The sequence below is a fragment of the Polyodon spathula genome, chromosome 17 (genome assembly GCF_017654505.1).
Source record: "Polyodon spathula isolate WHYD16114869_AA chromosome 17, ASM1765450v1, whole genome shotgun sequence".
NCBI classification, from domain to species: domain Eukaryota; kingdom Metazoa; phylum Chordata; class Actinopteri; order Acipenseriformes; family Polyodontidae; genus Polyodon; species Polyodon spathula.
In genome coordinates, this window is record NC_054550.1 from 23,462,975 (window position 1) to 23,751,332 (window position 288,358).

The 288,358-nt window shown below is 37.3% G+C and overlaps 2 protein-coding genes across 10 annotated transcripts; both read left to right on the plus strand.

Moving 5' to 3' along the window:
• Window positions 1–1,771: 1,771 nt before the first annotated feature.
• LOC121330185 (60 kDa lysophospholipase-like) lies at window positions 1,772–50,651 on the plus strand. 3 transcript variants are annotated; one of them, XM_041276520.1, is made up of 18 exons: window positions 1,772–1,859; window positions 2,196–2,516; window positions 8,792–8,921; window positions 13,507–13,618; window positions 14,769–14,894; window positions 16,983–17,066; window positions 17,240–17,366; window positions 21,103–21,215; window positions 22,729–22,914; window positions 23,560–23,673; window positions 25,024–25,143; window positions 26,067–26,162; window positions 31,220–31,383; window positions 39,135–39,221; window positions 40,473–40,572; window positions 42,300–42,365; window positions 43,099–43,122; window positions 47,903–50,650. In XM_041276520.1, the coding sequence occupies exons 1-18, from the start codon at window positions 1,793–1,795 to the stop codon at window positions 47,951–47,953; spliced, it is 2,088 nt and encodes a 695-aa protein (XP_041132454.1). In that variant the 5' UTR covers window positions 1,772–1,792; the 3' UTR covers window positions 47,954–50,650. The 3 variants fall into 3 exon arrangements, with proteins under 3 accessions (XP_041132454.1, XP_041132455.1, XP_041132456.1); XM_041276521.1 differs by lacking the exon at window positions 43,099–43,122 and having other exon boundaries at window positions 47,903–50,651; XM_041276522.1 differs by lacking the exons at window positions 42,300–42,365; window positions 43,099–43,122; window positions 47,903–50,650 and adding an exon at window positions 39,795–39,874 and having other exon boundaries at window positions 40,473–40,550.
• Window positions 50,652–69,369: 18,718 nt separating this feature from the next.
• LOC121329894 (kinesin-like protein KIF26A) lies at window positions 69,370–193,758 on the plus strand. Of its 7 annotated transcripts, none has more exons than XM_041275887.1 (17): window positions 69,370–69,604; window positions 69,922–71,949; window positions 75,320–75,571; window positions 128,220–128,720; window positions 137,064–137,242; window positions 165,587–165,770; window positions 172,899–173,108; window positions 173,654–173,747; window positions 175,477–175,739; window positions 176,545–176,728; window positions 178,548–178,707; window positions 179,314–179,476; window positions 180,093–183,405; window positions 188,946–189,139; window positions 189,631–189,651; window positions 190,008–190,158; window positions 192,203–193,758. In XM_041275887.1, exons 2-17 carry the CDS (start codon window positions 71,815–71,817, stop codon window positions 192,379–192,381), a joined length of 6,183 nt encoding a protein of 2,060 aa, XP_041131821.1. In that variant the 5' UTR covers window positions 69,370–69,604; window positions 69,922–71,814; the 3' UTR covers window positions 192,382–193,758. The 7 variants fall into 7 exon arrangements, with proteins under 7 accessions (XP_041131821.1, XP_041131819.1, XP_041131820.1 ...); XM_041275885.1 differs by having other exon boundaries at window positions 69,371–69,604; window positions 189,628–189,651; XM_041275886.1 differs by having other exon boundaries at window positions 69,371–69,591; window positions 189,628–189,651.
• The last annotated feature ends 94,600 nt before the right edge of the window (window positions 193,759–288,358 follow it).

Below are 288,358 nucleotides of genomic sequence, written 5' to 3' on the forward strand. Positions count from 1 at the left end.
CAGCAGACAATGCTGGAGACAATACTTAAGTCTCAGGGTAGACTGTCCCCTACCACCGGGCAGCCCCAGCTTCCCCAGTCCCGCTCTCCATCCCTGACACATAGACCTCCAAGCCCAGTCATTTACAGCTTCAAGGTCGGACATGTCTGACCCCGCCACATCAGTCGGGCAGGCCACAGTGCCCCTGCCACATGTATCATAGAGGGCGGAGTTCCGGGCCCTTATGCAGCGTACAGCTGCTGCAACGGATGTTCCCTGGCCAGCAGAACAGGAGGGAAAGGGGAACCGCTTCCTGAAGCAGAAAGGGCACCCACAACATGCTCTTCCCTTGTACCAGGATTTTCTGGAATTGGTTCGTTCATCTTGGACCAAACCAGCGTCTGCTCCCTCAGCCTCCAGAACAACAGAGTCCCTGCTACACACTGCAGGAGTCCAAAAAGCAGGCCTAGGCACATCCCCTACCATCGGGGACATGCTCACGGTACTGGTGCAGGGATCCACCTTCACAAGAGGGGACAAAGACCCGACCTGCCCGTCCAAGCCTTGCTGAACAACTGACACCATGTTGAAAAAAGCATGTGCGTCAGCAGCGCTGTCAGTGCGAGTGGCAAGCGCAATAGCTATACTGGTGCTCTACCAGACCCAGCTAGCTGCGAGGCTGCAGGAAAGGGCAACAGAAGTGGATGCAGGGGAGTTTCAAGCAGTGGCGGGGACGATGACTGACCTGATGAAGGAGTTGGTTCAGGCATCAGGGAGGTCTCTAGCGGCACTGGTGGCTGCTCGCCGGCATTTATAGCTAACACAATAGGTTATTACCATAACCCTGGTTCCCCTGGTTCCCTGAAAAAGAATGACAACCATTACCCTTCGAGGTCGTGTCCCCAGCTGACCTCCGATTTCGAAAGAAAATGGCAATATGCTACTGTGAGGACGACCTTCAGCAGGAAATGAGAGGGACTTCCTCCTCACAGCAGGGCACTGATAAGGCAGCTTTTTTATATATGCTCAGTGGTTGGCGGTCAGAGAGGGCTCTTCCCATTTGTTAATGCTTGTCATTCCATTGAAAGGGAACATTAGGTTATTACCATAACCCTGGTTCCCTGAAAAATGAATGACAACCATTACCCTTCAAGGTTGTGTCCCCAGCTGACCTCCGATTTCGAAAGAAAATGGCGATATGCTACTGTGAGGACGACCCTCTTCAGCAGGAGGTGGGAGGGACTTCCTCCTCACAGCAGGGCACTGACAGGGCCGCTTTTTAAAATATATGCTCAGTGATTGATGGTCAGAGAGGGCTTTTCCCATTCGGTAATGGTTGTCATTCTTTTTCAGGGAACCAGGGTTATGATAATAACCTAACGATCTGTTTATTGCAATCTCTATGTGGGCCTGCTCACTGTATAATTGTATTCGTTTCTAGTAATGTTGCACATACACCATGTTGTTGCTAATGTTGTAATAATAATACACTGAAAAGAAAAAAACAAACAAAAACAAAATAATAATAATAATAATAATAATAATAATAATAATAATAATAATAATAATAATAATAATAATAATAATAATAACCCAACCCCCCCCGCACGACGGCGGCCCCCCAGCGTTTATGCGGCCGCCGGTAAATTTAATGAGGACTGTATATGGACAGACTGCTCCAATATCTCTCCGGAGAGGTAACATTGGCGAAAGTAAAATATTTTTTTTTTTTTAAGCTCAGGTCCAGAATGCCACGCGCGCAATCCCTACTAGGGCTTGAGGTAGCGTTGGCTAATTGCGACACCCTACATGAATGCACTTCCTTCTTTGTAGCGTAAAGTCAAGCACATCGAATAACACGCTTGATTCAAGAGAAACAGGTTTGTCTTGTTCCAGCTGCTGGGTAGATATCTGTGTTTTTGGTGTACATACATCACAGCAGGAAATATATAATTATAACACACATAATTTTATTGTATGACTATTTTCTGAAAAGTGGTGTGTAGTTTTTTTTCAGTGATAACGCAAATTGTTCATTGAAGTATTAATGTGCACCGGTATTTTAGCAAGCGTGTTTGGTAAAATGAATGCAACCGCAGTATATTTGAGCATAATAATATGTCGACAGAAAACGTACTTATTTGTTTTCCTGTCAGCTTTACCTACTGTGTCAGTTCTTTGAGTGCTTAAATGTACCCTGTCTCTTTCAATTCCAGCTGTGCTATTCTTTGTGTTCATACTTCCTCAAGTCATGGCGGACGAGAGGAGATGTGCGGGTTCAGCTGCAGGTGCTGGAGTCTCCTCGCTCGGGAAGGCTCTGTCACAAAACCGCTTGGACGTGGTCGACGACGATGATCCCTCATCAATGCCAGCTGCCCCTCACCGGTGCGGTGCGACAAAGAATGCTTTCCGTAGGAGGAGACTGTCTAGCGGGCAGAGGCTCGAGTCGCTGGACTCTGTGTTGAGCCCGGCTGCAGAAGCGCGCGTCTTGGTTATCAACACCGGAGGAACTATCGGTATGATGTACAATGACGATGGTAAGTTAATTTACTGATCCTCTATATATCGTTAGTTAACATGGCTGTGTTTTTTTTTTTTTTTTTTTTTTTGCATCAGGTTTCATTCATTGACATAAAACGTGGTTTAGCAGTAGCTTCACCAATTTTTCTGAATTCCAAGAAAGCCATGAAATGACGTGGTTGCTTTAGTCTTGATGTGTTTTCTTTACAATATATTTTCCTTAAGATGAATACATTACTCTTCTGTCGTATGTCAACGTTGCTCCAAGTCCCCAGTGTACTACAGCAGTGGTGCAATGAAAGAATACATTTGCATAACATTTTAGGGAAGCCCCGGTAATAAAATGTAAGATTGACCTGATATCAGAATGGAGGTATACAGTATATCAATGCTGTAGAATGCATTAATGTTACAGCAACACAGTTTCACCCTTTGCTTAACATTTCAAGGTTATTTAAAATGTGTTTTAAAGTTTGTGTTAATTTTCAAAACGGGAGGCAATATTACAGGCAATCTTTCTCAAAAGGATGCTTAAACAACAGTAAATGCTAGATTGTTCAGCTGAACTTGGTTATAAATGCGGCATATGGAAACTGAGACATATCAAAATGCTGAACATGCTTGTGTGAGTAACATAATAACACAGCTGCATACCCCTTGATCGCAAGCACTACTTCAACTGCTAATGAATCATTTCAGTTGTCAGTTACATATTCTCAGTGTTATTTATTCCTCTTCAGTTTGTGACCACAGAGGTCTACCATATTGGGGATAATTCCCATATCCTTCTAAGAATTTGTTGATTGCAATGACCTTGAAAATGTAGTTCTTGGTTCAGTAGTAACTATTATGGTCCTATCTACTATCTTGGTGCCAATTGCAATGAAAATACACAGGGGCCAGCTGATCCCCAACTTCAGTACAGACCTATTATTATTATTATTATTATTATTATTATTATTGGTTTATTTAACACAACTTTATCCAAAGTGACTTAAAGACTAGGGGTTTTGTACTATGCATCAGCTGCAGAGGCACTTACAACAGTGTCTCACCCAAAAGACGGAGCACAAGGAGGTTGACTTGCTGAGGGTCACGCAGTGAGAGAGTTGGGATTTGACTGAAGACCTCCTGGTTAGAAGCCATTTTCTTTAACCACACAGTATCCTCGTGTATGGGGGGGATTCAAAATATGTGTGGGGGTACAGAAGAGAAAAAGGCTTGCTGCATTCTTGTATAGCATCGTCCATCTATGTATTATTTTAGGCGTTTCTCATATTTCTTGATTGTATTTGTCTTAATTTTATTATCATATACTTCCTGTCCATGCGCCAATTAAACTTCATGAAGATATTCAGTGCCTGAAGTTGAACAGAATAGTTATTATAAAATTTGGAACGTAATATGGTAAAAATACGATTGGTTTTTCATCTAATTCCTAAGTTAACTGTGACTAATGGTTCTGATGTATTTTTTAATATATAAAAGCTGCATATGCCTTTTTATTTACTAACAATGCAAAACAGGGTTGGAAGTTTTGTTCTAAATTTTACCACAAAATCGTTTCCTTCAAGACTAAGTGGTCTGAGTTGGGTAACACGGACAACAAATGAGCCAGCAACATGTTCAGTACTTGTTGGAGGCATGTTGTGTGTATGCAGTTCACATCAGTGAAATGTACTAAAGGAATAATGGTACATTTAAAGGTCCTGTCTTTAGGTACCCTCGTGCCAGACCTGTCACAGCTGAACCAGTTCTTTGCACTTCTGCTGATGTCCTTTGAGGCAATCTGTAGGCCACATCAGAGTGTCTGATGGGTAAACAGTTGTGCCTGTAATTGATTGACACGGATAGTTTATAGAAGGGACTAAACTGACTAGAACTGGCCTGGTTATGCTTCTCAATACAAAATACTTATTGCTATTTGAAAGAATATCTTTTGTATTTATTTTTGTTATTGCCACCAAATAAAACCCATGCAGGTTGTGAAGTGTTTTAATTATTTAATTGGTGTGGAGTAGTGTGCATGAACAGATTTTTAAATATGCAAGACACAAGCCCTATTTCTCAGATGCATCACTATTCAAAGAACACTCCACATGCCTGTGCGTTATAACATTCAAAGTGGAACTGGTTATTAGATAAAATACCTAAAGAACTATTTGCACAGGAAAATGACATAAATTAGCAATATTGCATGTGGGCCTACATAGGACTTGATAAACATGGTCCAGCTTGCTAACATCTGTGTCCCAGATTTGTGGGGGATTGCTGGGTTATTTTGTGACGTTGTTGGAATAAAAATGATGCAATACTTGAATAAGGACATGCATCAAGCTCCTTAACTAGAGCCTTCTTGCCTTTTACCTCTGGAGGCCTGGGTTCAAATTCCACGCAAATCACGATACGGCACAAGTAAACATTTTGAAACAATTCTGTATCGAACAGTTTTGAAACAGTTGGTAGAGTACACTTTAAATACGAAACAGTACAGCTGGCAAAGATTGGTATACATGGGGATTGAGTACGATAACAGTTTAATACATACTTTACCAAGTTGTTAAATATTATGTGTCCATCCTGAGTGCACCAAAAACCTTTCGGCTGTACAGAAAGTAGTAAAAGAAAGGAAGGGGTGAGTCTAATAATATGTGATACAGAAAAAGAACCAAATTAAACCAGACACTATTGGATCTAGTTCAGAACAGGGAAAAGGGTCTTGTCTGGCAGGTAAACGAGTTCTATGTAAACTGAAACCGGTCAGCCCCAGCATTTTAAAACATGGCTGGTTTGTTTTTATAGAGTGTTATCCCTAATACATACAGTGTGTCAGGGAGCAGTGAGGAGTTGGTGCTGTGTGAGCAGGACCAGTGATAGAGATTCTAAAATTAGACACATTAGCATTTTAAACAGGTTTGTGTAGCATGGCATTTGTGTTTAAAGCTGTACTGTCTACCATGTAGTGGCTTCCTTTCAGCTAGCAAGTGTGATAATGTTTAATAGGATTACTGTGCCTTGACCATACAGTTTTATCAACTTTTTAACTTGGAATATATAATGTAGATGAGTGCTGCAAATAATCTAATATTCAGACAAACACTGCTTGAAATATATTTGGTGGGAAAAAAAGAAAGGAAACCAATGTATCAAAGGGGTCTGAAATAAATAATACATGCTGTACTGAAGTCTTTCTCTCCTTTGTTTAAGGTAATTTGATGGGTTACTGAGTTTATACTTTTTTTTTTTACTGTAATATAGTATGAATTCTACATGTTTTCTAGCTAATTCAAATTATTGGCATAACTGAATCTTACATTTAGCAGTACCTGTTTTCTTTGGATCCATCTATTGTACTGGATTGAATCAAATATTAATCCTGACCAGCTAGTACCTGAAATGTACCATATACACATTGATAAAAGGGAGCAAAAACAAATTTATTTTACAGCACTTGGATTAATTAGAAAAAGGTGCACAGTTAAGTAGAAAATGTTGAAACTGAACGCATTTATATTTCTAATAAAATAACTGTATGAAATGTTATACCTAGGTAAATTTAATGTGTGTGGTAAAAAGGCAGGGTCTTTTTTTGATTTGTATAGAATCCGTTTCGTAATTGTTTTTTCCACAGAAATGCATTCACTTTTAATGTGGTACCTGCAAATTACTGTCCGAAGCATAAAGGTGTGAGCAAAGTGCCACTTATGAACTGGCATTGAGAGAAAAAACAGCAGCCAGATTATTTGGCCAGTCACCATCTTTTCGTTTTTAAAAAACTAAACAAAACTGTGATTAATATGTGGTGTAAATTGATGAACAAAAAGCTTTTTTTAATGATTTACATCGGCAGTTTATCACCTTTGTGTCTAACTCCAACATGAAAATGAGACCTTTCCTGGTAAATATCATCTTTATGATTTGTAGAAGAGAAAAAATAGAAAAAACAGGAATATCTGAGCAAGACCGGCAGACAATGAAACAATGCTGCCTGTAAGTTCATCTGCTGATTTAGTAAATTGTGTTTGAAACTCGCTGTATCTGTCACTTTCTTGTTTGGCGTGGGTTTATAGTTAATTGGTTTTAAAATATATCCCTGCTTTTGATAGGTCTGTAGCCACACAGAAAATAATTTCCCTTCTGTTTGCTATGTAGGTCTAACATGAGCAGTTTTGATAGAAGCAATGTTACAGCAAACACAAATTGTTCCATCCTTGACCTCTTTATATTAAATGAACAGGATGTGAATGGTAACAGACTACATGAAAGTAATGCAAACTAAGAGCATCCTTTAACCAAGCATGGTACTAGGTATGAGTTTTTTTTGTTTGTGTATTATTTAAAACTACACAAATGAGATCTATGTAGCAAATGGAAGTATGGCATTTTAAAGTTGTCTGTATCCCCTTTCATACTTTTCAGAGTATTCTGGATAACACCATAGCTACTTAACTTGAATAGTACCTCAGTTGTTGAGTCTTTCTTTGTTGGAGAATTAATTAATTCTTTGCTTCCATGACTGGATTCCAGAAAAATCTTGGGGTCTATAAACTCCATTGACCCACCTGCAAACGGAGGTCAGAATGTCTTTATTTATTTAAAATGAGGACGTGATTAACTTTGTAAGCTGAAAACAACATTTTATTGAGTGATTTTTTTTTTTTCTTATTTATTTTTAAAACAAATACAGTATTCTACAGATCTAAGAAGGCTTTGTAGAAAGTTTCCTTTTACACCAAGAGTTTTATCAGCTGCATTTTATTACTTGTAAAAACAAGCTGAGGAGGACAACTTATGCTTACTGTGCCTAGTGCCTTTGTAAGCTGCACCTGAACTTTTAGAACACAATTGCATTTGAATCCACTAGAGGGCAGCACAATACTATTCATGACAAGTTACACTGGAGAATATGGCATATACAGGATGATTAGGAAGTAAGGTTATCACATCAATGATGTGGTGTGTTTATGTGGTAAAATTACTTTATAATCGCCAATTATATATATATATATATATATATATATATATATATATATATATATATATATAGGTAAAATGTTTACCCTATAAGATAAATATAGATGACTGCAACTGGAATTGTCCCGAGCCAAACGGTTGCGCTCTATGAAAGTCAAGGTCATCTACCACATGGTAGAGCCCACATTGAGAGGGCTCTATCGCTATTGGAAAATGATTTATTTATTCATTTTCTCTTTAAAAAAAAAAAAAAAAAACCTTTAAAAACTTTAAAACTATTTACCTTGAACTTCTGATATTTTGTCAGGTAGCATTCTGCTGAGGAATATAGTCCCTATCATAATTAGAATACAAAAACGGCATACACGTAGAGAAAAACGTTATTATTATTATTATTATTATTATTATTATTATTATTATTGGTAACATTTATGTTTTGGGGTCTTACTCTTACTTATTATAATTTATCTGTACATGTACAATTGTTGAATAGGCTGTGTAGTATTGAGTCGGACTCGAAACTTGTTGGAGGTGGGCCTCATTCAAGCTGGAAGGGAGTGGACTGGCTGGTGCTGAAAGAACTGGGTGGGAGTTTGACTTGCTGAATTTGAGGGAGGGTGTTGTTTGGATCCAACCGATGACAGAATTGTGGACTAGTCGTATCTTCCCTGTTGATTTGCTCTCTAGTAGCTGCGAATTGAGCCTTTTTTATGGTGTCCTGTCACAGACATGATTTCCCTTGTCTCTAGACCAGCGTCAGAAAGTATGTTTAAGTAGCTTTTTATGTTATCATATTAGTTGTAGATTAGAATGTTAAGGGGAGAAAGCCAGTATTTGTGCGCGGATTTGAATTTAAAATGTAATTTACAGTTAAGCACTTCAACGTTCCAGCGTTAAGCACTTCAACGTTCCAGCAGGCATCTATGCACACTCAATCGTTTTCTAATATTTATAACACTGATAATATCCATAATGTTAATATTCTTTGTTGTGAAGCATTATTAAAGTATAAATACAAACTGTATAGTCAGTGACTGGTTAAATAATTCAACCCCCTATGTTACAAGGTATATTGAGTGTTGGCATCTGTATATTAAAAAAAAAAAAAAAAAAAAAAAACATAAGGTTGGAAGAGTTGATAAAAGGAGCAATTGTGGACTATTTAGAGTAACATTCAAAGCAACATAGCAGGCCTCTCTAACTCTAGCTAGCTAGGGACATATTTGAGGGATTTAATCCCTCAACCCATGTTGTATTCCTCATGGTAGCACTGGTCATTGTTTTAAACCCTGCTGTTCTGTTTATCCTGTCTCCACAGTGCTCACCCCACAGGCAAACGCATTTGTAAAGGCTCTACGGAAGCTGCCTACCCTACATGATGAACTGTATGCCCAGCAAACCAGACTTTATGACTATTATCAAGCCACAGAGAACACTCTGGTCCTGCCGTAAGTAAAGATACCGTTTGAAAGGTTGAGTGCCTGATTAATTGGCTGTTTTTCCATTTTTAGATCTTCCTTTTGAAAGTAGTGCAGGTTGGAGGAGAGAGATGACCAACCTTTTTGATAACTAGAAAGTTGTTAAAGAGCATAAGAAATAACAATAATGTTACAAGAATGAACAGCTTTAATTTTTTTCTTTCAGGTTTTATAACTTTGCAGACATTACACTGGTTTCAAAGTTTATACCTTTGTTTTACATTTATATATTTAAAAAATAAATATAGTAAACCCTTTTTAGGGCAATTGTGAATGGAACACTGCCTAACCAATAACAATTGCATGACAAATCAGATTCAAGTCATGTGATCTGTTTTGAGGTACACATCCACAAGGGGGAGCTGCAATGTAATGTTCCCAGACAAGGTTTGTTTAATACATTTTTAAATTGATATTATTTAGTTTATTTTATCTTATTTTTATCTTAATTTATTTTACCCGGAAACAACATGAGGATCCATTATTAGTACAGGGTCCTGTAATACCTTTTATTTTTTTCCGTTGCATGGCTGACAGTGTGACTTGGTGCTGTATAGGTCTGATAGTCTGGCCTGTTCCAAGAGACGTGAACCATGAAGTTAGCTTGTGTTTGAATGTTGGTTATAAACAATTCTGGAGTTCACTAATAAGATGGCAAAATAAGAATAAAACAGACGTGCTAATGCACGACTGTGCTTTGAAACTCGGAGTGTAGAGCTATTGTAGCCTAACCTGCAAGAGTGCCAAAACCAATTCCCCAGCGAAGACTTTGCACTGCCAGGACGCGAACCTGCACTCCCCTGGCTGTATGAGTCACCCTGCACACCACACAGCCATGCTTTTACTAGGTGAGCCACTCTGGGTTAATTTTTACCTTTTAACAAAATAGTCTTCTCATTAAATTATGATTTATTATTATTATTATTATTATTATTATTATTATTATTATTATTATTATTATTATTATTATTATATTATTATTATTCATAGTTTATTTGGCAGATACCGTTATCCAAGACATTGTGCAAGTAGCCCATCAGGATCATCACAGGTGTCGTGATACATATTGTATTGAAACCTGCATATTGTGACTCGTTTAGTGACGTTAATGTATTGTTATACCCCTATTGGGTGGACAGTGGGGGGGGGTGGGTATGTCACCCTGCTTGGGAAAGGCTGCTGGTGAGTAATTGAAAATATGCAAACAATCTTACAAGTACAGTTCTGTTTAGGTAGCAGTGTTTATGGGCCGCGAGAAGTTTTTTTTCTTATTTGTCTGCTTTTTATTTATGTATGTGTTATAGCATGTTTTCAATATGTTGCTTCAGTGAGCACTGGTAATAATACAGAGAGTCATCTCCTAAATATATATGTGTGATCTTGATGTGTTGTGCTGTAATTTATTGATATTCGTGAAGAATAACAATTCCTTAATTGATGGCTTATTTATATACAGTGTAGACGCTATTAGAATCACTGTTCTGATTATTAAAGACCAGTTTTTGAAACTGGTTGTAACTCCTTTGTGCAAAGTGTATTATTGCAGTTGTACGGTTTCCTCCATAACCTTCCTATATGCGACCTACAGTATGGAAGGAGAACTCTTAGTGCTGTGTGTGGAGGATAATACAATGGAAAACATATACACATACGGGTAATGTGTAAACCATCTCTCGGCATAGCAAATAATTGCCTTTCTGTGATCAATAAATCTTGATGTTTGACCCCAACTACTCTCTAAGGTCTTATTTAGGAAACCTAACAAAGGGGTGTGTGTGTTTTTGACAGAAGCCCTGTTAGTAGTTGGTGCACAACTATTTTCTGGTTAATAGTCAAAAATATCAGAAGTCTGTGAAATGGATGGACTGAGACCTGAGCTGGAAAGGGTAATTCTAGTATCAGCTATTGGCCACTGAGGTCAAGGATAGGGATAAATAGTGGTGTTCCATGAGGTGATAAATCCTAGCCAATCAGAGCTTGCAGAAAGAAGTACCTTTTTTGACCAAAAAAGAAAATAGAAGTTATTTGCTAATACTTTTTTTTTCAAAACTGTGCATATGAAATCTACAGTGAATTGTAGTGCAGATTTGTGGAATTACTTATATAGCTAAAGCCTATTTAACCACACTCTGAACACAATTCAGAATCTCCATAAATGTGCCCCCCAGACAATCCAGCTAAGAATGCAAATGTCCAGGTTTCTTTCTTCTCTTCCAATGAAACACCAGCAGCAGCACTTGAAGGTAAACAAATTATTGGTGATTTGAATACCATTAGCACCTCCCCCCACCCCCCTCCTCCCACTGGCATGAGATTATGAACAACATATGCTGAAGGATCGCCTTGCAAGCAGAGGCTAATTAACGGTGTGTCAGCTGGCTTTGGTTGCTTTATTTCTGCTGGGGACCCCCTGCTGCTCTATTGAAACCCTAGAAAGATGGTTTGTCTGTTTCCTTGTTTATGCTGGAGTATGCTAATGAACTGGTGGCACTTTTTTTTTTTTAACTGTAGAGATTAAGGAAAAAAAAATCTTTTCACAGCTGCTTAATCATTATGATTGGCCCAGCACAACCAGAGAACACCACATCAAATTTAACACCACTTAGAGCTAGCATGAATATGCAATGGCAGGAGGGTCGGAGCGAGGTTAGGAGGGAGCTGATTTGTACATGGGGGTTCATAACGCACCCCCTCAAGCTGCAAGAGAAAAGATCCACAGGCACGAGATGGTTGATTTTTAACCGATACAAGCTCAGACTAAGAATAATCCTAGAATGCCTGAATAACTCCCCTCCATGGCTCTCCATGGTTTCGTGTCCCATTGCTAATGCAGAAAGGTTGAAAAAAATCTTGTTTGTCTTGTAGCTTTTAACCTTTTCATGCCTTTCATTTCACAAGGGCAAGTTCAGAGGCGAGTCTAATAAAAGAATGTTAAGAAATTGCTATTTGTAGAGTATATAGAACAAGAAAATATTTTATCTAGTGCTGAGCTAGGGCATAGACATTGATGTCCACACCTAATCCCCACGTAGTGAGGCTCCAATATTAAGATTTAATTCCCAAAATCTCATTAGCACCAAAAACGGAGTAAAAACAGTAGAAAACACCTGTTAATGTTACAAAACTAGAAATAAGCAACTGTATTGCCAAGGGCCCTTGAATTTAATCGCTCAGTGGTTTATAGTTTTGTAACTTGAAAGTATACATGGCACTCAGGAGTAAATTGCTTGAATTTTCCTCAGCATATGGATAAGGATTAAACATTTTTTTGATTATGGCACATAACAGTAACAATAAAATTAAATAGAATAGTACAATTTAAGTATTTTGAGTTTTGCTTATAACATAGCTGATTGGGAACAGAGGTGCTTCATATTAACCTTAATTGTACACAGGACAGGATTGACATTATTCACACAGAGAACAACTGACAAATCTTTCTGAGAGTGCAAGGCAGAAAATAAGAGATTTAGAATGCAGGTAATCGGCCTGACTGCCTTCTAATTTACCACTCCTGTAAAAACAGTTCAGCAAACGTCATGATAGATGTATATATATATATATATATCTTATATTATATATATATAATATAGATATATTACACACACACCACTATATATATATATATATATATATATATATATATATATATATATATATATATATATATATATGTGTGTGTGTGTGTGTATATATATATATATATATATATATATATATATATATATATTATTTTTAAGAGGATGTTGCACTATACAATTATTTTATTCTATTGAGCCTGAATTTGGCGTAATCTTATTTTATTTAGCGCTTTTTATGCACTAGAGCCGCAAAGCACCGTGACTGCAGTACTGCATCCATTGTGCCCATGATATTATCCAACATACAGCCGTAAATGTGTTTTTGTTATTTGTGTGCAATGTATAACTTCACTGCAAATTCAGATGATAGTTTTGTACGGCAGGGCACTGTCGGCTCAGATCCATGTTAAAACCACTCATGCTCAACTAACTGGGGTAATATTAAAACCAGGTCTGCTAAATTGCAATTGTTTATACAGTACGACCCAGGCAGGAATCATTGGAGGTTCTGTAATGCATTTTTGTCCTGTACCACTCACACCAAGCATAAAGATAAAGGGGCATTCAGAACAGAAAATAGGAGGTACTTTTTTACACATGAGAATTGTGAGAGTCTGGAACCAAATCCCCAATAATGTTGTTGAAGATGACACCCTGGGATCCTTCAAGAAGCTGCTTGTTGAGATTCTGGGATCAATAAGCAACTAACAACCAAATGAGCAAGATTGGCTGAATGGCCTTATTTCATTTGTAAACTTTCTTGTGTTCATAAGAATTCAAAAACAAAGATTGGAACTCGGGATCTGGCTTAGCTTCTCCTGCGCATGTGCCTTTGAACATTGCAGAAAGTCAGGGTGAAAGTTGCTTGTTTTTCTCTGCCTGTATGTGTCCTTTGTCTTAATATTTTTTAGTTTTTTTGTGCATGTGCCTCAATGAATATTCATTCACTTGCTTTTGTTTTTTAATTGCTGCAGGCTTTCAAACCTGGATAAGAGAATTATCTACACAGTGATAGAGTATTGTCCTCTTCTGGACTCCTGCAACATGACGACGGATGACTGGGCAAAGATCGCTAAGGATTTATATGTTAGTTCTGGTGATTGTTACCTCAAATCTGTGTGATTTTTGTATTATCTACAAACTCTTTTGATATTGGAGTCTATTCAGTTGACCTTAATGGTGCTGTTTGACTCATTAAATATACAAAACACCTTGGAGTTTTTACATATTTTATAGATAGAAATACACTCTTGGGACTCGCATGCAGGGTTAGATGTTTGATTTTTCATAATCTTGGCTTTACTTGAATGATCTGAACAGTGTAAGCATTTAGATCAGCCACTGCTTTGATCAATAGACTGAGTGTACCAGGTTTCCAGTAAGCGCTCCTCTTAAGGCTTGTTAGTGCAATCTAAATAGCAGGCTTTCTAAAATTCTGAATTAACATGAAAATGTAAATTGGGTTAAGGGATATATAAAGAAAGCAAGAATGCAAATACTTGTCTCCTTCTGGAGTAAACATTCCTTGGCTTCAAGGTGAGAGTTTTTCAAAAAGATGCTGTGTTGTCTTCAGATCAGGATGTCAAAAGATTAATCTGTTGCTATCCTTGACATAGAATTAAATGCAGTACAGTATACTGCAAAATTAAATGCTAGCCGTAGTCTTTGAAAAACTTGGCAACTTGAAGTTCAGTCAGATTTTTGATTCAGAGTGCTCTAGTAGAAGCATAGCTTTGGGAACATACAGGTAATTTATGCCACTAGGTGGCACACTATCACTGTTTATTAGCTCCAGCTTTTGTATGGCAGTGGTAGTGGGTATCAGTCCTTCCCTTTTGACAGTGATACAACACATGTATTGCTAAATAGTAATGGATAGAAAAATGTACCCAACTAGTAGGACCTCAGGATGAAGGTCTGTAAAAAATGACAAGAGAAGTTGACCGATCATGGAAGGCATCAGCTACAGAGGATTACGGGATACAAAATACTTCAACCAATATGCACAATAACTAAAACACAGAATGCAGGTTCCTGCAGTGGACACGTTCTATCAAACAGAACAATGTGCAGGCAGTTTCGCAGGATGGATTATATAAAAATCCGTAGAACGCAAAGTTAATTTCCAAACGAAAATAGAAAACATTATATAGAGCAGACCAGGAAATTGAGATTATTATACAAATTTAAAACCATTATTTTTCTAAAGTCTTCTCTGTCTTGTTTTTCCTCACAGAAATACTACGAACAATACGATGGTTTTGTGATTCTGCATGGTACCGACACAATGGCTTATACAGCATCAGCTCTGTCCTTCATGTGTGAACACCTGGGCAAGACTATCATCCTTACAGGCTCTCAGGTATACTAAGCACACAGTGGCATTATAATCTGGCACAAAGGAGAAATGAGGCTGTCCTTTTTTTTTTTTTTTTAGAATTTATATGTACAGATGAACCCGTTTTATATCATTGCAGTGCAGGCATAATTCGTGATATAATGCGGGTCATGATATAAACCGGGTTTCACATTTGCCTATGACTGCACATTACGAGTACAAAAAAGAAAGAAAACTAACTTTGATTGAAAGTGCAGTGTGCCGTTGATGTTTTGTAAATGAACTGTATCCCGTTAAGACCGCCCACACAGCATTTGACAGGATGCACAAAATGTCAGTTTATCAGGCGAGATGATTATTGGTTGTTAGTTGCGATGAAAATCATGTGGTTACTTAAAGCCCAGCCACGCAGCATTTGACTGGCTGCACAAAACGTGATAATAAGCAGGTTTGTGAAACATTAAGAGGTAAGCAAAAAGCCAGCTGCCCAACGTTTTGATATGTTGTACATATCTTTCTGAAGGGAGCATGTGTTTGAATCAAAACTTTGGAGGTATTTATAGGTTTTAGATGGCATGACTAACTGCTTGTTTATGTTCAAATCTGTGATTTATTCTTACATGATATAATGATGTTCTATATATAGTGACATTTTTACTTCTATCTTTAAATCCTGTATTAATTCTAATTAACATTATTTTATATATTGCCATGCAATGCTGGCTCTGAGGATCAGCCTTGATTTGGCCTCCCCAGCACATCAGCATGCACAACTTTTGAATGCATTTTGTTTATTTATTTAAATGTTAATTCATTCTTTTCTGAGTCCCGCTGGCATAATTGTCTGCAGTCTATTTATCCATTTACTTTCTTTTATTCTTCTATATGACGCATTGTTTAAATTTTAGCTGTTCTAATACTCAAACTTTAAATCATTTGTCATGTCCTTAACTGGTGAAGTGTTGTACTATTGGTTCATTCATTTATTTTTCTTATTTCTAATTTAATGAAAGGTGGTTCTGAATTATTTTATATAAAGTTGTTCCAGTCTCTCTCAACAATTTATTTCTTCACATTTTTCACAGGCTATTCTATAAACAACATTGCTAATTTTACAGTAGGTGTTCATTTTTAGTGGATGTGTTATGTTTAATTATAGTTTTTTTTTTTTTATTTATTTACTTTTGTCCATGTATTTACACACTTTACATGTACTAGTGCAAGTATTTGTAGAGCCTATTCTGTCAGTTAAATTAGCTTCTCTTTTGAATGCTACAACTGGGGCCTTAAATACTTAAATCAAAAAAAAAAAAAAAAAAAAAAAACTGATTTTTTTTTTTTTTTTTATGTAGAATCTGCAAGTGTTTCCATATATTAGAAATATATTACGCAAAAGTTTAGAATAAGTCATTACTAATGGGACTCTTACCTTTTTATCTCTATTTCATTTATATTCTACAGATTTCATATAGACATCTGTGTTCATTATCAGTATTTCCGAACTTTTATCTGCTGGTCGTACACTTGTATCATCATCATTTAACAACTCGGTCATAGCTTGTTCTTCAATATTGGTTAAATTTAAGTTTATATTTTCTCTTTAGTCCTACTATAATTTCTTGCTTAACTATTTCAATATACATATATTACTGTTTATCTCTTCTATCCAGAGGTGTCCAAGTCCAAACTTTAATCCCATGCTTATAATTACTCTCGGAATCTGAGATATTTTCATTGAAAAAATATTCTGCTAATCTTATGCGTCTCTCCCGCTATAATTTCAGTGGCCAGTTTCTTTATCACTGTATTTTTTACTCTGTATAAACTTAAATCATTTACTCAATACTTCTTTTTGGGATGTGCTCATTAACCCTGTTCCAGGTTTTAACTTTTATACCATAATTTATATAAAAACAAAATAATTGCTCTGATTGTCCAGACTTCGGCTCTAAATCATGGTGTGGTGTTCCATGAGCCATCTGTTTAATGCATTATTCCACAGTTAAACCTGCAGTGCACTGTACGTTATCAACTTCTGTCGGACAGTTTTAGTATTTTGGGACACAAGTGTCTTCAGTATTGCACTCAGTCCACCATGTGTTTTTATTTTAGGTGCCGATCTATGAGTTAAAGAATGATGGCCGTGACAACTTGTTAGGTGCCCTACTTATCGCTGGCCAGTTTGTGATTCCAGAGGTGAGTGCCCTGCTGAAACTAGCACCAGAAGTGACACAGCCATCCCTTTAAGAAAAAAACCCTAAAGTTTTCATGACATTTTCTTATTGCAACACCACTAAATTTCTGTTTGTTCTATATATCTTTGTTGACCTGCTTGGTTTAAATGCACGAAATGTCTCATTATTGGTTAGGTCTGTCTATATTTTCACCACAAACTATACAGAGGAAACCGGGTCACCAAGGTGGATTCTGGGAGTTTCAACGCTTTCTCCTCTCCTAACCTCCCTCCACTGGCAAATGCTGAAGTAGATATAAAGGGTAAGGCCAATTTGATTATTCATTTTTATTGATAGCTATGTGTTCAATTCCTATCCCAGTGACCAGAAACTCATGAGATCAATTACCAAGTCTGTGGGTCAAGCCATCCCAGACCTTTTTAGGCTCAATCACCTGCTGGAAAGGCATAGTTGTGCAGCTGCAGGTCTGCGCACAGTCGCTGTAACCTTTATGATATCCTTTTACAGGTAGTGGTGTGTTTTTTTTTATTATTATTATTATTTTTTGATCTAGCTACAGTGGGAGCAAGCCCATAGCTTTATTTTCCTGTGTTAACAATCTTGGGACTTTTTTGTTAATGTACATACCTAATTAATGGATTAATGTATGAAGATGCACTGTTGAATATAAAAATGCTGTGAAATCATTTTTCACCAACAAGTGTTAACATTTAGTGATATTTCAATATGATATTCTCTATACTAAATGTAAAAAGCCTGCCGGGAATATAATTTGCATTATGCTCTGTGAAAGTAAAATGAAAGTGTTACAGATAACTTAATAATTATTTAAATTTTGCAAAAAGTACAAATATTCTTAAATTGGCTTTTAAAAAGTACCAATTAAAAGCTATGATTACTGTATGATGTTATTAACTGTTTACACTGCATAAAATGGCATTTGTCTTAATAATAATATTAATAATGTTTTTAGTTAATAGTTGCACCAATTCAGTCCTAGGTTAAGTCAAGTAGACAAATGTTTCAGCTAATACAACAGAACTATCACGAGAAAAACTTGGCAAATTAATTTCCCCATAATGGCTTAACCATTAGCACTGAGCTGTGGTTGCCTTGCAATCCTCTTTGTTCTATATCTCTTAATAAAAGCTGTGCTACTTGTTTGGTTTCATAGCTTCACAGTTGGACTCGCCACTCCTTAGGAATGCATTCCTTATTCAATAGCTTGCTTTTTATGGCTAGCTTGCTTACAGGGGGCTTTCCAGTCTGTACTGCCTGATCGTGATGCAAAAAAGGGCGCTGTTGAACTGGGAAAATGAGCTCCCTGCATCCAGAAACCCAGCTGTTTATGATTGTCTGTCCTTTTTGCAAAACTAGGATGGACTGGAGATGTACAGTATAGCAGCAGTGAATTCTTTGTTCTGCTGAAATGAAGACAAAAAGCAGTACCACATAGTTTTGAGTTTGTTCAATTGACATCTCTCACTGTCATCATTAAAATAGGTGATTTCCATTACATGAGAGTAGATGTTAAAACTTCATGCTGATTTGAACTTGGCCCTCGCCAAGATAAGCACCAACTAAGATATAGCTTTACAGTAAACTAATGTGATTCATCTGCATCTCCATCCATTTGTGTTTTTTCCATCTGATGATGTAGATATCCTTCTGCCTGGTGTTGATGGCTGATTATAATGTTGGTTTCGGGGATCAGCTTATTTTGCCTCCCCAGCGCATCAGCACACACAACGGCTGCGATGCTGGCTCTGGGGATCAACTACAGTGCAGTCTCCCCAGAGCATTAGCATGACAACCGTCTGGATTGAGCTAAGTAGGGTACATCTCTGGGGTCTTCAAGTGGGTACCTTCCGTCCTCTGTTTCGTTGACTAGCCCATGACACCTCAAGAGGGCTCGACAGTGATTCTGGCGTCCCAGCGTCACCCCCTTCCGTCCCCCACTCAACTCAGCCCAGCTTACTTACGTACATTGCTTTCTTTCTATTGTGCTTGAGATCCCCAGCCAGAGTCTTTCCGTCTCAACCACAGCCAGTTGCTGCTCCTTTCTGCTGCTTCAGATAAGTTCTTCACTGTGCGATGCAACTCTTGACCACTGAACCCAACATCTCTAAGAAAGGTTGTAGATTGTGCCACAAATCTTCGACAACCCACCTTCACTGGGTAAACCTGGACTCTCCATCATCGCTGTTCCAATTCAGCAGCTAGTTGAGCATACCAAATGTTCTTCTCTGATACGCCTCATCCACAGCATCCTCCCATAGCTCTGTTAACTCTACCAGATGAACAAGGCGTGCTGACCCAGACCACAAGACAATGTATGGTCGAAGGTTAGTGGTGGCAATCTCAGGTGGAAAAAAAAGCCGTTGACCAACATCTGCCAGCATTTTACAGTCTCTAGCAGCTTCCAGTTGTCCTGGGCGAGGCTTGGTTTTAACACCTTGCTCTCCTGGACGGAGGAATATTGTCTTTTTTTGTGTAATGCTTTTGTAGAACTGGTGGCAACTTATTGGTCAGGTTAAGCTTGTCTTCCAATGCTAAGGCCAAACATCGCAGCACCTGGTCAAATGGTGCCAAGTAAACCGTCCTTGGCTAAGACCTACCTTACACCCTGTCAGAATGTGCCTTAGTGTTGCAGGTGATGAACACAAAGGACATGAGGGATCCTCAATGAAGCAGTTCTTTAACCCTTTGCAGTCCATTTATTCAGTGCTTGTCAGGCGCATCGGGTCCAATTTATTTTCACACGCGCTGTTTATTTTACACGTGCTGTTTAAAATGTTTTTTTTTTTTTATTCAGAGTAAAACAGGTTTAAAAGGTATTGCATGGCAAAACAACATCAATACTGCATCTTTAGCCACGCCCCACCCTTTCGCTGTATTTTTCACATACCTCTTTATAGATGTGCATACTGATAAATCCTCTCCTGATCACTTGTTTTATCACAAAACTCCTCAATGTGATCCAAGTCATTATTTTATTACTATAACATCTCAAAAAGCTCTACAAATGTTTGATATTCTTTAAGCACTGGATGTGGAGGCAGCTACCTCCTTTGTGATGTGTCTGTTATCTCTATGGTGCAGGGGCTCTCTGTAGCTTAGATTTGCCCCCTTTTTTTCGGCTCCTATCGATCTCATGTGGCCATTGAAAGGTTTTCTTGGCTTTTTCTGGAGAAAAACGACTAGAGACCTGCGCTTTTACGTCTTTTTGATGGAACTGGAAAGGGAAAATTGTAACCGCCAAGGACCACCAAGGGCTGTCGGGTAGGTTGAAAATCTCTGAGCAATAATGCTGAAGAAAATCTTGCCTTCTACATTGGGGAAATGGATTGAAACTGACCGATTGCTTGTAGAATCTTTTTCTTTTGGTATAAAGACTCCACCTGCTTGGTGCCATGCTCTTTGTGCAACCTGTTTTTCCCATGCCACTTTCATCAATTTCCACAGAATTCATGGAACTCCTGAAGCAATCTTGTACACTCTGTACAGAACTCCATTAGGCCCTGGAGTTGATGACGCCCTTGCTTTTTTCACAGCTTGCTCTGTTTCTTTCCACTTAGGCGCACAGTCCTCCATTTGGTATTCTGGTGGATTGATAGGTGGGATGTCTGAAGGAATTGATATAGTCTCCTGCCTTTTTGAATCTGTGTTTCCTCCACATATCTCTCCAGCTCAAACTTAGATGATTTTAGTGTGCCATTTTTCTCACTATGTATGTTTAACAAGATTATGTATTTGTCAATAAGAGTAAGTAGAAATCCCAGGGTAGCCCTTTTTTTATTGGAGCAGTGTATTTAGATCTGCTGCCATTTAGACAACAGGCAGTGTTATGTGAGGCTCAGAGTCTGACCCCTGTAGCTACAGTTAAAAGCTAACCACAAATGCAGAAGAGCCTGGTTATAAAGTCGTGTACTAAAAAAAAAAGGGATTCCTATTGCAGTGATTTAATGCTTTCCAGTTCTACTGAAAGTTACTGTTTCCAAAGTCAATTGGTGTTTCTCTCTCTGTCTTTCTTCTAGTTAACTGGGACTCAGTTTGGAGAGCCAACACAACCAAAAAGTTTTTGGTTCAGACTAACATGAACAGGAATGTCGGACTCTTGCGCATCTTCCCTGGAATTACGTCTGAGACTGTAAGTGCCAAACACTGCTTTCACACCTATAGCGTAGGCCTTGCAATTGTGCCGAATTGTATAGTTGTTTTGTGGTTAACGCAGTATTAAAGATGTAATAGGGTAGTAATTAACCTGTAACATCACTAAGCCACTTTAAATATTTCTCAGTCATGAAAGCTTTTATTTGTTTTCTGCATTTTATTTTCACTTAGTTAAAAAATAAATAAATGAAAATAATGGATCTCCCAACCAAACATCTTGAGTTTCTATCTGCCAGTGGTTCGCTCTCATTTCACTGTCCTTCCACACAGCAGAAAGGTTGTTCCAGTAGTCCTGTTTAATGCTGGTACTGGTATAGTGATGTTCAGGTCTATTTTTTCTGTACTTTTCCATTTCATTTTAAACATTGTGGCAACTTTTTTTTTTTTTCTGACCAGTTTAATACCTGCTTTTTGTACTCAAAGAAGCTTTCTCACATTGAAAAAATGACTTGCCTGAAGCACATACTACAGCAGTACAGTTCAGAAACATGGTTACATCATCAAAGTGCAACACACTACATTGGCAGGACCAAATAATAAGAACATTGTTGCAGGATATGTTTTAGTATGTTGCACTGTGATATATTCTCTAACTAAAAATACCTATTTGTAAGTCCTGATACACTAGTGATGAAGGCATTGTCTAAAACATTTGTCTACCAGACTTATTTTGTTTAATACAGTGATACACAGTAATAAACATCTCGCTGCACTGTTTTGCTGTATAGTGAGTGCTTTTAGACATGAATGTACAAGAGTGGTGTGTCTGTCTGGTAGTAGTTTAGCAGTCATTCCCCAAGTCCCTGAGAGGCACTGTTTTGGTATAGCTGGTAAGTTTGAGAGCACCTGTACAGGAGGCATGACTAGAAATAATTCAATTTAAAAACCCAGATGGGGAACAATATCATTTGAAGTTTTATTGAATGTGTCTTTCCGAGTGATCTGCCAGCCGGCTAACCAGCTCACTATTGACAAGTGCCAGGAAATTGCAGCTACAACATCGCAAAAGGTTTTTCTGAAACGGCCATTTAATGTCCTGATGCGAGCTATTGCACCAAACCGAATCGGTTACATGTCTTAATTGCTTGATCTTGGCACACTTGGAGGGGATCTCAAACAGATGGAAGGCCAGTCGGTGGCGGATTCGTGTTAAAACTCAACTGTATAACATTCCTCTGAGGGGCCATATTGCTGGCCCACATGTGCAGAATCTGCATAGCTTTTTGCAATAAAAAAATAAGAGTGAAATGTAAGAAATATTAAAATACTTCAGTCTTACACAGTATAAGTTCATGTTTTATACTAGGTCTGTGTCTAAATGATAACACTAATGATAAAATGAATTGTTTTAAGATTTATGATTTTGTTCGTTGCCTGCTTTTTTTCCATTCGCAATCTTGTGTTCTGTTAATAATTGCATGATTTGGGACAAAAATTGCAAAGAAATATGATCTGGAAACCAGAAATAAGAATTTCTTTTCTCCCCCTAGGTCCGTGCTTTCCTGCAGCCCCCCATGGAAGCTATAGTTCTGGAGACGTACGGCAGTGGGAATGCACCTGACAACCGTCTCGATCTGCTGGAAGAGATCAGAAAGGCCACAGACAGGGGGGTCCTCATAATCAACTGCACCCAGTGCCTGCGGGGCTCGGTCACAGAGACCTACGCCACTGGAAAAGTAAGAGAAAGTACTGGAAAGAGTTGTGGTGTTTTTTATTTGTTCCAAATGAGCACAGCCGATAACCATTGAGATGATGGTCACATAGGGCTGTTGTACAGAAAAACTACATTTTTGTAATGTTGTTTTTAACTATATAACATTGATGTTGACCCTCCCTGACAGCCTCATTAAGTTCATGATATCTAAAAGGAATATACATATAAATTATACCAGTGAGCTTTAAAACTACAGGAAAGTCCACTTTTTGCTTCAGAACTGCGTAAAGAAGGAAGGTTGACTGACTAATGTATTTAGAGAAAAGATAACTGAATCATATTCTCTGACCCATAGCTGACCACGTTTCTTTTCGGACCAAAAATATGTTGTAAACTAAGGTGGTAAAATGAGAAGTCACTAAATAGATTTGTAATAGTTTACTGTGAGCATGGTGCAGATCTAAAACTATCCTAATGGAAGACATGGAAATGTATTTTAGATAACGGTCTGGATTTCATCAACTATCATGGACTGAGAGAAAGAACATAGCAACTAACAAAATCATAGTTTTGAGCATTTCCTTTTTTGACTCATGCACCTAAATGCATCCCGAATGGTGTGTCATGGGCTTTATGATGTTCATATCTGATTTGCTGTTCCTTGCAGGCCCTTAGCAATGCAGGTGTGATAGCAGGGGGTGACATGACACCAGAGGCGGCCCTCTCCAAGCTTTCATACGTGCTGGGTAAAAGCCAGCTGAGTATGGAACAGAAAAGAAAGGTACATTGACTGTGAATGATTGTGACGAAGTGCCCGCACCTGTGTGTATTTTCTGTTATATGTTGCGTGTGATGTGTTAAATGTTGGTGTATAGTCATTGGTACACGGGATATAAATGGGTCCGTGTAACACAAGTGTTTAAAATGTATGTTTGTATTTAGGCACGAGGATTGCACAGCGCTTCACGTGCAAGTAAAAAGTAATATGTGAGCACGGGGAATTGCACTTTATTAATTCACGTGCAGTTGTACCGAGACTCCAATTGAATGATTGATTAGCAGTCGAGTCTTGGTACAGCTGCATAAAAGCAGCATGTTTTCACCCACTCGCGGTTTGGTGTTCGGTGAGTGGAGAACGGGATAGGAGACGGAGAGAGAAATAATAAGAATAATAGTTAACGTTAAAAAATAGAAGCTCACTGTGTTTGTTTGTTAGTCCATTGTTCTTTTTGTTTGTCTGTTTATTTGGCGAATGTGCCATGTCCTGTTTTTGTATTGTTACAACTGTTTATTTTCTGTCTGTTTGTTTATTTATTAAATGCTCCAAACTCCACCTCTCTTTTTGTTTATTATTTCCTGGCTCTGGTCTGACACCACCCACTCCGGCCGTCTTTGTGACAATGATATACCGCCACAGAGCTCAAGTAGCACAACAAGCATAAGGAACAGTACAAATTGTATGTTTACAGATCTTTAATGGTATACAGTTGCAGTAAGGCAGACGGTACTCAAATAAATTTGGTCTTTTTTTTTTAAAAGATCAGTTAGGTGCAGTTTTTCAGTCTGACTTGAGTGAATAAAAGGCTGAGCTGTGCTATGAATGGGAGACTTTGTGACATTAAAGTGTACAGTGTCAAGTTTTGAAAGAAAAGGATTTGGAATCACAATGACATTTATAGGGCAAAAAGATTCCTCTTCATGAATTGTAATTAGTATGTTGTATGTAGAGATTCTTTTGGTTATTGGTGAACTCGTCATTTTTGCACCGTGCCTTTTTGAAATCATATTAAATGGATCTTAATGTATTTAGAGATGATTTACATCAACAGTGTGAGTAGCTGAAATCTGTCTATCTAGATATAGATAGATAGGTAGATCTCGCTATATATATATATATATATATATATATATATATATATATATATATATATATATATATCTTTTTGACTCTTACCTGAAAGTCTAAAAAAACAGAAACAAAAAAACAAACGAAAAAAAGTGTAATGCTGGCTTGGTTGTTTAAAATAAACAATAAAATTCCATGTACTTTGATAACTCTGGCTAAGTGTTGCCTTTTAAGTTTTTTTCACTGTTTTTTGCTATTCTGAGATCTGTTTCTCTCGTGTTTTAGATGCTAAGTGAAAACTTAAGGGGAGAGATGCTCGCACCACTTAAAGGAGCCACGTTCTCGCTAAGAGACAGCAGATTCATTCAGGTCATAGCTAGGTCTCTCAGTGTCAGCTGTAAAGAGGTAAGCAATGCCTTTTTGTTGTCCTCTGAAGTAGCCTGCCCAGTGTCTGCTGTCCACAGTATGTCAGTGCTGCAATTCTGACTAAGAATGTTGCTTCCTTATAGCATGTATAGTGGTAGTTATCAAGTATGTGTTAATTAAACCCACAGTAATTTAACAGAGAGTTATGTTGAATCTTATGTTCTCAAATCTTTTGTTTATACATATTATATATATATATATATATATCTATATATATATATATATATATCTATATATAATATATACTTATATTATATATATATATATATATTAATATAATTATATAGGATATTATCTATCTATGGTTCAGATTTAAAATGACATGCTTTTTTTTATGTTTTTGTAAATACAACAACATAACCATGGTCATCTTATAATTGAAGATGACCATTTAAATTAAGCTTCTGACAATTGTGCTGCCAAACTAGTCTCTGTGGCTATTTGACAAGAAAGAGTTTGAAAATTATACCAGAGCAGAGACACCTCGAAGAAAATGTTTGTCCACTTAATTGGGGGTATTGCAGTGCAAACACTGGGGAGGGTGGTTTTCTAATTTTTGGAAATTTCTAAATTGAGGTGATACAAAATTGTCAAATTTAAGAGTAATCCCTCATACTAATTCTGTTTTGAAAGCTATACTAAAAGCAATTGAAAAACTTTAGCTTTGGTATCACTGTCAACATTAACAATCATTATGTATAACAACCTTCCTCTGTACTACCAGCACAGATAAAAGCACAGGGTCTATAAAAATAATTATGATGGTCCAACTTTTACATTTTTTAAAATAGGACATTCTATATAATCTTTATTTATTTAATTTTTAACATTTGTTGAATAAAACCATTCGAATGAATTTGATGAGCTTACACATATTGTATTCATGTTTCTACATCTTCCAGGAGCTGGAAGCAGTCCGTGATGCTTTAAACCCCACCCTGGCTTGCTCAGCTGCTAAAATTGGAGATATCAACGCCCTGGAAGCCATTTGGGAAATGGTGAGATCTTTTATCATGTTCTCAGCAGTGGTGCAAAGGTTGATCCAGTGAATATCAGTGTCTTACTTCAGACTAGGTATGCAAGTTATGATTTACCCAAATCTAAATCAACTAAACGATAGCAATCAAACCAAACTGAACCTTGTACCGGCATTTTTATACAAAGAAGAGAGGTGGGAGTCACACCAGTGGCATTTTTTGGAGCTCATTGTGAACTTTATGTGAATACTCTTATTGTACCTCATTTCATTGGTATGCGAGTACCAATTTTTTTTTTTTTGTCCTCCAGAGACTCTATACTGGGGGGGGTAATACAAGCCGCTAGTTACTATTCAAGTTGTGCCACAGATTCTGTTCTGCGTGGCCCCAGATCAGTAATTAATCCTTGCAGTTCTTGAGATTTTAAATCACGCAAACGTTGTCTATTTGGAGACTGCCTGGTTTTACAGGAGTTGCCAACACCAACAGGACAAACTCAGCACAAAGAATTTAAACACAGCTTTCAGGCCTTTCAACTGGAGTGAACATCTGAAACAACCTTCCAAAGGGGTCTTTGGACAGAAATTGCAGATCCTGAGAGAGAGTAAATAACTAAACATTTAGTTTCATACCTAGTATAAAACAGCCTTAAGGATGCTTTTCCCTAAATAACCTACAGTCAACTCCTTTTATTTGCATACTGGATAACTGCATACATCTTTAATTGCATAGCATGCAACTGGTCCCATTTTTTAATGCATTGTTTTCTATGATTATATGATACGGTTAAATGCATATCGTCCAAATCCATAATTCACTTAATTGCATGAAATTGTGTAGCCCCCAAGTTGGCTGTGCAATGCATTTTACTTCGGCTAATTGCATAATGCGGTCCATGTGTTCTGTCAACGTGCTGTTATGCTTACGCGCGTACGTATTTGCAACAATTTGGCAGCGGGGGAAAAAAATAAGAAAATGTAACACGGTAGGCTGCTTTAAATAAATACTGTACTGTATACAAGCCTTCATGAAGGCAAATGGTTTTAAGTCTTGTGATTTAGTTTTATTTATTTATTTTTCACCCCTGTGTGTGTATATATAGGCTAGTCTAGTTTGCAGTGACTATTTGTTAGCTTAATCGGTGGTGTTTTTTCCCAAGTTGTAGGCTCTGTAAAGTTCTTTCAATTGAATGCTTAACATGAACTTAATGCCTGCTATTAATGTTATGAATGTGATTAAAACAAGTCACAGTGCCTATAGAAAGTCTACACCCCATTTCAAAATTTTCACCTTTTTGTTGCCTTAGTCTGGAATTTAAAATATATATATTTTTTTTATTTATCTACACACCCTACCCCACAACTTCAAAGTTTAAAAAAATTAAAAAAATTAATTAAAATTAAAAACTGAAATAGCTTGTTTGGATAAGTGTCTACATCCCTTGTAATAGCAATCCTAAATTAGATCAGGTGTAACCAGTCGCTTTCAAAATCACACACCAAGTTAAGTGGCCTCCACCTGTGTTAAATTGTAGTGATTCACATGATTTCAGGATAAATTCCACAGTTCCTGTAGGTTCCCTCTGCTGGGTAGTGCATTTCAAAGCAAAGACTTAACCATGAGCACCAAGGCACTTTCAAAAGAACTTCGGGACAAAGTTTTTGAAAGGCACAGATCAGGGGATGGGTATAAAAAATTAAATCAAAGGCCTTGGAGCACAGTCAAGACGATTATTAAGAAGTGGAAAGTGTATGGCACCACCAAGACCCTGCCTAGATCAGGGTGTCCCTCCAGCTGGATGACTGAGCAAGAAGACTGATCAGAGAGGCTACCAAGGGGCCAATGGCAACTTTGCAAGAGCTACGGGCTTTTATGGCCAAGACTGGTCAAAGTGTGCATGTGACAACAATATCCCAAGCATTCCACAAATCTGGCCTGTGTTGTAGGGTGCCAAGAAGGAAGCCATTACTCAAGAAAGCCCACCTTGAATCCCGTTTTGAAGTATGCAAAAAAAACCCTCAGGAGATTATGTAGTCTTGTGTTAGGTTTTGTGGTCTGACGAAACTAAAGTGGAACTTTTTGGCCTAAATGCAAAGTGTTGTTTGACACAAACCCAACACAGCGCATCACCCAAAGAACACCATCCCTACTGTGAAGCATGGTGGTGGCAGCATCATGTTATGGGGATGTTTCTCATCAGCAGGGACTGGGGCACTTGTCAGGATAGAAGGGAAAATGAATGGAGTAAAGTATAGAGATGTCCTTGAGGAAAACCTGCTGCCCTCTGCTAGAAAGCTGAAACTGGGATGGAAGTTCACCTTTCAGCATGACAACGACCCAAAGCACACAGCCAAAACTACACTGGAATGGCTAAGGAACAAAAAGGTAAATGTCCTTGAGTGGCCTAGTCAGAGCCCTGACCTAAATCCAATGGAATATTTGTTGCATGACTTGAAATTGTTGACAGTCAATGCTTCCCAAAGGACAGAGCTTGAACAGTTTTGTAAAGAATGGTCAAATATTGCCAAATCTAGGTGCACAAAGTTGGTAGAGCCCTATCCCAACAGACTCACAGCTGTAATTGCTGCCAAAGGTGCTTCCACCAAATATTAACTCATGGGTTTGGAGACTTATGATCTTATAGTTTTGTATTTTTAATATAAACTTTTTATTCTCAATAGAATCTTTTTGCTCCTTTACAGTATGGAGTATGGTGTGCAGATAAGTTGGGGGGGGGGGGTCAGGGGTTACGGGACTCTGAGGCACTGACATAATAATGTGAAGAAAGTTCAAGGGGGTTTCGACTTTCTATAGGCACAGTATACATGTACACATACCCATTCTCATTGTATCCCATTGTATTCTCTTACACCTATTATCTGCATACTCCGGTTATGTGCACCGGTCCCGAGCCTATGCAATTATGAAGAGTTGACTGTAATTGGTGCCAATGAAATAGTCTGACTAGCTCTGAGGCACGAGAAGGGAACAGACTTCAGCAAAAATGTTAGAGGTAGTAAAACTTAATGATTTTCTAAACTATTGAAACTAGCTATTATGTGTAAAACTATCTACAAAAACTGAGGAAACTGCTCAGAGATGAACCAAGAATACGGTTCAGGCTCAGCTGAAAGGAATACGGGCTGCAGGGACAGCCCCCTGTTATTTCGTGACAGGAGAGACGGCAAAAACAATACCCACATTGTGATTCAGTGGATCTCCTAGCTTTCTTGCTGCACCCTGTCATTACTGTGAAGCAGGTTGATCATGATAAACCGGCTTTTGTCTCCTCTTGGAGCTCAGCCCTGCCCTTGTAGGGGAGACCGTTGAGAATGTGTGTCTTGGCCTCCGTTTTAATTTTGTTGAATTTTTGGCTGGTATTAAAGTTTAGTTGGAACTTCATCTATAGAGCAGGGCTTCCCAAACCCGGCCGTCGGGACCCCAGTGTCTTCTGTGTTTTATTAGCTCTCAGTTACTTAACTAAACCCTTAACTGAACTAATAATTTGTTTAATTGGACCCTTTTTGATTTTTTTTCTCAGCTTAAAAGTTCCAGATTTCAAGTTACTTAACATTTTTTATAGTTAACTTGAAATCTCCAACTGTAAGAGCAGAAAACAATTAGAAAGATCTAATTAAGCAAGTGTGAGAAAGTGCCCGCCCCTGTGTATATTATCTGTTATATGTTGCATGTGGTGTGTTAAATGTTGGTGTATAGTCATTGGTACACGGGATATAACCGGGTCTGTAACACGAGTGTTTAAAATGTATATTTGGTTGTAGGCACGAGGATTGCACAGCACTTCACGTGCAAGTAAAAAGTAATAATATATGAGCACGGGGAATTGCACTTTATTAATTCATGTGCAGTTGTACCAAGACTCCAATTGAATGATTGATTAGCAATCGAGTTTTGGTACAGCTGCATAAAAGCAGCATGTTTTCACCCACCCAGGGTTGGGTGTTAGGTGAGTGGAGAACGGGAGAGAGAGGAGGAGAATTAAATATCAGTTGCTATTGCGTGCTGGTGGGACCAGCACGATACTTGTTTGTTTAAACTCACCGTGTTTTGTTAGTCTCTCGATCTGCTCACTGTTTTGTTAAGTGTTAGTCCGTTTTTGTTTGTCTCTTTATTTTGGCGTGAAGTGCCGTGTTCTGTGTTTTTGTATTGTTACAACCGTTTATTTTCTGTCTGTTTGTTTATTTATTAAATGCTGAGCGAAAGCATTCACTCAGCTCCACTAAACTCCACCTTTCTGTTTATTTTCCTGTTTCTGGTCTGACGCCACCCACTCCGGCCGTCTTTGTGACAGCAAGTTATTTGTTCAGTTAGTTGGTAATTGAGTTAACTAAACCGGAAGACACTGAGGTCCCGAGGGCCGGGTTTGTGAAGCCCTGCTATAGTCAACTCCACACGTCAGGATGGGCTTATATGCAGTTAACTCATTTGTGTCTTTTGGGTATCTTTTTTTTTTTTAATTTGTTTGATAAGCTGTAAAACACTGTGCTTTCTGTTATTGGCTTTATAAAATCAACTGTAAAATACAAATCTGTGTATGCTGAAAGTGTATTTAACGTTAATACATGTCAAATGTGTAAAAGCGGGCAAATGACCACAGTAGGGGGTAGCATCGAAATAGTCAACTGGTCATATAGAAAAGTGACAATAGACCTCAAAATGGTTATTCCTAGCAGTTTTATACAGCACAAACAGCAAAGTGTTACAGAACAATATGTTCAGAAGTAGAACACCAGACATGATCACATGCATTATTAATATATTTTTTTAAAGTGGTGACTAGTCAACTGTTTGACCGGTCAAATTAGTTGTTGTTAGAGTCATATATGTTGAATTCATGTATTGGATTGGAATTTGACACGTTAAATGTCTTTATTTATTGTTCTCCATTTTAGTTTTGAACTCGTATATCTCAAAATAGGAGCCAACACATTTTCATTAGTGATTTCCATGCTAATATGCATGAATAAAGTAATACTTTTCAAAGGTTACTATGCTGACTACTCTGCCTTGAATTCCTTGAGGTGCTGCTTTATGTAAATGCCTGCTTATCCTTTCAGGGCAGTAACCTGAGCAGTGAAGATTATGACGGACGGACTCCACTTCACGTCGCCGCATGCGAGGGCCACCTGAAGGTAGTTCAGTACCTGCTTGATCACGGAGCCACTGTCCACACCAAGGATCGCTATGGTGACACACCACTCAGCAATGCTGTCAAGTTCAGGTGTGACAACCATTTTATGGTACTAAAATCAAGATAAAAAATCTCCTATATATTTTAGTTTCACTTTTGTTTTTTTCCCCCCCTCTATCCTGCAACTTTCACCTAGTGTTTGAGGAGAAAGAAAAGTGTTTACACTGTGTGTCTTATTTGCAGAATTAGACAGCTGTGTTTCTGCTCTTGAGTTCTACCTGACATCGATATTTGTAACATATATTAGATCAGTGCCTTAAGTAAAAGCGAGCCACTTTGGATCAAGCTTCATTCTGTTTTGATGGCAATACACTGCAATACACTAGATGGTGCTAGCATTTATTCATATAAAGACCCTTTTGGCTGAACAAGCCTATCTAATACATGTCTCTGGCAAGCAACCATAACTGGAGAGCAGCTCCTGAACCCACACATGCTGGCAAAAGCACCTCAACACAGATCACATCAAAAAGATTTAAAAACACACATGTATTTGAATATTGAAATAAGAGCCACTCAAACATAATACAAAGGCAAGGAAAAAGTAAAAAAAAAAAAAAAATCAACTAAAATATGATTTTTATTCTTCAATAAGGAATCACCTATTGGAGTCAGTTCATTCAGTACTTATTCATTTAAATTTATTTAAAAACTATATAAGATCTAAAAAAGTTATATACTATTATTACTATTTTAAATACTTTTTTTTATATAGTGTTCATTAGGACATATAAATGATCATGAATAATATGATATAATTATTATTTTGTTACAGGCTTGTTTGGTATAGATACACTTTGACAAATCCATTTTTTATACAATCTGTGGTGTTTTAGTGTAATTTAAAAACCACGTTAAAAACCTGTATATATAAAAACACACACGTTGTACATTTTATTATTATATTTATTTGGTGAACTATTTATTATAAAACACGTTAAAACCTGTATATATAAACACACACGTGTACATTTTTATTATTATTATTTATTTTGGTGATTATTATTATTATTATTATTATTATTAGGTTGAGATGAACTGATATGTTTTCAGGTCTTGGTGTAGCATGCCCAAAACACTCCACAGTGTAAAACACAGTATAAAACTTTGAATTCACATTCAAAACACTTCCTTCAAAGACCAGAACACTACAGCAACGTACGCTTGAAACGCTCCCCTCGAACACAATCCTGTCAATACACAGTTTAATACGAATACATACATATACCATATTTGCTAATGACTGCTAAATAAATAAACTGCTACATTCAATACATTGAGCTTATTAGTTTTATTTTGTCAGCGTGAAAGGAACAGTGGAGGAAAGTCTAATATTCAGAGACAATGCCAGTGTTTTTTCATTACAAATGGCCAACTAATGTACAAACCCGAAGTACACAGAAAAAAGGTGAGCCACAATAGACTATCAATAGATACAAGAGTTACGCTTTAGTATGTTATTAACAAGTACTGTAGTATTTGTTTTAATATTAAATATATTTTTGTTCATTTAAAAAAAAAAGTTTTATTAAACAAGATAACATATTTAAAACATGTTGTATAGTAAAAACCATTTGTTATCCCTTGAATATACAGTATGTTTGTACAGTTGCAGTTTCTATTGGTAAATTGTTACGTTGGTTAATTCAGTTAGCTTTAGCTGAAAGACGTTTTGGGGGGCATACAAATGTAATACCATAACTTTAAAAAGCAACATACATGCTTTGACCTTAATGTACTGTAGAGTGTTTTGAGCGTACTTCACCTATAATGTACAGACTGTCAGCATTAATCTACCAAAAACCAGTTGTACACTGTATGTAAAACATGTATTAAAAAAAAAAAAAAAAAAAAAAAAAAAAACCTGGAATAGGAATGTGACAGGAAATGGCAGTATAAAAATAACGAAAATAAATAAAATAGTTAAACAAAAATAAACACTGCTAACAGAGCAGGAAAATAAAAGGTTTTAAAAAGAACAAATCTCGCACATCAATAACACTTCCTTCAAAGACTGCAGGCTTAACACTATAGCAAGGGGTAACGCTTCGAAATTCTCCCCTCGAACACAATCTGCTGTCAAATACACAGTAGTTAATAATGCACTACCGACAGCCACATACCATATTTAAATAAAATACTGCTAAATAAATAAACTGCTACATTACAATACATTAAGCAAATACAGTTTTATTTTGTCAATGTGAACAGGAACAGTGGAGGAAAGTTCTAATATTCAATACGACAAACAGCAGGGCTTTCCTACATGCTACAATGAATTTCACCAGTGAGAAGAATATTCTGTATAAAACAGGCGATGCTACGTTTGATATGATTCTTATGTTACATTGCATATCGCTACCAGACATCAGCAGTGTCAGAGACGCTTACTGCAAAGTGGACCATTTTTCTTTTCTGCATAAACTTTCCCACTTTTTAAAGAACGTGATTGAATAGTTTCTGATTCTAACTGATTGAGAACCCACAACAGTTAACTTGTTGGCATAAATTGACTTTGTTTTCAAAAGAATGGTGGTGTTTGATGTTGCCCTCTAGGGAGAGTTGACAGAAATAAATTTCGCACCTTATTTTGCAGTGTTTTGTGGAATGGTTAAAAACAGTTGTGTAAAACAGGAACTAGAATTTGAACCCATGTTTGCAGTTTCTGAAAAAAAAAAAAAACTCCTTGCAGTTGGATGGCTGGACTAAACTTTGGGTTTACATTAAGATGAACATTGGTGCTTTTGTATTTACATTGTCAAGAACAGGCGTTGACAGGCAGTCGCTAGGCCTACTCTCTAAACTGTTCCAGCACTGTCGCTTCCACTAGTTGCTGCTACGGTGAAAGGGGCAAAGCATATGCATGATTAGCTGTGTCCTAGCTCTTTCGTAATAAAGAACCATTATTAGTCATTGGGCCTTCCACTTCCACCTTCCTTATACATGCATGAACATGCCAGTTTACTTATTTGTCAAGAAAGAAAAATAGGTTGAAGCACAGTAAGTTATTTCATAGATAATGAAGGTAATTTTTTGTGTCTAGTTTGAGGGCAGGGGCGGTGCTTATATGGAACGTGGTTACTGTATATCCCTTGGAACATTTTGTTGAACTAACCTTTGTTGATGTAACTTACGCCCCTGGGGTATTTGTTGGTTAACCTTTACTTCCTATCCAATATGACGGCCCTGGTTTCCAGCTTTGCTTGTGGTAGCACGTTCTGAAATTGTGAAGAAATTCCTTAATGGATTTTGTCCCCTATTATATTTGTGGTATGACTGGAGTGTATGTTCCCCGCACTGTAAATGTGTTGTATCACCCTGTCTGTGTTACTGTAGACTGCTGTTATTTGTGTCATGTGTGCTGTCAACCAGTGGCAATTACTAAATGGCTTGCCAGTGATTAACACTCATTAGGCTCCACCATAGGTATAAAGGAGAGGATCTGTAATACAGTACCTGACTGTAATAAATCTGTTTATTCGCTGAAAAGGTGTGCATGTGTCTGTACAGTAAAGAAGATAAAACTACTAAGGATTGTCGTGAGTATCTTTTTATTATTCCGGCCACTATAAAAAGGTATTTGTATCAAAGTAATGCATGAAATATTTGTTTTACTTCTATTCTCTGTGTACAAAATACAAATTCACAGGGGTGCTAAAAATACTCTGAAGTTACTGCCTGCAGAGCATGTCAGTCAATGGGGGAAATAATGGGTTGAGAGGTGGAGACAGTCCAGGTGAAATGACCATGGATGTGAAAACACTGCTTTCTTTAACCTAGTAGTAAGATAACACATAATTCAATGCCAGTGTCACAGGTAGCTCTGTGGTGACGTCAGGCCAGGAAGTAGACAGACAACAGTTTTGTGAGCGATTGCGCTGTTGCGCTGGTTTGTTATAAATAAAAGGTTTCAACATACAAAATACTGAACAAAACAAAACAGCACAATGGCCAAAACAGACAGACACGGAACAAACAAGTATTGTGCTTGTGTAGAACCAGTATGCATAGCTATTGTTACTGATCTTTTCTCTTTCTCTGCTTAACTCGTGACACGTCTCTCGTTCCGCCTCTGAACACATAACCTTGTATCACCTGTGATCACCCTATTTATACACCTGTTGCTGGAGCCTTAATTAATCATTTTAATCACTTGCTCAATTAACGGCTCCAGCCACATTCCCACATGGTTCTGCAGGGAGGATTCTAACTTCCTCCCTGTCATCCATTATTCCCCACACACACACATCCTCGTGCGCACATTCCAACATACCTTTTTAATCTGCATGGGAAGTGATTGTGCAATCCCTGTGCCTAAATACAAATCTACATTTTAAGTCACCCGTGCTACATAACCCACACTTGTAAACATAAAATACACACAGGAGCAGGGTGTACCTCGTCAGAGTCAAAACAATTGCACAGTCGTTCATAGTTATACTGAGCTTGATTACTCAACCAGTAACAGGTGGAAACAAGATTACAACATTGTGCATGATTCAGAACCTAGTTAATTAATATCAGTAGGATAATTTAGCCAGTGTCTGCATGTTTGGTGAAAGGCAATTATTGTGATGAGTCATTCTGATGTCCCTTTCTACCACTGCCACCTTCTTCATGTGCTAACATGCCATGTAGCTTACAAACTCTTCATTTCAGACACTCAACCATGAATTCTACACCTCTGATAAAGGTGTTTGCTGAAACGATTGTCTAATTTACTTTTGTTTTATAACATGGGCCAATATGTAGAGGACACCCTTATACAATTTTTATATTAAACGTATAGCTGTCACAGCAATATATTTACATGGGTCTAGTTGGTCATAGTTGTACTATATGTTAATGCATTCATAACTTCAAAACATTCAATCAGAATTCTAAGACGGTTGACTACATGACTGAGTTGAGCCTTGCTGTTTTAAAGCATTGCTAATTTGAACTTGCCATACATGCATAGCCATTCTTCAGTGTTTTATATCTGTCATTTTTAATCATTGCCACTGAAAAAGCACCCCCAAAGAAGACTGACATGTTGTTTTCTGTTCCTTAAGTTGTAACACATACCTCTGCACAGCCTAGGGATGTTTTGAGATTTCAGCTTGTTTTTATATATTTCCTTCTCTGGAATACACAATACCCCATTCACAAAGTTGGTATTCACAGGTTCTTTCACCATGTTGTGGAAGATTTCTCAGGTACAGCATTCTACTCAAACTGGGCTTTCCTGTGATGGCTGTTTTTAACAGACTACATTCTTTAAAAAGAGTATTCCCTATGATTTGGGGTTTTGTACCAGTTCTTTACCCCGTTTTTAACCTTTTTCTACCCATTTCTGGTTAATCGAAGCGCTGGAGAATGCACATCTCCCATTGGTCAAATAGCCTGCACAGCATTTTAAAAACTAGCATTACATTAAATACATTCTAGGCAGATCAATTCTAGCAGGTCCTAGCTTGTCCAAAATAATGAGTTACACATGACGCAGAATGACAACGCACACACCTTTTTAAAGGTTTAGAGCAAATGCTAATTGCTTTTACCTAAAATCTCATTTTTAGTGCAGTTACAAGAAATACATAATAAGCTCCTCCCTTGAGACCAGATTTATATAAAAATGAGCTTAATTAAGGCTCGCACTAGATCCGTTTAGAGGGTTTGGTCTGCAAAGACAAAACCACTGAGTTTGGTTTGCTTGCTAAACCTCAAGAGGACTCTGTCCTTTTGCACATAGGAAACTAACTGTACAAGGTAATCTTACTCGGAAGTAAACATTTCACGGATAGTTAATATTCTGAGGAAACACGTACAACAAAAAAGTGTCTTATGGAACTAGCTAAGCTTTTGTTTTTGTCCCGGTTGGAAAAAGTAAAATTATTAAACCCTTTGCTCTGTTAAGTGTGAACAGCAAGCAAATTGATACATTGTTTCAAACCAAACGAACCAAACAGAGTCAGTTTTGAAACTGTTTAAGTGTGAATGCAGCCTTAAAGTCAATTTCACTTTGATCTGTTTAGATCCTCCTGTGTTAAAACCATTGTACTTGGAGGTCATCACAGAGAGTCCACAGTGTTAGCAGCAATAGTCTGTTATGACAACGTTCTTCTTTTTTTTTTGTCGTAAATCGGTGGTAGTTTTCATGAATTGAAGGCAGCCGGTGTGTTTCTGGTCCTTAATGATTTGTCTGTTGCTGGGCAGCTATAAATTTGTAGAGGACACCTGTGATTGGCTGAAACCAAAGAGGTGTTCTGACTTACCAAAACCTGGAACACACCTCCCTGCAGCCCAGACTGGAATGCTGTTGGTGGTTTGTTATTTGGCATGAGAACCCCCCACATGCCAGAACAGGTTTCTGGTTTGAAATGACTCATTTTGTCAAGCAGGTGTCTATTTTCAAAAGTACGGCAAATGACTTGAAGTTTGTATAAATAGCAATTAATGTTCAGTCATTCAATTGGAAGCATGAAACTTTACTTTGGGTGGGGGTGGGGGGGGATGCTCTGAACATGCACCTAAATAAATGCTAATTAATTCCTCGTTGGCTATAATTATTTTTAAGACCTTAGTGAGTTTCTATTTTTTGTGATTGAAATGGTTAAATATTAATATGTATCAGTGTTTTTTTTTTTTTTTTTAAACCATTGCTGACTGTGTGGCAGCACTTTGTTGTACTGCTTTCTCTAAATTAGATTCTACAAGACTGAGATCATCTGAAGGGTAATGTGTACTATATTCTTTAAAGGAATCGGATGATTATCCTGATCTTTTAAATTCTTGCCTAACAGCCAAGATTGAGTTACTATCAAAGAAATGGAAGATGAGATAAGAAAGTTTGGAAATTAATCTCTAATAATCACAGCAGGGGGATTTTGACTAGGCCTCTGCACCTCACTAGGCCTTCCTCACTACCCTGAAGAAAGGCAGTAATGCAATTAGGTGAAACAGGCTACTATTAAATATATAATTTGAAAGGGTTTAAACGTAATTGCCTGTTGCCCATGTATCATTCATGTTCATTGGTTTCCAATTCATGTCTTGTTTCTGAGACTTGTATTTAAAAAGGTGTGAACTCAGCAAATGTTATAGCCACAAGTCTGAATGCTGAAGACCATTTCAACTAGCCTTAGTTTAGTATCACACAAGGGCTTTTTGTGTCCTCAGTGTGAGACTAAAAGTTAAGAGTAAGAGACTAACTTGATTACTAGTCTGCCCTTCAACAAATGTCTGCTTCCCTGCAGGTAATTGTGTTGTGATGAGCGATTTGTAGTTGAGTAAATTGATGCTGTTGAAATTGACTAAGATTTTTATTTGTAATTGGGAGAAATGCTGTAATTTTATATTTGTGTAGCATTGGATCTGAAACACTGTTAGAAATTGGTTGGTTTGTATTGTCCCTGTTGCGTTTAAATATTTCTGTGGCTTGCTAGAAACTCTTGTGGTGCACTGCCATGTAAACAACTACAGTAGCAGGATTATTTTGACGAATTGCAGTTTTCATTTATTCTAATCCTAGAAGCATTTCAAAGTTGTAACCTTTTGTGGTAAATCATTGAAGAATTACATTGCTCAAGACATTGGACTAGTTTTATCTTATCTACACTAACCAAACTACTTCCTACAGAAGCCTACAGTGCGCAACTCAAAGATCCTTTTTGCTTTTACATAATTGTTGCTGAAAAGTTGCACACAATTCTACAGTTTATATAGATCAACTGAATTACATCCAGTAGAGTGACATTAAGGGGGGTTGTATCATGCTTGTTTATTTCTTCTTTTTCCAGGCACAAGGAGATTATCGGTCTCTTACGGCAGACAGGGGCCCATCTTTCTCGTGAAGAGATGGAAGTAGCGGGGACAGAACTTTGCAAGTGAGTAAGCAACATCTTGTCACTGTGTCAGTGTTGCCATGTAAGAAACTATGATAGTTTAGTGCTGTAGTTTAAGAGAACAATTAAAATGAGAAAATAGAATCAATTCTCCTACCACCTCAAACTTTTCTTCATTCATGTTCTACAGTAATTGTCTGGTTTCACAACCCCCAATTCGCTCTAATCTTGCACTGCCTTACTTAAAGTAACATTAGGTGGTTCAAGATTATCGCAAATCTGGGTCTGTAAGCCAAATATGTACTATCCATTATCACTAACCCTTTCACAATAATCAGTGTTATATCTTTTTAGTATCTTTCAGTTTAAGAATTAAGATTTAATTCAGCGCTGTTTATGTATCATTTCCAATCTACAATATAATTTCTGTTGGATTTCTATGTTTTATGTTATGACATGTATAGCTATCCTTTTCTTGCAATCCTGTTGCTAAGAGTCCTAATAGAAACAAATGGCTTTCAAATGAGTGCCGTTGACAGAAAGAACTGGCTTAGACTGAGCCCTCTCTCCCAAAGCACTTGCTAGTAGTGACCCCCCTCCCCCTCACTGTTGCAGAGTCCTGTTGTACCAGCTTGTCCTGAGCTGAAGTTATGCATGCCACAGAATGTGGTCAAACAACATGGCAGAAATGCAATGTAGGTGTGTTTCAGAAATGTGTTTTCAAAGAAATGTTAATTTACTGTACTGTATTTTTAGTAATTGTACTGTGTAGTTTATAGAGCTGGTAGGCCAGAGACAATTACTAGGTTTCCTAAATACACTATCGCTATGATTAAAATCGAAATATGATTGAATGGGCTGACAGCATGGTCTTAGGCATTCTGTATGTCCAGTTTATTATACCATACCCAGATAATATTTTTTTTTACTGGAGCGTTCTCTTCTTTCTTGGTACTATGTCTTGTAACTGTTCTGTTTTTAGGGAACAAAATAAATGAGGTAAGGAAATATGTCAAGAACGTAGGGTTATTGGATAGTCATGATCACCATTGTAGAGTCAGAAGATCAATAGTGCAGTTAGGTGTTGTATACCTGTAAGCGAATAAGAATACCATGGCAGATACTGGCAGTTTGAAATTAGTGTGCTCCTGGGAATTACCTGCTGGCCCACAACTTCTTATTGTGGATCAGTCAGGATCACTGGTATTGCTTACAGCACAGATCTGCATATTAGGTGCAGGTTCTGGGTGAGTTAGCACCATTTCCCTAATACCCCTCATGTGTTTTGCTCAGCTTGGCAGCAAATGCTGACCTGGTAGGGCTTGAGATTTGGGAGCTTGCTGGTGCTCGCATGGATGTGACCGGCTACGATGGAAAAACTCCTCTGGAAGTGGTAAGCTTGAGAATTCAGGGTTAGGTCTGAAAACAATTGAAATTGCTCTTTTTGGATTCCATGTGACATAACTCCAGAGTTTGCCTCGTTATTTGTTGCTAGTTTTGTTACATTGATACTTTCCACAAATGATACAACTTGGTCTTTGGCATGAAGATCTATATATGTTTTGCCCCTTTGGCTTACCTGTGCTACCTTATTGTAGTAGATTCTGTAATATTGTTGTGTATGCATGGGTTGTAGTTTAAGTAATTACAGTCGCAGACAGAAGTATTTGGGCAGTAAAAAAAAGAGGAAAAACCACAAAGTGATTATATATAAATAAATATAAATAGAGATTCAGCTTTATAATAAAACACATTAGTACATAATATGCATACAATGAAAAATAACATGCAAAAACGAATTTCATACTGAATGTCCACGAGCAAAAACCAAGATGCAAGCCTTTGTTAAAAACAATACACAAAAGAAAGCTATTGGAGTTTTCCATTGAATACAAGAAGCCTGGTGATTTTTTTTTTTTTAACCAAATTTTATAGTCAGATGAATCCAAAATAACTTTTTTTTTTTTTTTTTCACCAAGAAAGCAACAGTATGTTTGGAGGAAGAGAGCAGAAGAATTTTAAGGAAAAGTTCATCATGCCCAGTGTTAAACATGGTGGAAGTTGTGTGATGGCATAGGCTTGTTTTTCTTCCTCAGGCACTGGCGACCTTTGTGTTGTAGAAGGATCAATGAATCAATGTAACTCTCATCTGTTACCCAGCGGTAGAAGGCTTATTGGATAGAAGTTTGTATTCCAGAAGGATATTGACCTCATTATGTGAAGTCTATGCAGAAATTTCTGAAAAAAAGGAATATTATGGATTCGCCATCTCAGTCCCCAGACTTAAATCCCATCGAGGTGTTGTGGATTGACTTGAAGGCTGCTGCTGCAAAAAAGGAAACCAAAGTCCATTGCAGAACTCAAAGCTGTATGTGTTGAAGAATGGGCAAAAACATCTCTGGAAAGATGCCAGGAACTGGTTTCAAAATACAAAAAAGACTGCACGCTGTAAAGGAAGCAAGAGTGTGGGCACACAAAATATTAATCTAAGGGTGCCCAAATAGTTTTGTCAAAGTATGAAATAAGTTTTTGCAGGTTATTTTTTCATTTTATGCATGTTATGTAATCATTTGTTATATTAAAGCTGGATCTCTGTATCTTTCAATAGAACACTTAAATTATAGAAATAACTTTTTGTGGTTTTTCTCATTTTTATTTAATTGCACAAATACCTTTGTTTGCGACTGTAGTTTTAGCATATAATATTAAAAAATGTTATGCTACTATATGAGCAGATCATAAACTGGTTTACTGTTCTGCCGAGTTGGGTGAAATTGTCTTTCCTGGTGCATAACACCTTGACACTGATAGAATACCTTTTAAAGCATTCTGTGTTTACAGTCTAGCTTCAAATGCCAATATTTTCATATGCATACCTTTTACTTTTAAAAATACAAAACGGGACTAAAATAGAAATAAATCGCCTATTCTAGAAGTAGTCACTCATGTAATACATATTGGGTAGTTAAATGTATTCATAGTTGAAAAGATCAGAAGAGTTGTAAAATACATTTTTGATCTTATAGAAGGAGCTGTGAGTACACTGATATCAGTCCAAGTTGTCTTGTGGGTGCAGCTTTAGTGACAGGAGTACTTGTGTGCTTTGTTTTTTGCTCACAGGCACAAGCATCCGGGAATGAGGAGGTGATTGCATTTTTTCAACAAACACATCTGCGCAGAGGACAGGTAAGAAAAGGAGTGGGGTGCAAGATGTAGTGTGGATCAAAGAGAGGCCTTGCAAGCAGGATCAAATAAGCCCGAGCATTTGCCACAAATAAATGCTATGGCATTGCAAATGTCACACAAGAATTAAAGAAACTGAAGAAAGAGTCGACAAACATCCAGGAACTGTTGCAGATATTGAACGAAACCTTGAAATTCCTGTAGCATAATTGATATAACATGGGCTGCTTGCTATGTATTGTACACACTCACCAAAAACAATTGCTGAAAGTAATAATAATCTCTTACCATACACACACAATGTATATATCCATGTATAAAATATGCCGAGTTTCGGTAACAGTAGACGTTGGTGAATGTGTGTGGGTTTTTTTTTTTTGTGGCTGCAAAGGGATTAGTTTCTAGACGTCTGCATATTTATTTTCCTATAGCTTGAATACATGCAGGCAAGGTGGAAAATTGTATATTTTACTTGCTTTGTTGGTGAGGTTTTCTAAAAGGGCATGGTAGAGTTACACGAATTGTGCATATGCAATCTTGGGACTCTGAGCTATGACCAGTGTACCTCATTTTACATCGCCCCATCCTTAATCTTACTGGGCTTAATTTAGTTTTTTCTACAGTGAAACCACTGATCAGGTCCAACAGGTTACTCTGCACTGTACCGAGATGGAACTTCAGGTTGAAATGAAGAATTTCAACACATCTAATACACTTGTTTTGTGCTTGCTTACAGCTGCTGCCAGATGAAAATAATGAGGTAAAACAAATAATTGTTCTAAAATACTGCCCCTAAATATGAACATCTGTCAGCATTTATTGTTTCTACCTGAGAGGCTTGCCTTTGTTCACCTTTTTATGGAGCAGGTTATGTTGTGGAATCTAAATGAATCTGGGATATAGGTTTTTGATTCCCATAGCTTTTGTTTTAAATTGACGCATACAACAAAAAAGGCTAGTTGATGCAGGCATACACAGAAAAATGAGTGACTACTTATAAAATGGAAATTTACAACATGATGTAAGATATGGACCAATACACAGATTTAACATAACATTTGATGGATTTATACAAAGTTGATGTGGAATACAAGTACTAATGTCTAAATGATTCTACGCTCCACTGTAGACCTGCAGGTGCCCTATCAGCCACAGGGGTTGCTGGTTCGTGGTGATCCATAGATTGCCCTGCCAATCTAAGCCCTCCCTACCCCGGCGGGGCTTAGCCAATTGTGCGCTGCCCCCTAGGGACCCCCGGTCACGGTTGGCAATGACATAGCCTGGATTTGAACCTGCGATTTCCAGCCTATAGGACGCATCCTGCACTCCACGCAGAGCGCCTTTACCCGATGCTACTTTTAACAGTATTATGGTGTGGGGGTTTTAAAAATTATTTCTTTTTTATTTATTTATTTTTTTAAAGTAGCCTTGGTGTCTCCTACATACTACAGTACTTATACTGGGTATAGGTTACTATTATAAAAAGTTGTCTTCAAGGTCATTTTGCAGTTTTCACAGGATTTTCTGCATTTGCCATAGTATTAATAAGCATGTTTGCCAGTGTTTATTAATATGGTTTACCATAACTCTCTAGGCTTTGTCATGCTTTCACTTTGCTTTATTAAACTTTCCTTTGCTTTTAGTATGAAACTTTTGTAAGGGTAGGAAAAATATTTTTTTCTCTCTGTCATTCACAGCTGGATAAAAGGTTTATGAAATACTTTAATTTACAGTTCTATCAATCTATCTATAGTTTGTAAGAACTTATGATGTTTTCAGAAACGTAAACCTGTACTGCAAACAACAATGAAAACATAGCTATGCCAGTTGATCTTACTTTACATTTGCTATGACATGGACAATTTGCCTGCAGGTTGCCCATAGTGGAAAATACAAACCATGAGGTAGTTACATTAGCAGCCTATGGAACATTAACACCAACATTTCACTTGAGGCCGTCTCAATGCACTTATAAATAAAAAATGTCAAACAAAGTATTTTTTAAAAACTGACATTCTCAGAATCCCTAATAAGCTGGTTTGGAAACCCTCTAATATGTATCTTCTTGGGCATCATATCATAAGGGTCTACCTAAATCGCGATTTTGCGGAAATCGTGAAATTGAGCAGTCACCGCGAAATTCACCTCTTTTAGGGGCCAATGCATATGGACAAGTATGGAGAAAAAAAAAGAAACCTTGTTTAAATTAACAATTGCACAAAGCAAGAAACACAAACTACGCATCTCCCTTCTGTAGATAGCCCTTTTTTTATTCCGTCGCCGTCCTGTATGCATTGCACATAAGCAAAAAACAAACAAAACGTCCACAAAAATGTCCACAAATAACCCAGACAAGCCCAGACAAAAAGTATTCCTGTCTGCAAGTTAAATCAGTACTAAAACGATCTAGCACAGCCACCTCGCTTCAACCTGCTACTTACTTTTTCGCAGTTGGAATTTTAGACCCGAATAGCCACATTTCTTTGTTTTGACGTGGTACTAATAAAATAAATTATTGGATGGGACAAATAACACGTCATCGAACGTACTGCATACATTGCCTTTATTAAAGTATGCCAGATGCCCTTGGTTAACAGTTTTGGTGCTCCTTCTAATCGAGTTCCACGTCTGTATAACTTGGCAAAGCTTTGCCTTAACACCAGTTCAGTGGATGCAGACGTGCAGGCTCTGTATGGGCAAGTCAACCGCAGGGGGATGCTGCTTGTTTGCCTATAACAAATGACAGCACCCTGTTTTAGTAAGGAAGCAAGTACCACTATTTTATAGGCTTTATAGTGTTCTGAAATACAGTCTACTTAAATTTATTTAATGTTTAAACAAGTCCGCAAAATCCTAATTTTATTCCAGAACCTACCCGTGAAAAATATGTAAATTTACCGCGATTTAAGTCGACCCATATTCATACTGTAATGACCCCCCTTCTAGTGGCTGGTGGGTCTATAATGCTACCATCAGCATAAGACACGTACTTTGCTGTCAACTAGAGAGCATGCTCTTTAGTTGACCTGGTAAGGCGCTTGTCTTTTAACCACATGGTTGCAGGTTCGCGTCCTGGTCCTGGAGTATAAAACCCAATATGTAATTTAAACCATGTACAGTATTTAAAATTTAAGCTTTTAAAAAATGTAAAAGCATATCGATTTCTTACACAGAATTTTTAGGGAAGCTGACAGGATTATGGAAGTAAAGTAAGTGCAAGTTAAAAGAAAAATATATAATTTATACCATAGTTATTTCTGCAGGTTATTAAAATGGTTTGACAGTTGGATTTTTTGGTGGAATCCTGGGTAAAATCTGAAGGGGGGATTAAACTAAAGAGCTACATAGGTGAATTCTTGAAAACAAAATGGCAGTTTGACATTTTAAAGCTGATTGTCATTACACCTAACTCCATGTCTAATGTCACTTCTAAATATTAGAACCTATAAGAATTAAACACCTGAACTATGTAGCACATACTTGTGTGTATGTGAGCTCTGTCGCACATAACTAAATTATTGTGCAAATAGTATCTCTTCAATGCATTTTGTAATATACAGTGCCTTGCAAAAGTATTCAGACCCCTGAGCATTTCTCTCATATTACTGAATTACAGATGGTACATTGAAATTTCGTTCTGTTCGATATTTTATTTTAAAACACTTAAACTCAAAATCAATTATTGTAAGGTGACATTGGTTTTATGTTGGGAACTATTTATAATAAAAATAAAAAACTGAAATATCTTGCTTGCATAAGTATTCAACCCCCACACATTAATATTTGGTAGAGCCACCTTTCGCTGCAATAACAGCTTTAAGTCTTTTGGGGTAAGTATGTACCAGCTTTGCACACAGTGTCGGAGTGATTTTGGCCCATTCTTCTTGGCAGATTTGCTCCAGGTTGTTTAGGTTGGTTGGACGATGCTTGTGGACCGCAATTTTCAAATAGTGCCACGGATTCTCAATGGGATTGAGATCAGGACTTTGACTGGGCCACTGTAGGACATTCACCTTTTTGTTCTTGAGCCACTCCAATGTTGCTTTGGCCTTGCGCTTGGGATCATTGTCCTGCTGAAAGGTGAATTTCCTCCCAAGCTTCAGTTTTTTAGCAGACTGAAGCAGATTCTCTTGCAGTATTTTGCTCCATCCATTATTCCTTCAATTGCAACAAGATGCCCAGTCCTTGCTGATGAGAAGCATCCCCACAGCATGATGTTTCCACCACCATACTTCATTGTAGGGATGGTGTGTCTTGAGGCATGGGCAGTGTTAGGTTTGCACCACACATAGCGCTTTGAGTTATGGCCAAAAAGCTCTATCTTGGTCTCATCTGACCACAAAACCTTTTCCCACATTGCAGCTGGGTCACTCTCATGCTTTCTGGCAAACTCCAGACGTGCTTTCAGATGGTACTTTTTGAGTAATGGCTTCTTTCTTGCCACCGTACCATACATGCCAGTGTTATGCAGAGCTCTTGATATGGTTGACTGGAGCACCATTACTCCACTCCCAGCCACTGAACTCTGTAGCTCCTTCAAAGTGATTGTTGGCCTCTCTGTGGCTTCTCTCACAAGTCTCCTTTTTTGAGCGCTGAGTTTTGAGGGACGGCCTTTCTTGGTAGTGCCTGGGTTGTGTGATGCAGCTTCCGCTTCCTGGTTATTGATCCAACTGTGCTCACTGGGATATCCAAACATTTGGATATTATTTTGTACCCTTTCCCTAATGTGTGCATTTGTATTACTTTATCTCTAACTTCTGTACAATGCTCTTTGGTCTTCATTTTCCTTAAGATTCACAGCCTTACCAATGATTTTCTGGGGTTTTTATCCAGAAAATGTGACTTTTTGGTTCACAGGTGGAGGCCAATGGTAAGGTAATTGTGTCCTCCTTAGGGCAATTTCTTTCATTGGTGCAAACTGGGAGCTTCCACAGCACAGGCAAGAATATTTATGCAGCAAGATATTTCAGTTTTTTATTTTTCTTAAATATTTCCCAACATAAAACCGATGTCACCTTACAATAATTGATTCTGAGTTTCAGTGTTTAAAAATAAAAAATCAAACAGAACGAAATTTCAACGTAACATTTGTAATTCGGTAATATGAGAGAATTGGTCAGGGGTCTGAATACTTTTGCAAGGCACTGTGTGTGTGTGTGTATGTATGTGTGTGTGTGATGATATATATATATATATGATATATATATATATATATATATATATATATATATATATATTATATATATATATATATATATATATATATATATAGATATATATATGTGTGTGTGTGTGTATGTATGAAACACTCCCATGTTTCAGACATTCTGTCAGCAGGGGCTTCTGTATTCAAAACTACAAATTACTTATAAAGAACAATTAAAACACCATACAGTTCTACCAGGATGAATGAATGCCATCATGGGTGCTAAACATTTTTTCCCAACCCATATATGTGGTCCTCCATAACAACCTGGATCAGACTCTGTGGAAACGAACAGATCTCTGCTTCATATTGACTTTCTTTTCTTTTCATTTAGATATTTCAGAATGGAGAATGTATTAAGCTCACTGACCCTAGAAGAACCTGAACACCTACTGTAGCAGCATCACAAGATAATGGAGTCTGCATGCTGCTGTTCATCCATAATCTTACAGCAGATCAGCTTCAAATAGACTCTACTGAAGATTGCTGTCATCACTATAGTGGAATACTTGCTCAGTGCCACACTATCCTAAAAAATTGTGAAAATAGAAGCTGAAAGACTGCTTTAGTTTCTGATACCTATCTATCTCTCCTTAATGTCAACTAAACCTGGTGCAGCAGTATTTTCTGATTGTTTCAAACAAGGTATAGACAGGGAAGTCTTAAAAAAAAAAAAAAAAAGGGTTAATGTAAAACATTTTGTACTTGCAAGTGTTCATTTTATTTTTTTAAATCCTTGTTTGTCAGGTGGAACTACTCAGAGTGATTACAAACCATGAAATTGCAAGGCGAAGATTATAATAAATAAATCAGTACATTTATATTTAGAAAGTGAAGGATTGTGCATGCAGTTCTAACGTGGTATAATTACAGTAAGTTGAAGCAGGTTTTTAGGCCAGTATAACCAGATGGAGTCTGCAGGCGTGATATACGGTATGCATTCTTTTACGCATGTATGGGTTCCATTATTAGGTCAGTGTCTCAAACATGTCAGCAACTAAATGTAAATGTGGTTCAATTAAAAAAAAAAAAAAAAAAAAAAAAAAAAAAACTTGAAATATGGAATTGTTGAACAGAAGGTTTGTGATTTTTATAAAAGGAACACTATTTTATACACGAGTAGCTCTGATTCTTCAAGCGGTTTGTCTAAGGAATTCAATGAAAAAAATCAAGGATGACTAACTACTTTTAAGAAGCTATAAAGCAAGTGCAGTATACTTTGTTTTGTTTTTTATGTTTTTGCATTATTCGGCTTTATCCAGGGTATCCCTCCCTTCCATTATCCTGGATAATCGAGTTTACTGAAGACAGTCCTTACCAGCAATCATGTTTAGTATAAAAGCAACCGTTCTATTACTAGCCAAGATCTAAATCACAAAGTTTTGATAAACTAAAGCTCTTGTCATAAGTTGGCTACATGTTTTTATTTGAATGTTTTAAATCTGCACTTGCATATTTTTTGTGCAGGAGAGGATTCTATAAGGCATTCTACTATCATGATGTCCCCATATAAATCATATTTGGACAGAATGAATATAGAAACTGCCCTTTCTGCTTATACTTGGTTCTGTAGACCTATGTCACTGAACACAGATTATAACTTATTTTTATTGAAGTTCATTAATACAAGTAATTTTATTGTGTACTGTGATTTAATTTGTGTTGCTGTTTCATTATGTAATGTTCCTCTCAACACCTATATACTGGAAACCAAGTATTTTATTATAAATGGTATTAATTCTAAATGATTAGAATTGTGTTTTTCATTCAAGAAAACGCCATTAAAAAGTTAAGTCTTAGTTGTTTATGTCTTTATTGGGTGTGTTTCTCCATTTTTCAAAAAAAAAAAAAAAAAAAATGCTATTGATGATTTTGAGTAAAAAGCTTTGAGCATTTAGACCCGCGAGTCCACTGTGTCGTTGAGAACCCAACATAATTAAAGCAATGCAAACACATCTGTCCTTGGCTGATTAACCTAAACAATCCCAAAAGCTTTCAGGCACAAGCTTTTGGTCACTCTCATTCTTTTGAACAATATGCAGTGGTCATGGGTATAGCACCAACTGTTTTTCAGAATTTTCAGTATTTTGAATACATATTTAAATAAACCCATTCCTTACTGTTAAAAGGCCAAGAGTAAAAGTGGCCTTATATTTGAAATGTGACTCCCTGTCTGTGATGTTGTGAGATTGCAGACCTGTGAGCTACATCCAGCCTTTGTAATTCAACTTGTGATAGTCCATATGCTCTGTGGTATTTAATGCATATCTTTGAGCGTTCAGGGATGCTTGGTTACAAAAAGTTAAAAATGCCTGAGAAACATAGGTGGAAGTTTAACTATAGAGAGCATGCAAGAAATGCTGGGGATGCTAATAGATCAAGTTCACGTTAAAAAGCAACCCAAATTCAGCCCCCAAAAATGTAATAACATACTCACAAATTAGTGTGATAGGTCCACAGGCAAAATTATGGGTGGTTGGACTGCATCTCAACTTGTTCTTATCTGGTAACACGAAAGGCAAATACAGCAGCTCAAAGACATGAAAACAGAACAGCATAAACAAATGAAAAGTGAAATGCAAAAATAGGAATTGCACGGTTTAACCCAAAATATATTTTGTTAAATTACTTGTAAAAGTAAAAGGACCCTACTTCAATCCATTTTAAGGGGAAAGGACAAGTCTATAAGTTGATAATTTTGCCCACAAGTGATGGATACAATTTAAATATGTTTCAACTCTTATTGAAGTACCGTAGGGTTAATTTCAGAAATGAACTTGTCTACTGCCACATTCTTATTTTTTCGTTTGTGTTGACTGCTTTGTAGGCCTGTAGCGTGTGCATATTTTTTAAGATCAGAATCCACGGACCAGCATTGCACAGCATTTTTTTTCAGTGTTGTCAATTTTTAGAGCATGTGTATGTCATCATGTTAATGCTTTACAGCACTGATTTGTTTATTATGGACCAGATTTATCAAGAGTTATTACACACAAGTAACAAACCATGTGTATGCTGTGGCTACATTGTAATGTAACAACCAGCTTTACTTTTCTGCCACATAAAATATCCTGTAAATTGTATTTTATTATAAAGACCCTAGTAAATATGGACCTATGCATCTATGTTTTGTCTTACTATTGTTCACGTACTGTTCATCAGGCTGCAGCCATGGCTATTGGGGTTGGTTATGGGGGTCTCCTCTGTTTTGCTGGGAGCACCATCAAGTAGGTGCTTCAAGCCAGGGACCCCAGAGAGATGCTGTTGCAGAGCTGGTAGGGGGAGCAGGAATTGAAAGATGAAAAGAGGGTGTAATACATGTTAAGGTTATCCAAGTTTAAAAACCTTTTCTTCTAATGTGTAGACAAATTCCTTAAAATGTTACTATTGGTGGCAGAAAGAATTTAATATATCTGGCTTGATATAATCCTACTTCTAACTTTCTCCAGTCAGAATTGCAATGTTGCGGCCAATGATAAAACGCAGAATAGTTAGCAAGGGGCTGCCAGACCTGTTTGTGAGAGTGTGTGTGGGGGAGGGTATGTGTGTATTTAAGCAGTAGTACTGAAGTAGTACAGTAGAAACAATATCCCATTTAAAACAATATTGGCATAAAAAGAATCCTAGCCCCCTCTGTAACCTTAACCTAACACTAAGCATAACCCCACACCGTGAGCCCATAGTGTTCTATGGGTGAATGTTTTGAACATCCAATGTATTATATGCACCTGTAAAAATGTAATTACTATACATGGTCTCTTAGCTGATGGGTGGGTGGGGTTTCTCTCTCATCCTTCTGTGAAGTACTGCATACTCCCAAACCTGTCTGACAGTCTTTCTGTCTTAGTTTGGTTTCACCTGACAGGTAATGTCTCCTGCCAATTCCATTAGAACCTTGAAAAACTGGTCAGATCAGGCAACAACTTCATTCCTTTACTAATTATAGGGCAAGGCATTCTGCCTACCGACGAGGGTGCATAAAAAGAGGCAAGCCGCAGACAAGAACAGTTGAGTGGTGAGCAGTCTGAACGCAACAAACTAATCTCTTGCAAGGTAAGTGGCCTACAACAAATATACAATGCAGGTGGGAAATAAATGACAAACACAGATTACAGACTAGGAAGCATTTACAGTATACTTAAAATGTGTACTTATTTTTAATACCTGTTTTACATCACTAAGTGTGATAATGTAACTATTTTTAAAGTTTAAAGGTTATCTTTGTAAAATTAAATCACAAACAATAAGCTGATTTCTTAAACTAATGTACTTATTTAAATAGACGTAACCCGAGTTTTGCTACTTGGATGTCAGAAAAAGACTGCTGTGCACTTGTTCTGGGAATTGAGGATGGCTTTTCTGGTGCAGTGGTTCTAAACAGTTCAACAGTTCTTTTGCATAATTGTGAAATGTTTAGGACCACTTGATCAGGGTGGCAGTAACGTCAATACGGAGGAGACAGGCGGAGAATTGAGAGTGACGAGAAGGGGAGATGCAACAGGTATAAACCACCTTTAACTGCTTAACATATAGGGTTAGGATTAGCATCATGTTGCTTCAGCTGTACCGTAGTTCTCTCAACTAGTTTTTTTTTTTATCATTAAAAAGTCCCAACATGTAATATTGTGGGATGGTGCTCACTGGTATACAATGTTTAGTTGCGAAGCAGATTTGACTGAACCTAAATATGCCAGCAAACGTACACAGAAAAGTACTGGATCAATATAATCTCTGCAAGGAAAAACATCACCTTAAATGGATTCTTAAATTAAATAATGTATTATATATTTTAAACATTGTGCCATCCTGTCATATAGGGTGACGTTAGCATTTTAATATTGTCATCCTAGTTTGTTTAATTTAGTTAAATAGAATCTAAGCTGTACCGTAACTGTAAATTGCACCCAGAGTACTAGAAGCATTGATCCATATGTGAATTTGTATGGATTAAGCATGTTCATTTTTAATTTCACATTTACAGTATAGTCTGTCTTTAACCACTCAACCAATCAGGTTCATGCTCATAAAAATCAGTATAGTAGAAGAAAATCCGATTTTGGCTGCATTTTTATTTTCATTTATTTCATTTACAAACTTGTTATTTATTGATTGATTATATTTTATGTATGTATTTTTGTAATCAAAATAAAATCTACCAAACCAGGGATTCAAGATGTAGTCATTTTTTTATTTAAAGTTTGGTTTTAGCATACCAAGAATAAGTGAATAATGTATGTCTGCATAACAAATAAATATATTTTTAATTTGTCATTATCACAGATATTAACTTCAAAATCAATGGCTTTATGCAGACATTGTGATATGCTGCACAAAATAAGCAGGTATTAATATATGATTATTATATATATATATATATATATATATATATATATATATATATATATATATATATATATATATATATATATATATCAGTTTCTAACTAGACCTATGTGTGCAAAAGTGATCTGATGATATATTTTACCATTTCTGAGATTAGTTTTAAATGCCTTAATCAGTTAGAAACCTGGTTTATTGGGTTTTGCCTCTATGGAATGGTCTATTCAAGGTAACAGTGTAATCTAAAGAAGCAATAAGATTCTAATTCTAAATAAATGTATCGTTTTGAAGATTATAATAAGAATAAGATTTGTCTTTTAATGGATCAAGTAAGTAATTATTTAAAAAGATTAAATAACCTACTTATATTATATAAAGTTTCCTTCCTATATATATATATTATATATATATATATAAATATATATTAGATATATATGATATGTGACACACACACACATACATACATACATACATACATACAGCTCTGGAAAAAATTAAGAGATCACTGCAAATTTTTCTTAAATCAGCATTTATACATGTATGGCAGCCATTCCATTCCAGTGTCTGTTGAATTCCAACACAGACACACCTCATTCTACTGAATGAGGTACTGATTAGGGGATCACCTGAACCAAATCTTATTTAACGAGGAAAAGTATAAAAACCACTCCTGTGGTCATCACTGTCCTCTTGCAATAGGACCAGCTGGATGGCAAAACAGTGCTAGTAGTACCTCAAAAGTAATTGGAATCAAAAAATAACTATTGACCATGCCCAAAGAGTTGAAAAGGAAAGTTTTGAGTGAGGAAAAGAAGTTCAATTCTGGCTTTACTGGCAGAGGGATACAGTGAGCGTCGGGTTGCTTCCATCCTTAAAATTTCAAAGACTGCGGTTCATAAGAACAAGGTCAAGCAGCACACATTGGGGACAACAAAGCTACAGACCGGCAGAGAGTGAAAACGACTCTCTACTGACCGAGATGCCCGCCAACGCATTCGAATGTCACTCAGCAACCGTAGGATGACATCAAATGACCTACAAAAAGAATGGCAAACGGCAGCTGGGGTGAAGTGCACTGTGCGGACGGTTCGAAACAGGCTCCTAGGGGCAGGGCTGAAGTCATGCAAAGCTAGAAAAAAGCCCTTCATCAATGAGAAGCAAAGAAGAGCCAGGCTGAGGTTTACAAAAGACCATAAGGATTGGACCGTAGAGGACTGGAGTAAGGTCATCTTCTCTGATGAGTCCAATTTTCAGCTTTGCCCAACACCTGGTCGTCTAATGGTTAGACGGAGACGTGGAGAGGCCTACAAGCCACAGTGTCTCACACCCACTGTGAATTGTAGTAGAGGATTGGTGATGATCTGGGGGTGCTTCAGCAAGGCTGGAATCGGGCAGATTTGTCTTTGTGAAGGATGCATGAATCAAGCCAAGTACAAGGTTGTCCTGGAAGAAAACTTGTTTCATTCTGCTCTGACAATGTTCCCCAACTCTGAGGATTGGTTTTTCCAGCAGGACAATGCTCCATGCCACACAGCCAGGTCAATCAAGGTGTGGATGGAGGACCACCAGATCAAGACCCTGTCATGGCCAGCCCAATCTCCAGACCTGAACCCCATTGAAAACCTCTGGAATGTGATCAAGAGGAAGATGGATGGTCACAAGCCATCAAACAAAGCCGAGCTGCTTGAATTTTTGCGCCGGGAGTGGCATAAAGTCACCCAACATCAATGTGAAAGACTGTTGGAGAGCATGCCAAGACGCATGAAAGCTGTGCTTGAAAATCAGGGTTATTCCACCAAATATTGATTTCTGAACTCTTCCTAAGTTGAAACATTAGTATTGTGTTGTTTAAAAATGAATCTGAACTTATTTTCTTTGCATTATTCGAGGTCTGACAACACTGCATCTTTTTTGTTATTTTGACCAGTTGTCATTTTCTGCAAATAAATGCTCTAAATGACAATATTTTTATTTGGAATTTGGGAGAAATGTTGTCAGTAGTTTATAGAATAAAACAAAAATGTTCATTTTACCCAAACACATACCTATAAATAGTAAAACCAGAGAAACTGATAATTTTGCAGTGGTCTCTTAATTTTTTCCAGAGACAGATATATAATAAGGATATTACTCACTCAGATTTGTTTGCCATTTTAAAAACGGGACCCAGACACAAGATTTTAATATTGCGCACTTTAATAATTTACAATAACAAAAAGTAATAAAACAGAAATCAAAACCCTAGCTCATAGAGAAGCACTAACTAAACTTTTCATGAACATAAACTAACAAAATGGACAGCTAAGCTGTTTACCAGTTTCAAAAAAAAAAAAAAAAAAACTTAAGTAAAAAACCAAACAACAACAGATCACACAGTACCTTTTTGCTAAAAAATCTTCACTGTAACAGCCTCTTTTCACACAGACTGGAGGCTTCCCAGAACAAACATTTCTTCTGGTTTAAATACCTGTCTGCTAATTGAAGGCAGGTGATAATGATTACAGGCTGGAGCAAGGTGAAGCCTGGCTGAAAACAAAAACATTAACCCTATAGAGCCCTCTGTTGTTCAGTATAGTACTGTTACAGTTCATACTTCCTTTTGCATGCTATTTTAGTAGTGCTCACTGATGTATTTAATTACAAACAAAATCTTAATGCAGTCTAACACCTGGCCAATTAGGGCCATATAAAAAGTTACTGTAGCCAAATACACCCCCTGGGGGTGAGTTCAAACCCTGGCAATATCTACATGATACAAACCTACACCATGGTAAACTACAAAAAGATTAATTTTGCGACAAATATACTGTTAAATAGTTAAAATACTATATATATATATATATATATATATATATATATATATATATATATATATATATATATATATTCACACACAGATGGAGGGTGGGCGTGAACTCAAGATCTCTCACAATGAAACATAACGCTGATACCACTGTACAAAAGAGCCGACTCCTTTGCCTGCGTTGCCCTGTTTCACTACACCAGTGTTAGAAGTGGGATGCAGGTACACCGGCACACATTCGTCGGACTGTAGCCTGGTGAGCAAGTCCGGGACGGACTTGAGACCGGTAGGGCAGATTGCAGTGTGCACGGGGATAGGCAACAGCAGCTAGTAGGTGAAGTAATCACACACAGGGACATAAGCCCGATATACTTTCCTTTCAAAGGAGCCAGTTCTTTAGTACAGCGGTATCAACTCTTTGTTTTGTGCAAGAGGTCCCAAATTCGTGCACGCCATTTGCCTGTGTGTGTATTGTCACATCTTCCCAGGTGGTTAGCTATCGATGATATATATATATATATGATATATCTATATATATATATATAATATATATATATATATATATATATATACACACACACACAGTACTGTGCAAAAGTTTTAGGCAGGTGTGAAAAAATGCTGTAAAGTAAGAATGCTTTCAAAATTAGACATGTTAATAGTTTATATTTATCAATTAACAAAATACAAAGTGAGTGAACAGAAGAAAAATCTACATCAAATCAATATTTGGTGTGACCACCCTTTGCCTTCAAAACAGCATCAATTCTTCTAGGTACACTTGCACACAGTTTTTGAAGGTACTCGGCAGGTAGGTTGACCCAAACATCTTGGAGAACTAACCACAGTTCTTCTGTGGATTTAAGCAGCCCCAGTTGCTTCTCTCTCTTCATGTAATCCCACACAGACTCGATGATGTTGAGATCAGGGCTCTGTGGGGGCCATACCATCATTTCCAAGACTCCTTGTTCTTCTTTACACTGAAGATAGTTCTTAATGAATTTCACTGTATGTTTGGGGTTGTTGTCATGCTGCAGAATACATTTGGGGCCAATCAGATGCCTCCCTGATGGTATTGCATGATGGATAAGTATCTGCCTGTACTTCTCAGCATTGAGGAGACCATTAATTCTGACCAAATCCCCAGCTCCATTTGCAGAAATGCAGCCCCAAACTTGCAAGGAACCTCCACCATGCTTCACTGTTGCCTGCAGACACTCATTCGTGTATTGCTCTCCAGCCCTTCGGCAAACAAACTGCCTTCTGCTACAGCCAAATATTTCAAATTTTGATTCATTAGTCCAGAGCACCTGCTGCCATTTTTCTGCACCCCAGTTCCTGTTTTCGTGCATAATTGAGTCGCTTGGCCTTGTTTCTACGTCGGAGGTATGGCTTTTTGGCCACAAGTCTTCCATGAAAGCCACTTCTGACCAGACTTCTCCGGACAGTAGATGGGTGTACCAGGGTCCCGCTGTTTTCTGCCAATTCTGAGCTGATGGCACTGCTGGACATCTTCCGATTGCGAAGGGAAGTAAGCATGACGTATCTTTCATCTGCTGCAGTAAGTTTCCTTGGCTGACCACTGCGTCTACGGTCCTCAACGTCGCTCTTTTCTTTGTGCTTCTTCAAAAGAGCTTGGACAGCACATCTGGAAACCCCTGTCTGCCTTGAAATTTCTGCCTGGGAGAGACCTTGCTGATGCAGAATAACTACCTTGTGTCTTGTTGCTGTGCACGGTCTTGCCATGGTGTATGACTTTTGACAATAAATCTTCAGCAACCTCACCTTGTTAGCTGAGTTTGGCTGTTCCTCACCCAGTTTTATTCCTCCTACACAGCTGTTTCTGTTTCAGTTAATGATTGTGTTTCAACCTACATATTGAATTGATGATCATTAGCACCTGTTTGGTATAATTGTTTAATCATACACCTGACTATATGCCTACAAAATCCTTGACTTTGTGCAAGTGTACCTAGAAGAATTAATGCTGTTTTGAAGGCAAAGGGTGGACACACCAAATATGGATTTGATGTAGATTTTTCTTCTGTTCACTCACTTTGCATTTAGTTAATTGATAAATATAAACTATTAACATGTCTATTTTTTAAAGTATTCTTACTTTACAGCATTTTTTCACACCTGCCTAAAACTTTTGCACAGTACTGTGTGTATATGCGTGTGTGTGTGTATATATATATATATATATATATATATATATATATATATATATATATATATATATATATTTGTCTATTTTATATAGATATAATTATATATATATATATATATATATATATATATATATATATATCTATATATATATATATATATATATATATATATATATATATATATATATATATATATATATATATTGTGTGTCTATTTTATATATAGATATATATATATATATAAACATATAGAATATATATATATATATAATATATATATGTATATATATATAGATACAGATAATAGATATATATATATCTTATATATATTATATATATCTATATATATATACACACACACACACACACACACACACACACACACACACACACATACTTGGTTCTTCCCTTATATCTTCTCCGATTTCACTATGAATATACCTCTCTTTCTCTATTTGTTGTTCTCTCCCTTCTAACTTCAAAATATAATTTACTGTTGCTACTTCAATTTTTATATCCCTTAACTTGCTATTTAATGACATGAATTGCATTCCATGAATACATGTTCCACTGTTTCTTATTCCCCACAATTATTACCTAACCCATCTCGTGACTCCCAATCCTGTATAAATGATAATTTAATGCTGTATTTCCTAACCTTAGTCTATTAATATTAGTTTCTTCCTCTCTGTTTTTCCTTTCCCCCATATGTTTATATTCCAGTACTTTTGAGTGATTTTTAAGAAGTAATAAAAATCTTCTCTTTCTGTTGTTTTCCTTATTTTCTTGCCAAACGTCATAATCTTTACTTTAGCCAAAGCATTCAACTCTGAAGTACTCTGTGGTATTATGTCTATTTGTTTATTTAGAGTTGCCTTTTTTGCTTCAAAATACAGAATGTATTTTTCTAAGATACTAGTGATTTGGAGTCCAGGCGATCAGAATATTGTTACCATTTTAGAATGTAATTTCTGAATAATTTCATATATGATATCTATCCTATGTCCTGTTTCAGATTCTAATGCCTGTATCGAGCGTAGAGAATCTATAAAAATCACAATATCCTTTTCTTTAAATTCCTATTTTGTCTATGCCCATAAGAATTGCCACCAATGCTGCAATAAATACTGAGAAATGATTTAATATCCCAAGTCTCTCCTCAAACACCATTAAATCTGGGAGACATAACAAGCAGATTAACTCAATGAATGATGATTAACAAGGGCAAACATACACTTTCACTAAAGTAAAATGAACACAGCAGTGCCATGTAAGAATTAAATAAAAAACTAACCAATACAGAAATTAACAAAGCAGCGCACCTGGTTAAAATCATGGAGAGCTAATTAAAACCCATGTAGCCACTGATTACCCCCTCCAATTGCACTGGACATGATTTCAGATGTATATAATTAAAGTACATAGCACCATTCTAACAACCAAATACTAAAGTGACAATATAGCTTTTACTTAAGCCCCTGCAACAGATGAAATAAGCATCTGTTTTTTTTTTTTTTTTTTAAATAAAGCTTACATCTTTGTTATAGTATTGCTGCTAATAGTAAAAACAAGTAGGACCTATTTTAATAATCAAAAGGACAGCAGATTACAATACTGTTGCAATATTACATACTTGACATAATTTTGGGGGACAAATACACTTAATAGACTCACATGTATTGTCCTGTATAATGAATTGTGTTAAATTGCTGCAGGCTGCTTGCATCCTATAGTATTTTCAACTCATCCTATAGGTTCTATAAAATTATCAATATATTATATAATGTATTTATAATATTTTTAAAATTACAGTAGATAGATAAACAAAATGCATGTTTGAATTCATTTTATTCAGTTTAAATCAGTTTACAGGCTAAGAGAGATATACATTAAGAAATGTAGGCACTAAACAGGTTTTTGTTGAAACGATCCAATGCAATGATTGGTGAGTATTTGGCGCCATCTGCTGTATAATAAACAAACTAAAAACTGCTCTATTGTTCAAATATGCAATAAAATCTCAAGCAACCACTGGGTATATTAACGGAAATAATTTACCTCCGTTTTGAAATGTTTGCAAATTGGTTATGTAAATCACACATGAATCAATTTTAACTTTAAAAGTTTAATCAATCAAAAACATTATACATTTTATGGATTATATTTTACGGAGGCTGTGGTCATGTTGTTAAAGAATAGGACTATTACCCCTGAGCAAGTCACTAGCCTTTTTGTGCTCCGTCTTTCGGCTGAACCTTTGTTTTAAGTGACTGCAGCTGATGCATAGTTCACACACCCTAGTCTTTGTAAGTCGTCTTGGAAAAAGGCGCCTGCTAAACAAACAAATTATTATTATTATTATATTATTATTATTATTATTATTATTAATAATAATAAATAATAATAATAATAATAATAATAATAATAATAATAATATGGGGAGTTTTATTAAAATCGTCTAATCGGGTTGGATGCTGGAGCAAGGCTGTAATGTTCTCAAAGAGACAGCAAACCTACAACTCATGATGCGTTTTAAATGACGTGTTTCTGGAAGTCTGTCAGTAACTTGTCCTTTACGTGAGTAAGCAACTGCAGTTCAATTTATCGTTAGAGTAATGGTCAATCAACAAAGCCCGGATTCTGATAAGATGAACTATACAAAAGAGTAAACCATGGAAGAATGGACAATGTATCCATTAATCACATGCTAATATCTGCATAACATGGAACGTGTTTGTGGAAAACTGCTTTACAGTAATTGGTGGTCATCACACATGGAAATATGGGGATTGAAAGGAAGTGAATTACTGCAGCAAGAGAGAAAGATCTTGACTGAATTTGAATCAACAACGTGGAACTCCTACAGAGTTAAACCATTACAAAAGAATGTTAAGAAATGGAATTTGCGAAAACAAAAAGTAGATTCAATAATAAAGCATACACCTACACCACACAACAACACTCGTAACTGACACAAAACAACCATATTGGCAGCTAGTGTTTGAAAGTAGTCAGTGGTATTAGAAAGGCATGTGTACCCTCTAGTGCTGGCTAGAGCCCGGCGCATATTGGCGGGGAAAGCTAGCACAATACCATACAGTACATTGAAAAAAATCATAAAATATTTGTACTATATCATTGTATAGGTTAAAAAAATACTTCGCCTTTTTACATCTGTGTTTTCACTTATATTGTATTACCTTCAACTAATGTATAGTTGATTTATCTATCTATTTATTTATTTATTTATTTATATATTTTAAAGAGACATACAAAACAGATTTAATTCACGAAACCATTATTCAAAAGTAATTAATCGCTTGTAATCACATGGATACGGTTAGCTTCCATATGTCAAGGAGTCAATAAATATTGATGGAGTGTTTTAGGTGCAGGGTTTCGTGATATGGACGAGGTAATGAAAGCGGAAATGACTGCGCTGACCATGGTGCTGAACTCCTGTCTCGTTCACTTCAGCCCTGCTTGCTCGATTACAATAGTCTACAGTAGTAGTAGTTTGGCTTATTTTAAGTAAACAACCAATGTTTTTAATATATACAATGTAAAAGCTTAACACTACAGTGTAAATGTCAGTAACGTTAGGATCATAATCTTATGAGTGAGAGTTTGAGACTTGGATGAATGTTAGGATAATGTCTTGTTTGAACAATAATGTTCGTCTTGCAACACATTACATTATTTTTATATGAGAAAAAAATACGCTATTGTAAATAAATAATGTATACTATATGGATGCTATATACATAGGCTTATACTTAAACAACGTTACAACTAAACTAAGCAAACTAAGCATACACTTCACAACCTGAGACGTGCACAAACAGAGCAGGAAAGCATGCCAAATATATCTCCCTTTCCTGATACGGCCTTCTGCACAAAATCAATATGGTCAGAGGTCATTTAACTATGATTAAAGCTCAACAATCTAAATTACCAGAGTAATAAAACAATATAAAATGTCGTTGTTGATAAGAGTATGATGTTTAAGGCGCTGTGTTTAAATGTCACTTGCCAAAAAACACTGCGCGCAACCAAGCAAGCAACGAAGAGTTAAATGGAGGATCGAGGACTACAAACTGGTTTTCTCTTCATGAATTGCAAATCGAAATGGAAATTGAAAAGCTTAAATGCAGAATTCCACACGCCTGTTGGACACAGGCAACTGAGCAAACTATTGCATGTAACTGTCTGTCATTAGTAAATGTCAGTCTCTGCCCCTCCTGACCTTCAGCTATTGTTTGTTTAACACTAAATTGCCTTTCTGAAGCGCATCGTTGGTGAGAGCGATAATAGAAATAAAGACCTGTGGCTGTTTCTGAAACAATAAAAAAAAAAAAAAAAAAAAAAAAAAAACACAGCGGATCCTACCGCTTTATAAAATACATGGGTTGGACAAATAATTGGGCAAATAACACCAACGAAATGTAACGCATATATGTGGATGGCCTGTCCCCACACGGTCTGTCCCAGTTTCGCTGCATATCTGAATTTGATTGGGGTCCGAGAGAATGCGTTCGTTTGAGATGCTTCTTTGTCCAAGCATGCAGCTGTCACTAGAGACTTTGAATTCGAGTCAGAACTCACTGAGGAATGGTCAAGTGTCCATCTGTCTGAATTAATAGTCCAGGCTGCCCATACTACTTTAAAATGTACAATCTAATATAAACACTTTACAATGAGTATGCATTCATTAATTTTAATATATTTAAGTATCCTACTCAGAAATCGAACAGAACTTATCAATGTATATACAGTACCAGTTTGAGTACACTTGCTAGAAACTAGGGTTTTCTCATAATTGACAATGTTTTACATCGTATACGTTTCTTTAAATACTTGAAAATGAAAACACATGTAACAATATACAAAACAAAACATAAGGAGTATCAAAGCAATGTTCAAGAAAATTGAAAATTGTCTCTAAATCTTGGATTCCTCAAAATAGCCACCCTTTGCCTTAATAACAGCCTCATAAACACGAGGCATTCAGGTAAAAAGTTTCAGCAGGAAACTGATATGTCTTCCCAGCTCTTCTACAGCAATTCCCAGAGATGTAGGGCACTTGTGGGTAGCTTTGCTTTGACTCTTCTGTCCAGTTCATCCCATACAAGTTCTATGGGATTGAGGTCTGGAGACTGGGCAGGCCAGGTCATTAGATTGAGTTGTCCTTCACTTTCCTTCTTCGCCAGATAGTTCTTGCACAACTTTGAGGTGTGTTTCTGTCATTATCTTGCTGAAGAATGAAGGACTGCCCATCTGGCCATAATCCTGATGGAATGGCATGCCTCTGAAGTATGCTATGATAGCCATGCTGGTTGAGCTTGCCAGGGACTTGGTGAAGATCACCAACACTGTCACGAGCAAAGCAACCCTAGACCATGACACTGCCTTCTCCATTCTTGACAGTGGGAACCACACATGCACAACTCATGCGCTCACCCTCTCTGTGTCTTACAAATACTCGGCAGTTGGACATTTCAAATTTTGACTCATCGGTCCATAAGACTGACTTTCACTCCTCAAACATCCAGTTTCTGTGCTTTTTGGCCCAGGCAAGTCTCTTCCTCTAATTCTGCACTATTAACAATGGTTTCTTTGCAACTATTATTCCAGTTAGGCCAGCTTCATGCAATCTCCTCTGAACAGTTGATGTTGAAACATCTGTACTTCTAGTAGCGTTTAGCTGAGCTTGTATTTCAGGGCCAGTTATTCACCGGTTTTGCAGGCTTGTGACTCAAATGAACTGGTTCTCTGATTCTGAGGTCACCCTTGGCCTGCCTGACCTTGTTCAGTCCTCATGAGTGCCAGTTTCTTCAAATCGTTTGATGGTCTTGGCCACAGCAGTTACAGACACTTGCAAAGTTCTTGCGATTTGTCTTAAAGATTGACCTTAATTTCTTAAAGTAATTACAGACTGTCTTTTTTCTTTGCTTAACTGAGCATATTTTGTCATTTTCTGCTCCCTTACATTCAGGAATGACAAACTTGTGACTATGCTACCTATATTTATAGTAATAAATGTTAACTAAGTAATTATTGTTAACAATAAATGGTGACAAAAGGTTTATCAGGTAACATGCTAGTTAACTCAGAGAACATCTAAAAAAGACACTTTTATACTTAGGCCAGTGTTCTAACACTGTGTTATACACATTTCAGACTTTTAACTGACTTGGGCTTCATTTAATTGAAATTGACAAGATTTACTTGATAATTTACTTGATAAAGTGAATTCATAATTCACTTATGATTATAAGTACACGCATTATATAATGAAATATTAAGTGTTGATAGACAAGTTTATACAGTTAAAAGCAAAGATAATCATAAAAAACCTGGTTTAAAGCAGGTGTACGCAAACTTTTGACTGGTACTGTGTGTATATATATATATATATATATATATATATATATATATATATATATATATATACACATACATACAGTGCCATGAAAAAGTATTTGCCCCCTATCTGATTTTCTGCAGTTTTGCATATTTTTGACATTGAATGCTATCAGATCTTCAACCAAAATCTAATATTAGATAAAAGGGACCATGAGTGAACAAATAACTTAACACTTTGATACTTATTTCATGTATCTATTAAAGAAAATTATGCAACACCCAATGCCCCCATGTGAAAAAGTAATCGCCCCCTTAGACTCAATAACTGGTTATGCCACCTTTAGCAACAATAACTGCAACCAAACGCTTCCTGTAGTATTGATCAGACTCTTACAGCGCCATGGAGGAATTTTGGCCCACTTCTTCATGAAGAACTGCTTCAACTCAATGACATTTGTGAGTTTTCGAGCATAAACTGCTCATTTCAGGTCCTGCCACAAAATTTCAATTGGGTTCAGGCCTGGACTTTGACTAGGCCAATCCAAAACTTTAAATTTCTTGTTCTTCAATCATTCTAATGTAGACTTGCTTGTGTGTTTCGGATTATTGTCTTGCTGCATGACCCAGCTGCGCTTCAGCTTCAGCTTCAGCTCACGGATGGATGTCCTGACATTCTCCTGTAGAATTCTCTGATCCAGAACAGAATTCATGGTTCCTTCAATGATGGCAAGTCGTCCAGGTCCTGATGCAGCAAAGCATCCCCAAATCATGACACTACCACCACCATGCTTGACCGTTGGTATGAGGTTCTTATGGTGGAATGCAGTGTCACCAGATATAACGGGGCTCATGTTGGCCAAAAAGTTCCACTTTTGATTCATCTGTCCATAGAACTCTTGAGGATCATCCAGGTGATTTTTGGCAAACTTGAGACAAGCATTCATTCTCTTCTTAGTAGCAATGGTTTCCACCTTGCTACTCTGCCATGAATCCCATTTTTGCCCAGTGTCTTTCTGATGGTGAAGTCATGAACACTGACCTTAGCCGAGACGAGAGAGGCCTGCAGATCCCTGGATGTTGTTCTAGGGTTCTTTGTGACTACCTGGACGATTTTATGCCTTGCTCTTGGAGAGATTTTGGTAGGATGGCCACTCCTGGGAAGATTTACTACTGTCCCAGACTTTCTCCATTTGGACAAAATTACTCTGACTGTGGTTTGGTGGAGCTGCAGAGCCTTAGAAATGGCTTTGTAACCATTTCCAGACTGATAGGCATCAACAACTTTTTTCCTGTAGGTAAGGAATTCAGGAATTTCTTTTGATTGTGGCACGATGTGCCTCTAGAACCTGTGCACTGACAACTTCACTCTGATGGTAAGGGCCAAAGTTAGTCAGATTTATATTGGGCAGGGCTGACCCAAATCAGGGATTGTTAACAAAGTATTCAAACAGCTGACCCTAATTATCCCTTTAATTGGGTTGAGTTAACTGGAGGGGGGAGGGGGGGGGCAATAACTTTTTCACACCTGAAGATTGCATGTTTGATTACCTTGCACACCAAACAGATGAAAGAAGCACAAAACTTTGGTGTCATTTTCTCTTAGACTCCCTCTATATACTAAGTACTGAATATTCAATGATGGAATGATACGATAATATCCAGTCTGTCTTCATAACAGAACAATGATATTTTATCAAATCTACTAATATACACCTACAGTGTCTGTACCTTGTTATTCACCCCGAGGCATTACATTTTGAAACAAACGTCAAAAGCACATTTAACTTTTCTGCTGATAACATTATTAATTAAAAAAGACCTGCAATGAGCTTCTTTTTCATCTACTTATCTATGTATCTAGTTATCTCATTTGAATGGTATTATTGCTTTGCTTTTTTAAGTTGACCTCAACAACACTTTGCTTGAAAAGATGTGCATTTGATAACTATCTTTCTAACGTTCCGGTGGCAACATGCTAGGATGTGGCTGACAACATTTTGCAGTGCTAGTAATGAGATGCTCGCCCTGGGCAATTTCCTCCATCTCTGAGGGCAGCAGATGTGAAGAGTCCTCAGGGATAAGATCTTTGGAATTTCATCAGCATTCACGGGTGACCCAGCCTTTTCAAGCAGGATGATGGACACGATGAATCATCTTTACAACGAATTCTAATTATCGTTTATGTGGCCTGGGTGCCTCACGAAAAGATACGCAAATGATACGTGTCCAATTGGTTCCAGATTTTGTTTATTGAGAATTACGTGAGCAGGGGTTTTCCCCAGAAACCCTAGTGTACGAGGGAGTGGTATACGTATAGATAGCCTTTCATTTAAATCAATGTTTATTTACTCCTTCAAACACGCGATTAAGTTACACATTGGCCGAGAGTAGGGCTAATCGAATTCACCTCCATTTAAACTATACTCTGCAATTTGTAATAGGATTAGGAATATAGCATTATAGCAATGAATGCTTTAATGCTTCCCTGATTAGTGTGTTATATTGGATTTCATGGATTCTTGAGCTCAGTCGTCAAGATTTCCCCGGGGCTCTAGACAAATCAAACCTTTGTATCTTTGTAAATTAAATGTAAAATGTTTCATAATGATAACACGATATTGCGATTTCAGAATCGCAACATTAGAGTTCAGTGACCTCTTCAGATCATTGTAAACATCCAATCCAGTACTACACTTTTGAAGAGTTATATATTTATTTATTTTTGTCTTAGGTCACAATTACTATATCTCATGTTTTCTTAAATCGAGTTACTACCCTGTTATCAATGTTCAATGTATTGTGTAGTAGACTACAGGTGCGTCACTGAAATGTACATGAAGTACTGTACCGCACGATATATAGTACTCAAAAGGGTCTCCCTACAGCAGTACTGTAGGACACTCTACAGGACTAAAAAAGTTTTAAAGAAATCCTATAGGATATTTTATAGGACTTGACCAATTTAATACTGGACTTTCTATAGGTTATTTCCGTAAGGGGGCTACTGATAGAAATATACAAATTTTCCAATTGGCTGGTAAATGTGTAATGCTGAGTAAATATTTGAGTGCTGAGTATTATGACACTGATTGCTAAGGGTTGTATTGTTGCATTTCCTTGTTCAGAAGCGACGGTTTCTACGGTTACTGTCTCTGACGTGTTTCTGTACTATTCAACATCAACCACAACTTCGTGACAATAAACAATGGTTATATATTCAATTCCAATAAAGAAATATGTTATAAAATGAATATAATGCAGTGATATGCGTCAATGTTCACGATTTGAAGTGTTTTTATTATTATTATTATTATTATTATTATTATTATTATTATTATTATTATTATTATTATTATTATTAAATAGGTCATCATTGGAGGCGAATAGTGCCACAAGCGCAACATGTTTAAAGTAACGTATAGGGTAGCAACTGGAGTGTATCATGTTTTGGACAAGCTTGGTAAACAGTTGTTTTGTATGTCTGAATGCGGTTAACTAATGACGCAAATGACTGAACCTTGATGATGTATTGCACAGTCAGCATGACAACAAAGACGATTCCTTAATGGCACTCCTGAAAGCTTGAAATAAACAAGGTATTCATTATGGGCATATTAGGAGAGTCAGCCTCTGGGACGCTAGCAACAGACCCTATGGTTAAATCATTACAATCTATACCGGAACACACACACACACACACACACACACACACACACACACACACACACACACACACACACGGCAAAATATACAAGTCAGAGCAATATTCATGTGGTTATATATATATATATATATATATATATATATATATATATATATATATATATATATATATATATATATATATATAAATTGGTATATATATATATATATCAAATACAATGCGCATAAAATAATATGCCTACATTTTATAGTTGTGCTTTATTATTTAACGTTTGTTAGTCTGCCTTTCATATAGGCCTACCTCACACAATTAAACTAAGTGCATCCTCTAGTCTCATTTTTAGTACTGTACGACACCTTTACGACTCTCGTCTCCACTCCAGCATAACGAACACAGTTTATTTTAGACGTCTGCCTGTGCATGGTCTTAATTAAATATGTCAGACCGGTCCAGGGCATATACTCTCCTCACATTTCAGCAGGGGAAGACTTTTTACACCTAGAAACAAATGCCCTGTGTTAGACTAAACATAACGACTGTGATCGGAGTATACAACGCGTTAACCTATAAATATAATGTCAAACGCACAATACATTTACATCAACGTTGCGTTATCATAGCACACTGGTTAAGGTCTTAATTAACACTAGTTAATTTAAATATGATCATGTAATTAATGTTGCCACACGGGCCCTGTGGATCTCCAGCTCTCAATCCAATTGAGTTCAGTTAAAGAAGTTGGTGAAAAAGGACAGCCTTTAAGCATGGCAAGGGATCCTCCTTGAATATATCTATAATGGCAATCTAGATCACAGAATATTTTCGAGCAATGTTGTGCAACCAAAAGTCATGAAACCCACATTTGTATTAAACTCAGCGAAAAAAACTAATTTAACTTACAACTAGATACATTTGATGTACCTCCCCCTCCCCAGAAACACACACAATTAGATACTGGTTTCTAAATGAAATGACTGTTTTATTTGAAAGAGTTAAACCATAGGCTATAACTGGCTGTTTGGAGCAGATAGATAGAATGCCCAAGTGATGCCTCCCTTTAATCAGTTGAAAATGTTAAAAGTCTCCATAGGTCTTCTGATTGAATATTCCCCCACTCCCCCAACCTTAACTCGATTTCTATTATAGATCTTTACTTAATCAAAACTCAGTCCATTCAGGCATTATATGGGGAAAATCGTCCCTTAAATCTTAAGCCTGTAAACAATCAATGGGCTAAACCTCGAGCTCGCCGTTAAGAAAGGGACACTTTTAAAGCCGGTTTGACAGAAATGAGTATATTATGGAGGTAATGACCTTCTGCTTATCTAGAGCGGCGTCCTCTGTGTCCATGTGATAAGATGAGTATTAAGAGCCTAACGTTAATGCCTGAGTTTCGCTTTCAAAGAGCACAAAAATAATGAACTTTATCTTCTCTATTAGGTTTTGTACTCAGTCGGCTTGCTGGTGTTTTTACTCTTGCTTTAGACGACAAACGTTCGGCAGTCGTAATAACACGTTTCCTACAGTGGCGGTTTATCTTTGGGACAGCTGGAGTTGTTTTGCCAACACTTCAGAGCCAGTTTAGCGAGGCGTTTTAAAAATAAACTGCTGAATTGAGTCGCTTCTTTTTGGACCATGCAATTTGCACTATAAATGCAAGTCATGCAGACATCAAAATCGTAATGTATAAAGGTTTATGTTGTTTCTTTTTATTCAACTGGATTTCACGCTTAATCAGTGTGTTTGTTAAGCTTATGTGAACAATTATTATTTTGTAGGAATCCCACAAAATGGGACTGTTAAGCATGCTTTGATAAATGCTCGTAAATAGATAAGTAGACACATGGATTAATGAGTTTTCTAATTCATGTTTTTAATATAATGTATATTAATGCTTATTAGGATACACACACCCCCCCCCCCCGCAAATCCAGTTTGAATTCCTTGTATATTATAACATATTCTTTATACATATCAATAAAAACAGCCTTTATTTTCTTTTCATCCAGTAGGCCTACAGTGTTCCGAGCTGAACACGAGCTGTTGCTGCTGTTCCAGTTCAAGCTATTTCCCCTACGGCACTCAGCGTGGCATTATACACAGGAAAACCAGCACATAATGTGCATCTGCATGCCAAGTAGAAATCCTTAATTACTTTATGACACCTTTGTCAAAATAGATTTGGTACATTTTAATACTTTGCTCAAAAGTGATATTTTATTCTAGTATAACAGGAAAAATAGCGCTTTAGAGTTTGGAAGATGTTTCAAAACAAAATTAAAACGCTGCTTCCTTTTTTTGTGTGATTTGATGCAAATACTTTTTATGATTGTTCCATGTTAAGCAGTATGCAGTAGCCATGCGCCTGTTATTCTGTCTTGAGATACATTAGTTTAAGGTTGTTTGGGAGATTATGTGCTTCGTTTCTACATAATTAAGACATAAACTGAACCCATATGTAATTTGTATAAAATATATCCTTTGGTGATTCCCAGAGGATTTAATGGTGCTTTAAGCTTAACCAAATGAAGATAAGCATTTTAAAACATTACTGTTTCATAGGGTGTGAAGTAGGCAACAGCATATACCCACTGAAGCAGGCAAATAAGTACAGACAGTAAGATTTCAGTGAACTAAGTAGATTTTCCTGATGGATTTTATATCTGACAATACTACTCTAGCAGGTCTTTTGTTGGAGAATGGAATAATTTGTATGCAATAATATGGAGAATATGCACGGATTAAATAATTGCATAGGGCTCTTTTCCATATGTAGGTCTGGATCGATTATTCAATGCGCTGTCATCCTGTCCTTTGCTCTTGTCACACACACGTTGCCCACGCTGGGATTGTTTTCGCAGCATCTACAGGAGTGCTGATCTGGCTGCTAATATTTCCAGGCTGGCAGACAACAATTAACACACTTCATTGGGATCCTAGCCATGTTTCATGAACACACACCTAACCATGCAAAAGAAGGGAGCAGGCTATTGAAAGCGTGTGGCTGTTTTACTGTTTATCAGGCGTGCAGATCTGCTTGCACTTAACAACTAATGGATTGGATGAATTTATACAGTATATTATACATATATATTGTATACTACATTGGAAATACACAGCAAGAGGATCGAGTTAAATATGATTAATAAAGGAGTTATATACATTTAACAAATTCTTAAAACGTATACCGCTTTTTCTTTTTGAGTGGGTAAAGAAAATGTGAATTTCCTAAAAAAAAAAAAAAAAAAAAAAAAGTTTAAGTCTATAACACACACATAGTTATTTTCTGGACATGTTTTTTGATTCAGGCGTGAATGTTCTTTTTAATGTTGAAGTGACAACTGGAATGAACACTGGCTATGGGACCACTTTCTTTCTCTCGGCGCTTGAAGCAGAAAATGTATTTAGTCTCCAAAGCGGAATTCAGTGAGAGCGATGGAGAGTGAGTGAGTGAGCGAGAGAGTTGATCTTAAGGTGCGTATGTTGGTTTTTTGATTCCACTCTCAGCCATGCAGTGGTGAAGGAAGGAAGCGTGGCCGCACTGTACAGACAGGCGTCCGATAGTAATACCAAATATGATGCAACAGATAAACGGGATTTGCTGATAGATGTTGGTTGCTGATGGATGTTGGTGGTGTATTGCGCAGTTGGTCTACTGGAGACGGCGAGGATCCCGGCAAGAATAGGTTGCCTTGGTGGGACATAGAGGGGAGTGGTGCTGAAAGACAGTAGGCTCATTAAGAGTGTGCCGCTATGTGAAGAGGCGATATCGTTGAGTGGAATATAGATACATACATATATCTATATATTTTAAAAAAAGAAAACTTGCAATGGCCGTCAGAAGGAATACATAAATGCCCACCCTGCAACTCCGGGCTCAAGATTTTTAACATTTACATATCATGGCTTTACAAAACACATCAGAGACTTCTGGGACAAGCAAGACAAACCCCAGTATTCTAGACCTGGGCACTTTCTACGTGGACTCAGATATCATCTTTGGATTTACAAGCCACCTTTTGAGGAGGAAAGCTAAGGTTTGTGCATTTTCAACTTCCTATAAGTATATATATATATATTATATATATATATATATATATATATATATATATATATATATATATATATATATATATATATATATAACTATCACTAACTTTAAGATTCTGAAAATAGTTTAACTAAAAATGTAGAAATATCACATTTGAAGACCTGATAAAATTTTAAAACTTGTCACATACACTTTAAATCCATTTGAAATTTGAAGTAAATCTCAGCTTTAGGCGGTGTTCTACACGTCATCTGATACACGTGAGTGTGCACATTACTTCATTGGGCTCTGGTAGCCCAAGAAAAAGGTGCTATTCAGCACCATTTATCTTAACATGTTCCTCTTCAAGAATTTATCGAGCACAGACTAAATTTAAATGCTGGGTGATTTTAGTTAATATTGTCTTTTCTCATCTAGCACAAATCTAATAATATTCTTTGTAGTTTTGAAGCCTTATAAACTTATTGACCGCACCTGGCAATTTGGTTACACCATAAGGAAAAACATTGGTAGGGTTTTTTTTTTTTTTTTTTTTTGCATTGAACATTTCGATTAAAAAAAAAAAAAAAAAAAAAAAAAAAAAAAAAAAAAGAAATCATTAAACACTCCTGTATAGTATATGGTTTGTGTGGAATAGACTCTGTGAACAACTCACGTCATGTACACATTTGGATAAGCTTCTGTTCTAACTGAAATTAATATTTGCAAGAAAGGCGATTGTTCCATGAAGGGAATTTCAATCAAACGTTGTATGAGCAAGGGGGTAGCTCTGCCTGCTTTGCATTTATTCAGAGAGAGAGAGAGAGAGAGAGAGAGAGAGAGAGAGAGAGAGAGAGAGAGAGAGAGAGAGAGAGAGCGAGAGAGCATCAGTTTTCTGAGGCTCGGCCCTGTCCTAAACAATATAACAACATCAACTGAGACTATATTTCAAATGATCAGCTATCAAAGGGGTACATCATTAAATGTTTTACTTATTAATTATATTGGGTTTTAAATGGGAATGCAATTCTAAATGTTCAAAATCGTGTTACATGTAGCAATCTTATAAAGTCCTGGGGGTTTCCTAAACAGCGGGAGAACAGCCAGTCTGTTCTGTGCCCAGTAAGCAACTGACTGGGGTATAGCCCGTAACATGGAGACTGAACCCATAGGCCTTGTCTGGGACAATACTATTTTTCATCTGAATGTAGTCCACAAAACTCAGAACTATTAGAATTATAACAATCTATCAGTCCTTGATTTGTGTCATATGGTGTATTTCTCTCCTTACCCCCCATATATATGCTCATTATTACATCATCGTCATTAAATATAAAAGCTCTAAACAGTAAATATTTTATGATAACCCAGATCCTGTAGGATTTATCAACTGAATTCTACCAAACCACCAAAAGGTGGCGCCGAAGTAACAAAGACGGGAAGCTTGTGCTAATTCTTCTATTCAGCAGTGGAAGAACAGGGTACAGTCACTGCAATAACCAAGACTGCTTACTCTACTGTTTAAAATAACTGATGACATCTGGAATGTAACCTACAGAAGGCAGACCATGAGACGCCGCAGACACACTGAAATGCATTCTACAGTTATCTTAAAGCTCTTGTGAATCTGAGCTCGATTATATCACCTTGTAATTCAGTTTCTATCTGAATGCATAATGGGTACAATATGTTAGAAAATGATGCAGAAACTTCTCTATAGTAATCCAAAGGCATAACTATCAATAGCTCTTATGTATTTTTGTATTCGTATACATAGAAACATACATTTGTTGATCATACTAGCCAAGACCCGATTGTTTTGGTTTTTTTTGTTTTGTTTTGTTTTTTGTATTTTGTTAATTTTTTTTTATAAACTGTTTCTGTTACAACCCCGGCTCATTTAGGTATTTATGAATGTATTGGCCAAGTTTTGTGGTTTTTTTCCACCACCAACACCTCAATTCATCACACTTAAATAACACCCCTGCTTCCTAATATCCCTGGCAAATTTTACCACGTACGGAGCGGCTTAGCAGTGTGATGAGTTTGGCACTGAATTAAGACATTTCTGTTTTGCAAACGTGTTAGCTGTGCTTAACTGTTTGACTTCGTGTATAAAGTGGAAATAGTAGCATGCAATGCGCTTCATGGTTAACTCCTAAATACTTGAAGTGTATGCACAGCACAGGCAGCAAAACCTTCAAATCGTTCTAGAAAAGACACGCCTAAGAATCGAGCGTGGTTTTGTGACCAAAAACAAAGTTTGTACAGATCGAGAAAGAATTGCAAATCTGTTTAACTCTTTGTGGGTGTGCGTTTGAAATATTCAACCTTGAAAAAGAGGCTAGCATTAAACTCTTGGGTCTAATAATGGGAGAGTTTGTTGCAGGTGTTGCTGCTGAGAGTGTTGAAGACTACGCTATATTGATTTCCTGTCAATTTCAGCAGTCAATTCTGTCTCTGCGGCCACCGAGGCTCCACCCACTTCTCTCAATAGAGCCAAACACAAACTTGTGCTAAACTTTCCTCCCAGTATTTTTGACAAAGACATGGGATTGAAACAGCAAGCTGCTCCCATAGGGATTCTGTATTGCGTTTTGAGAACCAGGCAGGGATCAGAACCTCTTGTCCTTCATAATTATTGTACAAAAAAAGAAAGAATTGGATAGAAATCCCTTCACTAAAGAGCTATGGAGTAATAGGATTGTTTGAAAGAGCGAACGCGTTGTTGTACCTCAGCGGTTGTACCTCGCAGCAACCAGCCAAGTTACCGTAAAGATCTTGAATGAAGTTGGCACAGGCTTTCTGACTTGAATCAGGATGAACTCGGTTTCAGTGAATGGCACTCTGGGGTTAGAGGCTGAGAATCGCAGGTTGACGGTGAGTGTACAATGTCAAAAGTTATTAGAAGTTTGTGCCATGCTTTTAAACTTGACATATTCAAAACGAGTGATGAAAGTCGTCAGCGTACTGTAGGCATAAGTCGTACCTTTTTAGGAAGTCACCTCAGATTGCTAGTTTGCTTAAATTAATTAATTAATTAATGTATAATGTATTAATATATTAAATATATTGTGCATGTCTGTCTGTATTATAATATCATGCTAAATGCAGACTGTACATAGACTAGTACAGTACTACCTCGATCTAAATCGATCTTAGTCTAATTAACATGAAATATATTACACCTACTCTCATGTAATACAAATCGTGCTATTACCACAAAAAAAGCGTTGTTTGTGTTGTGTATACATTGTTGCAAAATGCATGACTTGACACATTATATTAGTTTCTGCTTTAAAAGGTTTAAATAGAATGATCTCCCACTGGTATTTTTTTTTCCTCTTTCGTCCTAATCTAAGCCTTATCTCACACAGGTCGTAGAAGGTTGCTCCAGCAGAGAGACTCCACTGTCTCTGGAACTCGGACCCAGGAAGAGGCGTCAATTTGCAGAGGAGGATCAATGTAGCAGCCGGCCGCCTCCAGAGGGGGCTGGGTCAGTCACTGTCTCAGAGTCGAGCCCCTTAGAGAGGAGGGAAGGGAAGGGAAACTTGTGCAAAAAATGCCAGCTTAAACTGGCAGAATTGAAAAGGCAGGCTCTTGCACTAGCCGTACCCGGATCATTCAAGGTTTGTAGAACTACAACCCATTGTCTTTTACACCAGTGTAGTCAATGATGCATTGCTCCTATACCTTTAACCCGTGCTCTACCTGGTTAATCAGACCATAATAGTTTGGAATGCCATTTTTAAACTTCAAATATTACAATAGTTTCCATTAACAGCATGACAAAGCTAAACTCGGTGCATGGTTTTTGAGAGTAGCCTATGTTACATCAGTTGGCAAACCATAGTATAGTGTAACTAGTATAATTGCAATTTATTTTTACAGTTAACAGAATTTTAAAAAGTGACAAAAAAGACAATCCCACCACCCAAATGGCAATTTTACAATAAAGATACTGTACTTTAACTTAGCAGGCTCAGTTCATTTAACTAGAGTAATTACAATTCATAACCAGTGTACTGTGCCATTAGTTAAGCCTTTAGTTAGCAATAGATAGTCATGCTTTTGTGATCCTGTTAATGTTTTTTCAAGACTTCATTTCACTTTGACCCAGGTGCAGCCACTAGCTCATTTCCTTTTTTGCAGGTAAAGTAATTAGACCCCAACTGAGCATTACATTTTGCATTTAGTGCTGCACCTTGGTAGATATGGTCCTTACTTTGCCTTTAACACATGATCAGAACAAGGAGATTGAATGTATGGTTTAGTTTAGTGGCAAATAAAAGGCTGTAAAAGTAAAAGACCAACAGCAAGACAGTATAGTACGTGTGAAAATGTGTGGTTCATTTTTTTTAATATATATATATATTATATATATATATATAATATATATATATATATATATATATATATATATATATATATATATATATATATATATTGCATAAACAGTATTCACGTTAAGCACAGTGGCTGAACATTTGACTCCTGTGGAAAAACTAGAAAGGGTTGTTTGTTGACCTTGCACTGTTAGCTTCATAAACATGAACCAGTTCTATGGCTTTCTCCTTCGCCATTTTAAAGGGGCTACTCAATTTTTGCCTTGGTGCATGGTGGCTGTGCCCAGAGTTCTGACTAATGATGTAAATACATCAGGCTGCTGATTGAAAGAGTGACATTTTAGCTTGCAGGCTTTTCTGATTTAACTCTTTCAACACTTCAGATCTGTATACAGGTCTTGGAAAGACAACGCCACATACAATTTCAGACCAGTAAACCAGTCTTGTGTTTATTTTTAAGTCTAATTAACTGCATATGTTTAATTAGATGCCTTCTGTTTATTTTTCGGTATTTGGTACAGAAAGAGTTAATATAACCATTGTTAATGTAATCCTCCCTGTAGATCCAAAGCAATTTATTGTGGCTTTTCCTCTGCTTGATTCCCCTGTAACTACTGTTGCTTGGTTAGACTTATATAGCTGATGTATTAGCTAAAAGCACCAGCATAATTTACCACGAGCAAGCCAGAGCAAGGTGGTTTCTTTAAAGAGATGAGTTTGCAATGGAACGTATGGAACAAACCGTTTCAGGGGAAAATAATTTCTGCTGCATGTCTCTAGTGGTCATTTTTATACTGGCCTCTTAAAAGAAATTCCTGTTTGCTCAGTCATGCATAATTAACAGATAACAAATTAAGTATTATACAAGCATTCAGTCACAAACATTGTCACTGTTATTTTTAGTGTGCATTGTTTGAAAGAAACAGTATGTACAAATTATTTATAGTATTCCCTTTTATAGTTTTTAACATTCGAAAAAAGGGCTATGATTTAATTGTGTGCAGTGTATTTATTTGATTTAACTTTACATGCAACGATAAGCTGCAGCAAAGACAGTGTCAGGGAGATTTAAATGGATTTGGAAGTGGCACATTGTTTTGGAAAACAATGCTTATCGCTGTGATTTGTTAAAAAAAATTCCTTTCAAGCAGCAGGGTCTGTAAAGGAAGTTAAACCCAGACGACCTTCACTCTGCATTGAATGTGTTCCTGTATGCACTGCTCTAGAATTCCCAGAGTTGTTAAATATAGTTTTCAGACTTTGCTGTTGCTGCCTTTGCTGGGATCAAGTTTTTTTAGTTGTTGTTAGAATGGAAGGTCTTGTACTTGACTTGGATTACAAGCCCCCAGTCCCTGGACCCCCCATGCAACTGCTCCTGTATCATTGACAGGGAATATAAATTACATTTTCCCATTGTTAAGCTCCAGGCCATATACACCAACATGTCTGGCTGCGTACAATAGCGAGCTTCTTTTAGATATATAAACGGGTCTTTATCTGTGGATGGGAGTTACTGGGGTCCCTTGTCATGGGAACCAAACTTTGCTTGAGTTCCAAGCCAGGTGTCCAGGTGGGCTTCAGTGAGTGGACAGCCTTGTGTGGTCCTTTTCCGGAATGACATTAGTTGCATGTTGACGGCTAAATTAGACCCTAATTTTAGACGTACACAATATTGGTGAATTGTTTGTGCACTTTGGAAAAATAAGGTATCATTTACCTGCCTATCCATGGATCCATTGTCTGAGCAGTCACACAGCACATCTGAAAGGTTTGTTTTGTTACACAGCTCTGGCTGATAAGATCAGTGTGGTCTGTGGGGCTGTTTATGTGGTGATGGCGCTCAAAGCTAGAGGTATCGTGCTTTATCAGCTGTTTAGTGGGGTAAGGTAACCGGAGCACCTCCTTATCATCCTTTATTAAAAATGACTAAGTCCTGTTTTCATTTGTTCTAATGACCACCATAGTCTTGCATTCTTTCCCAATACCCTCACTCCCAGACGTTACCCTGTACATTGTGAATGGTATTGAGACATACTGTGTTAGTTCAACTGTAAGACAAGCTTAGGTTTTCTTTTTTACTGTGTAGGTATAGTGGGTTAGTTTGAGATATCAAGCAATATTTTATTGATTAACTTTTCTTAATAATGACTACTGACTTGTTTCTGCTCTTAAAGAAAAAAAAAACACATTGGGTTGCCATTATAATACTTCTGGCTTGCAACCTGTGTTCCTGAGTACTGGACCATTTCATTCCATTGTGGTGTTACTGCGTTGCTCTCTAATCCTTTGTGAATGATAACCTCAATGCTGTTTGCATTATTGGGTTATTAAATGCATTTGTGTTGGTCACTTGGGTTTCCATCCAATTTAAAGTGGCAACCACAGTGACAAGCCACAAACAACAAACAACTGGGGTTTTGTGGCTTGTGACAGGGTAAAGAATGTGTTTGGAAAGCTCAGTTGTGTTGAGTGAGTGATTAAATTCAGGGCTTATCAGATGAACAGTCATGCTAACTAATGACATCTTTACAGCTTACCAACACAGCCAAGAAGATCTCCTCAGCTTAACACTTTGAAAATTGAAGTAAAAAAAAGTCTTCGACTGTTGTAACATTGTGTTTCTCTTTCTGAACTCTAAACCTTAAAAAAAAAAAAAAAAAAAAAAAAAAAAAAAAAAAACGTTTGTTTAATGAATGCCAAAATTTGTGTAATGCACTAAAAAAAAGTAACTAGGTACAGTACCTTAAAATTGTTGCTTGCTTAACCAAAATTCCACTAGAAGATGTCTTTTTTTTCTTAATAATTATTTGTATTAATTCCCAATTTTCTCCTAATTGTGGAATGTCCAATTATTCTGGCTCACTGCTGCAACCCCTGCACTAACTCGGGAGAGACAAAGACAAGCACACACGTCTGAAATGAGTGCCATCAGCCATCTACTTTTTACATCTATCTCCGAACTTACAGTGTCAGAGACCACGCAGTTCCAGATTGCATACAGGTAGGCCTGCAGGCACCCAGCCAGCCACAGCGGTTGCTGGTGTGCGGTGAATCAAGGACTTTCCAACTGACCTAACCCCTCCCCACCTGGGCAGCGCTTGGCCAATTGTGCTCCGCCCCCTGGGAACTCCCATTCATGGTCAGAAGTGGCAGAGCCTGGATTTGAACTGGCACTCCAAGTGGAATGCCTGTACCGGATGTGCCACTCAGGAGCCCCCTAAAATGTCTTTATAACAGTCATTATAAACTATTGTACTTCTGGAATTAGCCTAGTAGTAAGGTCTCCCCGCCAGGTTACTTGGCTCAAGTAATAGTGTTTCCAGAATATCTTGTTCCTCTACAAGAAATGATAGCTTTGGGGAATGTAACCAAACTGGACAGTCATTGTATGTCTATTAAGAAAGTTGCACGCCAAGAATGTTCCACAAAAATCATATTTTCCTAATATACTTTAGCTTTAAATTGTATACAAACAGCATGTTAAGATTTAACAGTTGAAAGAAGCTAGCCTTTAGAGCCATCATGGTTTGAAAATATTTCCTTTCTTTGGTTTAATAATAAAGGGAATGTTCAACATTATTTCAGAGTGGTCCCTTGCACAGCTTCTGTCTTTGATGCTAGTGGGTGGGTTTTCTTCTGTGGTAGAGTTCAATGAAGGGACCATACTGTGGGAATGAAAGAGGAAGTCTTATCAAAATAGTCTGCTATCTGATTTAGTTGAATGCTTTGGATGCAAGCATAGACAATTGCAGAACAAATCATTTTAGATTTGAGGTTAAATAGAGGTAACTGCCTGGACTCTTTGTTCAGTTTTATGCCACGAATGATGAGAAATGAAGTAACAGAGGTATGATTTTAAAAGCCATTGCATGAAAGTTAATTTGCAGTAGAACCAATTTTTTTTTTTTTTTTTTTTTATGCAATGGATTTGACGTCATCTGGCGTGGTAAAAAAAAAAAAAAAGTTTTGATATTCCTACATTCCTGATGTTTTGTGATGGAACATCAGTTAAATGCTATGTCTGAACCAGGTAATGTGATTCTTTCTGTCTTATCTGCTTATCTGATTAGGGCTGGAAAAAAAGCTTTTAAGGAGAAAAAAAACAGCATCTAAGTTGACTTTTATATGTATGATGGTAATCTGATTGTTCCGAAGAGCCATCTTCGCAATGTTTCAGTGTGGCTAGCAGACCTCGAGGGAGCCTGTATAATAGGATGACATGATTATATTGTAATATCAGACAAATGAAAATATGGGGGTCATCAACACTTTAAAATATATCTCTGTATATCTGTAATTATTCAAGTGTCCTTGTTTATGATCCCCACACTGGGGGTTGCAGTATTTTTAAAGAAAAGGATATCTATAACTATCTCTAGCAGGGCCACTATAGGCAGAAAAATAATTTGACTGCATGGTGTTGAAATTGTAATGAAGGAATGGATGACCATTCTTCAATGATTACTTCCTTTCTGGCTGGCTGAAAATCTGCAGCAAAGTTAGTTCCCCAGAATGTCCGTTAGGGTTATCACTTTGGAGACACATGAAAGATTAGTCAGGGATAGTGAAGCACCTATCACCCGAACACCTACTATTAATCCTTTGTCAGAGTCTGTCAGACTTTGGAGATGTAATTTGCATATACTAAAAGAATGGAAATTAATCAGTCATATGGGGGCCAATCACACACAAGTGTGTGTTGATAGTGTTTCTAATTGTCTCACCCCTGCATACTATATGTGTGTGTGTCTGCAGTCTTAAGAACTGTGATAGTCTAGGCGTAATAGAGAACAGAATTATCTGATAAATCTAGTCTCCCTGAGGCAATGAGATCAGTGACTCAATGTGGGATGCTTGCACAGTGCAAAGAAGCCGATGGATGACAAAGGCAGATAAGATGTTCTAGGCTGATAAAACCCGAAGGTTAGTGTGCTCTGCTATCTAGAATCCAGCCGTCAGAAGTTAAAGCATCCAGAGACTTTCCATGCTTTCCTTCCATCATCAGCGCTCTGCTTACTTCTCTGAGCTGATGGTGTGTGCTTTGCTTAGATCCCCATCCTGATTAACATATGCCAATACCTGCAGCGCTTTAATGAAAATGTTTCTGAAAGACTAGAGGTGGCATCTCTCAACAGAGCCCTGGCCGCACGTTGAGTGTAATGGAACTGGAAAGCTGATTCTTATCAAGGCATGTCTTTGTTTGAAAAGGTTAGAGAACAGGAACAGGGCTTTGTGTTGAGAAAATAAAACACAAATACATTACCTAAACAAAGGTACAGAGCCCCCAAAGTTTTCAGTTCCAGTAGGTTATTACCGTATGAGTCAATATTGAAGATATATATCTGAAAGCTCCAGATATTTGCTATTCATATAAAGCTTTAACAAAAACAAGATAAGTAACCCCCCTTTCATTTGTAGTTACTGTCAGAAAGTGATCGAATAAATTATTAATTGTTACACCTGTGTAGTTGTAGCAGTGTACCTGTTTGTCTTAAAAAAAAAAGAAAATAAAAGCCTAGCAGGCAGGTTTCACATGTGTGTGTGTGTCCGTGCATGCGTGCTTGTGTGTGTGACGGGGAGGGGGGCGGTGGGGTGGTAGGGGTGATATTATGTAAACAAACTGGAATGCAAACAAGGTTGATCATATGATAAAACTGAGTGCATAGGCAGGCTAACCTGCAGAAGAATGTGGGAAAGAATCATATTGTAGATGGACATATCAGCAAATTAGTACCAACTGAAGTCAACACTCAACAAATAATGAAAAGAGAAGCAACTAATGAATAACAAGACTGATGGACAGATGCCAATATGCGAACTGCATAATATAAATGAATTGATGGATCTATGGAAATTGATTGGCCCTGTCAGAAACAGAAGCCACACATCAGGTCAGATATTACTTATTGAACTGCCAATATGAAAGCACTGAATCTTTAGGGACTGTACTAATGAAGACAATTCCCTTCAGTTCAATAGAACGTGCTGCATGTACATTTGTATAGTTGTTATACTGATCAGTCCTTTGGTCTTTATTCTGTGTTTATATAAAAGCCACCTTTCCACTGCAGGTTTCAATCACTTTGGCCAAGGCAGCAGATCTAAAGGGCTGGTAGTACATGTAGGTGCTCCATATCTAAGAATGCAGAAACTGTTCTAGTTTAACGTGGAAAAATCTCAAAAGTGATGACAGAGGGCATTTTGGATAAATACCTGCAGATTCCCCAAATTTCCTGCTGAGGGTAATCACTGAGCAATGGTCAAGTATCCAGTCAGAGTTTAAACACCTTCAATTCAGCAGGGTAAATAAGTACCACAGTGGCAGGCCATGGTGGCTTTACACCCTATTAACTGTGCTTTAGCAAGGTCTTCTTTGTCCACCTCTTATATGTGCAAGCAAAGCACTGTATTAATCACTGCACTGCTTACAGTTTTCATTCTCACAATAATTTTGTTCAGCCATCAAAAGTGACTCACAAACTCTTACAGGACCTTTTGATGGCTGTGGTGTGAATGGAGAGTTATTGTAAGTTGTTTAGGACACATCCCAGAATGTAATGTATTCATTTATTTAGGTTATATGTATTCTTTGATTTAAAAAAAAAAAAAAAAAAACTAGGTATGGGTAGTGGTTGATTAGTAAAAGAATGTGCTGTGTGCTTCCTCCTGAACCCTATTTAGTTTAATTGCATTAAACCTGCAAATTAAACACACTGGCTCCAGTTGTAATACAGCTGTTGGACACAAAAGCAGTTATAGTACAGTTCAGTGATGCTAATTGTGGTAACGTTGTAATTACAGCACTTTTACCCTCTGACTAGTTAAATAACTGAAGAGGAACTGCCACTTCCCCTAAGTATCAGTTAACTTAAATGTATCTTAACTAGAACTTTAGGACGCTGTTTAAATGCAGGTTGAACAGCTGCTGTTTTAAAGGATGGGGGTCTTATTGCCACAGCAGTGTCTGAGAGTGGTATAGGGTTAAAACAGCACACACTTCTTTTTGATTCAGTTGCAGTTCAGGAGACAGCAAGCTGATGCTAACACATCCCTTAACAAGGGCACTCAAGATATGTCACTGACAGGCCCATTTTAATTCTATATTAACCTTTGCCCTTTGTGCCCCGGGTCACAGGGGAACACGCCTATCTTTGCATATCTGTATGAGACAATCTCAATCCCCCAGACACCCAGGGAGACCCAGGAAAAGGCAATAATGCAACCTCGCCACACCTGGAATGAAGGGTTTTATTAGTGTGCACATGGCATTAAATGTGCTGTGTGTTTGCCCACCAACGAAGTCTAAATAACATATTGAGCCGATATGGATTCTGTCAGAGATAAAGGTAGTGGGAGGTGTGGTAGAGATTGCCTGCACCCAGCAATTATTCATCCAACTACAATGTGTGTATACTTAGTTTACTTTGTGTTTTATTTTGTAGATAGCAACTTTTAAAGGCATGTTACCTGACATGAAATCAAATATGTTTATACTTTTAAAATGTGGGTTGGAAATATCAGAGATTTTGCCAGTATAACAAAAATGCAATAGAGAAGTCAGTCTCCTTTTTAAATCTCTTCCTATGATACAATAGAGTTTGGATATTTAATGTATAACCTCCTACTGCTGCAAATAATAGCAGGAGCATGCCTGTTTGGTTCAAAGAGTGACATAGTATAAAGTGACCTAATGTTTTAGTATGGACCCTTTTGTATTTAATAATCTAAAATTAAAAACCAAAAATAAAACATGTACCATTTATTTGCAAAAAAAAGCTACTCACTAATATAACTTTGTGCCTTCTACAAAGCAAAATAACACCATGGGGTTTCAGTCTATGGTATCTGATCTACAAGGGTTTATAAAGAATAATTGAAACCAGTGCGATGTAACATACTCTTCTGTGTAAATGGAGCAGCAGATCTGACAGACTTCTGTTCTGTTGGCAGGATTTCTATATCCTAGACAACACTAATACTGATTTTCCAAGCAACAGTTCTTAAACTGTTTTACAAGTAACATTTAGTCTGATTCAAAGTGGTGAATCAGACCAGCTTCCCTGACGGAATTAGAGGCAGTAATTTCATTTTACAACTTTTCCAGTTCAGTTATAAAGGATGGCACAAAGCTGCAGTTTAAATCACTGCTTAATCTTTTGGAAGTTGTAAGGAAGACTAATTCTGCTTGTAGCATCAAACTTTAGGCTGATCTCCATGCATCTGTGTGTTCATTAAAAAAAAAAAAAAAAAAAAAAAGTTTATTTGAAAAGGTCTTTCTGCTGCAAATCACTTGTGGTGTTCATGGATTTTAAGCTACAGTATCAGGAGTTCAGCTTCCCTTGTATGCAATCGGACCTTTAATTCTTAGAAGGCACAAGAGATTTGGGGTGGCTTTTTAATTTGGATGTGCAATGTAGGGGAATGAGAAAGCTGGAGTAGCATGGGAGATGCTGACCACATGTCATCACATGTCAAATGAATATTGCGTTTGTTGTCATGACTATATCCCAGCAGGTTTCCATTTTTTTCTATGCTTGTTTTTCTTATTAATGGAACTGAACATTATGGGACACCTTTAATGAGAGTGGAGTTAATTGGTATAAGCAGCAGAACGTATACACACCAGGCAAGGCCTTTCGCTTTTTCAAGCCTCAGTTCGAATCTGGATCTAGCCACAAGTGCAATGAGTTTAATGGGCTTAATGATCATAGACCCACATTATTATGGTTACTGCTTGAGAAAGACCCCAGATAAGGAATGAGGTATGCTTGCAGAGTTGTAAGGGGAAGCTGTAATAGCATCTGCAGGCATCATTCCTTACTGTAGCCAACTCCAGAGTCCCTGCCCTGATAGTGTTTGATCAAGTCTGCTGTAAGATTTTTATTAGACCTTTATCTTTTATACTTTTGTACTAGATTGTATTTACATTGCTTTGAGCTTCTCTGTATTGTGTTGTATTTATCTGGATTTTTCCCTTTAAAGGGCTAAGTCACACACTAGATGATTGATTCATATCCAAGTCCCCTCATCTCTTCTTAAGCATGCCCAGTCCCTCTCCACAGGGCCTGCCTCTGGCAACCCCTATCATTGTTGCAAGCTCACTGACCTTTTATCCAATCTGCTTCTGTTTCATTGAAGTGTAGGATTTCAGGACTCTTACCAGGATCACAACTGGTGGAAGGTAATTCGCTTGCTGGAGGTGGTGTCAAGACTAAGTGATCTTAAACGCAGGCCAACGCACTATAGCGATGAAATCTGAGCCACAGGAGTAGAATAACTCCAGATCACATTCATACCATTTCGGCATGGTTATTAGTGGAAAACACATGTTTATTGAAGGGATTTCAATGACCTGTAAAAGAATCAGGGGTTTAGTCTGAGCTAGTGTGAGAGAGCAAGTACATCAAAGTGAGAACCTTATACTAAAACATATATAACATTTTGATAAACTGCAGTGCAAAACACGACGATATTCCAGTGCTGTGCGTGAATTGAAGCTAAACGTTATCAGTTGCATTTTACAGTAAGATGTTGCGTTGTAGTATTATAATGCTTTATAGCTTATGATTACTGTAATTTAGTGTATGAGTAGATGGTTGTCGGATTTAGTGTTTAAATCACCAGAGCTCATCTAGCACAGTCACTTGTAATGCTTTCAGTTTGGGGAGTGATGTGAACAAAAACTATAAGATCCATCACCACTGCAATGTCTCAACAAGCCAGTGGACGTGTTTGCTAAAGTGCTTAATGATTTTCTTTTCATTAAAGCACATATTATAATATGATAAGGGTGCACCCAGAATACAAATAAACAAACAAACAAACAAACAAAAAAACTAAACACAGTAAGAAAAAGTATGTTGGCATCTAAAATATAAGTAATACAATAATCTAACCTTTTTCTTTTCTTACTAACTGAAACGTCTGATTATAGCATGGTTTTATATTGCAACATAAAGGAACACTAGTCATTATTTATTTATTTATTTTTGCTTCCCTCACACAGAAAGCCATTTAAAGCGATATTTTGTGTTTTGTCTTAATTCAGGATAAACCTCCACACACTAACATCCTTTTTGCATTAATAATGTGAGCTTTATAGAAATCCAATTGACATTACATATGCGCTCTAATACCATATGCAGACTCAAATAGAATAATTTTTCCAATTAATGATGAGCTGTTCGGAACAGATAATGTTTCTGATGATGTGTACTGTAATCAGCATGAGCTGATGACTGGCGAGTTTGTTCAGCTAGCCAACCGACTGACATTAATTAGTTATGGTGAGAAATAGTCTTGTGTATAGAAGGGAAAGCATGCATTACATGTGCTGAACTTGCTGCTTTGTATTGAATTAGGGTGTGGTTAATCAAATGAAAGCCAGTGTTTCAGTAAGCAAGATGAACTAAACTTGAAATGGGAATGGCATTACATGGCACCACATCTGCCTGGAAAAGGCCCTGCAAATTTAAGCAGACTGAGATCAGACTCAATTGAGATGTGCAAACGCATCCATCAGAATGATAAGGTCACCTGCTAGAGCCACAGCTTTTCCATATTTTCCTGGTTGTTCTGTCTTAGTTTATAGCATGCTGGCTGCATAAAGCTGGCAAGTAATAATCTAAGTGTCAAAGTCTGGTAAATGGAAACCTGTAAATCTTTTTTGTATTGTTCAGTGGGGAAATTGATACGCTTAGGTAGATGTGTTTATACTATGTTTTTAAATCAAAGTAAGGAAGTGTCTTTTGTGAGGTTTAACCACATGAGGTGTTATGAAGTTTTACATCTGAGACATAGAAATGTGCTGAACACCGGACACCTTTACACTATCCTGAAGAAACAGTCTGCTGGGTAGTTTATTAACATCCTTCTCAGCTGTGTACATGATGATATAGTAGAAAGAGAAACATGGTACAGTGGGTGCCTATACTATGCATTTGCATTGCTTGTTTAACCATGGCTTGTACAGTGCTTTGACATACTTATCTGTGCTTTACCATGATTTTATACACTATACACTTACCATGAAATATCAAACAGTGAAAGTAGAAATGGCTCATTTCAGTAGCCTCGTAAGAACTATTCAGCACACCCATCTACGCTAGTGTCTGGTATTTATATTTTTGTGCCGGAGATGCAAGTGATAAAGCAAACAAACAAAAAAAAAACATAGCCTGCAACCTTATGTATTGGATTAAATTCTGGCAACAACAAAGGGAAATGGCCATCCATTTTGGGATGTTTCACAGGAAGTGTAAATGAGAGCCAAGGCAAATGTTTAATCATCACAGCTTGATATGGCCATTGCAGAAGTACAAGAAAGAAGAAAAAAAAAAATGAAGCAATGAAAGTCTCCGTTGGGGATTCCCAGGAATGTGTAACACTAAGTTGCAGTCCTACCTGTCTCCACCGTTTACTGCCTTATTTCTGAATTCCTAACAGGATAAGGCAAGCTTCCTAATCACCTCTTTTATAGCCAAACACTGAAAATTACCCACAAAATATTAATCTATTGTTACATTCAAAGAAGAAGAATCTGTAAACTAGGAGATCGCCTCAAGACAAATATATACTCTCAAAGCGAGAATTGTATGTGTGTCGTTTCACATATGTACACTGACTGGCCAAAAAAATAGAGAATGATCCTAATAGTGGATACAACTGCATGTCCCTGCACACTGTTCAAGTGGAAACTTGTTGAAGGTTTCTGTAATTTGCAGCACTGTGATACTTCTGTTGATTGTGATTGGTGGTTTCCTGCAGACCTTGCCTTTTCAGGAACACCTCTGGAACAGTCTTGATTGTTGGTCATTGCAGCCTCTGTGTTGAGGGACTATCTTGTTGCCTGGGCTACCGTTATCATTCCCCTTGTGGTCACAAAGATCCTTCTGCTTTCTAATATTTGCTGAATACTGTCACCTAGCTTATATAGTTCAAGGGGATTTTATTATTTGATTTTCAATCTCTAGTTTGTTTAATACATTAACACAGTAGTAGTCCTTACCCGAGTTGTGTTCTTGTGTACGTGTTCTTCAGATCTAGTTTCATAGCCAACGTGAATTCTCATAGTTTGCTGAGCCCACTTTGACTAGGTTGGATTTCCAGAGCGTCTTTAATGGCCCATTTCCTTCTACCTTTTGAATAGGCCAGGTGTGCTTTAGGCTGGAGAGGACATGCCCTGACCCTGTCAACAGCAAAGTAATTGTGCTGATAACACCATATTGCATTGATGATTTGTTCATTGCAAGATGCAATCAGACTTCCGTCTTTTTTGACAATGAAAAAAAGGCACCATTGAGTTAAGTTAGTACAATCATTAAAAAAAAAAAAAGTTTCAAAAAGCTTTTAAAATTACCATGGAGACACATATCATTTGAAGGTGTTTTTTGGGTGGATATTTTTAATGACCTGTTTTGTTTTAATTTAGGAGTGCCCTGTACAATGCACAGGATTTAATTGGTCAGTAATACATTAATACAAATTTAGACAGTTATGGGGCAAGTTGTGGTGCTACAATACTATGTTAGCTGAAAAATCAGCTAAGGCAAGGTTTAACCCTTTGCTGCAAATCTTTGTAAAAATTGATAGTCACTATTCTGTCTGAAAAACCTTCTTCACCTGCCCGGCAATACATTATATCAATACACTTTGCAATCAGAGTCAAGGAATCAGAATTTTTGTTCAAACACACACACGCAAAAGTGGAGATGCCTGCAATAGGTTGCTTACACTTAACCTTACATTCTACATAATCTGCATCCCCTCTTGCAAGTTTCAGTGACAGTGGAGAAGACAGAAGGGAAGGTAGGAGGCAGTCATTTAGCATGCGCTTATATAGCCAAGAGTGCACAGTTGAAAGATGCACTGGGCCATTGGAGAACACATTGCATCTCTTTCCAAGGAAGCTGGGGTAGAAATTGAATCGCTAAAATGTCATATTTTCCTACAGCAGGTTTATGGTTAGCATATACACATATTGAAACCTGTGAGCATTCCTTGGCATGCTGCTCTCTGAGCTGTAATGTCTTTGACAGGAGAGAATCGTTATTCTGTTAGTGGTGCTCAAAAAAGAGCCTACAGGATCGGTCTTCCTTTTATGCTGTACAATATACAGCAATAAAGTCTCAAGATCCACTTGAGAGTGCCAAGAGTGGGAGGGTAATGCAGGCAGGAGGTGGGACTACCCTGAGTGTCTCCAGACAGAGGGCCTGCAGGCTCTTCAGCACACATACTTTTAACAGTGTCCAGTTCTGGTGCCATCACATTGCAGACATTGTTGCATGTTTTGATTTGGTCTGGTGTATATCATACTAGAAGAAAGCAGTATGTTTGGATACCATTATAGTGAAACAATCTAAGAGATAATTTGGTAGGATGACACTGTTGCAATATTCAAATACAGCACTTGAATACCATATATAGAGTGCAACCATAGTTGCTGCTTTACATAGAGATATACAATGTATAGAAATATAAATAGTGCTTTTGTTTATGTATGCCAGACATCCTGTCATTTGTTATACTATATATTATATACTTTTTTTCTTAGTTTGACCTTAAAGAGTTATGCAGTATGTAATATGAATAAACACACACATTATTATATATATATATATATATATATATATATATATATATATATATATATATATATATATATATATATATATATATATATATATATATATATATTAGCTCAAAGAGCCAGCTGCCCAACGTTTTGATATGTTGTACATCTCTTTCTCAAGGGAGCCTGCGTTTGAATCAAAACATTGGAGGTATTTATAGGTGTTTGACGGCATGACAACTACTTGTCATTGTTTTTTTTTATATATGTATATATATATGGCCATACCTTAGGGTTTATGCCCCTTTAAAAACATGACCCAGAAATAAAGCTTAGATTTTTAGCACTTCTACACACTTATTCAAAACACAAAACAAACAAACAAAAAACCTAGCTCTCATTGAGCACTCACTACACACATGCAGGTCCCTGTCTAACGTGTTTACCTGACATATAACACCAAAACAAAACACTAATACAAACTTTTACATAGGTTTTACCAAACATAGGTTTTAAACAGACCTTTATGCCTTTCCATCAGGCTCTTCACTCAACAGCAGCAGCTTAGAGCAAACTGACTGCTTCTCTTTTATACCCTGCACCTGGCTCTAATTTTCAATAATTGCCAGGTGCCGGTGATAATTAATAATGAAACAAAACAATTAAACAAAAGCAATTACCTTGGCAGGGAGGCTTTAACTCTGTCCCTGCCATACAAGAAAACATTTTTATATTGCAGGCCCCCTGTCCTGCTACATCCTGTTACTATATATATATATATATATATATATATATATATATATATATATATATATATATATATATATATATATATACAGCTCTGGAAAAAATTAAGAGACCACTGCAAAATTATCAGTTTCTCTGGTTTTACTATTTATAGGTATGTGTTTGGGTAAAATGAACATTTTTGTTTTATTCTATAAACTACTGACAACATTTCTCCCAAATTCCAAATAAAAATATTGTCATTTAGAGCATTTATTTGCAGAAAATGATGACTGGTCAAAATAACAAAAAAGATGCAGTGTTGTCAGACCTTGAATAATGCAAAGAAAATAAGTTCAGATTCATTTTTAAACAACACAATACTAATGTTTTAACTTAGGAAGAGTTCAGAAATCAATATTTGGTGGAATAACCCTGATTTTCAAGTACAGCTTTCATGCATCTTGGCATGCTCTCCACCAGTCTTTCACATTGATGTTGGGTGACTTTATGCCACTCCTGGCGCAAAAATTCAAGCAGCTCGGCTTTGTTTGATGGCTTGTGACCATCCACATTCCTCTTGATCACATTCCAGAGGTTTTCAGTGGGGTTCAGGTCTGGTGATTGGGCTGGCCATGACAGGGTCTTGATCTGGTGGTCCTCCATCCACACCTTGATTGACCTGGCTGTGTGGCATGGAGCATTGTCCTGCTGGAAAAACCAATCCTCAGAGTTGGGGAACATTGTCAGAGTCTTCCAGGACAACCTTGTACTTGGCTTGATTCATGCGTCCTTCACAAAGACAAATCTGCCCGATTCCTGCCTTGCTGAAGCACCCCCAGATGAGTCCAATTTTCAGATTTGCCCAACACCTGGTTGTCTAATGGTTAGACGGAGACCTGGAGAGGCCTACAAGCCACAGTGTCTCGCACCCACTGTGAAATGTGGTGCTTCAGCAAGGCTGGAATCGGGCAACTTTGGCATGAATCAAGCAAAGTAAATAGTAAATAAAAATATAGTGAGAGTCAATGAGAAAAACCCAAATATAGGAATGCAAATGTGTGTGTATGTGTGTGTGTGTATATGTGTGTGTGTGTGTGTGTGTGTGTGTGTGTGTGTGTGTGTGTGTGTGTGTGTGTGTGTGTGTGTGTGTGTTTGACTGGTAAATGGGTTAGTTGTCCAGTTTAGTTAGAACTGGAAAAGAAAGAAGGAAATCTTTCACAGTATATACAGTAGCTACAGTATTTGTGGATGTTTTAGATGTGACGGTGCAATGAAAAAGCTTTTTAGGTTTAGCAAGCAGTAGAGGCAAGAAACTGCAGTGAGGAACATTTTGTCTGAGGCTGTTTTGAACTAGGCCTTTGATTGTGATTCACTGTTCAGCACTATTCTGTGACATTAATTACTTTCTAGTAACCAGATCTGCATGAGCTAAAGAGGAAATCCTGTCACACATGGCCCTGATCTGAAATGCTGGCCTAATGTAATGCAGGTTGCTTGGCCAGCAATGCCAGAACAACACTGTCTCAGCTAATCAATGGGGATGGTTTACTGAACTGAGTGAAATGAGGTAATCTTTCTGCCTCTTTCAATCATTGTCAAGCACAGAACGGAAGATATAGTGCTGTTGCGACTTAATTCAACTTTTAACACTTAGCCAACTCAAATTAGAGATGGAACTCAAAGTTTGAAAGGATCTCAATTCATGATGAATGCCACTTTGATCTCTTGCCACAAGGCATTGGTAACTTGTAATGATTTGGCACCAGAATCTGTGTTCAGCTAAGCCAAATATTGCTGAATACCAGACTGATTTAAAAAAATCTGGAACTGAAAGGCTCTAGTAAAAATACTTTTCCATATGGGGTATTCTGACTTCATTGGAACATATGTAATGTTTAATATATTAACATCCAAATAATAATAATGAATCATATTTGACTGATTATTATTTAGTCACTTAGCAGATGCTTTTATCCAAAGCAACTAGGAGGTGAACTATGAATCACAATTGCTACTGCAGTGTCATTTACAATAGGACCTCAGTTTTACATCTCATCCAAAGGACGGAGCACAAGGAGGTTAAGTGACTTACGCAGGGTCACACACAGTGAGTCAGTGGCTGAGTTTGGGATTGAACCTGGAACCTCCTGTTACAACCGCCTTTCTTTAAGCACTGGACCACCAAACATCCTTGGGAGTTGCTGTTACTCTACTGCAGACATGGTGTTTCTTGCTGTTAGCCTTTTAATCGATATACCTAATTTGTACGGCAGACATATTTTGTTATAATCTAGCCATGCTAAACTATCTTATGTAAATGCAAGACTATCTTCTCTTTAGTTTTATGTACCACATATTTGAGCCCCACTATAATTATTTCTGCCATTGACACTTGTGAGCTTCTTTACATTAACCAACAAACTTGGCATGGTACACAGGAGTGCTCTCCTCTATGGTGCTGATTTGCACCATCTTGTTACAGTAACAAGCAACTCAGAAGTTTAATTTAAATCATATTACAACATTTGTAACACTTAATAGTTTATTTTCCTTTCACAAAGCAATGGGGCAAAATGCACTTTGTCATAAGGACCTTGATATAATGAGCCCTAAATGTCTTGTGGTACATTAAAGTACTGTTCGTGGAGACTGAACAAGCTGAACCCAACCAAAGAATTGTTTTTGAGTTCAAATCAACCATAATTGTGCCAATGCATCCTTTAATTATATCTGTTAAATAACAGATCACCAAAAATATTCAATTATAAAACAAAGAAATAAATAACCCTAAAAAGGTTTTAGCACATGTCAGGGTCAGACTCCTTGTATCCTTTCCAAATGCCTGATGCCTTCCTTTGGATCCCATAACAACAGGGCACAGGGTCACCATCGCTAAATTGGAAATCAATTCAGCATATTGTCCAGTTTTGGTTGAATTCAGAAAACCATGGCAACCAGAGTGATCTTAGTTGGCTAATAAGCAGGCCTTTTATGTCATCATATTTTGGGAGTCAGTGGGGCAGAGGAAGGCAGTTAAGCCTCTTGGTTAGCCAAAGGTTGTCCTTAAACAGGCTTCAGGCGATATTGTGAAACGGCTTGGGCGATCACTTGTGATTAGCACATTGTCCCTTCACAATTTAGAGAAGCACAATCACCCCACTAATCCAGATACTGCTTTTTACTTCTAAACTGTTTGAATGAGTTTATATTACTGCTGTGAAAAATGCCTTCTTACCCAAGTTTCAACACAAATATAGATGACAGAATCAGTGTGTACTGTATGTCACTTAGGATATGGAGACAAGGTGTTACAGTGATGGTTGTATTTTGATTGACAAATGATACATTGATTTATCAAGAGTCTTGAAACATGTAATCAGTTGATATCTCATGAATATGATGACTGTTAAGTATAAATATTGTACCCTGGGGTGTTATATTTCTTACAAGTGTTAAGAAAATAAGCTGTCAGCTTTGTTTCACTACAAACACAATTCTGGTAAGGTGGTACTTTCTATTAAAAGAATGGCTACAGATTTTAGTTTAACAAGGGAGTGTATACGGGTGCATGCTTAGGTTTGTGTTGGTATGGTATTAAAAAGAGAACCAATTTTAAATGTAGTATACAGAAGGCTGGATTTGGTGGTGCATTTTGGATCACAGGGATTTGGAATGTTGTGGTCTGCTAATGGTTCTGAAACCGTTTTACCATTTGCTATTTTAATAGTTTTTATTTGTGGAAGGGATTTTACATTTACTGTTTATTCATTCTAAGAGTACCCATTAAAATAGATTACTTCTCAGTTCCAAAGTGGCCTAACAACAATGAGCAAAAGTGAATGGGCAGAAAGAAGACAACAGTTAAAAAGAGTCTTGGTAAACTAAGGCAAGGACACATTTTCTAGTAAAAACGTGAGAGAAAAAAAGAAGATATTTATTGAAATGAAGCCAGCAGCTGCACAGCTCAATCCTTAGTCACTTACAAGCTGGAGCCTGGCAAGGGATACCTTCTCATAATAGGTGCCATCAGCCCCTGTCATTAACCTGGAAAGGATGTCTGGACGTGCTTATCAGTGGAATAGCAGGAGGCCTGACAATTCTGAGCCAGGGTGGCAAGAAACTATCTTTGAGCATAATACGATAACCTAGGAATGAGGGAAGATTCACACTGAATGACAAACTAAGTGGGCCATGAGCTGGATCAGTACAACAGTTGTTGAGATTGTATGCTTTAATGTCTGCTGGCTGGCTCATTTTTCTTTCCCCTTTCCCTCTTCACGAGCGTCTGGCTGCTACAGATAGAAGCCTGTGAAGTCAATCTGCTATATTGACTTGGATGGCTTGAGAGGAATGTACGTTTTGGGCCACATCTCACCTCTCTGGCATAGGGGCTCGGTTGGAGTGATGAGTTCCAATGAGATTGATCTGTTGTCGGTCCTTCATCTCTTTACAGCAGCCTGTGCTGTCTTGTTTCCCCATGCTCGCTAACAAGATTTGCAGTGTTCTCACAGCTTCTTTCTTATATTTTTGTTGGTTTCTCTGTGGGAAGGACAGAAACTGGGGCTCAGTGCAGAGAAATTAAACAATGTTAAGTACTTGTAAGTATTCCTTAGAAACACTAGGAAACAGAAAATGGTGCTTTCAGTGTACACTTGTTACATAGGATGAATTGGCTGCTCAGTTTCACTGTCTTAAATGAACAACCAGGCTTTTTCACTGGCTAGTTACTAAGCAGTGTAAATGCCTTCACATTTCTCAGACTGTAAAACAGATGTAAAACAACCTATGAATTAACCAAATAATAATGTGTACTGTAGAAACGAGAAAGGTCTGTAAACTAAGGCAAACAAAATAAATCTACCTCCAGATTTGTGGAAATTCATGTGCACAGGATGACTCATAAACCACAAACCATATGAGAAAACTGTTACAGAAAATATGCCTGGCACATGGTAATTCTCTGATTCCAGTTATCTAGGATATTGTCCAGAATGTCTGGTGTGATGCCTGCACTCTCTGTCTAGGTTTTGTCCTGCATCTCCTGGGGTTTTCAGTGTACACTCCTGATTTCAGGAGACCCCACAAGAAGCAATCCCTGAGCTTCAAGTCCGGTGAGCAGGGAGGCCACCCCACAGGGTCCCTGTGACCTATACAACAGCCAGGGAACGAGCTGTCTAAGGCATGTTCTGAAATGGTTTTTTCCCATTATTTATGAACCACTTTGAATATACTGAAGTCTTCTGTCTTTATAAGGGTACTTAATTTGCTATCTTATTTTCAAATTTGATTTATGTATATTTTTTTAAAACAAACTTTAAAGCCCATTGAGATAAATTATACCATTGCAGAATAACACCCATTACTGCACTCAACATCTCAATTATTATCACTCTTCCCTGCTAGGGCTGCATTCTTTTTCACTCTCTTATCTTTATAGCTGGTGTTGCTTGATTGGAGTTTTGCTTTCAAACTGAATGCCTTTAATGCTGGTGTATGATCAAGCTGATCATGCTGTTGCTATCTTTCGTGATTGCATAGCCAAAATAAAGTACAGTATATGTGCTGACAGATTATGCCTTGCTTTTTGTATTTGTTATGCAACTGCAGAGTTTCATCAGGTTCTTTTGTTTTATTCTATTTCTATTTCAAGATCCTTTGAAATTATTATTATTAATATTATTATTATTATTAGTTGTTACAATAGCAGATTAATGGCATGCCCAAGATACATGTGCTATCCTTATACAGTAGTTAGACATTGATGGCCTTATCCAGTATTACAAACCTTGTTCATAAAATGGTTAAACTGGTTTGAATGCTTCTACGTGATTAACAAGTGTACTTCTGAGATATTTTGCTCACACTAAGTATTCTATTTTAATATTCTAAAGAGTGACCGAACTCTAACACTACATACAATAAAAATAGAATGAACTGAAGTTAGCGATAAATCAAGTTGATACATTTTAGGGTGGGGATATTAAAAAAAACAGGCACTATAGATTCTTATAATAGACCCTGATCTGTGTTTTCATTTGTAGACTGCAATACAAATGACACTTTGAACAATTCTGAGACCTTCAAATCATTCATTCATGTGCCTCTTTAAACCCTTGCAAAAACGTTTGCTGGTGTCTCCAGGCTATTCTTACTAGTTGTTAGGAGCGAAGTTGTTGGGTGAAAGGGTTTCTTTTCCTGCTTCCTTCTTTGCTGCTCTGCTTAGGTTAATTGAAGCCTCTTGCTGTGGGAAAAAAAGCACATCAAGTGTGACTTTATAGTTTCTCAACAGGAAGGAACGTTTAATGCAGACAATAACACAATAACAAGCAAAGGATTTCTTGGGAACAACTTTCGCTGTAAACTGTGATAACAGTAAAGCTGGAGCTGTAAAGTAACTAGGTTCAGTCCCAGATAAATAGGGACATGTTTATTTGCACCGTATTCTATTATAGAAATGCTTACGGCATGTAGGGGAACCTATGTACAAGCAACACTGTCTTGCTCCTGATGCTTTCTATATGATTAAGCTTAAATAAGTTTTTTTTTTTTTTTTTTTTTTTGTATTTCCATTTTGGACATCTTGTTTTCAAAGGGGTCTGCTTGTGTCCAGCGTTACAGCTGATCAAACTCAAAGAATAAGCACTGACAGCAGGGAGTTGGTTGATTCATATTCGAGTCCGGCTGCTGACTTTGTGGCATGTAATGGCTGCCTCTGCCCTACTCTGTGTATTTAAGTATATGCTTCATTAGGTTTATCAACTATATCAGTATATACAGCATAATCATCATACAGCAAATGTGAAGTGATTTTTCACAGGGATACAGTGCAAGTCAGTGCTCTATGAACCAGCACCCTAGCTAGCGTGAGCCCAAATTTCCCCAATTTGAGGTTTGCTCCTTATCATTGCATTGGTGCAAATACAACATTAGCTATGCTCATTGTATCTTGTAAACTGGTTTATAGGTAAAGTGCTGTTAGTTAAAAAGTTCCTGATTCTGTAGTACTATTACACAAAGGAGGGTGTCAACAGTGGAAGTTACCTTAATTTGTAATAAAAGGAGAGTGAGAAGACTGGAACCCACCACAGGGTTCCACTCACCAGACCAGACAGGCACTTCCAGACAGAACTCTCAGATGTTTGTGAATTGCCAAGTTGTATCAGGACTGACTGTTTTAGACTTCCCCGGTCAACTAAGAAAGCACATCCTGGCATCTACAATTTAACACCTTAATCTTCATTCAAGCAGTAAAGGTATTCCCTCATATACCTGACAATGAGCTAAAGTTTTTTAGATAAATACAATAAAGTATGATATTTGTGAAGCTTTCTGAATGTTATTACAGACTAGAAAGAAAAGAAAATGCAGTTTTCTATTTTTATTAATGCTTTGTGACTAGGGATAGCACAATCTTCTTTATCGAACAGAGCTTCACGTTAGATGTTTGCATTGTAAATGTACAAAGATCCATTAATAATTTTTAATTGTAATTATACATGACGGCACTGGGCCTATTTATTCATAGAAGCCTTTCAAAAGTCTGTCCTGATAGTGAATCTTTCATCCTACATGCTGAAGTCCTGATATGTTGCTTACCGTATAGTAAACACTAAATGGCAAAGCTGTTTTGTAATTCGGAGGTCAAAGCTCATTAGCTAGAGATGCCTTAATTTCCTGATTTTGGACTTTTTTCTGTTTTTGGGAGATGGGAGCATGTTCGTTTCGTACTTCCTGGCAAAACAGGAAATGACAAGAGTGAAAGGGAAGATAGGAAAGTGTTTCATTAATCTGTTTACTAAAGGACCAGCCCCATTGGCAGAGGGTTAAATAGATGAAAAACAAACTCATAAATGACAGGAACCACAGCAGGACTCCTGACTGGTATATTTATCACATTCCAAAAAAATAAATCTCAATCTTTTTTCCAGCTGTTTATATGGTTCTCCTAACAGTACATTTCGAAAAGGATTCATTTGGAATGGGGTTAGCCCCACCTATAATGATGATAGCTGTCATTTATTATTTATTTAGATATTGTTTGACCAAGATAGCCCTACTGGGATGGAGTATGTTTTTTTTCCAATGGGGGTCCTCCCAGTTCTACCCAGTTTAATAGCTGGGTGGAACTGAAGCATGATCATGGTTGCCTCCTTTTGAAGGGGTAAAACCTAGACAGACAGCAAGAGGGTCAAAGTTTAATGGTCAGGCATCCACCCAAATCTCCAGGAATTTTTGGTGAATTATTTTAAAAATTATGAAAAAAGACTCAGTTGATGTTATACATTTCCATATATAAAGAATGGTAGCTACTGGAAAAATTGACAGTTTTTCAGCACTAAAATTTGCTGGTATTTGGGACTTACAGACGTCTTTTCAGGAAACAGAAAAAAAAAAGGTTAATTCCTGGACTGTCCAGGCATATTGTATCCAATATGAAGACCAAGTCTGAATCCTAAAATGTTCCCTTGGATGTCTTGTTCTAAATGCCACCAACTCCGTGATAGGAGAATTGAATGGAACATTTATATTTTAACTCAATGATTAGTTGCAATGACAAGACACAGAGGCCTCTCAATTCATTTATTTGGCACATCACTTTGCTGGAACATGGGTCTACTGACCTTGAAGGAGTATATACTGTTACTGGGACTTTAAATAAAATGAGGACCTTCTCATTTGCACGGCCCTACATGAAACTGATTTCTTTCACTTTACCAGAACAACAATTGTATCTATTGTGCAAATGAATTTACAAACCATTGCTCAGATGAGGGCTTTGGTTGTTTTCATATAGGCCTAGTCATGTTTCTTTTTTACTGGCTCCATTGTGTTTAAGTGGCTTAATTGGTTTAATGGTGTGCAAAGGTTTAACAAACAGCAGGAGTTTATCATTATAAAATGACCTCAATTTCTTTTGTTCGAAATTCTCCATGGATATAAAAGGGGATAATACATCATGGCCTTAACATCAAGGGAGTTGCTTAAACTTAGTCATGCTTGAACTGGTGTTTTGTTAGCTTTTTAATGGTGGATAATGCAAAACAACTAATCATAAATGTATCTGATAATTAAAAAACAAAATCTAAAAAAAAAAAAATAATAATAATAATAATAATAATAATAATAATAATAATAATAATAATAATAATGGTTGAAAACCAAGAATATATTTGATTCAAAACACAAGAATGTTTGTGGAATTCCAACTAAGAGTTGCTTACTTTTTCAAAGATCAAGTTTTATTTGACCTAACATGCCCCTCAAAACCTCATTTAAAAACAGTTTTTGTAATATCAATCAATCAATCAATCTTTATTTTATATAGTGCCTTTCATAGTGGACCACCATCACAAAGTGATTTACAAGATACAGTAACAACAAGAAATGTATTTAGATTAATTAAATAAGTAATTTCCTGGCTCTTTCTATTGAGGGTTTGGTGTATATTTTTGTTTCAAACTACTGTATTCTATAACCTTAGAAAACAATGACAAAAAAATAAAGTTTTTTGAATGGAGGTCACAGAAGGAACAGTTTCTAAAATCATAAGATTCTTCAGCTGTTTGTATTCCTACTTTTGAGTGAGCTTAGACCTTGAGTACATATATTTTTCAGTAAACTTAAAATTATAAGGTTCATCAGCTGCTCTTAGTGTGGCTGACAGCAGAGATTAAGCAGAGGGCAAGACAAGGAGACCACTACTGTTATACTAAAAAAGCAAAGGAGTCCAGAATCTCTGTCAATGTGTTAACTATGAGGAAGTGTACTTACTGTTTAATTTCAGTTGAAATGTCCATATTTGAACATAAAGGCATTTTAATGTGGCATTGATCTATGAAGTTTTAACACAGTGTAAAATTAAAATACAATTATTTCAACCAAAATTAAACAGCAGTAGCATTTGGTTTGCGTATCAGCAGTTGTTTTATACATGACGTAGCTTGTTTGTGTTAACCAAGCTTTAAAAATAAACAGCTTTATACTTAAAGAAGTGTTTTAAAACCAGAGCTAACTGCAGTATAATGAAACTGTGCAGTAAGCTGACCGCACTATTCATTCACTTTACACGACAGACATCCCCGGTCTACAGTTACTCTGTCATGAGAAAGTAAACTCCAAAGGAAGTTTCTGTTTCCAGCGAGGCTTGGGGTTTATACATTAGAACTATGTTGTGGGCCTAATTGCTCTAAAAAAAAAAAAAAAAATGGAATTTCCTCTACCTTATGATATGTTCATTGACGTTTTTGGCAAGCTTTGCACAGAGCTGGAACTTAGAGGACACTCTTTCCTGGTTGGGTGTTGTGAACTCAGGAAAGCCAATAGGTCTTGGATTGTCCCACCCTGCTCTGTTAAAGAAAAACAAAACAGCAGCTGGATGTGTGTTGTGTCCACCACAGAGTATTAAAGTATTCAGTAGCTTTTGATTATCTTGGAAATGGAAAGCACTAATTTCCTTGCTGTGCTTTCAGACATAATTAGAAAAGTCAATGCTTCTAGGTTAGGGTAATCCTTTTAATGAGAAATGTATCATTTCAAAAAGGCAGATCTTGCTACGTTTTTTAAGTCATGTCACTGATTGGAGGGCAGTAACCCCTTACAGGCCCCGGTGCTGTACGAAACAGTATCAGGTGCAGGTGCTGTTTGAGTAGCACCCTAACTAAAGTTCTAGTATCTCACAATCATGTTCAGTTTTATTGTAAAATATGTTTCCTGGTTGAATGTTCCCTGCAGTCTTCCATAGCTTAGCTTTCTGTGCATTCTACTTAATCACACCTTGTTGACAACCCAATTTGTTTACATTCAATAAAAGTAGTTTCGTATTTTTGAAGGGTGTTCCAGGATAAAAGGTAAAGGTGTAAACATCCTTAGAGTCAGGCCTATACTCATTGGTGTGCCCATTACCTGACAACTGTGTGTGTATTTGTGTGCTTGTGTGTGCGTAAGTGATTAGAAGGGGAACACTCACAGATTTGGCAAAGCTGAACAGATGTCATACAGCAGCACTTGTTTTAAGATTGTAAGGATTTCTTTGTACTAAACAAAAAAAGTTTAACAAAACCGGTTCTAAATCCAAGCAAATATCACCAACAATGGAAGGTCTGTTGCACGGCATTCTGAATGGAAGATTCGATAACCTAATACTTCAGACAACATCTGGGGTTCTTTTCTAGGTACGTGCTTGCTGAGTGAGTGTTTAAGCCTGTTTAGCTATGGTTGTATTTGGTTCTTCCTCAATCCATCACAAAAAAAAGTAGGGGAGATGAATGGTCATTTTAAAGCGTTCGAAAGCTTAAGCTGGTGTAAGCAAAACTGTAAAAACGTTTTAAAACCATACAGGGACAAAACTTTACCCTAAATGACCCAAATTCAACCTTTCAGGACTTAAAGTATCTATAGATACAGTCATTTAATTTAATAATAAACAGGCACATCACAAAAGCCCAATTTTAGTAAGCAATCATAGTGTATGTTGACACATTTCAGCAGAAATCTGGAACGCTTTTGTCATGTATACTGTCAGCAGCGTGTCTGTCATTCAGCTTGTGGTTACCAGTAAAGGAGCAAGCCTTTCAGTAAAAGCATCTCTTTGAGGAAACTTATGAAGATTATAAACATATGAAGTATTTTGTACTTGTTTTCATTCAGAAGTTACTTCCTTGAAAAAACCCAAGCAAGTTCCCAGCTCACCTCTTAAGTGCTAGACGCTAAGCCCTTCTGCATGCAATGACAAGCAATTGAAAGAGCACTGTGTTAAGAAGCCCAGGTTGAAGCTTAGTTACGCCAAATTGCTTCCTGCGTCATCTATATGAATGCAGCCCATTTTTTGGCTTTAATCTGAGGCTGTTTTTTCCGGCACAGACGGGTACACTTCAGCGAGGGAGCACTTCACGTTGGCCTTGCGACATATCCCTAGAAGAGGCACAATATGATGGAACTAAAAAGGCTCCCAGTGTTTCAGCAGAAGGGGACCGAATCTAAACTTTTCATCAGCCACTCAATTAACCAATGACCTTCGGTCCCCATAATCAGACCTATGTTATGAGCTGCACGTGGGGCTGCATCCAAAAATAGTTTGCAATTAGCAATTTAGGTCTGAATGATCTGACATAGTGTTTGCTTAGGGGGTAGTAGCAGTTTCTGTGTCTCGTCTCAGGGCTATTGCAAGGATATATATGTGGACATTGATAGCTCAGGGATGTTCTTGCAGCCCCCAAGGCAATGGCTATCAGATCATTGCAGCAAGGCTGATTTGACTAGTCTGGGGCTGAGAGTTCAACATATATTATAGATAGTGGCCTATTACTCCCAAGGCTTTAAATTGGCTTATATTAAAAATGACTTGTTATTTGTGATTACAGGGAAGGACATTCTTGTGCTGCATTAACAATGTTTATTGTTTTGAGGGGCTTTATCTCATCCATTTTAAGTAAGACGCACAAATGCTGTCAAATAACTTTTTTTTTTAATTCCATTGGCAAACTCAATTAATTTGCATGTAAAGTAGCTTTCTGTGGCATGAGGTTTTGCAATTGTATTGTTTTTGTATGTGAATGAGGTAATTAGAACAAAGGATATGAAGCATTTGTATGCTGTAGAAATATAAACAAAGAACAATGCTAAGAAAAAAAAAAATTGAACAAATGTCCAGTTCATTTTATATAATTCAGGTTTTGGTGCTCTATAGGAGATAATGTTGCAACAGGAAGGGATAGACAGAAAGGCACTAAAATATTTAAAACAATATAGGTTTGCATTGGAAAGGTGCATGAAATTGTGTGCATGATTAGATTATTCACTCTTAATTTTAGCCTGAAGAAGGCTATAAAGCCAAAATGTTAACTTCTAATCTTTTTTCATATTTTCTGTGTGAAGGAACCCTATTTTGTTTCTAGAAAAAATTGACAAGCAGATGTCTGTGCAGTGCAGGAAGAAATTGAGGGAGATGTAAGTCTTATTATGGTTTATAGCAACAAAAGAGTCTGCATTGAGTCACAGCACTGTTTGATGATAAAAACAGTGTTTTTTGTGACCAGTGTAGTGATGAAAACATTTCAGACCTGGGAGGTAGTCTTGTTGCACTGCCCAAAAGTCTACACAGTCTTTCATCACAGGAAAATGTCTTAACAAACAGCTGGCTTGAAAAAACTATTGTAAATACATACAGAATCCATACCATTAAAACATGAATAAGATATTCAGCAGACATTTGTATCATTGTGTCATTTAAACCATGTTCTATTAACATGGTCCACTAGGATTTACCATTATCAGACGCTGTTGGGTATATGGAACTACAGCTAAACTACATATTTTCCATGACATGGAGCATATTTTCCAGAACATGGCCATAGATCATAACCAGTCATTGTTATACCATGAGCTGCTATCATCGTCAACAATGATACCATAGTTCACCAAAGGTCTGGGTCCTAGTTTTACTGCAGTTCATGAAACCAGATGTTTTTGTTCCTTAGCAGCTGGTATTTTGGTATTCAGTTTTATACATGTAACCATGTAATTTGTGGAGCCATTTCTTGTAATTACTCTTGAGCTAGTGAAGGTTATTTTGCTTTTGGGTTATTTGTCGTCTCTATAAGTAAAGAAACAGCCAACAGGGTAATTGTGCCCCAGGGCCACATGAATAAAAAAAAACAAATGAAAGGAGTCTGCAAGGGCAAGTGTAAATCACATTGAAAATAGTTTTAAAAAAAAAATCTATTTCTCTTTACAGAAAAGCAAATGAGGCGCACTGTATTTGAATCTTTATAATGACATGTGGTTGTGTATATACTAGTATGTCAAATTTGCAAGTAGGTGAAATTCTATGAATATCAATAAATCGTCAGCTTGTTTAAGGTTGGCAGAATGTCGACATCTCTCATCACCACTACATATCTAGGGGAAATGAGCTGCCTTCGCTTGTAGCTAATAAATACCGACCCTTATCCAATAGCCAATGGTTACCAGGGACCACAAGTAAACACACTTTACAGTATCTGCTTATTTTGTTTAACAACAATAAGTTAAAATAAATAGTAGTTTGTAGGTGTCTATTTTAATAAATTAAAGTTTGAAAACAAACAGTTTTCAGTTGACTACTGTGGAGGATATAAACCAAATAATGTTATTTTTTGTGTATACACAGAAGTGTTTTTCAGTTATATTTGAACTGGATTGCATAGGTTCCTTCAAATTTATGTTGTTATCTTAAAGTGAGTTTTAAGATTCTAGAGTCCTGATAGCTTTTAGAGGGCATCTACCTGTCAGATAATAACCACTCTGTTCAGAATCTGATCTCATCCATGAGGATTATAAGTTAGAGGATGGACTTTAAAAGATAGCCAGTTATACTTTCATGCAGCTGCAAAGAACAACTAAATATCTCAGTGCCTGATGTTTAAAGGTAGACAGATCTGGGGCTCACACTTACATCTAGCCGGCTATTGATGTCAGTCATGAATGTAAAAGAATGTCTACCAGAGCCTGTCTGAGCTCCTTCAATGTGACAACGACGGGAGCTCTAGTGGAACTGGGTGAATTTAGATTCACATAAATATGTATAAAGGGCAAATATTGTTTACAGTATATAAAGAGAGAGTGGAGAAAAACTACCAAATATACGGTGCCCAGACATTTTGGGAAACCAGTGTACACTGTCATTGCTGACCATGATTGTTATAATGAAAATGTATATGAGCTGAATGCAGTGTGTCTGTTGTTCTATATAAAAAGCATGGTATGTCAGAGGTTAACTATGTTTAATAATGGGCAAATGAGGCTAGACCACATTATTAGTACTTGGTTTACCCATCTGAATGCCTCAGCTATTTCAGTTGTTGGTATTCTTGGCACTTAAATATCACACAGAGAAACAGGCAACCAAAAAGTTGTAAAAATTGTATTTTTCTCATTCTTCTTCTTGTTTTTCTCCTTGTACTAAGGACCAGCCCTTTAAATATGTGATATAAAATTATAAACAATTGCTTCTTCCTGGCTTTTTATCACAATACATACAGTAAATATGCAGAGGTGGTGGTTGTTTTTAATTTTGTCACATATTGTGCCCTCTCACAGCTAAGGGCCTCCGTCTCATTAGAATTTAAAAGGACTCAAAGGAAGTGAGACCCCTTTTTATGGCGCTACAAGGCTGCCTGTTTTTTTCCTATTGTTCCTGACTGACAACGTAGCTAAATAACCATTGTCAGAGCGCTTGATAAGCAGAGCGTTTACAACAAAAAAAACTTCCCAGTCACTAAGTGGATTAGTACTCCATGTTTTTTCAATAGGCAGTGGGGTTTTTGTGTAAAGCCTTATCTTATGTTTAAAAAACAAAAAAGCAAGCAGACAAATGTCTAGACAAGTCTATTAGCACATACAAGCAATTACCCATGCTTCTGCTACTGCTAAGGTTAATTTGAAGTTTGTAAAGGACTTTTTAATAAAATTTGATTATTTTCCTTCAAGGAGAGGTAGCTATTTGTACCCTCTCCCCTGATATTTAAATGTTAAAGTCAATAAATCTTTGGGAAGTAGTCAAGGACTGAGTATTTGTTTCTAATCAGCTAGCGAAGTTTGTCTACTCTGAAAGGTACTATAAAACCCATGCTGGTTCTTGCATCTTGTTGTTTGTTGGTGCAAGCTTTTCCAGCTTAAGGACAAAGTGCTTTGTAATATATACAGAAAGCTCATATATCTAGTGTCTCCCATCTCCTGTTCAGATGACGTTTATATGGAAAGGGCAGATATATCAAGGACGTCATTCCAAAGTTAAATTTGTGTAATGAGCTGTAATAAAACATTAGTTACAAAACTAGTAATGAGCTACCAATACCATTTAGATACCATTATAATACCAGTATATTATCAGAAAAAAAGAAACCGTTATTAGCAGACTACAGCGTTAATAATGGTAATGCATTTGGAATAAAATACTGCACTTTGGTACTGTGATCCCATGGTACTACAATGGATTGCCAGTATCATTATGCTATTATTGTTGCCTCAAAATATGAAAATGCTACCACTTTGGTACCATTCTTCCAAATGCATGTAGCTTCCCCTGCACCATTGCTCCAAAGTAAAGAACTCTCCATTATAGTTCCACTGCCTTGCCATTGGAGATGATTTGGGAATGATTGGCAAGGTGTGGGTCTGATGTTACTGTATGGGTGCTTCCCAATCCCTGTGAAGCATTTCAGTCCAACCCTGAAAGCCCACCCCTCACTGCTATTCAGTTAGGGGCCTCTCCCTAGCAGAGAGTATCAGCCTAACTCTACTATAAGAGCTCCACTAACAGATAGATTGAACCCCTCAAATGTGTAAGACTTCAGCTGGATTCTAACCCAGAATTTCAGAGGTTACAGATGAGTGCATTATCCACTGTGCTAATTTTACTCTTATTAGGACTAAAGTCATTGCAGTTTGTATTTTGCTCTTAATCGTACTGTAATTCTCGGTATGTATTTTTTGTATACAACTGTAAGATGCCCTGAGTAAGGGCGTCTGCTAAGAAATTAATAATAATAATAATAATAATAATAATAATAAATAATAATAATAATAATAATAATAGTCACCCAAATATTACAATGTACATTAACTACATCAGTTCAGTCAAGCATCATTCACAAGCATTCACAAATGACTCAGTTGTTGTAAAGATGATGCAGTGTATTTGGTCTCTTGCAGGTTATTGAATAAAACATTTTGTTCTTGGATCTTTATGGGACAGGGATCTGTACTGGGTTTCTCTGCTGAATGTGTCTCACAGCAGCATTTCAATCATGCGCTGATTGCCACTCTTGCTGTTCCTTTTCTTTTTTTATGTAAACAGATTGGAGTTGCCTAGAAAAGTAATTAATGTTCATAAATACATTAACATTGAAAGGACACTGGATGGGTCGTAATTGAGAGGTTTAGTATTCCATATCTATAGGTTGTTCACAGTTCCTATTAAGATGACAATAAGGGTTAAACATACTGTAAACACACACACACACACACACACACACACACACACACACACACACACACAAAAGGAAGTTTCTTTATCGACAGAGACGTATTCATACATTGTAGTGTTGTTGACAAGAAACCCCTAAATGTTGACTTACTGAACAAAAAATATATTGAATTTTTTAGATAAAAGTGGATTGTAGTAACTCTATTCCCGCTCCTGCTACACCCATATTGCAATATTACATATGATGTCAGAGTGATGTCTGGTGAACATAACACAACTGATCTTGCTTGCACGTTTCACATGGACACTGCTCTGAGGATCATAGGTAGATACACTCTAGAAAAATGGTGTACTTCTATAAAACTATTTGTTATTGTAGTCGATAAATGTATTGTGCCTGGAAGTTGATAGAGTTTTACAATAAGTAAAGACAGAGATTTGTATATAAAACCTTCACAAGTCTTTGCCCATTGCACTGGTCTGTGTACATTGGATTCTCACAAGACGAAAGAACCAGCACTTCAGGGTAGCCTGGTACAATCACCTGAACTCAGCAGTCATGCTTTTACCAGATTTTCATTTCCAAGTGAAGGAGAAAAACTTTAAAAACCAACCTCCTTCAGTCCCTTTGGTGCATGGTAAATTCACTTTCTCTGTACATGGTACTGTAGATGTAACAGAGTGACAAGAGATATTGACAAGTTAATGGAGAGATAAATGGATACAATTTGCTGTAAATGTATCATCTATCCATTAACTTATCCATTTTGGAGAGAGTCAGACAGAGCAGAAATGCACATTCTTGAAAAATGTGCAAGGAATAGTTCCGGTCTAATGTGACAGGCTGTTGATTTTAAATTATTATTATTATTATTATTATTATTTATTATTATTATTATTATTATTATTATTTATTATTATTAATAGTAGTAGTAGTGGTGGTATTGACCCATAGTTACCTGTGTTTACAGTTTTGTATAGTCTTAGTGTTCTAAATCAAACTATTAATTAAACATAAAATGTGTCACTATAATGCAAGTCAAAAAACCTACCTTTTACTTGTTTTACCTTTGAAGAAGCCTTTGTCATGTTTATATTACAAGTTCTGTCTTTTGAATTTAATGCTGGTATTTTAACTCCAATTTTAAAGTAAAATTAACATTAAGTAATTTTATGATTAAGCCCCACATTGCTTAAAGTGTTCTTCTATTTAGCAAGCTATATATAATATACTATCATTATCCGTGCAAGTAATGACAAAACAAATAAATAAATTACTGAATGAATCTAGTGGCTAATGTTTTTGGCTAAGTTTAAACAAATAGAGAATGGCAAAACGGTTTCATAGTTTGATATTCATTAAACTTTTCCAGTCTATTGTCCAGTCTATAGATGGTTCATGAATATCAGAATTCATGTCATTAATTAATATTGATTTTAGCAAAAATATTGATTTGGGCCCTACATTTCCCAAATTTGTAACAGCTGTTTATAGAACCTTATGGGGCTGTGCTGTTGAGTGCTTATAATGTGCTTCCACCCCAGGCCAAACATCACTGATGTGGGCCAGCATTGAGCAGCAGGGGGCCAATAAACAACAGATGTTTCAGTTAGAAAAAAAAAAAATACAAAGACTTTTAAAATCCAACTAAAATGCTGAGATGCCCTGAAGAAAGATAAAGTTTTCAAAGCTACAAGTGCCGGTGTTCAACATCTGCACCTTCACTTTTCACGGAACCGCTGTCTTGAAGACAATAGATTTACTGTTTATATTTCATATGTAGTGCTACTTATAAATACACCCTTATAGAGAATTATTACACCAGTGTATTACCATGATTAAACCTTGATCATTATTACCTCCTGCTCTTGTAGCTACCCTTGTGCTGCCACTGACTCTTAATGCAGAACCATTTTAGTACTCAAACCTTGCCACGGCAGATCATTCAGTAAGCACAAATATTGATTTTAGTGCTATATATAGGTTTTACCTGGAAGTATGTGCAGCATATACTTAAATATAATGCATTCCAATCAAATACATACATGATAATCCTGCATGCATAATTTCAGTAGAAGTACATACTCAAATTAACAAATGACTTTGAATTGTCAGGCTAACAGGCTTTACACACACATTACAGGAGCCTACTTTGCATTTGCTAAATAAAATGTTTTCGTTCTGGTTATACCATTATTGGGATAATAAGCTACAGTAAGAGATCATTCCGCTTAGATTAAGCTTTCGTCTGTTTTTCTACAGACACTGCTGTGAAAAGCTCCATGAATATTGAGCACAGAAGGATTAAAACTCAGCCTACAGTTAAGTCAAGAAGCTGCCAATTTTCACACCAGGTAGTCTACTGGGAGAAAAAAAGGAGCCTGCCGTTATCCTATAGCCCAATTAGAGTTTCACGGCTTTTTAATTGCTGTCAGTGAGGAGCGGCCTTTTGTCAACCACCAAGCTTAAAGGTGAAGCAAAGAGCTCATCAAGCCTCCTATTATAGTATGTGGTTTAGACTAACGGTGTCCATTTCTGGGTAAACTTTTCATTTTGAAAGCTATGAAAGCTAGTACAGTGCTGCTATCCAATGTCTTGGAGAGGAAGTGACAGTATAGATTCCTCAATACGTTGGTATCACCTGAGATATGTAACAGACTCTTTTGTGTAACTAGGCTGTGCCTAACATGAGTGTTTAATGTCCATCTGTAAAAGTAGCCTCCCCTGTTGGCAAGTTGTAAGACTGACATACTTTTATAGAGTAGCTGATAAGCACTTGGTTGACAGGTGCTTCTCTAAGTGACTCAGAGGAAGTAATGATAATGAATGGATACCTCTAGAACAATTTAAACTCCTTGCAGACTTATCACTTTGACTTATCCTGGCTGGCATGCACCTCACTGACAGAGCTATTTGTGGTCTGTCCTCTGTATATATCACTTATTGGGGAGGACCTAGGACTGAGAGCCATTAAAACCTGTTCAGAAACCTTTAATCATCAATAAACCAAACAAACAAGTCCACAGTCCCAAACTCCATCTGAAAGTACATGGACTGATTTACCTTTCCTCAGGACATGTGGTCACCCATTGCCAGAGAATACATTTTAGGCTTACATCAAGGCTTAGTCCATGCTATTGCCTGGCTTAATCTTTAAAACCCCACTGGATTTAAACCAACTTGAAACAGGCACTATTTGATTATGAGTCAATGTAAACACATTCCAATAATCACTAGGGATTGTTTCATGTTCCCAATTGTTTTTTGAATTCCTGTTTTCTTACTTTAGTTTAATTTCAAGTTAATATCTTAATCTTAAAAAAGGTACACAAGATAGCATTATCAAGTTGATATAGCAAATCTAGAACTAGGTACAGCGAGACTTGGCCACTGAAGACAAGTGATTATTGGTGGAGAAAATACACTCTGGGGCTGGTAAGGGCACAGGACATTTAATATAGGTTTATTTGTATACTGTATGCATGTACTGTATAAAGTTTTACGTTGAGTAGTATGGCAGTTTTGAATGTAATATCTCATTGAACGATGTGCCATTTCAGTGTGCCAGAATAAAATACACAGATACAGGAATGTGTGATCAAGGACTGTGTTGTTTGAAAAATAATGTTTAATTAAGATTCAGCACTGAGTCTGCTGTTGAGGTGATGGATAAACATGAACAAATAAACTCACCTGCCTCTGACTTAAAAAGTGCAAATTGAAAATGCATTCTGTCAGTCCACCGAGGGAATCTTTTAAATTCAATATAGGCTTCGATGTTTTCCCACTGCGAGGAGATTAGCACATTCTTGCAGATGCTAGCAAAACAGAGGCAGAAGGAGTTACAATGCTCAAAGTCAGTGCATATCTCCTGTGAACTGTATAGTCTGTGCTTTCCCCCTCTTCTTTCACTTCTAAACCCCCAGAGGTTTTTAGGAAACTTCCTCAACAAGGCTTCCAGCAAAATTAAATGAGCCTTTTTGTAAAACAACAAAGTGCCAAAAGTGAAGACTTAAAAGCATATAACGAATCTTTAAAGGAAACCAGTTTCAAGCAGGCAGTTGCATTTCTAAGCAAATATATTTCCCAAGTGCAAGTAAACCGTAACATAATTACAGCTAAACTTTAGAGCCCATTTGGGACACTTTACAGAGGTGTAACTTTTATTTGATCAATCCTGAACTTCAAAGCAGTAGGAAGGAAGTACAGTGCTGGGTGAGGAGAATGGGGAGGAGCTGTCTGCAATTGGGCTTGGGTTTTCTAAGTATAATGAAGGGTATTGCGCGCATACTGTTGCAGGGCTTTTCATAGGAAATTGAAATTGAATTAAAATGCAATTTAAGGGATTCTGTCAAACTGGGTGGCTCAGTATACTGTTAAAAGAGCTTGGTTTCCTTTTCACTTCCAGCCCTGCTTCATGAAACATGGAGGTCTGAGACAATTTCACAGTATATAGGTATCACAAAATCATCATCCTACAAACAAGTGAAAAGACAGTGGTTGGACATGGACACTGAGCGGCTCCAATGCTGGCTGCATCACATAGAGTGTGTTTGCCATACCTCCTCAGTAGATATAACTTAATTCTCCTGAGCTCTCTTAGCCTAGTACTTTTAGTCTGCTAAATTCCTCTATAAAATCTGGACAGTTTCCAGTGTTCATGAATGCATTCAATTAAATTTTAATTAGTTAAGAGAGTCACAGTTCACATGATACACATAGTAGGAGACATGTCCCTTGCTGCAAGTTGTAATTTTCTTGAAAGTACATTATTAATTTTTATAAATTAAATTCTGCAAAGAAAATGTTTTGTGAATATTTATGAAATCCTCTTATTCTCTATAGCCTTTTTCTCTGCACATAAGTAATTTATATAATAATCAAAAAGTAACCTCTAAGATATACAGTATATAGACAGATGTTTTGGCTGAGGCTGTACTGGTTTGTAAAGGTTCATGTGGGAGTAGGAACAAAAAAAAAAATTGTAATTTGCAAAAATCTTATCAAGAGCTCAATGCATTGCTACTGGGCTGGGTATTTGGTTCCTCTCCATTAGAATTCCAATATTAAGACAATGCAACTGTATAGCAAGAGCTCTACATACACCCAAAATATAAAACAAAGAGTTCTGCCAGTACAAAAAAAAATAAAAAAAATAACCTTGTAGACAGACTTCATAGATTATATTTTTAATCTCCCTGTCCCAATTTCCAGTCCCCAGCACTAAATGCCAGGTTACATTACGTCACAATACACTGAGCAGCCCTGTGTGAGGAATCATAATAAGCTCTCATTGCTTATCCTTTAAAGCACTTATTATCGATTCAAATCCATAATTTCTGTTTGCTTTGCAGGGGAGAAATGTCCACAGAGTTTACTCTTAAACGCTGCTCCCCTTTTACTGCCTTAGGTTTAGAGATTATACCCAAAGCCATTCGATAATTTCCATCATGCATCTGGGGACCACCAAGATTATTTACAAGTCATCTTCAAACCACACCACACAAACTAACCATAAACACTTAAAGAATGCCCCAGCACAGTGTTACCTATTGTCTGCCCAACATGGATAGAAAATACGTTAAAATTCAAATACACAGAGAGATATTTGCATAGGCTTTTGCCGGGGAACAATTGTTCTTGGTGTTGAGAGGTACATAGACTTGGGAGAGAAATAAATATTCCGGGGGTAAACACGTCAGTATGCCTGTATACCATTAGCCAATTTTGTATTTTTTTTTTAAAAATTTATTACACAACACATCCGCCTGGACCTGCAGAGAGTACATTTAGCAATGTGAGCATGAACCTGCCAAGATCAACAGCCTCTTCTGTGAGCCGGTGACAGCATGACTGATCCAAAATAAAGAAAGTGTGCTTGGCGGTGCTGGTGTTAATGCACACAGACTTGAGGGATGTCAGAGAGAGAAGACTAAACAGTCTAAAAGAATCATTTGTGCATGTGTGAGTGAGACTGCAAAAAGTAGATTAACTGGTACAATATGATGACAAATAGCTTGATAGATAGATAGATAGATAGATAGATAGATAGATAGATAGACAGACATGCAGGTAGGTGAGATGTAGACAAACACAAGCTTTGTATACATTACTGCCATACAGCTATGGCCAAAGGTTTTGCATTACCTAGAATTTTTGGATTGATGCATATTAATAAAAATTATTAAAAAAAAACCATATATGAATATCATGTAATCAAAGAAACTACAAAATGATACGGTAAAAGTCTACCGGAAGCCATAATAGTAATACAGTATTTCTTGTTCGATTTCGAAATGTCACATTTTTAAAATTTGTGTCAGTTTCTCATAAAGTATATGGAAAACTACAAAGCGGTATGTAATTCAATATGTCAACTTAACATTCAGCAGGTTTCATTTGACTTTATGAAGAAAGATTTGTTAATTCTATAGGGTGATGCAAAACTTTTGTCTAGCTTCTGCATTTCATTTTTCACTCCTCAAAACCATTTGGAAATGACACTAGATTAGACAGTAGATTTATAGGCCGATCCATGCTGTTATTGTGAAATGTATACTGGTAGCAGCTGTAGATAGAAACCAAATTTCCATATCTTAATTTTTATTGTTGTGTTTTGTTGTGTTGTTTTGTTTTATTTTGGCCCTCATGTCATGCTTTTGTGTTTGTTTTGTTAACTAAACTTCCGGTAACATCTTGGACCATGACGCTATCCTGTCACACTATTACTTTATGACTATCTCAATGTGAAAATGGGTAGCAATGATGTTGGGGTATGGTAGTCTGGCTCAAGGAGTGTTCTACCCAACACTAAAGTGTGGGTCAGTGATAAGAGAAAAGAAACAGAGATCCTAGGTTTAAATCCCACCTCGGCTGATTGAAATTCAGTAACTGTACTTCAATCACTTCAAATTAAGTTATTGTTACTAGTTATATTTGCCTTAAAATTCAGCTTTCTCTCAAGAGAAGCAAGTGGTTTTTCAAACAAACGGCCACACCATTGTGGCAGATGAATAAGATGTGAACAACAACTCAGTCTTGGTAATAAGAGAAATTCCCAGGGCTGCACAATGAAACTGTTACAACTCCCCAGATATATATCCTGCAAGATAAACAGAAAACAGTGTTTACTCTGCTCAGCTTCTGGAAAAATATACTGTGTGAGAGTCCTTTCAGAACAAGAATGGCCTATACCATTTCAGACAATGCTGCATACTAAACATGCAGCTTTTAGTCATCTCTTATCAGGGGTCAGTTCTAACTCTGCTTGACTTTGATTTTCAAAGGTTTCAATGCTAATGCAAGGATATTGTGATGGATTTAACAGAGCTTTGTGTGAAACCTCAGAAAAAAAAAATCAGTCCATAGGTTTGCATCCTTTTCAAAGAAGGTCCAAGTAATTATTATTCCCTATCTTCCAACACCTAGCATGATGTGTCTGTGTATATGTCTGGGCGTGTGTATAGAAGGTCACTTAAGAGTTAAAGCCAAAGCCCTGTCTGCTTGGCAGATGTTAAAGATCCCATAGTGATTGGTAATAAAGTGGTGGCTGTATTGACCCCAATACCAGAGCTTTGCTTTACCTCCCCAGCTTGGCTTGAGGACGAGCTTCGGAAATGAGCATGTATGTGAAATAATTATTTAATTAATTAATTAAATGCGGCAAGCCTCCAGTTCCAATGTCTTTTGTTCTTTCTGATCAGTGTTTTTAATTTAACATTCAAAATGCAATAGGCTGACTGGAGCACGTCAATTCGCCCCTATCAATTTGTCCCGTGACAATTCATCCCTGATAATTGGTCCCCATGACAATTTGTCCTGGCGAAAATTAGTCCCAGCGATAATTGATCCTGGCAAAAGTTTGTCCCACCAACAATTGGTCCCTGCAACAATTGGTCCAGCCAATAATTGGTCCCACCGACAAGTGGTCCCCACGATAATTGGTCCCGGTGATAATTGCCCCAGTGACAATTGGTCCCCAAAAGATATTCTCCATATGAACATTTGTAAAGTGTTTAAAGCTGTTGGAATACCGTTGCAAACTATAAGAATTCATTGTGAACCGCTTGCGTGAATGGGGCATGCTTGGAAACGCGAGTTGTGTATAGTTTATGTCTCTTTCTCCTCTCGCTGTTGCTTCAGCTGTCAGATCTCTGTCCCTTCCTGCTGTGCGTGATCTGCCGCTATGTGTAGCACGCTGGTCTGAGTTCACGTGGTCTGGTTGGTAATATGCAAATTGAGACTGCAAATATGAGCCAATAAGTGTATCCGCTACAACACTTTTATGATTGATCTATTTGTGTCTGTTGTTGTTATTGTTGTTTTTAATTGCTTACCTCAATAAATTTCCTCGCAAAACTTTCAACATTTTATCTTTAATAACCTGGCCGCTAACAGGAATGAAAACAAATGTTTCAAGTTTTCTTACTGAAGCGCAGTGGTGTAGAGGTTAAGACGACTTCGCTGCAAAGTAGGAGTTGTAGTTTTTTTAACACGTTAATTATTAAAAGTTACATTACTAGAATATACAAGATAGGTTATCATGTCTGTTACAAAGTAATAAGTATAATTTTGGTTTTACATTTAGTGACATAACCTCTATTTTGTGATGCTACAGACATACATTCCATCCATTACACGGTGGAAAACTAACCCTCACTTAATATTAAAATAAGGCTTTCGCAGTTCTTTAGAAGTTATTTAGAATCCTGTTATAATAACAAAAAGGTGTTACGAAAAGTGAACTGGTGTCAAATATAAGACAAAGGTAGTTAGAGGACATCAGTTTGCAATGATACTCTAACAGGTTTAAACCCTTGCACGTCGTTACAAATGTTCATATGGAGAATATCTTTTGGAGACCAGTTGTCATCGGGACCAATTATCGCAGGGAACAATTGTCTCTCGGAGCAATTATTGTGGGGAACAATTGTCGGCGGGACCTATTATTGTGGGGACCAATTGTTAGCGGGATTATTTTTTGCCGGGACCAATTATCGCCGGGACTGATTTTTGGTGGAACCAATTGTCGTGGGGACCAATTGTCGGGATGAATTGTCCCGGGACGAATTGACAGGGGTGAATTGTCATGGACCCAGTTGATACAGATGCCAAGGCTGTTTTGATGGTTTAAATAAAGTTTAATATTTATTTAACTGTTCTAGACATTGAAGAACAGTTTCATGAATATAAAAACTGAAAGTTATATAAAAACAAATAATTCTTTAGAAAACTAAAACTTTCCGATTTCCTCACTGTAGTATCATTGAGTTTATTATCCCTTTAAGTGTAGTTTTAATGCACTTAAGAGGTGCTCAATGGTAATTTAAGAAACCCCAATAGAGGTTTGCAGTTAAACTGATTCAAAGGAGTTAAGTTGCAGTCTACGTACACAGCTTAGATGCCTGCCATAATTTACTGCACTATTACTGGGAGAAAGTGTTTTTCATGTGGGACTGAAAACAAAACAAACAGTTTAAGCTACAGTAAAATTAAATGATGCTCCAGTGGGAGGGGAAACAGCTTAATTGGTTTAAACAAAGGAGTGTCTAACTGTGTTGTCTTTCAGGTAAACGTCCCCCATATGATTGGTTTATCCCAGGCTGAGGTAGCCCCACCTGGGTTGACTACCCACAACAACCTCGCAGTCTACATACAACTTCCATAATCAAGTTAGCTGCTTGTGGGCTATAAACTCCGCTCACTAGCATGTGCTAATAGGCAGTGTAACAAACTACAGGTTTAACTGAAGTATAAAAATAAGCAAACAGGCCTGGCCTTGGTGGAAAGAGAAATAACACTTTCAGCAAGGCTCTATAATTGTATTTATTGATTTAACAATTAGAATTAGTGAGGGAATAAATCACAACTGTCACAATGTTTACAGTGTTGCTGTAGTGACCAGCAGAGCTATACTTTTTTTTTTCTTGTTTGGATACAAGCTAATACTTGTTTGTCAGAGCACATGAGTCTGTTGCTACACTAGTTTTATTTTTTAATTTTTAACTTTAATCCCATTCGTGGGACGTTATAACACAACAAGGGATGTGGTTTGTTTAGCTTTCAGACATTTATGTTTTCTTTTGTATTCCAAATGAAATTATTTCAGTTTCAATTAATCTTAGTTACAGCTTACACAAAGATGTTTTCATTGGATAGAGAGAACTGGAACGTTTTTGTCCTCTGCACTCACTTGGTACTGGCTTTTTCGCATGTCTTGAAATGAAATATATGTGTTTACATAATGTATGGAAGCATGCCACATCTGGAATCATTTAGATAAACTTGAAGTATTTGACCTGGACAACTGTTTTCTTTTCACTCCTAGTGCAAACTTTTTTCTTTTCTTTGGCTGTTATTTTAGGTTTCATAAATACGTGAAAAAGGATCACTATGATTTACAGCGGCTCCTATGGCAGACTATAAAGTGTAAAATACAAGGAAATGCCATAATTGCGGAGTGCATGTCTTCCTAGTATTTTAATATTTTCCACATCAAGTATTTTGAAGTGTTAGTCTTTTGAATGTTGAATATAGACTTCCTAGGCGGACACAGCATAAACAATAGTGCCATGGTACATGAAATAGCAGGCTGCACAGTCATACTAAATCATGCATTTTAAATGTTGTTGGCTGTCTCAGCTTGAATAAGCTTCAGCAGAGCAGAGTTCATTATTTTAAAAAAAAGTATTTTCACAAATAATTTTTTATTGCAAAAATAATTATTTTAATTGGTCTCTATAATTCTCCCTTTTGGTATACTTTTAGGTACTGTAAATGACAATCAATCTTGTTAAATACAGCTTTGAATAATTTAACACTGCATAGAGCTGGAATTCTGTTTTATTTTTATTGAGTGTGGGGGTGGGGTTCAGCACTCAATCAGTCAGGACGGCGCAAACAGAACCCCAGATGTAGAAGTTATGTGTTGGTCTATGCTAGAAACAAAATGTATTAGCAAAGAGGAGTGGATAGTTGGAGAATTGAGAGTCCTGTCCAATAAACTTTTAATGGCAACTCCAACTTATCAGCAATATAGTTTTGTAACCTTTTAACCCTGAATGTGCTTCAGGTAATTTATTAAACTCTTTTGTATACTGAAATTGAAAGTTGAACAATGAGTGTGGTTTTCCCATAGGTAGCATTATTATAACCAAATGGGCATGGTTTCACACACTGGTGTACTGTTTGTTTAGTTTATTTAAAACTACAGAATACATTTCAATTGCCACTTCTATCTAGCTTTGACTCAGTATTCACATTATGTTATTGACTCTGGAACAGATAACAACAGCAAGCAAAAATTGAACATATAGTATTACTGTAAATGTTGATCCATAATAATTCACTCAAACAAAGGTGTGTGTTGCTTGGTTAAACTTCCAGCTGTAACAGAGGAACAGTTTGTAGATAATTAAGTTAAACATCCATTAAATGTGATTCATCAATATTACAAGAAGTCCAACTAATCAGGCTTTGCGATTAACAGTAAGTAGATCTAGGAGGTCTATGAAATAAAAGTAGACAAACACCACTTTTTAGTATGATGCATACAAAATACATACTGGCAGACCCTATTTCAGAGATAAAATCTTGATACAGAATGATAATAACCTCTGTTTATATGGGAACGACTCCGTTTTTAGCACAGTAATACAATCCCGAGTTGCAGTTTGCCAGTTTTGTTGATGCCTTTAGCCAATTGACAATGCCAGTGGGAGAGGCCTGAAGGTAATTAATGAGTTTGATGACTGGAAGGTTGGTTCACATCATTTGTTCACGCTGTGGGGCTAGAGTCACACCGCCAAGGATAAGGTTACTAATAGATGTCCGATGTGTCTGACGCTGCGCCTAGGTTTCATTTTATCCGCAGTACTGCTTTAAGCTGTTCACTTCGCAGAAGACTAGTACACCGTAATGGAATAAGTGCGCGCTCTGCGTAAACGTTTTAAGCACAGGTAAGTTTGAATTGTACTGTACTGTATTCTACATAACTTTTAGGTAAACGAACCAACAGATATTTTGCACTGTTTAGATGGGAGACTAATTTTAACGTGCTTCAGTGGAGTATTATGCTGAGTTGCGCTGGTGGACTGCCAGATAAAGCAGTGTTACTGTTAAGAAAGTGACGTTTTACGCTGTGTAGAACTTTGTTGAGACGCTTTGCTAAATTACACCAGCAAGTGCAACGTGTTTGCATTAATTTTGAACGAAAGCCGAACTAATTCAAGGTTATGTTGAAAACTAACCGTATTAAAGGTAAATCAATCGAGCTCTTGTTTCGTCCTCGCATTTCTTATAAATCGTTTAAACCAGGAAGCAATGTGTGTTTTTTTTAGTACCAAATAACGAGATTATTGTTTGTAAGAGATTACCGGGTTTTAAAATGACGAGCCAGTAAACAAATCATAAAAGCGCTTTTTAATGTCAATAAAGCTCAGACCCTGCAACTGGAAGTCAGTCGACCAGGACAGGAGTCAACATTTGGAACGCAGAGAAGTGATGCAGAAAAAAAAGATAACGCAGGGATGAACTAGGCATGAACGACTTGCATATGTTTGAAATAAAATATATCTCACCATTTCTCGTTTTAAAAAAAAAAAAAAAAAAAAAGTTTTTTTTTTTTTTTTTTTTTTTTTTTTTTTTTTTTAACTTTTCTTGATGGCCGTTACTTCCTTGGTGTTAACAACAGTGGTACTGTTTCAGGAAAGTTACAGCTTTGAAAACGTATGTGAATATTATTAGCTTCATAGTAACAACATGAATTTGAGAATTTTGCATTGAAAATATAGGAGGGTGCATATTTTATAAAGTAATTGAACATCATCCAGTAGGCCTACCACTGATATCAAGTAGCACCTTAAAAGGTTCTTTTAAGAGTTACTAATCCTGAGCAAATCCTGGTAATTGTCTTTTATATAGCCCAGATTGTGGCGCATATATATAAACAAACCCCTACCTGGGTTATATAGAAAGATGGTATGTGCAGTCACATGTAAAATGCAGGTAATCTGCCTGTGTTTCATGAACAGTAGGCATTGAAAAGTCTATAACACAGCACCTTAACAACAAAGAAGAGGTATCATCCAAGGTTTAAGAATTCTTATTGAAAGAGGCCTGATCAGATATCCTAATGATACTGCAGTAATAGCCTACAGTTAAAAATTGTAAACATTGACTCCAGGGATAGAGTTAGGATTTTACGGAGGTAGTTTGGATACCCAAATGGTTTTGTGTGGTAGTCCAGTTTTCATTTTCATAATCAAGTATATCCGAACATGGTTATTGATTGCCTTGTCATGTGACATTTGAAATACATACTTTATTCCATATAATGAATTTGAAGTACAATTGAAGGCGAAGGGCAATGGAGACCCTCGTCACTATTAAAATTAATAATAATAATAATAATAATAATAATAATAATAATAATAATTGTTTATTTTTTTGTCTAAAAATGTGTTAAATGTTATAGTCCACATCTTTAAATAGTGCTCATGTTGGTGGAAATGGGGCAATCCTGAAAGTTTTTATGAGGTGGAGGACACAATTTAAACTGACATGCAATGTTTGATTGGCATTAACAGTGGTCTTCATTCTTCATGGCTGCCAAGAATATACTGAAACACTATAACAGACTTGAATTGTCAAAGGGTGCCCAGGTGTTGGAGCACAATATTGGTAGTCTGGCCATATTACCAGAAATTTAACCACACATGCTGGTCCTGATTAGGCAAACCCTGCTTCGCTTATTTAACAAATTGCCTCAATTACAGAAGCAATAACAAAGGACATGCCAGCTACAGCAGCAGTCCCAGTGACATAGAAATAAAAGTGGTGTTTCTAATTGAAAACAGTAATTCTATATGAAGGCTTTTATTATAATCAGGTGGAACTTATGTTACCGTAGTATTGGTTTTGAAAGAGTTTTAAGAAAAAAGTTAAACTAAAATTATAAGTCAGTTTGTGTTGTCCTCGTTAGATTGTGGTTCTGGTTTTAATAGACCAGCTAGGCAACAAAAAAGAAACTAATTAATTTGTGTTCCAAATCTTACAGATCACACAGCTCAGCAGCCAAGCCATTGAATATTTAGGATATGCCTCAGGGATGCCATGTCAACAGAAGCAATAAAACTATAAAAAAGCAGATCCTACCATACAGCTGTCTTTTGATAATGGCTGATCTCTGATAGATATAACTACAGTGTGTGGTTGTCATATCAAGTGTGTCCATCAGTGGACCATTCCAATGGGCCATAAACAGATGTGCAGTATGTCTGGAAACTTTCATGGGGCCAAATTTAGTGTGCAGTTCTGTAGTTGATCTCTCCTGATCTTAAACAGATATCCTATCTAAAGTACTGGCATAAATAACGACCCCTGCGATGTTCTGATGTTTATTGGTCTAGATGATCTCCGCTATGTCCAACCTCAAATGTTTTTGGTTGAAATGTGAAATACAGGGTCGATGTCATTTTTAGACCTTGGTAATCACTGAGGTGAGTCTGTTGTTATTCATTTCAAAATTAGTGGTCTTTTTTATTCGTTGCGTTAGGGGTGGGGGGGGTGGGGGGGAATGCAACAGTTAAAGTTTACTTGTGAGTTCTAAAAGTCATTGAAACATTTGAAGAGGTTTACAAACCAGACACCAGTTTAATTCAAGCTAAGTTTTACCCCTTTTTTTTTTTTTTAAAGCAGTTTTGGTACTAAATCTGTAATGAAGTCCCAATAATACTGCCATTTTTTTAAATATGCAATTAAGGCTAAAAGATGATGAGGCTAAAACCAGTTAGCACCAGGAGGAACGGTGTGTTTTAATTGTGACGGGAGTATTATAATACTAGGCTTTTCACACTGGGAGTCTGAGGTTTACTACACGGCAGGCTCTTCCTTTCAGGTTACTTTTCCCTTGTCTTTCTGAGGGTCTGTAATTATGGCTGGAGTTGTTCGAGTCTACAGAGGCCCAGGCGCCCTGCGGTTATCAGTCCACACATCCTCCCCCCTTCTTTAAATATTGCTGTTGAGTTTGCATCAGGGTATTTGCATGATTTGGTGAGGGAGTCATGGTGTTGGATTTGGGGTGGGATGGGGCCTACTTCACTGACGAGTGTTTCTGACGCAGGATGGTGAACATATTTTAATGGGCTGAGGTGAGAAATTCTGTCCTTTTTTATTTCCGTTAAAGATAGTTAGCAGCTATGTACATTTCTTTTTATCGCTTGCCAGGTGCTGTTAGTTGAAAAGTTTTCCCTAGAGATGTGAACGTTTGAGTTAAAATGTATTTTAAGTGACTTTAGTTTCAGCTTACCTCTGGCTAGTGACTTATTAAACTAACAAGCCAGGCCATATTCTTACCAACTGCATTGAATTAGAATTCACCATGCGCTTGAACTAAAATGAACTTGCAGAACAGTAGTGCATCTGTGCCTGTTTAAAAGTAAATTTTACACCACAACTAGTGGTTAACATAAGTGGGCTATAGAACCTATTTTGATTTTTCTCTTCAGTTTAATAAAATATGTGATGACTGGCAGTATGCTACAGAAGAGTCCCAGTGGCTCTGGGTTGTGGTGTTAGCCCCTGTTTATACACTATCTTTATGAACATGCTTGAGTCAGTTACAAAGGGCTGCGTGCACATCCTGGGTTGGGTCAGTTTTACATCACAATCTCAGGATGACACCTCCAGCTACACCTCAATTATTGCTTGTGTATTGACAGGTGGAGAAAGTGAAGGCACCATGGAAACCTGTGCTACTTAAATCAATCTGCACAACAAAATACATTTCTGTATTTATTTCTTTTACACTTCTATACTTGTTAATAAATTATCTGTAGAAAATTTTTTTTTATTTTTGACTTGCAAACCCAGCATTTAGCATTATATTTGAATCCAAAACTGAGAAGTTAATGCCCGTTTATGGACAGAATTCTTCGTTTTGCTTTTGTTCATAAATATTTATATAACTTCTTATTTCTCCATACCATGAACATCTTCAAAATCAATGGATTGTATTTGTGAACTGTTCTTCCCATGTTAAATGCCTCAGTGGTCAGTTTATGCTTTTGGCATTTTTTTCCTGCCTACCTGTGCTTTATCATTATTTCACTGAGTTTTAACTTTGCTTTAACTTAGTACATAGCAGTAAAGTTTTACAAGTTTAGCTCTGAATCATAAGCGATGATACCTAGCCATGATCAGAAGCATCTGAGCATCTACCTCCAGCTCACTTACAGAAACATAAACTACTAAGACAGTTTTACAGGGGAACCCTAGTCTGTTATCTCATTAATTGAAAAGACCAACAAGAAAGCGTTGCCTTATATTAGACTCCCTAAATCAATGCTTAGCAATATGTGGAGTAAGGATCAAATGCTAAAGAAAGATTGATTTCTTCAAAGTAAATGCTGTAGATGGGGGATCTGGGCTATTGAGGGTTCATGTTTGATTGCTGCTTGATTGTCTCCTAGGTTCTAAATGTTTTGGTAGTGGTATTTCATAATTAACCAGGCAATTGTGTTTAAGGGTTTTGAAAAGCAGAAAGACTGTTGCCACTAAATGGGCAGGGTGATGAGAAACAAATTGCTTGTTTTGTAGCTTAACACATTGGCTTTTTCTTTTTAAGAATGGGAATCAAAGTATAGTTCATGTAAGGATATATGTCCTGCACACAGTGGCTCTGTAACCTGCTCAGATGTTTATAAAGTATATTTGTACAGTTTAAATATTAGCCTAAATGTGTTTATTGTGTGGTCGTACAATGTTAAGTCAATTTGTTGTGCTAATGACAGAAGTTATGGGACATTTTAAAGGAAGAGTTATTTTTTAAATTTTTTTTTAATCTAAAGATTTTTGACTGTGCATATCACCTTTAATATTTTTTGAATATTGCCTCAGGACCTTGAAAAGGTCATGCAGTACAAGTAGCATAGCTGTACACAAACAGTAAGAGTAGGTACTTCTTTGATTTGAAGACAACTTATCGCCAGTGGGTTCTTAAAATATGCTGATCCCTCTGAAAGTATCTTCCTGTAACTCATCACACACCCAGTATAATTTTCCAGGCAATACCCTATAAGAGCATTAAGTTGGTCTTTTTTCTTATTTATGTGGGGCATTTGTTTTGTTGGCTGCTTTACAACAGCAATAGGGTTAATCTCTTCTAAGCTGCACACTGGTCTGCTATATTATCTCTCAACTAAAGAATGGCAGTGACAGTGAGTGCATTTTTGATGGGATTTGTTGAAAACAAAAGCTTCCAATCCAGTCTAGTCAGAACTTGCAGAGGTTTTATAGAATTTACTTATTTTTGTTTACTAACTCTCTTCCATCCAGTACATTTTCACACTTTAAACGAGCCGGCTGCATGTCGACTGCAAAACAGGAATTTCTTCCTCTAGTGGGATGTGGCGTTAAGTCTGGGTCAGAGCTGTCTAACCCTGCTCTGCAGTGAATGGCTCAGCAGTGTTTTGCATGCTGAGTCTCAACGGGCTAATGCAGCCAGCAGCGCTCATCTCTTCTCTCAGTGGCAGAGACCAAATTGTTGTCTCCGAGGTATATAAGGTTTGGGAGGCAGCAGGGTTGAATGGTTAGCTGTGGGGAAAGTCCTAGCTTGGTTTTTTATGTATTATATTGTGTGTAATAAATCTGGCACATTCATGTGTTTTTACAAATCATAAGTTTTCAGTATGAAACGTGACACACTTTCAAAATGAAAACATTACAGAGTTAGTATCGGGGATGACCTCCCTGAGCATTAACACAATCCTGGTAGGGTTGACTCTGGATACACTGCTGTGGAATGTTATGCCACTCTTCCTGTGCAGCTGCAGCCAGCTGGTCGCGGTTGTCTCCCGTGGGTGGCGCTGGCGATTTGGTCCCACAGATGTTCTATTGAACTCGGGTCAGGAGTAAAAGCTGGCCACAGCAAAACCTTGGTTGCCCTCAATCTGCACCAAAGGCGTTCTTGTGTTAAAGCGGATTCCTCCCCACATCATTACACTTCCAACGTCTTACCAGTTGGCTTGAACAACGTAACTCTCACCACATCTCCACACATGTTTTCTGTTAAGTCTGTTAGGGGAAAAACTGCATTCATTGGTGAGTAAAACACTCCACCTGCCGCCACCTCAGCTCTTCTCTGGTCCACAGAAGACGACAATTTCATCTCTCAGTTGTCTACATGTTACCCCTGAACGGCCTTCGAGCATGCAAATCATTTTTATGCAGACGGCAAGCTACAGTCATTCTGCTCATGTACGGCTTATTTCTTCCTGGGATTTCTCGTGCTGTAGCCATTGCAGTCTGAAAACGATTACGCAGATGGATCAGTCAGATGTGACGATCCTGGACTGGTGTGGTGACCTTCTACCTTCCAGGATGTAGCCTCTCCCTCTCAGAGCCAGTTTCCTGGTTTCTCTGGACTAGTCTGCTGATTGTTGAAGCAAAACATCTCATTCACCGGGCAACTTCTCTCACAGACAGGCTGTCTTCAGTCATGCAAATAGCAACCAGGCGATTTTCATTACACAAGCGGGGCATGCATTGCTGTTTTTGCGTTAATTAAAATCATGTCTTTTAAGAATGGATATTTATACCAATTCTTAATCCACTCTTTTAGGTAATTTTAACTCAACTGAAATACCAAACATTGAGCACCTGCTGTTTTTATGAAATCACATGACTTGAGCTCAGTATTTTGTTATCCCAAGGAACAATACTACTCAAACAATTAACAAACTTACCTGCTCACTATTTAAAATTTAAATAACATTTTGTGTGTGCGTTTTCATTGTGCATCAGTATAATTAAGATCAAATGTATTACATTTTAAACTTGAACAAAGCCACAAACTATTAATCCAAATACAGCTATGGCAGCATGTTACATTATCTGTCTAGCTGGCTGGTTTCAGTAAGCTTATAGGACTCTTGTGTATCAAGAACTGAGGCTCTAACTTGAGAAGGATTGAATTTCTGGCTCCAGTGTGCCCATCATTTAAGACTTGGATAAAAACTGACTGCTGGCAGGAATTGTTCAATGTTCAAGGGCTTAAATAGGAGCTGGAATGATGGTCGCTGTTACCCTTTAGTGTCTGCTAGCCACATTTCACTCTGGTTTATTACAGTCCCTCCTGAAGCGCATTATAAACATTTATGTATTGGGGTCCTATTGTGTGCCTCTGAATGTTGCCATGCTTGACTTTTTATGCTGCTTAAGAGACTTCAATGAATTTGTGTTGCATGCTGGGGCTGTAGTGGAGCAGCAGGGCTGCTCACTCAGGATACAGTCTCTCTCCTGAGCATTAAAGAGACAGGCAGGCGAGATTGAAGTGTGGCTAATTATAAGTGTGAGGAGATGTTATCAGGTGCACCTCAAGCCTCTGCCTTTCATAACAGATGATTGTTTTCACACTAGGCTTTTTTTTTTTTTTTTTTTTTTTTTTTTATCTATGCAGGTAGTTATGATTTATAAATAAGTGATAATTTGGTGGATATGTCCAACTTGTCCAACCCCCCCTCCAATTTAAGAGAGTCGGTTCAGTGAGGTTTCGGAAGGATTATAGGATGAAATGTTATGAGGATGAAACTGTCTCGTGGTGTGGGACGTGGTAATGGGAGTAGGAGTTCACCAGCTAGTACAGTAGTCTATGCGTATAGGAACACCTTATAAGAGACAACACTTTGCCTAACACCCTTGTGGTAAAACAAAATTTTCCCATTGTAAATGCTCCACCTAAAGGTACAGGAATTTCACTTAAAAGAACACTTTTTGGCACCGCTTGCAATTCATTCACAACTGATACAAGTACTGTTTTGTAACCAGATAACTCATCATCCTTAAACTTAAATTCAGTCTTTTCAAATGTGACTTGTCCTAGCAACAGTGACTGGAGGCATACTGAATGGCCACAAGTGCACATCGCCACAAAATGGCATGTGAACAAATGGTGAAACGCAACACTGTTTCTTGCTACAGAAAGTTGGAAATTGTTTGAGCTCCTGAAAAAAAAAAAAAAAAAAAACTTGAATCGGTCACAAGTCACAGAGCAATTTAGTGTTTTCCATTTTGGTGATTTTAGTTTACCGTTTGGTTAAGTAATTTTTATGCATGTCTTCAGTATTGCTCCTGTACAGGCATCATAGTTAATACAGAGCTGCTGTTGCATTTTGTAGGGGTGCTGTGTTAATTTAGTTATTTGTTTTGCTCGATTAGTTTATGTTGTTGAACTAAACATGAAAAGAATCTGCTTTTTTTTGTTTCAGATTTTCCAAGTTCCCAAGCATTCAATTTTTCTTTGGTATTGGTAAATTGTTTTGTGAGTTATTTACTTTAACTGGGACTGTAGTAATAATAATCATAATGTGTTATGTGGTTTAGTGAAGTTGGGTAGTGGTGGAATATCTTAATAAAACAAGCATTACTGTTCAGGATCAAGAGCATGTTCAAATCTCTGGTATGCTTTACTCTGAGCATTCTTAAAATGTTCTGTAAGCAGCCTTTCAAAAGTCTTTACCCAGCACCCTTCTCAAGTTCATTTTTTTTGGTTGTCATTTCTAATTGAAATTACTCAATTGAATAAGAGATGCTAAAATAAAGTGTATACTCTATTATGAATGAATAAATGGGTCACTCAATTAACACCTTTTCCTTTGTCTTTTGCTTTCAGGATCCAGGCTTTGCTGCTGTACTTTTTGACAAGCTCCAAGTGCCTGAGTACCCACTGAAGGGGCGGCATGAGAGTGACAACCGCTGTGAAGTCTGTGCCACCCACCTCAATCAGCTGAGAGAGGAAGCCCTCCAGATGGTCCAGGCCCTTGCCCAGACGGGCAGCAAAGAGACACCTGACTTTGCCCCCAGCACGTTTTCTGGCATCCCTCAAAGAACTGGGCTTCACAACATGGTCACCCTCTCCTCTTCCAAGGACTGGGCCCTGCAAGCCAGCAGGCAGACCAGCAAGCCAACCAACACCCTTCCCGGAGCAGACAGAAGAAAGGGTCTCGGTTGGCCGCAGGGTGTGAGCAACATACCCAAGTCCAGTGTCCAGGTGACCGTGGGATCGGGAGCCTTGAGCAGCACATTGAGCTCCGTCACCATCCAAGCACAGCAATACCTGGAAGGTATGTGGAGCATCTCCAGGGTCAACAACTTCCTTCCTCAGGCCTATCTGGTAAGTTCTGATAAAATACCTGTGGTTAATGTTCCTACTGCCTTTGATAGGCACATTCCTTCAGAAGACAAGCACCTTCTAGGCTTTGTGACGTTTATTGTATATATACCATATATATATATATATACTCATATGATATATATATATATATATATATATATAATATATATATATATATATATACACACACACACACACACACACACACACACACATAACACTCATATATGAAGTGCAGTACCTTTGGAGTTACCAGATTACAGACTTTAATGTTCTTGTATTTTTTTAGATGAGCTGCAAAAGAGGTTATTTTCATTATCGTTTTGCTGTTGTGAGCTTAAGCAAGCATTTGATGTTTTTTTATTTTTATAAATGTATAACAGCCTTGATTAGATGTGTCTATCAGATGCCAGCAATCTCAGCAATTAAGCTTCTATTAAATGTGCTGTGAGTAGATGAGAGATATTACATGAGGTATCCAACTGGTAATAAGTCCCAGCTCAGTCTCTAGGTCCAGAAGTGATTACTTGGTGGATGAGATCCAGGCAACCTTAGAGGAAAATCAGTTATCTACAGTAGTTAAGGTAGAGTTTACATGGATTGATTGACAGCACCTGGAACAATCTAATAACATTCTACAAGTGAGTTATAATAACCTGACAGAGACAAGTGGAATACCAAATTCCTTTTTAACTGTGAACTTTCCTTGTTTTAAAATTCATGTTATTTATTCTGATTGATTATGATGCATCTGTGTCAGTGTTCTGACGTGATTTCTCTTCCCTTGTCTGGTTCATCATCAACCCTCATGTGTGTAACCAATAAATAAATAAACAAATAGTGTCACACAGATGTGGCCTGGGAAGTCATGTACAAGAAAAATGACACAGAATATTAAAAACAACTACTCACAACTTATGTGCAATATGTCAAACTGTTAATTAATCAATAGGCTAGCAGTAGGGTGAGTGAGTTGATTATGTATTCAGCGTAAATTTGATTAACAAAATATGCAAGTTTAATAACAGCAAATAATCATGAGATGCTGTGCTGACATCTAAGTTACAGTGGACCATTAAAGGCGGTTACTTAGAGTCTTTGCTCTGTTCACTCTGACCAGTTTTGTGGGCAATATGGGCACACAACATGACATCACTTGTCTGTCTGTTTGTAATCTGTGGGTGACATGTTTTTAACAAAAGACACAGCTTGGGTTCCAGCAGCCCATCCCATCTGGTGCTATGAGGATACCCGCTGTAGGCTGAGGTACCCTGGGTGTTTGGGTGCCTGTACAATTGCCATCGGGCTGCTAAACATACAGTGGTAGTGCTTTTCCTGTGTCTGCTTCAACTATTACAAATATTTAGAATGCAGGTCAATTTCAAGAGACTTTTACTGGCCCTGAGGCAGACATTTCACATGCCCTAAATTAAATGGGAAAGTTATATTATTTGGAGGTTCACTCCTGCTTCCTGTATCGGTTTAGGAATTCTCATTTAGTTCCCTACTTGTTTTGGAAGAACGTTATTGTCCCACTGTGTGCGGCATTTGATATTTCATGCATGCTGTTTCCATTCACTTTCAACATTTTCCAACAGTCTTATAAGCAGATTATTTATTAATTTGCTTAAGGTCCCCATTGTTTTCAAGCATAATTCAGTTTGAGTTACAGCCGCTACATTTATTTTGAATAATTTGTCTGACTTGCCTGCAGACCAGTCCATAAAAAAAATAAATAAAAAAAAGTTCTTGGCTGCTGTGTCTTTTAAATGGATTCTGTTGTATTTTCCTTTCCGTTCCATTGCCATATCGATTTTTATATCAGAACTGTAGCCATAATGGACATATAATGATGGGTTCTGGCAAACAAATCAATGGTGAGATTAAACCATGTAACAATTTTTTCTTTTTTTTTGGTTCCTGGGTAGTAAGTGTTATTTCCTAATTGCTTATGCCTCAAAAAGTATAGAAAATGGTTATTATTCCCCACAAACTTTGCTTTTGTGACCAGGACAGTGATATTTTGAAATTTACCTATTTTCCAGAACATTCCAGATAGATTCAGTGCTGAGTAAACTTGGAGTAACTTCTAGAACTTTCCAGTAATATAAATAGTAGTATAAATACAGGGGCCTTAATACCACCAGTTCAGTTTAGTTCCAGCTGCCTAAGTGGATACATATCTGCATTTTTCTGAGATGGCATCAAGAGGCTGCAATGGTGGCATTTCTGATGGGTCTCCAAGGCAGTTTTACCAAGTTTCCCTGCTATCTTTGCCTTTGGGACAGCAGGGACACCAAGGCACACTACCACAGGTGGGACTGGCCACAGCGGACTGAGTTCTCTGTGGGGAGGAACAATGTCAAGTGGGAGCTACTGGTGGACCCCCGGAAGGCGCTGATGCCACCACTGCACAACAAATTGTGCCTTATGAAACAATTTATCAGAGCTCTAGATAAGGAGTCGGCAGCCTTCAAGTACCTTCAAGACTTCTTTCCTAAGCTGTCTGAGGCAAAGGTCAAAGCCAGTGTCTTCGTCAGACCACAGATAAAGAAGATCCTGGAGTGCAATGAATTCCCCAAGAAGCTCACTAGTAAGGAGAAAGCGGCTTGGAACAGCTTTGTCGCGGTAGTTTGGGGCTTCCTGGGCAATCACAAGGCCGAAAACTATGTGGAGCTGGTTGAGACTCTGATGAAGAACTACGGCACAATGGGCTGTAGGATGTCCCTCAAAGTCCATATCCTTGATGCTCATCTTGATAAATTCAAGGAGAACATGGGAGCGTACTCGGAGGAGCAAGGCGAGCACTTCCACCAGGATATATTGGACTTTGAACGCCGCTACCAAGGACAGTATAACGAGAACATGATGGGAGACTACATTTGGGGGCTGATTCGTGAAAGTGATTTACAGTATAATAGTAAATCCCGAAAAACTACTCGCTTCTAAATCTTTTGTAGTCATTTTTGTATTACGTTAGTATAAATACATGTTAATTTGGATTCATATGTTTTTTTCTGACTCATTTTCCACAGTGACTAGTAATCATTGATCTAGTAGCGAGATCAGTAATACTGGTAATGGATTGGGTGGTGGTGGGGGATTTAGTGAGCTGCATAAGCGACTGTATGATATAATTGTGTTTGTCTGCCCTGGATACAGTTGTTAAAGTGGATAGCGAGTCCAGTTTATAAATATTTACCATGCTTGTTCTCTGGGATTAGGAGAAATGGATGAGGTAGGGATAATTTGGGATGGCTCATGCATTATGCATTTGCTGCATATGAAACGCAGATTAGGCATAGGCATTCCGGTTTCTGCCCCAGTCACAGCTTAAGGACCATGACAAAGCCATTAAATGTGATCTACTACTGTCTAGCTGTCCTGGCCAGGTTTTAAAGGCATGTTTCCTTGTGAGGGGAACATCTGATCAAACCTAAAAGTGCCTTGGCGCTAGCTTGCTAAATTCTACACGGTGAACAGATTGTGTGCCTGTCAGCGTCTCCCAAACTGACTGCTTGTTGGTGCAGCAGTTTCCATGACATGTGAATGCCTGTTGGACGGAAGTCAGATTTAGGTTTAACACTTTACTACCTCCCTGCCATTTACATCTAAATACTGTCTTAAATACTCTGAGTACAGATATTCAAAACTTTGCATTCCAGCATAAATAAATTGAGGTGGGTGGCGCAAAGACCTCTCTGGATATTAGAAATACATTATTACATAATCAAGAGAGCAGTTGGCATAGGATATGTTTGTTCAAAACTGACATGGGTTGTCAGCTGTTTATTGATCAACCAGTTAATAGGATCCCAGCATAAAGCCTTTAAGCACTGCTTGCATGCAGATTAAGCAATGTTTTATACAAATACAAGACTTTGTTTGTAAATCTATTCCCTCAGTTATTCAACATGAAAAAAGAGGTTCTAGCCACTACATGGAAAATAGAACGTCCCTACAGGATATGAAGTGCAAGCACTGGGGGACGAAGACATGAGCCTTTCTTTAAAGAGGTTGTATCTAGGAAGCCTAAAGTTAATGTCGGAACCTGGAAATGTATTGCTGGTACATGACTCATCACAAGTATTCTGCCCAGAAAACGCTACATGTGAAAGGCAACAGATTTGACTTAAAGCTTCACCTGAGCTAAAAAAAATATCCATTGACATCAGTCTCTGCAGATTGATTGGAAAGCTGCACACATTCTGCTTATGTTTATTTGATTTGATTGCATATTTCTGACTCTGGGTGGTATATAGCATCTATTGCCAGGGGACCAGCAATGGTGGCAGCAAACTATTTGAAAGTTTTCCACTAAACTCTTCTCAACCTTAAGGATTATCCCCAAACCCACCTGACACTACAGTATGTGGTCTTCAGTCAGTTATGAGGAATTTGTTTGGAGGTTGTCATAACCTAAAATCAGAACCTGTCTTCTGAGACAGCTCTTTTTTTTTTTTTTGTGACTGGTGCTAATACTTCAGCGCTATTCAGTAGCAAGGCAGAACCATCAGTCGGCCAACACTGGGGACTGAGCATCTCCCTCACCTTCTTACAAGGTGGTCCAATGCAGTATGGTTTATTTTACCTTGCCATCAAGGAGAGGACTGCTGTCCAGTTCTTTCCATTGAGGTGTCATTGGATGACCTCCCCCTGCTTTCTTATTCACATATGAGACCGTCCTTCCTTAGTGTCTGCGACTATGCAGCTGACTTTTAAAATGGTATTTGGGGGCGTGGAAAAATCCCGAGCTGCTTCATGACATTTTCACCATGGATCCACTCATGGATTTGATTGAATGTCAGTATTGATCAGGGAAATAATATGGATCATGAAGTCACCCCATACAAATAGCTTAGCAGGTCAGCAAAAACAGGACAGGTTCATGCAAACTTGTCTACCTACTCGTGATAATGACCAAATGTCTACAGGGATCAAGGGTGGCTGGAGATCTGCTAAAGGTGTCGGTACCAATCAGGTTGTCCATTTACTGCTAACAAGTCTGACATGGGAATGCACCCCTTTAGCCTGTCATTGTGTAAAATGGCAGGAGAGAAAGACTGGTGTCTACAGCAGTTTTGAAAGACTGCAGCTGACGGAAGAGATGTGATCTGAAACAGTCTCATTAGCAGAGACTGCGCCATGAATGGACTCTGCAGCCTTGTGCAGTTAACAATGTCAGCCTAATTAAGATGAGGGAAACTGCTCTCTTTCTCTCTCTTTTCCTCTCAGTAAAGAATCTGCTGTGTTTGTGTCCATCTTGAAAGGAGGAGAGACAGAGCAACAGAAAGCTGCATGAGAAATTAACTCCTTGCTCTCCAGAGGAAGACTAACGGCTGTGTTCTATTTTCATCCCTTTTTTTCTTGTTAACCACTACACTCACAAAATAGATCTACAGTGACGTCTCACCTCGGTCTAACTTGATTTCACTGATAACTATAGACCTCTATTTAGACGACTGAAGGAGAATATACTATGCTTCCCTATACTAATAACCCTATAATCAAGGGCCAAAGCTACAAGTCCGTGCTGTTTATGTTCCACCTTATAAGTAGAATGATGTTGCTAGTGGACTGGCATTGTGGGTAAAATGGGATCTGTCTTATAACTGATTCCACGGTACAAATTCACGGTTTCTTGAGTAAATAGAAATGCTTTATTACTTGAACAAAAAGCAGCTGCAGCTCAGAACTTCATGCATAACCTGACAAATATTCATCTTTCTAAAATTAGTCTTTTGATGCAGCAGTCCAGAATCTCTGTTCCACTGACTGTCTGATGTAGCTACCTCAAATCCTCTGGCTAAAATACTTGCCAATGGCTGCGTCTTTTATTTGTTTGTATTACTAAAGGACAAATTGTTGTGCTAGAGATAGAGGCATTTAAAAAATATATATATATGGTCAGATCATAGTGTTGAACTCAGCAGAGATGCGTATTGGGGGTGGTTTGGGACAGGGAGCAGGCATTATCACAGAAATGCAGTGAAAGCTGTATTCTTTTAATGGTTTTTAATAAAATGTTTTCTCCCACAAGCTTCACGATAAGATAGAAGATGACTTGCCATTCTTCACTGATTTCATTGATGAAACACTTCACACATCTGTGGTTGACAGTTTCTACTGAAAACCCATGACCCATGAGCAGCACAGCTTTTTATATACCTGTGTGTGTGTGTGTGTGTGTGTGTGTGTATAAATGTATAATTTTACAGCGAGGCAATTTGCAATTTCTGTGCTAATTAACAAAACGTTATCCCTGTGTGACTAATCCTGCTCGGCTGTACAGACGAGATTTTGTCGTAGGAAATTCTGTTTTCTAGAGGAGGGAATAATCTGTTCTAAAAACAACAACAAAAAACTGCCTCATTTGTAATGTTAATCAGTTAATAAATGGGAAAAAATATGGCTTATCTTTCAGAGTCTTAAAATGCCACTTTAATATTCAGTTGGTTAATGAGAGGATATGCATTTGCTTTAGTTATTATATTCTTTCTGTAATCAATTTGCCTTGCTTGACTTGAAGATTATGTTAATAAGACAGTTATTTTGCAGGGAATAATAAAATGGGCTATCACTCAGTGCCTGAGTACATATTACTCCCTGCGGCACCTTGGGGGGGGGGGGGATTCTTTATATTCCTCTCCAGGATACTCCCATCCATTGTAGTGCCTACTTATTTCTTGTCTTTTATTGCGGCAATATATTTACAGAAGGATATTTTGGGTAATTCATTATAGTAAAGAAATTAAATAGACTCTTGTGTAGCTTTCTTGCAATTGCTTTTATTAATGATCTACAAATGACACATTTGTGTTATGTTAAATATGCAACAGTCTCATCCAATAAAAAAGAAACAAATAAATTGCATTGAATTGATCATTAAATTAGATGCAGGAACATCTCCCACCTATTAGTTGGCTTAGCAGCAGGTGCTGTCTTTTCCTGCTATTGTCATCTTTTTTTGCCACAAATGTTGATGATATACATGGCTGTAATCCAGTTAGCCGCAGTACACAAACACAGTAAATGTGTTGAATAATTAACTTGCCCTCTTGTACTGTAGTTTTCATTCGGATGATCTCTCTGCTAACTATGTAAACACTAACACAATGCAAAGATGGCAAATTCTGGAACCTGCCTTTGCTTTTTTTAATACGCGTTCAGCACTAAAAGCTAACTAAGTAACGGATATCTAGCTACTGTATGTAATCTTAGTTTCCAACTATATGTAAAACTTATAATGCTTTTTAACTAGTTGAGCTCAACTTATTTGTTTAGTGTTAAGCAGTTGTTACTAGATATACCTGTTCCTTTTAGCTGAAAAGATGGGGGTCTAACTTTTGAGGGCTGGATATACTAAATAATAAACTAAAATTTGACCCAAGTTCTTTGATATCGTAATGAGTCTCTCAATCTTTGTCAGTTTGATAATAGAATAATAATGTAGTCCTTCAAGAATAAGAGGTTTTTAATCATCAGCATTCAGTACTTTTTAAAATAATGTAACACTGAAAAAGACAAGACATGTTTAATATACCTGGAGCTATTCACCAGTTACTCTTCTGTGTCTAGTATCCTTGTGAGCACTACCCCCAGACACAGTGCTGTACCTTCTACACAGGTAGCGGGACTACAAGTGAGGGGATGGCAGCAAAATCCTTTGTGACAGGCGGGAACACCAGGAGATAAGCAGCTGTGTCAGTCATGGAATATGTAAAGCAACAATGAGAGCACTCTGCTTATCTCTCACCATTTCTTCATGCCTGTCAGCCTGTTTGTGTGAATTATCCGAACCAAAGCAGCTCAGCCTTGCTCTGCTTGTCTACTGCGGTCATGGTTTTAAACCTCTCCAATGCAGAGCACTCTTAAGACATACTTGTCCTCCGTTATTACTACTAGCTGTCAAAACTGTGATGTTGGCTACCGGGGCTAGACTGCAGGAATCAAGTTTTGTCGGGCAGGTTGACTCGTTTAAACCAGAGTCAAGAGAAAGAGTCTGGGATCTGTGTGTTAAACTGGGAATACAGCTGCTAACTAAACAAAATACATATTTTACTTAAAACCTGTATCTGCCAACTGTCTTTCAAACATTTTTGTCCTACATTGATTTTTACTTTATTTATTTTTTTAATAATAACAAGTAATGTCAATGGCAATATCTGCAAACTACAAGTAGGGCATCTTTTAGCACTATCAATCCACAAATATGTAAGCAGCTGGTAGAAACCAGCTTACGAGATAACTTTAAGCAGGTGGAGATGTTGGCTGTGGATGAAAGAAGTAAATAGAAGGAATGCCTTTCTAATCCAGCCTGTGTACACCCTTGTTTCTTCACAGACGCATGCCACAATGGCTGATAATGGAAAGGAGGGCCTGGGTACTGAAGCCACTTGCGGCTCTCCCAGCAGCTGTGTGCAGGCACATCGACACAACAGCACAACACCTGGCGCCCAGGGTATGCTGGGCCAGGCCGGGGTCAGTCCAAGCACCTCAGCTGCTGCTTCCTTCTTCATTAGGTAATGTCACATTTATTTTCTATAATTTTACAGCAAATTATATTCATGATCCTCTGTAGACCACTTCTTGATGGGGGTCAATTCATACACATGAAAGCAAAAATCATACTTTTGGTCTGGTGTTCACAGATCACTCTTATCTTTACCACGACAAATATGCACAGCAATGATTTTACCATGTTTAATAATCTATATAGCACATCTCTGAGCTGTCCAATGCTTGCCAATGCTTAACCGTGCTTTCACTAAGCTTTTCCAAGAGAGAAAGCAGGAGGCAGAGGCAAACACACACACACACACACACACACACACACACACTGGGATTATGAGAGTTAAGATTAATATTGTCTGATCACAGTGATGGATGTATTGACTGGTCAGATGAAAACAGTGCCACAGCAAGATGTTCATGACTTTCACGGAAGAATTGCATAAGTAATAAATGAGTGCCTTGGGGAAACAGTAATGGTGATGTATTAGCCTTTAATGTTACAAGACACTAAAAGACAGTAACCTTAGTGTGGGAGCAGTATGACAGTTGCAGGGCCACGTCAGTGCTCAAAGTGAGAATTGAAACAGGTCCCCAACTTGATTTAAACAATTGAGGCCCCTGCCAATTTACATTAAGAACATTTAGAACTATCAAAAAAAGGTCACTTTGCAGTAAAAGGGTGGAGATTAGATTGGCCTTGATACACCCTGGGCCTGCATTAATCTTTCTTCCTGTACGGTATGACGGTTAATTTCATCTACTTGCTGTTTCTTTTTTTTCTGGGCATTCCACAAAAACAAACTTCCAAAATTGATTGGTGAGAAGGAGGAAATCGAGGAAAAAACTGTGTGTGTGTGTTTTATATATAACACACACACACACACATACACAGTAACTCCTTGGTTTTAATAATTGAGTTTGAGTTTAATGTTGCTGGTGAAATTCTTGCCTTGAATAGGCTGATGGATCTTCTCTGTACTTCTATCTCCAAGGCATTCTATTCTTGTTTTTTGTACAGTTATTATTGTTTAGGGTAACTCTTTCAGCAATGGGGCTACATAGGCATGTCCTTGTCAACCCAGCTTTTTAACAAATTCCCTTTATTGTTCACACATGTATTGTACTACAGTGTATCTCAATTCAACAGGCAAGACACTGTATCTCGGTAGTCTGTCTGGGGAGTTATTAAATATGAGAAGTTTCCGTGAATTGTGTTATTTTATTTTATTGTATATTTTTGTTAAAGATGCAGTTTTTTGACAACCGTGGGAATTCAAATAATTTCCGATATTTCCACCACCCTTTCTCCCTCAAACAAAAGTTCAGAATGCAAACCTCCTTGGACACCAATTTGGTTTCCAACATATCTGTGCAAACATGTATACTGCTACAGTTTCTATAGAATGTTTACACCCCCTTTCAAAATTTTCACCTTTTGTTGCCTTATAGCCTGGAATTAAAATGCATTCAAATAGTTAATTTTTTTACATTTATCTACACATCCTACCCCACAACTTCCAAGTGAAAAAAATATTGTAGAAATTTGTAGAAAATGAATTAAAAATAAAAACTGAAATAGCTTGGTTGGGTAAGTGTCCACCCCCTTTGTAATAGCAATCCTAAATTAACTCGGGTTTAACCAATCGTCTTCAAAGTCACACACCAAGTTAAGTGGCCTCCACCTGTGTTAAATGGTAGTGATTCACATGGTTTCAGGATAAATTCAGCAGTTCCTGTAGGTTCCCTCTGCTGGGTAGTGCATTTCAAAGCAAAGACTCAACCAATGCGCTTTCAAAAGAACTCTGGGACAAAGTTGCTGAAAAGCACAGATCAGGGGATGGGTAGAAAAAAAAATCTACAGCCTTGAAAATCCCTTGGGGCATGGTCAAGATGATTTAAGAAGTGGAAGGTGTATGGCACCACCAAGACCCTGCTTAGATCAGGCTGTCCCTCCAAACTGGATGACCGCACAAGAAGGAGAATGATCAAAGAGGCTACCAAGAGGCCAGTGGCAACTTTACAAGAGCTACAGGCTTATGGCCAAGACTGGTCCAAGTGTGCATATGACAACAGCATCCCAAGCACTCCACAAAACTGGCCTGTGTGGTAGGGTGGCAAGAAGGAAGCCATTACTCAAGAAAGTCCACCTTGAATCCCATTTGAAGTATGCAAAAAAACCACTCTGGAGATTCTGTAGCCATGTGGCAAAATGTTTTGTGGTCTCACAAAACTAAAATTGAACTTTTTTACCTAAATGCAAAGCGTTGTGTTTGGCGCAAACCCAACACCGCGCATCACCCAAAGAACACCATCCCTACTGTGAAGCATGGTGGTGGCAGCATCATGTTATGGGGATGTTTCTCATCAGCAGAGACTGAGGCACTTGTCAGGATAGAAGGGAAAATGAATGGAGCAAAGTACAGAGAAGTCCTTGAGGAAAACCTGCTACTCTATGCAAGAACGCTGAGATTGAGGCGGAAGTTCACCTTTCAGCATGACAACGACCCAAAGCAAACAGCCAAAGCTACACTGGAGTGGCTAACGAACAAAAGGTAAATGCCCTTGAATGGCCCAGTCAGAGCCCCGACCTAAATCCAATCGAAAATTTGTGGCATGACTTGAAGATTGCTGTCCATCAACGCACCCCAAGGAGCTTGACAGAGGTTGAACAGTTTTGTAAAGAAGAATGGCCAGATGTAAGTGTGCAAATATGGTAGAGACCTGTCCCAACAGACTTACAGCTGTAATTGCTGCCAAAGGTGCTTCCACCAAGTATTAACTTAGGGGGGTGGAGACTTATCCAATTATGATCTTTCAGTTTTGTATTGTTAATATATAATTTTTTTTCTCAATAAAAACATTCAAAGCAACAGTAAAGGACATCATTTCTTCTTGTGCGACAGATCTGAATTACGTCATCCACACTTGCGACGTGCATCTTTTTTGGAAAGTCGTACGGCCTTTTCTCATGTGTCTGTGACTTGAAATTGCATAGCGTCAGATAATGTTGAAAAACATCAGCATTTGCTGCATGGTCTGAATGAAGCTGTACAGCTTTCATAGCTGTCTTCGCCTGACATATATCACCACTCACCTGCGACAGTATGAACCAGCCCTTGATAAACAGGGTTGACAGCATGTACACAGTATCAGACAAAGATGGGCTCTTTTTTTTTTTTAATAAGAGAATCAGTATAAAATTAATGAGGCAAGAACCATCTGAGATGTAAAACCCTCTTGTTTTGTGAAACTGTTTCTTTTCAAACAATACAAATAAAACACTTTCACAATTGATCCCCAGATACCTCAGGCTTCTGAATTTCTTGCTATGGTTATGATTATTTCACATACTGTTAGAAATTAATTCTATAGTTAAGTTACTTTCAGCAGTGGCTTTGGAGAATGATATTCACGTGGTACAAAAAGCAATTTCATCATCAAGCCTTTACAGCTAAGGCTTGCTTGGGAATCTTAATGACATTTCAGTGAGTGCCCGCAGCAATAAACCAAGCATAGACAACTTTGCAGTTTAATTAGAACTCTGGTCTAATCCTCTGTGCCCATATAAAGTTAAAAGAAGCTAAATGGAAGCAGTTAAAGACTGGCCAGGGTGTTGAGAAACACAGATGTTCTCCTCTCACTCTGACAGTGGGAAGGCCTTTCTAGAAAAACTCTTTACAGCTTTTGATGAAACAACAGCAGGTTCCAACAGCTGCACATGTTATGCAAGTGGCAATTTGTGGGCACTTTAAATAAGCTTGTGTTTTGGGACTTTTTTCTAGTCTTATATGAGCTATTAAACGGTAGGCTCTTTTGATAAAGTTTCTTCAGTGTATTCCTTTGTAATATGGAAGTCTGTTTTCTTAAATGTTCTAATCCATCGAAGAAGCAACATTAGTATGTTTTCAGTTATGAGCATGCAGGCAGATAGCTGGCAGTGAAGCACTTTTTTCTTTTGCTTTCACCGTCCAAAATGATTTGATTTACCATTTTATCCCCCTTTTAATGTCGACATCTGGAAAAAGTCATTTCAATACCATAAATCTGATTTGCAGTTTCTGTGGTTTATGACGCACAGTGAATGGTGTTCCTGGTTTTAACTTAAGAGGCATTCAGTTTCTTGCATAGAAGAGACTGCATGTGCTGCTACTGTAAAACAGATATGCAGGCTCCAACCTATAGAATAGGAGGAGATATTAAGAATTGCTGAGCAAACGCTATCTTACATGTTCAACGCATTATGTTGTGCATTTGGTGTTCATAAAATGGTTAATATGTGCTGTACATGTTTATAGGTGAACAAGATACAATGATATCCACACACATCATTGCTTCATCATTTGTATAGAACGGCATTGTATCTGTTGGTACACCCTGGCATTGTAGCATCTTTTGAATAGCCTTTTTTATGATTTCATGATATAATTAGTATACTGACTTATGATTTATAGTTATGCATAACTCTTATATTTGTGATATATTTTCCCCAGTGCCTCAGCATCATGTTTCTAACCATTTCCTGCAGAAATTGTTTCTCCTAAAACAAATGCCTGAATGGGTCAATGATGAGCATTTGCCCATTAGACTGAGCATGAAACAGTCCCATTGTAATTGAGGTTAGTAAAAGGCCAGACACCTTCTCAGTTTTAACTGTGTGGGCATGTGCATGTGTGTGTGTTTTGGAGGGGGAGGGGGAGAGGGCTAGTCTGCTTACTTGAGCTGCCCACACTGATTGTTCTGTGACTGAGCATATGATTAGCGTATTGACAGTCCTTCCTAATGAAAAGGCACGACAAATAGCAGAGCCTGTGACCGCCCAACAGGCAAATGACTAATGTATTGTTGTGCTGTGCATCAGACTGCTCAATTAGTTCTGTAAATTGAATGGGGGGGATGTTAATTTATTTGCAAAAGCAGCCTGCAAAGGACGGGAGTTTAAAAGATGGTTACTGATCATTTTTGGAACTGTTCATGCCAGAGCAAGCCGGATCGAAATATTATATCATTAAGAGCATGTGGCTGAAACTAGCTTTATTAGGCTAACCAGCTCTTCGTGTAATTCATGAAACTAAAACGTTTAGCCCTGCTACTAGGGACACCTTTCCAAGATTGCTTTGACAGCTGGCATAGTTTTCTTAAGAATGCCTGAGGGGAAATAGGGATGTAGGCGGGCTGTTGCCCATTTACTGGGTGCCTAAATTCTTTTGATCAAGGTTGTTGCAGGATCATCCATTCCTTTGAGCAGCGAGACTGTCTTTTGTGTTAAAGGAGGGGTGCTCCAAGATAGGACCTTGGGAAGTAACCATATAAACACAAAAAAGGAGTAAAGAATAAAAATGAAGTGAATACTGAAAATTGACTGTACACAAGAATAAAAGCATGCAGTATACATTTAAGCAAATATCAAACATGGTAACGCTATTGAAATGAACAAACGATTAAAGAAGACTAAATGACAATGGTCCAGCTGTTCTACCATGCCCAGACTAACCAATAACACGTGTAGCTGTAGATGGACAACATTGCAAATGGTATATCACAAATTTAGTCCTCTAAAGCAGTTGAATTGAGCGGTCAGTAATTGTAGCCTACTAGCTAAAACAGAATTGGGAGTCAAACAACCTGAAAGTCATCTGAACCAGCTCAAAACATGACAACATTTTGGGGAGTCCAATGATTGCCCCTTTCTGAAAGTCTGTACTTGGGCATATATGTCTTGGTGTCTGTGGTCAAATGGCCTGAGCTACTGAAAATTTGGAGGTACAGTGTGCGAGATAAACAATGCTAATACCTGTCTATCAATCAGGAGGACGGACGACACATTCTGACTAGCAGCCATAATCCTTGTCGGTAACAAATTGACAAAACGGATTAAGCCATGGTGCTGAAAGGGAATGAGAGGTTATGTTCTGAAGTGCTGCAGCAAAGCTTTGGAACTGGTTTGGCTTACTGGATAGGAACTGACCACAGATGGTAGGCAGGCGTAAGCTGAAGAACAAGCTGCCTGCCTGTGGACTAGTTGGGGGGATACTGTGGGTGCTGTGATGAGCCTGAGACAAGCCTGTGGTTATTGACCGAAGATATTTCCATTTGTCCCAGGAGTATGGTACTGTACTTTTGTGTTGAGATTGATGAACAACAAATTACATGTACAAAGGGTGTAAATTAATCAAAGACAATGATTTACGATTTCATTTGAGTTATGAATGTTTATTTTTATACAGCTGCTAAAATCTGACTACATTACAGCCTGCTTCCCTTGAAGACGTCATCATTTAAATGCTTTGCATTGCATAATATCTGTAGAGTCACATAACTGTCTGTGACATTTGCAGGAAATCATCAAGTTGTAGGTGTGACAGAGCCAGCACTTCAGGCTCCTTAGGAACAACTTCAAAACTCCCTTCCCCAGGGCCCATTGTTGTAGTTACTCGGCGTCATTGAGCACAGCACACTTTCCTGCCCCTCTTTGTTTTTACAGTAAATATAAATGGAGCCACAGGTTCCTGCACTGCCCACAAGGATTTAACCACTGCACTGCCTTATACTTGGTTCCAGTTCTTAGGTTTCCAAAACCCTGATTCCAAAACATGTGCAGATCTGGCTTTGTTAATGCCTGCTGGCCACACTAGTGAGTTTCTATAGGCTTCCTTCATTATTGCAGCAGCTCCCATTGCAGATACTGGCCGGACAGTATGTGTGTGTGTGTGTGTGTGTGTGTGTGTGTGTGTGTGTATATATATATATATATATATATATATATATATATATATATATATATATATATATATATATATATATATTACATACAGTACCAGTCAAAAGTTTGAGTACACCTACTTGAAACCAGATTTTTTATGATTATCTGTACTTTTATATAAGCTGATAATCATAAGTGAATTGCATTCAAAAATTAAATTTTTAAATGAAAATGTAAATCTTGTCAATTTCAATGAAATGGTCACCCAAAGCAAGGGGATTTCATTCTGAAGCCCAAGTCAGTTAAAAGTCTGAAATGTGTATAACACGATGTTAGAACACTGGCCAGATCATCACCGATCTCCACCACATCTTCGAGACACTGTGGCTTGTAGGCCTCTCCAGGTCTCCGTCTAACCATTAGATGACCAGGTGTTGGGCAAAGCTGAAAAGTTGACTCATCTGGGGGTGCTTCAGCAAGGCTGGAATCGGGCAGATTTGTCTTTGTGAAGGGCGCATGAATCAAGCCAAGTACAAGGTTGTCCTGGAAGAAAACTTGCTTCCTTCTGCTCTGACAATGTTCCCCAACTCTGAGGATTGGTTTTTCCAGCAGGACAATGCTCCATGCCACACAGCCAGGTCAATCAAGGTGTGGATGGAGGACCACCAGATCAAGACCCTGTCATGGCCAGCCCAATCTCCAGACCTGAACCCCATTGAAAACCTCTGGAATGTGATCAAGAGGAAGATGGATGGTCACAAGCCATCAAACAAAGCCGAGCTGCTTGAATTTTTGCGCCAAGACTGGCATAAAGTCACCCAACATCAATGTGAAAGACTGGTGGAGAGCATGCCAAGACGCATGAAAGCTGTGCTTGAAAATCAGGGTTATTCCACCAAATATTGATTTCTGAACTCTTCCTAAGTTGAAACATTAGTATTGTGTTGTTTAAAAATGAATCTGAACTTATTTTCTTTGCATTATTCGAGGTCTGACAACACTGCATCTTTTTTGTTATTTTGACCAGTTGTCATTTTCTGCAAATAAATGCTCTAAATGACAATATTTTTATTTGGAATTTGGGAGAAATGTTGTCAGTAGTTTATAGAATAAAACAAAAATGTTCATTTTACCCAAACAACCAGAGAAACTGATAATTTTGCAGTAGTCTCAATTTTTTCCAGAGCTCTGTGTGTGTGTGTGTGTGTGTGTGTGTATATATATATATATATGTATATATATATATATATATATAAAATTGGGGGGCCATACATCACTCTTAGCAAGCATGTTGAATATGTATGCTTAGGGCTACTGCAAGAGGGCAGCTAATGGCAGCTGTTGTGATGTCTCCAACAGATTTGATTTGAATGTTTGGTGGACAGTAAACAAAACAGCTGACTGAATCCACCCTAGCACTTCACAGGCTTGCCCTGGGGTACTGCTGGGGCCAAAGAGGTTCTTCAGATCTGTTTAAAGGAACACAAACACATCTATTGTTCACAAGGGGAATCCTTTTTTGAATCCCGTAAGAGTAAAAAAAAATTATAACCCCTCCACTAAATAACCTAATTAGCAACATCCTCTGCCGTCAGTTTGTGCTACTGTGGGGATTTAAGCTTGAATTTTAAACTGTACAGAACGTTTTGTTCGCTGCATTTATATAAATTTAAAAAAAAAAAAAATTGTCATTCACAGCTTGATTTGTAGTCTGGGCTGTGAAGTGAGTCTTCTAACTTGGTAGTATCATCTGAAGACATTTACCAGAGGTGGGGGGGAGGCATTTTATCGCAGGAACTTGGAGTCTTTAGTAAATAGCCATGTAATTGCTCTAACCATTCTTTCCAAGCAGTGGGTTGCCAATTCATATTAAAATGGGTACGACTGTTATGATGCTGATGCCTTGGGTGGCTGCATTGAATTGGAAATGTGAAGCTATAGTAGGTAGGCTGGTAACAGGATGCAGTGGGATATGGACTAATAGTGGGCAGTCAGTCAGAGAAGTGTTCTCATCCAATGGACTTTAGTGTTTTTTTTCTTTTTACCAATATGAGCCCATGGTACTGCTACACTGGTGAAATATTCCTGTTACATAGTAATTCAGTATAAAACTATGGAACCTTTGTTCTGCCAGTGGTTATGATGGGATTTATTCAGGGCAATGCTATGATATTCTAATGATAATCCAATAGTAACTGCTTCAAAGCTGTTAAAAACTTGTCCTGGCTGGTCGGCATGCCTTCTACAAGTCATGCGTTAAGAGTGGTTTACACATCATGCAGATACCTTAACTGTGAAAGGCTATTTGCACAATGAGCTAATCCCTTATCTGGAGTAAAAGTCAGGCTCTCTGGATTAAATTAACATCAAAAATAGACCCCCACAAATACCAAAAACCAAAGCTGATCCTAGATGTTTTATACCCGGCCACCTTCCTTTTAATATTTGATCCGCCTAGCAGCCAGCATTCCTGTATGAATAGAGACCATTTGTAGGAGGTATTTGCATCGAGCAACTGTGTATATAGTGTATATAGCCCTCCTCTCCAGACCATATTTACTCTTTATCTCCTATCTATCATTTTGGATAGTGCCTTCTACTCGGTTTCTCATAAGCTTTCCCTTTAGAATATATCCTACGTGTGTTTTAGATCCAAATGGTAAAATCTCATTCGGTTATAGAGGAGTTAAGTTGACTTTTCTCTCTTGATGAGAACACGTTTAGTTGATTGGCTTTTAAAAGGGAGTAACTTTGTCTTTTGAATCTTAGCGTGCTGTTTCTACTGTGTGAGGCTGTAGCAGGTGCTTAAGCACAGGTGTTACTGCGCCAATGCTGAGAATAATGTTGACCAAGGTTTCTTAATCCCTGTTCTTTTTGTTTTGTAAATGGGATGTGGAAATGCATGATTTTATTATTCAATATTGCCAGTATGGTTTACTCAAGACTTACCTGGCCTGTTGGGAGGCACTTTTTAAATACGTTTTAGTTTGGGGTTATGGAAAACTTGCAGAAAAGTTTGGAATTAGAATTTGATACCACCACAGCACCAATGTGTATTATCTTTAAAAGTTGTATTACAGCAGACCTACAGTATTACAGTATCACAATCAATGTTAAACAAATATACTGTGTAGAATGTAATAGGTAATGATATGGTACCATTGTACTGGATAAACAGTGCTCCAAACTGGTCTTCCTTTTTCTGTTTCTTATTTTCATTTCAGCTTTTACTTACAAATTACCACAAAGTGCTTGTATTTTCAAGGCAGCCTGTTAAGTGTTTACCTAATCACTGTGTAAATGTATTTTTTCTCCCATTTATTTCTGCTTTATGACTTTGCTGGTGAGGTGACATGGGCGCTGAGCTTGTCACAATTTCAGTGAAGCTGAAAGTGGGCTATTCAATTGGATTGCAGTGTTCTGGGGGAGTCGTGTGTGCGTGTGTCTGTGTGTTTGTGTGTGTGTGCAAGTATCTAGGCAGAAAAAGTTGTTTTACTTTTATCAGGGGAGTCAGGTTGGATTAATTTGGCTCTGCTTGGCTTAGCATGCAGCCCAAACTGCTGCAAGTCGGATTATACATGTATGTATTCAGTACAATCTAGAGGGAGAGGCATATGGGTATTGTGTTTATGATAGCGTTGACATATGGGGTGTAATTGCTTCCAGGTGAAGAAAGAAAATAAAAATTAAAATGCTTGCATGATTTATTTCTCCTGCACCCAATTTCTCCAGATTGTCTGTCACAAAGTGGTTTATTTCCTGAATAAGTCTCTCTCATGTCACATTGAATTGTGTGTCTCAAGATTCAGTTATTTTAATAGTGATTTCAAGGATGTACTTTTGAGGCTGCGTTGCCTTTTTAGAGATGTTTTTTTTGCCAACCTGAAATTTTAATATATTTTTTCTTCTGAATTTATTTAAAGATTGTGAGCAACAAAAAGGTAGTACTGTAGAATCACATGGTTTTAAAATACACACACACGTTCTCAGGTCAGGCCTTTAATAATAAGCCACATTATTCAGAGATACTCACCATAGGTCTATTTGACTTATTATAGACTTGTCATCATGACCAAAGTTAAGCTGAAGGTTGCTACAATGCCACAGTGCCATCTAGAAGACCTGGGATGTATTCCCAGTGGTGTGATATGTTCCTTCCCACATTGTCTGTTGACTGGGGTATAGATCGCAGATTCAAAAACACATTGTAGGCACTGTCTATTTGAAAGCTGTGCTTGGCCAGGCTCTGATTAATCAGTCACAGGCGTTCCCAGCAGCCATCGAACTATTTGTTGTGATAGCATGAGTGGGCTGCACAAATAAATAATTGCTAGGTGTCACTATGATTAATGAGAGATGAGGATGGCTTTTTTTTTTTTTTTGTTGCTGATGATTAATTAGGCAGGCCTGCGATGTTTCAGCCCATACAAATGTAGGGGGTTAAACTGTTTTGTCTATTTTAATTGAAAAGGTATCACAGGTGCTGATTATACCGCTAGATTTTCTTGTCTTCTGAGGAAAGGCAAAGGGACATGTCCTTAAGGGACTGGTCTCCAGTTTGAACACCCCTGTTATAATCATGTGAATAAGGGTTTTTCTGTCACAACCAGCAGTACCATAGTTGTTTCTATGAACTAAAACTTGCCCGTCTGTACCTTCTCTTTTGCCATTCGAAATGCATAACTCCGCTAAAGGGGAAAGCATGCTGCTTGGATAACAAGTAACCCAGGGCTCTACGCTTTAGATTTTTAACTACTGGCCCCATGGGCCACTGAGCTAGTGTTTTTACTGGCCTGGATGCAATTTTATCTGGCCCTGTGGCAGAGCAAAGCTCTGCCCTTTTAAATTGGCAGGGATGGGGTTAACTTCCCCTGCCTGCCTGGGTTTATTATGTTCAGGTGGCTGGGGTTGATTAGTTGATTAACGATCAATCAGCGCCCAGCCACCTGATATAAAAGGAGGCCTCAGCTTCTCATTTGGGGAGAGGGAGCTGAGGAAGCAGGTTGGTTTTTTTTTGGTTGTTTCTAGAAAACTTGAATCCAGTGAAGGCATTGCCCAGCCTGGAAACTGTTATTTTTGTGAGTTTTGTTTTTGCTTTATTTGTGTTTGAAGATTTTTTATTTTGCCCTTGTGCACTTTATTTTTGTTTATTTATAATAAAATAGTTATTTTTTTGAACTGCAGTCTGTCTCTGGGCCTCTATCCACTCGCCAGCCTGCCACATTTGGTGTCAGCAGTGGGATAGCGCCACCTAGAGGCTCAGAGCAGTATTTTTGTTTTGTTTTGTGGAATTTTTGGGATAATTTTTTTTTTTTTTTTTTTGAAAAAAAAAAAAAAAAATGGGAAAGAAGAGCAGACAGCGGCAAAGGCAGGAAAAGCAGCAGCAGCTGAAGAAATGTAAGCTGCTGCAGCCACCGCTGGAGGACCCGGCCAGCCTCTTCCCCTGGTGTTCCTGGTGTGGGAAGGAGGACCATCGTTGGCGGTCCTGCCCAGACGTGCCACCGGCAAACTGGTGTGGCCGGTGTGAGGAGGACGGCCACAACTGGGCAGGATGCCCCTACAACCAGGCCCAGGAAGAGGTGCCGTGTTCACCCCGGGCATCAGGGGCCACCCCACTACCTCCAGCACCACCACCTTCACCACCGTCCCAGGAGATCTGGGACTGGTTGATGCACCCTGAGGCAGACCTCGTCCACGATCTCCCCATAGTTATCAACACGCTGTGGCGTCGAGATGGGGAGAGGTGGGAACAGTGGGAGGAACAGCACCACCCGGCCTCCTTCCCAGAGATTGCCCTCATGGTGGTTAATTACCTGGCGGTAGACATGGGAGATCCACCGGTCACTCCAATAAAGAGAGGTGAGCCGTCGTCCCCAGAGCCAGAGAGGGGTGAGGAGCCTCCGTCGTCCCAGAGCCAGAGAGGGGTGAGGATCTGCTGTCGCTCCCAGAGCCAGAGAGGGAAGGAGGATCTGCTGTCGCTCCCAGAGCCAGAGAGGGAGGAGGATCTGCCGTCGCTCCCAGAGCCAGAGAGGGAGGAGGAGCCTCCGTCGCTCCCAGAGCCAGAGAGGGGTGAGGATCTGCCGTCGCTCCCAGAGCCAGAGAGGGGAGGAGGATCTGCTGTCGCTCCCAGAGCCAGAGAGGGAGGAGGATCTGCTGTCGCTCCCAGAGCCAGAGAGGGAGGAGGATCTGCCGTCGCTCCCAGAGCCAGAGAGGGAGGAGGATCTGCCGTCGCTCCCAGAGCCAGAGAGGGAGGAGGATCTGCCGTCGCTCCCAGAGCCAGAGAGGGAGGAGGATCTGCCGTCGCTCCCAGAGCCAGAGAGGGAGGAGGATCTGCTGTCGCTCCCAGAGCCAGAGAGGGAGGAGGAGCTGCCGTCGCTCCCAGAGCCAGAGAGGGAGGAGGATCTGCTGTCGCTCCCAGAGCCAGAGAGGGAGGAGGATCTGCTGTCGCTCCCAGAGCCAGAGAGGGAGGAGGATCTGCTGTCGCTCCCAGAGCCAGAGAGGGAGGAGGATCTGCCGTCGCTCCCAGAGCCAGAGAGGGAGGAGGATCTGCCGTCGCTCCCAGAGCCAGAGAGGGAGGAGGATCTGCCGTCGCTCCCAGAGCCAGAGAGGGAGGAGGATCTGCCGTCGCTCCCAGAGCCAGAGAGGGAGGAGGATCTGCCGTCGCTCCCAGAGCCAGAGAGGGAGGAGGATCTGCCGTCGCTCCCAGAGCCAGAGAGGGAGGAGGATCTGCCGTCGCTCCCAGAGCCAGAGAGGGAGGAGGATCTGCCGTCGCTCCCAGAGAGAGAGAGGGAGGAGGATCTGCCGTCGCTCCCAGAGCCAGAGAGGGAGGAGGATCTGCCGTCGCTCCCAGAGCCAGAGGGAGCCGGGCCGCCGCCGCCGCCTCCGCCACCAGAGGGAGCCGGGCCGCCGCCGCCGCCTCCGCCACCAGAGGGAGCCGGGCCGCCGCCGCCGCCTCCGCCACCAGAGGGAGCCGGGCCGCCGTCGCCGCCTCCGCCACCAGAGGGAGCCGGGCCGCCGTCGCCGCCTCCGCCACCAGAGGGAGCCGGGCCGCCGTCGCCGCCTCCGCCACCAGAGGGAGCCGGGCCGCCGTCGCCGCCTCCGCCACCAGAGGGAGCCGGGCCGCCGTCGCCATGCTACCTTGGACATTCGGGGCCCCCTCAACCAAAGAAGGCTTGGGGGCTCCGACATCAACCCCGCCCACCACCACCCACCATAACAGCCCACCCAAGGGACATAATTGGACTCTTGGGGGGAGGAGGGGGGGGGGGGGGGGGGAGGGGGGGAGTTGGCCGATTGCGGCCGGTGTACGTTGTACATGGGGGGAGGTGTGTGGCAGAGCAAAGCTCTGCCCTTTTAAATTGGCAGGGATGGGGTTAACTTCCCCTACCTGCCTGGGTTTATTATGTTCAGGTGGCTGGGGTTGATTAGTTGATTAGGTAATTAACGATCAATCAGCGCCCAGCCACCTGATATAAAAGGAGGCCTCAGCTTCTCATTTGGGGAGAGGGAGCTGAGGAAGCAGGTTGGTTTTTTTGGTTGTGTAGAAAACTTGAATCCAGTGAAGGCATTGCCCAGCCTGGAAACTGTTATTTTTGTGAGTTTTGTTTTTGCTTTATTTGTGTTTGAGTATTTGTTATTTTGCCCGTGTGCACTTTATTTTTGTTTATTTATAATAAAATAGTTATTTTTTTGAACTGCAGTCTGTCTCTGGGCCTCTATCCACTCGCCAGCCTGCCACAGGCCCAGGCCCAATATATTTATATATTTTTTCACAATGGTTTTCATTTTCAGTATGTTTCTAACTGTGTACTGAAACCAAAGAGAGCCCACGTCTCAAAAGAAAGTGGCTAAACTAAGCATTTCAATATATGTTACTTCAGCCATTAAACATGTATATAGCAAGTGCTAAAAGAAGTATGGTAATCCAAACTTGGGTAACATTGAAATTAGAAAGGTAATTTAACGTTATGGTGAATATAAAGAGAGATGTTAAGCACAACAACGCAGTAGTTCAATGTAAAATATCTACTGTTGACTTTCTGTGAATGGATGGGGTAACGGCAACATTTGCACTGAACATTAAAAGTACAACTTGTATCTTTTTTTTTAAATTATTTCCAGGTTATTGAATAAACAAAGTAACTTGGATTCATCTGATGTCCGTTCTTGATGGCTAGTTGTTATTAGTAAGGTTAAACGATTGTACTGTTGGAATGTATTTTCTATTGTTTTGGCCAGGTTACAATATTTGCACTAAAGATTATTTTATAAATATTATTTGTTAGAATTAAACAGATGTAGAATATTTGCTGCTATATGATATGTGTTATGTTATTCTTAATACACTACACCAAAAATGATTATTTGGTGCTTTGCGCAATATTATGCTACTGTTGCTTTAAGTGGAAGAGCTGTGACGTTGCTGCTCATTGAGTTCTGTATTTTAATTCAGTAAACGAAAGGAAAAACTTGTGCCTAAGGAAATAGGGTACATAGTGAAGAAATCTCGTCTCTGACATTGTCTGTACACTTTGTGAACCCTGCTAAACTTTACTGACTTACACTGTTACGCTGTCTGCTTGTGCACACGCATTTGCCTTTTACTCTTGGTAGCGTAAGGGACCAGAGTTTGGGTAATCGAATACATAAAAATGTTGCACCCTGTGTATTCAAATGGAAAACTTCAAAATTCCCGTCCCTAATCCTAATAATAAACACTATTAAAACAATATTCATAATACAAAATAACAATCCTATTTAGAGTGTTGTCGCTTGTAGCCTTTCCCAAGTGAGCGCCAATCTTGCTGAGTGATCCCACCGAGTCCAAAGATTGTGAATGACATTTTTCAAAACATTAGACAATTCGATTGCGTATCTGGGTGTCGACCGAGACATATTACTGTGAGACTGGATATGATGTAAACGGAATGACACCAAACAAGGCAGAACGTTACTTTTTTTTTCATTGTCATAATGAACTCTCCACTCTAAATGTTCGTCTTCTTTTTTTTCATAGTTATTTTCTTTATGATTTATTGATTTCAGTGCTTTCCTTTTGGCTTATTGATTGCTTAGTTGTAGAAACCCTAATTTGTAAAAGGTTTGCCGCAGGAACGAGTAACGACACAGCACTTCGGTACGCAATCTCAGTTTCTGACGGAACAACAAATATGATGCGCAGCGGGAAAGTTAGGATTAGTTCGTAGTTATGTTTTTAAAAAATGATTTGTAAATTTAATTTTCAGCTTTTTGACACACTGGCCCATTTTCCTGGATTCATGAAACGGAAGCCATATGCACTAATATATATATATAATATATATATATATAATACATATATACACACACACACACACACACACACACACACACACACACACACACACACACACACACACACACAGTGGCTTGCGAAAGTATTGACCCCCCTTGGCATTTTTCCTATTTTGTTGCCTTACAACCTGGAATTAAAATTTATTTTTATTTGGATTTCATGTAATGGACATACACAAAATAGTCCAAATTGGTGAAGTGAAATGAAAAAAATAACTTGTTTAAAAAAATTCTAAAAAATAAATAACGGAAAAGTGGTGCGTGCATATGTATTCACCCCCTTTGCTATTAAGCCTCTAAATAAGATCTGGTGCAACCAATTACCTTCAGAAGTCACATAATTAGTTAAATAAAGTCCACCTGTGTGCAATCTAAGTGTCACATGATCTCAGTATATATACACCTGTTCTGAAAGGCCCCAGAGTCTGCAACACCACTAAGCAAGGGGCACCACCAAGCAAGCGGCACCATGAAGACCAAGGAGCTCTCCAAACAGGTCAGGGACAAAGTTGTGGAGAAGTACAGATCAGGGTTGAGTTATAAAAAAATATCCGAAACTTTGAACGTCCCACGGAGCACCATTAAAAAATGGAAAGAATAGGGCACCACAACAAACCTGGCAAGAGAGGGCCGCCCACCAAAACTCAGACCAGGCAAGGAGGGCATTAATCAGAGAGGCAACAAAGAGACCAAAGATAACCCTGAAGGAGCTGCAAAGCTCCACAGCGGAGATTGGAGTATCTGTCCATAGGACCACTTTAAGCCGTACACTCCACAGAGCTGGGCTTTACGGAAGAGTGGCCAGAAAAAAGCCATTGCTTAAAGAAAAAAATAAGCAAACACATTCGGTGTTCGCCAAAAGGCATGTGGGAGACTCCCCAAACATATGGAAGAAGGTACTCTGGTCAGATGAGACTAAAATTGAGCTTTTTGGCCATCAAGGAAAACGCTATGTCTGGCGCAAACCCAACACCTCTCATCACCCCGAAAACACCATCCCCACAGTGAAGCATGGTGGTGGCAGCATCATGCTGTGGGGATGTTTTTCATCGGCAGGGACTGGGAAACTGGTCAGAATTGAAGGAATGATGGATGGCTTTAAATACAGGGAAATTCTTGAGGGAAACCTGTTTCAGTGTTCCAGAGATTTGAGACTGGGACGGAGGTTCGCCTTCCAGCAGGACAATGACCCTAAGCATAATGCTAAAGCAACACTCGAGTGGTTTAAGGGGAAACATTTAAATGTCTTGGAATGGCGTAGTCAAAGCCCAGACCTCAGTCCAATTGAGAATCTGTGATATGACTTAAAGATTGCTGTACACCAGCGGAACCCATCCAACTTGAAGGAGCTGGAGTAGTTTTGCCTTGAAGAATGGGCAAAAATCCCAGTGGCTAGATGTGCCAAGCTTATAGATACATACCCCAAGAGACTTGCAGCTGTAATTGCTGCAAAAGGTGGCTCTACAAAGTATTGACTTTGGGGGGGGTGAATACTTATGCACGCTCAAGTTTTCTGTTTTTTTGTCTTATTTCTTGTTTGTTTCACAATGAAAAATATTTTGCATCTTCAAAGTGGTAGGTATGTTGTGTAAATCAAATGATACAAACCCCCAAATAATCAATCTTAATTCCAGGTTGTAAGGCAACAAAATAGGAAAAAGGTGGGTCAATACTTTCGCAAGCCACTGTATATTATAGTAGCTAAATGTAACCGGCCCATTCGGGCCTGTGGTGCTTCTAACTACCAGCTAAACTGCGCTCTCTACCAACCCTGGGCCACTGGGCCATGGTTAATGTCGAACCCTGTAACCCCAGGGTTAAAGAGCAGCTCAGACACTTGCACAAGGGTGTATTGTTCCATCCATTTATTTGTTGTTTGTATTGATGGACAATTAAAGAAAGCAGTGAATGAAACAGCATATAACTGCCATTTTTTTTGGTAGTATTTACCTAAATAAGCAACAGATTAATGTAGTAGAGCTTGGGCACTATGCTGGGTCTAGAAAGAGACCAACTGAGTCTTGAAATCCTGAAGTGGTTCCAGCAGGAAGGCTAAACTGAACTTTGGAGGGCTGGTAAAAACAGAATTTATAATGAATAACTTTCAAAGAGGATGTGTGTTTATACTTGAAAGGGGGGGGGGGGGATGCTGGTACTTGACAAAGATATTTTCTAAGGAAATGGTGAAAAGTCGAGGATGACTGTGAATGCACATTTGTTTGCATAGATTCCTGTACCTACAGAGGTTCTGCAAGATTGTGAACTTTGATAATAAAGTTACTGCCTGGTAAGGTTTGTTTGTTTACAGCATATTCTCATTTCCTTGGAAGTTCTTTCCATTTGCTGGGGATTGAGAACTTTAATGAGTCCTGTGGGAAGGCAACATGGCCAGTACTGCCAGTATTTTTATTTAAGTGCTGAAGATTGTTTGTTTTTTAACTTTTGTTTCCCTGTAAGACAACACTTCTTAGAGCACAGTGCCCACACAGGCCCAGTCTGTCCCAAAGGAAGGTTTTGAATCTCTAATATTATTGCAAATAAACCTACCCAGAGATCCATAAGCAATTACTTGTGTATTTGTTTACTGGCAGGTAGTCTGTGAAGCAAGCAAGAACCTTGTTAAATGTAGAGGGACTCCTTATTGGCAACAGTGAACGAGATACAAAATCAATGACAGGATGAGGTAAAATGCAAGTGTAGCTATTTGCAAACTGGGGGGAAAAAACGAATAATGTAAGATGCTCAAAATAATATTGTTGTCAGGTTCAATTTGAAGGTGTCTTTCAAATTTATATTTGATAAAATACCTACAATAAATGTAAAGTATATGAGTGTTTCCTCTAAAATATTAAAGTTATAACATCAATTTCTGTTTTACTATAATATAATAGAACTTAAAGCTGTAATTATAACCTGCTGCATCTAGGCGTGTGTCCGTAGAACCCATTGCTAAAACTGTCTTTGGTCATGATGTACTCCTGTGGGAAGATGCAGTATAAACACCAATGAATTAAATTTGACTTGAGAAAAAGAATGGCAGCTTCAAAACGTCATTCACTGAGTGAAAGTGTTTATTTTTTCCATTGTTTAAATTTTTTATTAGAATTTTTCACATTTGGAGTCCTATCATCTCGTTTTTAAGACAGCAGGGGATTCCAGCCCCTTGCAACCTATGAGTGAAGCAATTTAACGTTGACTCTAGTGTGACTTCAGCAATCATATTACAGTGTTCATTTCTTAGGTAGAACATAATTTACCTTAATATCTGCGGCCGCCAACTGGCAGCTTGTCAGACAGTTTTATCTGCTTTGGACACAGCAGTTGGTAGCATGCAGCTTCTTCCCTCTTGTGGTATCACATAATACCTGCTTTCTCATTCCATACCACATACAGGCACCGATGAATAAGATCACATGAGATTAAAATGTTTACACTTCCAGTTTGACCCTTTAGTACGTGTGTGCAGATAGTGTGGATTTAAAATAATTTAAAGTAGGTACTTTAATTCCCTGTGGAAAGTACGTTCGTGCTACTAAGAATCACGTATTGCTTTAGTTCCGAACAGTGCAATGAAAATGTGTTTTCATATTGTGTGGTGTTTTTTGGTATTTTAAAAAATTTTATTAGCAGAAAGACATGGGATTAGCACACCTGTCATTCTGCATTAGAAAAAGAAAGGCCTTTCCACAGTCAAACTACTTTTTTTTGTTGTTTTTTTGTTTCCAGCAGCTTTATCAGGTGATATAATTTCCTTTAAACCTGTTACATTTATTCCAGGAGCAGCCAGTATCCTTGCACAACCACAAGCTTCCTGGGTGAGTGAGATAGAGGCTCTCTGTCAACTGCAGGCATATTTCTTTCTTTCTTTCTTTTCTTTTCTTTTGAAGAAAAACGAAAACTCAAATAATACGAGGACATCTCCGTCAAGAAAAGGAAAGAAAAACAGAAAGGAAGGGAAAGAAAAATCAGATAGAAGGGAAAGAAAGTTCTTTCTTTCTTTCTTTCTTTCTTTCTTTCTTTCTTTCTTTCTTTCTTTCTTTCTTTCTTTCTTTCTTTCTTTCTTTCTTTCTTTCTTTCTTTCTTTCTTTCTTTCTTTCTTTCTTTCTTTCTTTCTTTCTTTCTTTCTTTCTAACACTCCTAGGTGGGATGTTTATTCATTTTATTGTCTGCTGTGAAGTGTGCAGCCTGGAGAAAAGTAACTCTGGGGGTACCTTTACAAGACCACTTCTATACAGCATGAAGCAAGTTAAGCAAAGTCAGTTTCCATGACTAGTGATAAAAAGAAGAGAAATCTTGTAGAAAGGGGTAAAACAAAGGAAAATTATTTCTTTTCCTCATTTTCCTGACACTAATTGGGAAAAGAGAAGCCTCTGTCGTAAAGACTGCGGCTTAGCAGATAGGCATGTCATCTTGTTAGGAGACTTAAAGGATAACAGAAGTGTCCTTATGGGGATTCCATTAAAGCTAAATTTAAAGCAATGCTCTGGGAAGAAGCAGTCCTAGATCTGCTGTGCAGAAATGGAAACAGAGGAACAACAAATCTAGTGGGAGAAAAGACCCAGTTTATTTTTATTCATACTTTTATAGTGTTTACAGTGGTGGGTTGTATTCTCTTCAAGAGGGAATCCTTAAAAGTAACTCCAAAAATGTATTTGTGAAGAGCTGTGTGAAGCTTTAAGGGCTGCTCTCTTCTTAGATTCTCCACCCTCCCATTTAAAGTATTAACGAACATCGCTTTTTATTACATTCTCAGTTATGTTCCCAGTGTACTGCATATACATACATACAGGTTTACATACATACATACAGAGTAACTTACCCTCTAATAACACAGAGAGTAAAATGTATTTGCAAGGAGTAAAATGCAACATTACCTTGAAGTCATGAGCAATCTCGATTTTTTTAAATACGGTACAATCTTTAATGGTAATGGGGTAAGCATTAAAAAAAAGAGCCTTCCATTTTAACTGCAATGTTATTTCTGAACTGCTGTATAAGCCTGAGTGTGTTCTACAAGGTTCAAGAGAACAGGAATGTCAATTAGTTATATTATTATTCTCTCAACCTCATTGCTGGAACTACTATCCACAGCAACAGTGCCTCCAAACCTAAAGGTTACATCATCTTTGAAGCCCATAATGTGATGTCATCTTTGATTAATCATTTACCTTGCATTAACCAATGACCTTAATGGTGCAAGTCTTCAAACAGAATGTGTATTTTTTTTAAAGATACAAGGCTTCTTTTCTCATTGATGCCCATATAGACAAATGTTTCACTGAATAAAGGGGTTTGGGCTCTTAGTGTATGTGTGTGTGTGTCATTTAGTATGCTAGATTTCTATGAATAGACACATTCAGCACTACCACAGTTTGAAATACCTATTTCTGTTGAGGTAGTTTTTTTTTGTATGAAAAACTGGTTTTTCATGGATACAGGTGATTGCAGTTTAAGAGAGTCAATAAATTGTTTGATATAGTATACAATGCTGTATTTATACAGTTTTGTTATTTTAGTAGTATCACATGCTGGGAGATATTTTACCGTTTATATATTGCTGCCGGTAAATTGCATGAAATAGATTTTCTGTCAACTTGGTCCGGAACTTTATTATTATGTGGAGTTTGATGCACCACCTCCAATAGGCATTCTGTCCTTTATTTGACATGCCAGATAGATGTTTCATCCACTGACTGCAAAACCTTACTTGCACTCTTCCCACCCCACATGTCATCCTTCAGCAAGTAATCCTTTCGTATTTAAGCACAGCCTTCACCTAAGGACATCCAGACATCCAGACGCTCCTGTTGCCAAGCTTCAAATGTAGGCAGAAATATTTTGAAAGTATTGGATTTAATAGCTTAAGCCTTTAAAGCTCTTTATAACCCCAACCCCCACCTCCATTTTCCCCTATGTGTCTGTTCCCCAGAATATGGGTAGAGGTGACTGTAAATCGTTCCCCTGCTTTTCAGAGTGATCAGATTGTTAAATGTTCACTTGGAGAGTTATTTTCTATCCAGTCAAATGAACGAGTGATGGGCTATTTATCCAAAGCAGAGGCAGGGCTTGTGAGTAATATAGTCTGATATCAGACCGTGTGATCTGCTCAAGCTGAATGGATAGGCTGCCGTTATCTTGTCTGCGGAGAAAAGGGGAAGAAAAGGCCATGTCAGGGATAGTAAATGGGACCAAAATGATAATTAGCCCCAGGGCAAACTGCCGATTGTTAAGGGGAAGACACATTTTCACAAACACGCTAATAGGAATACTCACTAATGACTGTCTGGAATTTTTCTTGCTAATTTGACACACGCTGAAAAGAGCTGGAGAGATTATTGACACCGGGGCAATTGCTAGCTTTGCAAAGCACCCCCACCACCACCCTCCTTTCTTTGGCGTTTTGGATATAGATGTTCAGCAGATAATGAAGCATTGAAGGTTGCATTGTTATTATATATATATATATATATATATATATATATATATATATATATATATATATAGGGGAATTAGGTTTAGGATTTCAGTGAATGGACCTTTCCAAAGCCACTTCCCCCTCACAAGCATTTCATTGCCAAAAATGTTTGATTAAACTTGACTGTCTACCCATTCATCATTAGGCATCCCATCTGTGTATTTGTATGCCTAAGAGGTGTTCATTCAACTATTAGCAACTAGTGTTTTTTGAATGCTTTTTCAATAATTTGAAAAACATAATAAAGCAAGTTGTCATATTTGAAATAATCAGACCTTAAGCCATTCTACTGGTTGCATCGCTAATGTCCCTGGAACAGAAAGCATGGAAATGGGTTACTTTGGTGCTCAACCTGCAGAAAAACATGAGAACTGGGAAGTAATTATTTGGATTAAAAATAAATTTAGACTTGGCTAGGTGGCTGTGACGCTGCTGCCAAATGAGTTTAAGCCATCTGCTTTTGCTTTTAGCTAAAAGCTAGCAATGTATTTGTCATTCTCTGTTTGAATTGTCCAAGTAATATTTTACAGTATGTCTATAATGGGGGGGAAAAAAGAGGTACCAGATAACCCAGGCTCTGGAAGCCTGGATTTAAAATATATTTACTCAATTCGGCACAAGAGTGAATGGCAAGGGGTGTTCATGCCAGAGTGGAGGTGGGTTAGCACTAGTGAGAATGTTTATAACTTCTAAATTATATACTTTAATTCTAGGGACTTCCAGTAGGTGGAAACTGATTCCTCTTCAACCAAGCTGATGTTTTCCCTATGTTTGTTAACCAGTGTTTTTAAGATATCGCCAACTGCAACCAACGCAGTTCTGCTGTTTCTCTGCCTTTTTCTGCTTTTCTTGCATGCTTATCTTTTGTGAATTGATCATCCTTAGTCTTTCTAGCTGCTGTTGTCAGTTTCTTTCTTTCTTTATTCTCCCAGCCTTTCTGCTTCTTTTTATTATTTCTTTGCATTTGTCTGTCACTGATCATCAATCAATCTCTCTCTCTCTCTCTCTCTCTCTATCTGTCCATATATCTATCTATCTATAATTAATCACCTTATTTCATGCATCTGTCTAATGACATCCTATGCAGGGGGAAAAAGAGCTAAAAAAATCTCTTTGAAGTCCGAGGAAACTGAATAACAGGCCCTTATTTATTTATTTTTTTTGGCTTATAAACAATTCATAATGAGCTTTTCCCTTGTAAGAGGAGACTGGAGGCAAAGATGCAGTGATCAGATATCAGCAGTGTATTGATACCCCAGCAGGCAGTAGGGGGAAAAAATGGGCTGTGCTGTTGTGAGAAGCAAGGACAGCTGCCAGGATTTTCAGCAGCTCAGAGCAGGAACACTTTTCTGCCCGGAGGATTGAAGGCTGGTTTTCTCTACTTTTTAAAGCTGTCGGTGTGGTGGAGGGAAGGCATGAGGCACAGTTATTAGCTCTCCTGGCTTTTGAAAGAGAGCAAATTGGGCAGTGAGTGGTGGGACGGGGAAATAAAACATGTAAAAGGACAAGAGATTAAAGCTTTTGGGAGCAGTGCTAACGGAGCGGTCTGCTACAGGAGAAAAACTTCAGTTTCCAGAAGGGAAAGCGAACGGGTTGGAAAATGCACTCCAAAGCCCCAACTTTGAATCCCCTCTGCTGCTGCCTCCAGTTTGCTACGAGAGTAACTTCTAAAGAGCCTATTCAAACTGGGCATTCAAGACCTTGTCTCCTCTGCTGCTGACACCTTGTGCTCACCACCGTTGCAGTGTCTCCGGCTTTTCTTTGTCAAGCTCAGCGGTTTGTCACAAGTCACTGTGTAATCATGTGGAAACCTTGATTGCAAGTGGAGCTTCCCCCTCCCTCTCTTCTGACAAACCCCAAACCCCCGCTTTGCGTATATCTATATGTTTCTAAAACACATGCAGGATAATGAAGTGCCTGGATGAAATGGATGGGAAAGTTAAGGTTTATTTGTTTCACAGACTGGTTATGAACACTAAATAAATGATGGATTGGAGAGAATTGTAAGTACATCCCCACATCTTTTACACTGTTTGTTCCTGATATTGATTCACCGCAGTTGTCTCTGTAAATCAACATCATGTTTACCATCAGTCTATATATATATATATATATATATATATATATATATATATATATATATATATATATATATATATAATAGTATATATATATATATATATATATAAAATCTAAGTCTATTTAAGTTCTATTCAGTAAAAACACAGTTTCTGCTAAACCCCTCAGGAATCTTTCAAAAAGAGGGAGAGGGGAGGGGCAAAGATATTATGAATATGTGCAGATCAAAAGGTGTTTTCAGAAAAAACTGTTGATGCCTTCAACCTTTTAATGATCAAAGCAATGCTGATAGCTAAGTTGATGCCGTTTGTGTCACTAAACAGGTGGATATGTCTAGAAAGCAACGGATCAAACTGTGGATTTCTAAATATATCTATGCTTTTCTGCACGTTCTGTGATCAAAGAGACCTATGTCGACAGCTAAGTGTGCAAGCAGGCCAATGACAAGCACATCTTTTTACCGTTAATGCCTTTATACATCAACAGCATCAGAATGCAATATATCGGTACCTCAGGTAGAGTTTCTTTAATTTTTTTTTTTTTTTTTTTTTTTTTTTTATGTGTCTATGTAGTCTGAAGAAGCACTGGCACTGCTGGCTGTTAAAGAAGCAATGGTATAACTACAGTAGTGGTATTTATTTAGTCTGTCTGAAAAGGCTAAATGAACAGTCCCCTCTCTGTTTGGTGTTTACACCAGGTTCACTAATTAGTAGATTAGGTTATGGGGGATTTTTGGCTTTTAGTTGTATTTGTGTGTGTTATTAATGAATGTGTGTGTTTCAGGCACATAAGCTTTCTGTGGGAATGCTTTGTCTGCATGAGTGAGCACTAGATGTGCAAATGCAGCCCTTGCACGCCCCGCTTCCTTTCACAAACCCTTCCCCTGGGAAGCGCCTCCTGTACACTTTATGGAAGTAATAATTATTTCATCAGGGGGTCATGTATTTCTTGATTATGCCTTTTGCACAGCTTCAGGGGTGGAAGGAGGGTGTCTGGCAGGACCGTGAAGTTCAAATTGCTGAACGGGACGCTAATGAGCCAGCTAAGGTTTTCCAGTATGCAAACGGAAACACACCCAGCTACTCTGTCAGGAGTCTAGCCAGCCACACGTCCTGTCAGCCTGTACGTTTCTCCGCCACACTCTAGAACTGCCTCAATGGCATGGAGTCATTTAATATGCCAAAAATGGCAAACAGAACATGTAAAAAATCCTGCTACACTCCACCTTGATTATACGTCGGTGGAAAAATAATTGAAAATAACAAAATGTTTATTTGTGCTGAAGCTAATTTTAAATATGCAATATTAGGAAATTATTAAAGGGCATTTTCCTTTTAAATATCCAGTTTCATTCTCTTTTACAGCATTATAGAGCACTATAGCAGGCCAACCATTAAATCAGAGATTCAAAATGCAGTAAACATCCTGCTACTGTAGACGGGTGACACCAGAAAAACTGGAGCAGAGCAAAATAAAAAAGAAAAAAAGTAGGGTACCAGAGTACTATCTAGAGAGAAGACTAATTATGTATTTATTTGTTTAATTAATGTTCTCTCTTGGTTTGACCCTTATTAGATGCAACATACTGTTCCCAATACAATTGTACCAGTACAATGCCATCTCTCAACTTCTTAATCACTATGTGCTCGTCAAGGCTGCTGGTAGTCTGTTGCATCAGTGTAATCTGCAACAGTTCAGCAGAATTAGTCTGGGCTATGCTTTTTCACAAGCCAGCTAAAGATTCAGGTCCATTCTGTGGTTGTCTACATTTCTTCGTTCAGAGATGCCAAAGTGTAGATGTATGTTTTCTTAGAAAGCAATTCTCACATTGCGTATGTCTTTATTAGTACAACTCTGGCACTGTGTATTCCTAGGTAATGTTAAAGTCGATAAGGGTTGAAGTTTTCTGAGTCAGTTATGCAGACACTTGAAATATATATTCTATTAATAGAGGGAGACATGCCTTATCTGCCCTCAGCTGTATGAAGAAATGTCATTTATTGTGAATGGGTCACCCTGGAGATTAGAGTATATCACTTTTCAAAACTTTATCGCCCATTCATTCCAACTGGCCTCGCTGGCAACAGGAAGTTTTTTTTTTGTTTTGTTGGTATGTCTTAGATTTGGGACCACAGCTGCTACAACAATTTAAGAAAAGTTGCAGCCTAATTGAAACCCCACTCTGAAAGAAATGTGTGTTTGTATCTGCCCATTTTATATTTATATGTACATGTTATCTTTTGGATAAAATTTGATTAGAATGAAGTGAGCTAATTTGTAAAACAGGCTGCATGACAACAAACAGCTGTTGTGATGATGTGAATGATGTTAGATGTTTGCTTGAGGTATAAGCATTTTAAGCATGCATTTTGCACTGTGTAATGTATACTGGATATGTGTGCTATTTTTAAAATCTGATGTATTATTTAACATTATTTATAAAGACTTGCAATGTCATTTAGGTATGTTTCATGCTGTGATATTTTTATAAGTTAATAAATTGTGTGCTTGTCTTTTTAAATAAAAAAAAAAAACTGTTTATGAAAGAAAGATCGATAATGCTTTTCCGTTTATACACTCAAGCTCTGTGTCAGAGGAACATGATATCCACTCTTTATTCTTCTGTGTGCTTCTAAAGGACTCAAAAAAGCTGAGGCCGTGACTGCTTTTGGTTCTGTTCGTTCCATCTGTGCGAGACGTCATTTTTGGCAGAAATCCAAGCAGACTCGGCCAATCCTGTTGATGAAATAGAATGAAATAAGCACGGCACGGAACTGCTTTACCTTGCAAAGCAATCAATCTTGTTGTGGTTGCTAGGTTACATGTTGCCTGATGTTGTGTCATTCTTACTGTTGCTAAGGTATGTGATGCCGTAAGTGAGCGAGTGTGTGTGTGTACGACAGAGATGCCATCTTAACCGTGTATGTCAAAGCAACAATAAACAAGCTCCATGATTAAGATACAAACGCACTTCCTTTTTTCGTCTTCCTTTGTACAATATAACAAGTACCATAGAACAATACTGGTTTATATTTTATGCATTTTAAATAATATAATGTGTTAACAGTAATGGGGCTTGACAGTAATGCCTACCCAGACATGTCAACCATCACATGTCACTGATTGTGTCTCTTGGAGTTGTATAAGCGAGTGGCCTATGAAACAAAGCTGAAGGACTCTGGCTGCTCAAACTGCAAGAGATAATGTTGTATTTACAAGAAGATACGTGCTACACATGACGTATTAAGTTATTATAGATCATACAAATAAAGATTGTACACAGGAATAGCTTTAAAACCCCCAAATATATTTTGACGTGAAATGGTTCAGTCCAGAAATCAACCGACCATGTCCAATAGTGTGTGTAGGCCTATAGGGGCTGTGTCTTGGAGAGACGAGTATTTTTTTAAAATTTGTACATTTTTTTAAACGTGCAACTGGAGAAACTTTACACCAGTAGCATTAAGGGGTTAAATGTATTTGACCTTGTTCAGATTGTAGCAATTTTAATTTATTGCTTTTGTATTTCTGCGTGTGTGTGTTTATTGTTTTTATTTATTTTATTCTTGAACATTGGAATTAGGTGTGGTGGTCTATTCAAGGGATGACATTTGCACACGGGATAAGATGTACCATATTGATTTATTTTAAATCAAATTAGCCAGGGGGACCTTTTGTTAGTATTTTAGTTCTTTTGTATTTTAGTCCCACCATCCCTCTCTCTGAAGGTAGTTTTTAAGGTCTCTTGTTTTGTTTTTTGTACAGGGCGGCACAGAAGCTGAACCTGTCTTCAAAGCGAAAGAAGCATCACCCACCATTGCCTCACTCCCAGGAGCCCTCAGTCTACCCAACCAGCTTCAGTGGAATTCTACAGCTGTCCCCTCCCCCTGCACCGCCATGCCTTCTGAGAGCTGTGTCGAAGGTCAAGGACAACCCAGGAATGGGAAAGGTATGCAGAGGAATTGCTTCTTCATATTCTATTGTATGTTGGTAGCAGAGAACATGCCTAACTGGCTGAAAATATGCTAATTGGACAACCACAGGCGACATTCAACATTCAAACAATTTTTTGGGGTAGATTTTCCCCAATTCCCCATTGACCTTGCGATTGTGATAATCAATTAAAAAGAAATGTGGAGCCACATTAATACAACATTGAAAGGGGGCACATGATGATATAATCACCTTCATTCCCCACTCCATGTCAGCCTTTTTCATACTATTTCGTTTTACTGAATCATCATTCAGCTGTCATGTACAAGACGTTGCAACTTCTTCAGACTGGTTGGTTAAAAGGTGCTGCTGTTTAGGCAAACCAAGGGGATTTACAAACTACACATGACAGCAGTGTATTGAATAGCCAGTGGGACACACCTCTGGACTGTATGAAAAGGATACAAAATAGGCTATGAAGCTTTTTCACCATAAGATTGTCGGTTTGAGTCCATCAATAGTCACTGACAAAGTAATGTTTAGTTCTGGTGGTCTCAGCCCAGTGCCTAGTGGAAGAGCTTTAAGGATGGTCATGTAATTCCTTGGTCTCTAGAAAGGACCCTCAAGGAAAGTGTACATGGTCCCAGCCTGTGTAATATCTGTTCTGTGGGAGAATGAAGGACTTCATTCTCCAGTGTCACTATTCATCACAAATAGACATACACTGCAATGACAATGCAACAGGGTGGTGCCTAATGCCGCTATGCTGGGCCAATTTAATTTTTCCTGCGGTATTAAACCAACCCAGCTCTGATTTGCATATGGAAAGTGAACAGAAGCAAATGCAACATTAAAATGACATGAATTAGAAGTAGTTCATTGAACACATGGTGTGTAGAGCACATCTTTATTACTGTTAAAGAAGAGGGGATGTGTGTTCAGGTCTGTCTGCAACATGAGGGACAGTTCAGCTTCATAGCTGCAATGGAGATGGATTGGAGTGTGCTGGATGTTCTCACAGCAGAAGGACCTTGTCTAACTGAGGCAGTGCACATAATTAAACCTTTCCAGACTGACGGGTAATCGTTCACCCTCTAGATGATGGTCATAGTTCTTTCTTGGCATCTGTATGTTGGCATTTAATACCTGGGTTTGTGAAGATCAGAATTGGCATCACAGACATAAAGATAAAACTGATAAGTCAAGTAGTCAAACGTTTCGGTTAGTGTGTGAACGTCAGTGTTTAAAGACACGACAGGCTACTGAATTGACAGTGTCTTGCATTTAATATGGAGTAGGCAATTTGCCTATTCTAAAAAAAAATAAATAATTAAAAAATAAAAAAGCAGTAACTTTCAACAGTGGGCATGTGCAGGCAAGGATAATGTCAACCTATGATTCTCAACTTAAACAAACACTTAGAGCTTCAGAGTTGTTTTCTTTTTAAATGTAATCATGTTAACTGAGGTGGAATAGGTTTACTGTACATTCTGATAGATTCAGTACCTTGGCAAATGTATCGGTTATTTATTGTTGTTTGTCCTGGTGTAACCTGAGCACTGAAACGCGTCCCAGTTTGTCAGCACTTTGCTGAGGGCATGGCCCCTTTTTGCTTTGAATTTTACAACTTTGTCTGTACTGAATTAACATTGCTGCATGAAGAATTTGGAATGCTCGTGGAAAGCACAGCAGGTAATGAAATTGTGCTTTATCCTGTAGCATCGTATGTCTAGCATTGTAAAGGACTGCATTACAGAAAGAAAAATGGCTCCGCCTTTTGTTCGAACTTCTTTTTACTCCCTCTACATCTCCCGGCCTGACAAATGTTTAGATCCTAACAGATTGATTACATTGTGCATTATATCATGCTTTCATACGTCGTTCATTTATAACAGCTTGCTTGCTTGTTCCCCATAGCAGGAAACCATAGGCATTGCATTGCATACAGCTTTTCAAGTGTGCTGGGCAGTCTTGGAAAGAAAATTAAAATGCCCAGAAGATACAGGCAAGAGATTGCAGTTTTTATTGAATCCTGTCTCCCCCCCCCCCCCCCCCCCCCCCCCCCCCCCCCCCCCCCCCCCCCCCCCTAGTCTAGATAATGTCATTAAGTCTTGCTTACAGGAAATATTCGCTAACTTTGATGGCTGTCCACATTCTCTTTTTCTGTTTTACTGAGCTTCATTATTCTTGGACATTACATGTGCTAAAGTACCTTGCTGAGGGTGATAGAGTAGTTATTTTTGCCAGAGAAGTCTTTATCTCTTTATGGCTTTGAAATTTAGTGCTAGTTTTTTGGCCTTAGCAAAACTCACTTCACCAAAGTTCACCAAATCTGTATGCTTATTTAATCACTTCTGTTATTGGTGGGGAAACAAAAGGGTGAAGAGGGCATGTGATCAATTATGTGATCTGCGACTGCCTTAAAGCAGTGTGCCATCGGATTGCCATGGAGTGTTGAACACAGTTTGTGCTTTATGAAGACATTGATTGGGCAGATGTGAGAGTAAAATAATTATTTTAACAATTGCTGTTATTATCTGTGCATAAATCCCAAATCATTTAGATGTAAAACAGTCCTTCCTTTGTAGAATGAAGCAAATGAAACTTGTATGCTCTCTAAATGGTAAAATAGAGCCGCCACCATGTGAATCTCAAACAAAATGGTTGTGAGGTCTCTGTCTGGACGTGTTTAGATTTAATGTTAATGGTGTACAGGGAGTCATAGCTGAAACAGCCATTTTTTATATTAACTTTGGAAAGAACTTTGAGTTCACTTTCTGACATTAATGTGCTATGTAAGATAATTAATCACACATTGCAGTGTTAGTGGAGACATCTCTGCCCTTGTGTGCTAGCTAAGCTGGATCCTAATTCAGCTGAAGTACTATTAAAGCCTGCAGACAGTTGTATTCTGCAAAGTGCTACACAGGTCTCTAATTCAAGCTTGCTTCCTGGAAAGCCGTTTCTTTCCTATAAAGCTCTTGTTTAGATTTTGTCAAGCAGCGAGATGATCTGCCAAAACTGTCCTGCGGAAGATGCAGAGAACAGCAGTCTTCAACAATTTAAATACAGCCAAGCTTAAAATAGAACTGCTTCACACAAGGTCTGACAATCCAGTATTTCCAATACGTAAACATATCTATTGTAGTGATGTATCATTACTGCACTATGCAGTGTTGCACAAAACCCAGTTGCACAGTCACCATAGACATGCAGTGCACATTGCCACATAACATTTGCTGTTGGTTGGTGTTATCCAAGATAGGGTTTAGACTCGTCACGCAGAAAGTTACCTCATTGTGTAAGCTGCAGCAGTCGTCTAAATGTAGTCATTATAAATAAAACAAGGGCAGAAGTGAAGAGTATTCTCTATATAGAAAATGTTATCCATGTCCATATTGTACATATGAAGTTTGCATTATTTAGTTAATATACTATACAGTAGCGTCCTGCGTGTTTTAAGCTGTTGTTGGCACTGTTTGAAAGAACGTTTGGTTAGAAAGAAGCTGAAACTGAAGCCAAAATTATTATTTGATTTTATTTTTTTTCTGTCTTTAACTGGTTTTGCGTACCACACATGTTGCTGTTTTGGATAACTGCCATGGAAAATGTACACTCCTACTGCCAGTATTAACTTAGCAGACCACAAACTGTATTTCAATTATTTCTCTAGAACCTGTAAACTAAAACTACTTAGGAATGAACATACATCTGTGGTGTTCTTTTGCATTTTCTAGATATCACCTGCCTAGTGCCTGTCTTCTCCACATTTAGTTAGAAATATGACAGTCTGGTTTTAAAAGTACACAATTTAGAATGGCAGAGTTGCGCTTTGTGGGGGTTGAGGGACTGTAATAGGGAGGTGGTTTTTAATTGGAACTGTCCAGAATAGACACAATACTCAAAGCATAGTCAAAAATATATTGTGCAGCATTATGAAAAGGAAAGAGGTAAATGCCAAAGATAACGATGATTAATTTGAAGCACAGACTCCCTTTTGATAAAGTGTCTGTTACACTCTGGGGTACATGTGTACAGGTTTATATTAGTCTGACATAGTTCACACTAAGCGAGGGGTAGAAACAATCTGTCAAGCTCTTATATCCGAAAAAAAAAAAAAGTTGCCTGGTATTTGTTACTTTGAAAGTTAATTTAGGAGGAGTCGTTTGCTACCACAGACGTGTATATATAGGAACAAGCTTAAATGTGGTGGTAAAAGTAGTTTGTCAGGCATATGTTTGTGTCAGTCATTATACTACCCCTAGAAATGAAAAAGGAGTTTACAATGAGCTCTAGGAATGCCGTGTTAGAATTATATTAAATCCAGACATGGGATCAGCCCTGGATTTGTAACAATATAGATTAAATACAATGTATGTATATAGATGAAAGAATGGGCTTTTTTGACTTGAGACAACTGTAAAAAAAAAAAAGGGAAATAAACATATCTATTGCCTGATATCAGGGTGACTATGACAGGTATTTTAATTGTGTTTTCAACCTGAAGCCCTTTGTTATCCAAGATTGCATTTCTTATCACTTTGGCTGCTCCCGCTGGGCTGTTTGTAGTTATTGCAAAGGAAACGAGGACGACCGCATCCGAGTGGCTCTCTTGATAAAAACACAGATTAGTTAAAGGCCTTTACCTGACATTTGACAACGTTTTAATGGCTCTCCACGCATTCCTCATGGCAGCAGTTAAGTCGAGTAGGGATACAAGACATGCAAAAGAATTAAAACCTCTAATAAATGTTAAGACGTGTATAAAGCACAGCACTATGAAAGTGGATTTAGAAACTTCTTCAGGCAACTTTGCCCTTCAAAACTGAAGCTGGGTGGTCCTAGTCGGCAAACCACAAACTGGAAGGCCTGCTGTGTTGAATTCTTTGGGGGTGAGTGGCAGATCGAATGACCTGTAAAGCAGTGTCAGGCTTCCTGTATAAATAATACATATATAGTGGAGAAATTCAGTTTATGTTAAAGTGGGTGTAAATGGATATAGCTGGTAAAAACGGGACAACTTTACTTTGCTCAGGGCCCTATATTTCAAAGGTCTGCTAAACATGTTTGCGGCCACCTATCATGTAACAGCTTATGCTTTAGATGACATCTGTCACATAAGCGTTTCATAGAACTAAGTACGCTTAGCATAACCACACAGGCAGAACAAGTTTACACCAGTGGCAGTGATGAAAAGTTCAACTGCATTAACCTCAATTAGTGCTTTCCAATTAGTTCCTGCTTGTAATTGCATCATGAAAAGGGTCTAGGAGTGCAGTAGTTTCTTTACAACTCAGATGGCACAGTGTAGGAGGAATAGAGAAAATAAAGGTGCAGCGCACAATTATTGTACCATGGGAAACAGTGATTTCAAATGTCAGCTTTACTTGCCAAACTGTATAAAACATGTAAATCCTGTTAGTTTTAGTTTTTCAAACAGTACTTAAGTAAATAAATAATAACCTTGAATATCTAAAATAAATAAATAAAGGAAATAAAGAAAAATGTACTCGGCAGTAATGTGTTTTTTTTTTTTTTTTTTGTTTTTCCCAGCAAATTGTTGTGGGTTATTGCTTACTTAACTGTGACTTAATATTTTTCATGGCAAAGTAAATGCCGTAGAATTGAACATTTTCGTTGCAGAAAATACATTTGTCTCTGTAGCTTTTAGGACATTTTTGTACAAATTTCAATGGAGACTATCTAATGGTATTCCTTATTGGAAACAGCTGTTTCATTTTCTAAGCCAGTCTTTTCAAATTTGTGTCAGTCGCCACTCGCCAAACAAACCAGGTTTGCTTTATTAACAACAACAACAACAACATTAAAAATCAGAAATAAGCAAACCAACTCTGCAGAAACACTTGTTACACTATGTTTCTCCAGCACAAGCTACGAGTTCACCTTCTTGTACTCTCATTGAAGACATGCATTGAAATTCTGCCTCTAGCAAACTATTGTAGTTCTGGAACTGCCAAGAAACTTTAAATCTTTGAAAGCCTTATTCCAACGGTTTAGAATAATGACTTGATTCCAGCTTGTTAGATAATGCTCTGTGTTCATTAAACCATGTTTTTAGTTTATGCATTGTAGCACTTTTTTGGGAGCAATGCTTGTATTAGTATGGTTAGCAAAACTGACACAGTGCTGTAGTGCCTGCTGTGGTGAGAGGATTGCATATTAACATAACCACAAAGTACTTGAGCAGCTCCAAATATATCTCCAGACAAAGTTTTGACGGTCTGAACCTGTGTTAAGCTTGTTAAACAAGCTATCCTATATAATAACAGGAAGGAAATTAGTAATCAGACCTGGGCTATTACTACTTTATATGGTGAATCACTTAAAGTTTCCTCCTATAAATATTTTAAGTATATGGATTGATGAGCATCTTACATTTAATTATCACTTTGATAAAGTGCTTTCAAAAATAGGACCTAATCTAGGTTTACTTTATAGGAATAAGAAGTTGTTGTTTTTCCTCAGGCTAGCAGATTAAAGTTAGTGACTGTTTTGGACCATGGTGATTATCTATCAATTTGCTTCCAAGCAGTCTCTGCAAATATTGGATGTAATGTATAATTCATGGTGCTGTTTTGTTTGTGTCCTTTTTTGACATATCTTTGCCAGATGTATAAAATATTTCTCATTGACAAAGTGAAGGCTTTATCACTGGTATTGCTTCGTTTTTAAAGTTATTAAAGGCATGGTTCCTGATTATCTTAGTACTTTGGTCAAAAAGGTCAATACTGGCTGTAGTTTGCGATCTCATGATTCTGATAGTTTGGTAGTGGCTTTTTCTTATCGATTCCCAAAAAACTTGGAATTGAATTTGATAACCATTCATTTTCTGGTTATAAAGAATGGATTCGAGATTTGCTTAAAACTCCTTGCCATGGCTTTTCTTTTAGTCCACATTGAAAGGAAAGAAAAAAACCGCTGTATTACTGCTCCTTCGTGTATTTGTTGTTGTTGTCTAAGGCTGGACCACACGAATATTAATTGTGGTGTTTTATGTGTGATTGTGGCTGTATATGACAGGACCCCGTTGTAAATGAGGCATTGGCCTCAATGAGTTAGTTTCCTGTATAAATAAATAAATAAACAAGGTGTTCATTGCTGTGTCTGCCATCTTGATTTTCAGGTAAAGGTGATGGTGCGCATATGCCCCTCTCAAGGAGCGCATGACACGTCAGAATCCATGTCTTTCCTGAAGGTGGACCCTCGCAAGAAACAGCTAACTCTTTACGACCCTTTGGCAAATGGACACTCAAACTCAGGACACAGACGAGCTGTTGTTGCTGCCCCAAAGATGTTCACGTTTGATGCAGTTTTCACCCAGGATGCTTCACAAGTAAGTGAAAGAAAGAAAGAACAGGTGCAGTCAAAACTAATTTTAACATCCACTCGTGGAAAAGTGAGAATAAGGCATTTAACAAGGGAAGTGTGGCTGGGCTGAACAGTTGGCCATTGTCTCTCAATTATTTAATTCTTCAATGTATTTAGGGTTAAGGAGAAAAAAATTAAGTTTTTTTTGTAGACAAAAGTATGATTCAAGCTGTGCATATGAGACACAAGTATATGCACAATCACCTGTTTACATTACCTTTTGAGAAGGGATTACCTTAATTGAAACAAGCCCCAGCTGGCATGCTGTGAGCCTCTGAAATGTTAAACAAATATTGCATCTATTATCTCTTTCTTGGCTATAGACCTGAGAGATACCTTTGAATTAAAATCCTTCCTTGCTCAAAGCAACCAAAAAAAGGTTTAGTGTATACCAGATTTATTATTTATTTATTATTTGTTTATTTATTTATTTTTAAGAATTCTGCACTGTTGTCTTTTTTGTTTTGGATGCCAAGAGTCTCATTTTCCCTGTCTGTATTATTCTCTTAGGCAGAGGTGTGCTCAGGAACAGTAGCAGAAGTCATTCAGTCTGTTGTGAACGGTGCAGATGGCTGCATATTCTGCTTCGGTCATGTCAAGCTTGGTGAGCTCTTAAATTTGTTACAGTTAATTACGATGTCAGCCTGATAATTACATGCTGTCAGTTACTGGAACAATAAAGCTGTAGTGTGTGTGTGTGTGTGTGTGTGTGTGGATTAGCATTCTCTCTTTTAATTGGCTTTGGAAACTTAACATATTGTGCATCCGGAAAGAAACAGGCTTCAGGTATTCAGTTCCCAACGTTGAAATTAGAAAAAGCTTTTCACTTGGAATGCATTCATATAGACATGGGTGATATTAGTTCCATTCCCCATCTCTATGTAAGGTAAAAAGAAAAAAAAAAAAAGATGAAATAAAAATGAGTACAAATGCACTGTTTCAATAACCCCCGTACAGTGCACCTGAGGTGCTTTAATTGTGCTGCTTGTCAAGGACTTATTTGGATCAGACATTTTTAGCAAGCCTCCAAAATATGTTCTCTTTTAGTTAGCTTTATTTTTAAACTAATACCCAATGCTTAGAGTATGAAGCAGGATTCAGTAAGCTTTAGAACTATTTACTTTGCTACAAACATCTTGGCACTTGAAATAAAAATAGTTATAGTAAGCATTACTGTGTGTTTAACTAATGACATCATTAGGAGTCACAAGAGGGGACTAAAAGGTGTACTTTGTACTTTCACTTTCCCTCGCGAGTGTTTTAACCTGAAGAACCATTAGTGGAGCGCTATATTGCCACAATTAATTTTGAACAAACACTGCACAGTGGCGTGATAAGATCACACACTGGCACTGCAGTAGATTATCAGCATGTTTGGGTTCGCACCACTGTGCTACTGTTGTACTGCAAGTCACAATATGAACATGCTACTGCTGAGGTATCATTCTATCAGTGGCTGCTACCATTGACCCATAGTGCAGGCTCATTGAGGTCTTTGTGCCTAAATTCCTGCCCAAGCTGTGTACTGGAGCAAACTCACAGAGCAGAAGGGCTGTCATGCTTTCAATTCAGCTGTTGGGTTTCAGTTGTTCTTCATGGGTAAACTAAACCTGTTTAAGGACAAGGAGAAGCTCTGCACATTTTTTGAACCTAATTGGCTGTAGCACCTGCTTGCTGTTTATACACATACACAGTAATTATGCCTCGCTGATCCAGGATTTAGATAATCCTATGTAGTTACTTTGAATACAATCTCATTACAGACGATTGGTACATGAGATGAGATCTCTAAAGAGGGCATTTTGGAAACCATTTCTTGACCATTTGTTAATGGAGGAATCTTGGTATCCTCCACTTGGCATGATCATGAAACACAAACATATATAGACAAATATAGACACATATTTGGTGTGTACGTTTTCTAAGGTTTTTGGTGCAATTGACAATATGCATGGATTATCAGTAGAAATTTGATATTGGCATTAAATAGCAGTGACACCAGAGTATTGTTCATAGATTCGTTTAATGTATTTCGATTTTTCTTTTACTGCCTTAAATAGAATGACTGTATTTGTATTATTGTAATATACTGTGAGGGGACACCACAACCGTTTTACGTCCTGGTGAAAGTGTTGCTATTTTATATATATATATATATATATATATATATATATATATATATATATATATATATATATATATATATATATATATATATATATATATATATATATATATCTATATCTATTAATTTTCTTTTCTTATACCCAGCAGTATGTATTTTACTATGTGATTATACTAACTTCCATTTCTTTCCCTCCACGCTTCCTCAGGAAAAACGTTTACTATGATCGGGAGAGATAACTCCACTCAGAACCTGGGGATTGTCCCTTGTGCGATATCCTGGCTCTTCAAGCTGATCAACGAACGCAAGGAGAAGATGGGCACACGCTTCTCAGTCCGGGTGTCGGCGGTGGAGATCTGTGGCAAGGATGAGATTCTCAAGGATCTGCTCTCGGACGTGGCCAGTGGCAGCCTCCAGGATGGGCAGTCTCCGGGGGTCTACCTCCGGGAGGATCCCATCTGTGGAACCCAGGTACCTCCGTCAGCCTCAGCTTAAGGCATTTTTAATATCTTCCCTGGTAACACATTTTGCATTTTGAACCTTTGCTATGCCCAAAGCAAATTGCTATCTTGGAGTAAAAAAACTATTAAAGTTAAATTTGTTTATAAAGTCCTCTGAAAGGCCTTTATATACAGGTGATTTAATGTTGGAATATAGGAATCACATTGGTCATTATAGCCAAGTGATAAAAAGCAAGCTGGACTTTCTTTAGCAACATGTCTTTAGCATACATTTCTATTCACTTTGGTAACTGTTTTGAAGGTTTTACTGTATTTTGTTCAGTATACGGGACTCAACAATGAATTAGTAAGGAATTGTAAAAAAACATGAATTAACACAAAACCTGCATTCCAAAGTGAGGATCTGGAGTGGTCATATGGAATATTGTAAAAAAACAAACAAAAAAACCACACACACACAAATTTATTAGGTAGAACATAATGTGTTACTTTTTTTGTTTTGCTGTTTGGCATCCTGGCAAGGAAAATAAATCCATATTCTAGCCTAAGCTTCTTTTATCCAAGCCTGCCTTCTCACAAGACCATCCCCCCACTAAACATACAGTAAGCGAGCTCCAGTTATAATATTTTCTTCATCTTCCTCTTGAATTTTAACAAACTAGGAAGTATACTGCCTGTGCTTTTCCATTACCTTTGGTAGTCCCTCTCCCTCTGTGTGCATATTTTGTTTCTCTGATTGCCCAAGAGACCTAATCTAATGGGCTTGAAATGTGTGCCTGGATCCAATTAGTCAAAGAGACTTCTCCCCCCCACAGCTCCAGAATCAAAGCGAGCTGAGGGCCCCCACTGCAGAGAAGGCTGCCTTCTTCCTTGATGCAGCAATTGCTGCACGGAGCACCAGCAAGCCAGACTGTGATGAGGAGGAGAGGAGGAACTCCCACATGCTCTTCACCCTGCACATCTATCAGTACCGCATGGAGAAAAGTGGCAAGGGAGGAAGTAAGTATTTTTTTTTTTTGCCTGAGTATAATTTGGTTCTGTTCATAACCCAAAGAGTATACCATTGAGCCAGGATAGATGGAGAATACTTGTGTGCATCACTTTCAGAGAGTGTGTGAATGCAAGAACAACATTTGAAATGAATGTTTTTGTTTTTGATCATTTAGTGTTGTTGTTATTAATGTACTGCATTGTACAAGTTATGTGAGTGCTGGTCATCTTGTGATATTTCGCTTTGTCTAAACCACCCAAAGTGAATGTTATGACCTGAAATTTCAAGTGTTTTTTGAGCTGAGCGAGCCCTTTTGATAATTTATTGGATTGTACAAGGCATGAAGTATTTTTACCAATTCAATGCTGTACATTCAGTCTAACATTGAAAATGAATTAGGCAAGCTTCTGTAGTTTTGATTTTTTTTCAAAGCCTTGCCAACAGTAGGAACTGTGCAGCTTTAGAAAAACTTCTAGAGAAATGGTTTGCCTTTTTTCTGTCTCCCTCTTGTCAATGACTGAATTAAGTAAGAGCAGTCTCAAAGTGATTTGAAGTGACCTGTTTTACCTGGGCAGAAATATAATACCATGTCTGTTAGTAAATTTTTTTATCAAATTGTCTTTATTTATATATAGATCTATAACATTAAACACACTTTGAGCTAGCGGTAAGAGAATATGAAACATTTCAAGCACAGAGCTAAGAACTGTGATTCAGCATCAATATTTACAAAGCCAGTAGGTCAGGTACCTTCAATGTGCTTGTGGGCTGGTGGAACACAGCATTCAGAATTTGGAACTAGAACTGCTTGTCTGTTTTAACTAAACAATGCAAGCTAGATGAATAACCACCACATCTGTGTTTACAAAGGAAGCACTTACAAGTTCATGAAGCCTGCATTCAATAATGATTTGAGAAACTGCACTGATTATTTATTATATCCACACGCACATACACACAAGCCCTCGCTTGCAGAGGACTGTGTTTAGAACCACACTAACATGGATTCACCTAATATGTATTAGTCCCTATATTCTCATTTGACTACAGTACAAAACTGCAAAATAATTGCATGATTTAGACAAATTAATAAAGCTGTTTTTTTTTTTTTTTTTTTTTTGTGTTACAAGATTTCTTTTACACCAACAGATCTGACATTTAATAAGACTCTGCTGGTAACTGCATTTAGCCCATCATTAATATTTAACTCTGGTTGTGCCCTTGCTGAATTCATTATGGCTGTCAGGTGAATAAGCGCAAATGGCTAATGAGGCTTGTGCCCACTTGCTTTGAATGGTTTATGTGTGTGTGTGTGGAGACAAACCAGCTTTAAAAACCTGTGGTTGAGAAATTTTAATATATCCTTTTTTGAATAGAGAATGTTAATGTAACACAGAATAAAAGACTAGAGTAAATACTTGGAAAATATATCCCCATTGTGGAAACGTGTCATTTGCTATTTAAACCATCATATATATTTTTTATAAAAAGGACAACGCTGACTTAGTATTTATATTTTAATATGTATTTCATTCAAACTTTAATAGTAAAAACAAGAAAAAAATGCATACTGTTTATTGCTGGGTTTAGAAGCCTTTTCTTCTAGTATCTATTTTTGAGCTTTCCAAGAGAAATTCAGACAAGTGTAAAAAGTGGGATATCTGGAGCAAATCTGATTAAATTGGAGCAAATAGTCATTGTTGAATCAGATCTGACATGGGCTTGCTCATAAAACAGATCCATGCTGGATCAGATGATTGAGTCACCTTGGTATTGAACTTTTTCACCCCTGTCTCAAAACCTGTGCCTGTGTTTTGTTTCTTGTAGTGTCTGGTGGGCGCAGCCGTTTGCACCTCATCGACTTGGGGAGCTGTGAGAAGGTACTGAGCAACAGCAGAGATGGGGGAGGTGGCCTCTGCTTATCCTTGACGGCGCTTGGCAATGTGGTCCTGGCCCTGGCCAACGGAGCCAAACACGTACCGTACAGGTAAGCCAGGGTCTTCCAGTCTCTTTACTACAAAACACGTCTTTTGTATACCTGTACTGGCTTGTGTTGTACTGAATAACTGGTTTGTTTTGTACATATTAAATTATAAACAATTTATCTGTCCTTTTTATAGTGGTAAAAATTAGGTTTCATATTTTAAATGGTTTTGAATTTATTCAGAATAGGCTATCAATTGGGTCCCACTTTTCCATTCAGTTTTCTCACTCTGTACAACTGATAAACAACAAGTTCAAGTGAAATGCCCCTTAATCATGCAGTGAGTGTCACAGTGACAGCTGGAAATTAAATCCAGGATTTCTTGACTTGTAGCCTTTTCATCTAACAATAAGACAGGAACTGCAACCACTGTGTGCTGTTTTATTAGTCATTCTTATTCCTGCTGAGTACAGAACTATCCTAATATATTTGTGTATTTCCATTTTTATCAAATCTTTTAAGCAGAACCATAGGCTAATTCATAGAAATGCAGAAGCTGCTAGCACCCAGGACTGGTTGCATGCAACCAGATGTGTTGAGTGAACGGACTGCGATTGGCAGCCAGGTTGTTCCTTTAAATGACTCTGGATGTTTTAATGTGTAATTCAGGGACAGCAAGCTGACTATGCTGCTGAGGGAATCTCTTGGGAATATCAACTGCAGAACAACAATGATCGCCCACATCTCTGACTATCCAGCCAATTACGCAGAAACCCTCACTACTATTCAGCTGGCATCGCGGATACACCGCATGAGAAAGAAAAAATCCAAGGTGAATGAGTTTACAAATTACCTGGTTGAACCCGTTTTTGTATACCCATTTATGTATTATTTTTGTGTGGGATTGACGCCACTTTGTTCCATGAAAAAAAAATACCGCATGACCTCTTTCTCCACCACACACACTAGCCCACATTCACATTATTCTGCAACCCAGTATACATCATTCCTGATGAATGTTTGAGTTTATTTGTAATATTTTGACAACTGCGATGAACATTCATTTTGAGCTAAGCATGTCCTGTTTTCCTTATTGTGTTCTTTACTGAACCACCTTATAACAATATGTAATATTTTCATGTCACAAAATATGACCTCACATTTACTGTCCCCAATACCACACATTTAACTCTTGAAATTATCGAATGTCATTAAACGGAATTGGTATGTGTTTTAAATCAGTAAAAGCTTGATTAATCATTTAATTGTGAATAAGGGAACAATGCAAGTCAAAGCAAGGACTAATCAGTAAACGAGTAGCGTAAAATGAAACCATGAACAGAAAATGGAACTGAGAAAAGGAAAAACAAGTGAAAAAGAGATTTTTAGTTGGCAAGTAGAAATTCAGTTTTGTGCATTTACTAAGTATTTTTTCTTCCTGTTACCAGTATGCCTCAAGCTCATCTGGAGGGGATAGTTCTTGTGAAGAAGGTCGAGTCCGTCGGCCGCCGCTTCTGAGGCCCTTCCATCCCCGCACCATTGCACTGGACCCCGACCTGCCTGTGCTGAGCATGTCAAGCGATCCAGACTACTCCTCCAGCAGCGAACAGTCTTGTGACACCGTCATCTATGTGGGACCTGGGGGTGCAGCCCTGTCAGACTGCGATCTCACCGACAATGAGGGCCCACCAGAATTTGTCCCCATCATCCCTTCGCTTAACCGAAAGCGTGTGAAAGAAGGCCCGTATTGCGCAATCGGGAAATTCAACGGAGACCACTTAAAATGCAACACATTTGCAGAGTTGCAAGAGCGGCTAGAATGCATAGATGGCAGTGAGGAGCCCTCTGCATTCACAGTGGAGGAAGGTCTTTTTGATGTGAAAGGGGGTCAGGTTTCCTTAAGGACTGAAAGTATAGCATCCAATCCAGGGAAAGAAGGCAGTGTCCCTTCCCCTCGGACTTGTGCGAAAGCAGCCACTCAAGGAAGCCTTTCCCCAAAAAGGATGCATCATTCTCCAGCTGCAGGTCTCATGACTAGTGGGTCTCCACTCAAGTCCAAGTGGTCAGCTGCCCAATCTGAAGGAGGGGTGGATGGTTCCTTGGAGCACATGAATCGAACAAGTGCCGACGGGGAGAAGGTGATTGTTTTTGATCAGTGCGGTAGTATGACCCAAGCCATTGCCCCTAAAGCACAAGAGCATGGGTCTGAGCCAGTGGTGCGGGAAAAGGCATACTTCAACAGGAGACCTTTGCCCAAACCTGCCCCTCCCCCTCCCCAGATGGAGGAATCTAGGAGAGTGTATCACGAATTGGAAGGTAGCTCTGTGACAAGGACTCCTCCTGTTGGAATGAGTCACCAGGCCCTTAAAATGGAACCTGGAAGTTCTCCAGATCTTGGCAAGATCCACCCCACGAGCAGAACACCAATAGACTTGTGTTCAAAGTTGAGGGGAACGTGCTTTGACCGAGATATCGTAACCACCACAGTCACCCTACAGCAGCCTGTGGAGCTGAATGGAGAGGATGAGTTGGTCTTCACAGTAGTGGAAGAGTTATCCATTGGGGGAATGCTGGACAATGGAAGGCCATCCAGCATCATAAGCTTCAACAGTGATTGTTCTCTTCAGGCCCTTGCGTCAGGCTCCCGCCCTGTCAGTATTATTAGCAGCATCAATGATGAATTTGATGCATATACCTCCCAAGTAGCTGCTTCTCGGGCCAACGTTGACCTGGTTTCCCCCTTTTCAAACCCCTTTGCCTGTTCTGGTAGTAGGTGTTCTTCTATCAGTTCCTGGCTCAGCGACGTGAGCTACTGCACTTTGGAGAGCGATGGTGTCCAGTCCAGCAACACTTACATGGATCCTGAGGGTGCTTTCTGTTTGGGTTCCCTGGGAATGCTCCATAAGGAGATCTTGTCACCACAGGGTGCCAAGAGCTCCATGAATGACAGTGGCTTTTGCTTCTCAGAACTGGACAGTGATAGTGCTGCTTCCAGCAATCTATCTCTAAATGTCACAAAGTGCCAATCAACTCCTGAATCTAGCAAATCAGCTAAAATGTCTGCCTGTCCAATGGGGAAAGCCAACACCCTCAACAACTCCCAAATACCCACAGCCCCACAAGTTGTTCACTGCAGTCTTCCCAGGAAAATGAAACCTACCTCAACTGCCGCTCATAGTGGCAGTAGCAGCATCCAGAACTGCTGTGAACTTCAACAGCAGGAGGGCAGACCAGATGACCCCTGGCTGATGCGCAAGGACAACCATTCATGCTCAAAATCCACCGACTCTGCTTCTGTTAGCAAACTCTCCAGAAGCGGCACAAGCATCCTGTCCAAGAGACCAGGCATGAACATTAGCATTGTGCCCTGTCCGGCCAAGTCTCAGGTGTCTTCCTCATCCCAAAGGGTGGTGGATGGCTGTGAGAAATCAAGCAGCAAAAAATCTGAGTTGCCCAGCAAAATGCCTCAGTTTAGGAGAGGTGCTACCACACTTGGTACAGTCCCAGTTATCCATAATCAACCTTCCTCTGAGTCCAAAGGAAACCATGAGGGTGCCTCAACATCTGGCAGCCTAAAGTCCTCCTCATTAGGGAAGAAGGCAACTGTGCAGAAAGGCAGCTTGCTTCCGAAGCCTGGTGGTACTTCACCTCCTGCACCACCTGTCCGTAAATCCAGCTTGGATCAGAAGAACAGAGTTTTGCTGCACCCCAGTGCCTTAAAATCTGCAGGCCAAGATGCAGGGACATTCTCTGCACCCAAGGCAGCAGAAGAGGAGGTTGTGAGATCAAAGTTTGAACCCAACAGTCACAAAACCTCAAGCTTAAAGGTCGAGCACACTTTGGCCAAAATGACTTCCAGTTTGATGCCTCGTGGGGCAAAAGTAGATGCTGGGCAGTGCTATGGAAGCCAGATGTCTCTAGAGAGATGTGATAGCTTCAGTTCAGTGGGATCCAAAGCTGGACTTTCTAGGGAAAACTGTGGTGCCAGCTTGGGCAACAATGGCAGGAACAGTCGGTCAGTGCCGAGGCTTGGAGTTCCACCCTCCACCTCCACCCCTACTGCTACCTCCCCGCCTTTCTGTGCAATCCCGGGACCACCGGGAAAAACAGGGCAGATCAAAGGCAGCATCAACCCCAAGGCTGTTGGAGTCAGTGGAAACAAAACACATAATTTGTCTGCCAGCAGTAGTTCCAAGCCCTTGACTTCCTCCATGAAGTCTCTCACCCCACCAACAGTACGGAGTGCCAACTTACCTCCTAATGGGAAGCCGCCAACAAGGTCCATGCCAGGGGTCAACGGCAAGCCAGGCCGGGGGACTATCATGGGCACCAAGCAAGCCATCCGTGCTGCCAATAGCCGGGTGAGCGAGTTAGCTTCTGGAAGCTCCGGGAAGGGCCACTTCAGGGCCTCTGGGGACTCGGACAGTGGTAACGACAGTGGAGTAAACCTCAGTGATGACAAGTCGCCCCTTCCAATGTTGCCTTCTCCCTATAGCAAAATCACTGCCCCCAGACGTGCACAGCGCTACAGCAGTGGGCACGGTAGTGACAACAGCAGTGTCTTGAGCGGAGAGCTGCCCCCGGCAATGGGCCGGACAGCATTATTTTACCACAGCGGGGGTAGCAGCGGCTATGAGAGCATGATCCGGGACAGCGAAGCAACAGGCAGCGCTTCTTCCGCCCACGACTCAATGAGTGAGAGCGGCATGTCCTCTTCCAGTCGCACCAGGACTTCCAAGTCCCCCAAGAAGAGGTCAGCCGGTAAGTTGTTCTGCCAGTTCTTGGTTTCAGATATTATATTATCTAGAGCTCCAGACAATTCTATTGAGTGAATTATTACAGAATCGAAAACTCTTTTTGGATGCCAATGTGCAATCTATATGGCATTAAAGTCCGAATGCATAGCCAACTTGGACAAACTAAAACTGGCAATAATAACGTTTACAGGAGTAAAAATGATTTCTAGATTCTTTAGCTGATGGAAACATGAAAAAACAAACTTCATGAATTCTGGGTATCATGTTTGTTTGCTGGTGTTTGAACACATGTTCCTATTAGACTCCAGAGACTCCCTTTTTAATGAGCGTTTTAGTAACACAACACCCTTTGTGATGAACGGAAGGGAAAGTCTGTAAGTAATGCAGGCGGTAACACTAAGTGACTTTATTGCTTCCCTAATGGTCTGGTTTAAAGGTAATTGGACTTGGTCTATAAATACCTGCTGATTTGCTACTAGTACAGCAGCCCTGTGATCGAAGTGTTTGCTGATCTAGAAGTGAAACAGTGTTTTAGAGTACAAGTGGCTTGTGGAATGCATATCGGTTTCTGTTTTGACATGCCGGGATAAGTTTTTATTTGTATTTGTTAGTTACCTAGGTCTGCTACAATAGCTTAATAATTGAAGCTTTGCAAGCAGAATGCAGGCCTCTCCAGCACAGCAAGACAGGACCTGCTTTTCACAGCACACATCTTACACCTCAAATTTATTCTACAAATCAATAGCAACAGCTGTTTAAAATTGCACATATTTATCAAAAAGGTATTACCTCCCTGATGGGTTTGAATTTGTTTTGCCCCAAAGGCAGTTCATACTGGATCTGTAGAGAAGGCATACTCTAACTTTCAAATGGATTTCCTACTTCTCTTTATCAGCAAACTGTTTCTTGCCTGCTGAAATCCTAATACATTTTTGCTCACCTAATACTTCAGAGAAAAGAATGACAGTTCCAAGCAACCCCACCTGTATTTAAATGGAAAATCAAAATAGTGTTCCATTTTTATAATCATATGTGTGTGTGTACATATATATGTGTGTGTTTAGTCTACATGTCGTATCTCTAGTACAGTGGATTAATTTTATTCTTTGGTGCTTTTTTCTTTCAAATTTGCAGCAGTGTATATTGAGTGTGGACATGTATTGCTTACTTTCCTTCAGCGTCTGAAGTTCCTTCTGTTTTGCTTTTGCATGTTATTTTTCATTTTATGCATGTCATGTAATAATTCATTGTATTATAAAGCTGAATCTGTACTTTTAATTTAGTTATTTCAATAGAACAATTTCAAAAGATTAATTCTCAAACTAAACACAGTAGGGATTCAAGGAAATCCATGTACATGGATTAGGGAGCGATTAACATGTAGAAAACAAAGTACTGATTAGAGGAGAAACCTCAAAATGTAGTGAGGTAACCTGTGGATGACTTAGATTCTGGTATAGTAAGCAAACTTGTTAAATTTGCAGACAACACAAAAATAGGAGTGGCAAACATCGTTACAGCAGCAAAAAAGGTCATTCAAAATGATCTAGACAGCATTCAGAACTGGGCAGACACATGGCAAATTACATTTAATAGAGAAAAGTGTAAGGTACTACACGCAGGCAATAAAAATGTGCATTATAAATACCATATGGGAGATACTGAAATTGAAGTTTATGGTGACTCAGAAATGTCTTCATCTAGACAAATGCAGGGAAGCTATAAAAAAAAGAAAAAAAAAGCCAACAAAATGCACAGATATATAGTGAAAAGCCTTGAATTTAAATCAAGGGAAGTAATGTTAAAACATTACAATGCATTTTTAAGACCTCATCTAGAATATTGTGTTCCGTTCTGGTCACCTTGCTACAAAAAGGATATTGCTGCTCTAGAAAGAGTGCAAAGAAGAGCAACCAGAATTATTCCTGGTTTAAAAGGCGTGTCATATGCAGACAGGCTAAAATAATTGATTGCTATTCAGTCTTGAACAAAGACGACTATGCTGCAATCTGATTCAAGCGTTCAGAATTCTAAAAGGTATTCACAATGTCGGCCCAGGGGACCCTTTCGACCTGAACAAAGAAACAAGAACCAGGGGTCACAAATGGAGATTAGATAAAGGGACTTTCAGAACAGAAAATAGGAGGTGCTTTTTTACACTGAGAATTGTGGGTGTCTGGAACCAACTCCCCAGTAATGTTGTTGAAGCTGACACCCTGGGATCCTTCAAGAAGCTGCTTGATGAGATTCTGGAATCAATAAGCTACTAACAACCAAACAAGCAAGGTGGGCCGAATGGCCTTATCTAGTTTGTAACCTTATATTCTTAATTAGAAATTCTAGAAATCACTGTTTTGTGGTTTTTCTCATTTTGTGAACTGTCCAAATACTTTTGTCTGCGACTTTATGCAGTTTTGGCTATAATGTATTACTCCTTGAAAGGTATCCTAGTTCTGTAGATAAATGTACAGAATGTATGCCTGTGCTTAATACACAACACATGTGGGACTGTGAATCCCAATGCATTACCTATTATGCCTCATGCAAACTAACATGAATTCCATATTCTAGAATATATGTATAGCAAATTATGTTAGAGCAATTAATTTACGAGGACAAGGGCCCAGGGTTGGAATAATATCAATAATCAGGCAAATTTTTGCAGTGCTAAATTTATCGCGTTGAAAAATTATCGATAATCATAATTATCATCTGTGACCCAATGAAGCAGGAAGCTGCTCTGCATTGATTAATAAGTGGCACTGAACTGTCTGTGTGAGGCTAAAACATGATCTGTGTGAGCACTGTGTACATCGGGAAGTTAAGTATTTTTTTTAAACAATATTCTTAGGCTTTAACTTTGTCATGGTTTCATTTTGATAATACGTTTGACAAAGCACCATTGGTTTACTAACATAAAAACACAAATACTGTTTGTAAAATTGAATAAATGCAAGCTCACTCTAGAAATGTGGAACTTTTGACTAATTATGTTGACGTTAGGATTTTTTTTAATGTAAATTGAATGTAATTGCAAACACAACCGTATGGCAAATGTGTAATATAGCCTAAACGACTTAGTTGCTTCTGCTGCTGCTTTATTTTAAACTGCAGTAAAGCCATGAGTACTATACTGCAGCCTATGCCCCGCACAGGGGAAAAAAAAGCTTATATATATATATACACACACACACATATACACACACACTACCGGTCAAAAGTTTTAGAACACCCCCATTTTTCCAGTTTTTATTGAAATTTAAGCAGTTCAAGTCCAGTGAATAATCTGAAATGGTACAAAGGTAAGCGGTAAACTGCCAGACTTTTAAAAAAAAAAAAAAAAAAAAAAAAAAAAAAAGTTTAGGTTACCAAAAACTGAAAAATAATGTACATTTCAGAGATATACAAAAAGGCCTTTTTCAGGGAACAAGTACTGGAAGTAAATTAAGCCTTGAAAGTTGATGCTAACAATTCCTACAGGTGTCCCAACATTTGTTGATTACTTAAAAACCCTCTGTCTGTATAAAAGCAGTGTTGGAACAGACTGTGTTACTACACCCTCTTAAGCATTATTTGAACAGTATTGTACTGCAGGGAGTAATATATTGCTATCATAATGGCGAGAAAAAGGCATTTAACAAAGGAAGACAGACAGACCATTATAACCCTTAAAAGTGTAGGTTTTTCCTTTAGAGAAATTGCAAAGAAAGCCAAGGTGACAGTGAGTACAGTTTCCTACACCATCAAAAGGCACTTGAAAACTGGAGGAAACTGACAGAAAGAGGTCTGGCAGACCCAAAGCCACAACAGAATCAGAAGTAGTTTCTGAGAGTCAACAGCTTGCGTGATAAGAGGCTCACAGGACAACAGCTTCAAGCACAGCTTAACACTGGTCGAAGTAAGCAAGTCTCAGTTTCAACTGTGAAGAGAAGACTTCGAGCTGCAGGTTTGACAGGTCAAGTGGCAGTAAGAAAGCCATTGCTAAGATGGCAAAATAAGAAAAAGAGGCTTGCCTGGTGTGTGAAGACACCAACTTCGTTCAACGCAGGGTTTTTGTACGCTGTCGATGGAAAGGAGGACACCAACTGTCAAATATGGAGGAGGAGGGGTGATGATCTGGGGCTCTTTTGCTGGATCCAGAGTCGGCGACTTGCACAGAGTGAGTGGCACCCTGAACCAAAACGGCTACCACAGCATTTTACGGTGCCATGCAATACCCTCTGGTATACGCCTAGTTGGTCAGGGGTTCATCCTACAGCAAGATAATGACCCAAAACTTACCTCCAGGCTATGTCAGAACTACCTTAGAAGAAAAGAACAAGACGGTAGGCTTCAAATCATGGAATGGCCAGCACAGTCTCCAGACTTAAACTCCATCGAGCTAGTTTGGGATGAACTGGACAGAAGGGTGAAAGCAAAGCAACCTACAAGTGCAACACATTTATGGGAACTTCTGCAACAGCGTTGGGAAGATCTTTCCGAACAATATTTGATTTCCTTTGTAGAAAGAATGCCACGAGTGTGTTCGGCTGTTATATCTGCAAAAGGTGGCTACTTTGAGTCAAAAATTTAGATTAAATTTTGTTAAACAAAACGATTCCATGATTTCTTTTTTATCTCCGGTTGTTTATTTGTTCTATGCTTTAATTTCAGAGTACATTGAGACATTAAACTGAGGTGTTCTAAAAAAACTTGAGGTGTTCTAAAACTTTTGACCGGTAGTGTGTAATATATATATATATATATATATATATATATATATATATATATATATATATATATATATATATATATATATATATATATAAATGGTGTTGCTATTGTGACAAAGGGTAGTTGCATAAATAGAAGAGTTAACTTTTAATAGAATAAGCAGTTTATTTGATTAAACTGTCTACATACAAGCAGCAATGTGCAAAGCTCATTATATATACAACCATATATACAGAGACGCACACAGCTTTTTTTTTTTTTTAATAATTACTTTGATTATCTTAATGGCAGATTTGCCACAAAAGTAAAGAAAACAAATGCTTCCAGGTAACCTTAGCAATTTTGTTTCATTATATTAATACATTTGGTGGCTCTTTTTTTATGAAAGTGCTCTTGAATTTACAAATGTTTAAATAAGAACAATTATATATGTATTTATAGGAAAATTACATCATTTATTAATATAAAAATTACAATAGGTGTATTTTTATACTTTCATTTGTTCTGGGCACTCGCCAGAAATAAAAAAAAAAAAAAAACTGAACACATATACTGTCTAGTTTTTTTCTTCTAAACTCGGTGACCGAGACTGCCAGTTGTTATGCTGCTCAAATATAAATTTGATAAATTACAATCATTTTTTGTTTTATTTATTCGCTCGATAAATCACGATTATCGTGATCATACAGACGATAATCGATAGCTGAAATTGTTCTAGTCAGAGTCGAGGCTTTAGGAATACAAAACTTTACTGTGTCAACAAAAGAGTCGTAAGGTGCAAGTAAATATGCATTTCAGTTATGTAATTCCATTTGAATTTCCACCACACAGGACTGCAGCGAAGGCGTCTGATTCCTGCTCCCCTGCCAGACACATCATCCTTGGGGAGAAAGCCTAGCACGACTGCCCAGTGGGTGGACCTGCCGCCGCTGCCTGGGACACTGAAGGAGCCCTTTGAGATCAAAGTCTATGAGATTGATGATGTGGAGCGACTGCAGAGACACCGGCATGAGGACCCTTCGGAGGTCAGCACCCTTTTCCAGCAGATAAGACAGAAACACCAAGCCATGATTACAGCATGTGTCAGGAATGCCTGCTTTAAACTCTGTGTAGTTACCAGAAGTGCAACGGAAGCCGATTACAATTCAATTGCTATAAATGTTAATTTAAACTATACACATATTGTGGTGGCCTGGAGAGTAGAGAACACAAATGCAATTACTTTCTTTGGTTAATTGTGTTAAATATGACTGATTTAGTGGATTGTAAAGGGAAGAGTTTGGTGGGGGAATTGGGAGTGGGAAAGGATCGGTGAATATGTAACAAATGAAGATCTCTTACTATCTTAGACTGCTTGATCAAACTTTATCTGTCCCGTCACCAAGCATCATTAACTCTTCATATAAATGTGGAAGTGAGAGAGAGCAGGGGCTTTTGACATATGTATTAAAGCAGCTGTCTGGTAATTTGATTTAATTCTAAATCATCTTATTTTCTTCTTTTTCTTTTACAGCAGCCATTCCAGGAAGTTGAAAAGGTATGTAATAAAGCAGTAGATGTACAATAAACTTATTTAAACAGAGAGATACAAATTATATGATTTAGCATCACTCTAGCCCACATTTATGCCAACAAGGTAGGTTTAATAAAGTCAGATGGTGGTAGATGGCTGTCTAAAAAATATAGACACACCACCAAGTGTATTACTCATTCAGCAGGTTTCAAAATATTACTGAAGGGTATTTAAACCCAATGACACCACACAAAAAAACTGGAGTGATAATGTAGCAATTTGAAATTATGTAGGAATTATAATGACCAAATACTAAAGATAATGGGCTTTAGTGTATACAGTAGACTGCCATAACCTAAATTTATTTTTTCTTATAAAAGGGTCTGCTGTATTTCAACACAAAATTAAAGCTTCTAGAGAGGCGTCATCATCAGATCAGAGAGCTGAAGGCAAAGCATGATATGTTGAAGGTAGAGCTGGAAGATACAAAGCAAAGACTGATGATGGATCCTGGAAAGTGGACAGGGGAGTGTAAGTACTTGAACACAGACCTCATTTTTCAATGAACTTCAACAAAAAGCCATCTCTCTCTCTCTCTCTCTCTCTCTCTCTCTCTCTCTCTCTCTCTCTCTCTCTCTCTCTCTCTCTCTCTCTCTCTCTCTCTCTCTATTTTTGCTTTGATATCCCATCTTGAATTTGTTATGCAATTCTAAATCTTGTCATATTTTGAAGGACTAATTCCCTTTTAAGTACAGTGGATTTACTTCTGCAGCAAATTAGCAGGCAGATAATTGAATTTAAGCTTTGCTGTCAGAGGATTTGAGTTAACAAGGTTTTGCAGCTGCTTTGGCAAATAACCACAAGATTATTGAAAAAATATTGTACTTGATCATTTCTGTTTTTTTTTCTCTTTAGTCAACTGACTTTCCCCCCACTTCTTACATTTGTTCTTCTAAAGCCTCTCATGCTGGGAAATGTGGGGCTGGAACTGTAGTAGACTCCCTTGTGGCCACAGCGGTGACTTCCAATTAGAAGAAAACTATGAGGCAAAGATCAAGAGGGAACCCCCCCTCCCACCTTATCAATAAGAAATGATTCCTGTGCAGAATTTCCACACAAGCTGTCTAGTTGCTTTTTAACATAAATAACTGAACAACTGAAAACGGTGGTCAGCAGTTTTATATATTTGTGAATTTCCAGTTAGTCTGTGTGTACAGCCACTTGAACTAAATATGCTCTTTTCAGACAGAACCCCAAGAACAGAATGTTTTTCAGTGCCATTCAACAAAATGACATTTTGAATTAGCAGCCGCAAATGTTAAATACCTTTGATAACCAGATAATTCAGGTTTAACAAAACCTGAACCTGTAAACCTTGTCTCATTGCAGCTGTTTTTTTTTTGGTATATTATTTATTAGCTGTGGCAATTAATAGAGCTACATTTTACATATTATTATGACTATTTTCATGTTGGCCCCTTGATGTCACCCCAATTTATAAATGTTGAAAAGAAAGCTTGCTTTTATTATTATTATTTTTTTACATTGCAGACCAAGTATTCACAGAAAACAGTAAAGTTTTATTTTGCCTTATCCCACGTCCTATCTGAAAGACACTATTTACAGTGTAAGAGACGATTGCCCCCACAATTGTTCATAAAGGGACGGTCAGATAGTGTAATACTGCAAAGAAACCTACCCCCACCCCCCACTTGCCAGACATAAAGGAAAACAAGCATGCATGCTGAAGAGCCACCCTACAAAACCAAAAAAATTCAAATGAGAGCCTTAAAATCAATAACCTGTTATTTTCTCACAACATTCCATTGGTAAATATTGAGTTGTTTCTCCTAGCCCCTTGAGTGTATATGCTTTACACTGTCTGCCAGTGAGGACATTTACCATGCATCTGTTCCTCACGTCAAGAAGAAACCCATGATGAGAACAGACGTGTTAAATAAATCACCTTTTTCCCCCCACAATGTGAATCAAAGGGTGTTACAAAGTGATCCTCACAGGAGCTCTTACTTCTGCCTTTATCAAGGTCTTTCTAACCCAACTAGGTATCAAAAAAAGATTATCTTAACCTACTGCAATTCTTAGTCTCTTTGCTACTATGGAATGTATGTGGTGGTTGTTGCTGAGCAGTGTTCAGTATTTTTGATTGACATACATAAAGGGCCATGTCACTGCTGTGTGTTTCTTCTTATAAAACTGTTGTTTTCTGCCTAGATTGTATTTGGACAATGTTTGTGATTTGACTAGATGTTTATAGTACCTACAAGCAAATATGTTTCTGTGCTGAAATCTGTAGTTTATTAATACTTGGTTTAACAGAACCTGATTTAGCAGCAATCTTGGACTACCTTACCTAATATTAGGTTGTCTAAGATTAGTTCTAATCAGGGTTTTTTTTTTTTTTTAAAACTTAGACTGTGTGACGAGTCCAACCATATCTTGATTGTTAAACTCTAAGAACTCAAGTTCTCCACTGCAGCCATTGAGAACCTGAGCTGTGTCTGGGTTCTTTTATGAGATGCATTTCTAACGTGCTTCTTATCATTGTCGTTAACAGTTGAGGTTGAACTGGGCCTGGATGAGGAGTCCCAGGAGTATTTGGAGGCACTGGAACAAGCCACTGAGGAGCTGGAGTACTGTGTCAACCTATGCAAGTCACACGTCATGATGGTGACCTGTTTTGACATTGGGATGGTCTCTGACATGCAAGATGGGCTGCGAGAAGTCGAAGTTTGAAGGAGAGAGAAGTGAAAGGGAACAAAAGAAAAAGGAATCTTTACAGAGCCATTTCTTTTGGAGGAGAACATAAAGGAAAGACATGCAGTATTAAAAACACTATGAGTAGAAGATGGGAGAGGAATGTGAGTAAAGACTTAATGAGGAGAAGGTGGCTTATAAAAAAAAACAAACAGAAAAAAACAAAACTGTACAATTCTGTGGTGCCTCAAACCCTATTGTGGAGAAAGAGGAAGACTGAAAAAGAGCATACAAACTGTTTCTGCTCTCCACACGGCAGAAGGAAGCGAAGCAAACCAAGAAGATATTCAACTAAATCCGAAAGTGCCTTTTTTAAGCAACTATTTTTTTTGTATTGGTGCTTGTATTAAAACCAGCATACCTAAGCAAACCCTAAACATATTCCTATTAAGAAAAAAACAAAACAAACGTATTTTATATTGTATAGTGTATTTATATGAGTATACAGTATGTAAAAAATGTCATTGTAGCATCAAAAAGCAATAAGTTAAATACTATTGCATCCCAGACTTTGCCTTCTCATGTCAAACCTCAGAATCGACTTATACTCATAGTCATAAAGCCTTTAGAAATTTTGTTCTCTCTTCTTTTTTTTTTTTTATATAATATGAACATAGAAGTCAGACTCTAAAGGGTTCATCTTATACTGGGTTCAAACTTGATTTCCATAAGTGTTTTTTGACAGTGAAATGGATTTGCCATGTCTTTTTGGAATTCTTTGCCATTTAAATAACGTGTCTTCAGTTTTTCAGTTGCCTTGACCATGGCAATTCCCAATAGATGTTAAATGCAGTACAGTAGAACCTTGTTGTTTAAGAATTGAATGACACACTTTTTCAACTCCCTCCAGTCATGGGAGTAGCATATTATCAATGAAGTCTAAGCACATAACTTTGGCGTTCTGCTCTAAGGTGCTACACCTTGCCCTATGCACTCTTCTGGTCTGGCACAGTGAGACGATGCAGACCTCGACAGTCTAGTTAAGTCTGTTTAAGGTGACTGGTGAGAATCAGAAACTGACAGGCAGTGTCTGGAGGTTAACTTGCATATTCTGTTGTCTACTCTAGAAGGAGTTGCCAGTGTTTTATAAGTAAATAAAAGATCTATACCAAATCTTGACAACCCATTTGATAGATCCCCCCCATTAGCAACAGAGTCAGGGTTATTTTCAATACTTAGCAAGCATAAATAAATTGTGACAATAATAGACAGGCTGTGCTTTTGTAATTCAACTTAAAATGATCATTATTAAATATGCATAACCTGTGATTCACTGTTTTATTGGATTCTGCCAAGTCGATTCCCGTAAGGTTGCTGTTAAGTCCAAAATGTGGGTGTTGAGGGGGGGGGGGGGGGGGGGGGGGGGGGGTTGCTGCAGTATGTACACTGTTTTGTCATTGAAGATGTGCACAAAACAAACATTAAAATTTAAAGCTACAATACACAGTGCAAAGGCACACCATGGAAAAACACATCTGTAGGTGAAAAACACTAGAATAAACGTGGCTAGATTTAAAAAATATGAACACGTGAAATTTTCAGGCCACTAAAATAAATTGCAAAATTTGCAAGTAAGAAATTGACCAGTGTGAAAACACAACACGAAATACATTAACGTAGCATCCAAAGTAGCACTGTAGCATTAAAATGTTCAATACTGTGTGTGTGTATATATATATATATATATATATTATATATATATATATATATATATATATATATATATATATATATATATATATAAAAATATAATATTGTAGTGTAACAGGAAAGCGTAATCAATCGGACTCTGGTGTATTAACAGTGAAAGCGTAATCTATCAGACTACGGAGTCTATTATTTGATTGCAAACTGCCAAACTCCATGTCTTCATCAGAACCTTCATCACTGAAGATGCAATTGTCTGAAGCATTAATGCACAGAGCAACTACTTTTAGGCAGTTTTTTTTTTCTATTCATGTGAGCCATGATTATTTGCGCATGGTTATTAAAAAAAAAAAAAAAAAAAAAAAAATTAATGGTGAAAATTTTACTTTTCAGCTAAACAGCTAAGCGTTGACTTGGCAGAATCCGGTAGTTACAGAACTTGAGCAACAGAGAAATACTCAAAATATTCTCCTTGGAGATCAAGTTGTTTTGCATGGCTTGCCTAAATTTCCATGGCCAATAGATATAAAATAAGCAAAAAAGCTACACCAATTTCTATTAGACTAAAAGCCTATTATGATGTGCCAATGGGATATAGATTTTTTGTGTCCTTTACTATTACAGTGTTTATTTCTTTTACCCAAGGCAGATAAAACTCTCAGGCCCTTTTTGAAAATGCTGCATGAGATGTGTGCTTTTTTTTTAATGAAACAAAAACCTAGGCTTTCACTAATGTGGTTAATTAACTGTGCTGACAAACTGTTGCCAAACTGAAAACATTTTTAAAAATGGATTTAACAATGTATGTAATGTTACATTTCATATCAAATCATATTTTCTAATGTCATTGTTTTTGTATAGGGTTTCAGGTCCTTTGTATAAATGTATATTATGACAACTTACATCGGCTTTTATTTGTGAATAAAAGACATGTTCCTTAAGTGTCCTTTTTTTAAAATTGTGAATCAAGGTGGTTATTTTATTTATTTATTTTTTAAAACATAAATGTGAGATGTAGCCTCTAAATAACCTTTTCGTATTTGGGGTGACCAGACGTCCCGATAAAATCGGGATCATCATGATATGAGGGGCTCTGTCTCGCGTCCCGATTTGAGGTACTGTCTGGATGCCATTTGTCATGATCGTTAGAATAAACATTGAAAATCCAGGCATAAAATGTGACATTTATTTTCTCGTTAAATTTTGTATACGTGGCTGCTGTATTGTCTCGCGGTGCAACAGCATACTCTACTGGTTCAGGGCGTATTGTTTGTCTAAGTTGTTTACGTTGCAGCTATGCGGCTCTCCAATCACGTTAACCTGCAGTCATATGATGCGGTATGCGTCATGTGTTTTTCTTGGTGCGTGCGCCTGTGCGTCTGGTTTTACTGGCGCAGTGTCATAATGGCTGGTGTTGTTGACGAGCCTGTCACTAAAAAGCAAAAAAGTCAGGGCAAGTACCCAATGCAGTGGGGGGAAAAAATTGATTCAATCATAAGCCCATGGTCAAGTCTTCCAATTAGGATTAGGATTATAATTAGGATTTCAGACATTTTGGGGACCTGTTTAAACATTAAATACACCTAATATTTCAGAGCACAATAAAAGCCTAAAAATATCTCCCAAGAGTTGCTGCTGACACTCTGTCTGGTGTAAATTTGCCCATACATTGAGATTGCACGTCTGCATCCACTGAATTGGTTGCAAGTGTAAGGCAAAGTTTTGCCAAGTTAAACAGATGTGGACATCAATTAAAAACAGTCCCAAAACGTGGTTACCCAAAGGTATCTGACATTCTTTAATAGTCCATGTATGCATCATGTTTGTTGTCATGTTATTTGTCCCATCCAGGAATATATTTTATCAGTACAGTGAAAACAAAGAAAAACTGCCTATTCGGGTCTGAAATTCTAACTGTGTTTAAAAAGTAAATGGCAGGTTTCTTGAACCGAGGTAGCTGTGCTTGATTGTACCTGTAGTGCTGATTTAACTTGGCTAAAACTGACACAGGAATACTTTTTTGTCTGCGCTGACTTTCCAGTTTGTTTTCTGAAAGCTGTTTGTTTTGTGTTCTGTTCAGCAGCCTCTGTAGTAGCTGTTTGTTTAATGTGTGATTCTGAAGTTATAGCGATCGATCGTATTTTCTTTGTCACATTACAAGATGTGCAAAACAATTACCTTCATCTGCATGTACGGTTTATTTGTGAAATGTCTTAACACAGTCTTCAGCTGAAATATACTTTGCTTTTTTTGCTTTGTCGTCCATTTTTAGCATTTTACATCTAATGGCGAAAAATAGATTTTAGCAACCTAAATCAAAACAATGCAGCACTGACTTTGTCCGACCTGCTACGTACAGTACAGCAGGTCACAGAAAAGCCAGTACAGATGCACTGATAGGCTGATTAAAACATTGTTGTCATCTGAACCGTAAACAAGAAAGTTAACCGCTCTGGAGTATTTTGTTTTTTTTTAATTATATTTCTCAGTTTTTGTTTTTGCCTAAGTGGAATGCATACAGGAAGGCAAAAGAATAAAAAAGCCTATCTATAGAAGAAAGATACGTGGTTTGCATCTCTTGCGTTGTGCAGTAGTTCACAAGGTTTCTTTCCTCCCCTCACCAACTGAAAGTGTCCCGATTTTTCACCCTATTCATATTCAATACTGAATATTTATTTTATTTTTTTATTCTTTTTTTACTGGATCTGATTTTGGAATCTTGATCTGAAGAAAGTAAATCTCTAAAACCAGTTTCAGTTAGGTTTTAACATACTCCTTCACTATTCTTCGGTTATTAGGCCATCCAAATTTGTGAAATAAGTACAGCTCATTTTTACTAAGAAGCTAATGGATTTATATGTAGCGATTTCAAAACATGATTTTCATGCATTTAGTTTGAATCTTATGTAAACAACATGCTGTCTGATTGGTCTGTAACTTTATGACTTTGAGAGATTTATCAATCACATTCAAGACACAAAATAGGGACCTCCAATCGGGTTTTAGAAAATAACATGTGTGATGTTTAGTTTTTCCATTAAATTCTAGGCTTACTTTGTCCATTTTACAATCTGTCAACGTGCATGATAGTGCCTCGGATTATAACGCTTCATTACTATTAGTAGCAGCTGATCCTAATCAAAATACCAAATGTGATTTAAGATGTGCTCCATCTGGAAGTACAGATAAACATTATTTGATTTGCAAAACCGCCAAACTATTAAAAGATCAAAGTTTGTTTCCACCAACAGTCCACTTTGCTATTTTTTCAGAATTAAAAAATCTCCTGCAAGGATTCCAGATTTATATAAGCACAGTTTACAACAGTGCACATTGCCAAGATAAGTAACTATAACTAAACAAGTTTCATGTTGCACCCCCAGAGCCAGAAGTGTTATGTCTGTCTTCTGACAAAAACGGAGGCATCGGGGTTCTGGGTTCATTGCTTTTGAGCTGCTACTCTGAAGGGCACACTTCAGAACACCCTGCAGTGTTTACAAGAATCACATTACTCTGCCTTTGCTGTATCCTGTGTTGTCTGTATTGGGGTGATACATTCTTCACTATAATCCTAATATTTGTAATCACTCCTCATGTGTCATAAATCAGATGGGGGTGAGAAATAAAACCAAGTACATTTTTGTACTTTCACTTAGGAGTGTACAGCAGGAAAAAGACAATTTGTGTGTCCATATCGTGTTCCCTCCTGCAACACAGCTCATTGTTTTTGGTTTGCACATTAGTCACTCATTTCAACCCAGCATCAGCACAGAAGCAGGAAGGAGCATGATCTTCATGCTCATAAGACAAAACCACTTTTTCGTGGCACAAATCCAGAGTAAAAGTTGAAGTGTATTCAGGTGAGTTGTTGCCCAGGATGCATGAATACAAATGTCAAAACAACTATGCTGAAAAATATATTGCTGTGATAGGAGCACAAAGGATACAGCAAATGTAAAGTAATGTGTTTCTTATCAACACTGTAGAATGTTCTGTAACCTTAAGTTTCTGTTGTTGACTTCTAAGTATCCTAAAGCCTGCCTTGTCCCATCACATCTCAACGGCTTGCTCCCCTGATGCACTCTCCTAGATACAGGGTAATTGCACGTTGCTTGGTCTAGACTTTGTTCCCAGGTGAGGGGGGTTTATACCATTAGAACTCTGGAAGTGTCATTCCTGATCACTCAGAGATAGTGAGACAGTTATATATTTCTTTACTTGGTATTTCCCTTTTGACTTCCTGATTGGGTCCAATGGTACACGTCTTATGACCTGTCCAGACAAACTTAGCATTTTTTTATTTTTTATGTGTGTGAATAATTACATTGCTCTTTTCTATTTCTACAGTGCTTTGCTTTTGTCTATAGCGAAGAGCTGGGATAACGCTGCACCAAAACATTAGACATACTTAACATGATCAGCCATTTTGGTTTACTTGACGCTTTTATGGCAAAACAAAGTATAGTTGCCTTTAAGGCTGCATCTTTAAACAACAAATAGCCTGCACCTATGTGTTTAATCTTGTTTACGTGCTGAAAAAGTTCCAAAAGATGTATTGCGTATTTCATATCCTAATGTCTTTTAGTCCAAAGTTTAATTTCAATAACTTCAATAAACCAATTAAGCGGCTATATTTTCAGTACTAACAATTACAAGGAAACATATTTCATGTTTTACTTTACAAGGAACTTAGAGAAAGGTAGTACTTTCTTTAGGCCTTGTACTGCAGACAGCCTTTTTGAACATACCGAACCATTCCTCGTTGCTGTATTAACCATGACTTTCTTTAAAACATAGCAAAGTATAATTGCGATTATATTTAGCCTTTTTGATCTTGTAGACGTTATACATTTTTTAAAATTATTTTTAGAGAATTGGCTAGAAGTTCAAGCAACATAATGGTTCCTTATGAGAAGTCAAAGGTCACAGGGCTCCCGAGTTGTCAAATCTGGCCCTGTATTTGATTAGCAATGAATGTTTACCAGCTGCTTGCATCATCCAGCCAAATCATCTTATCCTGCTTTTAATATAATTAAATCATCAGTCTTTATATCAGTAAATAGTTCAGTAGTAAACCACTTTAACATGTGCTAAGTATTTAAACCCTCAGGAAAGCAATTAGTTTATTTTAAATCTGTGCTTTAAGACAATACAGTGAGCTAATACAGTTTAGTTTTAATTTGTTTATTTTTTTATTTATAATCTGTTCTCACTAAGGAAATAGAGGTAAGAAAATAATTCCAGTAAATCTAACCTAATATGATTAATTGGAAACCATTTTTTTGGGGGGGGATCAATGGTGCTTGCTTCCATTTTAGAAATGCTTAAATCTCATGAAGACTTACCTGGCTGTTCTGATGCATTCACAGCTGCAATCTGTGGCTTTGTCACTGTCCACGCTACTGACCTGGCTTTCTTTCAGAGATCGGTGGCTTTCTTCTCCCCTTGATGTGGGCGGGTCCAGCGACCAACTCTGTAAGCATTAACATCATCCATACCTCAAAAAAGTAAGCATCGTCCAGAACGAAATTCCTATATACACAGCACACACATTATGGTAAATGCATATTTGATTTTATAATGGTATTTTGTTCCAAGCTGCTTATGAAATACATATACTGATGATTGTTTCTTTCAGGTATTTCAATGCTGCACTTCTGCTGCATCCTTTTTCAAGAGGTCACATGAAGAAACATATACAAGAATTCTCTGCAGCTTCTCGCTTTGGCTTTCAGTGACCAATTCCAACAGCTCACATGTTCCTATATTTCCTAATGTGACCTCTTGAAAGGAAATGCGGGGTGAGGTGGATGTGCAGCACTGGAATATCTGATCTGTAAATGGACTTCATTCGAAAAATATATAATTTTAAAACAAAAATCAATTGCACATTTAGCATAATATGTGTGTCTTTTTTGTAGGAAAATGTTACCTATGAAATGATGTTAATACATATTTGGTAAGATGTACTGTAATTATTTTGTTGGTTCTATGTACTTAAACAGGACTAGGTGGCAGAGCAGACTTCACATCTTTCATCTCTGCAAACACGGATATGAAACCCTCTCGTTAGTTTTGTTAAATGTAATATGTGGTTCAGGAGCTGAGCCCAGAAAATAGCAGATCCTTTAAAAATCAAAGTACTGTGAAGTTCTAAGGCCAACTGTTTAAATTCCACACAATGTATCTATTGGTTGTAAACCAGTGAATTCATAAAATACAATTACTGGGTATTGCAAGCCTTTCAAAAACAAAGATAAGAACAAAGGAGAAAATTCTTTAGAATTACATTTTCTTCCTTGATTAGAATAAAAAAAAAAATGTGTTTTTCTTTTATAGAGCTACAGTGTTGGGCTTATAACTGTGAATCTGTGTGTTCTTTATTGACTGAATATGTATTCTTGACAAATAGGACTATTGATTACAAATCAAACTTCTTGAATTCACTTGCAGCACACCCACAGTTATGCTTTTGGTCCATGAGGGAATATTGCATTGCATTCTTGGCTTTGTGTTGCATTGAATTTTTTTCAAGATGTTTAACATCATCAGGATGGAATGTTTCACAGCCTGCTTACAGTAACTTCTTTTTTATTTCCAGTCATTAGATAACACTATGTAACACAATTTTTGTTCCTGGTTAGTAAGTGTTATTGCCTAATTGCTTATGCCTCAAAAGTATAGAACATGGCTATTATTCCCCACAAACTTTGCTTTCGTGACCAGGACAGTGATATTTCAAAATATCACTATTTCCAATGGGAAAATGGGCAAATGTGTGTCTTTTCGTTCACAAAGTCAGAAAAAAACAACATATGAATCCAAATTAACATGTATTTATACTAAAGTAATACAAAGATGACTACAAAAGATTTAGAAGTGAGTAGTTTTTCAAGATTTTTTACAGTATAATTGTAAATCTTGAAAAACTACTCACTTCTAAATCTTTTGTTTTTAAAGTTATTTATTTAGTTAGTTGTTTGTTAACCAGGATTAATGACTACGTGACAGAACCACGCAATTTACACAACAGTCCTATGGGAAAAAGCAAAACAAACAATACTCTGGATAGGACACATTTGACTGTGATTTGTTATTCAATATTGACTCTGTTGTGTTTGTTTTTGTGATTGTAAAACTAATAAATGGAATTGAAAAAACAAACATACCACAAATAATATTGTTTAAAATAAGCTATTTAATTCACTATACTTTACTTTTATAAATACATCTAAATTGTGAAGGTAAACAGACAAAGATCCCTATTTATAATCTTTAAGGGCTGTTTTAGAAATGATGTTGCCAGGGACTGTATTTTGTACATAAATATTTTTAAGAAAAATAAAAAAAACTGAAATATCTTGCTTGCATAAGTATTCAACCCCTGTGCTGTGGAAGCTCCCAGTTAGCACCGATGAAAGAAATTGCCCTAACAAGGACACAATTACCTTACCATTGGCCTCCACCTGTGAACCATTGAAGTTTCTGTCACATTTTCTGGATAAAAACCCCACTGTTGAAGGATCACTGGTAAGGCTGTGAATCTGAAGGAAAATGAAGAACAAAGAGCATTCTACAGAAGTTAGAGATAAAGTAATACAAATGCATAGATTAGGGAAAGGGTACAAAATAATATCCAAGTATTTGGATATCCCAGTGAGCACAGTTGAATCAATAATCAGGAAGTGGAAGCTGCATCACACCAATGAGGCACTGCCAAAAAAAGGCCGTCCCTCAAAACACAGCGCTCAAACAAGAAGGAGACTTGTGAGAGAAGCCACAGAGAGGCCACAATCACTTTGAAGGAGCTACAAAGTTCAATGGCTGGGATTGAAGTAATGGTGCACTAGTCAACCATATCAAGAGCTCTGCATAACACTGGCCTGTATGGGATGGTGGCAAGAAAGAAGCCGTTACTCAAAAAGTACCATCTGAAAGTACGTCTGGAGTTTGCCAGAAAGCATGTAACCCAGCTGCAATGTGGGAAAAGGTTTTTTGTGGTCAGATGAGACCAAGATAGAGCTCAAGACACACCATTCCTACAGAGTAGTATTGTGGTGGCAGCATCATGCTGTGGGGATGCTTCTTATCAGCAGGGACTGGGCATCTTGTTACAATTGAAGGAAGAATGGATGGAGCAAAATACAGGAAAATACTGCAAGATAATCTGCTTCAGTCCGCTAAAAAACTGATGCTTGGGAGGAAATTCACCTTTCAGCAGGACAATGATCCCAAGCACAAGGCCAAAGCAACATTGGAGTGGCTCAAGAACAAAAATGTCCTACAGTGGCCCAGTCAAAGTCTTGATCTCACTCCCATTAAAAATCTGTGGCACTATTTGAAAATTGCGGTCCACAAGCGTCGTCCAACCAACCTGAACAACCTGGAGCAAATCTGCCAAGAAGAATGGGCCAAAATCATTCCGACAGTGTGTGCAAAGCTGGTACATACTTACCCCAAAAGACTTAAAGCTGTTATTGCAGCGAAACATGGCTCTACCAAATATTAATGTGTGGGGGTTGAATATTTCAGTTTTTTATTTTTCTTAAAAATATTTCCCAACATAAAACCAATGTCACCTTACAATAATTGATTTTGAGTTTAAGTGTTTTAAAATAAAATATCGAACAGAACGAAATTTCAATGTACCATTTGTAATTCAGTAATATGAGAAAATTAGTCAGGGGTCTGAATACTTTTGCAAGGCACTGTGTATATATTCACACCAAATATTGATTTGATGTAGATTTTTCTTCTGTCCACTCACTTTGCATTTTGTTAATTGATAAATATAAACTATTAACATGTCTATTTTTGAAAGCATTCTTACTTTACAGCATTTTTTCACACCTGCCTAAAACTTTTGCACAGTACTGTGTGTGTGTGTGTATATATATATATATATATATATATATATATATATATATATATATATATATATATATATATATATATATATATATATATATATGATATCAAAATATACAATGCTAATGTTGACATGTAACTAATGGAAAGGTGAAGGAATATGACACAGCATACATTCTGTCATACTCTACCAGCTCTGGTCACAAGTCTACAATTTGGCACAATTTAGCATTAGCATTGCAAATCTCTGCTTGGGAGAGGCCTAGGGCAAGATGGCAGAGGGTCAGGGCTGAGGTATGCTGACAGAGCTCTGATTGTGCCTAATGGTTCTATGTCTGCCTGTATCCACTATGCCCGTCACTTTATTGAATAATTTACATAATTAAATTAAAGATTCCCTGGGTAAAGGAGCCCTAATTTTTCACACTTGTATTTTTTTCAGTGTTTATCCATGAAGCGTTTGAAAGTTCATGGATTGGCTACAGAAATTTCTTATGTAAGCCAGTGATGTGATAGCAACTGTCAGTAAAGTTAGGAATAGATTGTTTATTATGCTTTTTTTTCCCAGGACGGGTGTCCATGCTTGCATCAAACAAAGTACAGGTGTCAGAGGGGGATTGTTTCACAGTAACTGCAAGCAAGCAGAACAACTCATATGAAACTACTGTATAAAAAGCACATTAAATTAGACATCTGTACAGTAGCTGTTATTTTCTTGGTTGGTTTATGGATGTTTCACTGTGTACCAGAATTTTAATTTTTTTTTATTACTGTATACTATCACAAGGATACCCTTATAATTCAATATATTATCTGGGAGATACCTTGGCATTACAATTAGCAGGCTATGACTGTGTTACCAGAAAGCCAGCACACTGTATTTGGAGCTAATGTTTCATTGTGGCCCTGATAAAGTAGTTCACTGGTACCAGCTGCTGGAATGTCCCACTATATATATATATATATATATATATATATATATATATATATATATATATATATATATATATATATATATATATATATATATAATAATCCCCCAAATATTATATCCCATTCGTATCTATTTGAAATGTATATTTTAGCAGATACCATAGATTTGAGAACTTAAACTTATTGAACACCAAAAATATCCCTCACCCTTTTTTTAACCTTCATTTGAAAATTAGGTTACTGTTTAAGTGTATTTTCAGTGCTTTGTGACAGCTATTAAGTCCAGTATTTCTCAATGCAAAAACATCCCTCTCAGTTCAGCCCAGGGCAGTAGCAGAACCCTGTTGCCTTGTGATGAGTCAATCAAAAACTCTCAGACTGCTGTGAAACTCATTTCCTTTGACAAACTAATGTGAGTTTATCCCTAAAAGATGATACCCCACAGAGAATATTGATCAGATATTCTCTCCTCTTCTGTATGGGTACAGTATATATCCAACTCCAAGCCTAAAATGACCTTATAGCTTATTAGCCTGTTTAGCTAAGACTTAACTCTCATTAGTTTAAATACATTGTCACAGTTCTTTCTCTACAGGGGATGGCAGTGTGTGATTTAACACCTTATCGAAAAAAACAACCCTGTTATCCTTATTGAACTTTGTCTAAGTTGCTTTTTAACCTCATTTTTGAACTGGCAAGCATAGCTGTAGTAGAAAGGGGTCTGTTTGGTTCACAGAGTGTCTGAGTGGCAAAGTACTTTCAAGGGAGATGGAATCTTGAGTCCCTGCAGCTATGACTACCTTTGAGGAATGTAAATAAACTGAAGTGTGCTTTTTGATAAACAACAGTGCATGTGAGGCTAAACTGTTGAAGAATGTAAGACAGAGACACCACGGAATCGTATTGAAGTATAAAATTGAACATGATTGCGGTACACTAGCTATAAATGGCAGTCGATGTACAGCTGTTGGGGCCATCAAAGGAAATTGTGTGATGCTTAAAAATTGCCCGATAATAATTACAGGGATAATAGTGATGTCACAAAGGGGTCCCTTTATCGGGATGGAGAAATTGGACAGTTACTTTCTTGACACCAGAGAAAAGAAGCGACGATGAAAGTGGCGTGACAATTTGAGCTCCATTAGAAAATGATCACATGTTTACTATTATACTGATTATTATTATCACATCTATTCAATATGATATAGTTTGTATATAAATATAAATAGAGAGTTGAACAATATACCATTCCAAATACGTTCTCCTTACAAACAGACATTTATATTGTTCCAATACAAATGTATCCATCTAATGGATGTCCAATTTGTGATAATTATATATAAGAAGTGCAGTGCTCAACAACCCTCCTTTTCTGTTCTGGGTCTGTTTGACCCAACAGAAGTTGGTATATATCATGCAATTTTGAGACTTTGGGCATGATTTGGAGTCTTAAACATATACCAAGGCCGTAGCCAGCTAGAGGCATGGGCCTCTGTTAAAATCATACTAATTATTATTTATTTAGCTTTGCTGTAAAATAAAATGCATTTCTTTTATGCGGATGCATTCATTCTCAAGACCCGCTGATATATTTAGCCTCTGTGCATGCCAAAATATTTTTCTGCCATTGCAGACTCCAACGATACCGCTCAGTTCACACCACCATAGCAGTTAAACATGCTCAAAAAGGTTTCAAAACGACCAAGGCTGATTAGTGACTTACAAGGTGAGACAAAGTAATAATGCTGATCAGAAAGAAGTACATATCGGACTAATAATAAAGTCCCTTGCTAGTCCGCAGTTTAGCGAACCCGGCTTATTAATATTCCAATTCTAAGCTGCTAGTGGAAGCGACTTGTAAATTGCAGTATATTGGGGGGTGGGGGCAATGCATGGGCAAGTGCATCTCTGATTTTTCATGGCTGGCTACGGCCCTGCATACACATAGAATAATAATTCTTTCTTGCCTAGTATCTTTTATTTTTTTGTCTGATTAGCAGTATGTACACAGACGTTATGCTTTGGGTCATTATAGAGGGATAATAGGAGGGTGAAGGTGCAGTTTGTGGAGTCTCTCATCTAGTAGGAATTCTTAATAAAATACATGTAATAGACCAGAACACAGCAACTTAGGCCTATGAAAAGTGTTTGATTTGACAAAGAAAATGGTTTCTTAAGATCAAATAAAGGAGGGCATTAGACAGAACTGTATTCCATGATCTTAATAAAACCAAAAATATGTTTAAGGATAAAAGAAAACCACACACAGTGTATAGGGGCATCTTGTTGTTGTTTAGTCTAAAGCACCTGCACAGAAAGAGGTTCTTATCATTCTTTTACTTTCAAGATTAAAAAACTCCAATACAAACTTCTGAGCCCTGACAAAAACAACCAACTTTTTGTTAGCAAGATTCCCAGACTCCCCATGCTTGACCCTCTCTGTCTTAAGTATACATTTATATTTGTTATGTTTTCCTCAGTTACGGGTATGACAAATATTGAAGACTTATACATATTTTCATGATCAATCTTGTAGAGAACCCCTGGGGAAAGGAGGGACAGTGTCCACTCCTTTCAGAAATATTTAGAATAAGATTATTTGTATACAAAGAACAATGGTAACACAAACCTTAACACAAATCTACACATTTTACACCCAGATAATCTGCAATTATCAAAACATGTTGTCTCTTAAATGTTGTGTTTTTAATTGTGTTTCTGATTTGCTATTTTTTGTATTAATTACAGTTATTTGATTGTAAACCTCTAGATTAAGCAGGTCTTATCCACCATCAGTACTTACCTCCTCAGATATATCTCTTTACTTTGCACAGTTTTTGTTTTCATCACAGCTCTTTGTACACGATCAGGATATCTTTTTTGCCTTTGAAGTTCTGTCCAAAGTTAATGCAACGTTCCTACATGCCATCTACGGAATGCCCTACATGCCACCTGCGGAATGTCTGATTGATCGCTACACTACTTTAGTGGCATTTAAAGTGACTTTAACACAGTAATGAAGTATCCCATGTAAGATCAAGAGAATTATCAAACGGTATTGACGAGGGTATAGGCAGTAGTGGTCTTAGAACAACATAATAAAAACACATACAGGTACATTGGGTTTAATGGCTGTCAGCTATGGACTATATTAACAAATGCAAAATACACTAAATGAAACTGTGTTCTTAATGTCTCATTATGTAAGGCTGCAGAAAATCTTACTCTAGCTTAAAGTTAGACCTATTAAAAGGATCATTTCCATAATAAATTAGTATATAATTAGATCTTGTGCTGAGACACAAAAATAAAAAATCTGACGCAAAAAAAAAACCCTCTAATGTTTCTGCATATCCTGAACAAATAACAGGTTTTAATAATTACAGAGACAGTGCACATCAACAGGATGTAATTTATAAAAAAATGTTTTACACTTTATAGATACCTATACCAGACATACCCTGTAGATATATAATACACCAACAATGCATTATAAAATAAGTCATTCACTAAAACTTTATGAATACATAAGGACAATATTTTGTGGGTGTCATGTTTCTAGGGTATTGTATGCTAATGAAGTTTATATATCTGATGTCAATCAAGCGCAAGATTACATTCACACAAATTGTGCAAAACTGGTGGTCTTAAGGTCATAGCTGTAACAATTTGAGGGGCTGTATATTTATTTTGGAAAACTTTGTAATGTTAGAGGTTAATTCCTTTATAAATGATTTTCTTTTAAATAAGAATGCTGCCAATAAATACATAGATTTTTCAGATTCATTTCTCATTACTGTAGGTTATATGATTGACACAAGATCTGTGAAAACACAGTTTTTGACCTATAACTCATTAACTATCAACTTTAAAAAATGAAATCTTGTCAATTTTGAAAGAATCCATCAAATCATAGGTGACTGAGCAAAGAAGGTATATTTTATGATGCTATCCCACATTCATAAACACATCTTTTTAAAGCCTATATGACGACTACTGACTACAAAGGGAATGGTAAAAGGATATGAATTTGAACCCTTGGTGTAGTATTATCACAGTACAGTGAAGACATTTGTTAAATGTATAGTCTGAAAATCTTTTTCATATTATACATTAAAATCATTTGACACCACTTGGGTAGCTAACAAAACGTTTAAGCAGAGCGGACCAAAATGACCCAATTGGTTACAGCTGCTAGTGGCCCACTGGGTCACAGATACACTGTATCAAGGGTTTTCACTTCAAAGTGCAGGAAGTGAAGGAAGTCATGCCCTGCTTTCTTTAACACTCATTAGATTTGGTATATTGGGGTGGTACAGTTAACAAAACGAAACAAACATATTAATGCACTGAAGCTGCTAATGTGATTAATTTCTATAACCAGGTAACTGAAGAAATAAAATGCCAATTAAAGGGGAAGGAGGAGAAACCCAGCCACACACATTACTAATTATTAAATATGAGTTAATTAAAAACACTACACATTAAATGAAATTACTAATAAACTAGATAAACATTTTGAACATTGTTCCAATGAAGGTGTTACACATTTGATTACTTTTGTTCACACAATTTTAAGTTATGGATGAAGTTTAATATGTAATGTAAAGCTATATACTTAAATATAAAAACTTTTTAATCCAGAATACCAGCATTTTTCATTAGGTTATTCACATTTTATGAAGGACTTTTTTAAGTTATGGATGAGTATTTAGATAATCGAAAGGTTCAATTCTTTTAGTAAACTTTAACACCTGCATTAGGGTTATACATTGTGATGCCTATATGTTTAGAATGTTTCAGGATTTGCATTCAATTACTGTAGCACTCATTTGATAAAAAGATAAGAGGAAGAGACGAACGTACCGTACAGTACATTTAAATCTATCGTTCTAATAAATTCTGATTTAATTTGAGAGGTAATAACAGCCTAATATCGATTAGACTTTTTATTCCCCTTTGTAAACCCCAACAAAAAGAAATTAACTCCCTTTTCTATTAGATTTCTTTGTTAGTCACAGAATTAAATATTCATGGCTTAATATGGTGTTTGTTTATAACCACTTGCGCCTTTTGAGATAACACCTCTATGCCTTTGTCTGTTTTCGTCTACGGTTTTAATATTTGTAGACAAAGCTCCCCGGGTTTCCCCCCTCTCTATTGTGACTTCCTGCTATTAGAGGATGTGAAGGAGCAGCTGTGAGTTCTGGGCTCCCAGCCCAGAACAGCTCATGGGTCAGGACTGTAAGTGGGCTTACGTTATAAAGGGTATTTGGAGATATAGTTATCTCAGAACTGCCAGTCTCCTGGCCCCATCCCAGATGTAGGTGATTTTCAAGGAAGCATCTACTGTACAAATGCGTTTGAACTTTATTAGGATTAAAACATACTTAGATCTTTGTTCAATAAGGTAACACGTATGTAATGTAACGTCCTTCTTAGGCTGCATGTAGCCTATTCAGAATATACTGTACTCAATGTAATTATGGTATACCAGGCAGGCAGTACATTTTATTTATTGTTTAAAGATTTTTGTTTTTCGTTCCCAGAATGTTGTTTGACGCACATTAAATTTGGAGAAAAGACAAAAAAAAAAAGCTAAATGTTTATCAAATCAACCATAGCTTAATGTGTAATGATTATAATAACCACAAAAGATAGTACATTTTAATTGTAGCGCTATATAAATAATAATTAATGTCACAAACAATGTTAGCCAGGACTCAATCTCTCGTCAGAGGTGTCAATGCTTATTTACTACTGTCACGGTTTTGTTGAGCCACATGATATGAACAGAATTATGTTTTTTCATGGAAAAAGAAGTCGACCACATCTCGAAAGTATGTCATGAATGATGAAGGCGATGTGACAGTGTATGTGTAGAATCATTTCGAGATGTATTTAATTTGAGCTTATGCAAAACATGTTTTCTTTAACTGGCTAGCAATTCCAAACCAGGGTGGAGTAGATTGTATATACAGTACCACTGCTTTTGGGACCAGGTTTGGAAACTTAAGGCTGGTTTATACTTCTCTCACAGATAAAGCAGTACGTCAGCTGCAGACACTTCTATGGGTGCACGAGAAGGACTGAATACCCCCGAGTTCGCAGACTTTTTGACGCAGCAAAGTGGTTGTAGCTGTCAGTCATTCTTTCAGCCAGTCTGCTTACTGTCGGTGTTGATTTGTGACTAGGCTTGCCACCAGGCTCCACAATCCTGTGACACTTTAAGATGGGATTTTAAAATGGCCCATCTCGTGAATTCTGTGACTGTGTAAATTGGCTCATATATATTTTTATATAAAATCTATCAGCTGTTTTCCATACTGTCTCCAATCAGACGTATGGAACAGCTGAGCAACGTTACTGATTTGATGGGGGGAAAGTAATTGCATACAGACAATAAATAGCTATGTTAACTTATTAGTGACTCAAATATATGAAAAGAATAACAATAATATAACTAAAATACATTGTATTCATCATTATTGTTATTATGCAAGTGTTTGGTGTGCATGGTTGCCTGTGTAAGCACCAGTATTCATTTTAATAAATGTTCATTTATGCTTTAATTTTATTCATTTTAGAGGCAAATTTAAAACCATCTTCTCTTGCTCATGTTTATTGGGTTCCTCAGAAACTTGCTCTATCGCGCCTCACTGGCTTGTGACCATGCAACAAATGTTGGATTTTTCCAACATCATCCGACCCTGTGTGTTTTGTGGTCGCAGACACACAAGAAAAGTCTGTATGACTTTTCAAAGAAGACGCAGCTCGCTGCAGTGCGGTTGATGTCATTCTGACCGTCGGAGATCACTGACTGAGACCAAAAATTGGGTCACAGTCGGAAGTATAAACAAGCCTTTAGAATCCAAGGGCAGCCTGAAGCACTTAACTACAATGATTTCTGTTGTATTATATTTGTCAGGGGAACAAAAAGAAACAAAATCTCATTTTTTTTTTGCTATTGTAAACATTTGAACAATAAAACATTTGAATTGAAAACGTTTGAATTTATTGACCTTTTCAAAGTTTTGTTTTCCATTTATTATTTTAATATTGCTCATCTACTGCAATCTTCAGCTCATGGTGTATGATGTTAGCTTATGTTTATTGCATGACTGAAAGCATATTCAGTGTAAACTGTCTATGGTCCTTTGAAAAACAGTATCAGAAACCTTTCATCGATCAATCAGGAAGCTACATCAATGGGTACTACCCCACCATCAGCATTTATTTATTTTTCCTTATTATTTTTTCACTCCAGGTGCCTGTGGTGGGGTAGTGTTGATGTAGCTTCCTGATTGATGAATTAAAGGTTTCTGATGCTGTTTTTCAAAATAATAATTCTGTTCTTGTGATGGAAAATCAGCACAAAAGAAAATTACACCTTATTATATTACTGAAAAAAAGACTACATTATGTGTGTATTACATCCCAAAGCTCAAGGCAGGTTTGTACATCTCTATGTGTTGAGCTGCTCTGAAGGTGAGATGTGAATGCCATGGCTTTGAGTGTGCTAAAAACTTTGTACAGTGAGCATATCTGCTCTGGCTATATTAGCTGGACCTGGCCCCTGACAGTTTTTGGTAAATGCTGGAGGCCCGCCTAGTGATTGTCACTGTGTGTGCCTGTGTGGATTTACAGCGCTCCAATCAGACAGATTGCAAACTGACTTGTGTTCGCTCTCTCGAACAGCACCCATAAACTTCATCAAATGCTGCCACTTACTCTTGGTAATTAAAGCAAGCTGGTGTGGAAAAGGAGTAAATTATCAGGCTCTGAAGAGATATAAAGCACGCACATGTCTGTCCTGGCTTAGGGGAGCAATCATTAAAGCATTTTATGTGTCACTAGAGTAAAGGTTCTTAACTGTTCTTTCAAGGCTTCTGTATTTTATAAATAAAATGGACAAAAACCTCTTGTGATTGAGATTATTCAGGATAAAGTACAGAAACTCTGCTTAATAAAAGGGAGGGTCAACTTGCACCGAGTGTAAAAACACCAAATAATTAATTATAATAAAGGCTTTAATAAAAGCAATTTGTCAAAAACAGCTAAGATATTCAATTAGTTCTGATGCACCTTCTTTCAAAGGGCTAGAGGCTTTCTGTTATAAGGGCCAACTGAAAATTGAAAAGATGACTGATCATTATTAGATTTCAGTGACAAGTCTGGCCCAGCACCTAAACGCTACTGAAGGGTGCTAGGAGTTTTCTGAATAAACACTGCTGTGGGTTTTCACTATTACATGAATTAGACTTGAAGAAAATTAATGGCTAGCGGAGAATGGCAGTTAATTCCACTTCTGTTGGTTTTGATTTTACATGACATGACAAATTGCTGAAATAGTCGCTCTCGACATGTTTTACCTTTTCTGCAGTTCTGTTTCTGCAATACGTTTGAAGAGACAGTCATAAGGTACAGTATATAGCAATATTAAAAAATAGATGTATTTAGTCAATCATTTGGAGAGACTTTTTGCTGTTTGAGTAGATTTTATATTATTGAGATGATGTTGGCTGTGGACCAATTGTTAATTTGTATTAATCAGTCCCATTGAGAGAAATTGTTTACAACACAGGACATGGATTTTTTCTGTTATTGTTACATGTCATTTGGTCGTATAGGCAAGTACTGTAACTAAAAAAGGAAAGAAAATACAAAATTACAAAGATAAAATAAAGAAAAACTGTAAAATAGTCATAGGTGAAAGATAGAACAATAAGGATGATGTTCAGACATCAACTGGGGCTGTAAGTAGAACTGGTCCATAGATGTGTGCTATTGTAAATGGGTTGTTTTCAGCATATGCACGTGGAAGCAAGGCTTACTAATTACACATTGACACTTGTGTTCCAGGAGCATCCACACTTCCATGGGCATCTACACACAAACCTAGACCTTAACTTAATCCTAACTTCAAAATCACTATCAGATTGCAAAATTGCTATTCAGTCCCTCAGAGGGACAATTAAAAAAAAAAAAAAAAATCTATATAACAGATGCTATTCAATGTGTGTATGTTCCCTGAGTATTTAGTTGTGGGAGCAAACCTGCTTACTAATTATAGTACTATAGACTGCTAATATTCATGGCTTGTGAGGTTACAACAATCTGTCCCGTTATTGTAATTTGAGTGCTATATTAAATTTATGCTGAGTTTAATTAATAGCCATTAATGGCCACATAAAGGCCTCTGATTACTGCTAATCCTCACCCTTTGAGTTTAAGGTGTTTTGGTACCAAGTTTATTAGTATTTATTGATGTTGTAGTACTACTGTATCATCTGACTGTTTTGAAGTTATAGCTGAATTATTAAAGCAATATATATATATATATATATATATATATATATATATATATATATATATACTTATTCTATAATATATATATATTTAAATGATATGGTACAGTAAAATATATATATATATATATATATATATATATCATATGTATATTAAGAAAAGATCTTGAAGATTCGGAAGTTTTTCATTCAGAAAGGAAGTATCACAACAACAAAAAGCTGTTTTTGTCCAGACCGCATCAAAACAAGAACAATATATTTGACTCATTTATGTAAAAAAAAAAATTATTTGATACAGGCAAATAAATAGAGGCTACACCATGAATGTTCATAAAGTACTGTAGTTATTCCACAGAGGGGTCAAAGTTTAAACCTATATTTAACTTCTGATGTCAGAGAATTACTTTTCTTAGATCAAACTCCACATCTGCTTAATTTGGAACCCTGTGATCTGCCCGTTGTGTCGTTGAATTTGAATGAATGATGGTCCAGTAAAAAAAAAAATCCACTCCGCTCCACCCAATATGAAAAATCTTTTCTATGCTAGATCTCTCAACATGTATTGTATAAAGCAGATGATCAGCAGTATGTATTTATTAAACCAGGTTGCTCAAGGGACACTTGAATTGCTTTAGCTGTTTTTCATTCAACCTTGTATCACAACAACTTCAAGCTGTTTTTGTCCAGACGTCTCCATACGGACCCATATATAGTAAGCTGAAGCATTATTTCATGCATTTATAATTATGTAAAAGTCCATGTAGAGTACCTGGATGAGTTGGCAAGTTTTGAGGTAGTCTTACTATAGATGCATGCTCAGCACAAAACTGATTGAAATTGGCACTATTTTGGCAAGTGGTTTGTTCAATGGTGGCATCATGTCTGGATGTTGCACATTGACAGAAAAACAAGTTTTAGAGGACACAGGTGGGTGGGATTCATAGTAAAATTACGTACTTATTTATATATATTCCACCATGGTTTGAATCTGAAATATTTCCCATTGAGGTAAGCCACAGTCAGTTACAGGCACACACTTATTCAAACAAGATGAAGAGAATATAAATTAAAACAAGTCAGCCATAGATTTAAAACCTACTACATACATTTGAGGTAAAACTAAATCCAGCAGGGAAACATTCTGGTTAATGTCGTGATGCATTTATGCTGATTACGTTATTTAATTTCAGCCTTCAACAGTTTGCACTTATCTATCCCTTTTGGTTTTTTAAAGTGTATCACAAAATTATAAAAATCCACACAGCACAGTATGGAATTACTCATTTATGTTAGTATGCTATATTTAAAAAGTGAAATACAATGAATGGGTAGGAATTTCAGTACAGAAACACATTCCATTTCGATGTAAAGAAAAGAATGAATGTGAAAAAAGTAGATATCTGAGGCAAACCATGTTCAATATATGTGCTATATGATTGTCAAAACCCAGTAATTTGGGTGTAACCATGATGTATTTTGAATGACGTTACTTGTTTGCAATTATAGATCTGCAGCAGATCTTCCTTTGTATATTGCATGAATGTACCGTACACATTGCAATTGATTTTCGGACAAACCATAAACTTTACAGATGGTATTGTATTTCCAGATTACCTTTAGGAAACAATAACAAAAACCAAGTGTTGCACTGGTCATGAAAGTTGACCATACACAGTAATAACTACGCAGTATTTAGGCCACTCGTGTTGTTTTCATTACATTATGCAGGTGGTTTGCAGTTCAAATGCAGGCTTTTATATTAGAGTCTCTATAACAGACATGGGCAACTCTGGCCTTGAGACCAGGGGTTCCCCATCATGATCATCTTATACACACTTAAATGCAGATGCAGGGTTGATTGGCTCAAGTCCTGAATTGGACTTAGACTCAAGTCAGATTGTTTGTGGACATGTTCACCTGTCTTCCCTGTGTATTTAATTCTGTCACTGTGCCATCAATGTGCTCTGGATTCACCATACTAAAAGTAGGGTCCCTTTCCTATATAATGTAATCTTGTTCAGCAAGTGATCTGTTATTTAAGCAAATTACTCAAAAAAGTTTAGAGTTATAGGGCTCGATTTTGATTAAACGAGTTCAGCCACAGACGCAGTGGTTAAAGTCAAATGTGTCTGCCCTGTAGGGCGCGGCTTCTCCAAAAGTATGATTTTGATCAAAATAAAAACCTAGCACAAGCGCGTTTAGTGGTGCAGTGACAGCGCCCAGGCAATCAATACTGAGTAGGTTGGGGAATATGCTACCCAATCAGGGCCAGGCCACAGTCCCTTTAAGAGACAGAATGCACTTGCATCATCGCAAGGCTCCGATTTGAATGTAGAAAAAAAAACCACACACAAGTCAGAACAGCAAATAGTAGGTCACTCGTTGAGAGAATGTGTAAACCATGCTTCACTGTACAGGGATTGTTATATTAATAGAAGAGGTAGAGGCATGTAGGGCAATCATTTATTATTTATAATAATTATACAATGTACATTATTTCATGGCATTGACATTACTACATGTAAAGTGTAAAATACTTATTACCCTTGCTGATCTGTCTACCAGTAGGCAGCAGCTGATTCATTTTCTAGTGGGACATGAAGTGTTGCATCACGTTCCCTTTGAGCTTGTAATGTACTAGAGTTTCAATATAAGATAATCAGGGCTTTATTTCTCATGGAATATTTCCCAGAGCACAAATCATGCATTTGTTTATTATTAATTTATATACAGCTCATAGCATTTATATTAAAACCCTTTTTTGCCAGTCCGCAAGAAACAAGACTGTAAGTGGGGTTAGATTCCCTGTATTCCAGATACAATACTGTAGTGCAATAAAAATGTATCATTTCTCCCAGAGAAAATATGTTTCAATTTAATACAATTTTTCTGTAAAATACTGAAAAGGATAAGAACTGATAATGCTACAATCCTAGTGATCCACAGGTTGTCCGATACTTTGAAGCTTTAATTGAACTCCTGAGCATGCTGTGGATAAAGAAATCACAAGTGTCAAGTAGAAGAGTCTAATAGTTTTATAGGAGTTTATTTTTTCAACTGGTATGCAATTTCATCAGGTCTCCAGTTTAACAGATGGCCCTGACTGATGAAAAGAGCCGTTTTAATTAGTCCGTCTGATGACATTTATTCACATCGGAGGACCCTCCCAATAAAGTTTCATTGACCAGGCTTGATGCTGTTGGCTCCAAGAAGCCACCATCTGCTTGGTAGCAGAAATAGGAGCGGAATAGCTGCTTGTACTTCTCACTTCAGTGAGCCGGAAAGTGGTTTATACGACATTGGCTGCAGGAGCCCTTGCTACAGCCTGTGGCTCACAGTAGTGTTATCTTCAGGCCTTGCTTTCTCATACAGAATGTATTATTTTATTTTCTCCCCACTCTAAAATGTCTATTTTAGTAAAGATAGCACTATTCAAGACCAAAGAAAACTCAACACTTACTTGTACTCCTTACTTGACCTTCAAAGTGCTTAGGTTTCAAATGAACTGGTTCCAAACTGTATGTGATATGTAATCCAGTACCTAACTACATCAATACTGGTTTACATGATGACACAACCAAGATTTCTGAGACCCGTTTATAAAAAAAAGGTACGTATTTTTGGTAGGACACTTGCATGTGTAAAGGGAAGTCATCTTACTGTAGCTAGACAAGGCTTACCTCCATTTGGAGTGGCTATGTTTTGATACCTCTCTGGTTCATCCATCCAGTGTGGTTCAGCCACATCTTAATTGCAGACATGGTCAAGGCCATTAGGCAGCCAATGTATTTATTCTTGTGAACTGTATGTATTTTGTTCATAAAAAAAAAAAAAAAAAAAAAAAAAAGTTTTCTTAAAATAAGAGTCATATTTCACTTGGGTCTGTATCATCAGTCAACTTAACTTGTCAAATTTATGACAAATTTAATAAAAGCTAATCTGTGACACACATACACACATATATATATATATATATATATATATATATATATATATATATATATATATATATATATATATATATATATATATATTGCACATTTTTCACATTGAATTTGTTCAGATCTTTTTGTGGGATGTAGTAGTATGAGTCTGAGAGAAAAAAAAAAAATGACACCAAAGTTTGGTGCTTCTTTCATTTGTTTGGTGTGCAAGGTAATCAAACATGCAATCTTCAGATGTGAAAAAGTAATTGACCCTTGTCACAAAGATGGATGTAGTGGGTGACGTCAGAACAGAAACAGGAACCAGGAAATAAACAACAGAGAGGTGGAGCTAGGTGGAGCTGAGCGATTGGTTTCGCTCAACATTTAATAATCAACAGACAGAAAATAAAAGGTTGTAAAGACAAACAAAACACAGGACACGGCACTTTCACCAAAATAAATAAACAAACAAAACTGACTACACAGACAAACACGGTGAGCTGAAATTTTAACTATTACTTTGATTATTACCTCCGTCTTCAATCCCGTTCTCCACTCACCGAACACACAACCCCGAGTGAGCGAAAACATGCTGCTTTTATGCAGCTGTACCGAGACTCGATTGCTAATCAATCATTCAATTGAAGTTGCGGTACAACTGCACATGAATTAATAAAGTACAATTCCCCATTCTCACATATTACTTTTTACTTCCACGTGAAGTGCTGTGCAATCCTCGTGCCTGAATACAAATATACATTTTAAACACTCGTGATACACAGACCCATTTATATCCCGTGTATCAATGACTATACACCAACATACAAAACAAAATACACACAGGGGCGGGGCACTTTGCCACAACCCCCTAGGTCACTCAACCCAATTAAAGGAATAATTAGGGTCAGCTGTTTGAATACTTTGGTTAACAATCAGGCCTGATTTGGGCCAGCCCTGCCCAATATAAATCTGATTTACTTTGGCCCTTACCATCAGAGTGAAGTTGTCAGTACAGGTTCTAGAGGCACATCATGAAAAGATCAAAAGAAATTCCTGAAGACCTTCAGAAAAAAAGTTATTGATGCCTATCAGTCTGGAAAGAGTTACAAAGCCATTTCTAAGGCTCTGGGTTGCCATCAAACCACAGTCACGGTCATATTGTCCAAATGGAGAAAGTTTGGGACAGTAGTGAATTTTCCCGGGAGGGGTGGTGGTAGTGTCATGATTAGGGGATGCTTTGCTGCACCAGGACCTGGACGACTTGCCAACATTGAAGGAACCATGAATTCTGCTCTCAGATCAGAGAATTCTACAGTAGAATGTCAGGCCATCTGTCCGTGAGCTGACACTGAAGCAAACAAGCAAGACATGCAGCAAGACAATGATCCGAAACACACAAGCAAGTCTACACCAGAATGGTTGAATAACAAGACATTTAAAGTTTTGGAATGGCCTAGTCAAAGTTCAGACCTAAACCCCATTAAGATGTTGTGGCAGGACCTGAAACAAGCAGTTTATGCTCAAAAACTCACAAATGTCACTGAGTTGAAGCAGTTCTGCATGAAGGAGTGGGCCAAAATTCCTCCACGGCGCTCTGAGAGACTAATCAATAACTGCAGGAAGTGTTTGGTTGCAGTTATTGCTGCTAAAGGTGGTGTAACCAGTTATTGACTCTAAGGGGGCAATTACATTTTCACACGGGGGCATTGGGTGTTGCATAACTTTCTTTAATAAATAAATTAAATAAGTATCACAAGTGTGTGTTATTTTTTCACTCAGGGTCCCATTTATCTAATATTAGATTTTGGTTGAAGGTCAGATAACATTCAGTATCAAAAATATGCAAAAATGCAGAAGATCTAAAACATCATATATATACACACACACACACACACACACACACACACACACACACACACACACACACATATATATATATATATATATATATATATATATATATATATATATATATATATAATTCATTCAGTATCAATTAGAAAAGTTGTTATATGTGTTAGAAAGTACTGTGCAAATCTAATACAGATCTGTCAGATAAATGTATTCTAAAGGAAAAGGGCTGATTGAAATCACTGTCCCTCTGTGTGTAGCTCCCAAAGTCTTGTGTGATTTTTCTCTCAAGTTCTCTCCCCCTATTAAATAGCAAAATAACAGTTCTGTACTACAGAGTCATAGGACAATGACGGTCTGTGTATAAAACAACATCTCAGCACAAATTAAAAGAACAGAACGAGGCTCTCTATATGTGTTACAATCAAATCCATACTCAGGATCATACAAAGGCCAATGGAGCAGTATAATACAACATCCAACTATATTTGTTTGATATTCATGACCAGCCTTTACTTAATCCATTGATATTTTCATTTTCATCAAAAGCTTGATGAAGATTATACCGTGAAGTGGATGACATTGTGATGTCACCATTCTAATCTGACTTTGCAGTTGAAGGGATTTCCAAGAGGTGCCTCTTATGATGACAGGTGACATCAACCGTACTGATATTGAGATAATAAAGCATAGCAGAAACTCAATCTGGTACAATTGTTGTCGTGGTGGCTTCTTTGAGATGTGCCGTTGCTTTCATCAGGTGAAACATGCGCTCTTATTGGCTGAAAGATGCTTAGCTGTGTAAAATAAGGGACAACACTATTAGCTACAGAAATAAAAAGATAATCTATTGGTATAATTACACCACAGTGGTTCTGTTTTTGAAAAAAGACAATGCTGGTGTGGAATGACCTAGGAAGTTGAAGTGCAACAGATTTAATAGAAGGCAAGCACAGTGAGAATGATCCTTTATCTAGTATAGTACCAGGTGCCATGTTTTAAAATTCAAGTGTGCAATATAATGTGTTTCTTTCAGAATTTCACATTTTAGTCCTATATAGTGAATGGAAGTGCATGACAGGCAAAGTTTATGACTTTTGTTAGCAACAAACATTTTCAGAGTTCTTCTGTGCAATGCATTGGTATATAACTTAATACTAAAATTCCATATGTCATGTTTGAAGGCTAGATCAAATCTTCATTTACATTTTTTGGAATTCTTTTAATGTTTTATAGTTTATAATGATGAATTAATATATTTCAGCCAGTATGAAAGTAAATAAATGGCCTGGAATGCTCTTATAAAAGGTATAAGAATGTTTGTAAATTACTGGAACATTATTCCAGTTTATTCCACTGAAGGACTGAATTCTATAGAAAATCTTTGTAGTATAACCTACTTTCATATGAAGTAAATGTTTCCTTTCACCATCAATTGTTTCCTGTTACATAAAACAGAAGATGAAAGTACAAAGAAAAGCTCAGGTGATTAAACATAACAGGTTTATGGAGACACACAGGGATTGCTAAAACGTGCATATGCTTCTTTGTAGTGCTGTCACTATTTTTGTGACAATTTTGTAAGATGATATGAGCGAATAAAATACTAAACATATATATTCCTGTGGCAGCTTAGAAGCTTGTAGTGATTGTAGCTAACAAAATAATTCTATAAATCTTACCTATTGTGTATTTCCTTTTGCTATATAGATCTAAATGTGCAATGGTGAATAAAACACGTGCTGTAATGAACATGTATTTTTATTTTAAAACATAATATCTGGTACTACACAAGGTTAAAGAAATCTCTGTTTGCAAACTGTGTTTTCACATAATGTTGCACTTCACAGGTCATTTCACCGTTTCAACGGCTTCTTTCCTACTATTTGGCAGGTGCTTCCTCGTTTGACTGACATGCTTTCTGTCAGTAACACATATTGACCAAGAAGATACTGCTGAGGTGAAGTGACCTAGGAAGTGCATGTGCGACTGATTTCCAGAGGTGGAAACTGAGAACTTTCTTTAATCTATCGTGGTACCAGTTATCACATTTTAAAATGAAATGACATGGTTGCTGTCTTTCAAATTTACCTACCTGCGATAGTTCCATAACAGTATAATATATTCCCTGCCCTTATTTTCTGTTCACATTTATTTACTGCAGGACTCTCAAGTTAGCACCAGACTTCCCCCATCAGGGATTGTGTTCTGTCTGTCCAGTCATTAACAGCGAGCCCCAATTGAAATTGTTTCAATCTCACTCTTCTGCTGATGGAAATGAAAAAGTCTCATTTTGAAACCAGCTCCAGTGACAGGTTGAAACATGTCAATGAGAATAAAAAAAGGTATGCATATGAAAAAATGGTATCTTGCACGAATGTCCATCTTTAAATTACAGTATGTCTTATACTTGTGTACAATTTCCAAAGGCAACAGTTGATATTGTGGCACGTGTCTGGCACACTACTTGCATCCTGCTGTTTGCTTATTTGAAAGACTGGAATCATTGGCAGCCATGCAAGGTTTACTCATCTTACTATCTTCAGCAACTGTCAAAGTGGATGAATGATGAGTAAATTCTGCTCTTTAAAATACTGAATCAACAAAGCGTGTTATTAGTCAAACATTAGAAGCTGGACAGAACATTTTATGGGTCAAGTTGGCATTGGTAATTTTGTTTATTGGTGGATTCATTGGCTGTCAATGGCAACAAAAACGATTAAATAAATTCAACATTCTCATACGAAAAATAATACGTTGAGGTTCAGCAGGTGGAGCATACTGCCTTCATCATAAAACATAATGATGTGTAGGTGTAGTGGTGTGAGTGCTCTGTTCTTAAAATGCTGGGACCAGTTATAAGCATTCAAACAGAGGACCATTGAAGGAACAAGTATTGATGAATGTAAGACGTTTCCAGTGAAGGAGACTATACCCAAATGACTTTGTAATGGCAAAGTAATGGTCCTGTACTAGAAGCACAAGGGGATCTGTAATGATATGAGCTGTTGTTAGAATGGACCACAGTGGTATCATGTACCATACTATCATATCGGTGCCAATGTGGTACCATACTTGTTCCAAAGCCATTGTATTGCCATTGCAAGAAATCCTTTGGTCCGCTAATTGATTATCCCGTATTCTTGTGCAAAAAGCATGTACTGTACATGTTATGACAAGTCATCTAGTTTGATAACCTTGTACTTTTCAATTTTCCCTAATAATGGAACTCTCAATCACACATTATTATAATCGTTATTATTTTTAAATTCATCCTGTCATGATTTTTTTTTTTTGTTAACCTTTAATATTTTCAGATAAAAAATTAAAGCAGTATACTATTCAATTTTACTGCTGGGTATCTGAAAAGGCCCTAAAGCTTTTTCATTTGTCAAGATATTTAATGAAGTTAGCAGAGATTTTCACATGCCCTCATTCCCAGAAACAAGATTGTGACCTCTAGTGCAGTAGACAGTGAGTCTTGCCTTTGTCATAAGACCAATTCCTTTAAAGTCAAAACTCAGTATCCATTTCCTTTTCAGTCTCTATTCATTAGTGAATATAAACCTTGGCCTTGATGTGCCCCCGTGCTTTGCTGCAGTGGATGGTGGCATTACCTCATTCCCAAGCTATTGAGCTAATTATGAAATGTGAGAATGTCTTGCAGAATAGATGCCAGTTACACTGACAAAGAGAACAGTCTGCTTTACCTCTAATTAACTTAGCTACATTTGCTTTGCTCATTTGTAGTTAATTGATGAGAATTGTGTTTTGTGACCCACATCTTTGTAAGAATTTGGAATGGATAACTATTGCATGTTTTTATGTGATCCATTTTACTTATCATATTACTTTACAGGCTAACCCTTTGGGCACGATTACTTAATTGAAAGACTCTTTATTTATACTGTAGGAGACTTAGGTCACAGGGTTAATGAATGCAGCTCATCAACAATAATTAGATATTTAACAAAGCAGCATTTATGTTTCATGTGTATGGGATTGTACCTCTTACAGTACTACAAACAACAAAATGCTATTGAACCAGTTGAACCAGTGAACTTTTGGATTAGGAATGAATGTATCCAGGCCTGATACCCATTTTTTGAGTAGAGACATTTTCCTCAAAATATCTATACTGGTATTTAAAACAGTGACATTATACTTTTTTTTTAAATAAGTCTTTATTGTTTATGCTATGTTTTAATTTAAATTTAGTTCTGCCCAGAACAAAACCAGCTTTTCCTCCTTCTTTCTTAAAGAAAGAAGAAGAAAACAAAAGGTGAAGAGTTAAGCAAGCCAGTGTTGGAAAAGAATACAATCACGACAAAATACAACTACAGATTCAGAAACAAACAGAGATTACCAGCAAGTACAGGTAAACAATACGTTTCATACTTTTCTTCAGTGATTCCTTCAAAAATGATTTTGTCAAACCTGCACTCCAGTAAAATGTATACACTGATTCTAGCCAACATGCCTATTTTCTCTTGGCTTAGTAGGGATTTACTTACTCCCACAGATTTGCAGCCATCCTGAGTCTAGGCTCATCTAGCCTAATCCAACCACAGAGGGATTGAACCAACGACCTTCCCAATCTAATACGGTCCACAGCTTCCCCAAACCATCATTGGTTTTTGTCCATTCCCCTGTAATGGGCATTTTAGCGACCTAACCCCCCTGATCTATTACTCTGCCAACCACCACTGGTTGAAAGCCTCTTCCAATCTGGTACCAGCAAGCTGTTTTTCTTTTGCTTCTCTATCCACAGGCTTTGTTGGATTGCAATTACCTAGTAAATGGTAGTAAGAGACTTTTTATTAGTTTGCTGGAGAATAATCTGAGAGGTGTGCACAGCTCTGCTAATGTTGAGTGCTCTGATGGGGAGGAGACCATTAGGTGGGCAGCTTGGAGAGTGTAGTAAAGGTGGCCAGACTGACTACCTGCAATGAGTGCTGACCTTATATAATTCTCTTTAATAAACAAAAGATTACCGAGCAATCCTGCGACATTTGTCAATCAGAGTTGCTGAGCGATATGACATTTCTTCTGAGGACTCCCTCAACCTCAGTCAGGTAATAAAGGCAAAACACAAAAAAATAAGCACTAGGAGTAAGCATTAAATCTATTCAACTGCAGGCATATATGTCCCCCCCTTTTTAATGAGGAAACTGCTACAGACAAGTTAATGAAGCAGAAATGCTTTTCTAAGCTCCGTAATTATTGTATGTCTAGAAGATTTTCAAAGGCACATATTTTTCTTCCTATTCTAAATAGCTGGAAGGGATATCTAAATGTACAAAGAGAGATAGAGGTAGAGAGAGGGAGGTTTTAGCTGTGTTATAGAATTTAAGATTATATTGAATCGTACTTAAAAATGTTGTACATTGCTTCAATTTTGCTATGTGTGTAAATGTGAATCTGAACTCAGTCGCATGCTCTCAGCCAATGAAATCCTGTGGCAGTCTACTAGCCAGACATGTGCCTGGAGGTCTTTCAGTAGGAACAGCAGTAGCTAGTCCCCCCTAAATCGCAGTTGTTCATAAATATGGATTTTTTTCAGAAACCCTCAATGGTATCGTTAATGTGGCAGGAGTTTAATATAAATTATATCAACATAAAAATGTCAATACTTTGATATGTTTTAAAATATCTTGATAAAAGGGTAGGAAAATAAAAAGATGCTTGAGATGGAAAATAATTATAAATTAAAAATCTGAACTATATTGATGTGTTTTGGGGGAAATACCATGTTGTAGATCTAAGGCAGAGCTTTTTAATTGACATACGATGTCATTGTGATTGATCTCAAAGCCATTATAATTACAATAGAGTGTGCTGTGCTATACAAGCTGGTATCCACTCTATGAGAGGTTCAAATGGCTACACACAAGTGACTATGCCATAAGTTGGTTTACCAGCTGCTCGCTCCTTGAATGGGTGAAAATCAGCTTGCATCTTATACAGCACCTTAGATTTTCCATAATGTGTGGTTAAATAAGAATATTTAAATGGTATGGCAAATTTCAACATAACGTTACTTCCGTCTGAAACAAGGCATCTGATACAAAGAAATGTCAGACTGCATCAGTATGAGGGTCTACTATATATTATATAAAACTACATTTCTTTTACAAATATCCAATAGCTGTTCAGAAAGAACAGCTGTTTTCTGCATTTAAATCGACTTGAAATGACATTATATTTTTCATTTGTGCGAAGAAATTGAGTACATTTTGCTGGATTTAGTTTAGGTGACAGAAAAAATCCTGAGATGTTTGTTTCAAACCTTTTTTCTACATTTGCATCGACAATGTATTGAATTAAAACCTAGTGAGCACAGTATTGTTGCACATTCTTTTTTAATAGTTTAAACTTGTGTGCTCTACTTTTATTGAAAGGCTGATTGCAGTGTCTTTGGGTTTCAAACATTTCATTTTAGCTGGTGGAGCACAAGCTTCTCCTCATGAAAAAAGTAAAAAAAAAAATATCTCTAGCTTACAATTATAATTAACTGTGCTACTGAATAAATATCAGACCACACATGTAGTACACACAGATGGTGCAGTATTCCATCAAATATTGATACGCTGTTCTGTGGGTAAGAAGATGTTATGACATTACCAGCAGTAGCAAATGGACTAGGAACAAATACTGCAAGGAATATGAGCAGTGCCCTTTGTTAAGATCTGCCTCCTTGCCATTATATCACTCCCAATGTCAAATAGCAGTAGTAGCATTATGAAAGTGTTTTGCCTTTCTTCAAAGTGTTAAAAAGCAGTAAAAGAGGGTAACTATTAAGGTAGAAACCTCTTCCTCCTCTGTCTCTCACCCTCATCAAAAAAGGAGCGGGGCTTTCCATTACCTGATGGCTTGTCACTACTCAGACATAAGAGAGGGGCATTAAACATTCTGGGGAAGCCAGCTCATGTAGAGATGACAATCATTATGAAAACCCACTTGATAAAGAGCCTACTCAGCTGTACATGTTGCCATCTGCCAAAGGGCTGTCAGAGCTGAATGTTTTGAGTGCTGATTATCAGAATATTTGAGTTTGTTTTACACACAGGTGCCAGGAAAAGACCTGTCACTCTGCCACTAAAGATCTGCACATTCGCCTGTTGTGCTCCTAACCTTTATGATCATATCAAAGGCAGTTTAATCACTTGTGGACAGTGAAATCGTACTGAGAGTATTTTTTAAAACTTTGTAGTAAGACAGGTTGTAATATGAATGGGTGACTTCTAGCAGTTTGTTTTCTATAGAACTTTGAAAACATTTGTGTATCTGTGTGTTAAACTTACATGTTTACATATACCTGAAAAACTGTGTTTTAAATTGCTTTGAAACTAGATATTAAGATAGGAGTATCAGGTTGTAAGGATTTAAGGAGGTGTCTCTGTCGGTACATCCGTCTGTAGGTCACATTTTCTTGAGAACACAAGAAGGTATTCCACATTCTGTAAACCAGTCATTAGTTTACCTTGGTAGCAACACCTAATTTCCTTACCTAATGACAGAACAAATGGGCGCTGATGCTGGGCTGCCCCACAAAGACTACAACTCCTTCACAAAATATGGGAGGACCGGCAGGGGCTTACAGTGCTGTGCAGTCAACACTGAGGTTTCAAAAACCAATTGGCAGACCTGGATCTCCTCAGTCCAAGGGATCTGGACCCAGGCAGCAGCTCTGCTCACAATGGCTGCTAGCTCTTCCAACAGCGGACTTCTAGGAGCCATATAGGTCAGACAGGGAGCCCTCTAAACAGTCCTCCGTTCCCCCTTCGAATTTGCCATCCTCCATGGAGGCAGCTAGGGACACCACATCATCCTGCTCCTCCTCAATCAGCTGAGACTGAGGGAGAGGAGGGACCAGTACTGGAGCTGAGGGGGTCTCTAGTACCCCAAAAGCAGGAGTAAGTGCAGTGAGAGCTGTCAAATTGACAAGACGCTCCAACAACGACTGCTAATTTGCAACCGTGCTAGCTAGCTGCATCATTTGTTTCCTTAAGGCTGACACATCTTCATTGGGCAAGTGCCAGTGCTTCTTTGCTTTCTTGGTCTTGTGCTCCGGAGAGCGAGACACAGACGGCTAATGCGAGAGGCTCCTCAAGAATATCAGTAAAGGCCGTGGAGAGACAGAGGAGGTTGAATGACCTTTAGCATGGTCTGCCCTCTTAGCCCTGGACCTCTTTTGAAAGCTAGGGCACACCGTACAAAAGGTGGGATCTACCAGTGCTTGCCAGGCATGATTAGCACTCAGGGATTGGATGCACAAATTGTGGCCGTCCTCTGGGGGGAGGCTGGCCCCACATCTCAAACAATCGTGGAACGACATGGTGAGGAAGCCGTGTATAGATGGATAAACGTGCAGGGTGATCTGCACATGATTGCTATGCACCTGTACCGAGCACAGGGTAAGACACTGGTGCTATGCATGGGAGAGCTAAGTGCCGAGGTGTCCTGGGCTGGGGGGCACCGAGGAAATGCACAGGGATGTACAGAGGTGTTATGTGTACCGGGGCTATGCACAGAGGTGCTATACACCGGGTTAATCCAGATGAATGCATGGTACACCGAACATGGGGTACCGAGGGTGCTACGCATAGCAGTACAATCCACAGGGGGACAAAATTCAAAATGGACGAGGCTGTAAACAGCAGCCGCTGCTTCTCAGCCACCAAAACCACACAGCCGTGTGAGTTAGATGAACTATAAGAGAACTACCTAGGCAGGGGCAAGCCGGCTTCCGAGGAGGAATAGCGACGTACTTTTATTACCAAAAGAGAAAGAGATTCTCACGAATATGGAGCAAGTGAAGACATGTCTGCTCAGGTTGGAGTGAGGAATCAAATGGCGTTGTGTGACGTACTGTCTTGTTCCAGAATGCAACAGACACGTAGTCACACCGGGACTATCAGGCATCTTTTTAAATATGTGCTCAGGTCATGTGACACAAGGGTCATTTCCCAGCTCGTCATGGTTGACATTTCGAGATTGAACTGTATATTAAATTGCGATGACACTAGGTATTAACATGGCAGTATCAGATTGTGAGGATTTAAGGAGGTGTCTCTGTCTGTACATCCATCTGTAGGTCACGTTTGCATGTATCTTGGGAACACAAGAAGGTATTCCACATTCTGTAAATCAGTCATTACTTTACCTTGGTAGTAACGCCTAATTTCCTTACCTAATGACATATAGGTCTTACATACTGCATATCCAATTTTCATTAAACTGTTAATTGCCATTTCTTATTCTAATCATTCTATACATACTTATGATAAATGTTGTGGTCATCCACTTTTTTGCAATACTAATGGCTCTGGTTTTGAATTTACAGCTGTGGTGGGGGTGTATGTTACTGATGTTATTTTAGCTAGCTCTTTTCAAATCACATCTAAACATCATATATCATCACATGAAATGTAAAGTACTTTGAAATGCCTTAACAAAAAGATACAATATCCTACTGCGTCCCCAGATCAGAATGCATTTTGTGTTGTACAGTGTACAGCATACAGTACAGGAAGGTTGCAAGATGATACAATTCTCATTGTATTGTAGTGTGTTACCAAGGCTTAATTAATTGGTCATCTTTTCCTTCCAGACCTTGAGACGTGGAGATTAAATAATTAACAGCTGTGATATAGAGTTGATAAAGAAGCAGTATCTGGAGCCTCTTTTGCACACATTTCTAAAGCAGCCTCATCATGGCAGATGTATAGGGCTGCAATGCTTTTACCAGTACATTTATGTTTTATAGTTATGGCATATTACAGAGTATGGTAACATCATCTGTGCCAGCCACAGGATTTAAACCACAAAGTAAACATCTATCTGTTTTTAACTAGAAAACACAACAACTTTGTCATTAACTATAAAAATAAATTGTGTTTATCACATGGGAAAAGGAATTATGATATATTTTCCCCTTGACCAAGTGTGTTGTTAAAATTCAGCGTCACTCATGTATGTTACATTTCTACATATTGCGTTTATGTTGCATCTCATTTACTATGATAATTCCTTTAAAAATAAAAGGAAAACCATTGAGGGTTCTTCAGCCCTATACAAGGGAGAAAGGAGCATCTAAGGGCATCTGTAAGGTATTTTTCTCCAGTATAATCAGTAAAATATATGTTGCATACTCTGTAATTCACAATGTGGCATATTTTATTATTTGTAGTTTTAGAAGAAATACAATTAGATAAAAGTAAATTGATAGACTCAATACCATGATGCCGGAAGGTTTAAATAGAAAGGAATGGTAGATTGTTACATTAACTAAATTACATCACAAAATACATTAATAGATTTAAACAGAAATAAGTGAGTGAAGTTAGCATGGCATCAAGAGCCTATAAGTACCTCCACTGTTTGTTTTCAAACACACTTTTCTTGACAAAGGTATGTTAAAAATAATGAAGCAATGGGAAGTTTGCTCTTTTGAGCAAAACACAATATATTTGAATACATTTTTGAATGATAACTACAAGGCGCATCAATTGCACAAGATGAGTCAATAATAATATCTGACTGAATAATATCCGAGTATGTTAAGTCCCTTTTCACAGTGGTAGTCCTACTTGGGTCCCGGGTTGAGTGAGACAAAATGCATGATGGTCTTTTGTAATCTGACAAAATAACAAATAGCTGCGTCTGCATGCAGGTTTCACTTCCGCAAGGAACATTCCTGTTTATTCTCTTTATCCATATTTTTGCTGATTGAGGCACATCATGAGCTAGATTGCTGCAGGGATGAGGAAGCATTTGCTTTAATCAACATTTGAGCCTACGGTTCAATCTACAGAAGTGTGGATGGAAGCGTCTGTAACAAGCTGCTTCTAGGGCTTTAATAAGCACATTGTGCATTTGCTTCGTCACCCAGGTCGACCCTGTTTCTTCAAAATCAATGTGAAATCACATAGAACAACCCACATGACACTGGGTCCCAATACAGGTAGGGTCCGACCCAGGCAGAGCATGCCAGTGTGAAAGGGGCTTCAGTTATACCTGTGAGGGAGACTGTTGTCCCATAAACAATAAAGATGCCCTGTTATTATAGCTATTACATGTTTGGTCTCTCCTTGCTTTAAAGTGATGGCTTCCTAATAATAAAAAAAAGTCAGTTAAGTGCTGTTTCCGTTCTGATTTTGACTTGAACCGAATTCGGTAATTCAGCTCAGTCAGGCTGCCTTTGCTATGTTACTAGACTCTATGCTGTTTGTTTCCACAAAATGTACTATTTTATAACAGGATTTTGAATCCCAATGAAAGTGAATGGCACATGAATTCTACTTGCCATATAATTCTGTGTAACTGATGATTAAAATCCCTAACCGCTCATGAAGACAAGCCTGGCTCTTTTGTGCAGTTGGTAAGATATCGGGGACTGTGAAGTAATTGGTTCTCGTGGATTTACAGAATACAGTTGTATATACTATTCAGACCCAAACACATTTTAGTCTAGTAGACAATAATTTAATGGGAAACTAAAACATTTTACTTTTAAAGCAATGTAAATATAACACAGACTCATGCACATGTATCATCACGGGATTATGAATATGAAATCAGTCATGAAAGTCTGTGTCTTCTCAAGTTCAAATGGGTTACATTGCAGGGGTTTAGACTTTTTGTGAAATCACAAAAGACAAGGAAATGTCACTGCAGTACTGCAAGCCTTTGTCTTTGAAAATAGAAAAAGCATCTAAAACGTATAAACTATGCAACATTTAAGCACGGTGGGAAAGAATAAAGGCTGCTTGGGTTTGAGGAATGTTTCATACATCTCAGCTCTTGATTGATTTATCTGTACCATTTTGCAATGGTCTTACCTTAATGAGAATGTTGTTCCAAATGACTTTGGTTTGTAATGAGTTGTTTTGTATGCCCATTTGGTTTTCACATTTATTGCTTTCTAAGGTCATTGGTTTCAATGAAAATAAATATTGAGGAAGCCTGGGGGTCATTAGAAAATGCTTAGTCTCACAAAGCAGTCATTACTCGAATCAACACCATGATAAAAAGGATAATAATGCATATTAAGCTTTCATTCATTCTGCGCTGATGCCAGTGCATTCAGAGTAGATTTGTCCAGCTCATTAAAAACCTGGACATCATGTTGCTTGTTCATTGCAGCTTAATACATGTGGCAGAAAGGAGTACTAATTTAGCAGAGACAATTAAATGTAATGATTCACAGCAATCAATACTGCAGGTAACAAAGCTTTCACCAGATACCATTTACCTGCTGCATTTCAGACAGAGTGATTACTCATACATTGTGTTGAGCTGTAATTTCTGATTTAACATTAATTTGTTATGTATGGTAGGATACAAATGTGTGTTTACTGTGGAACACACACACACACACACACACACACACACACACACACACACACACACATATATATATATATATATATATATATATATATATATATATATATATATCCCATCACTCCCAGAGCTCGCTACTGTGTGGTGGATATTGAAATCAATGTGATATAACAATACTGAACTGTACAGTAACTGAGCTGTAAACAACACAATAAAACAATAATAAAGTGAAGTGTAAAATTACAATCTTAATTACTTGTTAACCAACCTTAAAAAATACAGTTGATTGAACAATCAGTCACAAATTAAATAGTGTTACAAATAACAACACATTTCGGACATCCTAGGAATAGAACTGAGCAATATTTGCATTTGTTGAAAGGACTCCCAGACTCCTCCCATTATCAGCGTTCATGATCTAGATATCACTTGAGTGACTTCAATACTGCAATGGTCGTGTACATAAGGATATGCTTGATTTGTATTGATCTTTGTACATTGAGCCCTATATTATTGAACCTATACTATATAACTTCAATACTTACTGCGCATCTGACTCTAGCAACCAGTGGGTGTCAATGACTGGAACTACTTTTGATAAACATATCAGTTCTAGGTGAACAGCCTATGTAACCCAATTCTAATAAAGCCTTGGTTCTAGTGGGAGTAAGCGCTAGCCTCTGGGACAATTTGGTGTAGGCAATTTGTTGTTTTCAAACACACACTATCCAGTTAATTATATTGTATATTGTATACTACCTGTACCAACCACTTACATATAGTCAGTGACACCATGCTGCCATGGCACCTGCACCCTTTAATTACTGTGTTACCATGCAGACAGCACTCAGTTTGGGAGGGGCTACAATTACTCTTGCAGAAAACAATAATGGCGGGTGACAAACAATCCCTTGGAAGGATGAGGAAAACAACATACATCAGCAACAGCTAAAATGTGAAATATTAAAGTGTTTGAACAAATAAAGTACATTATTAGAAGTGATGGAATAGATAAAATTGCAGTACAGTGGCGAGAGAATTGAAAAAGTTAAAAGTTGAACACAGAAAGTATAAAGACCACAACGGAAGAAGTAGAAACGATTGACACATTTTTAAATATGATGATAATTTCCGTGATCAACACTGTAATAAGTCATTTTCGTGCATATAACGTTTATCATGGTAATGTCAAAGTGATCTGTAGGTACCATGCTGACACAGAATGCAAATACAATTTGTGGAAACAAAGTCAAAATGGTCAGATTTTTGCTCCCTTAAATTGATACGACTCTAGCTGTGCACAGCATTATAGTCGAAGGCTTTACTGTTTTTCAACCCTTTGTACATTATTATTCTAAACATATTCTTCCTTTCCCCTAGTATCCATGACAGCTAGCTTAGCAACAGTACTTTCAACAGTGATACTAATGGTTTACTTTTGTTAAATACAAACGTGCAAGACTGCATAGGTTCCTTCAGGGTGTATTTTTTCAGAAGACAGAATTGCAACTTAAATTTACTTGGTTCCCTGTCTCAGGTAAAAATTACGCCTGAAGCCCTGGAGAAGCTTTTGGTTGTGTGTGCAGATTTGTGCACTTGTGTTTTTTTATTTTTTGCCTTCATTGCAGAATGCATGTGAGTGACCCCAGCTACATTACATTCTGTGTCCCATATAAATTGCATGAGGCTTAGCAGGTCTGCTTTTGGAACCCATAAAGCTTCAAGAAAAAGACCTACAGTGACAGTGGAGCTGACACTACATTTCTTTTTCTAGGTTCACAAATAGTATAAAAGTGAATAGGGTGCTGAATATAATGTCACATGTCCATCTGTCACTGGGATTGACTTGAAAGTGATTTTAAATTGGACTTGTTTCCATAGAGATCAAATCAGTTTCAAGTGGGATTGCAGGCTGGCAGATATCGCTTTCTCCAAGTTGCACTGATGGTGAAAGTTACCTAAAGAACGTCCAATGAGAAAGAAACCAGAAACATCTTGAACTAGAGGGGAAAAAATACAGAGCATGCAGGTCTGTGAATATATTATACTGTCAGAGTACTATTAGTAGGTTGCTAAGCTAATTTTATGCTACGATTAAACATGCAAAGTAATGATCATTGAAGAGGAGCAGAGCTGTTAAACTTGTTGCTCTGGGAATATTCTCTCGACAAAGAAACAGCACTTCCCTAACCAGACATGGTGCGTTATCTCTTTAGAGAAGAACATGAATGCTGAAAGGGCTAGTAAACATAACCTTGAATAATAACAATAATGCTAATTCTAATGATAAAATGTGAGTAAGATTTTTTTTTTTTTTTATATATATATCTTGGTGGAGGATTCTTAAAAGTCACCAGCATGAGGCTGGGAAGATAAGAGCTTCTTAATGCTCCTAATCCAGCCTTTGCTGTTCTCTTCATTGTTTTCTACAATAATTTAGTTGAAGCATATGCGTTATTGTGGAGAAAGCAAGGAAATTACAATAGAGCATTCTGAGATCCATAACTTACCTATTGAAAATTCTCATCAAATACAAGAGAATAGGACAAATGTTGATACATGCATAGCATTTGTATTTTAGATTGACGTTTAACAAAAAAAGTTTTGTAAAACCAGACTACAGTATGTCCATTATAATATGTATACAGTAACTGTTTCAGATGTATATAAATCTGCAAACAATTACTACAAAGTTGGCAGCATGCAAGCTATTGTATAAGTCTGGTGTTTTGAATGAGACTGTCAATTTCTTTATTGTGTGGTGTTATTATGTAGATTAATGTCCACTGTGGGATCCTTTGTAACCATCAAATCCAGTATTAAATGTTTACAGGAAGTTATGAAACTGTAGAAAAAAGAAATTATTTTCTAAATTACATATTCAACTAATATAGTTATAGCTGAAGCTACTTGCTTCTGAAGCAATTGTACACAATGAAGCAACTTGTCCAGTGTTTCGCCAAACAAGCAGACTGAGGTTATTCAAGCACCCACTCATGACTAGAGTCACTAAAACTGACCATGTCCAACACACAATTCTGACAAGTGTACAGTGTATATATTAGTATTTTGATTGATTGTTAATATTCTCTGCAGATTATGGTACTTTAATATCATACTGTACAGATGTTAAGTTCCTCATATTGTATTGAATGCAAGGTACTGTAAGTCTGAAAGCAGCATTAACTATGGATTAAGTTTAATTGTACAGCTCATACAATTTTACCAATGTGTTTTTTTTTTTTTTAAACAAACATTAGGATAAAGGATAAAATCGACATTTATTGGTTGCATTTAGTGAAATGCAATGTACTGGGATATAAAAGCTATAACAATGATACTGTACATGTGGCAGTGCTTGAGAAAGCCACCTTTAATGAATGGCCACTGCTGGGGGCTGAACTGGGACCATCCAACATATTTCACTGGATTAAAACCAGTGTCTGCTGATCTGAAAGGCTAATTATTTACTCATTGGACCCTATACTGTAGCTCAAAATTAAGAAATGCCATTTACTCAAGCACTGTTGATTTTAAAGTTTAAAGTGTTGCTTTCTGGTACTTCCCCTCCTGCCTGGAGATCAATTAAACTGGGACAGAGACCATGGTAGTAACAAGTGTATCATTCCAATGGAAAAGGAAGTGATAAGGTACCAGGAAGAAGCAATTTAAACCTCTATAGTGTGATGCATAACCCACTTTTTGGAAGATAATTAGCACAATATTAAAGGAACAAATGAAAGTGTTTCTTAAGTAATGCTAGATGAGAATCTCATAAAGCTTTGACAAATGTGACCTTTTGTGTGTGTGTGTGTGTGTGTGTGTGTGTGTGTGTGTGTGTGTGTGTGTGTGTGTGTGTGTGTGTATGGCTCTGCGTGTGCAATATACATAGCACATTGTCTGGAACAATGGTAAGACACTCAATTGTATTTGCATACACATACATTGCAATTGTCTACTGATTGATATCTGGAGACGTCTTACACTGGTATAAGTGATTCATACCATGTACTGCATCTTGATTATATTGTTTTTTTTTTTTGTGTAATCTGTTTTTAATGTATGTATAAACTGATTCATTATTAATTTGGTGAAGCAGGTGATGGTGAAGATAGATTTTAAGAAGATGGTTCATGTATTGTACATTTGCCACTCTTAAAGCAGGGGTGGACAGCTCTGGTACTACAGTCCTATTCGACTCCGTTTTTAGAAATATCACAAATAAAGATTAGTAGCTTCAAGGGTCATCTTGTTTATTTTACTATTTTAGGGAGTATGCAATTCTGGGTGGCTCTAGGTTCGACTGCTCCAGAATCTTTGCATAAGCTTGTGCTTTCACCCCTACTCTATATGTACGTATATGTATAGGGCTGGTAGATCACTTTGTCATATAGTTTATCTGTACTCACTGTGGGAATGGGGGCCATTTGCTGCAACCTCTGACTAGCCATGACAAACCTTAACCAAATCAGCAAGAATATTTAACATATCAACAATAACCAAATACATCTTTATTTTAGACCTATAACAATGAATTATAAGGAATGAACAGTAAATAACGGATTGTTATAAAAATGACTAATCTTTTCTAGAAAGATGCTGTTCTGTATCTCTTTGATGATAATATAGAAGGATTATAGTTTTGTTTGCTTGTGCTTTATTAAAATCAAACGCAAAATAATATCAGGGCGTGAATGCAGAACTTAACGTCTCTAAATTAATCATCTCATTAACAGAAAATACATTTTCCCTTATAGATGTCTGAAAATGGGCTGCACTTATTTTCAGTTATAAGCGCAATACATCCTTAGGCATAAATGTGATATGCTTTCATCACCACCTTCAGTAGCCAACAAAGCGATGGAAAACTCCTTCTCAATCATTTATTTTGCTGTTCCTCTATATATCCAACTAGGAGGGGGCGAGTTTAACAAATTTAATAACTGAATATGTAATACAAACAATTAGGGGAAGCAAACACTGCCTTGTGTATTCATTGATATTGTATTTAAATTCGAATGGTGCAAGGTCATTTAAAGATATATATATATATATATATATATATATATATATATATATATATATATATATATATATATATATATATATATATATATATATATTTTAAAAGCAAATTTATACGTTTATTTTAAAGGTCATAAAGGATTATGCACAATATGAAGGATTTGGGGGTTATAATGATTTCTTTAAATCACAAAATGCCTCAACAGTCTAATGTTGTCTTATCATTTATGTGACAGATAGAGATACACAATATGTTGCCCTAACACCCATGCTGCTATGTTACCTCCCCAGTCAGTATGGAGTCCAAATCCTTCTAATGACATCTGCTGCATAATAAACATTTCAGAAATCATTTTGTGATCAGAGTGACAATCTTCATTCATTGAGTGATCATCTTTTGTTCACATTTTGTAATAATTGTTAACAGCATGTTTTAAAGCTTCAGTGTACTACATTTTTTAAAAACATAGAATATATATATATATATATAGTATATATATATATATATATATATATATATATATATATATATATATATATATATATATATATGTATTTTATATATATATATACTATGACATATAATTTACCATAGCATCAAAAGCCTATAATAAATACTGCTATTATACGATGAATTATTTGTCTTCAATCACACCTGTTCACTTCGTAGTTTGACGGTATAATGTATTTATTACCACACCAAAACATTGGGAAAGTTGGCTTTTTTCCTGCATTGAACTACGTTAACAGTATGCTGTTTTGTAAATTTTAGTTTAAAGTTTTCTGGGTACCTTTTTTATTAGAACAACGAAAATAACAAAATGTAATTTTAAGGACAGTTTAATCATAGGAAATGAAAATAGTTGACATTAGATCCCGTAGTTGTTTTTGGTAAGTTTTATCTATATAAAATACCATCTATATATATATATATATATATATATATATATATATATATATATATATATTATATATATTATATATTATTATTATTATATATTATATTATATATATATATATATATAGATATATATAGATATGATTTTATAGATATGCTTTTACGTTTGTACCAAGGGTCTAAATAGATGCAACAAGGTATCCCAAAAATAAGCATGGAATATCAACTAAGGTTTTACATGGTATACTCCAAATGCACCCATTTCCTTTTATTTATTAAAATGAAAGTGTAAATTAATAATTCCTTTTTAAAGGATTCATATGGTTATCATTAGCAAATTAAAATCGTAAAGGTGTTTTGCTTAAAACATAATACATTTAAGAATCATCTGTTTTTGATTTCTAATCTTGCAGTTTAAGATTAGGTAACAAATCCCATCCCCCTAAGACGAACTGACCTAATTTGATATATTTTTGAGACAATGAAAAACCCTTTCAGGGAATTATAAGTTCATGTTCATAAACTGGGTGAATAAGAACCAATGAATATTTTGATTGAATTGACATTGGTGCTATTTTGATTCTATAAAATAAATATTGCTCCAGGTTTTGCAATATATTGCAAATATATTGCATAGTCCTAATACATAATTGCTCAAAATGATTTCCCTTGGGTAAAGGTCATTTAATTTAGGGTCTCTGTGAGTTAGCCTGGCAAGTATTATATGGAAGATAATTTAGGGTGACTAGAGTACAGTCTCAGAATCTCTACATCAGCTAAAAAAAATCATTCCTAATATGTATTGCCATCATTTCATAGCTCTCAGATTACTACCTGAAAGTGGATTAGATTTCTTTTAATTGTAATTTATTTGAAGATGTTAGTGAAGAATATTTATCTAACATGTTTCATTGCCTCCACTTGTGGTCAACCTTGTAAGACTGCATGAAGGAATTCAGTGGAAATTGAAAACATATCAATCCTAGAAAAAGCAATGATTGGTACTCCAATGCAAGCCAATGAGTCATTGCTTTTGAGTTCTTTTAAATGTTTTAAGAAAATAAATGGCACACATTTAGAATATATCATTTCGTTATTTATTTTTGTATTTTTGTGGAAGAGTTTTTGTCTTAAACTAAATGTTCAGAATTGTTTTTCCTACAGGGATTCAAACTCCCAGAAGCAGCTCTACTGTGTACCATGCTGGTACTGATGTGGTATAGTACCAATTACTCTACCTCTGAGTGGTTCATACCATTGTAATGCCATTGAAATGTCAACATTGATAAAATATGCCTGCTGTATACCATCATACCAAGGAGCTGTATCACTCCATGCTGACTGGTTATAAATAAATAAATAAACAAATAATTAAATACAGAACTAGCTGAAAAGTCTCTGTCTCATTGTTCAGCTTGAAATATATGTGACTTATATGTGTCACATATATGTGTCCAGTGTTGAAGGTTTCTGTCGTTTATTCTACTGTAGCATGTCTGTTGTCGACCACAATAACGTGTATATCTGCAGGCTCAATTGTTCATGAGCTGCTTATAGTTTTAGTTCTGCTTTCCCATAATTGTTGCTGAATGATTGCACACACCTCACAAAGTGGTCAGGTGACATGTCACAGGGTCTTTAGGTCAAGTGGCTCACGACACATTACTTGACTACACAAGCATGAATATGTTGCAGACTGTGGGTTTTTCTAATTGTAATTTTTCAAAGCTTATACACCAGTCTTTATTTCATTCCTAATTTTGAAAGGTGGAAAATGTTACAAAGCTCAAAAAAAAAAAAAAAAAAAAAAAAAAAAAAAAAAAGACTGTTTAAAAAAAAAAAAAAAAAAAAAAACCTTTGGATTGTTTTTTTGTAAAATTAGCAGGTTGTATTGCCTTTCAAAAAAAAAAAAAGAAGTTAATTCAAGACTGAATAAAATACTTCAATATACTGTTGAAGAACCACTGCACTATATTGTCATTGAAGATCATATCCTATAGAAGTGTTATCTGAATTGGTGTGATAATTCAAGATCTTCAAGGGTAGCATCCTTTTCCATTCATCCGTGTTTTGAATTTCTTAAGAGTTCTTGGCCACAATCACAATGTAGTCAACTTTACATCTGTCATCTTCTGCATGTGTGTAGGCTGGAGTGACACTATATGAAGCTGATATTAACACAGTAATGCAATTACAGTTCCACACTGGGTATTGAACTAAATATGTAATTATGTAATGATTTCAGAATTACATTATGGCAATATCAGCATTTCAGACTTTTATGTACCAATATGTTGAATGTTATACCACTTGACAGGTCAGCAGAATGCTAAATTAATACTAAAAAAGGGACTCTTATCCCTTATGTTATTAGTTCCACACCATCTTCTCTCAGTGTAATGTGTAACTAGAGTACATAGCCTGGAAACAGTGAGTTCTGAAGGTAATCCTCTTTTTTTCTGTTGAATATTTTATGTATGACTGTGATATTAAGGGCAGTCGGTCAGATAATTACATTTTCAGTCTTTTGATAAAATACAAAGAGAACCTTCTCATGTCAATATTTATTTTATGAATTTTTGATGCAAGATGATACAGTATTATATATTGCATAAATAAACGTTTATTTATTTTAATTATAAATATGGGCCAGTTACAGTCCAGTTGGGCTATCCAATAAATAATTATAAATAATGTTCACACAATAATACACATTCATATTTTACATTGAGATATTCTGGTAGTGTGTGTTTTTGTCTACGTTGCCTAATCATATCATGCGGTTCATTCATTCAAACCCTTTTAGGGACTTCTGTGACAGAATTACATTTCTATTACTTGGGTCAAATAGAAACAGACTTCTCTAAGGAAAAATCTTATACATTGCTGTTACTCAATTTTTTTAATTTCTTTTTTTTTATTGTTTTATGTTTTCTTGAGTTATCTTGCTCTAATAATATACTTAGCCTTGCTTAGCCAATCCAATGTTCAGTCATGTTCAGTCAGGACAATCTTGCTTTAAATAAACACCTTTATTATAATACAAAATCTTATGAATTTCCAAAAATACTGAACCCAAGCAAAGGGTAAATAGAAATAAAAATAGTTGGAGCACAGCCTCATCCCTTGGAGCACCTTGGTGCCACCTGCTAAAAAACACAAACAAACAATAAAATAACAAATCTATGCGACGTGTTCATCCTGGTGAAAAATGATTAGGCAGAGGAGCATTGTATACTCCCCCCCCTTACCCAACAGATGCGATGCGGCAAGTGTAAATGTGCACCGATGCGGCAAAATGAATAGAATATACTTTTGGTAACTATCTTTCACACAACAGGCGATGCAGGCGCGGCACCAGGGCAGCACTGGAGAGGCACTGGAACGACGCAAAATACCCAGAGCTTTACGACAAGGGTATCACAATTATAAAGATACAGATTTAAAAGATAATATAGGAGTCCATTTGAAGAATCTGGATAAGCCTGGTGTGTATGATCCATTGACATATATGTTGAAATACCTTCAGAGAAGACACTCATAATTTCCACATCATGTTGATTCATATGTACCATTCTTGATCATAGTTTTGTCAATAGCAATTTTGAACAGTTGTATAGATCTGGCAGTTTTTAAACCTGTCGTGTTGTCTCTGTGTCACTTCTGATGTGTGTTTCCATGTCTTTGCGAAAGTGTCTCATCAGCAATTAAAAAATCGCATCGCATCTGGTAGGAGACCTATAGGACAAGGCTGGGAGGGAGCTGGTGGTGGTTGGGGAAGAGGTGATAATTTGAAAGCATGGCAAGACTGACTTTGTGATATATATATATATATATATATATATATATATATATATATATATATATATATATATATATATATATATATATATACCTTATAGGTTAATTGGAACTTGCTGGTAATAGGCTTGTAGATTAACCAGTGAATGTACCAGGCACTTGCACAATAGATTTCCTGCCTGAAACCTGGCAAGCTTTCTATTTAATCTTTATTATTGGGGCAAACCTACTGAATGATAATAAGCTTGTTAAACTATGCAGTCTATATAACAAATGCTAGTAAACACATACTGTAATTATGTATTGTAGTTGATGTCACACCGGTAATAACTAAAGCTTTACAATTCATCTCTCCTATAATTGTATACTTTGGACTTCTAATGGACTCAAATCATAATAAATAGTATTCTAATGGGCTTAAACCTTAATTGAAATAACTAAAACATAGTAGAAATCAGTCACTGTTTTCATAGAAGAAATAACCAAGGCTTTAAAATAGCTACATTTTCTTGTTAGCGTTACCAGCATTATCTGTAGTTCCACTTTCATTGTGCAGAAAGTCCCTCTATTTTTGCTATTCAATTAAGGTTTTTTTTTGTTATAATAAAGAAATGCATCCCTATTTATTAAGCATTTAAACTGCTTTCAGGTACCTATCACTTAGTCTGTTGTTTATTTCATGTACTTTGGAGTGTGGCCTGCTAGTGATTTGCAAATGAACCAGAAGATATTTTGCATGAGAAAGGTTGTCAATGATACTAGTATCAATAAAAACATATTTTTAAAATCATTGGGTAGCAATTCTTTAGGTATAGTATCTGCTTTGAACTGTCCTTCACCGATCGTGCATAAGTATACATTTACAAAATAAATAAATACAAAATAAAACAACAACAGTCATAAAGGCATAGTAAATGTTAATTTAAAGGGCTGTATACTTTTTTGTAAATTTAATTTTGAAATAATTAATAATATATTCTTTAGTAGAGTAATAATAACTGCACAGTCTAGAATTTTAGAAAAGAGTGTCTGTGTGTTGGGGGGGGGGTTTAGAAAAACTAGATTAAAAAGTGATATGTTTATAATTAAATCTCCAATAAAATAGTTCAAATTTGCCAACAGCAATTGTTTCTAGGAGGAATTCCGCAAATGACTAAGAAAACCTTTAAAGGAGACAGACTCAATTGAGAGAAACATCGGTCACACAGATCTTATTAACACTCAAGGTCAGGAATAGATATGACTGAAAAAGCCTGGCAGGTAGAAATATGCATTCTTGATTAAAGCAGCCCGCTGTTTAATGAAATTATAGACTCCGGGTAGAAACTGATTGTGTCTATATTAGAAAGAAGGCAGTGGTGTCTCCCGACTTTATTTCCCAGCTTTTAGGATCTGCCATATGCTGCAGAGTCAGGAAGCCTTTTAGTGATAAAAAAGAAAGGGAAAAACCCTGGGGTTACAGACATGACACCAAATAAGAAAATAATGAATATGTTAGAGGATTGCACAGGATTTCATTACTGCCTATACTGGTCTTTTTCTTTTTCATGTTTCCACAAACCTCTGCAATGGGATGTGCTCCTAACATGTTATCATTATTCATCAACTAGTGGATATATGGGGTATAGAGATATATACAGTACATACATACATACATACATACATATGTGATGCATTTTGTAGTTCAATAAGTTAATTTGGTAGCTCAATATGCATAAGGAACAGCTACTCATGTTTTCAATTTGTAAATTGTTCTTTTAAAATGAGTTTTATTTTTATTTTATTTTTTTATTTTTATGTATTTTACAACCACATAACATTCAATTATTAAAAGGAATCTCTTTGGTGCATTGATTTTGATGGGATTTCAGTTGTATTATCAGTTTCCGAAACAGCACTGTTTAAATACCAATCATTAACAAATATGTATATTATTACAATTTATATTGTGAGAAATGATTTCTAAAAAGTTTTATACATTTCACATTATACTAACTAACATTGAAAAAGCGTCCTTAGTTCCTTTACACATCTCTATCTTAACACTTTCTCTGTTTAACCATAATTTGCTGCGACATCTAACATTTCCCAGTCTGTCCAAATCGGACCCCATGTGACCAGAAAAAAGCAATGTCTTGTTTTATTTTTTTTTCTTTTGATTTTTTTTCAAAGAGAGTAAACATGTTGTAATTTATGAAACACCTCTATTGATGGCATTAAAAAGGTGAAATGGATCAAAAGTTAAAACTGTCACAGCCCTATGTTTACTTTATTTAGGACCCCACATGAGCTACGCATTATAAATACTTAAATAAATTACAATTCAAATTACGAGAAACCTTTTTCCATGTTTTCAAATGAACCTTGCTGCTCACTTAAAAAAATGGGTTCAGGAAGGGGCCAATTACCTGTAACAAGGGAAGTTAATGGAGGGAGTATTAAGTTGTAGTTGGATAAATTGACATCAAATGCGTCAAAGTGAAATTAATATCTGGAAACCCAAAAAGTTAACCAATAAGAGGCTTATGACCAAGTTTTTGTGCTAGTGAGATGTAAGACACTATTACATAACACTTTAAGGTTGATAACTTCCGTGCAGTTCCTTAGGAATAACAGATCACCTTTATACTTCCATTCAGGCACCTGAGTTTGTTTTGCATTCCGTTCATTAATTTTTATTTGCGTTAAACACCTCAAAGGCCTGAGACTGTAATTTTGTTGAGCTCAAATGTTTACATTGACAACTAACAGCAACCTTTTGTATTTAATGCAAAATTAAATCTGTTTCAGATCACATTCTGTTTCTGGCATTTCTATCACCGAAGCACTGTTACACCATGAACGTGTTCCATCCACCCCTTAAACATATTCTTCTAAACAATAATGTAAGTGAGTTAGTACTGTATGTTCAATTATGCAAATTTGAAAATGTTTACAACTCACAGTTAAAGTTGTGTGTATTTGAGATTAACTTTTTTGGTGATGTCACTCCAGATGCAATGGCTTGTTGACAGGTCTGGAGATGTTATTCCATCTTCACATCAGGCCTTGTCACCAGAAAAACACAAAAGTAACAACAAAGTCTATGAGTGTGTTGAATCACTTCAGTTTATTCCATGACCTCACAACGATTGTGAATCGTTTGAGACGGAAAGCTTGACAGATATAGTAGCGAATTGAGGATGCATTGAATGGGTTATCTTTGGAATACTACATGGTTTAATACAAAAGCAAAATATAATGTAGGGTGTGATTAATGCCGACCCTATTTGTGCAGAATACTCTATATTGAACATGTTGCTTATTCTGTTTTCATTCAAAACAGGCCAAGACAATTTTCTCCTTCACGCTCTGTCAGTTCATATTCTGCTTCTGACACTTTGAAGGGCAGCAATATATACCCTGTACATACTGTATGTGTATGTGTTTGTAAATCTTTATATATATATATATATATATATATATATATATATATATTATATATATATATTATATATATATAGATATATATATAAGTGTATATATGTGTAAAATTAAATAAATACAGCAGTGCATATTATTGCTCGCAAGGGGGTCTAAACATGAGTACCACCAATTATCTTTGAAAATGTGCCCTACCCTTTTCCTGATGGCTCAATCGTATTAATAGTGCATGCTGACCCCTTTATGTTAATTTCTGTTCTCTTAAAGCAACATTGGATTGACTGAAAGAGTCATGATTTGTGCTATTTTGTATTTTCAGCTAAGTTCAAATGTGTAGGATTCAGCACTTAAAAATTAGAACTAAAACCTTTGTGTCCCATTTCTTTCAGAAGCATTACGTTATCAAGATATTAAAATAAGGAAATCACTCTTCTCTCTACAAAATCTGATCTGCAAGATCAAAGTACCTGTATACACCGACAGCAGCATGCAATTATTATCTTCAGTGAGTGTATATGTTTCTGTACTGCTGTGCAATTTGTTTCAGTGGGTATCTGTTTTAACATGCATTCTGCTGCAAAAATATATTGCTCATTTTCTTTAGCTAGGGTCAAATCTGTGCAGGCAGGAAGACCAACTAGGTGGGGTCTGGTAGATGGGTTATGAAAATACTCTGAACTTTAGGCCCATCGGCGAAAGGGCTACCTACTGTGCCACAACATTAAGGTTTACAATTCAGCACAAAGACATGCTTTGATGATTCCACCCCCTCATCACACCTCTGCACCCCCACAGCTAATCTTGGAAAAGCAACATATCCAGCATTGCCTGCAGTTGCAATTTCACAAGCTATCCTCCTGAGGAAAGACAGCGTCGCATCTTCACTATGCTTTTCCCTTCCAACACACACACCTGTGCCTCGTTTCCTCAGGCCACCAGGTACTCTGCTAATCCAGAATATAGACGGAGTTCCCACTGGGTCTTGGGCTAATACAGGAAATGGAGTTTCCTAACCCCTGCCACCCCCAACACCTGCGTTGCTAGCGGGCAATTGCTTTGACGTGCTTCTGCAGCCTGTCTTTAGCAGCAGAGAGTGGCTGTTAAAAATAAGACTCCAGAGAAATATCTGTAGCTGCACTCTTCCTTAATTGCACTGTTCCTGCATGTCAGCCCACCTGGTAGCATTTAATTGACCCCCCTAAAGAAGTTAATCACTGCAAACTTCCTTCATAATTTTAACATTTGTCATGCTTTGCCCATGCTTCATTTTATTATGAATTTACCGTAGCTTTATACAGTGCTTTACCATGTAATGATTTTTGTTTTATATTTCTTCCTATTCTTTCACTTTAATTTTATTTTTTATGATTTTAACTTGGTCTACAGTAGTAAAACTCAATTTTCTAAGAGCTGGACTTAAATAATAAAGCATTGCTTTATAATTTCTGTAGTATTGCCCAGTTTTAAAGCCATATTTACTTAAACGTCCAGATAAAGGAGGACATGACACTAAATCAGGAAACATGTGTATCTCTTGAGATTTTGCATGCCTATAATAAGAAATACTGTATATATCTAAAGGTACTCCTTTAAATTGTGTAAGACTCAAGCAGGTACTAATATTGAATTTTTTTTTAGGATCAATTACTCTGCTCTAAGTTAATCCACTGTAGAGTGCTACAGTCCTGTATGAGTTTGGCCCCTGTTGAACGATGCCAGAGTTAGTGGTAGAATATCCACATCAGGCTTGTTTTTATCTTAATTTCATATTCAGGTAGGTGTGGTCAGTTTCAGCATCTATCAAATGTTGAGTTTCAAAAGTCTGAAATATGTTTCCAGGAAAATCCATTGAACTCAAATGTAATCTAACTTTAACACGATTAATTTCCTACAAATGCAAAATTAAGGGTTTACTGTAAGCATTAGACAGAAGACACAGTACATTTGGCTCTGCTGCCACATTTAAGCTTATCAAATAAATAAGATGTTCAGGGTTGAGTTAAGCGATTGAAGAATACAATAGCTCCTTAAAGCTAATGGAGATTTGATGGTTATTCAGGAAAAATAATGGAATAATAAAAAAATACAGGAAGAGGATGATTTCCTAGAATATATAGGCTAAACTACTCATCGTGCGTTTCTGCTAAACCCATTTGGTAGGTGGAAGCCAGCAAGCCATAACTGCATTCCTGACTTGAAGTATTTATATTTATTTTGATTAAACATTTTATTGAAAAACTAAACAAGCCATCTGGATCTGTATATGAGATTATGCAGCAGACCGATGATATTCACATGGTTATTGTTAATGAAATATTTGCATCAATCATGCCTGTCCTGTACTTCTATTCATTATGTGCAGTTTTTAATATAGCAAACAAGTATTTTATTTAAACAAAAAAACAAAAACAAACAAAAAAACAAATTATATATATATATATATATATATATATATATATATATATATATATTTTTTTTTTTTTTATGCCATTGTAAGTTAAAGATAGCTTTGTCTACATGTCTTAGTATTGCACTTCCTTGCAATAGGCCCTACCTCTCAACGTCTCATTGCCTATTTGCAATGAGACGTTGAGAGGTATGTTACTAGATATCTTTTTTTTTTTAACGTGCAAGTCACTTATATATTTCCACTATAAAGCTGAATACACTTTATATCAGTTCTATTTTACCTTCCTGTTTTACTGCTGTGACAGAGGTCGAATGATTCTTGCAAAGCAGCCACATAAAGGGAACAAAATACCCTGGGCTAAATGGCACGACAGTTAGGTGGAAGTCAGCCGTCTAGAAAGGGGGCAAAGCTATTGTATACAAACTCAATGACCCGGATGGGAAATGCCGTGGCATCCACGGATTGTGGCATCAACGGTGATGTTATAAAAAGGGGGCATAGTTATGTGATCCGTTCCTTTGTAAATGGTTATATTAAAAGACCAGAAAGAGAAACTGTATTGTGAAACGTGAGTGTTTTTGTTTGTCGTTTGATAATACTCTTTGTAATTATATGGACGGCTAACACAATCTGGAGTTGTAGCCAAAGGCCAGCATTAAACACGGTTCAACAACACTGCACTTTTGTTTAACACTAATGAACTGTATTCACCACGAGCAGTAGAGAACAAACTGTGGACTGGTGTTTGTGTTTGTGTGTGTGTTACGTCTGGGTGAATTAAAAACGGGACTGTTATTATTTTGGGGCCAACCCGTGGATTACAAATAAGTAATTCACGTCGTTGTATTTCTTCAGTACCATTGTTATTATTTACTGTTGTTTTGACATCAGGCCATTGGATTTCAAAAAAAAAAAAAAAAAAAAAAAAAAAAAATCAGTAAACAACATTGTAACTGGATTTTATTTGTTTGTCTGTTTATTGATTGCCTGCACCTGCACACTGCTAACTACTTTGCCACAACTTTCTAGAACTGTATGCTTTGAAAGCAATGCTTGAATGTATGGGATTTATTTTATTATTATTGTTCTTATTGTAATCATTATTATCAAAGCTCTCAAGCACTAACATGTCACCCCTTCAAGAGCACTAAAATACAGCATTCTATTTCAGCTAAATATAGCAGACAATATAATTTACATATACATTCCCTGCATGAATTTTGCATGCAAGTTTTGCAAAGGTTAATACTGGAGTTTTCTCATTCGGAGCCCGGCATTAAGGTGGTTGAAATTTCCTGGCTGAACATTATAATAGAGACTCTTATCAAAACTGGAGTGGATTATTGTTATTAATAATTTAGAAAATAGTTCAACATCCATGGTGAGGCTAGTTTAAAATGCATAGAGTTGATTCTGTTCAAATATTGATTTTTCTTTTTCTTTTCCCTGAACCAAGGTTAATTTGATTTTATGTTTACCTTTTTGTCATGAGGATTAATATATATATATATGAAACTGGCCTGAATTCAATAGTATTTCAAGTATATTGACTGCTCATATCCTCCCTTTGTCTATGCAGATGCATCATGATGAAGGTCTTATAAAGCAAATAAGTGGATCTCTCAGGAAACAAGCAATGGCATATTACCCTTTCAGCCCTGGCTAACTAGTTTAGATATCCATAAATATGTCCTTTATATTTTTTCAAGGGGGAGGAATGTGTCCCTACATCCAAAACTCTCAAGTTCCTGGGTGTAAAGAGGCAACTGGCTTGGTCGTGGGATTGAGGGCACCCATTGACCTTCATTTGTCTTGAGCTGTTTTGGGCAATTGCTTTGGTGAGGGAACATAATTTGGCATTCTAAATTGGGGGATAATTGAGCACTCCAAATTATTATTTTTTTTTTTAAAAAAGGAGCTCAGAAGCTGGCCATGGTGGTTCAAGGAGCTTTAATGCTGGTTGAACAGGTAGTTATGGTGGTTCAATGAACTTTAACAATACAAATTCTGCTTTGAATCAATCAACATATTGAACATTATACCTGGACACATGTCCTGTTTTTTATACGTTAGCAAAGGGACCCATATGATGTGTATTCCAATTCCCAACTTTCGCAGCAACTGTCATCAGTGTAGGAGTATTGCTGAGTGTCTAGCAGGCAATTCAAAAGCAGTTTAAAATACTGTAAGGCATGGAAAGTGTTAAAACACAATTAGGCGGTTTCATTGATAATGTCTTGTAATTGGAAGGCTTTCTACAACTGGTATTGTTATTCTTGGATTGACTTTTTTACAGTCTACTGTGGTCAATCCATATCTCAAACTGATTGTTAGCAAGGTAATTTACAGCACAGTACCTGCATTTACAAAACTCTGATCCCCACATTTACAGGAAAGCACCAACATTTTTTTTGAAGCGGTTTACAGTAGATAGTTTTCTATACTGTGGTTGTTAGTGCTGTCAGTCTAGGTGTATAGTTTTGGTATGTGTGACAGGATAGAGTCATGTATTTTTACATAAGTACAGACAGGGACATTAACAGCATGCATTTCAAACAGCTTAGCACTGTCTTCAGGCCACAATTAATCTTTATATTTTGTGTTTCAGACAGGAATCCATACTGTTGTGCCAAAAGTGGAAATTGTATTTGCAGTATTATAACACTCTTAAAAAACGGTCAGATTCTCCTGAGGATCGATGGTCTCTGAAGTTTAGAAAAAATGTGATATTTAACAAAATCTGTTTTAATGTTTGTTACTCTTTATGTATGTCGTTTTACTATCTCTGTTTAAACACCCCCAACACACACATCATTCCCATGGTAGTGATCTGAACTGCTAATGTTATTACCTTGATTAATCACTTCTGCCATGAAAAGGAGATATGTTTTGTCAGCACTGCATTCAAAGGACATGTCTTTTATTGATGTGATGAGGCCATCCTTTTTTCACATATATACAAACCAAATTATTATTATTATTATTGAAATTCTTACTATGAGTTTTGTGATTATTTTCTCTTATTATTTATAATGCTTTAATACATTCCTTTAAGGAATAATCATGTTTAACAATTTAATATGATTTTCAGATGTGCTGAAAGTGAATAAAAAGAGTAAATGCTTCCTTGTTTTTAAGCACTGCATGACATTGACCATTTCATAATTAGTTGAGAGCGAGTGGAATTCTGTATTCATCCAGCAAAGCAGCTTTGAATGGTGCAATGGTAAAATATTGTGGCAATTGCTGGCAAAGGCTGTTATGTTTGTTTTGCCCCATAGTTAAAGCAGGATGTCAGAGTAGCCCCACTATGTAACATGCACTGTATAGATCAGACTCTGCTGGTTAAACACAGTGATCATCTAATCGGTAAATAACACTATTGCAAATTAAGGGTTAAATTACTGTATTTCACTATTGGGCCAATACCATAGTTAGAAAACTGGTTATGACCATTTTTCAGACAATAAAACACCAGATTTTGTTCAGTACATTTTTTTGTTTGTCCGAAAAGCCTTGCTGATAATCTCATTCCAAAACGTTGGTTTTAGCATACAGAAAAGTTTGATACCAGCATATTGAAGAAATCCTAGCATGACGAACGGCAACGGCAATTTAATCACTGCAATGCATTGGTAGTGTAGCATGGTACTGAATCCATTTCAGCAATTGGACATTACCTTGTGCCCCAAGTAAAGCAACTGTGTATAGTCATTGTGGTATTCATCATTTGATAAGGGTAAACACCTCAATTGATTTGTGTATGTCTATAAAAGATTTGCCATTTTGAAAAAAAAAAAATGTAGCAATTTAAAGTGATTTTAAATACTTGGAGCGTATATTTCTATATTGCTACAATTGCTAGCTAGGCTATGGATTGACATAATAGGAAAGAAAAGCATGAGATATTTGTCAAATTATTTGACACACATACACATAATATGTCAATATTCTACCAGCAATACATTCTGAAGAGACATGGTGGGCTTTTTTTTTATAGAATAGTGTAGTAATCTATTCCTTGGTGTGTTTGAGGCAAATAAAATAATGTAGGAAACAATGTAATTTGCATGTCATCTATATTTTATGTACTGCTGATAATACATACATGCATTCCTTGTGATACGTTCCTAATCATGATCCTGTGTAGCATCTAAATAATTATCATCAGTAATGTAGCTGAGCACTTCTGCTTTATACAACTCCATGTAGAAACCTTCTAAAAGTAAAACAAAAAAGAAATAAGACAGTTCAATGTTTCAAACCATTACATTTTCTCAGTACTTCCTCGTTATCTTCTGATTTGTATATTTACAAAAAAAAAAAAAAATAGAAATATTGAGGGCAGTGAATTACTGCATGGTCCTTACACAGTAAAGCACAATTTGTTGTCAATATGACCGATGTAACCTAACCACAAAAAACACAAAAAAACCCCAAAAAAACAAAACACGCATGGGCTGTACTTGCTGACTGTTTTAATAATATAGTTTTGTTTTAAAATACTCAGTGAATATTTCATTTTAAGGACCTATTTTATTTTACATGGGTGTCATAGAAGACTGCTTGGTTTACAGCATACATGCAATGCCAAAACTCAAATTATAATTGATAAAAGTCTCATTTACACATTGATTAAAAAAACAAACCATAATAATACCCAGCAACAACACAACACTCTTTACATTGTCAGTAAATACAGTTATAATTATTTCAATGCGGTCACACATACTAACAACCATTAAAACCCCTTCGGAATGTTATTATTAGCAGAGGATTCAATATACTCAGGCAATCCTTTTCAATCATAAGATCACCCTTGTCACTTTTTCCTTGAATCACAAGGTTGACTTAAGGACTTAAAAGTGTTTTGCAACACTTGCATTCCAGAAACAATACGTTGGCAAAAAATTTGTCTCAAGTTCTTTGTCAATTTGAACTGCCACAACTGGTACAATAAGTCCTCAATCAAAGTGCTTGGTCATTTCTATTACAGTATGTGGCTTACAGACCAGGACGAAAAGTGTGAGTTTGGAAATGGAATTACCAGCCAAGAGCAAAAGATAAATGAATGGATCATGCATTGTATTACTACTACTTGCCAGCAATGATGTATAAAGCCTTCACCTCTAGGCCTTTAATCTGCACTTCAACTGACAAAATTCTACTCCTAGGTGATTTCAACATCCATGTCGATTTGCCACCTTCCCCCCTTGTGAGTGACTTTGTCACGCTCCTGGACTGTCTTGGACTCTCTCAAGCTATCAACATTCCCACTCACACCCGTGGACACACACTGGATCTGCTCATCACCAGGAGTCTTGATATCTCCAATCTCTCAGTCACGGATATCTCTCTCTCTCTCTCTGACCATTTCTTAATCACTGCTAATATTAATCTTCCTGCACTTTCAGCTACTAATGATACTGTTATTTTCCTTCCGTCCCAACAATCTGCTAAATCCTACAATACTATCGGCATGTGTCTCTTCTTCCCCTCTTACTGGTACTCTCCCATCTTCGGTTGATGGTGCTGTGTCCCTCTACAACACCATCTTTATTCAGATCATTGACACAGTTGCCCCTCTTGCAACCAAAATAGTGAAGAAACATTGAAACTCTCCATGGTATACCCTCGAACTTCAACTGTTTAAGTCTACCTTCCGCAAGTCTGAGCACAAATGGAGGTCGTTTGACAGTTCACAGAGAGATTTGGACCAATCACCTCAGTAGCTACAGATGTGTGCTTGCTGCTGCCAAGGTGGAGTATTTCTCAGAACTCATATCTCTGGAACACAGTAAACCAAACATTCTCTACAAAACCACTGACCACATCCTGCATCCAGCCATTGATAAATCCACCTCCTATTCATCCTTCTTTCTTACCTGCAATAATTTCTCCTCTTTCTTTTGGAACAAAATTGACACCATTCATTCTACGCTCTCTTGCCACAAACCCAGCATAGTAGTTGACCACCTTGACTCTCCTCCAGTTGCCCCTCCTGCTCTCTCTTCCTTCTCTCCTCTCTCCATTACTGAGGTCTCCAGCCTATTGTTGAAATCAACGACTGCCATATGCCCCTTGGACCCCTGGCCAACAAATTGTGTCTGTCTCTGTGTTTCTGATCTTGCTCCTTCTATTATGCACACTGTCAACCTATCCCTGGTCTCAGGCCTGGTTCCTGCTGCCCTCAAGACTGCCAGAGTAACGCTAGTACTGAAAAAACCCTCCCTTGACCCAGCTGTCTTACTCAACTTCCATCCCATATTCTATATTCCTTTTCTCTCCAAAACTCTTGAAAGGGCTGTAGCCAGCCAGCTGACGAAACATCTTTCAAATAACAATCTGTTTGAATCTGTGCAGTCTGGCTTCCAGCCAAATCACAGTACCGAAACTACTCTGCTCTGGATTGTAAATGGTCTCCTGCTCAATGCTGATGCTGCTGCTCCCTCTGTCCTTGTCTTCCTTGATCTAACTGCTGCTTTTGATACCATTGATCATACCATGCCTTCTGAAGTATGCTGGGATCTTTGGAATCTCTTTCTCCTGGCTGACCTCTTACCTATCTGGATGCATGCAGTCTGTTTCCTGTGCGGTGTCCCCTAAGGATCTGTTGTCGGGCCTCTTCTCTTCAACATCTACCTGCTTCCCTTGGGTCACCTTAGCCTCCAACATAGCTTCATGTTTCACTCCTATGCTGATGACAACCAGAATTGTTCCTCACTATATTGTAAAGCGCTTTGTGATGGTGGTCCACTATGAAAGGTGCTATATAAAATAAATATTGATTGATTGATTGATAGACCACTGGTTTAGTTATGTTAACTCTGAGACCTTTTGGCTGGCAGATATAATATGACGTAAGCAAACTCAACCTGAAGAGTTTTTGATATTTTCTTGAATTTTTTTTGTGATGTAGGCAGACTACAATCTACACCGTGACGGCCAAGCTGTTTTGTAGTAATCGTTCCTCTCTGGTATAGCTCTTGCCAAGGAGGGCGTCGTTACAAAAGCCCATCACACAATAAAAAAATTGTTATGGATAGAAAATGTATCCTCGTCTGAGTAAGATTGTAGGGCACGATTGATGGAAATTTAGATTGCAACTGCCTGTTCTGTACCTGGTTTGTGGATAAATTAAAGACTCCATCACCTGATATGCCATTTCATTACTTTTACACTAAATCCACCACCGGAATATTAATACAAAGAGAGATCTGAGATATTGTTGATGGAAATGTAAACGTATTGTGACAGTTGAATTGTTCAGATTCACATTTACAAATAATCTATCTTGAAGAGCATATAGCCAGTGAACCCACTTCAGATTCCTACACACTGTGACATTGCTAGGAATTTTTTATTGTAGCTAACATTTTTAACCCTATATTTCCACTGCCACTGCCCATCTAACCTCCAACAACAAAAATACAGTCATTTTTTATTTCATTAACAATTCATAAATAAAGCGGGTGGAGAAGTGATTGGGTAAGAGACAAAGCGAGAGTTGGTACGAAACTAACAACTGTACCAGTAGTGGTTGTATGTGTATAGCAGTACTTCCGGTCTATAACTGTGATGGCAGCAGCTAGTTCTCAATGAGTTATTAGGTTTCCGGATCTAGTTGTCTAGGAATACGTCATCCGGTGGGAAAACAAACTAACACGATATGTCCCCTGCTAGGTTAGTCTCTGTGTTCTGTTCTGTTTTGGGTTGGCTTACTGTCATTTTAGGGTGAGCAGATGAGGTTGGGTTGGGATCCAGTCTACTGATGGAGGGACAGTTCATGGCAGCACAGATTTAACAGGAGCTGGTAGCAGGTGCTGGAGAAGTAGCTATGCAGTTTATTAGAAAGGGTAAACTGTAGGAACAACATTTGCTAATTATGTTTAAGTGGTTTTTAAACCCCTTATATGTTTTTATTTATTAGGGTAAACATGGGATATATATATATTATATATATTATATATCTATCATATATATATATATATATATATATATATATATATATATATATATATATATATAGTGGAGAGAAAAAGTTTGTGAAACACAATGATAATTATGGAAATTCCATAGTTTTTCTTGAGCTTTCTTGAATCAAAACTAGTATTTTGTTAAATATCCAATAGGGTAATTAAGATGCACGATATGTGAAAAAGCAAGTGAACCCATGGTTTTATCAGCTCAATTAAGGGGCTAATTAGAATCAGGTGTTTAAATAATTAGGTGTATAGAAACACATCATGCCACGATCAAAATAAATCTCTGAGGACTTCAGAAAAACAGTTATTGATGCTCATCAGTCTAGTAAGGGTTACAAAACCATTTCTAAGTATTTGGGGCTATACCAATCCACCGCTGGACAGATTGTCTACAAATGGAGAAGGTTCAAGACCACAGTCACTCTACCCAGGAGCGGTCGTCCTACCAAAATCTCTCTAACAACAAAGCAGAAGATCATCAAGGAAGTCACAAAGAACCCCAGAGTAACATTCAAGGATCTGCAGGCCACTCTCGCCTTGGCTAATGTGAGTCTTCATGACTAAACTATCAGAACAAGAATGGTGTTCATGGAAGGATAGCCAGGAGGAAACTACTGCTTTCTAAAAAGAACATTGCTGCCTGTCTGAAGTTTGCCAAAACACATAGATGATCCACTTGACTTCTGGAACACTATTCTCTGGACAGACGAGTCAAAGGTAGACCTTTTTGGCCTCAATGAGAAACATTATCTTTGGCAAAAACCAAACACTGAATTCAAACAGAAGAATCTCATCCCAACTGTCAAGCATGGTGGTGGGAGTGTGATGGTTTGGGGCTGCTTTGCTGCCTCAGGACCTGGACGGCTTGCCATCATTGACACAACCATGAATTCTGCATTGTATCAGAAGATTCTAGAGGAGAATGTCAGGCCATCCGTCCATGAGTTGAAGCTGAACCGAAAGTGGGTCATGCAGCAAGACAATGATCCTAAACATACAAGCATATCACAAAAGAATGGCTGCAGAAGAAGAAATGCCGCGTTTTAGAATGGCCTAGTCAAAATCTGGACCTAAACCTCATCGAAATGTTGTGGCAGAACCTGAAGCGAGTTGTCCGTGCAAGGAAGACCTCAAATTTCACAGAGTTGAAGCAGTTCTGTAAGGAGGAATGGGCCAAAATTCCTCAAAACCGATGTGAGAGACTGACCAACAGTTACAGGAAAGTCATTGCTGCTCAAGGAGGTGCCACCAGTTCTAAAGGTTCACACACATGGATATTGAATGTTGAATCATTCATGGATAAATAAATGTTGAAAAAGTATCATGTTTTGTGTCATTTCTTTAATCAAGTTATCTTTATCTATTATTATGGCTTAGGTTAAGATCATTTTAGGTTTGAAATATGTGAAATATGTACAAATCTTAAGGGGAAAAAATTAAGAGACCACTGCAAATTTTTCTTAAATCAGCATCTCTACATGTATGACAGCCATTCCATTCCAGTGTCTGTTGAATTCCAACACAGGCACACCTCATTCTACTGAATGAGGCACTGATTAGGGGATCACCTGAACCAAATCTTATTTAACGAGGAAAAGTATGAAGGTACTTCTATTTTGAATTTGTGGTCAGTTTATGTTTTAGATGAAAATGTAATCTTGTCCAAACCTATTTTAAAACTGACTATTGTAGGAGGCCACAAATCAAGTTTACTAACAGGAACACCTGTGAGGTTTTGGGGCTTGAGCAGCTGCAGTTCACCCTACAGCAAGTGCCAGTTCCTGGTTTACCTGGGGGTAGAGGATGGAAAAACCTAACATGGCATTTGCAATGATTTGAAGCACTAAAGCAAAATTATGCTTTTGTATGCTATATGTGCAGGCTCCTAAACCACCTTAGACAGACAGGCTCAGCTGGAGCAGCTTTTTACAACAAGCTCAAAAGGATCCACTTTAAACATAGAAGGACATTCAGAAAATTCACAAAGGGCCAATCATTGTGCTTACATGGTACACTTAAATGGCATATTTCTTACCTGCTAAGCTATTGTAAATTAAACAAAGAAAACCATACTGAAGTCGGGGACTAAAAGCTGATGGTAGCAAATTCCCTCACTTCACTTTGTTTGTTCAACTGAAGCGACCTTCTGTAAGAGAAATTATCTCCAGAAATAACTAATTGGGTCTTGTGCAGTTACTCGGTTTTGTTACCGAGTGTTGTATTTAACAGCACTGCTTTTTAAATGAATGCAAGGGATGCTTGGCATGCAAAGTGAAGCTTGGAATATTCATCAGTTGTTGTTTAAGGCCGAGCCATAGAGTATTAAGTACTAATCTTTTGTTATAACAGTTTGGAAGTCATTGATTGCAAGAGGTTTTACAAGAGAAATATAATAATGTTTACCTGAGAATGTTTGGTTTGTTTTTGTAGTACAATGTGTATACAGACTTGTTCTTTTCAATAAGGATACTGTATTTGTGTGTACTGATTATCATTCATGTGCTAGTTCTTTAAGGGTAAGTGTCAACAAAGCCTTTTTTGGCCCAAGACTTTCTTGTAAGGTTTCTGGAAAATATTAAATATGTCACTTGATAGCTGACAATATGTTTCTCCACCTGTTACTTTCTTGCAAGTGTGCATTGATATTTATATCAAAACCTTTAAGCCTAACAATAACTCAATGTAATAAAACATGACTGAAATGTTTAAATAGTGCATACAGTACTCTATTTATCTCCCCATGTAGTATATATATATATATATATATATATATCTATATATATTATATATATATAATATATATATATATATATATTATTAAAAATACTAAGCATGCTGTCATGACAAAAGCTTGTGTGAAGGCATCATAAGAGCACTATGCAATACAATGAAAGGCAGAACAACAAATACAAATACTGTTCACTCCTTTAAAACTGATTTGTAAAACAACTAAAGATAGAACAACCTCACCAGACGACACAGTATTGACCTTAACCAAACCACTGCCCCACAAAGATGTGTTCCTCACAAGGTCAGTGTCATGGATTTGCCAGGGTTAATTATTCTAGTAACTTCAGCACTCTTATACACTCTTATACTTAAGCAGCCTTCCTGGGTCTGGCACATACATGGTGAAGTCATCATTACAGTGAATCCAGACTCTCTCTTCAGTGTAATTTATCAATAATGATGTGAGTAACAAAACACCTGCTTTTTGTTCATTCCAATAATCACATAGAATGAATATACTACCAATGTACCATTATATCTGTTTGAAACATGATAAACTGATGGTCCAGTACATTTTAATGTAATAATAATAATATTAAAAATGATATAACAATGATGATAAATACGTGTTTTATCTACACCTAAGACCATATTCACAAAGTTTCCAGCAAGGAAACTATATTTTCTGACTATAATACCCCCCTTTTTGCTAATTTTTGAAGCAATGAGGTGTGCTATGCACATGATCCGCATTACGAGGTGCACCGTCTACTTTGTTGCAGTTTACACTTGTATCATAAGTCACAATCTACAGAAATACTAACTTGTTTTTCTTGTAGCTGTCAGCAAAAGTCAAGCCTGTTCTAGTCAAGCCTTTATTTGTGTTTGAGAAAAAAATACATCTAAAATTAAAAGATTTTATATTGAGATTGTATGCTTTGTTTATGTATTGATAATATATATATATATATATATATATATATAAGTATGATATATATCACAATATAATATTATAAAAAATAAAGTGTGATTGATCACAAGTAATATTTACTTTACCCCTCTGCTTCTAGGGGTAGGCAAGGGGTGTCAAATGAAACTGCTCTGCTATGTTCACGATACACAGGGTGTAATTTATTTTCTGAAGATTACATTAATGTTACAAAACAAGCAAGCAGCAACTAAGAAGATTGTAGGAGATCCTGCTAAATCATACATTTTGTATTGCTTAATAAAGAATAAACAATTCAGTAACTCCTCAATTTCCAAGAATTCCTCCATTAAATTCTATGCAATTACCTTTAGCACCTGTGGTTTCCCAACAAGTACTAGATGTCAGCCCCCTCTCCTTTGCCAGCAGCACAGCATGCTTGTGGCTCAGGTGCTGCTATGTTAAGCTCCCCTTTATTTTTCCTAAATAGTAAAAGATTGCTGCCCTTTTTATACTGTCTGCTGCATCACTTTGGGATTTGCAAATTGGAAATATTGACCAGGGTTGTAGGTACAAGAAATCAAAATCACTGATTACATAGAGAAGATTCACTACCTCACCCACTTGCAATTTACAGTATTTTAATTAGAAATGGTTGCATATTGTGGAGGCAATCCAATGAAGCCAGAGGCATGGGGTGGTACATCTGGCCTGGAGAGTAGATAACAGATGGACAAGGTTTGTAACAGAATGGTGGCCCAGGACTGGGACATACCGTAATCAGGAGAAGATACAAGTCAAGTTGATGGACAGATTAATTACAAAAGTGTGTAGGTTATCAAATATATAATACAATAACTGCCAATAGGAATTGCCATTCTGATATAGGGATGCTTCCAAGCTTGGCTCTATAGAATGTCATGTTGGTGCATAGGTGTTACCGTGAGATATTTACATGTGTTGCTTACCCCCATGAAGGTGTTATAACAAAGGTTTTAAAAGCATCTTCTTATCTCTCATAGCATTAATAATTCTCCCAGTATCCCTTCCTCTTTTACTGGACATAGTTTTGCTTTCTAAACTTTATTTTCACTTTGACTTCCCTGAATCCTCTTTGTCCTTTCAGAGTACTGCACATTTGATGGAAGTACAAGTATCTCATTCACTTCCCGTGTTACATGTGACATAAGCGAAAGACTCCGGTGGGGTCCTATAATAACCTAAGGGAAGTTCACGTTTTATTTCATTTTATTATGGAATGACAAATTGGCTTCTCTTTAGTCAAAGTGGAAATAAATTACAGTATACAGTTTTTATGCTAATGTGCGGTAAGAAAAGTATTTTTTAACAATTTGGTTATTTTAACACAGATGTGTTAGCAGGTAAAATACAAAGGTTTCTTAATAGAAATACTGTATTAGCATGTATATGGCCAGTAACCTTAAGTAAGGTAGTCCAAGATTCATGCTAATCGGAATCTGTGAAACCAGCTGTTAATATATTTTGTGATTTCATTACTGTGCATACTAATATTCAGGGGTTTGACAACTGTTAGAAACACTTGCAGGACTATATGCTGCACATACGTTTTTGTATTTTGTAACATATAATGCCTTTGGCATATAAGAATGCACCAACTATTGATGTTTCAATTCAAACAATCTCAACAGTGATGGTTCAATGGGCCATTATGGAGAACAGACCTGCAATACTCCTTCCACTTGCCTGAAGGAATTGATGATTGGCTTTGTATACTGCAGAACAATAAATCTTCTTAAAGACATGTGCCTTTGAATCTGGCTCTACCCACTATTGACATTGTGTGTTTCAAATACATTTGTTGAACTGCAATTTGTATGTTGAACATTCATTGTACATGTCACCTTAAGGCGTTTTCATATGGTAAAAATGTGTAGTAAATTGTAGTACATTTTCCCAAACACCACAAACCGTGGTAAAGTTTTTGATTGCGTCTCCACGTATTGCACATGGCTGAATTCTTTCAAAGTGGTTTTTAAGGGGTTATTAATGTACTGGGTTTAAAGAGCTGACTTAAAAATAAATAAATAAATAAATATATGAAATCCCCTATGCACATGTATCAAAGGGGAGTGGCAGTTTAATTGTTGAACTGTTAAACCAATTATTAAAAATCTGTTTTCCCTGAAAATCACAAAATAGTAGCAATTAAAAATGCTGTTGGAGTTTCTTTTGAATCTAATCTGCATAATCAGTTTCTTCTTGTTTTAGTGAATGGATTTGAAATTGCTCCAGTGCGGCCTAATTAAACAACAAACAAACTGAAGGAATGTGCTTATCTCAACAGTACTGGTAGCTTTATTTGTATTCTGATAAGGGATGCTTCCTTACATTGATATTTGACACCAGTCGCCACTAAAATGTCTTGCAGGTGGCCAACTCTTTCATTGCCTTAATGAAGTAATCATTTAGGTCACATTATGAATCACATGTCTGTACTAATGTTTCTGCACGGGAGCAAATGTTGTCCAGTAAATACCTATAAATTTATCCTGGAAATGTGTCCTCCCATGTATTAGCATAATTTGTGAATTAAATAATGTTCTGCAGTTTTAACATTAATTCAAAGAGAGGGAGAATGAGCTACGTTACTTCACTATTGTCATAAGAATTACTTATAAAAAAGCTCCTTGCCAGCACCTGGGCACATATCAGCTGTCCCATTGAAAGAGCTAGTGAAGCTAGAAACATTGAGTTTCTTGTTTACAAAGGTGGGAATTCTGGCGGACAAAAATTAAATATCTACGATGGTTGTTTTTACTTTTAGTGGAATTACCATATGGTATATTTGAAAAAATGAACTTGTGTAACATTTCTGTGTCCATGTTTATTGAATCCTATTTAGGACCACTTGTATAATTTAGCTCTTATTTCCATTCTATTAACATGACTGCCATCTATAAACAATACTTATTACAATTTCATACTGAAAATACACCCTATAGTAGTTGCATAAAAGGCTAAATGACTTCAATAGCAAATATCTCATTTTTGGCAGTTGCTTGTAGGTAAATTCCAGTCTGATAAGGCTTGTTATAGCATTATAAAGCCATAATGAACATAACAGATAGGGAATCCATATTGCTACTGAATCCAGCTTTAGTGATGGAGGAGCAGGTGTATAGTGCTGAGGAACACGTATTCAGGGGGTAACAAATCTGTTGTAAAGATTCGATATAGGTTCAAAGAAAAAAAAAATCATTTATATTGTAGGAGTTGTGATTAGTTAAAAAGTCAATTCCAAGTGACTGGCATCCTCTCTTAATCTTTTCGTTGTTTATGTTTCTTGGTAACTGACAGAAACATCTGAATTCATTGCAGTTAATTGGGTCACCTTTGCCATTTCTGCAATTTGGCTGAGTGAAAGCAGTACATATTTTTTTATTTGTCCAAATTAAAAATATTGATTTATTTAGTTTAGATAAAATCCTGATAATCCAGTTATTGGCAGCTTTTTGATTAACCTTTAGGCCAGCAGAATTTCATCAGTAGTGTGATTGTTAATTGGCTTTTTTTGTTGTTTTACATTATGTCATCAAAATAAGCAAACATAATTAAATAGTGACAATTCTTGAGGGACGAAGCCACAGATTAATCTGGTTGGTTAACCAGAGACCTATGTGACATTTAGAATAACGAATTTTGATACTATACTAAGATCTTTTGGCAATTCTGCGTTGCTATTGTTGCAAGTTAAAGACTGAAGATTTTTATTTGAATGTTCTTAAAGTGATATTTTTTGGCTTCTCATACAGGGATAGAACCTCAAATTTACAAACACACTGGGAATGGAGGGTGCTCTAAGCCTGAAATGTCTAAATGCAGCTTTCAATGACTTAATTTGTGAGTAATGCATTAATAAAAGGTCTACCCCATTTAACCTGAGGAATAATAACAACATAGTCTTCTTGACTGTTACAGTAGCCAGAAGCACTGTTTCCTGTTTCACATTTTGTGTGTGGTTTATAAATGTGGGGTTTGTAACTCTGAGATTATACTGTATCTCTGTTATTAATAAGCTAAATCAATTCTTTAAAATTGGCAATATAACAGTTTCAATCAACTACTGAACTGGAAACTAGATTGCTTCAGCTAGATGCTTTTGCCACACAGACACTCCAATGGAGCAAGTTAACCTAATTTGCACATGATTCCTAAATACTTCCTGTACTTCCAATAGTTATATCCAGCTCACATTGCCAGTGAGAAACAGATCACAAAATAAACAAAGTAGAAACTGAACGTAAATAAATTAATTCTCCCAGGCGGTATCTCAGCTGAAGTCATCTAAAAAGCTAGTCTATATTATATACATACTGTATACAACTGATCCTATTAAAACATATCGACATCCTGTACACTATGTGGACGAGTCAGCTTATCTTACTTTAAAAATATATTTTTTACACAGATTTATATTTACAGACTCACTGAACTGCATGATTACGTTTATACCCCAAATGAGAGGGGGTTAGACTGATGCACTCTGCCTTCTCAACTGCAAGTAATATGTTTCAACTACAGCTGACCCTTGTCTGGAGTTTTTAAAAATAGTTCTGGGTTATGTTAGGTAATCAGAATTTTTTAAGCAATTTTCCCTGCTAAGAAAAGTGTGACACACAGAGTGTATGTTTACAAAGAGGTAGAGTAGAGAATATATGAAGACCATTAGGGACACAAGAACTGACAGAGGCAGCAAGAAAAGGAACAATAATGATGTCTAGCTATGGGATGCTCATAACATTGGAAGTAATCTGCACTTAATCAAATCAACCAATTTGTTTGCATAACCCATTTTGTTAAGTTCAGCACTCAATTACTTGTTTTATGCACTCCCTGAATGTTTCACCCTATAGGAAGAAAAAGCACAGGAGTCTTCAACAAAGAGGACTTCTGAGGAAAATGAATCCCAAGGGAGGAAGGTATGCAGACAAGTTTTGTGAAGCCTATGGCACTGTTTTCAGATGGAATGACTGTAAGATGCAAAAAGTATGCACAGACTCGATAACTGCAGGGCCCATCAACTGTACAAGGAGATAACAGTCTTCCAAGTGGATAAAATCCAAGATGAAGTTTAGGATTTTATATTAGAGAGGAAGACTGTTTTCTTCAAGTACACTAGATATACCCTGCTGTTATAGCTATTGCATGGCAAGTGTTTTGGTCTTTGTCTTTTTTAATGTCAAGGATTTTCATAAAAATGTCAACTTTGTGCAGCTTATGCTCTGATTTTGACTTTGAATCAGTCATTTGGGTCTGTAATTGACTGTTGCTATGGTCCCTTTAACATTTGTTTATCCAAACTGTACCATGCTGTTTTATCACAGGATAACAGGATTTGGAATTGCAATTAACATGACTAGCGAGAGATTCCACTTGTCATTCACTATAGAATACAGTTTCCATCCAGGTGTTGCATGAAAATACCCATAGGAGGTCCAGATTTTCAGTGGGTGAAGATGGCCAGTGCTATGACTTGGCATACACAGTTGAATACACTGTTTTATCAAATAAGCTATAGTGAGTAAAAATAGGTTGGTATGTAACAACTACTATATATAACTTCTGTATGCAACCAGGTTTCAAAACATACAATATGGGATACAATAGTAGTGTTCTAGGTGCCTCAATTGCTGGATTGTATTGAATATTTACTGGAGGGTACTGTACTTACTGGAGTTTAGTGTATGAAATACAACTTGTCTTGTTATTGAACTCAATGCAAATAGTTCCTTAGATGAAAAATATATGGCTTCCTTTGGGGCTGCCTGCCCTTGTGTTATCTGAATTTATCAGAAATAAAACAGATCTTTTTTTTTGGTTTCTAGCTTGCTTTCTTCCTTCATAAGTATTGGTAATTGTAACATGTATGTATGGAACCTTTTATTTTTCATCATAGTCTTTATTGAGAAATACTTTAAGTAATTTAATTCATGTATGGTTATCTATGTAGAATCATGTAAGGTTTTTCAGCAATATGGGAAAATTAAACCTTGTTTCATTGTGGCTCTACTGTACTGTAGCTTCCTTGCATTTATCTTCTTTTTTTAATTAGGCCTTGTTTGTCAGTGAAGTATATATCTTCATACTGGTTTGTGTAGTCAGAATACCTCAAAGCAACTGCATCTTCAAACAAAAAGTATAAAATGGAACAGAGTGGTAAATTTGTACTGGAATCTGGAGATCATTACACTGTTGTTTATTAGTATGGTAATTCAAGCATTGTGGTTTCATTTAAAACACATGTTTTAGGGATTGAATGCAGATGGCAGCTGGGCTATGAATCGCATGGTGTGGGCCTTGAAGAGGATCTTTGGGTGCTACACAAAGACTGATTTCACTCTGGTCTGGAGGTCTGTTAGGCGACCTGCTCAAAGTGTAGTGTGGCACCCTCTTGTCTGTACTATCCTGTCTGCTGTAAATAAAAGCAACCAGTAGGTGATGGGGGATTCTTACATCAAGCCTTGGCCTCTGCCTTCTGATTAATGTGTGGTCAAGAATGTGTTTGGTCTTTTAAGTAATGCCTTTTCATTATTCTGTACCAACGGGACTATATCTGTCCCTGTTGTGTGACAATAAAGTAATCATGTAAACATGGAAATTGTGCAAGTAAAAGAAAGTTTTAAATCATAAGATTTTTAAAAAAAGTGAGTAGGAAAAGGATACAATTGAAGAGAGACAATGGACATAAATGGTAGGTCTGAAGGTCTGAGCATTTCCTTTTTTGGGAAAGGACATTAAGAAACATTTATACAAAACATCTGCAAGTATATTTTTTTGAGCAGTCATAGTTGGGATGCCAAACGAGGTCTTAACTACTAGCCTACAATTAAAACCAGCATTATTGTTCACTCTCTTTAATATAATATGGCCAAACTGTGGCTCCTGGGCAGTTCAAGTGTGGCACCCAGTGAAATGTTGGGTGATGCACACTTTACGGCTCTAATGAACTGAAGAAAGAATAGTAAACAAAAACGAAAAGAGAAAAAGTAAAAATAAACACTAGTTTATTATTTTTGTTCTCTATATTCATTTGTGATTATTATTCTTTCTTCTCTTCCCAGTGGCATTGAACTAACCATCCACGAGTAATAAATGTCAACCTTAAATGTGATTATGAAATAAATCACAACAAATTTTTATCTGAATATCCTCCTGGATCAGAATTGAAAAGGAACAAGCTGGCCTCTTTAAAAGCATGCCTCAGCAGTCAGCAGATGCTCCTTTTGGCATTCAGTAAAGAAGCTGATGCAATGACTCAAGCGAGTTTTGTATGCCTGTATAGGGCTCTTTATTTTCAGTTTTTATTTTTGGTCACGTTATGTCCCTTTAAAAGTCATCTTGAGCCAACTCTGTTTCTTTTACCTCTTGGAAAAGTGTTGATTATGAAACAAGATCACTTTTGTTTTTTTCTCCCGAACACAACAAGCTACTTCAATTATATAATAATAATAATAGTTTCCACTTAATGATGAATTTTAATTAAATCAACTTAGCTACACTCACTGTTTGCATTTGGTTTGAATTAAAATAAGGAGCTGCCTTTTTTTACTTTATCAATGAAACAGAATCAGTCTCAATCAAGTTATGGGAGAAAAAACTACAGTGCTCTTGTTTCACAATCAACATTTTCCAAGAGTTTAATTGAAATGAGTCAGCTCAAAAATAGGGATATCACTTGATCGAAAATAAAAAACAAAAAATAAGAGCCATGGAATATTCCTCGTACCAAATGTCCTTATTCAGATGAATGAATCTTGAGATTTTGGCACTAGACTAGAGAATTAATCTTTAAATGGTATATTGCAAGCCTAAAATGAACATTATATTTACATATCTTATGTGTCATCATGAGCAGGTACTGTAATCCCTTTCAAAATAAACACAGTGCATTGAGCAATACATGCAGCAGTCATACAAGAAAATGAGCATTCATACCTTGAAGGGAAGAGCTTATAAAAATGTATCTTTTTATGTGGTGTTTTTAGTGAAATCAGGGTAGTTACAGTATTTTGCTTCATAATAACTGAATATATTTCATGTAAAGTGCATAATACATACAGTATAAATAGACACAATAAAGTCTAATACACTGTAGATCTACAGTACAATAAAAAAGATACACTGCAATGTTCTCCCTTGTTCTTGTATATTTTGCTGCCATCAAGAGATAACAACTACTGTACTGCACAGAGTAAGTGCAAAATTCCATTATAATGTTCTAGAGAATTAAAAAAAAAATGTTTTAATGTTTTACAGCATGTGTCTTGCGGCTCTCTGCCATATGAAAATGTTGCTATGTGGCTTGTAGGATCAGCAAGTTTGGCCACCCCTGATACAATATGTGGATTGTGCACATCTCATCTGGTTGTAATGAGTTGTTGTAGACATGGCTTCCTCCTGGCAAGAGCTTAGCACATTTCATGCTGAATAAATTGTCCTGCATAATTATCTTATCCATCAACATTTTTTTTTAAATATAAAAACACTACTGCTGATAATGCCTAAAGCTTTTCCTGTTGCAAATCGCTTGCTTGAAGTAACTCTTGTCACATTGTCTGTCATTTTAACCTACTGCCCTCCGTAGCTATAATGATTGAACATGAATGGGGGTAATGATTTCCCTAACTTTGTTTAACATTACAATGTTCCATCTTTTATGTATGTGAGGTTGGCAGCACTATTCCGCTACTTAAAATACTGTTAGAATACCAGTGTATTGCCCTGAAGAAGCCAGAGCAGACCACATCATTACCAGCAACAATGGTTGAGCACATGTGGTTAGCAATACAACTTGGATTTCTGTTTGTGTGTATTAAATGTATTAAACATGCCCATGCAGAGAATCATACTGAATTGTGTCTTTTTTTATTTTATTTTATATTATTCAGGCCTCAACATTACCAGTGTTTATAAAAGGCTCAAGGTCTTTTCAGCCAATCAGAGCACAGGTAGCCATTCATTTATCATGCGGCAACAGCACGAATCCAACACAAACTATGTACATATATCCTCAATTATGTAGTTAGATTGTTAAATCTGTAAAATATAGATATAATACAGCCCTGGATTGAAATTTGCATCACAATTGAATTAGACAGAATGTGATTGCCATGGTTCATTTCAAGCACAGCACATCTCTGTTTCATTACTAAAGTTTCATAGCCTCCACTGTGCCACCTTCTTTATCCTGAACACCTGTCCTTTTTAACAGACCACAGAAGGAACTGTAAACTAGTATCCAAACCAGTGCATAAATTAAATCATTGAGCAGTGTCAATTGGTAACCTTGGGAAAAAATACACTTGACCAACGCTGTCTAACTGGCTGAGTGTAAATATTCTCTCGGCAAGCAGACGTTGCTACTTGATTATTCCATAGATATTGTTTTATATTATTGTAGTTGGTATGTGAAAATTTTGAAAATGTACCAAAAGGGTTAATTTAAGAATGATTGCATTTCAGTTCTGGTGTTTCTGACTTACCATTGAATATATTCTGTTAGATGTTACTTTCTGTTTAAATTGGTTGGCATTTCAGGTTTCTTCCCAAAAGAAAGCTTGAATAATTTTCACCTGAATAAAAACTCCTAACCACAAAATGGAATAGTTTTACGGTCAAACTGGAGATATTTTCAGACTCCATTTTGGCTGTGCAAGATAAAGGCACATTTTTATGTCTGTTGTACCTTTCCTCCTTCAGTATATAATTAATCTAACTGCTCAGAGGGCAACTGAAATGATACATTTTGTTGAGTTACAAATAACACGGCAGTTTGAGCTGTTAAAAGAATTTCTAAATGTGACATCTACTGGAGAAAAGATGAACACGTTTCTTTACACCAACATATGCTTTCTGTCAACAACATATTACAGGCTACAGTATGTATAGTTTTGCCAAACCAGTATAGTCATGGATGAATAGTGTTGAGATATACATGTACACTACATAAAGCTAACAGTCTGCTTTATAAAGAAAGATAGAAACTTGCATTTTAGTGTCAAATCATACCATAAATGCATGCATTCAGGTGAAGTACACTGTATATAATTTGTTTTATCTACACAAAATAAGAAATACATATTACCCATTTCTCTGATTCCTTATACCGGACATACACCAAATCTGTGCTGTGAATACCCAAAATGTACAGTGATTTTCATATTTTAAAGCTTTAATTGTGCAATTTCTCATAAACTATCAAATACAAAGCTTTTGGAATGCAGAGCTGTTATGAATTTTAACAAACATTGTAAATCACCTTGAATAGATAGACAGATTTGTAAAATTCATAAACAAATAATAAAAAAAGACAATGAACAAAACCTTTTTTGATGTCACTGAGGCAGGTGCTCAAAAAGAAATTGTATTAACACTTGGCTTGAATCAACGGTTAAACTGGGGGGTGACAAAAATGCAGAATTCACACTAGTTATGGTAATGTCTTCATGTGATAAAATCAATAGGCTATCCAGCTGTGTTCTTGATGTTTGTACCCTAATCCCATAGGACGAGAGCTGAGAGTAAGATGTTCATGAAACCTGAGGGACCGTGTGGCATCTTCAACACAGTCCCCGAAGACCGTGCTTTTCCTCTGTGCAGGGGTCAAACAATTTATTCAGCCATAAACTGCAATAAATTACTATGGCGAACTTTACTGAATAATCTATAACGATATTAGTGAGACTCATATGGCCGTAAATACCAAGGTTATATGTTACTGCTGTGATGGATTACAGCCCAAGGTTTGTTGTTGGATTGTTGCTTACAAAGGGTAAGACAGATATTTGTTTATTCTTAATTCTGTCAAGCAAAACCCACATGGAAATTATTAAAAATAGACTTGGTAGTTTCTGAAAAAGAGGGGTTTCAATATCCAGTCCAACATGTATTAAAGTGATTTCCCGAGTTCATACAGTGTTTTACATCTACCCTGATTAACACATGAAGGAGGTAATCTTTTTGCATAGCATTTATTTAATGTTAATTCTTGGCAATCACCGACACATTTCCTGAAAATATAACATTAAGTTGTGACACTGGCCATATCGCCTTAGAATTGAACAAGTAATGACGTTCACCCTTTGCGTCTGAATTGCATCAGACAGAAAGCTACCATTGGATTGACTACTGCATTGCATGTTGCTGAAATTCACATTTAAGGAATGGGTCTTTTTTGTTTAATCCTGATCGCACACCATCAAATCTGGTTGAAACCTACTTGAAATGACCGGTTAAAACACATGTATTCAAATACGGACCTACTCTGAGGAAGGGCGATTATATGAACTCTTATTCTCTTTAATAATTGGCCGGTCATGCAGGATTTGCAATCAATCATGTTGAGTATTACTGATCTGTGAGTCTGGCCTTTATTCACATTCACTAAAGCAGCCATGCACCTGGTCGGCTATGGGTTTTCAAAGGGTTGGTAATATGACTCTCCTGACATCTGTACCAGTTCTCATTGGCAATTCCGCTAGCTTTTTTCCTAATGTAGAAAACTGCAAGACGAGGGATGCAGAGCCCAAGGCGTATTGCTTTTATCCTGCCTTTGTATTAATTGGTTGTCTTGTTTACCCTGCTGGGATTGTATGAACTAAAGGGGTTTGCTGTGGCTTGAATGCAGAATACCATTCTTTGCTTTGTAGTGCCTAAAATGTATTAACCTGTTGTTCACTGAGGACCACGGGGCACTTTCCACAGTGATTGTATATCCTATAAACATTGAAAGGTTCTGTATACTTGTTCTGTGTACTGTGTTCTCTTCCCATGTTGGTAAATATTTGTGAACGATTTTGTTCTTTAAAAGTCCTAAGTGGTCTGTCTACTGGCAGTCAAGGTTTCAGAATGTTCCTAAAACTTTTAAATATTTAGAAAAGATTAACTTTTTGGCATTGGACTATGCTCAGCATGATTTTGGTAACCTGTTTATGTGATAAGTGGGATGTGACTTTCCATTTACCATCTACAGTACTGTATCTTACATTTGAAAATGTTAATCTCACACCCAGAAATAATATAGACGCTTGTAATAAATTCAAGCAATAAAGAACATACAGGTGTATAATGTCAGACAGGACTATAAAATCAAGAATTTAACATTGAAACTGGTTTAACCTATTTAAATGTTGAGAACTAAAGGTACTTTTAAGGGACAGCTTGCTTGGTTGTTCAATTCCTTTGTGTGAAGAAAATACATTTATTTGCAGGTGGCTCTCACTAGTTTTCTGAAAAAGACCAAATTAATACATTGATCCAAAAAATGATTCAGAAAGTGGTTAAATAACATCTTGATAAATTTGTGATCTCGTATAAAGACTGTGTGTGTAAAATGGTAGTATATTTTCACAAAATGAAATGCAGTTGTCGAAATAATTACAATGTTTTTACTGGCTAACATAACAATTGGGAATATCCAAGAGCCAAATTTGTATCTTATAGTCACTTGTTCTATAAGGATTAACAAGAGGAATTGTGACCTGCACTACAAGAACGACCTTTCTGACTTTGATAGGGGGCTGGTAGTAGCCGATTGATTGGTCAGTTTTTCCGTGTCCAAGACTGCTTAAATGACTGATGTTTTGCGAATCAATACCTGCAAATGCAAAACTATATCATATGTTTTCACAAAACCCTTACTAAAGTACAGCATATAGTAAAAGCTTTGTAAATAGTAACATAGCATATGAAATCTTAGCCAAGCATCACAAATGCTTGGTAAAGCATGAGTTAGCATGATAAAAGTGTGCAAAATTAGCACTGCAAAGCACCCACATTTATCATAAAAATCATTTGTTTTGTTATTGAGTTTGAAAGCTATGCCTCGTGTCCTCATTGCTCTCTAGCAGTACAGAAGTAATCCAGTGGTTCTGGGAAAGGATGTCCTCATCATTATGACTGGCACAATGGAATTGAGAAAGGGCGAGCTTGCAGGGATTTCATCAGGACTCATCTGAATTTGTGTCTTTCCTGCTGAAAATTCAGATTACTTTTTTTTTTTTTTGATTTGATTCTGGAAGCCTGATTGAGATGCAAATTTCATTGGGGATTTTGCTTGTACTCATTAGCGCAGAGGGAAATTGAGTGAAGGTTAGGCAAAGGGGAGGTTGGTATTTTAAAAGCTTTTTTTATACCATGTTGTGTTTTTCTAAAAGGGGAAGAGCAGCTTGGCATGGGTATGAAATACAGTTTCTAGATTTGTTTAGTGAGAAATGCTCCAGGAGTATCTACACAATAAAATGAGCACACCTACAAAACCTTTGTGATAGCTGAGCTCTCTTTCCTCAGGAAAAGGGGCAAAATAATTTACAACAAATGTACACATTGCTGCTGGAATCTACTGATTTAATATTTTCTAAAACTCATTTTATGAATTATTAATATACTGTAACAACCCTTTTCTCTAATATAAGTTACAATGTTTATTAGTGAAACCTTAGCCAAAGTGCCCTTAGAAAAGTTTACCATAGTAACTTTTCACAACTTGTCCAATAATTATACTATGCATTCCTTGTTGCTTACCATAATTTTCCATGTTTTTTAATAGGCTTTACCATACCTTTCTGGACTTTACAGTGCTTACCTATGCTTTACCATGCTTTCACTATATTTTATTACACATTGTTATGGAACATATTTATAAGGGTAACTGCACAGACTATTGCAGATGGACAGTTTAATGGTTACACTCTGGTGTACCACCTGTACTTAAAGACGAGTGCACAATTGAGGCCATAGTATTACTTGGATGTGAAACAGCAAATTATAGTCATATTTAATTCCTGTACCAAGTTGATCTTTCAGTGTAAGAGTGGCCATTCCTGACATGGTTAACATGTGCTGTAGCTTTGTTTAGCTCAAGTTCTGATATCTCTACATTTTTTCTAAACATTTTTTTAAAATATTATAAAATCTGTTTTTGTTATTAAATAACATGTATTACACCTCTGTCAAAGGCTTCTTTTTGACTGATTGGTTTGTGTGACACAAACCAGGTTCCCCATTGGTTCTTGGCTATTTTCAACATCGTGTCTGTATGTTAAAACCCATTCTGTATCTGAATTGGCCTAACAGTGAAAAAGGATTTGTCAGAATGTCAGTATTCCAATTGTATACGACATAATCTCTGTTTTACAAATACATATGAAAACTTTACCAGCTCCCAGATATCCAACAGAACAGATTTTACTCCTGAGAATGAACTGTGTTTTTAATATTTTACTGTTTTAAGTAGTGCTCCACATTTGGTACAGTGATTGAAAACACTAGCTTATCAATTAAACCTCCACAACTAGAAAGGTTATTGTCGTGGACTACAACACCTGCGGCCCCACCAGGGATTAGCCTACCTGGGTTAGGCCCCACATTAGCAGCAATAGCAGTTTCATATAGAGTCAGCCAGGGATGCGCTCCCACTTGTAAGAAATTACAACTCCAATTAGGAGCAATATGAGTGTTTAGGATTTTGTACACAAACCAGGTGTTGATTTCATACAGAAAAAAAAAAAAAAAAGATTACAGCAATAATGTAAGCATTACTTCATCTTTAGTTATGGGCTCGGAGTAACATGTGTAGCCGAACAGTGGTCTATACTACCTGTTTACTGTCAAAGTAATAATAATGTGCCTAATTGTATGTTGGCTAAAACATTTTTGTCTTGCAATGACTGTTGGATCAGTGGCGGAGCAGTAGTAGGTGCAACAGATTCTATCCTCCCTCATTTCAACACGTATCACTGTTGTCTTAATTATCCTAACTTTTTTCCCTCATGGAAAGTTTTGCTGTACAGCACAGTCATTTGCAGTTATATTCTGTGAGCACGATTTATCTTGTAGTTTAGATGGAAGCTGTTGGCTGCTGCTGTGGGCACCAAAATAAACTACAGCAAATCAACATGCCTGTATTTCTGATTTAATAATAATAATAATAATAATAATAATAATAATAATAAATAATAATAATAATAATAATAATAAAACTGTTTCCTATGTGAGACAATTTCTGCAAATGTCTGTGCAGAATTGTGAATTCTGTAATAATTCTGTAATAATTTTTGTGATCGCAGAATTGGAGAATCCTGGAAGGATTAATGATTAAACCTGTTTGTTTATGATTAAAAAATAGTGTAGTGTTGGATGTAAAGATATATGCAAAATAAAATAAAGTTGATGAGTAGAAAACATTCTTATTACCTACTGTTTCATACATGCTAACATTCTGACAATGAAATACAGTTCAATATTGAACACTTGATTTGGTGTGTTTGATTTTTATAAATGAGGGTTAAATTAACATTTGGGGAAGGGGGAAAACAATAAGGTCCTGCAGTGGGGCCCATCTTCCTCTTCCTCTGTCACTGTGTAGGATTTTGGTAAAAGGACCAGGTTCCACTTTCCAAGTGAGTAATCGTGGGTTCCTGTCTGTATCTGCTACAAGGACCACCGGGTCATCTTTAAGGAATGGCAAAGAACCTTCCCATGGTTGCAACATCTTAAAGGTGTCAAAGAACAGATAACTCAATCTCTGAATAAAGGTAATGAGCAAGCCGTATGGACAACACACCTTATATTACTGTTTTACTGTTTACTGAGCAGTTATGGTATGTGCCCTCTCCCCATGAAGGAAGGTGCAAGTCTTTGGTATTTTGACTTGTGTGTGGAACCATCAGAGACCTATCAACATCAATGTTTGAACCCGAGTAGGCATAAACTTGGTGCTCTATTTTTTAAAAAGTCTTAAATATCATCCCAAGGGAGTCCAGCTGCACCATTTCTTTAAAACTTCTGGGAAGCAGTAAATGCAATAAACAAATGAAGAACACCTTGATGGTTATGTGAGCACTTATCTCAACCATTGTTATACCAAATCTTGTTAAATCTTGGTGTTATTGGTAGCACAATAGGGTATTTCACTTGGCTTCTCTTTCTTTTCAGTTTTGGAGGTCTGACAAGTGAAATTAGTTTAGTGGTTTAGACAAAGCCACTACACACTTTAGCACAACTGGCAGTCTCTGCTTGAGTGAAGCCTATGACTGACTGATAGGTGAAGTGAGATGTGAGGGGAAGCCAGAAATTGCAGGTACAATATTAATCAAATGCATCTCTATATACCTGATGTAATATGTGTTATTGTGGCAGTATGCCTCTCCCCGTTTGTATTTTATGTTTATCTGTTGTATGTAGTGTGTTACTGTTGGTGTATGTATAAGTGCACAGTGTATAATGTGGGGTTATGTAGCACAAGTGTTTTAAATTATATAGTTGTATTTAGGCATGTGGATTGCACAATCGGTTCACATGCAGCTAAAATGTATATTAGTATGTGGGCATGGGGATTGCACAAATTAGTTCACATGCTGGGATCACATGCAAGTGAATAATTAATTAATAATTGAATCCCGGCAGAACTGTATATATAGGGGCACGTTTCACTTACTTATACATTTATACTTATACACTCATACATTTACTCCCTATTTTATCTCTCTCATTCTCCACTTTCTAACACACAACATAGATTAAGTGAAACGTGCAGCTATATATACAGTTGTATAATGGAAAAAAGGAACGTAATTATTTTATTTTTTTGAGCAGCAGTTCACATTTAAAAATATGTACTATCTTTTTTTTCCCCTCTGATAAAAGATTCCCCAACGTACCTGGCAAGGACGTTTGTTTGCATTGATACTGACAGTTGTAGTGTCAGGAATAGTGTGTTTTAGAGATTAGAGGTTAGAACTAGCAAGTCAGGGGAATGTGCTTTTGAATTTCAGCGCAAACTCACTGTATTAACCTGAGGGCAATTTGATTACCCTCCTTGTATCTCAGTCTAAACCAGCTGTACAGCCATGTGCAAGCATTTTTATTCTCCACAGGATTGCATTTCATGAAACTTATTTGACAGTCCACAATTAAAAGTGCCTCGCTGATCTGCAGAAGGTTCCAAGTTATTTTTCCTGCATGAAATTGTTACCATCTGGAATCTAAGCAAATGCTCTACCAGTTTTACACGGTAACATCGGCTGATGATATTGTAAGTTATTAGAAAACTATTATTGTCTTTCCCCTTATATTGAGATTCCTGTTTATTTTTGAACTCTCTAAAGGCATGGTAATCGACACAGAGTAATTATCTAAGGGTTGTGTTTGAAGGACAAGGTGCATATAGACCCAAACAAAGCAGGTTGACGGTCCCCAGTTTATTGTGAAATCTCCAGGATCTTTTGATAATAAGTAACTTTAGGCAGGTTAGTTTCAAGCACACATACAATTTATGCATAACCCTTTTGTGGTTGACGCTTTACTGTCCTCGATCATACTGTCAAAAATTGTTGTATTGAGAAAACTATTATAACTAATAATTAACTAGAGGGCATCTTTTATTTTTAAATTCTGCCCCTTTTCAACACAAAACAAACGAAGAAGCTTTAGCCTAGAAACAGCTAAATAGTGATAGCTAAATGGGGCTCTAAATATGTCACCATTAATTGATTAATTAATTAATAAAATGAAAGCTTGCAAAATAAAAGCCATGGCGATCAATAGTAGATTAATTGATAAATTGCTACTGAGCTGCCTATTTCTAGTTTTGCTACATTATTGCCTGATGCCATTTGGAACATTCCTAATTATCTGTGGACCAAAGAGTCTCCAAACATTATGTTTCAGGAAGAGCTTCATTATTACCCAGTGACATTGGCATTACAATAACAATGTAAGGGTTCTGTATGAAGGGGTAATGGAAGCATAACTATGACAGTATGATCCACCAGTGATAGAATGACAGACAGACAGTGTTTTGAAGTTCTAAAATCTTGGTAATACCGTAGGGCTTTGTACTGTTATATACTCCTTTCTTGGCATATCTCTAGCAGCTGTTACTGTAAAATGTAACCTAAATGACGTGCTTTGTCAATGGTATGAACCATAGCACACCCAGACTTCTTTGCAGAACCTTTGTACCTTAACAGTGCCTGCATGCTACCCTAGTTGGACCAATGTATAAAACCATTTGTTTCAAAATTGTTTCATGTTGCCATTGCTGTTAAATAGGTGGTCTGTTCACAGTTCTGCTTTTTCATATGCACTGGTGAAATCCCAATGGTAATTTTTCTGTAACAATTAACACACTGCACACTGATGGCTTCCAGAGGTGATGCCATACAGTAACTGCCCACCCAAAGCCCTACAAACTGTAGACAAGTCTTTTCACTACTGAAAAACATTGAACAGCAGTTCTCCTCTATATCAGTTGCTTGAATGCAACGTATTGTGTCACAGACAGAGATTCTGACTTAAATTCAGAATACAAGTAGGTGGCCATATAATGTAATGTTTTCCACTTCTTTTGTTTTTATTGAGCTCAGCAAAAATCAACAACCTTTACATCTGCAAGCAATCTTTTGGATATGATAAACAGGCATGTTTCTGTGGAGACTGCTTTCCTGGGTCCAGACTGTGCTGTGCTTTTCAATTAGACCTCTCCCTGCTGTGGTTAAATCTATCGTTTTCTTTTGCCCTAGGTCTTGGGCCCAGTGCTTTTGACTATCAAACTAATTGCATCCAGGTTGGTTGGTGGATAAACAAAGCTCAGGTCGTCTTAAAGAGTGAAAACTCTGCACAGCTAATTAATAGTACTGGGAGGTTTTGTTTAGTTCATTGATCTGATTTTCGCTTTGCAGGCACCTATTTCTTCTCCAAGCAGGTAGCTGCCCTTGTGAACTACAATTCCATGCACACAACAGCACAGCCAGAAAATATCAATACAATAGCCTGAGAGCATCACTCCTTTTATATTTTGAGAGCGGATTCTTACTTTTGAACAAGATAAATGACTAGTTGTAGTGACCAATTGATATTGATTTAGCAGAATGACAGTAAATGTTTAGGGGCATCTGTAATCCAGATACTATTTGCACTCCACCTGTTTCCATACTGATTTCACCTTATATTACATGTGTATACAGATTGATCAAGCCTTGCGTTCATGGTTGTTTGCTACACAAAATCACTGTAGTCAACGGCAAACAGTTGGGCACATTATAGGGTAATTCTAAACTCAGTTTAGATAAAATACCCATGCAATATTATTACAGCACTACTTTTCCTTAACTATCTTTTTCCCTGTAATTGTATTATTATTCATATTATTAGTCACCTTAATATTGGCTTATTTCAAAAATATTTTTACCTTGTTGATGATTGAAGGAAACTGATGCTTTTAAAAGACAATGTTGGTAACCCTAGTAAAGAAAAGGTATCTTAATTGAATACAAGCACTCAGATGTCAATACACGTGCTGCATAATTTGCACTGAAATTATTTGAGAGGCTAAGGATAAGCATTGCTCTATTAAAATAGCTACTGTAGCATGCTGGCTTTGTTGTAATTAAAGATAAACTTTATCTCAACTCAGATAAGTCCACGTGAGCTAAGGTTGTGGGTCAATATCATTAATCTCTAACATTCAGTAGCTCTCAAAAGTATTCACCCCCCTTGGATTTTTTAACATTCTATTGTGTTACAATATGGAATCAAAATAGATTTAATTAGGAGTTTTTGCCAGTGATCAACACAAAAAAGTCCATAATGTCAAAGTTAAAAATAAAATCTACAAACTGTTCTAAATTAATTACAAATACAAAACAGAAAATAATTGATTGCATAAGTATTCACCCCCTTGAGTTAATATTTGGAAGAGGCACCTTTGGCAGCAATTACAGCCATGAGTCTAGTTGGATAAGTCTCTCAATTGGTTTCACCAGAGCTTATTTAGGTGTGTCATAGCAAAAGGGGTGAATACTTATACAATCAATTATTTTCTGTTTTTTATTTGTAATTAATTACTACCATGAAGACCAAGGAGCTTTAAAAACAACTCCGGGATAAAGTTGTGGAAAGGCACAGATCAGGTGAGGGGTATAAAAAGATTTCAAAGGCATTGAATGTCCCTTGGAGCACAATGAAGTCGATCATTAAGTGAAAGGTATACGGCACCACCCAGAATCTGCTTAGCAGGCCGTCCTCCATAACTGAACCGTTGGGTAAGAAGGGAATTGGTCAGAGAAGCCAACAAAAGGCCAATGACAACTCTAAGAGACCTACAACGTTCCATGGCTGAGATGGAGGAAACTGTCCATGTGTCAACAATAGCTGAGGTACTCCACAAATCTGGCCTGCATAGAAGAGTGGCAAGAAGGAAGCCATTTCTGAAAAAAAGCCCATGTAAAATCCCACTTGGAATTTGCAAAAAGGCATGTGGGAGACTCTGAAAAGATGTGGCAAAAGATTATGTGGTTCGATGAAACAAAAATTGAACTATTTGGCCTAAATGCAAAGCGTTATGTCTGGCGCAAACCCAACACAGCACATCATCCAGGTAACACCATCCCTACTGTGAAGCATGGTAGTGGCAGCATCATGCTGTGGGGATGGTTTTCATCGGTAGAGACTGGGAAGCTTGTCAGGGTAGAGGGCAAAATGGATGGAGCTAAATACAGGCAAATGCTTGAGGAAAACCTGATCAGTCTGCAAAAGACCTAAGACTGGGAAGGAGATTCACCTTTTAGCAGGTCAATGATCCCAAGCACACAGCCAAAGCGACACTAGAGTGGCTTAAAAACAAGAAGGTGAATGTCCTAGAGTAGCCCAGTCAAAGCCCGAACTTGAATCCGATTGAGAATCTGTGGCAAGACTTGAAGATTGCTATTCACCAACAATCCCCATCTAACTTGACAGAGCTTAAACAATTTTGCCAAGAAGAATGGTTAAATATTGCACAATCCAGATGTGCAAACCTGGTAGAGACTTACCCCAAAAGACTTACAGGTGTAATTGCTGCCAAAGGTGGTTCTCCCAAGTATTGACTCAGGGGGTTGAATACTTATCTAACCAAGACATTTCAGTTTTTTTAAATTTTATTTTTTATTTTTTTAAATCAAAGGAAAACAAATCCCATTTAAATGCATCAAGATTTGAAATTGTAACACAACAAACTATGAAAATGTCCAAGGGGGGTGAATTCTTACTACAGGCACTGTATTAACTAAAGTGGAGTAGCCACCCCACTTTTCTGACCTTGGACATGAGCGGGTTCACAGATTGCTGTTGGTAAAACCATCTGTCACTAAAAATGCCCTCAGAATAATTTCTCAACAGGGGGTCAGAAAGGCCAAGTGATCCAGCTGTCATTGTTAAAATTGCCCAACTGGACATTGTCTCCCTCAGCCTGCCAGCTTGTGAGTCTGGGACCATTGGCTTTGAGAATGAGTCTTACATTAGCAAGGAACACCAAATAGAAATAATTTAAAGTATTGTGCTGCAATTGCATGAAGTGCAATGTCATCTGTAACCTTAGCATTACTTTCATTAATTACGTAGTTAAACTGACCCACTTTCTTAGAGTAATATGCCTATTCTGGATTAATCAAGCAGTGGCTTATATTAAGACATTAACTGAACAATGGGAGGTAGGGGCAGAACAACCAAGGGATTGGTTTAACCTTCAAAATGCAAAGTGAAGCTTTGTGAATGCAACTCACTAAATAAAAATAAAAGCAACTCACTGGAAATTGTTTCATCATATGAATAATTTCTATAAAGCATTTAGTTAAAAATGCTTTATTACAATTACCGGAGCTGTCTTTTTGACCGCTATATTAAAATGCATATAAAACTAATGTAGAGTTGCACGCTACGAAACTGTTCTGCGTTATTGATTGTTTTCCTTCAGAATTATATGTTTGTGGCACCATTTTTGCAGCCTGCTTGGTACACCTGTGGAATATCTGTTACAGCACAAGACTTAGGGGTGGTGTTGGAAGAGTTGAGTTTTAGAATGCAGCGGGAATGTACAACACTGTGGAGCAGTAGAGAATTACAGTGCCCGAGATTTGTTTGTTTGACTGTTTTATTTTATACAAGTGTTTTCTGTTTGACTCTGTTGGCTATTCAATGGTAATTTCCATCTCCAGTCTTGCAATAGCTGGTTTGCTACATTATTATTCTGTAAGTTTATTTTAGTTTTTCAATATGTTCATGCACAATAGGACTAAATTACAAAAATTTCCCAAATTCCCCAAATTTCTACAAATTCGCTATCACTTTCATTGTCCCTATCACTAACCTCATTGGGATCAGAACAAGTTTCATCACTATCTTGGTCATTGTGTTGGCCTATTCATTTTCATTAGACAGTGAGTATTTTTTAGAGCTGTTGATAAATAAATCACTTCTGAAAAAGTCTCCTGTTGTAGCTATTCAAAATAAGCATGAAGCTTTCAAGTTCAGCAGCTTGATTATAGGATCGATCTCAGTGCATTAAGCCAAGCCCACTCTTTTTACTGCATTGGTCAAAATGACAGCTCCAGTAGTTCTAGGTTTAACATATCATATCTCCAAAAGGTTCTGCAACTCTGGGTCTACTGAGGCTTTGAGGTATTTAATAAATATATTTAGGAAAAGTAAAATATGCACAGGTGCCTAGCTGTCAGATCAGTGGAGAAAAATGCATTTAAAAAACGCAATCAGTCAAATGACCACTCCAGTAGTTAAAATATGCATGAAACAAAGACTGCGGAACACATTGCAGTTTCATGCATGTTCAATTAATCAGTTTTGCAGAAGTTATTCTGAAATATAAATCCCAGGCAAACATATTATTTGTTTGCATTTTCCATACTAGTACACAAACAGTATTAATATGTGTTTTGCAGTTCATAGCTTAAGACATAGGTGCTACTACACTTGCACTTTACTTGTACCTGCTGCTGTAATACAGTTATATTGCAGACTATATGCACTGCACTTTAATTGTATTTTTCCAGACATGAAGGGGTGGATATTGATAGGGTTTCAATGTGAGATAGCCTGTTTTTTTTTTTTTTTTTTGTGTTGTTTTTTTTTTTTTTTTGGCACCATGAAACATGTTCTAAATACTATACATATTTGCATTTGTTTATTTATACAGTGTATTTGGAAGATGTGTTAATTTCCAAAGAGGCTCTGTCCTCCCATGACCCGAACATGAAGAAAGAGAATTTTTGAAGAAAAATGATTCCACACCATTGACGTAAACGCCCCTGGTCTTCTTTAACGAATCCTTTGGGATATGTAATGCTTGCAAAGCAGGCAAGACCCTGAGCTATAGCTCTCACCTAACAGTAGGATAGATAAGCTTGGTGTGAATGCAAGGAGGCTTCTCTTTCTGGTTATCAACAATTGATCCCTGGTCACTGTTGATGTGGACATCATTTATTAAAGTCCACTATAATGGCAAACCATAACAGCCCCTCTGCACTTAACATATGAAGAAGTCAAGGAGATGAATTGAGCAGAGCTCAACTGATCATCAGACAGAGCAGATTTAAATAGCAAAATCCAGTGTCTGCAGATATATTTTGCCTTAGGCTACATCTAAACTTTTAGCCCTTTTAGTTGTTTGTGAAGACAAGCCTTTCATCCTTGCATTTCAAGCAGGCAAAAGTTGCACCCAACAGCTTAGTGCAGCCTTAACAGTGAGTTACAATTACCAAGATATCACTAGCCAACAGATATTTTATTCTATTGAAATGTTGTTAAATCAGATTGACATCAGAGATTTAAATTTCAGTGTATATATATATATATTATATATATATATATATATATATATATATATATATATATATATATATATATATAATGTTTTATAGCAATAATTATTAGTACACCTTCATAATACTGTTTTATTGTAAGTTATTACACTATTTATTGTTATTTACAAGTATATTATACACATGTGCTTTTTAAATGTTAAATTGACTACCAAAACGGACACCCAAATAGCTAGGTTATATATGCATGCTTTTATTTTGTTTTATTATTATCACAGGCATGGTTGCAAGGCATTCATCCCGAAATGAGGGCCAGGTGTATGTCATCGGACACCACTTGGTTATTCACACGTAAAAGATGAACCGAAAGTCCTACCCTTTGGGCCAAGGATCTTGGTGTGAATGCAGGAGGCTTGTCTTTCTGGCAATCAACAATTAATCCCAGGTCACTGTGGAAAAAACACATATTTTTTAATATTTGGTAGAAAAGTTTGATTGTTATATTATATTTTATTATATATTTTTTGTATTCATGAGCTGATTTCAATGGGCCTAAAATTTGTGTCCCTATTGTTAAAACTGAATGTAAAATGAACTAGACTTGCAACAGTTTTGTGATAAAATAGACTCAACACATGTACAGTATGTGTTAAATCACTGTACAACAGAATGGCACATCCATGTAAAAATTGCATGTACTGTAAAGCAAGATTGGAGTGAGACTTTACATTTCCAAATGTTATATTCTGTATTAAATTGTAGTGTAGCAGGTTCATGGTACTTTATCTGGGGTGCACTTCCCCAAACACACATTATAAAAACTGTTTTTTACCAACGTAATGAATTCAATCTCAAAGCTGGGAGTAGAATTTTTTAATGCACTCCTCAATATTTCTCTGGACTGAAGGCAACCGCTTGACTGAGTTTGTTCTTGGCAACTACTGTCGAAGCAGTAATGTCAAGAGCATACTCAACAGAATAACTTTACCAGGAGCCAATGTATGGACTAGAGCAAAGGAGTTGCAATATATTGAAGCACCATGCTGTGAGTGAGATGTGTTCAGTGAATTACAAAGGAAATTGAATCATTTAACCTAGAGGTAATAAAAGCATGGGTATCTCTGTATCAGCCTGAGACAGCATGACCTTAGATTTATAATATACTATGTCTATATATTATCTGCCTTGGAATGCCACATCTCATTTCCAGCGATGGTAATTCTTGTATGTAGTTTTATATCTGGGTGTAGAATGGCTTGTCCCAAACGGTCACACTCTGAATCAACTAGAGCTACTCTCTTCACTTTATCTGCTTATAATACCATTATTACAACATATATTTATCATGTTTTAAAGTAACCATGTTTTTACAGTGTTGTACCATACTCAAATTAGGTTATATGGCAGGCATATTTAACTATGCATTTGAAGATATTTATACAGGACACCGGTGTTGAGTATGTGTGTTTATTTACAAAGCCTGAGCTGCATACATTGTTGTGCAGTACCGGAGGTCTAATGTACTAAAAACATTAAAGGAGCCAGTGCCATAGTTTCACAGCCCCTTTCACAAATACCACATTTGGGTATTATTGAATAATTTCTGGTTAAAACTGACAAAATACAATAACTTCAATGGCAATGCAATTGCACTAGAATGGCACTGGTTTTGTTCTAAATGTTAACACACTGGTATATATAATTGTATGAGTACAATGAAACCTTTGGTAAAAGTTCCAAATCCATGATGTTGCCATTGCTGATAATAAGGTTTATTTAGTTTAATACTCCTAAATGCTATAAAGGTATATAAGTGCGTGAATATATACATAATCAGCTGCCAACAAAGATCCAATACTAAAAAGCTGTGGTTTTAATTAATTTACAGGTTGTTTGACAAGAGAAACAATATTGCATTGTATTGAACTGTGAAGAATGTTACTCAGTGTTTTAAACAGCAAAATATGGGCCAACATTTTAGGATAGAAACCACTGCAGGTTTGGCTGCTGGGGTTGTGAGATTAACTGGGCCTCACCAGTGCCAATGTAGATGACGCTGGCATAGACTGGCTGCCTTGTGCAGCTAAATACTGCTGCTTTAGGCTTTGAGAATAATTCCAGGACTGGAGCAGCATGTAAAATAAAAGGCCTTTCCAACTCGTGAATGGGCTTACTTCCAATTTACAGACAGAACAGAGAAGCTTGTCAAATACTGGTATACTGTTATAAAAAAAATACCTATGTGAAATACTGCAGAGAAGGAAACTGTAAAACAGGAGAGCAATACTAATCCAGTAAAATGTCCACTAATAACACGGTAGTTACATGAGCTTTAATTTCACTGGACTGTAAGTGACCAATTGCCTCTGTTGAGGCTCACACATAGGTACAATTATGTAATTCATGACATTCTGGTGTGATTCTTTTTCAAATAAAAGAAACCAATTTGGCCAACCCAAACAAATGATGAATAGTGGAGACTGCTTAGATGTTGTCCATAAACACAACCCAGATATCCTTCCTGTTTTCTTCATCACATCCCCAGTGCACTCTGGGTGATTCCACTCAGATTTCAGCTATTTCACTTTTTGCTGAGCTCTCTTCATTGTATAAATCTAAAATTCTCAACTGAAAATGTTTGATTATTTTATAATTGTGGAAGTTATAATATAATAAACTGGAGACACAACAAGCAGGCAGTATCCAAACACCCCACTGACCACGTGCAAAGTCAAAGACAATCAGACCATTAGAATTGGGGTCAGGCTCAGTGCCTTGTACCGCCAGAAAGACGTGGGAGTGATTATCAGTGAAGCTGAGTTAAGGTCACTTGGAATTTCAGGTTTTTAGAGTTTAAAAGGTCAAGGTGGAGTATGCTGATTCATTCCAATTCATAGCCTCTTGGTCTTGGTCCCTGGGATCTTTTAGATGGACATTTGTATGTCCCTATGTAAAGTGTGGGTGGAAGTAACCTTTCCAAGGTCATTACCTTAGGGACCTGGTTGGAATGCAATTCTTCTGGCCTAGATCTTAATGGACATTGGGTAACGAAACCACCATTACATATTGTAACGGGGTACCCCCCTCCCCTGTGTGTATTATTTTTTTTGTTATTATTATTTTAATGAATGGTTTGATATATTAAAATTCTGTTTATTGTTATTATTGTTTAATAGCCTGGATGGTGTTAAAATGCCCCATCCAGATAGAATCGTGAGAATGCATGGTTACCCAGGAAAAAAAAAATATTATAGTAAAACTGTAGTACATTTACCATAGTTTTATCACTATAGTAACTTACCATAGTATTTTTGCGGAAACTATAGTCTTACCATTAAGGTATTTACTGTACTGTGCACTATAGTAATTATATTAGTTTCTACTACACCTTCAACTACAGTATAGTACTAACAATAGTTAATACTACTGTGTTTACTATATTAAAAACTACAGTTAATACATTCTTTACTACAATTTTACTATAGCTTCTTTAATTATATGTACTATAGTTTACCAATTCTGCACTGGACAAATTATTATTAATTAGTTCACAGTAAATAGCATAAAACCTAGTGTTTTTTTTGTCAGAATAACCATTTAACAGAAATGCAGCTGAAGACTTAATGACATGGTAACCATAGAGTATTGTAGTAATGTTTAATGTGATAGCCTATTGTATAAAATTGCAGAAAGCTATGATCTTTTCAAATCTTTTATTGAAAATGTTTTACACTTGTACTGATACAAGCCTTTCACAAGTTGTAGAATGTAACTGTTATATCATAGTCTAATATTAATCTTAGAGCTACCAGTGGTAATAACTTAAACACTTACAAAAGCAAACTAAAACTGCTAATTTCACATATCAAGAAATGTAACATCTTTATTTGCAGATAGTTGGTTACTAATTATGCAATATTAACATTTATATTTTGCTTATCCGGTCTTTTGAACATTTTTGCAGCATTGCAGTGTTTTATCCTCATGTAGGTCTTGACTTTTACAGATGTGTGCACCGGAAAATGCTTCTGTACTACATCTTTAAAAAAAAAAAAAAAAAAAGAAAAGAAAAAGACAACAAATGTCTATTAAAAACCACACCAACATTTACAATTGAATCAATTACATTTCAGAAAACCATAAGGTACAGAGAAATGACAGACATATTCAGTTGCCTTTCCTACATCTTGAAGTTTAGAGACTTGTGTTGGCAGGTGTTTAACTTTCAAGAGTTGTTCCTTATGCCAGCATGCTGGCTAACAGATGATTAATCACCACCAACATTGTGTATGGCTCAGTGGATAGTGATATGCAACAGTGAATGTCTAAAAACAAGTATGTTCATTCAGGCTATGAAACAGGTGGGGTTGCAGAAGTGTGTTTTATAATGCTTGATGGGAATCCTGAGTAAAATGTAGTTAGTTTGCATGCATAAATGCTCGGGGCTTCTCATGGAATTCTGCCCGACTGGGTATTATAAACCCTATCACACTTTACGTTTTTTTTTTTTTTTTTTTTTTTTTTTAATTGCCCAGTGATTTTAAAATGTGCACATTGTGTAGTGGATTGTATTATACAGGCTTTTCAGTTTACAGTTTATTCCTTTACTTTTACAAGAATCCAATTGATCCCTGTTATGCCATTCAAGCATTTTAATTATGGCACATAAATGAGTCAATTGTAAAAATGATGTAGTGTTATTAACAATTTCTTAATTGTTAATGATTGATCAAACCAAACGTGTATGAAAGAGAACCTAGTTGGACTACATTTCATAAGGACACATGCAGAACTCAAAATGGTGTGTTCTGTGGCAGAAAGTCGCAAGACAAAATGCTCCAAAGTTGATACTGAGGGAGTGCAATGCAAAGTGAGTGCAGTGACGCCAACACTCTAATAGCAGGTTTCACAGACCCTGGTTAGCAGTAACCTTGAACTACCTTACCCAAATTAACATTGGGTAGTCAACTGAATTATGAAAAAATGAAAAAATAATTATGAAAAAATAAAAATCAACTCACCAATTGTTTGTTGTAACGCTGCATTAATTAAAGGTTTAAGGTGTACTTCATCAGCAACTTTTGCTGACCTTGATCCAGTCACTGAATGAGCCATAAACTCAGTAGAATACAGTCCAGTCACGAGATTGTTTAACCACTTTGATGGTGATGTCCTGGAGCATCTTGCCAAAAGAGTGCAGCTGATAAACTAAGGAAAAAAAGACAAATATTGTATATTTTGTATAATGGCAAATACATATACACTATGACCAAGTAAATTTTACAATAATCCCCCTACCTTGCCTCTGATCCCACGTACAAAGCCAGGTTTAGTTGACCTGTACATTTTTAGCCTGGCCTGTAAATATTGCAGTAATGCTAGGAGGTGACTAAAGGTGTTTTCACACAGAGGAGTTATGGCGGTTCAAAACCGCCACTGCAGTGGCTTATAGGTCTGTGTGAATTGCCTATACTGCCACAGAACCATCATATTTTATGCCGTCTCTGAACCACATCGCGAGGTAGTTCAGAGAACGGACTGAACTGTCATAACTGTCCCTGTGTGAAAGGCTACACAGCCCCTGAAGCGCTATAATGGGTGTGGTTTCAAAGTGAACATGCCACATCACTATAGCGTAGGTAGGTAAGGGGTGTGTTTGGAGTTCTTAAATCTCATAAAATGCTTTATTTTTAAAATCCAACACAATTGCATTAAGTCTGCAAGTTCTTGCATTGACACTAACGAGAGACAGCCTGCTGCCACGTTTGTAGCCTACTTTAAAGTACTTTACGATTCCATCTTGAGTGCCTTTAGGTAAGGTGACAGTGGCTGCAACTCTATTGTAGTTTGTACACAAAGAAGCTTACTTGATTTGAAAAGCGTCATGAATGATACAGGCAACTTCTTACACCACTTGGTTGAGTAGTACCCAACAAAATATGAAGGCGGAACATTAATTTCAACAAACAACAACGACAACTTTTTAATATAAACAAATATTGTAGCCTATTTCAATTGGAAGATTACCGTGTTATATTATATTAAACCAAAACAGTAAAAATAATAACAATCTGGTTCTCTTGCCTTTTTCAATGAATATAATTTAATTAATAGAGAATAAAACATACTATCTAGCCTATGTTTAATACATTGTTTTTGTAATCTACCAGCAGCTTCTGTTGCATACAGAAGCTGATAATATTGCAAACCGTGGGTCAAACCAATGTTCGTATTGGGGTGCA

Coding starts and splice junctions, on each gene's coding strand:
- LOC121330185 (XM_041276520.1), top strand. CDS start 1,793: ATGCACTTCCTTCTTTGTAGCGTAAAGTCAAGCACATCGAATAACACG. Junction 22,915..23,559: donor AGACCTACGCCACTGGAAAA/GTAAGAGAAAGT, acceptor TGTTCCTTGCAG/GCCCTTAGCAATGCAGGTGT. Junction 40,573..42,299: donor GAAAAACTCCTCTGGAAGTG/GTAAGCTTGAGA, acceptor TTTTGCTCACAG/GCACAAGCATCCGGGAATGA.
- LOC121329894 (XM_041275885.1), top strand. CDS start 71,815: ATGGCTTTACAAAACACATCAGAGACTTCTGGGACAAGCAAGACAAAC. Junction 175,740..176,544: donor ATCCCATCTGTGGAACCCAG/GTACCTCCGTCA, acceptor TCCCCCCCACAG/CTCCAGAATCAAAGCGAGCT. Junction 189,140..189,627: donor GGCATGAGGACCCTTCGGAG/GTCAGCACCCTT, acceptor TTTCTTTTACAG/CAGCCATTCCAGGAAGTTGA.